General features: G+C 42.9%; 1 protein-coding gene and 1 long non-coding RNA gene across 7 annotated transcripts; one reads left to right on the top strand and one right to left on the bottom strand.

Moving 5' to 3' along the window:
• Positions 1-75,891: 75,891 nt before the first annotated feature.
• On the bottom strand, positions 75,892-255,064 carry FGFRL1 (fibroblast growth factor receptor like 1). 6 transcript variants are annotated; one of them, XM_074821886.1, is made up of 7 exons: positions 254,621-255,064; positions 253,329-253,438; positions 166,214-166,486; positions 90,665-90,745; positions 85,005-85,289; positions 80,684-81,037; positions 75,892-77,744 (listed from the first exon to the last, which is right to left on the bottom strand). In XM_074821886.1, exons 2-7 carry the CDS (start codon positions 253,387-253,389, stop codon positions 77,335-77,337), a joined length of 1,464 nt encoding a protein of 487 aa, XP_074677987.1. In that variant the 5' UTR covers positions 253,390-253,438; positions 254,621-255,064; the 3' UTR covers positions 75,892-77,334. The 6 variants fall into 6 exon arrangements, with proteins under 6 accessions (XP_074677987.1, XP_074677986.1, XP_074677989.1 ...); XM_074821885.1 differs by lacking the exon at positions 254,621-255,064 and adding an exon at positions 254,149-254,243; XM_074821888.1 differs by lacking the exon at positions 254,621-255,064 and adding an exon at positions 245,907-246,076 and having other exon boundaries at positions 253,329-253,382.
• On the top strand, positions 155,268-157,840 carry LOC141922199 (uncharacterized). The gene is made up of 3 exons (XR_012622901.1): positions 155,268-155,884; positions 156,575-156,670; positions 157,582-157,840. It is a non-coding gene; the product is annotated as an uncharacterized LOC141922199 (long non-coding RNA).
• Positions 255,065-288,358: the final 33,294 nt, after the last annotated feature.

Here is a 288,358-nt window from a genome sequence, read left to right as displayed (position 1 = left end):
TGTTGAGGGACTGTTGACTGGAAAGCTGGAGCACCACAGCCACTTATTCCATGTCCTGAAGTATCCTGGGCCTTTCTTCTCTGATTTAAGTGGCATGTTTGAGTTCAAGCAAGCATCCCTATGTTAGTCTTTTATGCCTTGCAAGTCTTTCTCTGAATCAAAGCCCACATAAACTGAGATTACACAAGTCTCCTTGGACTTTTTCCCTGTTACTTAAGGTCTTCTTCTCTCCTGCTTTCTCCAGCTCTAGCGTGTTATCTGTCTAGCTCAGACTGGTGGTAGATCTCAAGCAGATTTAGATGAACAGTGCAATAGATGTGTTGTGTATAACTTTCAAAGCAGGATGCTCAGGATGATTCTGTTTGGACTGGCACATAAAACCCCCAACCAGCCTTTTGGTATGTGAGATTGGCTGAGGTATGTATGCCTTCACAAAAGCCTTCTTCTGACATATGCCTTCTCTCCTATTTGATGTTCCCAAATAGAAGCTGGTATAGAAAGAAAAACCAGTGCCCTCTCTAAAAGTCCTTTAGATGATCCAAGTCCACATTTGATTTATTTAAGAAAGCTGTTTTTTTATCTTTGTTGTTTCATTTTCTTTTCAGCTCCTTGAGCCCTTGCTTTCAGTTGAAATGCATTAGTATATTCCAGTTGAAAAAGTCCTCCCATTTTTATGAGAAGTTTTGTGATCCATCATACCTCACTGCTCAGCATTATGTTGATCTGTTACTGAGTGCAACTCAAAAGTCCCTTAACAGCTGAGTGCCAGAATTTATGACAGCAGAGCAGAGGTAGAAGAATCACCTTATAGGTGGGTTTTTTTTTTTTACACTTCTGCCCTAAACTTCTAATATTGGCCGTTGTTAAAGAAAGGATACAGTGCTACATGAACCTTTAGTTTGTCTTAGTAGTTTTCTAAAGTTCTTCTTTATGTGCTGATCAAAATTGTATTTACTTTAGCAGGGTTTTCCAGTCTGCTCAGACACACTTCATGCTGCCCCCAAAGCCCTGGTCAAATTTCTGTCTTTTCTGGGAAGCCACGGAATTTTGACTCAGTTCCTTTTTAGAATGCTCCAACAACTGTTTAGATCTTGTTTTAATTATTTTCTGGCCATTGTTGAGTTTTGTGAGTACCTCCATTATTTGTTCCAGTTTGATTGCAGATATCAGCTCAACCTTTCTCTCCTGGGAGACTTGATTCCTCTACTGATATTTGCCTACCACATAGCCAATATTTTTGATGTGCAAGATTGTTTTCACTGGAAGGAGAAATTGGTGACAGGTATTTCTTCAATGTAATCATGTTTGCTTATGGAGAGTGCTCACAGAGACCTGCAGCAATGAACTAGGAGTCAGTGTCCTTGTTCATAATGTCAGGTTTCTTCTCAAGTAATTCTACCCCTTTTTAGTGTTTCTATTTTATAGGTGCTCTTCATAATGTTTTCTACCTGCCACTGGTTGTTTCTGTCACTTGTGCAGACACATATAGGTCTACCAAGCCATGAGAGGTGTTTACAACGTGTATTCAGTTCCCAGCCAAACCACCAACAACAGCTTAATAGGTATATAGGTCATGTAGATTACTTATATGAACAGTAACTTCTGTTGTAAAACAAAAGAGCATTTTTTCTGCTCTCCCATTTATCCTGAATAAAAGGCTGCTACCAGGTCCATCACTTCAGAGAGGTTTGGAAATTTCCATATACCAAAGATACTACCCTTTGAAGCATTGAATCTTCCAGCAGAATAATGAGAAAGATCCCAAGCCTTCATACAGACCTATTGGGTGCCTGACAGTGTCTTAGGCTTAATATGCCTTATTTCCCCATTCAGAGGTACTGAGATGGCAGTAATTAATTATTAGATAGTCCTAAAGCTATAGAGATTAGTGGCTATGAATTATATTTGGGTCTTTCACTGTAATTAATCTAGAATTGCAAAACTAAATTAATTACTCAGAATGGTGACAAGCACACTTTGTTCTTTACAAGCAGATGCCCCTTTTTTTTTTTTTTTTTCCATTTTCTTTGAAATGGAGGAGATATTCTGCAGACTTCAGAGGTGGCCTCTTCTTTCTGAGCCTTCAAGTCTTTCCCCATTGAGCTTGTGGGAAATCAATTCTGCAATGTTGCTGCATCTGGAAGAAGTATTCCGGAGAGTCAGATTTGAAGGACTGGCCTTTGGGTGTGTTTCCCCCTCCATATTTAAAAGTTTTGCTCTGTTCTAGATATGTAGGATAATTATGTAGTTATCAAAGAAGAACAAGTTAAAACAATTTAGCTAAGCAACAGGTGAACAACAATGTCATTTAATGCAGAACTGGAGGAGTTTAGAAATTTGGAGTTACACCTTTTGTTTAGTGAAAATGTGAGTGAATGCTCGTGAGGTAGGGAAATCAGGGAGTGTTCCCTCAGTAGTGTTTTCTGATGTGCCAACAAAATAAAAATAAAATAATACATGGCTGTCTAATGGCAACAGGAATTATATTAATGTTTCCACCCCTGTGCTGACCTGAGGGTTTGGACAGCTGAATGCTGATCCTTTTCCCCCAGAGATTTTGCAGAGAAGATGTGGTGTAACTTCTCACCAGGTCAGTGCTTGTTCTGCTCATGCAGCCAAGTCCTTGCTGCTGACCCATTCCTGTTGGCACCAACATGCTCTCTCCTCTGTGCTGTATCTCTGGGGTCAGCACGACCTGGGTTGTGGCTGCAACAGCAACTCCTGGCTATCCCTGCCTGTTGGCCCCAAATAGGCCCTTTGTCACTACAGTTGATATTTTTTCTGCTTTGACCTGGCAGGTCTTTCTCTTGATGAATCTTTTCTCTTGACCCTTGTTCTCAGCTCGTTTGGTCTGAACAGACATTTTTTTCCTTAGCATGGTGTTTTGCCTCCAGCTTGCTGATAGCTCTGGTTCCACCCTTAATGTCCTGCTTGAGGCTCTAAACTTACCCTATAAACCCTTTCCTCTCTCCTGTGGATGTTTTAGATCACCTTCCATTTTTTTTTTTTTCAGATTTTCGGCTTTATGTCTTTTCCCTTTTCTAGGATGTTCTTTTCCATCAAACTGTAAACCCTTTCTTTGCCTTTACCATTCTCTTCTGCTTCTTCAAGTCCACAAACACTCGCTCACCCATCTGTTCTGGGGATGGCTCTGAAACATCATTCTTTCTCCTCCAGAATTATCTTCTGAAGGAAACTGGCTCTGAACTGACACTGACCTTTTCCCAAGGGGCCAGGACACATGTTTGAATTTCAGTCCTTTTTTTTTTTTTTTTCTTTCAGTGACGTTTCTTGTGGTAACATCTCCCAATACAAAGACAAGTTTTTCTAAACTGTCTTCCCTAATTGTTTTCAGATATAAATTATGTGTCTTAGTAATTGAAGGAACTTTTAGCATGTAAAAAATGGTGTTTAAATGCTGAGAGGAATCTGGCAGAACATTACTGCCCTACCTTTCCAAATGTTGCAAGATATTCTTGGCTTATTGCATATTATATAACAGAGCCTTTAAACACAGATTATCTTTAGAAAGAAAGTCAGTGATTATTGTCAAACCACAGTGATGAATTAGCTGAATCTGATGAGATGCGTTTGCAAAAGGAACTGACCAAGAGAAGTGAGAAGTAGCCAGCCTGTTTTGGAAATAACAGTGTTCTTCAAGATAAGTAAATATACATGTGATCCCACATTTATTGTTCTCTTGGAATGATTTTTCTGACTTCAGAATAAACAGAAACTTTGTTTACATTATGGCTGTCTGCTTTTCATAGGGCTAACTGAGGACTTCTGCCTGTCAGTATAGCAAAGCATTTGGCCAAAACTGGGGCTATGGCAAGATAAAATATCTCCAGTTTTCTGTTGGAAGTCCTGCCATACATGCCATTTCTGACTGATGGAGTCAGTGTAACTCATGTTTTTTCTATGACTCTTACTGGCATCAGGAGAAGACCTATACTGGGAGCAAAGTTAAGGGAACAGATTTTTTATGCCTTGATTTGCTGATGTATTTTAAATAGATGCTACCTCTGAGCACTAAGATTTTAGGCTTCAAAAAGAATAAAAGAATGTGACTTGGGTGAACATTCTCATCCTCCTTGTAGGGATATTTGTGCACTCTAATCTGACTTCAAGAAATTCTTTCAAAACTGGGAATACTTTACCCAATTTCTTTCTTGACTTACCATTACATGCTTCTGATATCTGGAAGGAGTAAATTATAACCCACTTCTGTTGTGACTATTTAATAATTTGATCTTTTTTGAGTATTTAATGTACAGGTTAAATGTGAGTCCAGCCAAAAGTCCCATTCCTGCTGGTGAGATTTTGCCCTATTTGTAACTAGCAGCTTGCCAAAGAATGTGGTGGATTCTCTGTTGCTTATAGTCTTTAAATCAGACTGAATGTCTTTCCGAGAAAGATGCCCTGAGTCAACCGCAACTTTTTGGAACTGATTTAGGAGTTGCTGGGCAACCTCTTCTGGGCTATACTCTGCAGATGTCAGAGAAGGTGACTGCAAAGTTTCCATATGATCTTAAAATCTACAAATACGTGGCTGATCTTTGAAATACCAGGGTCTTTAAAGTTTTTCTTTTTTTGCCAGGGAGGTTTTAAGATCTTTGATGTGCTAATGACCAGAGTCATCTGGCTAGATGATAAATCTCAGATGAAAGAAGTAGATGGTGAGTTAAGACTTCTTTCTCACCTCTGCCTGGGAGCTATGGCACGTCTTAGTAACTTCCTTAATAAACAGTATGTGTGTTCATGGGATTGGGCATGATTTTAATTGCAGCTCAGTAGGAAGCTGTTTCCCTATTTCATGAAAGCTCTCTTGATTTTTCAGAGTGTTCTCATGCTTCGCAGAGCTGAATTGGTACCAGTCTTACACTAGCTAAAAACCCAGGGTTTAGGGCTCTGGGATTATAATGCCATGTCCTTGTTCTGGGTCAGACGGAGAAGGAGACTGGTCTTTTGTCTTCCAAATCTTTCTGAAAGAGTTGGGCTGGGGAATATAGACTGTTCCCAGGCAAAAGTCCATCTCCTCCTCATTTTGAATAGCAGCTCTATCCTGGACCCTGGACCTTTCCCTGGAGAAACTAGTCAGCGCTTTCTGGTGAAAATGTCACTTCTCACAATTTGCTATTTCTTGGCAAACACCTTCCTCCCCAAATAGTAAAGTATTTTGTCAGAAAATTCTTGACCAATTCTGCTAGCAATGATCGTGAAAAAAGCTACACTCAGATATTGAGAGAGATCACTGAAAGTTGTGATGCTTTAAGAATATCAGAAGCTTTGTGGACCACCACAGATAATAAATCATAGCAACTGTGAAGGCCAAGATGAAAACACTATCAAATAGAATATAAATTGTGACTTCTCTTTTAAGTGTTCAGAAGTTTTTTAATGAATATGTTTACATACTTTTAAATCAGAATTTTCTGTCAGTGGTAGTGTATACATAGGGGAAAAAAAAGAACAAAACTTTTTCTTCTCAAAAGCAGATTTATTAAGTGTAAACAAATGTCCTTCCCAGTCTGTCTGAAGCCGGCAGTGTTAAATTTTAACTTTGCAGAAAGTATTTAACATAATGTGTGTAAATATTATGTTAAAGGTTTCATGTCCTGTTTTGAACAGTGGCAAAAATTTCCTTTCAGCCTTTAGATTTTCCACTAATTTCTTTCATATTAAATCAGAGCAGGCTAAAAAAACTGCTGATCAGATCTTTACTGAGCTTTATTGTAATGTAGTTTAAGTGGATGCAGACGGCTGGTTTTTCTTTTTCTTTATTTCTTCATATTTTTCCCTCCATGTCTGAAATATTATACAGGAGACAGAAGTTCTTGTGGTGTTAACATGAGAGTCTTAAAATGGGCCAAAAAATAAATATTGCAAAAATATGTCATCCAAATCAAATACTGTGTGAATAAGGGAAACTGGAGAGGTTACAATTGTGGTTCCAGGTTTTACATGCAAGGTACCTCAAAAGTTAACTAAATACATTTCAGATGGATGTAAAATGCAGAGGAAATGTGTTAAGTATCTACCCTTGGTGAGATCTTGAGCCTGGCTCAAATAACAACCTTGGAGGTCAAGTTCCCACATGGTTGCCTATGGGGTGATGGAAATAGGCTTAGATCCCCCTCTTTTTGACAACAGCATCCACCTGGTAAAAAGACGGAGGATCTGCTATGGCCTGACAGCACACCGTGGACTCCTTTATGCTTATCTGCAATCAAAACCCTGAGGGTGCCCAAGAACTACGTTGCAGTATATGGAGCCTCTAGGTTTCCTTACACTGGGCAAAAGCTTTGGCTACTGACTGCTCATGGTCCTTAAATGTATAATTGTCTTAATTATGCTAAATTGCACTGTGTAGTCCCTTAACAATTATGTGGGTTAGCAACAGTATTAAATTACAAAAATGACATTAATGTAATCGTAGCATTGTCTAGCAGAAGCATGAAAGTCAGTAAATACCAGAGGCTGCACAGGTTTCCTGTGAGGAACTGCTCTCACCATTGCATGTTCTGGCAGCTGCATGTGACTTCAGCACAGGGGGTGATCGTAATATCACTGATTATGTAAAAAGTCTTTGCTTATGGCACAGCTCTACCAAAATGTTTACTTTGAAATATTCACTAAATAGTGAATGGTTAAAAAGTTTTCACCCAGTGGTTTATGTCAAAATGCTGATGTTGGGTGAAGGGTTTTCAGCTGGTTTTGAGTATAACTGTGAAATCTTACAATTACTATCACAGACCTGGTTCAGTTCAATAGTCCAGGATGGTTTACATGAACAGATAATTTTCAGGGTACAGTTCTGGTCAGCTGTTTGACCATATTGCTTTGCCTGGGAGCCAGGGACATGGAGCCTTGAAAAGAGAGTCTCAGCCGTGAAAACCAAAGAAGAACTTGCATAGAAATTCTAGGGGCTAAAATCTCAAAAGTTTTTGCAAGTATCTAGTTCATGAGTCTGCTGAGATCTTATTGACTCAGGTACTGCACACCAGTTTCCTTCCTCCCCTGTCCAAGGCAATGGAGCTCTCTGTGGGAGCCTCCCTGTACAGTTGGGCTCTTGCTCTCAGGAAAGGTGTAATTCCTCCTCTTTTTCCAGAAAGGTCAACCCGCTACAATAACTCCAATGTGGTAAAGAGGTAACGTCCTCCCCTGTTGCACTATTTGCAATATTATCTATTTTAATATATATCAATCATATTTAATAATTTAAATATTTTAAATTTACTGTTTTAACAGACAATAATATATATTGCATTTGTAGCAAGCTGCGAACTATGAATATGCATCTTCTGCCATCCACTACTTTCCATGGTACTTCTCTGAAACCTGTGTTGTTTCAGCCCCTGTGACTGGCAACAAGAGAGTAAAGTCTGTAGCTCAGATGAGCAACCAGACATGAGTATGAGCTTCAGAGAGCCCTAGAAAGTTACAGAACCTGGTACCAGCTTTTGTGTTGTACTGTTTGAAGGCCAAAAAAAGGCTACACGTGGATTATTTAAATATTTGACCGCTTCACCATGAAATAACATCAGGAATGAACAGAAACTAGCTTGTTATGATTGAGTTTTCATGTTAGGGTTCTTTAAGGGGTTGTGTAGGATCCTCTGCAGCTATCAAGCTTATTATGTGTCTATTTTTAAAGAGATGGTTATAGGTTATGATTATGAAATAACATGGTCACATCAATGAATCCCATCTTAAATATTAGTGAAGTATTTATGCGTGTTGTCCTAAAGTACTTCTAAAATACAGAGCAAGGCCCTTAAGCTAAGCTACTTACTTGACTGTCTCTGCCAGTGAAACCATCTGTAGAAGCTAGGATTGATTTATAATATCTCAAAGTAATAACAAAGTGTGCGGAAATATTTTTTCACTTAACCATCTACGGAAAAGCGGTGCATTCCTCTTTTCACATTTTGGGGTAACCTATAAATTAGTTCCTTAGGTATTTATAAGGATAGCTCAGTGTGTGGGATTTGCTAATAAACCCTCCTGAATCGTAGTTTGGGTTTGCTCTGGTAAAATGGGCATGCATATCCCCAAGTAAGCCATCTGGACACACCCTGTTCAGTCTGAAGAATTTAACACTCCTGTAAAGTTTAAACATTCCTAGAAAATTTTGGATTCCCCTAGAAATTGTATTTACATTTTTAAATAGTGTGAGTGTAGCCAAGATGGACTCTATCTGGAAGAGGTCTCCCATTTATCAGCTGAATACCTGCTCTTTAAGTAGTGAAGAGGGCAAACCTTAGAAAATCAAAGAAAATCTGTTTGAAAGGAGGAAAGAGGTATTTTCTTAAGATGGCATGCCTTCTTGCATTTGAAGTCATATCTTCTAGAATATGGCCAGAGATCAACATGATGTGATTTGAACTTGGCTTCCTTTGGTAAATAAATGCATATATTCAATGGGTGGACTTTCCTTTAAATTCAAATTCAGACCTAAACTACCTTCCGAATTTGAGGGATTGTGCTCTCAGTGCTATGCCCAGTAAGCTGAAAAAGGAGGGAGCTGTATGCAAAACTCCAGGACCTGAGATTTTGGGTTGAGGTTACCTATACCATTTAAAAATCCTTCCATATCCAATCCCCCACCCCAGCTAACTAATAACCTACAAAAACTTATGTCGGGGTTACCATTAGCCGGGGTCCTTATTTCTCCGTGCGGGAACAGGAATGACACAACACCAATGTGATGATCAGATCGTCCATCATTATTTTTTCCAGTCCTAGTTACATTTATATCCTACTAAGTTCCATACACGCACTCATCTATCCTCTAATAGGCTACAGGTCATCTACACGCGCTGTTCTTGCGCCTCTACAAGCATTTGCATTGGTTAATTGCAATTAGCACGTAAAGCCCAAAACTTGCCAAAAACTCCCCTGTCTCATACCCTGTTTTGCTCAGACTTGTGTGCTTTTGCTGACCACAGGTGTTTCTCACTTATCTGCTATCTTGTGTGTTTTTGCCAGCCTTATTTTGCTGGCCTTGTCTTCGTCCTTGCATTCTTCTGTCTGCACTAACTTTCCCTCAGCGTGGCCCAGACTCCTACATCCTTACAAAAATTTATTGAAAAATTAATGCTCTGTTTGTATCTGGGTGTTAGATTTTTTTTAAAAAAAATCTCAGTCTCTCCTCTTGAACTCACACTCAGTAGTGCTTCTGAAAGCACTCAAATAAAACTTTGCAATTAAAGAGTTGCTTTATCAGCCAAAATTATCTGTAAAAAAACTTGAAGAATTTTCTGGTGAATAAAGTATTGTATTGCAAATATTTGTTCTCCTTTAAACTGGCATTGTTCCTGCTCTGAACCTATCGACAATTTGGGGGGAAAGACAGGTTATTGTTTTGAGCTGTGTCTCTGTATACCTGATCTAGTTTCTTTACAGAATATTTTACAGCAGCAGTTCCCTGAAAAATGTAATTTGATACTTTGGTACAAGTGGAACAGTGTGTCAGCTCCATTTCTTTGCAAAATCCCTTTGCTGTGGACACAGATCTTAGTGAGTGCAGCTCATTAAAAGCCAGAAAACTTTCTCTGGTCCCAGCATTACTCAGCTTCCACATTTAATGTGTCCATCGGTGGCACACTTGACAATTACTCTTGTCCAAAAAGAAATTAGAAAAAAAGAAAACTTACTGGTTGAAAAAGTAATTTGCATTAAAGAACAAATTCCTGCAGTGCATTATAGGTATAGCTGGGGAGGGAGTATGGATTAGAAACCTTGTCAAGGTCCCAAACACATCTATCTTAGGCAGCTCCATGCCTCATTTTGACGGCAGTTTTATCTGTGTTCCACATTTTGGGTGTCTGCTGCAGGCTGTGACTTCTTCTGGGCTTGTGGCAGCTTCAGAAGGACAGTGGCCAGCCTCAACACCTGGGGCACTTGGGGAGCTTTGCTTTTTCCTTCTGGAAGACACAATCGCCAGCCTGAGAGAGAGGAGAGCTTTAGAGTTTGAGCTGCCTCTTGCCTTACCACTCTCAAAATTTAATTTTAATGGGCTCATGGTTTAATTTATTTGTTTGCAAGAAACATTCCCTTGAGAGAATAGCTGGATTCATATCTCACACCCATGCAAATCTGGAGTAACAGCTCTCGTCTTGGAAATCACTAGTTTATGCTGCTACAATAAACCAGGGATTGGCTACTGTGTTCTTCCCAATCATGATTTTAATTCCAGTACATACTTGTATGTGCTCTGCAGAAAAATTAGAGAAAGAAACATCTGGCAAACAAAATGATTACCAAATAGATGTTGCCCATTGGCCCTGATTTCACACTCAGGATATTTAAAACAAATGTTCTGGTGCTATTGAAATCTTGACATGTTTGTGTTTAGCTCGTTGGGTCAGCTGAAATTGCCTGTGTTCACAGTGATCCCTGATGAGAGATGCTTTGAGTCACAGATTATTTAAACTATTCTCAGTATGGGGTACAACTCAAAGCTCCTTAGCAGCGTGACTCTCATAACAATGATATAACCCAACAGCAGGTCCTCTGACCTGCCAACACGCCCGTCACTTCTAGGGAATTTCTGTAGCTAAACAAAATATTTGTGAACTAATGGGAAAACAGGAGTCACCTGCAATGAATCTGTCTTTATTTTAAGGACAGACAGCACTCTGTGGCCTGTTCTGATTTCCTGGCGTATTGTTTTGTGTGTAAATGGACCACATCTCAAGAGATGTAAACAGTTTTCTTTTCCTCTTGTTTCCTCCTCATTTGGAGATGGGGGCATGCACAGTTTGGTGTGGCAACTTTTTTCCGATGCCATATTTTAAAGGTAGGATGGAGCCAGTTTCTCTGCTTAGATGTTAATTAAAGTGACGAACCAGGCAGTAGAATCCATACAAGAGACTCACAGATAGTGGAAATTGTAATTTTTGCTATATCAAGTCAGCAATGTATGTGTACAGGGAAATAGGAGGGAGAAGAAAAGGGTAAGAACATGTCTTTAGTTGAGGGCTGATATTCTCCAAAATCTAAAGTGACTTCACCAGGAATAAGCACACATACATGTTCAAACCTATCTTAGACTTGCCCCTTGTCGCTGAACACATTTCTCCTTCCATCCATTCTTGTCTCCCTCTTCCAGCACAAAACCTTCCCAGCAAATCCAGCTTCCCCAAATGGTACCACTCTTTCCCCTCATCCCAACACAAGGTAGAAAGTTGATCTTCTCCCTTGCCCAGTCTGAGATCTGTTTGTCCTTGTTAACTCAAACAGGAGCAGGCAGCTGATATACCCTGTAGAAAATACTTGGCTTTTCATGTGTAATTCATTCCTCACATGTAGTATGCATATTTGTCTCTAAAAAATCCACCTTTTCCTTCCTTTCTGTCCTTTGTATAGTTAGTGCTTTGGAGACTGCCAAACCTACTGCCTAGAGTAGGCTGTACTCATTAACTTCTGGCTTTATAATATGTTCTCACCTGACAACTCTGGTTTTTTACTGACCAGCTGAGGATGGCTTTCTAGATGAGAGTCACAGCAATCTGGGGTGTTGTCTGGTTTTTTTTTTGTCTTTACTGGAATAATTTCTCCATTCAGGGAAGACTACGTCAGTCTTGGTAGTCTCATAGGGACCTCAACCCAAAAGAAACAAAACATTCAGCCTTAGCCAGTCAGAATCATTTTAGTGGATCCATATTCTACCAGAACATGAAAATTTGGTCAAAATGAAACACTTCAGAAAGCATATTGATTTTGTCAGCACTTTGGTCTAAGAAAATAAGAAGTATGAAGAATTTCAGTCCTGTTGAGAGCTGCTGTTTTTAAAATACTGTTACTTTGGTTTTATTTTTATTTCAGAGAAACTTTTCTTTGGCATTTTAACATTGTGTTGTTTTTTCTAACAAAATCAAAGTAAAATTCAGAAAAGAACTGGTCTTCTGTGTTGAATTCTGAAGCTTGCAGGTTTAATTTTAAAAGAAATGAAAATATGTATCTAGATCAGCAGCGATCAGAACTTATTTCAGCAGAGATCTACACTAAGCCAAAAAGCTTAGGCAATATCCCTACCATCTCCCATCATTCAGCTCTATCTGGGGAAAGTGGGACTACAGGGGATTCAAATAACAAATTAACATGGAATCATTACGAGTAATTTAACTTTTGAAATAAGATATTTCTGCACAAACAATAGATACATCTTGAACCCCCTTCTTTCCCACAACCGTCAAACATGCTTGGTTTTATGAGGCCTGGGATAAAATTCCATTTGACTTCTTGATAACATCCTTTTGTATCAAAATAAGTGAATGTCGCATAGATTCTGAAAAATTATTATGTATATGCAAAATCCAAACTGACTTTTATGTCAGTTTTTTACATTGTCCCTGAATTCCTCTTCACCTCTCCTTTTATATCAAGATTTGAAAACTTCTTCAGTTTACACATAGTTTTATCTAAAAAAAAAGCCTGCTGAAGAAAACGTGGGTTTTTAATGAACTCTGTTGATGTTGACAGCATTTGATGACTTCTGTGTGATTGTTTCTAAGTAAAGCATTTGGTAATTTTTTCAGACTGCACAAGGGGAAAGTAGACACAGTCATATCAGTAACAATGGAAAGTATGTATCTAATTCTTCTTATGCCATCACAGTAAAATCAGTCCTTAATAATAACATTACCGCAAGATAGATAGATAGTTTTATTATTCTTAACTGCATGGCAGAGTATGGGAGAGTAAAGGACAGTAAAAGTTAATTGAGTCTGAGAAATGTCTGGTATCCTTACAGTTAAAAAAAATCATCATTAGGGAAGTCTAACAAGAACAAGGTAGTTATGTGTCATTCCATTAAGTCTGTCTGTATTAATGAGCAATTAAAGTGTAGTCACATGAATGTAAGTGAACATAATTAAGAGTGAAAGCTCGCCGTGCCCCAGAAGGAGTTTTGCTTCAATTTGTAAAAGCAGCTGGTTGTTTAATTATGAACACACAGAGGATCAGAGTCAAAATCAGATTCACTATGTATTTTGATTCATGAATCAAGCTTTTGTTTAGCTGAAAGAAATAAAAGTTGTGATTTAATTAGTGACATGAGAGTTGGACAACCCGATCTCATCAGAACTAATCACTTTCCAGGAAACGCTGAGCGCCCTGTCTCACACAGCATCTCCCAGAAATGATCACTATTTTGCAGGACTGAGCTCAGTGTTTAATACAACTGTTGTAAGAAGCTGTCATTAGCTGTGTTAGGGAGGACAAAACAGGGAGAGAAGGCCTCTATTCTTGAAATGAGTGTGGCAATCCAGACTCTCAAAGCTTCCTCTTGTTCATTAAAACCAGAGTTTGCCATCTCCATCCAATACAGGCTCGAAGAACAAACTGGATTTTATTACAAAGGAAAATAACAGAGAATAACTCGAAACAAACAAGGAAGTTGGGCACAAAGAGGTCAGATTTGGAGAAGATGGTTCACAGATGCTTTGGGGAGTTAATATATCCATGTGGGAGCAGCCACCAAAGGAGGCATGAAGGGCAACAGAGGGTGCCATTGTGCCATTGTGTTAATTCTGTAAGTGTTTTCAGGGATGGTTTTCCTTCGTAAGCTCTGAGATATAGTAGCTAAAACACAATCAGATATATTTCTTCATAAATCTTTGAGAATTTGTTTGCATGGCAGTCCTGACAATGCAGGCAAGAGGGCATCACACATGTCTTCATGTATATATATGTACAAATAAATACATATATTGTTGTGAGGGTGCGTAAATAAATAAAAAAGCACACCTCCTATGTGGGCTGTGATGAGTGACTTCAGCACATATTCTTTCCTAGTTTCATCTGCAATCCGTCCACTAATTTCTTGATCTGGCAATCTATAGGCTCCCAGCTAAGCCCTGTCTCTTTCTTCCTCCCCTGTGCTTTGGCACTGGAATATTTCCCTACAAATCTGCTCTGGCTCGTTATCCAGCAGATCAAAGTACTGTCATTGACAGCATTTGTTTATAGTTAAAAATGCCATAGCTTCATATCCAGATTTAGCCCTCATCATTTAGTACTGTAGAAAAGGGACATTTTTAGATACTCGATGTTCATTCCTAGCTCTCAAGTTATCAGAATTTACAGTTGTAATGTTCTTATGAACAGAGAAGGCTATTTTTGGTCAGAATTAAGGCCTGTGATGGACCAAAGTTACTAAGGCCCCTTACTTTATTAACAGGAAGGTAAAAAATAGACCTAATTAAATATCTTAAAGCTCTCCTAAACATTCCTAAAATAGCCCATTCTGTAAGGGAAGGGGCCTAAGCAGAGGGTGTGATGGGGCGGTGCAGTTTTCATGGCACTCCTTTAGCTGCCTGCATAATTCATACCGCTTGTTATGTGCCCAGCCCAAAATTCATCTGGTAAAACCCTCTCCCCCTCTGCCATGTGCTCCTCACCCATGTTGCAGACAGGCACTTGCACACTTCATGCAGCATTTGCTTCACGCAGCAGAAAACACTTGGTGAGTAACATCACTGATGCCCTTTAAATCACTGCAAAGCAGGTCAAGGTTTTAAAAGCTTAAGAGGAGAAGCTGAGCCGTTCAAATGTTGGTGTAAAAGCTCCTTTGTACAAACAAGAGTCATGTTCCAAGGATGCTGCCACCTTGGATTTCACTAAAAGCAACACCCTCCCCTTACAACTGCTGAATTATTTAGACTACAAATCCTAAGGACAGGCAACCTTTACTTTGAACCTTGTACTCTACAAGTCCTGCCTTCTCCCACCAGAGCACAGTCTTATATACCCTTTGTATTGTTGCAATACAGATTTGAACATGTTTCAGTTTCTGTCTGTGTTTAAAAGGCAACACAGACCCAGTCAATGACAGGTCCCATTTGCTATCTATGGAACAGAGATACTCCATACAGTTTGTTGGGCACTCAGAGGTAACAGAGATGAGACCAGCTAAGCTCCTAACCAGTTTAGGAGCTTTGAAGTTTTGACCCTCGAAGATTTTTTTGAGCAGAAGCGTATATTTAAGGAACAAAGCCACGTGCTGTGCAAGTTGTTCCTGCTATACATGGAGAGTCCCGTCATAGTGTCACCAATTACAACAAAGAGAATGAAAACTATGCACAGTGTTTCAGTGAAAAAAACCTTAAGTCTCTTTTTGTATAGACATCTGGAAATACTGTTTTCCCTTGAGTTTTGCTTTGAAGGTGATCAGGCCTGTAATAAAAATGTCTCATGGAGAAAATAGAATTATTCAGTGTGAAAAGGTCTGAAATATATACAGGAAGGACCCCAATGTGGCAATGGCTTGAGGGTAGAGGGGCATACTTCTGCTCCTATGGTGAGTGTCCCAAAGACTGAAAAGCTTTCAAACTTGAAAGACAGGTTTTGTTTGAATATAGATTAGAGTGACTAACTTCTAAGCAGTAAAAACTCAATGTGGCTAGGGAAGACAGAAGAGAAATAGCAATGTTTCTCTGCCAACCCTGTGCCAAACACCAGTACATGTATTTTGAAGGTGAACTTTAAGCCCAATCCATAAAGTCTCCTGGGATAGCCTCTAATGGCCAGGACAAATGAGAAAACAGTATTTAGCTCCAGTGCCCTCCCTGGCAGTGTTCAAGGCCAGGTTGGATGGGGCTTTGAGCAACCTGATCTAGTGGAAGGTGTCCCTGCCCATGGCAGTGGGGTTGGAATGCAATGATTTTTAGGGTCCCTTCCAACCCAAACCATTCTATGATTCTATGAACTTTGTTATGGTGGACATCCATCCACATTGCTTTCATGCTAGCAAGTAGCAGTGTGTTGAGCCAATTAACAAACCAGCCAACTGACCATTGCCACAACACCATGAGGCTGGCAACATAACTTCCAGTGTGAAGGAATAACCATGTTTTTTCTGCTGATCACCTTGAACAAAACTCATGTTGGTGCAGGGAATCTGTGAACATCCACCTACTGAAATTCATAGGAGCTGTCCTGATCAAACAGATTTTTCTTTGGAACAAAGGAAACTTCCCCGTTCAGACTTTCAAATGTTAGGCTGGTGTTTAATGTTGCCAACCTCACCCTTCCTGTCCCCTCCTCACCTGCCTTTGATGGTACGCCAGGTATTGTTCGGATGACTTATACACTCAGTTCCGTTTCTTCACCACTAAAATGCCATCAGATACAACGGATCAGCTCTTTCTTTACCCGAGCACATTGTGTGCATGAAGACTGATAATTTTGGTTGTTTTCCTCTTCCATAATCCTGTGGGATTTATGCTCACAGATGCTTTCTGAAAATGCTGTGGTAGCAAAGAGTCACCATGGTCCCTCTGTGGCAGCAGCAGGGACAATCAGTGCAAGAAGTAAAAGTGGCATCTTCTTTGACATGCACCCTTGAAAGAGACATGAGCACCTCTAAGGTTTTCCCCTGCACCTAGAAATTGCTTGAGGTCTGAAGTGCCTGGATTTATCCAAGTGTTTACATTCTGTTTTGCTATAACTTTTCATTTTCATTTCTGTCCTAGGACTGAGTCTAACCTGGAGTTTCTATCCTATGGAAAATACTGGCATTTCAGATTCTGTTTCCATTCTCAGTCAGAATTAAAAGGATATGTTTAGAAATTCCAGCTTGGAAAAAAAACCCCACTATTGCCCATCACCTGAGCCATGCCCATTTGAATATAGCTGAAATGTTTTTGCCAAACTGTTTTTCTTTCTATCACAATAGAGAAAAGACATTTTTAAAAGTTTCCTATAATCTTCTTAAGTTAATCAAAATTGACTAAAGACTTTTTGTTTTGACAAAACTTTTTGTTTTCTGACCAAAAAAATGCAAACATTTAGCCAGAAGTTATAGTCTAAGTCTAGCCTTTTCCTTCCTTAATTTCTGGCAAGTTCATGAGCACAGAGACACAGAGGAGACCCACACTCTTCTTCTGAAGGTCTTTTTGCCACAGCAGAACCTTTTGCCACAAAAATCTTTTGCTGTGAATGAGGCCATTCACTGGTTTGAGATGTTGGCACTGTCTGACCCAGTGACAAAAGACTCCGTAGAGAGTCATTGCCAATCAGAGGGGTTTATATAGTTTGGGAAACAGCTGGCTGTGGCCAAATTGCTCAGACTTTCTCACCTACAGAATTGCACCTTCACTTGAAACTCTAGCACTTAACACTACACTTAGTCTGCTCTGCTACATTCATGCTATGATCTGGAATACCGCAAAAACCCAAAGAAAATGGTGTATTGCTTCTTCTGGGAGAAATGTTATGTAATCAGAGACATTTCCCAGAAAGGGCCGCTAACTGTGCAAAAGCACAGTTGGGCGCTTTTTTTTAATCATGGAGCTTCAAAGACCATTTGGAGGAGAAGAGTGGTCAGGAAAAATAGAGGCTATGACATGAGACAATTGCACAGCACAACACTTAGAATAATTTTCAAATAGCATAATGAACATTGTGCTAGAATTGCAAAACTTCAAGCAATCACCACTTATCTTTTTTTATTGGCATACTACACCTCTGCACATCTGAAGTACACCGAGATCATGATGCTGCTTCCCACTAGTACAATGATTTGGCCTTATTGCTCCTAGAATTGAGAGAGAAGACTTTAGCCTAACCAAAAGGGAGATCCAGATAAACCCTCTAGGCAGACTGCATGTCTTCATTTTTTCTAAAGGAAAGAATATTTAGGAAATCATCTATGAGCCATAATCATGAACTTTCTTCAGGACACTCGAGTTAAATATTAGGCAACTGCCATCACTATTGAATAGGATAGTAAAAAGGGTACTTAACCTTGATGCATCCACTTATTTGCTCTTCCCACTGAAAAAGACAGAGGTGGTGAAGTGATACCTCTCTGCCATGCTATGTGTTCCCCTGGCATATGGGCCTCTGCTGGTGAACCCTACAAATCAACCCCCATTACACTAGCTTAGCCAAAATGCTGAGGTCAAACATCAGTGTGAACAGAGCATGAGGTCACTGAAAAAGAAATGCATGTCCATGAGTTGGATAGTCCTTTAGCTAATTATCTATCAGATCTTGAAGCTCTCAAATACTCTGGAGTTGATGTGCAGTAAGAAGGTGGTGCCCTTCCCATCCCATCTTTCAGCAGGGGATCCATGGATTTTCTCTGGAAGATTATCCACATGCCATTGTCTGTCCATGCATCAATCACGTGCCATTATCTAGCTGCCATTGGCTGGGGTCCTGTCTCCAGAGACTTTGGTGGAAAAGGCCTCAAATGACCTTAATGGGTCAGGATCCAATCTTACTTTGTAAGAAAAAAGCATCTCTCAATTCTTCTTGTTTCAGGCATAGTCCCTCACTAGACACACATGGAAGGTATATTTTAATAGTGATTCTCTCTAGATACCAAAGATTACTTTATAAATGTCTCTAAACCACCTTTTTAGCTAAAGCACACTATCTTTTTAGCTCTCTCTCTCTATATATTTTTGTGTACATACACACATATGTGTGTGATAGGATCACACACTATCTAAACAAGAGTGTATTTTGTTTTGGTCAGAGCCCAACTGTAATTCAGTAAGAGTTAATCTCATCATTCAAAAATCAGCTCATCATCCAACTTTCTGTCCCACACAAATGCTATGTCACCTCCTGAGCTGTGCAGGACGGATAATCAGCCATAGCATTACAACAGGAGGTTGCAAGGTACAAACCAGCTGAGTGAATGTGGTTGCCTGGGGCAGGGGGAGTTATTACTTGCTCTGTGGCATCTGTCAGCATCTTGCCATGAGCTTTCATTCTATATTTATGAAAAGGTACTGAGGCACAGCAGGCATTATGTATGATCTTCAGCATAAAAAAGGATCATGCCCTTATCAGTTTTCTACAGTAATTTGCTAAATGTCATTGGTCTTACCCAGGTCTCATTCTGCAGAGCCCTGGCATGCTGCGGTCCTGTTAAAGTGCAGTCTGTCTTTCCCCTTGCACTCATGTGAGTGTTTGTTCTGTCATGAGATCTTCTGAATACTGGATGTTTGATAGGCCAGTTAGCTGCCTGAATAAATATTTTCACTTTCTTTTAGTCAATACTAGAGCCAAAATTTCGACTGAAAATAGCTTGGCGTAAGTATTGTTGTTTTAAAATTAATTTTATAATACATTCTCTTCATGGAATCATTGATTACTGTTCCTATGCTGGCCCTTAAAGTGCACAATATAATATGGCAGAGAAATAACATTTTTACCACTAGAAGTATTACATTTTAGTCATGTCTGTCATCTGTTTGGAAGGCTGTCCTAAACTGTTTGTGGAAGAGTAAAGCAAAACATTCTAGGTGAAAAACAGTGATATATGTCTATTGTTAACAGAGATCTGATTCTTTGACTTAAATGGCTGATTGCAGTTACTATCTACTTTTACTGCAGCCTAAAGAGATTTTAAATGAAAAAAAACCCCAAAACTTTACCAGCTGAAGATTTAAGGAGAACATTTTAAAACCTAAGTAAGAGTTTTTAAAATAAATAGCAAAAAGGTAAGATCCTAGTTTGGATGGTGAGCGATTTTTGACATTATTTGATATAAGAACTCAACATGGATCTTTTTGAAATATGGTTCTTATTACCATTTGGATAGAGTACATTTCCTTTTCTTGATTCAATCATGAAAATATTCCCCTTACAGATAGTCCATGCATTAGTGCAGCCTCTTTCACACATTACTACATCATAATACAGTTGGCTGCACTTGCTTCGAACAGGTCCACTCTACCCATATGGCCTGACTTTATTATTTCTTGCTCCCATCTGTTTTAAGTTATCTTCTTTGGCCTATGTTTTTCTAAGAGATGTTCTTCAGCTACATGCACAAAGGCTGTTTCTGAGAGAATATGTGAACAACAGGGGACTTTTACCCTCTCACATCTGTGCAAGGTTCATTGAAGTCGGTGGAGCCTACTTGTGTAGATTTTGGCTCTGCAGAGTCTGTTAAAGCCCATTTTGTCTGCATGGGGTCTAAGTTTGTATTACAAAACCCTAAAGACCTGGTTTTGAAATCCTTGATTCACGTGAATGTTCCTGCTGGAGAACAACATCTTGCAAAAAGATGTCCTTCATTTTCATTTTCCCAATCACCTCTTTCTCCCCTTGTCTCTCCCCACCATGTCAGTAAATACTGACCATATCCTCCGTGCTGGAGAAGTAAAGCAACAGCCCTTGCCCTAAGGCTTTTCCATCCTTGGCAGACAAGTTAAAAGATCAAAATCTAGAGGAGGTTTCTACTGACTTCCCCAACCTTTCAATGAGTCCCAGGATGTTCTGGGAAACCAGGAGCAAATCCAGCTCACAAGACCTTTTCCTACCATCCAGCCTTGCTCCACGTTCACTAGGTGGTCAGACCATCAAAGTAACTTCCTTGTTAGGAAGTCCATAATCTTCTCCTTTCTTGTTCTCTCCTGAAACTCGATGTCCCCAACATAGTGATGCCATTTGACATTACTGATCCCTCCTAAACACCTGCTATCAAATGCATCAAATCTTTTCTTGTCAGCTTGCGTAATGCCCCAGGTCTTTGCAGCATCGAGCAAAACTGATACCACACAGCTGTTGTAGAGTCTTATTTTTTGTTTTGCGGACATGTCACTACCCCATACTTTTGCCCTTGAATTTATTTACATTGATCTTTACCTTATACTGGTCAAGCTTAAAATGACATCGGACAAAATCCAGGCAGAGTGGTCCAGAGCACTGCGAATGGGAATTATACAAAAACATGAACGCTGCCACGATTGCAACTGACCTCAAAGAGGAAGGACAAAACCAGTATTTGTTTTCCTCGATAGACCCAAAACCATAATTTAATTAAAAGCTTTGATGTTTGTTTCTACTGAAAGTTTCAATTTTTAAGATTTTTTTTAAGGTGATCACTGATCTTTGGGGTCATCAAAGAGGAGCCAAAGGATTTTGTAATTCTTGTTAATAGCTGGATATTTATGAAACACCTTAGAAAAGAGAGACAGAAGGCAGTGGATCTTAAATAATGTATTAAGTACAAAGGATGGATTTTCTTTTTCAGAAGGGAAAACTTGTGATATTACTCAATTTATTGATGAAGTTCTGCACCAAATTTTAAAAAGAAAATAACAGAGAGGAAAAAAATGAAAATAAAAGGTCTGTGCATAATTGTTTTCATTTGTCCAGAGGTAGGTAACACCATTTATCACAATTTTTAACATAGCTTCTGACAGTGTGAGAGAAAACAGACAGAGCACAATGCTGCTGATTTTAAATTAACCTCTTCTGATTTGTTTTGTCTTCTGTTAAAACTTTCTTTGTCTGTGTCAGTGTAGAAGAATAAAAAAGTGTGTGTGTACATTTCCATAATATGAAAATAATTGGGAATAATTTTTTTTAAATTTTCTGAAAAAGGATAGAGCTGTGTAGAATGTATTTTTCTTATATACAAATTCCAGGAAACACCCATAGACGTAGAATCAGACTATGCCAGCCCATGTAGAGCACCACATATATTAAGTAAAGGTAACATTATGTCAGAAAATAAAGTTCCTTCCTAGAATTATAGAATTTTATGGAAAAAAATTAATGCTGCATGACCTACACATAAAAGCATCTAGTAAGTATCGGCCATTAAAAAAATTTAGCCTATTCTCCAGTATTGAAGAGAACATTAATAGTATGAACAATATATGTTAAAAACTATTTTGAATAATAATATCTAATTTAGTTACAATTATATGGAGACATTATATCATACATATACATAATACATATATGATTATCATATTATGTATTATTATTGTAATCATAATAGTATTTCAATAATACATTCTGAAAAATAACTATCGAAACAAATATATAAAAATACTTTTCAGTTAATTGTTATAATTCTATATGACTAATTGTTAATTACAATATTTTTACATAACACAATTATATCACTGCATACATTATATATAATATTATTATATATTAAACGTAGGAATAAACTGTTTACAGCTTGCAATGCCACCTTTCTGGTAATTAACATAAGACTGTGGTGTATTTTAATTTTTTTCCTGCTTATTAAAAGTCACATGAACATCAAACTATTCAGTGTTAGATTGATTCTACTGGTAATTTTGCAATTTTCATCTAACTTTTATTAACTTAGAGCAGGTTCACATTTTATAAGAGTCCTAAAATGTTTTTATCTTCCAAAGGAATAAAGGCACAAATCAGTTACTGCATTCAACAGTTCAACGCATGAACCTTTACTGTGACCATTTTTTACATCGCTTGTTCCAAATATTGCCTTTATTGTTTACATATCTAAATAAATATTATTATAAAATATAGAATTAAAACATCAGTGTGTCATTAAAAAGCACATTTGAGAAGCTATTCCTTAATTGTAAGATAATTAAATAAATGCAAGTCGAACAGAATTCCAGTCTGATATACAAAACTTCTGTAGAGCAAAGATTTCTATTCACAGGAACACATATTGTAATTTTTAGGGTTGTTTCTAGATTTTGGTCCTGATGAAGACAGGAGAAATAGATTCATCATGACTGTTGGAATAAAATCTGTCCATAAGTAAGTATCAGAATAGTTCTTGTATTTTTTTTTTTTTTGTGCTGGAGAACAGTCTTTGCCATCTAAGATTCAAAAGATTTATTCTTTTGAAGTTAATAACAAAAATAATCTTGATCAGAATTTTAAAAAATTGTTCAGACATTTGAGTTTCAATTTAAAATGGAAATTATTTAATGGGAAAATATTAATTTCAGTGTGACTAATTATATTGAGTAACAACTACCGCAGTTCTGATTTGCAAGTAAGTACACATCCTTTCTCTACAAAAAATGTACTTTTTTATAAAAGTGGCATTAATTTTTTAACTCTACAAGGTTTTCTTTACAAAACTGGAATCTGTCAGATACTTAAATCCCACTTCAGTTGAATTTGCTTTGAACCCAACAGTAGCACAGTAATGAGAAAGAACATTTTAAAAGCTTTAAAACATGGGCTGGACGCTGTACAGAATGTGTTCTTTAATAGCAACAGTGACATAAGATAGAGGTGCCTTTCAACTGTCTTTTTTTTTTTGCCAAGACTGTGTCAAAGGAACTAAAAAGTAGCCAATTGACAATGAGCCTGTGTGCATCTGAGGTCATTATTTCTGGGCAATGAGGTAACAAACTCTGAGCAGTACAGTAACCTGCATAAAGAGCAATAAAACAGAGGTGAATTTAATAGAGCATTAATAACATGCAATGTGATCTTTCTTCACTGTAAATCATGATGGTTTGGGTTTTGTTTTTTTCCCTGTTTTATTTTTTTAAATTTCAAGACTTTTTGAACATGGCCAAAAGGAACAGCACCGTACATCCTTGTCCCAGCCCAGATGACGGGCTGCGAACCTCCCTTAGCCTGGAAAGAGGCCCTGGCATCTGAGAGGGCTGAGGACTAGCTCGGCCTTGGTAGAAAAAGCTACAGTAAAAGGAGAGCAGCACAGTGAAGGTGACACAGAGGGTCAGTGGAAATATACCTCAGCCTCTAGCTCTGGAGGGTGACTGAGCTGAGAAGCAACTGTTCCACCAGCAAGATGAAGATGTTGGACCTGAAAATGTGAAGCTCCATGAGCCTGAGCATGGGCAGACCTGACTGTCTATCAGACAAACTTTGATTTCTTGCAGAAATGAGTTTGGAAACACGCAGACATACGGACACTGTGCCCAGGCTGAAAAATCTGATCTAGAATAACACTAAAATAATACCTCTGGGCAGGGATTATAATGTTGTCCATCTGAATTATTTCCTAGGGCACAGGCAGTATGGGCAGAAATCCTCTGTAGGGGCTGATGACCATAAAGCTGGTTAGCTGAATCACTGCCCACCTCCTCATGTGATGCCCTGCCAGCTTTGATCTCCAGAGCCGATAGCCCCCCTGGCTGAGCAGCTGCTCCCGGGGAATTTTCCAGGAGGGCTCTTGTCTCTGTGCTTGTTAGCCCTTCTGAGCTCATTAGCCCCTCTTGGCCCGAAGCAGCCAAGCCCCAGTGACATTTACTACTTGATGAAAGACCCATCCATTACATGGCCTTTCTAGTGAAGGATGAGTTTAATGAACTCATGGCATAATATAGCCGAATGTTGACTTTGGAGTCATTTGGGCAATAATGCCATGTGTATTAATTATGAGTTTGTACTTTGCACAAGAAGCCTGGTGAGCTACAGGCAGGTAAATGGGGTAGTCAGCTATGACACCAAAAGAAAACTTAGGTCCCAACATTAATTTTTTCCATAAAAATAACACCAGAGCATGTGTTCAGGCAGGTGTCACCCACAAAAGCAAAATACAAAGCTTCCCTATCTTTCAAACTGCTAAAACTTTGTCTTTTGTCTCTCAGATAGGAATATAGTTCTTTTTATGTATTTACTTGTGTTCCCCATAGGGAGCTACTATGAAACCTCCCTCCACGGGTGAGCATGGAGGACAGATTGGAAAGAAAGGCAGTAACAACTGGTTCTAAGCTATGGTGGCAGAAGGAAGGTCAATGAAAATGAGCAAATAGAATAGAAATTGTCAATGCACAAAAAGTGCCATCAAGGTAAAGCAGCTTGGTACACCTTCACTCACAGCTAGACCACGGATTAAACTACACAGATATATAGAGCTCCAGCTCAATATACAAACTCTCTTTTCCCTTTTCAATATCCCATAACCCTGTACCCACCAGTGTCTTCTCCCTGCGCCAGAGACATTGGCAAGAGCTGAACCTTGGCAGTACTCTGCTCCAGAAATCACATGGGGCAGAAACGAACAGAAATTGGCTACTGTCCTGGACTGAGAAGAAAGCTCGGAGGTCGGAAGAAGCAGATTTTGGTGCTATTGCTCTTAAATGCAAGAGACATCAGGGTCAGCAGGGGGGACTCTGGAGGCAACGTAGAGCAATTATGTTCTGTGAGTTCTGCCCTGCAGAGCTTACTCAGGTGGACAGACTCATTAACAACAATTAATATCCCATTTCCAGGCATGGCTTGTAAAAGTACAAGGGTAATCACTGACTCAAAGCTGAAGTAACATTTAAAAGTCAGTTTTACTGCACGTCCAAGTCAAACAAACCAGATCCGAGTTTCTGCACTCAGTAGTCTCGTGTGCTGTTTCTGGGCAACAGGGAGGCTGTTACACAAACAGCCTTGCTACAGCTCCAGTAGGCTTGTACTGTGCTTTATTCAAACCATTTCTGAATGGTGTCTAATTGCATTCTGCCTCCATGCTTAATTATTTTACATGAGGTGACTCTGTTACTAGTGCAGCTTTGCATGGAGAACATCAAAAGGAGGTTCAGAAGTTGTTGGAACTTTCTTATCTTGCAGTCAACATGATTTCCTAATAGCACACATCTGCCTTGCATTTTGTGAATTTTAGCAAGTGGAAATCATTGTGGCTCAGAAAAGCTTTTCTGGAGCCTGCTTGGTTGGTATACACCCAGATCACTGCTGCTTCATGTCCTGGTCCTCCAAATGTTCAAGTACTTCAGTTATTTTGCACATCTGAGCAGTCCCATTGACCCAGTGGGAATATCTGAGTGGGTAAGTGTCTTCAAGATCCAGACCCTAAATCTGAAGTGAGGTTGAAAAGCATAGGCAAAAAGGGGTCAGAGAGAAGGAAGGACAGGATAAAAACACACTAAGTAGTGAACAACCTCGGGCTGTGAAATCAGGTGTTACTATTTAACTTGTCATAATAAAACAATAAGGAACTCCTTGTAGCACAGGTAAGATAACAAACTGAGAAATGACAGAAGGCAATACTAGCTTTTAATCAAGTCACATAATTCTCTCTTGATCGCAAAAAGTAATTCATGCTGGAAATTAATCAAAAATGCAACAAGGGAACTATTGTACTTCTTCCTAACTATGGAAGAATGATACATGTGTTGGGTGATTATGCAAGGAAAGACAATAATGGGACAATTCCTCAGCACAGACTGGAAGATATTGCTAAATTGATTGACACTGATTTTAGATGTTAGCTAACATCACAGATTAAAAATGAAACATCACAAAGTTTTATTGTTGGATGGGGAAGAACACTGGCAGCTGAGTCAAAGAAGTTTGTACACATTAGGCTGAAAAGTTGTTTGGGTCAGGGATTTGTGTTGTGATATATTTCTACACCACCCTTGCATCCTATTACCAAGAATTATTATTAAACCAGAAAATGCTGGTTTAAAAAAAAATTTTTTTTGTAAATAGTACTGTTGAAGACCTGCATGCTCAGGAGTACCATTGCTCATTCAAGGTTTAAACTGAGTTACCAAGATTAGAGACACAGTAAAATAAACCCTTCCATTACTTCGGACAGCCTGCCGCAAGACACGAGGGTGACTTGCTCTTGACCTGCTGGTCTCAGTTTTGGCATTGTGCCCTAATTTGAGTAAATGTGACTCACTAGTATTCTATAAAAATACAGTTTCCTGGTTGTTGGGTGATTAACTATTCATCCTGTTGTAATCCTTTCCACTCACCCCCCTTTACAAAGGGATGAACTGTAAATTTGCTGGAACACCACCCCTAGAAAACCCAGCACAAGTCCCCTTGCTATTTGCACATCCTAAAACCGCAGTGTGCTGAATTTAAACTGAAAAAACCTACTTTCTCCCTCACCCCCTCTACCAATCTGAATGATTGCCGTAATAGAAGCACTGGGCAGTTAATGACAAGGGGCTTTCAGTGGAGTCCGAGCCTTTGATGTGCCATCAGTCAATTTGTGGGTTTTGCTGCAGAGCCCCAGTATTGGAGACCCCATCAGGCTGGAGCTGATGAGCACACCCAGAGCCACAGCTCCTGGCATTAACAAATGCAATCAGAAGCACAGCTAGATGGGAATATAGAGAGCAGCAGCCTTTCGGTGGGAAAAATGCCTGTTTGTCCCAGCTGAAACTCTTTGCAGCAGCTTTCAGATTTTGACAACTGCCTGGGAAAGCGTGGGGGGAGTTTGGGGGGGACCCAACCACTTCACCTCTCTTCTGACCCCAAAGAGTTATTGACGTGTTTGTGCATAACGGCCAGAATGAACTGACTGTAATTTTGCAAGTTTTTTTTCAAGGGGAGCAGTAATCTGGGTGGCTCCATGCTCTGGGGATCACGTCTGGATGCCCTGAGGGGCTGAGTATCAAATCTTCAAGTAATCGGGGCTTGGCAGAGCCAAGAAAATTCAAATCTTTTCACTTATTTATTTCTGAAATGCTTGGAGGACTCCCCATTAGCATGGATTCATGACACTGCCAGGTTTAGGTGAGAAACTGCCATTTTCTGTGCATTAACATAGATCTTCATGGACTTTATCAACACACCCAAATACTAGCAATTCTCTTACTGTCTCTTCTTTCCACCGTGTGATTTTTTTTAAATGCCAGGATTTTGTTTCTGAAGACCATACTGTCATTTAACTATTTAAAACTGCTACGTACCTGTGTATACAAATTTCTCTCATGTATTTCCCCGTTGTCTGAGATGCTTCACAATCTTACGCTTAAATTATCAATTACTTTGCCAACACACCGTCTCAGACATGTCTAAGTAGCTGAAATACAGCATTTTAAAGTTAGGACACCTCAGTGGCTTTTTTTCCCCCTCTTGAACTCTCCTACTGCTTTATGTAAGGTGCTGAGTAACTCACTATAACTTTTTGCGCCTCATTTTTTAATCTGTTTTTAAGAGCTCCAATAACTTCTTTCTCAAAATGTTAGTGTGCAGCTAAATTCATTATCTTCCTTTTGGGTGACAAAACACAAACTATTATCACTTATTGAGCCTGGTAATCAAAGATAATTTGAATATAATGTGGCCTCAAAATTAATAGCCCTGAAACAAATAAGAATAATAGACTCTAAGGAAAATTACCAGAATAGAAGCACAGCAGGCTCTCTTTAAATGTGTCTGTAAAAATAAATTGCATGCTAATAATCCTATTATTCAATGGAAAAAAGAGTATCTTTCTATGTTTATTAGATAGTCTGGAAAAGCCACAGTCTTTTATAATCCTGCTTCTCACAAATCACTTTAGTTTAATGACAAGATACTGTACACTTCATCTCACATTTAAGTAAACATGTTTATTTCATCCTGGAGAGAGGTTTTATTTTAACTTTAACATTATAATTTCTTATAAGCCTGTCACAGAACAACACGAACACTGCCAAATGGAAATACATATCACCCCCACCCAGTATGTTTAAAAATTAAGTTTTTTCCTCCAGCACAGAGAAATACTTATATATTCTGACAAAGAAGCAAAGGACAGCTATCAGGGACACTAAAGTTAACTGCTGCCTGAAGTCATAAACATCTGGTGGCTATTTTAATTGCATTGTGAACTAACCGCAAAATCCTCCACTAAAAGAATAGAAATATTTCCCCTGTGCAATATTGTATTTTAGAATTCCTCTCTTCTGAATCAATGTCAGACATGAATACAGCACAATGAAGTCTGTGTTTTCATGCCTGAATCTTCTTGAAAATGCCACATATCCCTATCACAATACAGTGTTACTTAAAGATTCGCATACGGAATGATTATTCAGATTATTGCTGCAAACACTGACTTAAAGATAAAACAAAATGTCACCATTGTCATTTTTTTGTAAGTTAGATAGATTGTATGTCTGTATACAAATACTGTACATTAGAAAGCACACGGATAATCACACAAACACAAACTTTGCATATATAAGAATGTGTGTGTATATATATATACACAAACATACAGATATTCATACATATATATGCATATACATGTATAAATAGGATGCATTTAGTAAGTAGTAATGCAACCTACCTAAATGTGAATAGAAATGTTTGTTAATAAAATACTTGCATGAGTTGTACAGGGACCTTCTAAATGTCTGTGCTTCCTGGGGAGACCAAATGACCTCTTTTTTACAGATACCAAGATCAAAGCTCTTGGTTTAGATACTCCAGCTGTCTCTCTCGTTGGCATTTGACATGCAACCCAGTCCATTTAAAATCAGGGGGCATGTAAACATTTTAACCCTTGGCAGCAATATCTGAGAAAGATGCTAGCAATAAATGGTCATAACTGCCTGGGCCAAATCACATTTGGTGTCCTTCCTTTGAAGTCCATGCAAGCACTGTACCCTATGGTTTTGACAAAGAGCCAAGTCCAAAAAAAGGATGTAGGCTCTCGAAGCTGGCCGGATGTGGACTTTGGGATCCAGAGTGGCTCCGTGCAGCTGAACGGTTGCCTCCAAACTCGCCGCAGGCCTCCCTGCCTGATCTTGGAGGGTCTTTGCCCACAGCTCTGCTTTGCTGTGCTGCCTGCATCGCCCCAGTATTCAAGTGGCATTTTTTTTGCCTAAGCACCTTCATCCCCTGTGAAACCTCCCTTTAGTGGCTACACACATGAGTAACACATGCTGACAGGATTAAACCCTGCACTTAATACAGTCACAGCTATTTTTTTTTTAAATCATTGCCACAGGAGGGTGCCATTTTTCTGTTAAAGCCTCAGCTGATAAGGTCCCTTGCTCAGGATCGAGTGACTGGGTTCAACTCCCTCTCGAGATCCATCATGTCCCAGGAGAACAGGAGGTGATGGATGTGAGACCAGGAGAGGTGTCCTCGCATACCCACACCCTTCCTACCAAAGTCAAGCCAGGTCCCTAGGGACAGGCGAGCAAACAACATCAAAAAATCCTATGGATAAAAGCACTTATTCTGGAGAGGAGTTCTGGTCCTCACTGCCAGGTTCATTTATGTCACATTTTTGGAAGACAGATAGCAATGGAAATCCAGCACCCTTCTCTTCTGCAACCACACTTTAAAAAGAGTGAGTTTCTCTCTCTCTTTCAAGTCTTTGAAGAAACAGTGGTGAACCCCATCCCATTTGACTCCTGAAGCTACCTGACTCTTGCACCAGATACCCATGGTTTGGAGAAAGGATGAGATACATACCCAGATAAATTATGTCCCATTGACTTGTGTGTGGCCTGAATGCCATTGCCCCCTTGCAGGGAACCCAGTCACTTAACCCAGCTTCATTTTGGGTTCAGGCGCTTAAATACTTTTGCCCTTAAAATGCCAAAGTGCCCAAAGTGCCCCAGGGCACTCATGCATAAGCCAGCTGTGGTGCAAAGGCAGTAAGACAGGCTGATGTGACATTGGTTATCAGAGAGGCAGAGCAGATCTGTGGCACAGCTGCCTCATATGGTGATGCAGAACTTGTTCAACACCACGTGATGTTCATGGGGAAGAGGAGGAGTGCACTGCAGACCTGAGTACAGTCTTCCCAGAGAGATCCTCATTGTAAGACAGGTGCTGCAAAGCCTGGCAGTGGAGTGGGGAGATGTGTATATGATGAGGTGACAGGAACTGGTTCTCAAGGGGAGACCTGAGGAACCATTTCCTTCTTGGAGAACAGTTGATGTAGTCAGCTGAAATGGCAGAAATAATCCTGATGGCAGAACCCCAGGAATTTCCCTTCTCCAACCACAAAACAGTTTCTGCTACACTCACCCATATGCTTGGCTTCTTCAAACAGCTGGATTTCAGGCATGTCCCCCTCCTTGCTCCTTCTGGTGCCCTTTTCCTTCTGGACAGTCACTTCCATGAAGGATTTGTCTCCCCCATACCCAGCCCAATTAGACTTTTACCCCGGCGCTGTGACCTTCCACCTTGGGTCTCCACAGGTAGCACTGAGGCGTCTTCATGAGCATCCCCCTGCCTAAGCTGTGCTGTCTATGGGCAAATGTAGCTAGACACAGAGATTTTATGGAGCAAACCCTGAGTCCCAGACCAAATCATGCCAGCTGGTTTGTACCCACACTGCTGTCCTTCCTGATCTTACCCTGAGGGATTCATCCAAGGTGGAAGTTACTTCAGCCCTGTACATGGCACCCCATGCCATGCTCACAACCGCTCAGGCTGTGATGGCTCCTCCATTATTAAACTCATGAGTTCTCAAAACTACACTCAGAGATGAATTAGTAATATTTAATTCAAAATTACTTCAACTGACTTGTGGCACATTTGAGTATTTAAAGGTAATGGCAGTCACTATCAACTGCAAATAAAGCTGCTAATGGCATTATAAGCATTGGAGAATGTATTTGCATTCAACATCCATTGTCAGTAATTGTGCAAGTATTTTATATCAACAAAGAGCACAGCAAACATGATCTAAAGAGGTCATTGAAAGGGGAAATTATAAAATAATGTTAACATCTGAAGTTTTTTTCCCCATTATTCTTTCTTATAGAACTGCAGCTATTAAAGTGTCTTTTTAAATACGTGGCTTTTAAATAAGTGCCCACTAACACAAAATTTACTGTGCCTTAATATTCTTTTAAAAAGAGATAAAACATTCTAACTACACCATTTCAGAGTTTAAACAAATACACTTTGAGCTGTAGTGGCAAGATGTGGTTGTTGTTAACTGACTGCAATTGTATCAGTGCATTTATTTCCATAGTGCAAGTGGAGGTGGAAATACTAAAAAACCACTATGCTGAACTTCTGTAATTAATACAGAGTTGACTACAGGTGGTTGTAGTCAAGAAATTCAAGAAATCAACATAACATCTTTAACACTGGTGCTGTTTGAGAATCGCTACCTAACCTGAAAGACTGAAACCTGGATTCCAAGCGTACCAATCCTGCACTTCGCTATCAATTGCTGATATGGATCACTGGTCACAGCTCTAATTGACTGATTACACAAAAGCACTTTGCAAAATCAAGCCTAAGCCTCTACAAAGTATGAGCTGCAGTTCCTAGCGACTGGCTCCAATGGAGCTTCAAAGTTTGCATAGAGTCACTAAAATTGAATTTGCTGACTTAAAAGCAAAACTCGGGGGATTTGTCCTGTGCCTTTACAGAGTCTGAAGGAATAATGAATAGAACGGGAACAGCCAGATGAAACATTAATTGCCAGGGTATAAATGGAGCAGTAGTGTTTAAAATATATTTTGTGTCTTGCTTCAAGTGAAAAAAGGATTTAGATCAGAATTGGTGTTAAGGTTGGAAGATCAGCATTTGATTTGCCGATAGCAAAATTCATATGAATTTCGGGAAAAAATGATAGCACAAACTAGCATGCCTCTGGAACATGATTTTGTTGGTGGGGCTGTGAGCTTGTTTTCCTTTTACCTATTTCAAAACTAATTAAATTAACTGGTACTGCATCTACCTATTTACACTGTAATCTGAAATCTAATTCTGCAGACGGCCTTGAGTCATCTTTTCATCTGTTGACGTGAAAACGGGAAGAAAAGCAGAGGTAGAGAAAGGTAATCAAAATTCTTGGTAGTAATTGAAGATCTGAATATCAAACTACATCGTTGTCACAATTATTTAGAAACAAGCCATCTCACTTTTAGTGTGCGCTATGATCTCACATAGCAAATGGTGGAATATCAGATCAGGAGCACAGAATTTATGTAATAAATTAGTCACATCAGGCATAATAAGATTTTGTGTTCTATTTCTGCAGCACCACGTTATCCATTTCATGAAGGCTAGGGTGTGTTTAAAAAGACCCTCAGAGTTTTCATGGACATTTCAGCAGACCAAGAACAGAAGCCATTATACCATTGCAACCTAATAAATTCTACCGAACCAGTGGGTTTTTCTTCTTTTTCTTCTTTTGAAATTCAGAGAGGAGATAAATGAGTTAAAATAACAAGGAAGAAAATTACCTTCCTGTAAATCTTTGCTGACTTCTAGTTTATGGAAAAAGACAAATGTAATTTGGGACAGCAGATTTGTATTAAAATGTGACCCTTTACAACTGGAATGTCCGTAATGGGTGGCAGTTGAAAGATCTGTTTTATAACCCAGTCACTTCTTTAACAGCCTTGCATGCAATAATTTTTGCATTCAATTTCCTGTACATGTGTACGACAGCTTGCCCAAGGGACTTGGGTTCCCCTACAATCCTCCCCCTTTTCCTGAGCATTTGCAATTTCTAGCCACTGGAGAAAAAAAATAAAGAAAAAAAAATCCCATAAAAAACCCAACAATAACACTTACTGTATTTATGAAGCAGTGAACAAGTTTGCATTCTTTGCTCCCAGTGAAATGGAAAAGGTCATGGTCTGATCCCACCAGGCTGTGCCACAACTCTGCCAGCTGGAGGACAAGCTCCTCACCAGGGAGAGCAAAGCTGTCCCTTGTGGCAGCTGTCAAATCCAGATGTGAAATGCTCTATTCCCCTTTCCCCTTCCATCTCTTCCAGTTGAGAATGGAAGAGGAAGGTGAAGGAGAAGGAGAAGAGTTAAACTCAGCCTTGCAGCTAATGGGGATAATCCTAAGCCAGCTATGACAAGAGATGGTAAAGATGTCATTCAGTTTTAATATTAATCCTCTTCACAGTAGTCCTGGACTGTCATGGCACACACTGTATAACTTACAATTTATTATTTGGCATGGGAAATCATAAGGAAATCCTTTACTTAACAATGGAAAGTGTTTTCAGCCTGTTTGATAACTGACACTTCCTTGTCTGCTGTTGTTGGGATTGATGTGGGAACTGCTGGAGGGAATCGGTAGCCCAGGCTATGCCCAAAGGACTGACTAGACAACTGATTAATCTCCTTTGTAGTTCATTCAGAGTTATAAAAATAAATTAGCTATTGAACTACATAAGGAAATTTTATACAGTTGGTTATCTCTACTAGCTAATGCTTCAGGCTTTTGGAGCTGGCTGCAGGCAGATAAAGAGCCTTAATGCCTTCAGGAAAACCATTTATGCCCTGTGCTAGAGATGAGTGTTAGCCTTGCCAGCACCAGGCTTTTGAAGGGACGTGTCATGCAGCGCTTGTGGACTCGAGGTCATCTATCTTGCAGTGGATGATAGTACTTCCACCCAACCACTGCCGGCAGATGAAATGGTAGTCATTCCAGTTTGTGAATGTAGGTCATCTATATTTAAATCTGCATGTGCATATAACTCTGTATCTATATGTATGAAGTCCATAATATTTAACAGCTCCTCAGCCTTAAGTGCAGTACAGGTGTTAAGACTCTGAGCTAAGACTAGATCCGTTTTTGGTTTTGTAACAGATGTCACTCCTGGTTTTGGCACAGTCACATATTCCTCGAGCAATTTAATGTCCCTTTGCCTTTTTGGGGGTGAGGATGGTCTCCAGGATGCCTAAACATTACACTGCAAGGGACTTACAGGTGTAATTGAAGCACAGGTGGTGGTAATAGCTCCAGAAAATTAAACACACTTTTTTTTGCTTTTCTTCCTTTTTTTTTCAACAGACAATAACCATCTTAGAAATAATTTGGCCAGGCAATGCTGCTCACTGCACTCAAATACAATAAGAAATCCAACAAAGCAGTCAAGATATTAATCAATTTTTCCAATTCCTTTAAAAACATCTAGTGAAGTGGCAAAATATACTCCCATCTGGATAATTTTTGTTGACACAGTAGTGTACATCATCTCGAGAAGCTGCCTTCCTTGATTTTTTTCATCCAGCAGTGAGGTAAATGGATCTTAGCTCTCCAGCTACATTATCACTGAGAGTATTAGCATGGTTGCTGTGCCATTTATCTTGTGTGCTTCCTGACATGTCCTTCGTCCTGCTGTCACAACAGATATTTCTGCAGCTGGAGACACTCTGCAGTAAGTGTAGCAGCCCAAAGCAGGTACACCTGCAGCAAGAGAGGACTGGGAGACAGAGCACATCCTGAAGAAGGAGGTTGTTGTTTCACCTTTACCTCCTGGGAAGGCAGGAACATGTTGACAGTACCCTTTATATGACAGAAACTACTTCTGCTTCTGGTAAGGGTATTGCTCCAACACCCCTCATCGGTGTGAGACAGAAGATGGGGAGCAGTATTGTGTATGAAATGCTTTTTATTTTTTCAGAAAAAGGAGCAAGCCCTGTTGTGCTCTACATTTCCCAAAATACCCTCAAGGATAAAGAGATTCCAGACACCTCCACCAGGACCAGGGGACCAACACAGCATTTTCGGTAGCTGCAAAACCACACAAGTCTTCTAGCTGACCAATCACAGAATCACAAACTGGTTGAGGTTGGAAAGGACCTCAGTAGATCGTCTTGTCCAACTCCCCTGCTCAAGCAGGGGCACCTAGAGCTACTTGCCCAGGACTGTGTCCAGATGGCTTTTGAATATCTCCAAGGATGAAGACTCTGCAATCTCCCTGGGCAACCTGTGCCAGTGCTTGGTCACCCTCACAGTAAAAAAATGTTTCCTGATGTTCAGAGGAACCCTCCTGTATTTCAGATTGTGCCCATTGCCTCTGGTCCTGTCACTGGGCACCACTAAAAAGAGCCTGGCTCTGACTTATTTGTACCCTCCCTTCAGGTATTTATATACATTGATAAGGTCCGCCTGAGCCTTCTCCTCTTCAGGCTGAACAGTCCCAGCTCTCTCAGGCTTTCCTCATAGGAGAGATGCTCCAGCACCTTCAATATCTTCACAGACTTTTGCTGGATTATTTCCAGTGTATCCATGTCTCTCTTGTATTGGGGAGCCCAGAACTGGACCCACTACACCAGGTGTGGCCTCACCAGTGCTGAGTAGAGGGAAGGACCACCTTCTTCAACCTCCTGACAACACTCCTACTGATGCAGCCCAGGATACCATTAGCCTTCTTTGCACCAAAGGCACATTGTTGGCTCATGTTCTACTTTGTTTCCACCAGCACCCCCAGGTCCTTTTCTGCCAAGCTACTTTCCAGATGGGGGAGCCCAACATGTACTGGTGCCTGGGGTTGTTCTTCCCCAGGTGCAGGATTTTGCACTTCTTGTTGAACTTCATGAGGTTCCTGTTGGCCCATTTCTCCAGCTTGTTGAGGTCCCTCTGGATGGCAGCACAACCCTCTGGCAAACTCATTGAGGGCACACACTGCCCTGTCATCCAGATCATTAATGAAGATGTTAAACAGGTCTGGACCCACTACTGACCCCTGGGGTACACAGCTAGTTACTGGCCTTCATCTAGACTTTGTGCCACTGATCACCACTCTCTGAGTCCAGCTGTTCAACCAGTTTTCTATCCTTTCAGTTCTTCCAATACCCATTAGCCTCCTTCATTAGTGTTCAAAATCTTAGAACACAATAATTGTCTACTAAGATAACCCTCAAAACTGCAGATCTTGCATTGGACAATTAAAGAGTGCAGATGTTCTATGGCCTCTTCTGAAATACCTGAAAGGTCATTCTGCTTTGCCCTGCTGTGTGATGAAGACGAGGCACTGGACACGTCATGCAACCAGATGGACTTGGTACAGAGAAAGGGACCTCATCTCTCAGCAGCATGGCATCCCACCCTGATAGTCATCAGCAAGACAAGGAGAGGTGAAAGAGCCACTCAGCTCTTCTAGGGGGGAAAATATGGCAAAAGGAGCAGAATCAAGGTGATTTTAACCAGCTTGTTATCTTAGTAACGCAGCAGCCTTTAAGAACAAGATGGTCCTTTCTGTCCTTTATACAGGATTTCATTTGGTGCACTGCAATAATGGAGAGGCTCTAGAATGCCAAAAATGTCTCCCTTCACTTCTTTCCATAACACTTGCAAGCTGTCAGTCCCCCTGCTATGAGCTTGTTTTTCTTGTCAAAGGCAGCACTGACCACTTGTGCTGGCTAAAGAACTGCAGCACTTGGTGCCAGAGGCAAACCTGCAACTGGACTAGTTACAGCTGTTGAGCCTTCACAATAAAAATCTCCCTTTGCAGAGCTACTGGCATACAACGTGCATCCTTCCATGCTACCCTGTCCATACCATCACACAGGTCTGCATTTCTGTGGTGGTTTCAATACAATCAGTTAGTCCCATGTGTTATTGGGTTCAGCATCATCCAAACCCTCCAAAACACTGAGAGCAGCCTAGAATCCAAACCTGATGGCAAGGTGGACTCTTTTTGCCATTTTTTTCCTATCCAAAATGTGCTAATTGAAAGCTGCATTCAGATGATCAACACATAAATTTCACAGGATGGCCGTGTGTAGGTGGTACACTAGCACAGCTGGCTGCTGTCTCACCACCAGATCTGAAGCCACCAAACCGCAGTGTTGAGAGTATGACGCTGCCATTGCATGAGGATTCAGCTGCTGTCTCCACAGTTTGCTTCACCCAATCATGGGTTAAAGTGCACAGATTTTTTATGCAACCATATAGATAGAAGATGTCAAGGTCGTAACTGCCAACTTTATGTCACCAGTCAGGTAGTTTAGCATTGATAGTGATTGGACATGTATTTACCAGGCGGGTTTCTGAACAAAACAGCGCTAGCTTTCTAATGTTAAACTAATAAATAAGTAAATATATAAAAGCAGCTTGAGAAATGTTTTTATTTCTGACTTTTAAAACCTGGAGCCTGAGAACTACAAATTCATTGAGGGGTCTAGATCCTGTTTAGGAAAGCAGCAGGGATTGAAATGCCTGAGTCAGTGACAAGCACTAAGCACCTTTTTGCTCCTAGGCCTAAAATGTTATTGATACAAGGGACTGCCAGCAGACTTCTTCTGGAAAATCATTTATTCAGTTATTCTGAATTGTTACATTTTGTTCTGTTTGTGGATGCACCAGTGAAATCAGAAGGGACAACCTGCGCTTTCCACAATAAATTAAACACTAATGTGCCTTGGAAAGCAACAGGGAGTGGTGGTGTGAGATTTAGCAGAGTTGGGTTTATTTCACATTCATTCCCAAATTCTTTATACATTTGTGGGCAAATCATCTTATTACTTTGAGTCTTTATTGCCTAAAGTATAAAAATATTTCCTTTCTCTGCAATCCTTTGTCTTGTCTGTTCAGCTTGTAAGTTTTCTCTGTGTAAATACAGTGTGTAGTAGCATTAACAGAACTCCAATATTAGATGGCAATTCTAACACTATTGCAATAATAACTGTAGCCAGCTCGCATTAAATCACCATATATTTGATGTAGCAGTGACAGTTTCGGTGGAATTAGGCTAGAGAGAAATTTATCCAAGAGTCTTTAGCAGTGATTTAAACATGAATGCCCTTTTTATGTAAAGCGATAGTTGGAAGGATTAAGATTGGGAGGTTAATCTTTCCTAACGGCTAACTCATTGTTTTCTCACGATTCCAAAATTCTTTGGTAAGAGACATGGTCTGGACAGCTCACCATTAGCAATTTTGGAATGGAAAGTTAACCGCAAAATAGTCAGAGCTGGATATCTTGCAAAACTCTCTCAAATACTGATTTCCTTCTGAGTCTTTCTTCTAAAGATGCCAGACACATTCCTATCCATGTCCAACAACTCTGTTTTCTGAAATAAGAACGCTTACACATACACACATATCCACGCAGAGACACACACACGCTCAAAAGAGACAACTTAAAAGTCTCTGCCAAAGAACACGTACACTGGAAAATATATTAAATAACTTGTTTTCTTATCATAGGGTAAGAAAGCTTACCCTTTGTAACAAAGGGTGTCGCTCGTAGGGCAGGCTAACATCAAAGTTAATATTAATTAATTAGAAATCTTTAATGATTTTTTTTTCTTTAGTTTCTGAAATGGGAAGTCACTCCAACAAATATTTGGGATAGAAAGGAATTGTGCTGCTAGTCCTTCCCAGAAGGAGAAAGATTTTCTGTTAAAGAACTGGTTGAAAGCAAAGAGAGAAGGTGCCATGAATACTTTTTGACTTAAACCCTAATGTCTGGAATTTAAAATGAGACCTCTTGGTTCTATGCTAATACGTACCCAGTATAAATCCCCTTCCAACCTCTGGTGGTAAATTTTATCCTCAAATCCAGCTATGTAACAAGTTAACGAAAGCTTTTTGTTTTCAGCATATTTCTCTTTGGTCTGTCTGAAACAAGTCTGTGGTTCAGCTTTGCATCTATCGGACATGCTGTGGGTCTACATTCCCTCTGGGGCACTTTTTTTACAGTCTTGTCATTCAGTGATTGCTTGGCCATGGACTCAGAGGGGGCCTGTTCTTGTCTTCCTCCACGAGGATTTAAGCATATTCATAGGCAAATGTAGAGAGGTGTGTGGTTTTTGGGGTATATCTGTCATACATCAAGGGTCTGATGGCTTCAGGGCAGCTTGAGCTCAGGGGCGACCCGGAAGAGAGGATGCTGCTCACGCTTTCACATAATCGGTTCAAAACATATGCAGAATACATTTAGGGACAGGATTTATGAAACAGCCTTGTATTAGGCAAAATCTGCTCCCATGGTGATATCTGAGTGGTACACGCACATAAATGGAGCAATGCTAGGCCAGCGAAAAGCGTTTTTGGAACACTGCCAGAGTACACAGTTGTGGGATGACATTTCTCAGTCACGCCCCAAATTCTTATATTCTTCCATCCTGTTAGAAGTGAAAGTCTTGTTACTTGGAAATTGTTAGTTATGCTTCCAGTTCCTAAACAATTATTAAAGTGGTCTATCTTGGGTTATTTATGGCCCAGCTGCAATCAGAAAAAAATGGCTGTAAAAGTGCCATTGTGAATATCTGGTTCATGAGCAGCTTTCTTCACTCTGTTTACAAATCAGGGAAGTTGTCAGCCTCACAAACTCAGCCAGAGAACTGAGATTTAAATGGGGTCATTTCTGGCTCAATAATCATTAGCAGTACTGAACTTTCTGCAAGATAAAGAGTCCTTCATCTAGACACAGATTTATATTGGTAGGATCAGAGCCTCCAGCGCATAAATTCTTTTGAGGCCAGCACTGCCTACATTTATGTTTTTAAAGTATCTCACTGAAAGGGGCCTCAGAGCCATATTATATCAGAATTAAATGTTATTTTTAAATCAATGTGTTGCCGAATCCGTAACACAGTTTTGGCCAACCCCAGGCATTACTGTTGATAGAAAAACACTAATTTAATTTTATTGGCTAATTCATTCCGGACACCTTTAGATGAGGCAGTGGCCTGATGTCCTTTGAGAGTAGTGAAGAGACAGAGAAAATATAGGAGAGAAAAATCTCTGAAGCTTTGACTAGGAAGTCCAAATTTGAAGGAAAGGATTTTGTGCCATACAAATTTGGTTATTGTGAGTTTGGGACTGAACTGTATCATTATTTTTTATAGGGCTATAAAATGAAAAACTCTTTTTAACGAATCCAGTTCTAGCTGTCCCTTTTGGGTTGTCAAGTCCAAGCGTGCTGTGCACAGGATATAATTAGCCTGATGCACAATCTAGTGAAATAAATGGACTTTTAATGATGCTCAGGGTGCTCAAAGAAAAGAGTAGCCAATGCAAAAAAATGCATTAGAACTGGAAGTGAAATAATATTGCTTCTTGCAAATGACTTTTTGACTTGTTTTCTCATTTTGTCTCTGGATGTCTCTTCTTGATTTTTTTTCTTCTCTTTTTTTTTTTTTTTTCTGAATGAATTATTCTTCCTAGCTTCCAGGGAGGCAAACCTGCTGCAGGCACAAACTTCCCTGACAATCTGATCTTCCCACCCTGTCCCAAACGGCTGCCATTTCCTATGTTCCCTCACAAGAAATAACCTTGCCAGCCCACTGCCAGGCACCCCAGGGATGTCTGGTGAGGATGCCCCTGGGCCAAGCAGGTTGCAGGCTGAGCAGGGTGAGCTGCAGCAGAGGTGGGGGTCGGGAGACCTCTGATCTGCCCACTCTTCACTGTGCAAGAATGTCATTCAATTTTCTGTCTTGCTTTTTTCTTGGAAGTGGAAAAACTCTTCTGGATCCCACTGACTTCTGCTTCTGGCTCTTTCTCTTCAAGAAAGAGCAAGTTCAGTCCTGAACTTCAAGAGCCCTTTGCTTAGAAGCTGTCATTTTAAGGGGAACTTGTCTGGCTTTAAGTGACTTCAGTTCTTAAGTTCATATAATTTGTAAAGAGCATAAGTGTCATGCTAACTATACACATCCTGTGGATGCTCATATTGAAAGGCCATCCTTCTTCCATGATGTACTAAAAAAGGGAAATGAATCACAAAGCATAAGACTCCATGAGTTGGACAGAGTGCAAGTGTCTCCCTATCTTGGTTCAAAGAAACTTCTGGCTCTGAGCCCTAGATCCATTTGAACTGGTGGCAACCTTCCCACTGTCTTCAGTGGCACTGAATTTGGCCCTTGGACATTTATGTTGTTAAATGGAACTAATAGTCCCTGGGTGAGCCAGGAGAAGAGTCCCCTCCAGCCCACAGGGTCATGGAGTCTGACTCTCACTTACTCAAGCACACTAAACAACACCATCAAAAGCTCATAAACAGCAGTGAATGCTGGAAGTTAAAAGAAATGTCTGTATGCTTCACAGAAATCCAAAAGCAGTTGTGCAACTGCAAACACATTAAAGCGTGAGTCAGCTCGACATTTGGAGGGAAAACACGTTCCATGGTGGACAGATACAGTGGGTAGATGGACCACATGGCCCCCTGCCATCCTAAACTGTTGCTATTTTAGGTCTCTTATAATACATTATTTGCAAAACAATTCTTTCAAACCGCCTTTTGTGCCGTAAAGCAGGGTGTATCTTCTCTGTAGGTTGGGTTTCTGTCCTGGACCTCAGGATTTCTCCTGTTACACTCTCAGTTTTTCTCTTTTCTTTTCTATGACTCTGCTCTCATTTTTCTTAACTCTGTCCTTTTTTGAGCTGCCTCCTCCTCCCTGTTCACACCTCCTTAATACCAACGTTTGCAGTTACTCTTTGTTACTCTTCCATCAATGGGTATCCTTCTATCCCATTAGACAAGTTATTTATGGAGCTTTGTTTAAGTGTGGCTCCTAACCTGATCCCACACTCCATATTTTCTTCGATTTTGTGCCAGTATTGGTGCTTGATTATTTGTTATTATTATTAACTGGTCTGGTATGTGCCTATATTTACGCTAGGTTTTTTCCAGTTCAATCACTACCCTCACCTAGCCAGTTTGATGGACTCTTCTTTTGCTTTTCTAAGGAGCATCTTTGTTAAATGCTCTTTCCCTTAACATGTTTATGGAAAATCCAGCCTGGGAAAAGCTCAGCTGTTAAAGATCATCTTTACTGGGAATAGCTGGAAAAAGTAAAGGTGGGTCAAGTCATTGATGCAAGATTGCTTTGAATGCACTATTTGCTTGGTCTACCTTCTACTAACAGGTGAAGTCAGCATCCCCTTACTCACCTCATCACACAGCTGTAAACCTCATGCAGCTTTTGACAACATCTACAACAGTCAGTATGTGGGAGAAATACAATTTCGGCTCTAAAACTTTACACACTGTTGTTATTAACTGTGAAATGATGGCAGCTTTCCATCCGGAAACAGCTGGACTTGTATGTGGGTGAAGTAAGCCCTGTATTTTACGTCTGTACTTGTCTTATCTACCACAAGGTAAGGATTTCTGGAAAATGGATCAATCATTGCATTAATACACAAAAGCATGTTTCTATCCTCACAATAAGTGTCATAGAAAGCCATGAAATTATCACACATATCCCATGATCCATTTGCATGTAGATTTTCAAACTCAGCTTAGCATATTTTCTTGGAAAATGTGACTTTTTTTGGTGAATGAGCCATTTAGTTGTTGAAGTATTGCCTTTTTTCAGAGCATGATTGAATGTACCTTGGATGCCAATCAGCTTGCTTGGTGAAGAGAAAGAACAGACAAAACTCTTGGAGTGTTAAAAAGCAGGCCTTAGCTGCCATTCACTTTCCTGCTTTCCTTAAGCAGCCAGCCTGGTGGGGGGCTGGTTTTTCTCTCCTTGCAAAAACACTTGGGCATGTGTGGTACGAGGCTTGAGCAAAACAGCTTCCAGCAGAAGCAAGTCGTTTCTTAACTAAGAGCACGACTAAACTCAGTGGAGACAAAAATGAAAAATGGAAGGTTAGGATTTTGGCTCCTAGGTCCTTCTGGCAGACTTGAGATTATCTTTGGACGTGTCAAGAAAAGCTTTCAAGACAGATCCCAGAGCCAAACATTTCTGAAGTGACTAGCAGTTTTGGGAAACTCAGCTGTGCTGTGCCCAACTTGAGAAAGATGCATCTGTAAACTCCCCTCCACCTCCAATAACTCCCTACATATAAAAGCATTTAGTAAATCCTTCTCAAAGCTGCGTCCATTTCTTCCCAGTAAGACATCTCTGCAAGACAATTCTCATTTCAACATGAACGTCTGGACGACATTACCTTTTGAGATGTTTTTGCATTTCTGTTATTGAGGTCTAATTGCTTTCAGCAGAATCACTCCCGGTAGAAAATCAAAAGTTTTTTGTCGCCTATTTCAATGTCACTGAGATTTCTCACAGTGAGAGCTTAGATGTCAGCCTGTTTCTTCAAGAAAGCCTGGTAAATCACAGACACGAGGAGGACACGGCGTGCTTGGACTTGCGTTCATTGGTCAGATCTCAAAGTTGGCTCCATGCAGAAAAAACAATTACCCCTCCCCACAGGGCAAATGAGGAGTTCCCTGCTGAAATCTGTGGGGTAAAAATAGTGTAACTGAAGGGAAAACCTGTCTCAAAGAATCAGCCTTTTAAGGCTGTATTCTGATTTTATATACTCATTTATATGCTCAGGTCTGAAGCATGCCTGAGACAAAGACTCTGCAGTTTAAACCTTGCATTTAAATGTGAAAAAATTGGCAAAGCAAATTAAAGATTGCAGTGCAGTTAGGTACATAACCCACCTGTGAGCCTTATGCTAACTGTAAGGTCTTCAAGGCTGGTCTGCCTTTCCTCCAGCTCTCTTATACAGTCACAGGGTAAAAGCACACACCTGCAATATAAGAGACTGAATCCAAGATTTGAAAACAATATTCCTCCTCCAGCTCATCTCTCTCTGACTCCCTGATCGGATGGATATTTAAACCTGTACAGAAAGTGAGAAAACTAAATAGGGGTGCATCACTCCAATAGCTTAAAGGCTATCTGACCTTGCAAACAAAGCATGAACTGATAGCCCAGCTTCAGATGAGCTGGAGGAGAGGTTCTCCTCACAGCCACATGAGTCACTCAGCTGACCTTGAAAGGCCGTGCCGCTGCATTATCTGAATACCCCTGTACTTTGGTCCAAAGACGGGAGAGGGAGAGGAATGGCTGGTATGCGAATCCCTGAGGTTCATGCACATCTCCAGGTATCTTGGCTCTGCCAGGGTTTGGCAGGTTTGCTTAGACTTTCTGGCAAAAAATTAAGCAACTGTTGTGTGTCAGGTGTCAGCTGACATGAAGGTTGGAGCATCTCAGCAGAACCTGTGTTCTGAATTCAGGCACGTCATCATCCAGACTGTTCTCAAGGCTTTTCTGGAATTTAATCCCTTCATTTCCCTGAAATGCTGCTCTGAGTTCAGATGTTCAAAGAGGCAGAGCTCAGATTCAGATGATAAAAACCAAATTCTGTTACACCACCACTTCTCCAAGCACCATGGTCTAGAGGTGTCCAGCATGCAGATATGCAAGATGCACACCTCTTCAAACTCTTTGTGGTCTGCCTGGCACCATACAAGCTAATTATATTTCTTTCACTGAAGAACGTTCCTTCTAGCATCATATCAGGGCAGGGATAGCTGTATTTGTCAATTAAGGAGAAAGTTTTGATTATTGATTTTTTGTGGATGGATTGGGTCAATAGCATCTCAGCTATTGCAGCAGCACACAAGCTCCAGACTCCAAGCTGGCTGACACCCGCTTCTACTATGCTCTCAACACTCAGTCTATTTGGGCCTTTTTTCACCCCCAGACATTGGCAGCCAAGCAATGGAAAACAGAACATGTTCAACATGTAGGAGTGTTTACTTTTGTCATGACACAATCTGGGATTTTCCATTTAAGCTTGAAAAACAAACCTTAAACAGAATTTATTAGGAAAATAGTAGCTATGAGGTAAACTTATGTCAACGAATGCCAAGAGGTCAAACAGCCGACACATGACATTTTGTTTGAATATTCTGTGTGCTCCTAGAAGCAGTGTGAGAGATGGCTCACAAAGTATTTGCTGGAGCCTTATAGTGACTGGGGAATAGGGCAAGTACAGAAAATTCCTGAAAGAAAGCCTTATTCTGCTTTGTAGTAACAGAGGCCTTTTCTTCATACACCAAACCCTAGTGCTCCAGATGCCAAGGCTGGGGGATGGCAGGGGATGCCAGCATCGGCACAGCCACATCGCCAGTAGGAGCTAAAGGATACAGGACAGGCTGGTGTCATGGACATCCCCACTCCAGCCTGGGTGGAGAATAGCTCTGAATTTTCCCATGCTGCTCCCAAATTAATAATTCATAATTCCTCCTGAAAACAGTCCTAACACCCCGCCGAAGTGAGAGATTCACAGCCATTTCTGGTGAAGGTGCTCTGCTCTCATTAACAGAGACAGAAATCTGCTCAGTCAACAAGAGGAGAAATAAAACTAATGGCTAAAGCTTAATATGAGGAAGAGGAGGGCAGCCATCCCTGCTTCAAGTAAGGTTCATATGTTGTCCTCAACAATCATGAACCTGTATGATGTGGGTCACTCATTTTTACATTTCACTCATTTTTACAGCTCTTGCCTCATTTTTAACTCCATGACTTGTGTTTTTAAGAAGAATTTCACATGACATGAGATTCATAATGAATATCACAAATTAGACCATTCCTTTATTTAGGCAGCGGCTGTAGACTGCGTAAATCCTGTGCTGTCAGATCTCCTGTATTCATGGGTTACTAGCTGTCTACCAAAATCTTGCCCTTGCCCATCTTCAGAATGTCTTGGCACCATCTGAATAGAAATATTGAATATATTTAATATCACAGGTAACAACAGGTTTTAACAGTTGCTCTATTTTAATATATTCCAATGACATTGCAAAACTAACATTTAATCATGTTATGTCCCCTTTCTTCCTATTCTGGTTATTGTTCCAGTGCTAATAATGCCGTTTCCAGGTGTGCAGTTTCCTGGTTTACTTTGCAGCACACAACGTTTGCAGATGGTGAATAAAATTTACTGAAATTATGAGAGGGGAGTTAGAAGAATGAGACAAACAAGGCAAATTACCATCACTAGAGCACCCCAGAGAAGTTAAGACTGAAGCGTTATGTAGAACTATTTTGCAGAGAAGCAATACACTCCAAAATGCCCTCTCCTCTCAGTAAAGGCGAACAACACTCATATAGACACATGCTATTCATAGACTATGGGTTGAAACCTGTGATTCAGGAGAGCTTACATACCACAATTAGGTGTGCTAGTTTTCATGGCTGTGATAACCACACTGTGACAACCATATCCCAACAGGTCGTTTGTAAGCTGCAAATACTACATAACACTGCAGTGTACACAGAGCCCACTGGAAGATGCCATGACACAATTCAACATTTTGCTGCACATCTCTCGTACGAGCTCCAAATTCACATGCTTTATGAGACCTAATTTACAATGTTAAAAAAATGGAAAATAAGTAATACCACAGAGAAGGAGAAAGGTAGAAAACCTAAGATGTTTCAGATGATGAAAAAAATTTCCAGCTGCATCTGTGTGATCTTGGAGGGTAAAGCCACAACTATACCAGCATGTTTCCATGGACTAGGCCATAAGCAGGTATACAGACCGTGGGTCACGTCATGGTGGGTGACTGTGGGAATGCTCTGGTGTGACAGCTAAGCTTGGATTGACCTCACACCCTATCATGGGTAAGAACAAGCATTTACCCACAGTCAGTGAGGTGAAATAAAGCCATCCCCTGGTTCACTCTTCAATGATTTGTTTGTACAGCCATGCCCCAAATTTCAAGTCACAAAGCTCAAGTAACTTTGAGAACTAGGAGTTTGGATAATTCATGATCAATATTTTGCAACATTTGTGGCACCTAAAGATGTTCAGTAAGATTTCAAAGTTGAAATTCTGTTAGGATCACAGCATGTTTGTGAATCCAGACTGCAGAAGAGTCCAGGTGTGTAAGGTATACCTATGTGCAAAATGTAGGTCCACTGAATCCTTCAGAATAACTCCAAAGCTTCCCCCTAAACATTTTGACTTGTACTGTCAACAACAGCCTTTCTGCCAGGCACCTAATTCACACTGAAGCCTGATAGGGAACAACTACTACTCTGAGCAGAGGTCCTGGGGTGAGCTCCTGCTTAGACCTGTTGGGATGTAAAGATACAGCCAGCCTCCTCTGATATCCCAAAGGCTGAAAAATTAAAATTTTATAAGAGGAGGAAAGAGAACAAATCCTGGACTCTGGTCACGTTTTACACATATGTATGATACAGATTGAGATGTAAGGATCTCAATGCTTTGGATGAGCACTGAATTGAGATGCTTTAGTCAGCAGACTATCACTTCCCCAAGTTTCAGGAAGTGCAAGATTGCAAACATAGACCAACATTTAGCCTTTCCTTGGGGCTAATTATGGTGGCTCCCCATACATTTACTGGTCCACACCCTTTCTGAAGTGATTTGTGAAGTATATAAACCACAGCCCCTGACTCACAGGTCTGAATCCCTCTCTAGCAACTAAGCATCTAAGGCAGGTTCTTAAGCGACTGATCTTTTTCAATCTAAATCCTTTATTAGTTCTAGGTCTGAGCCTCCAAATATACCTAAAGATGTAATAATTAGACTCAGGGAAAATCTTATTCCTCCCTGTGAAGAGCTGCATCCACACCTCTGCAACACCAGCACATCTTTCCTGCAGAGATGAAGTGCTTCAGTGAGGCATCCATCAGTGGTGGAATTGGAAATCTGGATCTTAGGCATTTGCCAGGAGGATTCAATTTTAAGTACAGGGAATTTAGAGCTTTAAAATGTCAATTTTGAACCAGTAGAACCAGCCACTGCTGGCATGGTGTAGCATGGAGCTCTAGGACTGAGATGAACAGGATAGCATAATTTACTTTTCTCCAGCACAGGGGAACAGAGCCCAAATCCTGCCTTGGGCACCCTGGATAGAGCTGGCTGGTGTGTGGAGGCATTCCTAACACAATCCCACAACGGATCCCAACAAAAAGACAAATGGAGGTCAACACACTTCCCCACCCTGCCGTTCTTTGATGCTAGCCCCCCCCCCCTCCATTCACCCACACAAACCCTTGATGTAAATGGGTCAAGACTCACTCTCCATATGGGGCAGTGCATGCTATTTTTAATTTTTGAAAGTTAAACCAGCTCTGAAGCTGGATTAGTGATGGCAGATCCCCCTAAACTATAGGCACGTAAACTGAGGGTGGACAGCTGCTCCGACGTTCCTGGCTGGGAATCCAACCCTTAAACACACTAGATACACATACATGGTTTCTTGGCTGCCCCATTTATGCCCATCTGTTATGATGGCACACTGCCTGCTTAGAAGTTGGTCAAATCTTTGCCCTTGGGTAATATACCAGGCAATGATGGATATATAAGGACAGCCTGCATACGGTGGCAAAAGATCTCTTCCCCAGGAAGTGCCTTCTCCTGCTCTGCCTGAACCTTGCTGTTTGGTGCGGTGGTACATCCTTGCACTCCAGGCCCACCTGTTTCATTACTGGCCTCCTAATAAGTAAGCAAGCTGTGGAGAAGAAAAGGAGCCTGTGGACTTCATGGAAAGTTCTGGCTGTCAACAATGAGCCAGGTTGTATTACAGAGCATTCCCGAAATACATGCGGTCACCAATGGGGACATCAACATGACAGTTCCGCCCACTGACACCCTGCATAACAGACAACAGGACCAGGGGACAAATCAAATTTCAAAGGATTGCATACATCTGAGCCCAAGATACCACTTGTACATTTGCCTCAAGAAGAGAGCCAAAGGACATAACCCTTCCTGGTCTTTAGTAGGGTACATAGATGCCCTTTCACATGGGAGCATGATGAGATGAATAACTGTGTCAGGTGAAAAGTGGGGATTTGCTTGCATTCTTTTAGGATATGTCCATTTCCCTTTACATAAAGTGGGACCCCTTAAAGTGAAGACTGAGAATTTTATGGGCTTCTCTTTCCCCTTGCCCCAAAGATTTTTTGCAAGAAGCAAAGATCTTGAGTCTGTAGGACAAATAATATTTGGCTTGATGCAGAAAAGGGCATGTACTGATCTATCTGCATTTGTATTTGCAGTAACACTTAGAGACCTCAACTGAGATTGAAGCCCTAGTCACTCTTCAGTACAGTTTCTGTCCGGGGAAGCGTAAAAGATAAACACATAATATGGAAGAGGCAAAATAAGAATATCATCCTGCAGCTAACTACCAAGAATTAGATAAAATTACTTATTTGTACTCACAAAGTTAAGTTTTATTTTAGCAAAACCTCTCACACATAAATCCCTCACTCACACTTTATCTATGAAATAAGTCGTCCTACATTAGAATAGTCTCAAATACATTTGCAAGTTGGTAACAGTGCCTCTTTTGCTGCCTTTCTCTCCTTTTCCAGCACCTCATGACTCTGCTTCAAGTTGATTTATTTAGTTCAGCAAAAGCATAAGGAAATCAAAATTGGTTTGATGTCACCTTGAAAGCTGTTGTTAGGGGAACGATCCTCCAATATCCAGGATCCTGACTCAGGAGAGCAGGAGCATGCTTGATTCAATACATGGTGCCAGTGAGGATGCTGCAACTCTCTCATGTTACTCTACTCTCCCAGTAAATCTGCACTTATTTCTACACTGTCTGAAAAGCAGCTTCCAAACCCTGTGTGAGCTCTGGTGCCCAAATGAGCGCAGAGGGTCAGTGCACCAGCGCAAGCGCACTCTGGCTCCACCATCTCGTGGACAGGCGCTTGGCAGCCCTTCAGAGGCCATTCTTGCATGATGATACACATGTCCCCAAGGGTAGGTCTTGGAAGGGTAACTGAATGTCTAGATCCCACTGAAATCCTATAGTCTCCTTGTCCCCTAGGCCTCCATATAAATTGGGAATAACAGGAAATCTCTAGCTTAGAAGAGTGCTATGAGGCACTTAGACACTGATGTAATTACAGCTATTTATATACTTCAGGTGGACGGATCTGATGTATTACCCGCGATGGCCCTCTTACTGTCCAAACCAGCCTCCAGCATGTGTACATTTCACTGCAACACACTGGCCCATATCCCATCACTAACAGTTATTTAGAGTGTGCTTTGAGACTTTCTGGTGAAACCTCTATTGTTCAGTCACAAGGATGAGATAAGGTTTTAACAAAAGAGAAAGTCCACTGTTTTCTCACCACCACCAGTGAGAAGCCCTTGGTGTGAACTTCTGTCTCTGGGACAGCAGTGCAAGGTGCTGTCCCACTGACCTCTGGGTCTGGCTAAGCCCAAGAAGCCAGGAGGGGACAAGGTATGTAATTTCTGACCGTAGGCCATTTCTCACACTCTAATTAAATCTGACAAGCCCAGTTTCTCCTTACACATTGAGCTCACATGTTCCCATATGAGAAAATTTTATTCCAGCTGCCATTGTATAATCAGAAGTATTATAGGTTTTGTTCTTCCTTGCCAGACAGTGTTTTTTCTCTAATTGGATCCATAAGAATGCCCTTACTCCTGAGATGAGACAGACTTTTGCCAAGACTAATGTCTGCAGAGAGGAGCTAACCTCATTTATACCTTACAAAGTCACGCTTTTAATCCAGCAAAACGATTTTATCATTGTGTTATTTGGATGAGTGACGTGGGGTGGAAGCAACCTAAGTGACCTAATAACTCTTAAGTAGTTAGTGGCATAAACTCTTCTTCCTAGAAAATCTTCTTTCAGTCTTGTGTCTGCTGACTCTGCATTTTGCAAAATGCTCACCGTAACAGATGCCCTGTAAACACCAGTGGGTGAACACCTTGCTGGTGAAACAGCTAGAGAAATGCCTCTTGTATGCAGTCTGGCAGGATTTAGCTGTAGGTGAGATGTGTCAGTGACCAGCATGTTCAAAGTTTAGCTGGATGTGCATAGGGTGCACTTGGTATATATACATATACACTTGGATATCCAGCAAACCATCCCTAACTTCTGACAAAACATCTGCCAGGTTGTTCACCTCTTCCAGCTTTTCAGTCTTCCGGTGTCCTTAGGCAAAAGAAATATTCATGTAAAGAATCTCTCCTTTCCTGTGATGGTGCTTCTCTCTATGTCAGAACCACTGTGAAACTCATACTGTGAAGTGAAAAATTAGGTTGTTCACACATCTGAACACCTGAAGGTCCAAGTCCCCATGCAAATCATGCCTCGAGACTTCAGTAGCACACACAGACAGCGGCTGAGCCAGGGCTGGAGGATCTCAGTTTTGCACTTAGGACCACAGGGAGTTTCCTATTCCTTTTGTGGAGCTAGGTCAGGAGCACAGATACTTCTTTTTCAAAATGCCTCCTACTCATTAAATTAAATTTCTGTTGGCAACTGAGGGCCTTGACCTATCTGAGCAGCATGTTCTTTCCAGAAGAAAGTTTATATGTAGACTGTCTAGTTCATTACCACACAAAGGATTGCTTCTTTGTTAAGAATAGACAGTAATTGAGCATAGTTAAAAATGAAAACACAAAGGAAACTGGTCTTTTTCAGCAAGGAAATCATGGATGTGGGCTTCAGCTCTGAGTGAAGTCACTGAACTGCTGCTCCTTACAGTGGCATGAGACAGAAAAGGCATGATACAAAGCTGCAATGTGATGCTGCCAGGTAATTGCTAGGGTTGGAATCACTCCTGAACCAAAGACCCAGAGAATCAAGGGCTAAGGACTGCCAGTGTCTGAACCATTTCTTAAAGATTTAAATGCAAAACAGATCTAGAAAAGCTTTTTGAGCCGGTGTAGGTTTGAGAAACTCTATCCTACAGAATACTTGAATGCAGCTATGCTACAACTTCAGGCTAACTATAGGAACGATGCAGAAGGGAAGGGGGAAAGCACAGGGATATGTCCAGGATGTCTGCCTTACACAATACCTTCCAGAAGAAAGGCCAAGTTTTCTAACTTCTTGGATGTACTCACCCAAAAACTTGCCAAAGCTTTTCATTCTCTGTGCTGTGAACAGGAATAAGGTAATGGTAACGGGAGGCGAAATTCAATTAGGTGGAACAAAAGGGACCTTTTATGGATTTTCCATCATAAATCCTTTACTTGGATTTTTTTTGGGGGGGGGGGAAATCATACTGTTTAAAGAAATGAGGCATAACATATAAACCAGTAATGGTGATTAAATAAACATAAATCAGTACTTAGTGAAAAGTTGGTGCAAATGCAATAGCAGCACAATATGTCATTGTCCTTTTGCCAGGAAGACTGCTTAAAAGTAATGGGTGAAAAACTGCTCTTATTTAGGCATCATCTAGGCATGAGATGGATGCCAAATGGCATTTGGGATTTTAAAACATATTCTATGTTTAATGCACTAAGTTCAGTGAATCTCAAGCAAGGGACCACTTCCATTCCTTAGACCCTCCACACTTAATTCATGCTGACTTCCACCTTTTCCTGTCCCAATATGATGAGGAAATACAAGGCATAAATCTGGGGTTTTTCCACTGATATGGGATTGACTTAGGGTCTACTGATGTCAGGGCAGCTGCTGCAAATTTAGACCCTGACTAGCATGTTTCCCTGGCACATCTCAAAACTCTTTAATGGTATAAATATTGTCACAGTGGTGTTTGTATGCCACTGTATAAATCAATGATGCATTTACATCACACAAACTCTGTCCCCCCACCCTCAAAAAACCCCAAGTAGTAAAATGAGGAAAGTAACCATGCAGGATCTCTGTTTTCCTTCCTTTCCTCATCCTTGAGTCACAGGTCCAGGGAGAAACAGGGTCATGATCCCATTAAAGACTTATGGCAGGTGACCTAAGTTTTGCTGGTGGTGTTGCCACAGGCAATGTGGGATGTGTAGCAGCTTTGGGGCTGCTGGTACTGGAGAGTTTACTGACTTACCCTTGAATAACCCCCTGCTGGACCAAGGAGGATGAGACTATCATCTCCTACATCCCACCAGCCAGTTTTACATTCCTTCAGGGACAATGATTCTCTCCAAGAAAACTTTGTCAGAGTCATGGCCTCCATGCCATCCTCTGGAGCCTTCATGGCCTTTGGATCACTTTCCATTTCAGCCACAGTCAAAAAAATGTTTCACTGCTCAGCACCTTTTGCACCACAGAGTCTGCCAGATCCCTCTGTCAGCCACAGAGGGTGATATGAACACTGGATCTCTTTCTTCAGATGATGGATGAACCAGAGCCATTACCCCCAGGGAGCATACAGGAGTTGGGGTGGTGGTTCAGGTGATGGAGGCGTTCAGCAATGGTGAGGGTGACTGCATCAGCTCCAACATCATCATCTGCTCCTCTGCAAGTTTTGCAGAGGCAGGTAGAACTAGAGTTTACAGGTATATCCCAGTGTCATTGGCACCTAATGAAACATTAAAAAGTGATGTCATGAAGAGCTGTTTGCATGATTAGTTAACTATGGTGATTAGACCCTGAGAGTGCTCTATGTCATGGGTTGACCTACCTTCAGTGATCTTCCAGTTTTACTCTGGGAGAGTGGTTGTCAGAAGGAAAGCAGATGACTTAAGAGTCTGGAGCTTAATGAGGAAGAGCCCAGGTCAGTGCTATGTGGATACAGCCACTAGATCATGGGAGTGAAGTGCTCAGAGCCTTTGACTCCATCTATATCAGCAGACAAACTGGCACAAGGAGCAGTCTTGGTCAATGCAATTCAGTTGTCTTTACTGAGCATTGCTGGAACAGACACTCTCATGGTTTTGTCCAGGGCTGGCTAGCATTGCCACAGATAATTTCTGGGCATAGGGTCAGGAGTCAGAAGCTTCCAGTAAACACTTTTCTCATGGCCACCACTTGGGAGACTTAGAGACAGTGACTGGGATCATTTGGTAAAGGCAAGTCTCAATGCCAGCCACAGATCAAACATATACTTAATTCACCAGTACGTACATAGCACTTGAGACCAGAAAGGACCATCCTGATCAAGAAGAGCCCTCAGCCCTCAAGCTATTTTTGTTATGCCAACTTAAAAGAAGGTATCCCAAGGCCAGAAGAGCATGTGTGACTCTTCAGTTAGCAGTGGTGTCATACAAGGCCCCATAAAAGCTGCATTATGTATGGAAATGCAAAGGTGCATACCTACCTCAGATATAGCAGCACCAGACTCATCCCTATTTAAAGATGCAGTTCCTTGATGATGGACCACAGGTCTCATCTGCTAACTCCAAGACCTCGGTCAAGAAGCTCCATGTTTTCTGAGTGATAGAAAACCTGCACAGAGGCAGTGTTACTGGGCCATTGAATAGGTTTTACATGAAGGTTAATGCCTAGAGACTGTGGAGAAGGAAGAGCTCTCTATACTGTCTCTGCTTTTAGTTGTAAGATAGTTATAGATAGTCCTGCGAGGAGCAGGGAGTTGGACTCAATGATCCTTATGGGTCCCTTCCAACTTGAGATATTCTACGATTCTATGCTTTCACCCTATTGCCATTGATGGGTCATGATAATCCAAATCTCCTCCAGGAGAAAATAAAATAGGTCCTGAAGTGATTAGTTAGCTTAAATTTCTCTTCACTGACAAAGCAAGTATTGCAACAAGAATGTCTGTAGGGTCCAAATCCCTTAGGTAGAGCAGTTTTTGTACACAGAAATAACACATACACTTTATTACAGAAAATCACACCCCACAGACATCAAAAGAAGGGAACCACACATTTTGCCACTCCTCCAGGAGCCCACAGCAACCCAGGCCTTGGATGGAGAGGATGTGGGCACACCAGTCACCCATCATCAGGCAGCATTTACTGGTCCTGCCCACAGACAGAGACATATTGGTCACACGTACGCAAGAGCTCAGAGAATGGCCCATGGTGAAGTGTACAATTTAAAACCCATCCAGTTACATTCTTGGAAACATTCTCCCCCAAGAAAAATATGTATTCTAAATACCAACAAGAGGCACAAGGAATTGCATCAGTCTCCTATGGCTCCAGGGTTGCAGCGTGGCCAAACAAAGGAGGAGTGGGAAGGGCAGGATACAAAACTGCAGACCTAATTGTTACCTCGGAGGAGGCTTGAGGGTCCTTGGGTTCAAACAGAAGAGGTTACAGCCCCACACTAGAACTCTTCTCAGCTGCCAGCACATCATCCATAAAGATTGTAAGCTGATTTTTTACAAGACACAGTTTTGCCCTCAGTGAAATTGGTGCCAAGACTTCTCCTGACTCCTACTGAATTAAAGGCTCATGCAGACCTGAGTACAACCTTGCATCAGGGTGTCTACCAATGTTCAGTTGTCTACAGAGCAGTACACAAGTGTGCTGGCAACACAGTGAGCCCACAACAGACACACAGCTGTACATCTGCATATTCACACATTCACAGATGTTACATGTATAAATAATTTGTTTTTAAACATGATGATGGAAATTAGTGGTGTATCTTTAAGAAGGTGGAGGCTTCTTTTGGAGAAGCAATGATTTTTTTTTCATCTTTTGAAAGTGTGAACAAAAAAGTGGTAGGTTTAATTAATGTTCTTTTTTTGCAGGGGTCATTATTTGCAATTTCAAGAATAGAGATCTTAAAAAAAAATCAAATTCAACCTGTTCTTTAATCTGGCCTTTCTTTGAATGTCTCCTTTCTTTGTAGACATGTCCACTAGTCCTTAACCTGATTTATGTGATTGGTCAATTGTGAGTTAATGAAGGGGATAAAATGTTTTCTGGAATGCTGGGATAATCGACAAATAGCAATGACCAGTAACTGGACCATGGCCAAGACAGGAACTTAATCCCCTGAAGTCCAAGGGTATTGTGAAGTTGCACTGAAGTGGGAACTGAAAGAAACCAGTTACATCATTCTATTTGTTTCCTTAGATTGGGACAAATGCACTCACTCTACTAAGCATATTTGAAGACTAATTATATAGAGAGAAAACAAGTTAGGAAGGAATTTCTCTACTTCTATACGTATGTGATTTCAAGTGCGGTTTAAGGGTTTTAATCCTTTTCTTTTCTGGCAGTTTTCTACTGTTTGATGCATTCAGTGCAGGTTGTTTCTTCCAGAGGTCACACACTCTCGCCCCCTACCTCTGCTTTCCTTAATGATGCGGAGCAGCTCCCTCACCCTCTGTCAAACATTTCGCCTGAATTCTCAGTGGCAACACAAGAGCTGAATGGTTCAGCTGCGAGGATTAAAGAGGTGGGTTTAAAATGTATGTATATCCTTAGAGTATAAAATTTAAATTAGAATACAGAGACACCCTTACTTGCTCTGCCTTGGATTTCATGTAAAGGTCAGAATTCATCACTGCTGGAGTCCCAATGAAGTTAAGCAGTTTTGTCAAGGATGAACTTGGGGCTATTCAGTCCAGCCAAGCCTTCTCAGCCTGGATCCTTCTGGTTTTGAACATACACCTCAAGACACATGGTGGGGGAGGATGGGGAGAGAGGATTTTCAGGTGGTTGATACACAGTCATTGAATTTAAAAACTGAAATCAAAACATGAAGCCTAGATCAATGCTCACGAGTTCAGCACCTAGACAGGGACTGAAGCACAGCACCTGTAAGACTGCCAAGAAGTGAGTTATCATGCCTTTGGTGGAGAGAAAAGGGTGGAATAGGGGAAAACCACTAGTGATAGAGAGAGGACAAGGCACACTCTAAAATATCCCCTCTGCCTGTGGGAGGTATCACCTGCACCGAGGAACTTGCCAAGAGTAGAGGGAGAGCAACTCATTTGCCCTATGGCTCTGGTTTTGAAAAATTAGACCAGGTCCCCAGTGTATTACATGATACACGTCAGTACAAAGAGGTTCGTTGACTCAGTCCTTGTTCTAAGACTGTGCAACACATTTCCCAGAAAGTGGATTTTGGGGATACTGCAGGATGACCCCTGTGCCCTGATCAACACCCAGATGCTCAGTAATATTTTCTCAAATACAAAAAATTTTCTCAGATCCTAGATCTTGTTGGAATAAAAAATATCCACAAAAAAAACAAAGTGACAGAAATTCTTCATGGACTTCCAAGCTAACACCCTCCCATGTGTTTCTGTGCTGCTTAGGCTCACTTTTCCTTCAATGAGTGGTTAATTTTATACACTTTTACAGATATTTTTCTGACAAGAGGCCCTGGAGAGTCAATGTTGCACATGCAGGTGGATTGCAAATTCACTGGGGAGAGGGCTAAGGTTTATTTGCCTCATTTGCACCTCAGACAGTGGATCCTGATTTCACTGCTATGCCTAATTCATGTAATTGATGGGCAAGTAATTGAACAGCTTGAAATGACTGGGAAGGCCCAGGAGAAGGTTCAAATGGAGCCATCACTTTTCTTAAAAGAACAGTTGGGGTCTGTAATGATGTGAGCTTTGAAGGGAGCAAGAGATGGTGTTTGTGGTGATGAGATTTCCAGAGCCAGAGGCCCATGGGGAATCATAAAGAAGAGAGTGAAATGAGACATGAGGAGAGATTAATTATTGGTAAGAAATTTGCTCTTGGTACTATTTAATAAGCCAAAACACACAAATATGTAAGAACTGTGTTAACAGCCAATATTGAAGCACAGGATGGGCCAGCATCAGGGTCTACACCCAAAGGTAGGAGCTCTGGGGCAGTCTTGCTGCTCCTCTCCATGGCTGGCTTTGATCTGAATCTGCAGACTCCTCACCACCTGGCCATATCTCTAATGGAGACAGGATCCTCTTCCACCTCCCCTTGGCTCCTCCACACAGGTCTCTTTATGCCCCTGGCCTTGCTCTGTGTATTACTTCAGCAGTTTTCCCTCTTCATTAACATTTCAGCAAGCTAATTGCTATCCTCCCACGAGGTGGCTGGATAGCTATCGGCCAGGCAGCTGCACCTCTCTTGTGTTTAGGGATTTGTTGATTAAAATGATTAGCTCATCCAGTTTGACCCTATCAGCTCCAGCTTCCTTTGCTCCTGATGAGAAGCACATGTTGGTGGGCCTGGAGCATTTCACAGCAGAGCTCATCAGCAAGACAAAGGGCTGGACAACAAGCAGGTGGGCTCTAGCAGTGCAAATTCCTTCTTGCCATGGGTTCAGGACAGACTCATAGGGAGCAATAGTAATCAACAGCATAGAAAATGCTGCTGGTAGGCCAGGATCCTATTTAAGACAAAATTCAGCAATAGGTGCCTTCAGAAGACGCGGTCCTTCTAGAGAAACATTGAAAAAGGTGGTGTTGGTTGCATGAGGTCTGGGAAGTTAAAGGAGAAGAGGTGGTATTTAGATCTGATTTGCTAAAAAAGACTTACAGGAATTATTGTAGAAATGTCTTGTGAAGAAATAGAAATTCTTCTCATCAGATTTGTGTGTGGTGTACTAAGGACATCTACTAATACATTGCATAAATTCAGAAGAGTTGTGTCTGCTCTGTGTGTTAGAGGTTTCAGATAAAACTTTTGTTACTGGTCAGCTTTCCAAACCTCTGAACAAACCTAGATCTGATTAGGTTACAGCCCAAGGTGCTAAACCTCATCTCCACACCCTTTTAGTAAAAGAAAAGGCTTGGAGGAGAGGTCCAGAAAGGTTTTATTTATACATTTGCCTTCAATCCTTAAATGCCATAATAAGGTATAGATTTTTAAGGTCTAATCTGAATCAGGTTTAAAACAGGACAATTGCTCTAAAAGACAATGAAATACAGCTGTCCAGCAACAAATGTCTACAGTAGTTCAGTTCAAGGCCTGATTCACCTATCTCAGGTGCCTTAAAAACCTCCTGTTAGAAGCCTTCCTATGCAGTCTATTCCAGCACTTGCCTATCCATCAAGTTACAGAGCTTTCTGGTGTTCAGCAATTCTGATTCTTTCATTTGTCCACAATTTTTCCATCTTCTCTCTGTGATTTGGATCTTGTGTGTCTGGAGTACATATTACTTAAGCTGTAGTGCCTGAAGCTGAACAAAACACTCTACATGTCTCAGATATGTCTCTCTCAATTAAAACCATAAACTAGAGCTGCCAAGTGCTGACTTAATAACACATCTATTAATAGTGACTGATAGAAGGAGAAAACCAGTATCAAATCAGATATTTCTCTGAAAATACACTCCAACTTAACCACAAAATATAGGCAGATAACCTCCAGAGTTATGGCTATATCAGTGATAAGCCTCCCTTTAATTTTTTGCAGAGGAAACTGTGTTTCAGATTAACTTTTCAGAAGGGATAACAAAAGTGATTTACTTCTGCATGCATAAAACCCCACACTAGCAGGTTTATTCGTTACCATGGGCAAAGCGTCTTCCGGACACTCAAGATTGTTCCCTTCTCTAAGCATTGTGCAAACCAAATACTAGTTTTGCTGCTTTTTGGGCTATAGCAGCACTAATTATTAAATTTGTAACAAAATCTCAGGTAACCTAAATATTTAGAAACAGCAATCCAGAGGGATTAAACAAACACAGAGCCTAACTCTTACAGGATTTGTCCTGTGTTGTTATTCAAATTTGCACATTTTAGAGGTAGGAAAACCAAACTGTGTAGGGCTGCATTGATTATTCCCAAAGACTAAATGCCTGTACATATGGGAATAGATTCACAGGAAGGATTTAAGAATCAGTATTAGACTCTGTTCCTAAATCCTAATTAGGCAATTCCTAAAGATGGTTGTTCAAAAACCCAAGCACCATGAGCATGGCTCTGCCTAGTACCAGACCCTCAATTAAAAAAAAAAAAAATCAGCAAAATGCTGAAGGGGAGAAATTTCATGTGGGATTAACAGATGGAGGATTTTTCTTAAATCTAATCACTGAATCAGGGCAGTCATTCCTCTCCCTTCCCTCAATAAATACTAGAGTTAGAGTATCTTGTGCAGAGCTCTTGTGCCCCAAATATTAGCCTACACATCTCTGACATGAGAGACCTTCTTCAATGTCCACACCTCATGCTGAAGACCATCTTACAAGCTGGGTCATTAGTTGTTCTGGTGTAATTATAAAGGGTTTTTCATGCAAAAGGGATGGGGCTTTGGTGTGGTGGGGAGTGCAGGGAGAGGGGAATTGGCTTTCTGCAATAGCCCATGGGATATGCACTTCATCTCCGGCATGTTTTTCCCATTCGTGGCCTGAAGAAAACCTAAAACCCAGCTCAGAGTGGGAGGAGGCAGCTTTATGTGGTGAGCCACTGGGCTCATACACAATGAACCCTATTTTGGATGGAAAAGCTTCAGTTCCAGCTCCAGAAACATGCTAGCGTCAGGGGACTGACCAAGTTATAATTGAATCTCTTTGTGTTATTGGTCCCTTGGCCTTCCTAAGCTGAAGCAAGCTACATTTGATTTCTTTGGCATCATCTAGCATGTGTACTGCCAGCGCATTGCCCTTGGTGCCTTGTGTAAGCCAAACTGGCCACTTCTGTGACCTCTTGTTCCTTCTATACATGGAACATATTTCAATGATTTTATAACTCCTCAAATAAGGTCTCTTTTATTCTAATCTAAATGCCATGTTAACTTGGTTTTGGATCCTCTCCCAGTCTCCAGAATACCTGATGCTTTATATTTTGGATATACCAGACTGCCTGTTGCTCCAGGTTGTGACAGAGAGTGTCTGATTCATATACTTCTCCCTGTTAGACTGCTTATTCCAGTTCCTCATCACTGCTTTTTTTTTTTTTTTTTTTTAAAAAAAATGGGGGGGGGGGGGAAGAGTATAAACAGCTTCCTCCTTTGAAATTCTCACTGCAAAAGCTGTCCATCGTCTCCCATATGCTGTCTCATCAGCTAGCAAAAGCAAAAAGTCCCTCTTGTTGCTCAGTTCAGCTTGTCCAGCCCATGTAAATGGGCAGATTTTGAATCAAGAAAGCTTGGTGTGGGTTGTTTCAGCACAGGTCTAAGGGCAATATCTGAGATGTGGAGCTACAGAGATGAGGATCTCCAAAGCACTGCAGGAAACTGGCACGAGAAAAGCCATATTTCCTGGAAACTGGTTTGTCAGAAGCCAACCTGCCTGCAGAAACATTTGGGGAGGGAAGAATCTCCAGACTAAACATTTCAAAAATATACTTTTCAACTTGCCATAACGCACTCTCTCTCTATCTCTCTTTTTGTTTGCCTTAAATGAAGAATTTCTTTTGATTCTAAAGCACCTTTGAAATTGCAGTACACTAAACTTTTCAAAAGTTTTTCATTATCTTTAGATATCAGAATTGAAATAAACTGTTCCCATATGCTTCAGATTAAAAATTTCAGTGGAACCAATCTGAAACCAGAGGGGGAGATTTTGGCGTGCATAGTTTTACTTATTCTTCTTATTTATTACAGAAGGGGAAAAAGAAAGCTCTGAAACCTCTCACAGGATGGGGAACAAGTTTCCTACTCACTTGTGGGGGCCAAGTTCTCCAGGCAGAGCTGCTCTCACAGCAAACCAGCCCTGGTGAAGATTTCTTTCCATCAACAGATGGAGAGGAAATACTGCTCTCTCAAATATAAACTGGTCATGGAGGGTATAATGAAAACTGGGGGTAGATTAAGCCAAAGTAATTGAGCCTTTCTCTCATTCTCAACTCAGCTTCCTCCTTTTCCTCCAAATTAACTTATTTCTTTGTACATCTCCTGTTTAGTATTAAGCATGCAAGCTGTAGCTCCTGTGGTAGTGGAAGATAAGGGTGCAGTTAGATTAAATTATAGAAATTGCCCCTAAACTTCTTCTGCTTTTTCTGCTCTTATGGTTGCTTTTGACTTCTCCCTCTCTCCCTGACTTTGACCATTTATTCCTTGAACTTCACCCTCCAGAAGGCCTCTCAAACCCTGAAACAGCCTCTTGTGTCTACCTCATCTGCAGATTTTTCTGTTGAAGCATTGCAGACCATGCCAAACTGGATATCTTTTAGAAAAGCCTCCCAGAGGAAAGGTTCAAGTGTTTCCCCCTGCTTTCCCCCCACTCCTCTTACCACCTTTTTTTAATGGTTTGAACTCTGGGCTGTATCATCTCTGCATCCAGTAAATTATCCAGGAATTCAGCATAAATACATTCAGCAGCATGTGGGTTCCTATGTTTCTTTACCATGCTCTACTACAGCAGTCAGGAGAAAATGGTGGTTTCAGCAGAAAAAAACAAGATAAGCAGCCTCAAGTGCCTTGCTGGTCCTCTTCTGTGACATTGGGAGGTGCTTAACAAAGGCCACTGGACATCCAAGCCTTTTGCTTCATTACAGACATGACTGATGAGTTTCCAAAGGGTCATGAGGTCTTGGGAGTGTGGACAAGACTTCTACTCTCGTAAGCTTTTACAAAACCAATGTTAGCTTCTCTTCAAGTGTTACCATGAAAGCCTGTGGTTACTTCTTAATTTCTTGTCCCTCATGAGCTTTCTTTTTGCACTCAGATTACTACAATACAGTTTTTACTTCTTATTGCCTGTCTCAAGCTTTCGGTCAGGAAGAACAATACTAGTCAGGAGCCAAAGACACCTTACCAAGAAAGCACATCATTTACTAGTCCAGGAACAGCAGCTGAGGCAACATGGAGCCCAGGCTGACTGCCCCTACATCTCCCAGAACAGTAAACAGGGGAAATTGCTCCAGATAACAGATATGACTGGACAACTCCAGGCTGTGCTCCAAAAGTCATGTTGTATTGGCAGAGGATGACTCAATGCCATGTGAAGTGCCATCCTGTGCACTGGGAGCAGAAATCCCTGCCATGATTTACATCCATAATCCTGGGCAGTGGAGAAGTTGGGGTTCCCAGAGGAGTCCTGTGAGCAGTCAAAATTACAGCAATGAAGAATGTTCAATGACCAGAACAGGTCAACTTCAGTGAGGTCCTATGAGCAGGAGGAAAATATTTCTAAAGGTCCTTCTAAAATATAATTTGCCTTTTCAGTTCTACACCTTTTTCTTCACAGGGAGGGAATTCTTCTGGGTACTACTGCAAGGATGATCCTGAAGTGGCAGGGAAATGTGAAGGGCTAAAAGGAGGCCAGGAAGAGAGAGAGATAGCAACATGGGACTGGTCTGGACCAGAAATACAAGACAATATGGAATGGCAAGGACTAGATACCTCACCCTAATCTCCCAGGTAAAGATAATATCCAGGTTTTCCAAGCCATGTCATTCAGAAATAAGAAAAATAGAGAATTGCAATCAATCTATCCCTACATGTCACTGATGTTCTCAAGCTTAAAATAATAGCCTGTAATCCCATGCGAGGAAGCAATTACTAATTATAAATGTAATAGAAAATATGTTTTTAAAAAAATCCCAGTTCCTCTTTCCTTTTCTCACAAACCATTCCCTGAATTTTGTACAAGTGTTTGCTATTCATAAACCTTCATTACAAATTTTGAGTAATTTTGTAACAAATTTTGAATAACTTTCAGGCAGTGGATGCCTGTGAATTGCTCTCTTAGATTAGTCTATTTAATTTCCCAGTAAGAGATGGCCACACTGTCATTTGCAGCATCAGAGTGGCCAGCTAAACCTTCCAGCACAATCTGTATACCGCTGTAAAATGAAGTGTACAGTGTGCTAAAGGCTGAATGAAATTATTCTCTTGTCAGAAATGAGTGGTTAAGGAGAGGCAAACATTTTAAGAAATCTCCAGTGGCTGCCCCATGTGTTTTTTAATTATTTGATGGGCTCTGGCTTGCTGTGGGAACTTGACGAACTTGGAGAGACACAACAAAACGAGGTCCTTCCACTTGGGACTGCAATATCTTTGGTTCCAAGCACTTCACGATGTACTGCAATTATTTAAATGCCAGCAGAGAAGTGATATCATGCAAAGACATGACAGATCACACTTTTCTCATATTAGGAGAGAGGGCTGGAACATGTGAATATGTGTACAGGAGTCTGTTTGTAATGAAACTGCCATTATGGGGCCCTTGTGTGCTTACAGTTTCATTTCATTGAGTTAAGAGTACTCACTGTTCTTAATGCTTGTTTAATGTGTTTACTTAAATATATTTAATAGCCCATAGAGTCCACTTCCATTTACTGTTGGAGTTTTTTTAGAGCATCATAGTGGCAAGGCTGCATAAGATACCTGTGAAAGCCATCAGTAATGATAACATATTTAAAGCACTGAGGGGTGCATGTTCAGGATGTAAGAGATCAACCTTCAGTTTTGTAATGAAAATAAGTAAATGAGAAAAACTGTGGGGACATATTAAAATAGAGCAACCAGCCAAGAAAATAACAAATTACTCTATGTACCCAAAGGGAAAGAGTGAAGTTTCTTTTTTCAGATTTTGCCCATTGTGGAAGTAATAGATGCCCAGTTTGGAAAAAAAGTATAATAATAGTACAAGATATTGCTCTCTGTGCTCCCTGTTTGCCATCTGACCTCATCATTATTCCATTTCCTGGCTGCAAAACGGCTCAACTTCATGGAAAAGACTGGACAGCTCTCAAGAAACCCTATGACCTAGTGGTTAGGGCACTCTCTTAGTCTGAAGGAAATGAAGGTTTAGTGCCCCTTGGTGTTAACAATCACCTCTTTCTTCCTAGATAAATGCAGTAGTGTGCAAACAGCAGCCACTACCAAGAGCAAAGGTAGTGGCTGTCCTCACCACACTGTAGAATCTTATCTGGGAGGCCTTGGGTTGAGGTGGCTGACTGACTGAGACTGCAGAGGAGCTCTGTTTAGGAGAACACCACCTGGTTTTACCATAACAGACTCTTCTGACCGTGTTTGAGGACTAAAGATAAGCATCTAGGGAAATTTCAGGTGAAGTTGCTGAAGCTATTCTCGTTTATAGGTCAGTATACAGGAAACTCCTTGCTCATTGACGTGGGGGAAGAGAGACAGCAGAAGAGGCTAAAAGCCTTGAAGAAAGAGGCACCCAGTAATTGAGAATCCACCCTTAAATTGCAGGAATGGCAAGGACATTTTGCACTCACCCCTTCTGTGTTTCAGTACCGGGAGTCTTGTTGTTTCTGCTGGAGATATCTATATGTTAGAAAAGCAGGTTCTGGTGGCAAGAGACACAATGATCTCTTCAGCAGGGTCCCAGCTGCCTTTCCCTGTTCAGTGTCACTCATACCGCTGGGCCCAGGGAGCCAGTGCTCATGCATGTAAAATCACTCTTTTTAATTTTCTGTTTCTGTAACATGACCTATTACTATACTACATCTTCATGAAGCAGAGCTGTCTGGAGAACATCTGCTGCAGTCCCAGCTGTTCGGGTACTTCCTCCGTCTGATGTTTCAGCCCTGATATGTGCAAATCACTGACAGTAATACATCCCTTAGTTCCTCCTACAAATCCTATTTTCTCTGTTCTCACAGAGAGAGGGGGGTGAAAAAACCCGATACTTTGTATGGTTAAATATGGGCTAGATGCTTTATTCTCACCAAATCTCACCAGTAGGGTCATTGTGGACTGACTCATACCAGACAGACAGTAAAAACCATCCCAGTGTTTATTCCCTTTGGAGCCTATATAATTAAAGCTGCCCACCTGCTCCTGAATTTTGCTGTCATTTTTTGATGCTATGGGCAATGTGATACTCAGTTATTATCATAAACTATGTTAAGCTCTACCCACTATGGGGTTTATGACAACAATCCTTGAGAAAACTGTAATCCTCTGTGCTCAAGTGTATCTCCTTGTTATAATGCTTATGATTCTTGGCTTGAGATGATGGCAGATGATGGCCATGAAAGACTTCCAAATATGGGTCCTGGCAACTTGCTCTCTCCCTAGCTTGCCTGAGTTAGATACATTAGATGAAGCCATTTTCAGCCCATGTCTTCCAGCCTTTCCGCACAGGCAGGTCATTCTTTTTCCAGGACACACAACTGAGAGATGTGATAGGCTGCCCCAGAGTAATAGTGCCCCTCTCATCTCCAAAGCCATCCTGCACATATCTGCTGAGGTGGCTGCAAGGAAGTGGGGGGTCTGGAGTGTCATCTGACAGCTCTTACGCAGCTTCACCCTGGTCTTTGAAAGAAAGTCACTTGCCTCCTTTCCCTGCCTGGTCCACAACTCTTGTTTTCATCCCCATGCAAGAGCAAGCCAAGGGTGCTCAGTAAGTCAAGATTTGGGCAATTTACAGTGCTTTGGCCAGAAAATTTGCAGGGGCTGGAGTGTACGGAGCCTTTCTCCCATGCCTTGAGTGAGAGTTACAACCACCAGATTTTCACATTAAAGGGTGGCGAATACTCTGGGTGTGTTTTAAAAGGAAACACTGCTTGGATTTTGAGAGAAGGGTTGTACAGAAGAGCACTCCAGACTGTAGGCTCCATGCAGACTAATGGACTTTAGATGCTTCCAGTGTCTGATATTCCTTCTTAGAAAAATGGGAATTATTGACTAGTCATCCTTACACACTGCACAGGCATTGCCAGGGGCAAAGACCAAAACATGTCACCAATGTTCAACATTTAATCTGCTACATTTTAAAAAAAAAGTCTAGCTTCCAAGCTCCAAATACTGTGGAATAACATAGGGACGTCAGTGTACAGTATTACAAATACAGCTCAAATATTCGACAGTCTTGGAAACAATAAAATGTATTTCCTTATCACCTAATACTGGTGACACATATGTTATAGCAACCATCATAAAATGTTTACTGTAACATCCTGATTGAAAACAGCAATAACATGTTTTGGCTCTAAAGTTTCTTCACTGGTTTCTGGAAAATTAAAAAGCATCAAGAATATATCTTTATAATAAAACTTTTTAAATGGTACAAACACTGAAGGTTTTGAAAATTCAAATTTTTTGTGACCATTTTTTAAAATCCTGAATAACCAGACATTCTACGTTTAACACCACATGGTTAAAAAAAATCCACATCTGATATAGTTTTCCCTGTACTGGTGCCTCCAGCTACAATCTCAACAACGAAAAACTACCAAGATTAACAATCCAAACATGTTTCCTAGACAGTCTAGTCATCCATAATTGTTGGAAGCAGCCACTTCTCTTCACTGCCAAAATATTGTCTATCATTTGTTGCCTGATACTCCTGGAGGGACTTATCAGTGTTTATTAAATAATTTGAATCTGCTTGGTAAAGTTTCCATTTAATGCTAGTTGAAATGTGAATTATTTATCATGATTTTTTTTCTCCCAGTTTTCTTAAGGACAACACATGGTCTTTGATAAAAGCTTTTGAATGCTAGACGGGCATGAACTGGAGCCACACACAACTAACTTTCTGTAGTAGCTGTAGGACAAAGGTTTGACGTTGACACATCTTGCATAGTCCCTATAGGATGGTGCAAAACAAAGTTTCCCCTTGTATTTCTCTTGCACATACTTGCCCAGAAAAAAAAAAGGAAAAAAAAAAAGATATTTCTCAGTGCTGTTGACAGCAGTTGTCAGAAAGCTGCTATCTTCTTAAGGTAAATGAGCTACTCTCCCAAGAAGTCCGGCATAAGACTCCCAGTGACTTCCATGAGGCCAAGTTCAACCGAAACGACTCTGACAGCCTCACCCAGAGGCTGAGGAAAGAGCTCCACCTTTTAGACTGTGTTTTGGGAGAAACAAGGATAAATCAAGACCCTGAACGGAACAACAAACCAGCTCTGTGCCTTCCATTGGCTGAGAAACTGAGCTCAGCACTGGGACACAGTCACCCCAGTACAGCCTCCAGTATATTCACTCTGTCACCAGCTCATATTTCAGAAATAATTGATCTGGGTCTTGGTTTGCTACCCCTCATGCTCTGAAAGACAGTAGATGTCCTGTGATTTCCCTGTGTCAAAGAAGCACTACTGGTATAATGAGGAAGGTGATGGCTGTGGACAGACGTTAATTTGGTGCATGTATCCAAGTCCAAATCTCTGGTCTTCCTGCTTTAAAAAACCTTTTAATTTCTCGGTATTTCAATGTCTCTTCCTCACAGTGAGAGTAATTATTGCTATAATTCATAGGGATGTAGTGAGAATAAGTGGGCAAAAGTGCCTGGAGTGCAGACACTCTGGAAATGGAGAGGCACTCAGTCATTTACCTACACAATGTATATCATCCTTTCTCCTAGAATTGTTCAACAAGTAGGTTACTTTTAAGTGCCATTTTGACCTTGTTTTGCCCATGTGATTTTCTGCCTTATGGTTTCTAGGTGCCAGTTCTAGCAAAAATGGCAACTCAGATTAAATGCTGCAGGACTGGTACTTTAAATGCTGACCATAGAGTCATGTTTGCACAGAGGCCCCAGCAGCACTGTCAAGGAACCAAAAAGCAAGTGCAAACAGAGTTGTGATGACTTTATGGCCCCTTACAAATCTTTTCTGGCATATGGGAGTATGAGGCCTTAAGACACCAAAAGGAAAGAAAAGTGTTTTATCACTTCTCTGTGATATCGGGTTGAACCTGTCCTTACATGCAGCCTCTATTGTGCATGCACATTTGGAAGAAAGTTTCAGATAAACATCAAAATGTGTCTCTTCTGATGTCAAGCAGGAGAGCTCTTTGCTCTTATTGAACCATGACGGAGGGCAGCTTGTGTTCCCCTGGCAGCACAGGGCTGGGGCCAGCAAACAGCGGCTGGAGCCATGCGATGAAAGCTGGGGCTTGTATCAGCAGACAATCCCACCCCACACACCTCTCCCCTCTGTTTCTCTTGGTTTGTTTCCTGTTCCTATGGGCAGGGATTCCTCAGGACAACACCAGCCTCCCAGGCTCAGTGGGATGCTGCAGGACACAGCAGCAAAAGGGAAGTCACAATTACTCATTGAGGTCTCTACCGGATTTGGGCAAAATGAATGTAGATGGACACTTCACCAATTTGCTGCATATTTTTGTAATTTTCCAATGTTTTATTTCAGTGCCAAAGCCAGGTTCATCCTTTTGTTTTATGGTACTGGCTGACAAATTTAGCTTATCTCGTTGACTTCAGTGGAACAGTAAACACCATTGGGCATCATTCTCTCTACCCAGAAACCAAACCACCTTCAGGAAGGGGCAGTTTCTCTTCCCTATTTAAGGAATCTCATGATTACTTGGTCCCTAATTTTGCTACCTTGCTTAAAGATGAATCTAGGCCTTAAAACACATCCTTATTTCTCTTTGAAATCCAGGCAAGGCAAGAACATGCTTTGAATGAAAAATCTTCTCCAGTGATGTGCTCAAGAAAAATTGCCTGTTATAGTGGGCACTGAATGCTCTGGCTTGTCCTGGGTCTGGGGGAAGCACCTTGCAGCAGCCTCTGGCTGCCTCCCAGGCTCCAAACCATGCCAACCAACCAAAGCAATGACTTGACTTTACCCTGGAAACCTCTTGTGTCATGTCACCTTCTCCCCCTCTTTTTTAATCCTGCTCCTTCCCATTCATGACTCCTCTTTTCACATTCACCTCCTGTCTTAGCAATAGTGAAAGTATTAATATTTTCAATTTTCAGTATTAATAACATTGATATTGAACTAACTCAGCAAAATTTACCTTAAGCCCTTACCCAGGTCCTCAGCAATATTTCAGATCCCAGTTCCCACAGGTTTCAGGATCTGGGCCTCCAGTCTTATGATTAAATCATTAGCTTCAAAATCCTTTGCTATTTTCAACTTGATAATAGAGCGCAGAAAAACATGGCTGTAAGATTCATGAATATTTATTTTTTCAACAGTGAAGGAGAAAATTTACCTAACAGCTTTGCTAACTGATTGTCTGCAGAACAAGGAAGTTATGGCCATGTTAATGCAAGCAGTAGTAGTTTATTGTTTTAGTAGACACTTCTTTTTCCTTCCTTTTGAATAAACACACTGCAGGGTCTGGGAGGACGTGTGCCAAAAGCATTACTGAGTGCAGCAACAGCCGAACAAAGCGCAGCAAAAGCACAATCCTAATCATAACAGAGCGAGCAAGTATTGTTACAAATGTTCTCTTTAGTATGGAAATGAGCCAGGAGTAATAAAAACACCATAAAAATGTCAAAATGACCGATCACCATGAAGCACTGGCCTCTTTATAACCAAAACTTGCAATGAACTTAAAAAAATTCCTGTGTTAAGAGAAATGTCATTTTTACTTAACTTTATGGTTCGACTTATCCTCACTTCGCTGAACAGTTACATGATTGCAGAAGAGAACAACTTCAGAAGAGCATCAGTAAAGATCGGATTGATATTAAATGGCATTCAAGCATGATGGTGGACTCTGGATAGAAACAAACTGTTAACCAGGGCATTCACATTAACACTGCTACTTCCTCTTTATGAGAATATGGGACATATTTAGGTACTAATTGTTTAAACAGCAGCAATAAAACATAATGCTTAATAACATACAAATGAAGAGCTGTGTAACTTGTGTAACTCCATCAGAAAACGCTCAGGAACAGCAGTTTGACTTTAATTACTCAGATCAAAGAAAAAAGGCATTTTGAAGTCTGATCTGAAGTGTTATTTATTACTCCTCTCACTAAAGCATAGATCAGCTCAGATAGAAATAGCACTGTGGACTGGATTCGGTTAGTGAAAATAGGAAAAAAAGAATATTCATTGCTTTGCTGAATGTCCATGCATATTGGGGATATGTTAAATACTAATTACAACAGAGTGACAGAAAAGAAAAGGGAAAAGAAAGAAAAAGTGTAAAAACTAAAATAAGGACAAATAAAGGTCATAGCTCCATGTATTGCTCTCAGAGACCTGAAGCTGGTAAACACATACAAAAGTGCTTTGGCTAAACACAAAATGAAAACGGACATCCTCTTTTCTCCAGAGTCCACTCTATACATAGACAATATGTATGTGCCACTTAACATTCAATGCAACACTGGTATTTTAAATATGGTTTTATCAGCCATTACTTCCTACTTTCAATTACAATAATCCACATTTTTGCTAGGGTTTTTTTTTGACATTTGTAACAAACTTTTAGAAGATGAGAATCTTGGCCTAAGAAATGCTTTGCTGGCAAGATAAGGTCAAGAGAAAGTCTGAAATACCTATAGCTTCCTAATTATTAGTATTTTCTGGCAGGTCCAGAATACAGAACCGACCTGGCAGGTGGCCTGGGTGCTTCCCAGCACATTGGGATGACAGGCCCTAACCCTGCCCAGTACCTTCATGCCTCATTTCTTCCTCCGTGAAATTGTTGCTGAGGTCTATAGGTGAAGCCCACTCCATAAAGCTAGGCTGTTTTGTGACTGTGCCCCTCACACCCTCACCACATCCATCAATCCACAAACACAGCAATTCATACAAGTGCCCTCCCTGTGGGTCTAACACCCATTGGGATACCATGCACACAGGAGATCTGCAGGGTCACTTTGGCCAAACTACAACCCAACATACAACCCCTCATGCCTGAATGAGTGTGCTGGGGAGAGCTGTGTCCACCCCAGGGCAAGGGCAGGGCAGGATCCCAGTTGGCTCCCACGCATGGCAAAAAGGGAATTGAAGATACTTACACCAGTAACCAGTTTATGCAACTGAGCAGGCCATTAACAACATGTGTTTGCATTCAAATCCACATGTAAATCCTTCATGACACTAACTGCAACATATCCAGTAAGATTTTCTAAAATGCTGATAGCATAGAGGAGGGGGGAGTGTACGCACAGGGCTGAGCTGCTGTTTACCCCAGGGGTTTCTTGCAGACACAGTAAATGTTGATGCACAGCCCCAGTTTATATAAATAACACCATTACTGTAGTAATAAGCTGGAAAGTGTTGAGATCACATACTTACAGTCTGGAGGCAAGCGGAGCTGGGTGTGCAGCTTGAGCGAGGCTGCCATGTGCCAAATGTTGCTGTAAGGTCTGTGGTGCACGTGTGCAGCTACAGCACTCGCCAGGAGACACACAGCTGGGTGCAGGGGACCTGCACTTGCATCTCCTTTTCTCTGCAGCTCAACTACATTTCTTTAGGCCAGAAGGGACCACTAGATGACCCCATCTGGACTAGATGTATCCCTTTATCCCAATAACATTCCTGAAATCTTGCATCCAACCAAAACACCCTGTCACAAAGCCCCCAGCCTTGTTTTGAAGATTTTGAGAGATGCGGTGCCTACACCTTCCTTTGATAGCTCCTTCCAAAATGTGTGCATTTCCCATTTAAATGTGTCTGGCTTCATACTCTGGCCATTAACTCCTGTCACATCTTTCTCTGACAATGGGCCAGCCAGAGCTAAGATGTTAAAACCTTGCAATGACTCCATGCGTCATTGATTTCCCCGTGGACATTGCAGGGATTTTTTCCCACTGGCATCGGCAAGAGCTGGAGTGGGCTCTCTATGTGAAATAATCATCAACTTTGGGTAATTTGGAGTCCTGGGCACACTCAGTGTACCCCATGTAGGCAGAGGAGATGCCCAGATAGGAAAGCCATGATGAATTCCCCATTAACCTTTGACCACCTCCCAGTTTTTGCTCACTGCTACATCTCCTCTGGTTTATTTCAAACCTCTGAAGAGTTTCAGCCACAGGAATGGAGCTGACAGATAAATATTTCCTCGTTCCCACCCCAAGTGTGCAATTTCTGCACAGGGCTCTTTGGGTCCAAGGTCCAGGTCAGGTCAAGATGAAGTTTGGGTGAGGGCCAGCTTTTCTGAACTTAAGATGTCACAACTTGCATTTTTGCTGCCTCTTGAGTGAGTAGTGAGACACACGTTTGCCTCGAAGGGGTGGAGGTGCTGGGCTTGACCTTGAAATCCCTGCTTCACTCCAGGCACTGGATTTTGGCCATAAGCTCCAGGGACCCCAAAATTTCATCTTGCTAATTGTAGTTTGGCTCCTGGTACAACAATGCCATTTGGCTTTAGTGATGAAGAGATCAAAATTAGTCCCTTTTCACTAAAAAACAGAAAACTTTTCCAAACCATTAAAAAAGTAATGCCTCTCCTAGATTCACAACACCCACATGAGTTGTCATGCAAAGGTAGTTTTGCAGTGTTTTCTGCTTGGTCTTGCCAGCATGTATTCCTCACAACATAACACACACACACACACACACACGGCCATCCTTCCCTTCAAAACATAGTAAGTTTACAGAACTCTATCGTCTATTAACACAATTCCATGTTTTTATTCCTTTTCTTCTGTAACTTTTATTACACAGCCATGGGCATAGACACGCTCTGCCAACCTGTCTCATTTTGATGTGTTCAGTTACTTTTTATTTTCAATGTCTGATAAAAGTTTTAGTTTGGAAAGGGTCAACCATACAAAGATTGTCCATACAAAGTTTAAAAATGCCACACACAAACTGGCATGTAAGGCCATGTTTGATCTGTAATGCAAATAAAATAAATAAAGACGGTGAGCTTTAAGCCTAAAATTCCTTTGATATTGGAAGCCCCATGGCTTTAAAAGTACAAATGCCTTCTGTATCACAGCCTGGCACGTACATCTATATGTCTATATGTATATGTATACATATAGATAAAATTAAATACTGTGTTCAAAATAGGGTCAGTAGCTAATGGCAAGACTATGGTTTTCTTTAAACACCCTCTATTCATGAGTGAATAAGAGCCCAAATCTTGTGCCACTGAAGAAAAACAAATTCAGACTCAAGCAGGACCTGGCTGAATTTATTTAGACTAAGGAAGACTTTGCAATACATGCAAGGCACAATCAAGCCCTAAACATTAATGGCATGCAGTAGTGCATGGGACAGAGTGACTCTTAAGAGCACTTACAGATACCCTGTGGAGGCAAAATAATTCCTCAAAAATGCAAAACCCACCCAGGCACAGCAAGCCAGTGAAAAGGGCCAGACAATATATACAGCCCCTCTCAAATAGGGCATATGGTAATATTCTCCTAGGGGGAAATTTCACACCAATTTGGGTGCCCAAGAGAAGATTCTCAAGAGGGAATTGATACCCAAGGCAGGAATGAAAACCCCACGCTTTCTGCAAATCAAGACCTTTATAGCATCTCACATGGCACATCCCAACCCTGAGCTGTTTTCTCAGCACTGTAGTTGAGAGCTGCAGCTGCACTTGGCTGTTGCATCGTCCACACTGGGTGGTTTACTGCAACGTTTGCCTTTGGAGATCTACCAGCATCACTAGAGATTTGTGTCTAAAAGCAGGAGCTTTAAAGGGCAAGAAGAAGCCACTCTTGCTTGAGCCATCTGGCAATATGTAAAGTTTTTGACTGCATGATACAACACTACGGACCTGGATCACAAAGGGGAGAAGGCACCGGTAGAGAGCGTTACACTCAGAGTGGAAGATTGTGCTGTATGGGAAATGCAGAATTGCTTCTTTTAATCCACTAACCCTCTCTCTGAGCATCAGTGTTATAGCTGCCATTAGGAAAAGTGCCACAAGACAGTCTCTTAGGGTTTGCTTAGAGCTGATGCATACAAACCCAGTGTCCACCTCCACCTTTGAAGCTGGTATCAGTACTGCTAACACAGCATGTGTAGAAGCGTCCTCTTGCTGCAGCAGTGGCACAGAGAGCAGGGAAGGGCCACAGGCTTACAGATGAATTAATTCTGCCCTCTGTCATGCCCCTACTGCTGCTGAAATGTGTGGTAGCTTGGGATGTACTACAGTGCAGAGTGCAGGCATGAGATATGAGATGTAGCCCTTAGTATCTCTCACAGAAACATCCACTTACTGCCTTCTCAAAGTAAAGGTGATGCACTTAGTGTATAAAGGCTTTTTAGTTTTTTTTAATGAAATGACTCAATAGACTACAGGCATTAAGAACTCCTGCCTAAATCATGCCTTGTATCCGAACAGAGCCCTCAGTGCCCACATTTAAGTCTTCCTGAAGCTGAGAGGATGCATACAGAGATACTCATGATCTGAATTTAGCTTTTATGGACTTCATAAATTTGTGTTAACGAAGTGTAACTGGACCCTCCCGCTGGAAAAAAAAAAAAAAATCAGCAATGGGTTGGTTTATTATAACCTTTACAGGAAGACCATCATGAAAGATGGTCTTCCTGTAGAGGTTATAACATGGATTTCCTACTACAGCATACAGGAAAGCAGCAGAGTGTGCTATGCAGTGCTGTATTGCAACAGTGCCAGTTGGTAACTCAACACAAGTAGAAAGGTTTCCCTCTTCTATTTCCTCCTCCTCCTTCCCCTTCTCCCTTTGCCAGGGTTATCAGATGGCTCCAGCCAGCACTGGCACAGTGGGCAGGGATGAAGCCAATGATCCAGGTGGCTAAGGCAAAAAAGGGGCTTTTTGGAGCAGTATGTGTTGATGAAGGAAAGTGGGAGCTTACGTGTTTCACTGAATCGGGGCCCCATCTCACAGCGCTATGGCTGAGCAAACAGGTAACTGTTTGGTTTCCTGGTGATTCAAACAAGCCAGCAGAAAAATCACTGCAGGTCAACCCAGAGCAAATACCTTCAGAAACCTTCAGAGAAAAGCACTGTTTTGTTTCAGGTTAAATGAAGTGTTTAACTTTTAAATGGAGCAGCTGGTTTCTTGAAGATCTCTTTCGTGGAACAGACTTGAGAAGGAAGTAATTTCAAACTTAAAAATTGGCATGTTTCAAGTTGTCAGATTTTTTTACCAGCAAACTTTAAGAGAAACTCAAGTGAACAGCAAACAGCTGCAGCATTGCTAAACCTGCCTTCTCTAATGAAAATTTTGGCCACCAAAGGGTTGGGTGCCTCTCAGTGGCATGCAGCAGAAGGAAGGTGTGAGCCCTGCCGGAGGGGAGCAGCTCCCCGCATGCTCTTACTGCACTCAACTCACCCTCCGCTGACTCCTTCAGCCGCTGCATTTACAAATGAAGTGTTTCACCTACATTTCATATTTTCCTGTCCCAAGCACCCTGAGGCCGAAGTTCATTTTACAGGCTCACAAATTATTATGTTTTGATTTACAAAATTTTCTTTTAAAAAGAAAATCCACTGCAGGTTTGTGCTTAAAAAGCAAATGTATCTCCTTCCCACCCACCCACCTCCCCACCCCCAAAATGCATAGTGAAACAGATTCCCCTGTGAGCAGGGAACTCTGCTACTGAAGATGATAAGGGGTCCATGAGAAGTGATCTGACCACTGGAGATCCTCACAGCCAGAATATAAACAGTGGAAAAGGTCAGTTTGTGATGGAAAGGATGGCACCAGCGGTACCTGAGATGATGTTAGGAGATTACATGATGCTAGCATAAAAAGGCATAGAGATAGATGACCTCCACCTTAGGAGAAATACAGTTGGTCACATCCTACATTGAGTGTATTCTGAGCATGGTATCTATAGAACCTGAAAAAAAAATCTTTATTTTCTTTGATCAAAAATAGGTATAGAAATGCCTGTTTCAAGGAAAATATCATACATTTTTTTCTTAACAAAATAAATTAAATATACATGACTTCTGTTTAAACTCTATATAGAATTACAAAGGTTTTATATTTGCAATTGGATTAATTTCCAGTCCATACAGGTATTTAATATGGTCCTTATTTATTTTCTCTTCTTTCTGTTTTTATTGTTTGAACTGTAATGAAGTTGTATCATTTCCGAAATGTTATCTGAGGGGAGGGGACAACCACACACAACCTAGGTGAATTATTTCTCAAATGCATTTTTTCCTACAAGACTATTAATTCATTCTCTTCATTTCTTACTCTTTTTTCTAATGCTTTCATGTATTTTGCATTGGTGTAGAAAATCCAGTAGCTTGTCACTGTGAGCCATTAGAGAAGGACAGCGTGTTTTGCTTTCTTCACCATCAGCAGTTCAATTATTATTATTATTATTAATTATTATTATTTCTTAAATATAAATATAAAGGTGGTCTGTACAATGTTCCTCTTTCCTTCTTTCATTTTCCTGGCAATGACACTGAGTCCTAGGACTGGGGGATTGGAGCACTTGTGGTTTGATCTGCAGAACACCCCACGCGACACATGATGCCTTCAACTTCCCAAAATCGAACCAACCAGCTCAGTTTGCATTTCAGATAAAATGACCGTGACTGAGAAGCTTTCGGCATTTCACGTTGTGAATAGAAATTAGTTTTCCAGACCTTCTTGTGTTTGTTTTTTTGGGTTTTTTTTTTTTTTTCCCCTGGAAGCAGTGAATTGGTTATGTCTCCTGGTGCTTTGGCACTAAACCTCAGGTACTTTAGAGCTCGAGTCACTCAGAGCGGGACAGGTCTGGAGGCTTCCCACCAAAACAAGTGATGTGTAGCAGGCACAGGAACAGCAGTGCTCATCCAGAAAAGCACCACAGCCACCTCTTGGTCTTGCTCGTTTTTAGCAACACAAGGAAGGAGGTGGTGGTTCACATCCCTGTGGTCTGTCTCACTTGTTGCCACCTTGATTAAAAAATCCGGGAAGGCTCCGCTGTTGGAGATGGCTGCCTTTCTGCTGAGATTTGGAGTTCCTTCATTATTCCTCGGCTACATCCTGATTGCAATAATTAAAAAAAAAAATCTCTTTTCTCTCTCTGTCTTTCTCTATTATATATATATTTATATAGATAGATATAGATATATACACATATATATATATACACACATACACACACGCATATACAATTATATATATATATGTATATATATATTTAAAATTATATATATAATCTTTTCTGTCTGCTTTGCCTATTGCTGGCAGTGTGAGCTGACTTGGAGCAGTCTCTTCTGAGGTACCACGAGGAAAAGCCCAAACGAGCTACTGTACACGGCTACCCTCTTAGCACTGGTACTGAATGTGCTGGTGCTGATGGACTTTGCCTTCCACGTGTGAGTGGGTGTGGGTGTGGATGTCTGTGTAAATCTTTGGGTACATTTTGGATGCCATGGCCGGGGCGAGTGCAGGCCCTTGGGAGAGTAAATGCTGCTGCTGAGCGACATATTCCTCATAGTTTATGGAGGAGATGCAGTCTTTGTCGGGGACTTGGGAGACACAGATCCTGTCCCGGGGCTGCGGCCGGTGCACGGGGGCAGCAGCTGGAGGGGAGCAGGGTTTCTTTTTTGTCTGGCAAAGCCACAAGAGGATCGTCCCAAAGATGAAGACAGCTCCGGCAGGGATGCCGATGATCACGGGCCAGGGCAGGCTGCTGGCCGAGGAAGGGGGCACAGGTGCACTCGGAGGCTTGGGATCTGGACATTACAGCAGGAAAGAGACAGAAAGAGTTAATTAAATGCAGGCAAAGTGGATTCAAAACAGATGTCACACTTGGGCTGGCTTTTGTACAGGCTGTCTGGCAACCCTGCCAGACCAAGTAACAAGGGAGAAATCAAGCCAGCACATGATGTTTGGTAACTGCTTTGCTTTTCAGTGCTCCTGGAAGGAGAAGCAACTCATTTTCTCTGGTTTAGGGGTCGGGAGGGGAGTCTTTCGGGGATTTTTTAACTTTCTTATCCAAGCTTTAATGGATGCAGTAGGGCCAACGCGAGAGAGTTTCCTAACACCCTCACTCTGCGATGGAGTCGGCTTCACTGCCCAGATTGGAGGACACAACACGGGACGTGTCAGTAATACCTTCATGTCAGCAGCCCAGGAGGCACGATCAAGTTATGCAGAGCCAAGGCACATTGCCCGCTCGCTTCTGCCAGGTGTAGTTGTGTCTGTGTGGGCTTCAGACACTCTTTAGTATTCCTGTCTAGCCATACTGGAGCTACTCAGCAGTGCTTCGCCATGACAGGCAGCATGAATGTGGTGGTTTTTTGGAGGGGTTGTCTTGAGTTGCTTGTGTGGCTGGGAGAAAGGCTGAAGGATGGGAAAAACATAGGTGAGCTGGTGTCCTCTCCTTGGTGCCCAAGCCATGGAGAACTGAAAGTTCACATTAATGTGAGTGTTCAACTGCCTAGGCCAACTGGGCTCTATCTCCACCAGCCTCTTTGGAGATCCTGCTGGCTTTCCAGGGGCAGCAAATTCAGCTACCAGAGGAGATAAGATGCTTCAGACAGCATCTTTCACACCTACCTCCCCTTCCCCTCTCTGCTGTTGGCTGCCTGTACATCCCTGGGTCGCCACTCTGGTTTCTCAGCCTGATCTCTTGATTTATAGACCCAAAAGGAGCCCTGGGGTAGGATCCTAGCTATCAAAATCCCCATCTAGATAGCTACCAGCTGGGATCTCCAAAGCCCTGAAAAATACCTAGGCACAGAATTCAGCTTGCAGGGAGACACTCAACAAACTTTCAAAACCACAGGGTATCCAAATTGCCCAGTACATTATACTCAAACATATATCACTTAACTTTCAGGCCAAACTTCTTTAAGATGCTAATGTTTTTTTCTCTCCTTGACAAATAATCCTAGAGCTAGTTTGAAATATTAAATATATACCATGTGGTCTCTTTGAAGTCAGAAGGACCTATACTGTTGACCTCAATAGACAAAAATTTGATTCACTGACACTGGAAATTACAGAATAATTTAGGCTGGAAGGGGAGTCTGGAGGTAATCTGGTCCAGCCTCCTGCTCAAAGCAAGATAAGATCAGAGAACTGACCCATCAGCTAACCACGAAAACAACAGTCTTCATGTTGGTTGGCAGAAGTCCTCTGCTGGGCTGAAACAAAAATGTTTTGATATTCATCCATGCTGTTCTTCAGAGCTGTCTATGTCAAATCTGGTAGATTTACAAGCAAAATGGTGTTTTTCTAACTCATGGCCTTGCAACCACATCTTTGCCTCTGAGGGCAAGCTGGGTTCTCCTTCTCTGTCACTGCCAATAACTACAGGCCTGCAGGCTCTGGTTCTGGTATGAGGCCTCATTATAGTCCCATTTAAACCAATGGAAAGTCTCCCACTGATTTTAGCAGGAGCTGGATCAGACTCTCATAGTTCAGAAGCTCCCAGAGGCTTTGAGTTATATACCACCCACGCAGCCTTTTCCTTGGGATTGACAGGCTTTCTAGTTGGAGTTTAGCCCTAAATCTAAATGATGCAGAAGAAGACACCATTCTCTTACTTGGCAACCCGCTGTCAGTATCTAAATTCAAGCTAGTGACTTGATGGCTGCTGAGACGCAGAGCTTTGGTGATCAGTGAGCAGAAGAAGCCATGCTGCCTTAGTTACAGCACTCATGAGCATTTACCCCACTACCTACACAGAAAACCAGTCCTAACAGCCTGGGAGAGTTAACGATATCTCTCCCTCACCGGTGTCTTGACTAGAGACACTCCATTAGACCTGACAGCTAAAATGATCTGATGTTGGCTGCAGCTCCTGCACTCTCTTAGCTGTGTTGGCCTTGTGATGGTAAAGGGAAGAAAAAAGCAGTAAGATTGATTTTTGTTATAAAACTGGTGGATCTTAAGCTAGATTCACACGCCAAGATGAGGCAGAAAGAAATGCCCTTTTCAATAAAAAGTAGTTCTCAGGGCAGAACTGCACAGTCAGGATGCAAAGGAAAAAATGAGAAAGCAAGGATAGTGTGCCTCAAACACACTCGATACAGCCTCAGTTGGACGTGGTCACCACCTCTGAGGCCTGAGGAGAGAAGGAAGCAGCTGTGAGTTTGGTACAAGGGTCCCCAGGGGATCACTGGGTAAGAATTTAACTAATCAATCATTCTCTCATTCACACTCATTCTTTTCCTTTCCTTGTGGCCAGGACAGTTCTTATTCTTCTCTCATTTTATGGGCCTGTATCATTGTTTCCTTATACCAGTAAAAGCAATATAAATAAGAGCAAGAGAAAGAAGAAATGTAAGGGAATGGGGCTGCAAACTATGCTGCTGTTCAGTTCCCCTCTCACGTTCTGCACCCTATCAGTGAAGTGATGTAGTGCCTGCAACTGCAGTATCCTTTCCCAGATCCTCTTCCCTACAGGAGCAGGTGATTCATTTTATTTCACCTTGCTGGAATCATTATTCTCCATGAAGGGAGAAAAGGAAACATCATCAAGGGGATTTCAGCAGGGGCTGATTTAAATCAGGGTTGATTTAGTCCCTCATTCATTCTTATCAGAACTGGGGTAGTCTAAATCAGCACAGAGGTCCATGGAGCCCAACGGGCATCAGTAGTTGTATTAATAAATAGCATGATGCAGACTATTGGTTCAGATAGGGGAAAAAAAGGCATAACTCACCTGGCAGGACTGTGAGAAAAGCACTGCGAAAGCTGTAGCCCATGGTGTTTGCCCCTAGGCAAATGTACATCCCTGCATCCTCTTCCTTGGCTCGAGTAATCATCAGTTTGTTCAGGTAGGAACCATCAGGACGGGACCAGACCTCCCCCGTGGGCAGCACAACAAACTTCTGTCCCCCAACATCGATGGTTGAGTTGTACTTGCTCTCTGTGCCGTACTCCACCCTTTTCAGCCACTGGATGACGGGTTTGACGTCGCTGCGGACTTTGCACTGGAAGGACGTGGTCCCACCGTAGTCTACTGTCGTGTTGACGGGATGTGTCCCTGTCAGGATGGGCTTGGACCTCGTCCTCTCTGCACAAAAACACAGGGAGCTCCATGGAAAAAGGTGTTTGCCAATCTCATTAACTTGTGATTGCAGAAACATAGGAAAAAGGCGTAGGAGGGATGAAGAATAATTGTCTAGTCCAACTCCCTGCCCCAAGGCAGGCTGAGATTTCTGCAAAACTCTCCTGATATAAATTTGCCCAGCCTCTGACAAAGCCTCCAATGGTAGATGCTCTCCAGACTCTCCAGACAACTCCTCCATTGTCTCATGCTTAGCAAGTCTTTTCTCGTGCTCAACCTGAATCTTCCTGTTTCTAACAAGGAAGTTACTTACTCTATCTCCATCAGACCTGGAGAAAAGATTTTTCTCCCTCTTAGGTCTTATATTTTGGAACATTTTCTTCAGCCCTCTCTTCCATACATGGAACAACCCTCCTAACTGCTAAGCAAACAGGGTCCTAAGAATCTCATATAGAATTTTTTTCTGTCTTTGCTGTCTTTCTGATCTCTCTGGTCATTTGTGAAGCATTTATATTTGGGTACCCAGTTTTTGGTGGTATTGCTTGACACCACACAAGTCAGACCTGGCCTTTCTGCTCCTTGGCAAGTATTATAAATCCAGTCTGGATTACTGAATTTCCCTATTCCCTTGCTGTATGCTGCAGGTATGAGATGACAAAAGGGGTCAGTCATTATACCTTGTACTCCCACTTATCCCCAAGTCTCAGGGACCCTATCCCTGAATAACGGGATCTTAATGATGTATCTTGACCTACAGGGTCAGAGGCTGCAGTGATCTTTCTTGAGTCTTGACTAGAGGAAGATAAGTGGCCTGACACTAGCCAAAAAGGCCAAAACCCATTTCAGGATTAAATTTGGACAATAATACAGGTCTGAACACACATGAAGTGGATTATTTCACTGTAAATGTTCACTTGATATTGACCCTGATGATGTCTTTCTAATGTTTATAAATATCTGAAGGGAGTGTGTAAAGAAGATGAAGCCAGACTTTCTTCAGTGGTGCCCACTGACAGGACCAGAGGCAATGGGCACAAACTGAAACAGGAGGAGCCTTCTAAACATCAGGAAACACATTTTTACTCTGAGAGTGATCAAGCAGTGGCACAGGTTGCCCAGAAAGCTTAGGTCATCCCCATCCTTGGTGATATTCAAAAGCTGTCCGGACGTGGCCCTGAGCAACTGGATCTAGGTGACCCTGCTTGAGCCTGTGGGGTTGGACCAGATGATCTCCTGAGGTCCCTTTCAACCTCAGCCATTCTGTGATCCTGTGATGCTGTGTGTCTTACCACCATGTCTGGTAGGGTGCAATTTACAGGTGAGTATGACAGAACCTTACGCATTCTCAGGCACAACCTCATTTTTTCATCAGATCATTTACAAGTACATATCTGTTGAGAACCACTGTGGCTACCACCAGTTTGGGGAAAGTGAGGGGTGGGGTAAGACATGTTCCTTCTGCTTTTGGTCTCCCTAAATGTTCCCTAAGGACAGACAAAATTGGATGGGAAAAGGCCTCTTCTTTCACAGACTAATGGCAGGCTATGGATATTGGCTCATCTTTTGTCTGGAAGTCCTTCAGGAGATATCTGTCATCTTTGTTGCTGGGCCTGTTAGCTGCCTATGGGGATCAAACTCTACTGGAAGCCATCCCATGCCATGTCATCCACTGCTGGGGGAGCTGAGACCACAGGCACTACAATGAGGAAGATCTTCACTTCATCCTCACCTCCTTGCTTTTTCTTCAGTCTAATTGTTCCCATACTCACTATGGAACAAATTTTTGTGGAGGAAAAGCTCAGAAGGCTTTTGGTTTTCTAGTCAATAACAAAATATTTCCTTTCTCACAATTATTTTTGCCTCAAGTCTCAGCTGATAAAGGAAACAAGATGGTAGGAAAGGAAATCAAACACAAGAAGTTCACAAGACCATCCTTTCCAGCATGATCATAAGCCTTAGGTTATGTCAACACCGCATAAAGTCAAAGGAAAAATGTATCCCTCATTCTGAGGAATGTTTGGACTTTTTCAGTGCTAGCATCAGAGAAATCAGTCACGGTTTCCAGACAAGGAGGTACTGCAAACCTCTATCCTAGGCACAGAGAGAAATTATGGTATCACAGTGGGTGGTAACTGCTGGCAATCATCAACTGCTTTTGACAGCAAACACTGTTGGATTGAGCATGTAACAAAACAGCTCCCACCAGCACTGGCTTTGGGGTGAGAGGAAGGAACAATGGACCCTCTTTCAAAAACTCGGGATATTTTCAATAATGAGGGCTCTAAAGATGTGCTTGGGAAACAAAAATACCACAGTGGTCTCTATAGGCTTTGCCTTGGGACTACAAGCAGAAATCACAGCTGGGGAGACTGAGACTCAGATAAGCAGGACTTAGGAGTGGAGGTTCAGGGGGAAAAAAAAAAAGGAGGAAATTGAATAAAACCTGTAATGCTCCACAGAATGATGTTAAAAATAGAAAGATGTCTGAAAACTGCTTAATGCCCTTATCTCCTTGACTCTGGTTCCAGCTTTGGTTACTGTTTTCACTCCTAGCCAGCAAAAGCTAATGAAAACAAAGGTTACATACATCTTTAAGTTGATAAAAACCAAGATAAACAGGGACACAGAAAGGGGTTTGTTTCTGGTGCTGTCTGGTTTTGATGAAGTGAAAATGCCACAGCTGCCATTAGGATGGGGCTTGATTCATTTCCCTGTCTCTGCTCCTGGTTTTAGTGTAAACACATGTTTTTACTGTCTCCACACAGCTGCATCTTTATCAATCCCAGATGTCCGGCAGGTTTGTGCCTTCGGAGCCCAACAGAGCTCCCCACATGTGCTTTTAATTCCTGTGATTCTAGAAAAAGGACTTATCAGAGAACAGATTTTTACCTTTAAGAACAATCTTTCACACTGGGATAAACTTTCTCATGCTAAAATGTATGCACAGACAGACAAACAACATGCTTTCCATGTGGCTGGAAATAGCCCTCCATGCCCCTGCTCCTCATTAACGAAGGCTATTCAATCTGCCTTCCACTCAGCTCATCTTCACTTTCTTGGGTTGGCTGCTCTATAATCATTTCCATGACAACTTATGATGATGTCATAGACAATGCACAACGAATTAAGAATAAGAGCTCTTCTCTGGTAGACTTAGATAGGATTTGAGTATAATTATCTTCAGTAATAATAGGGGAAACAGAAGATTAGAGACCAAGAATCAGAATAGCTAGATAGTAAGAAGAGCAATTTACTCTACCCCACCACAATGTAGGGTAATCCCTCACAGCTCATCTTCTAAGGGTTGAATCTTGAAAGCTATGTAGACATCTAAAGATACAGAGAGGACCCCAGTGGGATTTTAATATTTTTTTAGTATTTCATTTGTACCCACCTGAACCTTCAGATGGCCAAATGTTTTTTTAAAATCTGGTCCTAAAGCCTTGTCTGGTTAAATCACTCTAGTCATAAGATTTCTGCTAATTCCCTTGGGAGACTTCTCTAATGAAGTGGGCTTCCTATTACAGCTATATAGACTAAATTTTCAATTCATTGCTTTGACCTTATTACCACTCTAATATAGTAACCTGGGCCATCCTAAATATTTCCACCCCTCTTCTATGGTACATGAAAGGGCTTTCTCAGCTAGTTCTCAGTCTGTCCTTGAATTGAGTCTGTTGGTAGTGTAAGACTGAACTTTTACCATGCAGGTGCCCTTAGAGATGACTGTTTCCCAAGTATGCCTCCTCATTCCAGCTACTAAATTGTATTGTTACTACCCTGTCTTGCCCAGGTGTTAGGTTTATTCTAGAGTTTTGGTAATGTTTTCTCTGTCTCTGATGATGTTTTTAACACCTCCACATTTCTGTGTCCAGCTATCAGCACTGCACACTTGCCATCATGGTCCCCTTACTCAGCCAGCCCCTTTCTCAAAGCTCCCTCCTTGCCTTTCCACCCCAGAGACTGCACTTACGGATTACTTCAACTTTGTATGTTGCATTGATTTCTCCAACTTTGTTAAATACTCGGCAGGTGTATTTCCCACTATCCTCTGGCTTCAGGTTCTTCAAGTTCAGCGTCCACTTCTTCTTCTTGTTCTCCCCAATCTCCTGGGGCGTGAGGGGCTTATTGTCCTTCAGCCACGTGATGTCAGGCCGTGGGTTCCCGCTGGCCACACACTTCAGGCGGATGGAGCTGCCAACAGGACGGGCAATCACTCTGCGTCTCATCTTGGCGGGCTGCGTGAACCTGGGCCGGGCTGCAAAAGGCATGAAAAATTGACTGTGTTGAGCAAAGGGCATGCAAAGAAGGATACTGCTGTCAAGTGTCATGGTCAGATTTGATTGAGAGGCACTCAGCAGTCCCATACATACCAGTGTATCACTCTCTCTCATATGAGCTCAAACTGAATTCCTTAGAAAGGAGACACCATACAGCCTGATGCATTTGAATCTCTACTGGTCTGCTGTGGCCACTGTATTAGCCTTCTGCATAGCAAAACCCTGGAATTTTTCAGTGTCTGTAAGGCAACTGCGTCAGACCATCTCGCAAAATAATACCAAAATCACGCTATTGTAGCTGAAGGCAAAATGTGGCCCCATAAATACATTATAATTGTTACCATATTCCATGCCACGGATGCAAGCCCTTAGCCAAGACCAAAGGAAAAACTTCAGATTCCTATCAGGCTGACTATTTTTTCAATCTTTTGCTGGTCACTTGAAGCTTCATTTTCTGAAGATGTTTTGCCCCTTAGTTCTCATTGGCTTTAATGGGACTTAAAAAGAGTCAACATCTTTTCAATATGTAGGAAAGCCTCAGAAGTGTCAGACTTTCACACATTGATCTGAACTTAAATGTATGCAATTCATTCAACATTAAATTATGAAGCATTCACATTGAAATGCCCAAAGAAGCAAACAAACAAATGGAAAGCCTCAATAAAAAACCCTTGAGCTTGTTATTAGAAGATACCCCACCCCAGTCCATCCCAAAAATGGAGAAGCTGAAGCAATAGCTGCTGGTGGACAGAATCATGGGTTAAGATAGTCACCTTGTATTAGCAAGGAAATCACCAATATTTCTAACAGCAATGACAAGAACACTAGAGAAATACAAGGTCCCCACCTGACAAAATCTGAAATTTATACCCTCAGCTGCACCTAGCTTTAATTCAGATTATGCCAAAATTCCAGAGGGAAAAGAGGTGGCACCTTTACACCCTAGTAGCTTTACTGGCATTGCAGAGAGTTTTCTTGTACAGTCATGAGTTAGTCTAACTAATCAATAGGAAGAGAAAGAACTTTGCAAAAACTTTTACAACAGTTGAAATAATAGAACATGATCTGTTGCAAGGCAACAGCTTGTCTAATAGTATACTGTAATTCAAAGAATACAAAAGAAATTACAAATTCCTCACAGTTACTTTAATTATGCAATGCCTGTCCAGAGGCACTTCTAACTGCAGTCTCCTGCTGAGCTTAACACCACTTCTGACTCCCACTTGGCACTCTCCCCCTACATCCAAAATAATCCTGCCAAATTCACCTGCCTTTTTTTATTTTGGCAGAGTCAGTTTCTCCTTCGAGTCCGTTCAGCATTTCCACAACAGGTTTCTCCCTCTGTTTTTGAACCCTATTTCTTGCTTACCGTGATCTTACTCTTCAGCCCAAAAGGGCAGTCACCATACATTTTTGCACTCCCTTGGTAAACCCTTCCCTGACCCTTTTCTTGGAAAATAAGAGAACTAGATAGAGTGACCTGCTCTGTGGCACACTGGGTTGAATTATGCCCATCAGCCACTGGCCTTCACCAATGGAAACTAGAAAGCCACAATCTCAGTAGCATATAATACACCAAAGCAAGCTGAAAATGTTGTGCTTCAGGTATCAGGGAAATTAGCTACAGGATGGCACAGTGGCAGTCTCTACTAGAGAGCCAGCTCTGCTGCTCAAGGCTGAGGACCAGAAGCTCTGGGATGTGCTTTATAGCAGAATTTTGGTGGATGGAGGAGGCTGGTCTGCAGTTTCCTCTCTCCAGGCCCTGGGGATCACCAGCCATTGCTCTATGAGGTCTGTGAATGTATCCCTTAGTCCTCCCCTCCCTGCAGCCTTGCCCAACATCCCTCCCTCTCGGAAGAAGACACCCTTTGGCATACCCCCCTCTTCAGAGTCCTTTTCTGCAGGGGAAACCATCTGCCCCCACAGCCTTCTCTTGCCCCCCTTGGCTGTCATTTTGGGTCCCAGCCATTTCATGTTATTTCAAACTCTTGCTCAGAAATGCTTTACTCTCCATACAGAGGCTTTCATGTGTAATCTAATGAACTGGAGCAACTCCGGCACTAAAAGCCTTTGCCATGACAGCTGAGCAGCAAGTGTGACATACTAACCCACTCCACAGGTCATAGTGTGTAAATTGCTGGGTATTCCTTTGGGGGTCTGTTGCAAGAGGAGGCCCCCTCCCAGCAAAAACAATCACCCTCCCAGACAGACAATTAACCCTGTCAGAGCTGCACGTTGTGAGCAATGACATGTTGAAGTTTAAATCTGAGCCGATTGAAACGTGCTGATAAGGGCTGTCATTGTGGAAATTGAGTAACTGTCTGCAAGGTGCATGAGAGGTTAAGAACCAGCCACGAAATGGGTCTAAACAGTTATCCTCTAATATGGCAGGAATTTACTCTGAGATGAGGAACTGCAGGTCCAGGTAAGAGTAGATCCTCACCAGATGGGATTCCTGGGCTGGGACTAACATATCAAAGAGCAGGTTGGAGACAGGACAGTCACACTGCCCATACAGAGCGAAGAGTCAAGTGAGTGACTAAGCTCTCACCTGCCCTCACCTCTTCCCTGCTTCCACAGTAATAGTTCAGAACTGTCTTTCCTCCCAAAAAAAGCAGGCTTATAATATTTCTGGTTTTCCTCCCACTGTGACTTCCATGAATCTGTCTGGAGTTTTGCATTCACTCCTTGTACATTGTTGCCAAGATGCATACCAAACTACAGGTAAAGCTAAACTTCTTTGGCTCTTTCTGTCTTTCTTTTTTCTTCTGTTTAAAGAAGGTTAAGTGATTATGTGGTCTCAAAAGCTACTCCAGGCTGTGTGCAATATGCTGAAACCAGATCCCATTTACACAGTCCTGAATGTTTCCTTGACAAAAGCCTGAATTGGACAAGTTTAGAAAAGCCAGTTAACAAAAAAGGAGAAAGAGAGACACACATGCACATAAGAGAGAGAGAAAAAGAGACCCAGCAAATACAAAGGAGAAAGAGGGAGAAGCAGCAGTGTGAGAGGCAGAAAAAGTCTCTTTTGAGCCGATGCTAGTAAATGTCTGTCCCCAAATCTGTACCATTTACAAAAGTATTGCTTGTTGGAGTGCCAGTGAAGGCCATTACAAAGTGCCTCTGTTATTTACACTTCACATGCTTATTCTCCTCCACATCACTTGGTGTTTGCTTCATAAACACGAACCGCACATTTGTACAGTATAAATTATGCCACACACAAGAGCAAGCGAAAACACAAGTGGATGGGGACAAAGAGACAGTGTTGTGTATGGGTTCCTTGCTGAAATGCTGTTTACCATGATTTATTCAAGCTAATGAAAATTAAATGAAACAGAAGGCTGTTGGCACAAAGACATGGGAAGGAGTTCAGCAGTCTCCTCTCCCTGTGGGACACCTCGAGGTGCATGGATTTGTCCCACAGGCTCCTATGAGACTTTGCTCATACAAACTGAGATGGTTAGCTAAAACACGTAGTCTGCTGTGATCTGCCACAATTGCCTCCACATAGTGACAGTCAGTACCACTTCAAGCTTTCATGATACTTATACAAAAAAGTGTCATGATATGACTAAGTACTGAAATACTTTCAAGTCTTTTGGATAAGAGCTCAGTCAGTTGTGTGAAGACGTGGATGAGGGTATCCATCTTTCCTCACATCAGCTCCCTGCTCTTGATAGGGGTAGGACTTCTCCCCAGCAATACCACTGCATGATGGTAGCCAGAAAGCAAAGTGGAGCATTTTCTAAATCATTCTTCTCCTCTCCCACTTCTCTAAGGCCCAGGACTCTGCAAACACAAATTTCTTCTTCACCCATTATCCTCCAGAGACCTGCATACACACACTGACCCTTCCTGTACATCAGCTCACAGCAGCAATTTGCTGGTGAACACTGATGGATGGAAAGGGCTTGAGTATGTGTGTGGCCTGCCCCAGCCATTTCCCTGCTTGGGGAGAGGAGACAGGAAGGAAGGAAAGGGGGAAAAGCAGAAGTGTAGGAACACTGCAGCACAAAGAAGGACTGAGCCAGGGCAGCACGCAGTAAGACACAATCTGATATGAGATCGTCAATGCCTAATATTTTTGGTAGTGCTTACATCTTTTTTCATAACATTATTGTACTGATCCACCATCCACCAGCTCTACCAGAAGCACATCTGCCATGGCATTCAATGTCTGTTCCTATCTCCACCAGGATAATGAAGACTGGAACTTTTCTTGCTAGCTGCTGAATCCCTCCTGAAGGACTCCGGACCTGTAGTTTATCTAAACCACCCTTTCTCTAGCTCAAAAATGTTGTCATCCTTTTCCAGAATGAGTGGACGTTACCTTTCTCTCTGAGAGTAAGCTCAGTCTCAGATGAATCTGTAATTCAAAGCTATTATGGCACTGCCTCCTCCAGGTGTGGACTGGACTACACCACAGAACACCACATCCCTTGTTTACTAGCTCCTGAAGAAAACTGGCTTCAGCTCAAGTGGTGGAGACTCATATGGAGAAAGCTTGACAGGTTCCACCCCTACCATTGCCACGAGGTTACTCCCTGGTCAGGAATGTGGTACAAAGCCACCTCTGTATTATAAAATTAGAAGGAGGGATGTACTGCAAGAGCAAAATGGAAATGTTGTGTTTCATCCATCGAGGTCATAAACTCACATCACAATCCTGTCAGTAATGGCCAAAAGCTGTTTGGCATCAGCCTGACAACTTATTGTTCTTCAAGGAGTGCTTGGACCAGTCTTTGGACCTGCAAGTCTTGCGGTGATTCAGAACCTGTTCCAAGTGAGATTTTAGCAGTTCCCCAAAGGTCTGCAACAGCATCAAAATCCTATGCTTGAACAGTCCAGGGCTTAGAGAAGTTCATGCAGGTGTCTAAAAGAGAGGGTAATTTTAAAAAATACTCAGCTTTGGCCTAATGCTAATTCTCCTGAAGTGAAGTCAGACCTCCCATTTGCCCTCAGTGGGAGCAGTGTTATGTTGGCACTGAAAGCTTTTGGAAATATTGCTATAAAAGTCAATATGCCTTTTATAGAGAGTCTATGAAAGCTATAATAGCTGCACATGCAAAAGAAAGTTACTGCCCAGAAAAACAAATGCAAGGGAGAACCATGCTGGGGTATATGGCAGGGGGCCCTAGAGCAGACCACTGGCTGCATTTTGCAGAAGGACCCTTGGATGGGATCCATTCACACCGACATGTTCAGCTGACGCTCTGTTTATTATTTGACCATCTGTAAGGAGAACTCACTCCAGTCACTCTGCCTTCCCTTTCCTTCAGCAACTGAGAAATGTGCCGTGTGAACAGCACCGAACCAAGAACTGAGGAAAACAAAAAACGCTGCTCCTTACCCCACTGCTTCCCAGAATGATCTTCATATTCTCCATTGGAGCCTTCAGGTACCTGGCTATCCTTTCCTGAGCTGGCATCATCTGCAAAGGAAATGAAAGGGAAGATGTTAAGAAGGTCTCCTGCAGCACAGCACTACGATAACAAGAGTTTGCATTTCCTCCTGGAGGCACCATGTAGCTGAAACACACTCAACATACATTTGGCATCCATATCCTGGCACTTACAGCCTGGCCAGTTTAATGAACAATTTAGTCTGCTGCTTTATGAGCTTTTCGGCAGGCTACCAAAGCAATGGGAGATTAATCAACGTTTCCATTAATAGCTGACAAAAGCCTCTTTGTTTATGTTTACAGGTTGCTGTTCCCTAGGAGGAGCTGATCTGTTGTACTTTCTATGCAAATAATATAAATCAAAATTACAGGTAATTAAACCTCGGAGGTGGGGGAAGACTTATGTGATCAGTCACACAGAGCACAAGCAGTGGAATTAGGAATACTAAATCACTTTTCAGCTTCCATAAACAATCAAGAAAGCAACCAGGTCTGGGGCCAAATGAGCCCTCAAGAGATACTGAATGCAAAGCTATGGCTGGACAAAGCAATGCTGAATTGAAAAGCTGTTTGTGGTTTGTTGGTTTTTTTTTTAATTAAGATCACTCATCCACCGACCACACACCACTTTGTCCCTTGTCACTCTAGCTGTCTATACCACTACTACAGAACAGCACCAAGGTCTCAACTTTGTGCCCTATACTGCTAGGAGAAATAGAAATCACCACAAGGTGAAACCCCCACCTCTCCAGCAGCCCCCACCTCGAATTGCCCCTGTGTAATGGCCACCTACAAGGTCTCTGTGAGGGCCAAGGGAGAAGGAGAGTGCCCTGAGCCACCTTTTGCAATCCAGGTGATGCTGGTGGCCTCATACCTCTGCAGTGCCCAGATAGGAAGTTTTTTCCTCCTCCAGTAACAGCTGGACTTCTAGTGCACAAGTGCTCAGCTCAGAGCAACCTCTTACAGCAATGCATCACACCAGGAGGGGGGTCCACCTGAGGCCCTTTAGGCACCTACAGGTGACAGCGCAGCAAAGTATGGCTCTTCCAAGGCTATTTCTATGATCTACAAGTGGCACAGCCCCATACGGCAGCTGGATTTGAGGGGAAAATCTTGATTGAGAGCTACTCAGCTCCTAGCTAAAGTGCACTGAAGTGTGTGAAGTTTGATTTTCAGAGATAGGTCAGGTGAAGGCTGGGAAAAAGTTCACCTCAATAAGGAACTGCACTGCAAAGGTGTAAAAAAAAAAAAAAAAAGCAAGAGAAGTGGAAACATCTGACCTAAGGAATTAATCCCTCCAAATGCCCAACTCCTAAAACCCATAAGAAAAAGGCCTCATGAGCAAAAGAGAGGAAATTTCTTTCTGTAATCTCTGCAGCAGAGAAAACTTATCTCAGCTTATAGAAGAGCATGCCCCCCTGAAAATATACAAATAGTAGAATTGCTCTTTACAGTTGTTTTAGAAGTTGGGTTGTGCTTAAACAGCATCTAGTGCATAAACTTGTGTGTAGTCTTTGTGAGAGAAGAATGTGTGTTTAACCTCATCCTCACCCCAGTTTCTGCTATTTTGGAAAATCATTTCTTCAGCATGGGGCATTTTATGCCAACACATGCTCTGCTCTCGTTTGCTGCTGTCCCTTAAGCAGAGATGCCATATGGGTTTGTCCCCCCTCGCCCCTGACAGATTTTTCTCTTCTCCTTGTGGTTACTTCGGTGCAGTTTCCCCTGGAGGTATGTACAGCTGTCACTTCGAGGGGAAAAGAAAACTTTCAGGGCAGCAGTGTGCCATGCTCTTACTTCAGCAGCTCACTCCAGCTGACTGCCCCTTCCCACGTCCCTCTCACCCGGCTTTCCCAGGGCACTCAGGCCAAACCACAGGGAAGCAGCGTGAAACGCAGTCACACTCAGGAAACATCAACTCTCACGCAGTGCAGCGAGTGCAAACCCACCATCCAGGCCCGGCCGAGGCTGGCCCACAGCCTGTGTTACAGAGGAGGCGAGTAACCCATGTGCTGCATTTTGCAAATATATTTTTATAACCTTGGCAAACCGAATGCAGGCAATACAAATATACCCATTATATACGATGGCTTGCATATGACAGATTGTCTCCTTTCAGTCAAAATACTGAATCGATTATCTTCTGGCACTTGTACAATTTTTCACATAAATATCGGTAGTGCTACGAATGAAATCTTGGATGCTCTCTGACAGAGAACTTAGTAAATCTCTTAGCACAATTAGAAAAATGTATTGGGTAATGGAGAAGAAAGAAAAACTGTGGTCAGAAATGTCGGATTCCTGCCCATTGTTAACTGCCGAATATTTTAAAAGTGGTTAAGACGTTTAAGTGGCGATGTTCTGTCAATTATATCTTAATCCTACTCAGCTTGATGTACAAAGAGCAGTATATCCTCCCTTGCCTCCTGCCTCATGTTACAGTATGTCAGCCCATGTGTGCTCCCCCTGCCTACACACAAGGACTGACTGGCGTTCTCAACACCTCTTGACATGCTGCCAAGCTTTTGATATAAGTGAAATTGCTCTGAATCTGTTTGATCCTTTGAAGATGCTTCTTTGGTTGTTATCCTGCCAAATCGCAAACCTGCAGAGTAACCTACCAAACCCAGAAAAAATCATTTTGGGGGGAAGAGATCAGGATAACTCATGCCACTGTGCTGAGCCTATGAAGTAGATAATTTGGCAGGGGAGTAAGATTGAAATAACTAACTGCATGCATTTAGGCATGTTGGTTTAGATCCACTGGAACTTGTTTCACATTTGTTAGGAATGTGGTAACGTTAACAACAACACATAGCAGAAGTCTTGAGGTGGGGGAAATGTCATAAACACAGAAACTCATGTGGAACAAAACTACTCCTTCCCATCCCCAGAGCTGCACACTGGGTGAGGGATGTTACAGCAGCAATATACAGTGAATTGGGCTCCTACCTTCAGCATGACTGTATCTGAACAAACTCACATTTGAGAACTGTAGGAAAAAAGCTGGTTCATAAGATCCTGAAACTGGATGAAACTCATTTTGGGAAGATTCCCTGAAGCCCAGGAATTGCCAGTCAAACTGTGAGTGAGGCAGCAGAATAGCCAACAATATAACAAAAATGTGTTAACCTGGGATGTGAGTGACCCAGGGTCAAGTTCCTCTTCTGCTGCGTTCAGAGAGGGATTTGAACCTCCCCTCTTTCACCTTGGATGAGTGTTTTAAGCTCTGAACTGTGATCTCAGAGAGCCAAAAGAGAGCTTATTATTACATAAAGTGGAACAGCACTGTGGGAGACAGATATCTCAGGAACACCCTTAGGATGGAAGACCCCTGTCTAATTCAGATACCACCAAGATTTGACTTCCACCTGCTTCATCCAAAGTTAGTACTGCAGCTGCATGGGAACAATCTGTCTCCCCCTGTTTTGAAGAAGTTTCTTATTTTTAAAATTTTAATATAAAGACATTTCCTAGGGCAGAGAAACTCTATTGCAGTTGTTCTAGTCCCTGTGCTAGCAATGATGGATATCTTTCTGTACCACAAATACCCTCTGGTCAGCCTGCTCACTCCTAGGGAGCAAAGCCAAATTTCCTGAGAGTTAGAGGCATCTGGTTCGGCCCGAACCTGCAGTCTAAAGCCTGGTTAATAGTGCCCGATCTGAAGAAAAATGTTGTTTGCGTTTCACCCCAAGCTTTACAAACACAACTGGCAATATTCATATTAGACAGAGTGGACCTGAAAAAACGAGCCACATTCAGATATGTATGACCAGCAATACAAAACAATGAGTTAGTAGCAGAAATCACATGAGTTTTAGCTATATTCAAAAATTACCTAATAAGCTGATTGCTTATTCATGCTCTTGTCACCTCCCACAGAGGCAGGCAGGTCAGGGTGATGACTACATACAAAAAAATCAGCCTGCAGCCAAAGGGCAGCAGGGACCAGCTATGCAGCTTTGCCAGCTTTGCTGCCAGCAGATTACCGCAAGAGGCAGTGCTAAGAAGGATGAGCTGCTGAAGTTCCTACAAGCTCCCTTTTCTGTGACCTATATTGGAAGGTCACCCTGTACTGGACTTCTTGGACAGTATCACAGGCTTAGGAGAGCAGCCAGTTGGAAGACGAAGTGGAAAACCTGCCTTGAAAAATAATCACTGACTAATTTTATGTCACGAGTATCTGAGACCAAGAAAACATATACATGATTTAGGTGTTCTCACTGTACAATTTAGTTCCATGGCGTTACAAAGCATGTTGGCTGGTCGAGAAATCTGAAGTGGAAGGCTCTGATATCATGTCAGGTGATAGACTTGAAGACATGGGACAAACTCATGTAGTCCCTTCCCCTCCAAAGACTGCACCTGGCCATACAAGACAGGGCCAGGATGGATCCAGAGGCATCAGCCTGTTGTTCATGAATGTCATCCCAGTGGTGTGATTGCCCAGCTGCTCTCCAGCCATTGCCTTTCTCTTGCTTCAGGATCTCATTCCAAGCTGGCTTCTAGGTCTGAGATGCCACAGGACTGAGATGTTGGTGCTGTGTTGGGGAAGTGTGTGATGGGGCTGAAAGGGGCAGTCATAGGATTGGTTTTGCAGACTTGACACGTCTGAATGTATGAGGCCCTGATTATCAGTGCTGACATCATGAGTCAAATTGCCCTGTCTCACCCCAGAAAGCATGTTGTTCTATGCATATTGTCTGCCATGCATTTCTTTGGTCTAGCCCCTGTCCTGAAGCAGGCTGGATTTCTGAAGAAAAGGGATTTCTGTATGTAACTCCATCAATTGACAAAGCACTTGAGGGATCCTATGGGATAAAGAGTGCCACATAAGCTGGGTATAGTTACTGTTTATTACCATAGCAGAATTGTTCCACTCCCTCTTAAAAAATGGAAAATTCTGCATAACGGTCCAGCTCTGAGGGAAGCTGATGAGAAATATTCACAGACTGTTACTGAGCCCGGATCAAGTTTTATTTACCCACAGACTCTCCATGAAGGCTTCGTGTTTTAGCCAAACTGATATGACTGGTTTTCAGGCCAATACTACGTGCTGAGCATCCAACCACAAGTCAAAACAACAGCCCAATTTTTGAAGCAAAAATGTAGCTGTAATATTTCTCTATGATTCACAAAGTTGCTTTAATTTGTTATAAAGCAAGGCCCGTCCCTGCTCTGACTTGATGGGACCAGCTTTGGAGTCTTTGATGTCAGAGGCCTTGAAAGCCCCATTTCACAGATGAGCCAGCTTTGCATAAATAAACAAAGTGACCTCTGAACTGGAGCCTGAGACCTGAGCACACTTCAAAGCACTGGGGGAGGCGATGGGGGGGCAATGGGGAATGAAGCGATCAGCATGCATCATTAAGGCAGCCCCTGCTCAACGCTGCCGCTGAACAAGGGGTGTAAATAAAAGGAGGGAGACAAGCGGGGAGGGAGTGAAATGAGGGGGAAAGTGATGTAATCCAGTCAGGCTTGAACAATTATAATGAGGCCTTCTCTGATGGATGAATGAAAGAGATCTCTCTGAACTCCAGCTTTCAGAGCTGACTCTCGCCTTTACCCAGATGCATCATATTTGCACATCATATTTGCTCCCCAATGTCCTTCGTTGCTGCAGGTGTCTAGTGAGTGACAAAACACAAGCTGCTTGTGGGAGGTGGGTCTTGGGCCTTCCTAGGAGTTAAATCAGAATTTGTCAGGCTAAGCCTAACCAGTAAAACTGAGGAGTGGGAACACACCATAAACTTAGACTAGGAAGTGATTTGACTTATTTTTCGGTAGTCCTGACGGTGCAGTAGATAGAAAATAAACACACATGAAAGTAAGTACAATCTGAAAAGTAGGTCTCCGCAGTTTATCTCAGATAAATTCAGGATTTCCTGTAATACTTGCTGGAATTTAAGGGGAAATACAAGGAAAAGATCATTCTGTACTTTGTTTTAGGGAGTCTTCTGCTATCCCGACTGGTTCATCTGCTGCCCAGATGAATGGTCCATGAGGTATATAAGTAGGCAGGCAGTAACAACTTTATCACTAGTTTTGCAGGGATTAAGGCACTTGCTTTCCTCAGATCTCCTTATGTGGATTAACACTGCAGGTTTCACTAGCATTTCAGCTGGTATTAACCCCCAATGACCAAGGAAACACATCCCAACCTACTGGCTAGCACATGATTTCCATCTGAAAGCTACCACTGCCAGCTTCCAGGATTTTATTGCTTGTCTTGTGATATTTGGGGTGTTTGTGGAGGATCTTGATCCTGGCAAGTGACTACTTGAAAATTTTATTTTTTTTTTTGTTATTGAATAACAATTCTTAACATCTGTGATTGTAAAGAAGAACTCTACACAAATATACCCTAAAAGCTTGGAGGAAAAGGAACAAAACACTCATTTTTGAGATCTTGTGATTTTTCAGCTTGTTCCGTGGTTTTGCAAGGTCTGAATTATGGCTTCAGGACCTTAGGACTGGTGATCCATAGATGAATGCCAAGGCTGATTTGAAATCATGAAAAAGATTAAGATGCAAAGTCCCCATCTTGACTTATTCTGAATTTTCTCCCACCATTGAGATCTAATTTAGCAAGCCTCCTCTCTGAACCCTCCTTTCTGACAGAGGCCGACAGATCAAAACTCCAATGAACTCATTCCACCAACACAAACCTGGTGTAAATCTTAGATTTTTGAATGTTTTTCATAGTTCCTCCATCAACCCTTCATCTCATGCTCACCATTCCTTAACCTCCCGACTATATTAACAGTGTCACCTACTGTATTAACAGTGCTGATGCTATGAAAAGACAGGAAATGTGCTTAGAATTTATTTGGAAGGGCACAGTGAAAGCAAAGGGATCAGGAATATTTGGAGGGAAGAAAAAAGATCTTATGGAGGAAACCCCTCTCCCTGGACCCAGCCAAACAAAACCCCTCAAGATGAAAAAGAAGAAACCCACTCGGAGGAGCTCATAGCCAAGGAACTACTTTCCTCAAAAAAAACCCCAACAAAATCAACACAAGCTAAAAGGTTATTGGCAGAGAATTTGCCTCTGTAACAGGCACTGAAGACTTTACTGCCTACTGTCTTTGACTCCAGTTTGGCCAAAAATAACCAGAGGTATTGATACTGGAATTTCCTGAAAATAAAAATAGAAAATGTTTGTGTTAGCGGCTTTTTGGTATTTTCAGCTCTGGCCATTTTCATGAGAATTTCCATGCAAAAATTTTCATGGATTTCACTTCAGCCCCAGCACTTGGAATCCCTCTGCAGGCAGGATGATTTGCAAAAGAAACTTTGGCAGCCCACTTGCCTCCTGAAACACTGGAGAGACTCCACAGTCTATAGACCAAAGCCCTGGCTAGGGAGTCGAGAAACAAGACTTCTGTCGCTAGTTAATCTGTAACTCACATTTTTATGTTATGATGATGTACAGGCCCATTTTATTACCTGTAGATGACAAAGCTCTTAAATGGTGGTTATTGCTGAATCCCACATCTCAACACAGAGGGGAACATCTATCAGAAGCAACTGCTTTAAGACCAAAGAAGATTTAACTCTCTTCCACAGAATACAAGAAGGAGGGACTATGGGGTAGCATAGACATATTGGAGCCAGTTTATTTTATGGGCTCATACCAGTGCAGTTCCAACAGCACAGGCAAACCAGTCCTACTTCTCTGGAGAGTTTTAGCAGCCCACAGAGAATCTAGCACTGCTGTGCATAAGCTGCTACCAGCACCTGAGCTAACCCTTTTACCATTAATTCCTTCCTAATACCACTGGGAGTCCAACATGGACATATCCCTGCTCTGTACTCTTGCAGACCACTAAAGAATGTTGTGGTTTATTGTTTGGGCTTGATTAAAAAATTTTGGTATGGAAGGGGATCACATATTTCTTAGAGAGGAAAATGTGTAAGGTGGAGAGCTGAAACTCGAGAGAAGTGGGGTATTTTAGTCATATAAAGGAAGTAATACACAAGTAATGAGATAGAAAATGAGAGTATTTAAATTGAACATATGTGAAAGCTTCCCAAGAGGGGCATCTGCTAGACTATGGAACAGTCACCCAGAAGAAGAGAAAGAAGTTCTATTTCATGGAACCATAGAGTCATTTAGGTTGGAAAAGACCTTTAAGATCATCGAGTTCACCTGTAAACCTAACACTGCCAAGTCCACCACTAAACCATGTCCCTAAGTGCCACATTTACACATCTTTTAAATACCTCCAGGGATGGTGACCCAACCACTTCTCCAGGCAGCCTGTTCCAATGCCTGACAACCCTTTCAGTGAAGAAATTTTTCCTAATATCCAATCTAAACCTCCCCTGGCACAACTTGAGGCCATTCCCTCTTGCTTTATCACTTGTCACTTGGGAAAAGAAACCAACACCCACCTCACTACAACCTCCTTTCAGGGAGTTGTAGAGAGTGATAAAGTCTTCCCTGAGCTTCCTTTTCTCCAGGCTAAACACCCCTCAACCTCTCCTCATAAGACTTGTGCTCTAGACCCTTCACCAGCTTTGCTGCCCTTCTTTGAACACACTCCAGCACCTCAATGTCTTTCTTGTGGTGAGGGGCTCAAAACTGAACACAGTATTCAAGGTGCGGCCTCGTCAGTGCTGAGTACAGAGGGGTGATCACTTCCCTAGTCCTGCTGGCCACACTATTTCTGATACAAGCCAGGATGTTATTGGCCTTCTTGGCCACCTGGGCACACTGCCAGCTCATATTCAGCCGGCTGACAACCAACACCCCCAGGTCCTTTTCCACCAGGCAGCTTTCCAGCCTCAATCTTTGGAACATTTAATATTATAATGGTCTAACTATGGCTGAACTAGAGATTTTACAAATCCATTTGCTAAAGCTGGCTCATCTGGTTCCCAAAGAGAGCTTTAGTAACTCCTTCACTCATTACTGTGAATAGTGTATGATCGATAAGAATGAAAATGCACAACAGAAAAGGATGTTTATGAAAAAGGAGTCCTTGAAGACATAAAAATATTCTTTATTGGCTATATCTATGCAGAGGAACTTTGGAGCTCTTCTGAGTTCCTGCATGGATCTCTTCCAAGTTCATGCAGGATGAGACCTGTGCATACCATGTTCATCTCTCTCCTCCCCTTCTTTGTCCCCATAACTCTGTATCTGGTTTAGATCTGCACCTACTTTATAACTGTTTCTCCTTCTCCTTTCCCAACCACTTTCCATAAAGCTGTGGAGGGAGAAGCCTTCCTGAAGGTTTAGTTCTTCCCTTGCTCCTTGTGGTCTATTGCTACCCACAGAGCTCACAAAGTCATCTGAGACACATTCTCAGTCATGGCACATCTGCACATAGGGATGCTCCAGCTCCAGCTGTAACCACACAAAGAACCACAAGGAGAAAAGGCTGGAGCTTTTCACCGAACCACTGCAATTCCCTGTCCTACCATTATAACAATTACATTATAAAGGCAATCACAGGCCTTCCGCCATGCCGACTCCTCCAGACACCAGGACCTCCTGCCTGCCTTCAGGTCTCCATTCCACAGGGGGCAAGAAAACAATTCTTCCTTCTTTGTTGTTGTTGTTGAGGTTACTTTTTTTATCAACATGCTCTAGCACACACAGACAGCAGTCCCAAGAGCTCTGCACCACAGGCACCAGTCTACGGTTATATTCTTGATCTACTACTGGAGAGGATAAAAGGGAGAAGAAATCAGAGAACAAGATGAGTGGTTAGGCTTCTGCCTTGTCACCAACACTTTCCGAGCATGAAAGAACAGCACCGAAGAGACAGAAATTACCAAGCAGCTTCATAATTATCAGCTTGTTCAAGGTTCCAGACTTTGACCAAATTGATATTTCCCAGTATTTTTTAACTGTTACTTGCACAATGATAGTATGAAGGATTTATTAGAGACAGGTTCCCAGTATATTAGACATTTTCACACACAGCACAAAAGTCAGACTATGTTAAAGAGTTTACTGTGTGGGTAGTGCAGGCACGGAGTGGATGTCACAGGTATTGAGGATTCTCAAGAAATATATTTTTTATCATCCACCTGTTTTGGCCTCCTGAGGGAACAATGGGGGTCTTGTACTTTTATAGAGTTGAAAAGCAAAGCTTAATTTATAACACCAATCAGCCTATCTAAATTTATAACAATTTTATTGCATTTGTTATTTATAATAATAAATCATTAGTTACTTATAGTAAGTTTAGAAACATTGGGAAGAATGATGTGATTTTAATTGTTATCTGACAAATAAAGATGTTGAAATAACCCTTATTTTAGAAACCTAACTCTAGTGCCCAAGTTAGGAGCAAGAACAAAAAGGTCAGGTTGATATCTACCTCTCTTCCCTGACTGTAAAGGGATGATGGAGAGTGCCTCAGCCATGTACAGTGGGTGCCAAAAGCGAGGTGGTATGAACACTCCGCCCAAGAACATAGGCCAAAATTCCATCTTCAACAATCCTAAATTGCTTAGGGTTGGGGGAGGGAGGCATGCCACTGAAAGGACTAATGCAAGGTTAATGATAAGAAGAAGATTACAGCAGAGCCGAGGATAAACTGATAAGACCTGGCTCTCAGCCTTCTATTTTAACCACTACGCAGCTGCTGTTCCCACATAAAGTTATACCTCTATCACTCTCCTTCCTAGTAGCACTGATCGATGCTTATTATTTCCTTCACTGAGATGTGTAGGAACATCATTGATACATGTTCTATCTCCCTGAACATTCACATGGTCAAAATAGGCAGCACAAAGAAATTTCCAGAGGAGTTGGAAGGAAAGAGAGGTCATATATGTCAGTGACTGAGTACAGGAATTATTTTTGGATGGCATTTATAATTAAACAAAAATAATCAATCTTACAATCCCATCCCTTCCAAACACTGAGTTAATTCCTTAGTGTGGAATTACCCAATCTATCATGATGAACTGGGAATTGCAATACTGGACTTTACAGACAGGAATGTGGATCCAGCTGTTTCTTCAACACCAGTATGTAAATTATTGAAACATTCTTTATGGGCTTATATATTTCATATCCTTCTGGTAAAAAAGTAAAAATATCTCTTATGGAAGAAAATGAAACATCTTATGCAGTATGACAATTACCAGATGAAGCAAACTTTCAGAAAGGACTGCTGCTTAACATCTTTAATGGGAAAAGTGAGCCGCATGTGTGTTTGCTTGAGGCGAAAAATCACACCTCATCAGGATCCATCACTAGCCTATTATGTTTTAACTTTGATTTCAAGAAATAACAGCACCTATAAGTGGCAAAAGTGCTAAGAAATCAACAAAGAATGACAGTTTTTAATTGGACATATAAAAATCATAGATTCATAGAATGGTTTAGGTTGGAAGGGACCTTAAAGACCATCTAGTTCCAACCCCCCTGCCATGGATAAGGACACCTTCCACTAAACCAGGTTGCTCAAAGCCCTGTCCAACCTGGCCTTGAACACTTACAGGGAAATCTCAGTGGCTAAGACATTAATTATATTCAGTAAGGCACAAAATGTTGTTAGGGAATCCTTCCTTTCAGATTTCAAAAGTAAAGAGAACTATTTCAGAAAACAGTCCATATATGTAATAAATACAGATTTTTAAAAATTATGTTATTTGCAGCTGTCAGCCCCTCAAGAGCCCCAAACACATGACTATATATTCAAATATCTTTTGATAAACAGACTTGCTAAAGGACAGGTAAACCACTAAGACAGAAAGTACAGAAAAGGCATTTGAAAGGTCAAAGAAGAAAAACAAATTTTAATTTACTCTTTTTTTAAACTTAGATTTATCTTCTAATAGCAAACTGATATGCAGTAGTGTAATAGCAATATGACAGTGGTGTAATCTCTCTGGCCACTATACTTTATAGCATGACAAGAAGTTAAATTTTAAAAAATTGAGATTTTGGGGTCCAATTGTGAAAGATAGAAAGTAGCCTCAGTGTCTGAGATGTCAAGCCTTTCAACATTGCCCTCATAAGACGTTAAATACATAATTTTACTAGTGAAGTGCCATATACCTTCTATATAATGTTAAATGAATGCTACATGTATTTCTGGGTCATTGTCAGACTAATAATAAACTGGTTTAAGTAGCAAAATGTTACCACTTTCACAATTCTGTCCAAGAACAACTCTGGGCAAGTGGCAATTTTGTTGGCTCCCAAAACAAACGGAATACTTGGCACCCTACATAACGTGAGGATTACAGTATATTACACTGGATAATATGGGCCTATGTCTTGCCAAAATTAAACCTAACCTAATTACTTGGAGTAAATTATAGCTTTCCATGTGGGGTAAAACACAAATTGTAAAAATGGTTGCTTCACAATTAACTATATAATCCCAATGCTGTCATTACAAATTTCTAAAACATACTTCAAAACAATGACTAGTGTAGTATGGTCATTCCTGTGGGACAGAATTAAATTCCCTTGTGTTTTTTGTGTTGCTTTTTTCTTTTTAAGATGTCTGTCCTAGTGCATGACCAGCAGTGTATGAGACCAACAACCAGAGTAGGACCAGTGACAGGAGCTACCTAAGAAAACACATGAAAACCAAGATTATTTTTAGGTGGAATTCCACAGCTTTTGGGTGTTCAGTTGCAGAGCTACTGCTTTTTTTGAAGACCAACGGTGAAGCTCTCCCCAACACTCAGAACCCTCTACAATCAGAGATGCAATGCATCCCATGTTAATGCATTTAATATTTTGACCCTCTTTTAAAGGCTTCACTGAGGTGAAGAAAGAGTGGCAGAGAATCTGCATGAGTCATACTGTTTTGCAGATAGGGAACAAAGGCACTGAGACCATGCAAATAAATGCACTGAGTAGACAGTCTAGGGCTGCAATTTGAATTCAGTGGTTGTCAATGAACCAGAGCTAGCTAACACCTAACCAGTTAGCTGTCACCTATGACCTTGCCTAGATAAACAAATTTTTCCAAGAAGTATTTCACCTTCTTTGACATTTCGAAGCTAAAGCAGGTGCAGCTTATTAGCTTTCTATGTGAGTTACCCCATAAGGACTGATCTTGAAGAGCACTGGAAGCCACAGTGTGCGCCAAAGGTGAAATGGGAACATTTAAGTCCTCTATTCAAAACACAAAGAATATATCTCTACTATCTGTGGGGGAAAAATATTTATTTTTTTACTATTAAACAGTGCTTCATCCAAAACCTCTAAATACTTACTCTAACAAGCACTGCTGTTATACACCTTATTTTTACTGTGATAATGCATACTATTATTAACATACTCATATGAATATTGCATACTGAATGTATCCCACACGCTGTTGGCTATTTTAAACAACAGATGTGAGAGGGATTTAAATGCCAGTTTTAAAACTGTGCAGTTGATTAAAATCCCGTGAGCCATTCATAGATTGCCAGATATTCTATTTACATGTATTCCTCCCATGTTAAATACTTCAGGGAATACTCTAGACCCTGGCATATGGTTTAGAATGATGATAACTGATGTTGGAGATGCCACACAGACAACAGGACATATTATCCAGTTACATCTGTGTGTAAAATGCTTCGAGTTTTTTTGATGGAAGGAGTTATGAATGTGTAAGGCTGAGATGCTACATTTATGTCCCTCTAAATCATGCTCAGAGATAACAAGCAGTTAGAGCCCCATCAATGCAAAAACAAGCACTTTTATGAATGCATTTCATTGCATCCATGTGCTGTTATCCTCTAGGGTAACCATGACTTGTGGGTGAACCTTGAAAAATTGTGGAGGATCAGCTTAAAAGGAGCACTCCAATGCCAAAATGCATCCAAACATTGAAAACGGAAACCTTGTGAGAATAGTCTGTGCACAGTCAGATTGCAGTGCACTCAGGGCTTACTCTTCACTTCTTCTAACACCGGGGAAACCCCTATCCATGCCACAAATCTGACTGACTTCAACTTCTGCATCTGCAGCCTCACAAATCCCACGGGCCCAAAACTCCCACGCTCTATAGCAGAGGCCCTGCCTGACAGATTACATGCAAATGTTACAAATACATCATAGGTTATAGTAGAGGAATGTTCACAGTGCTGCAGACACGTTCGGGAAAAAAGATTCAGCAAGACCCCTTGGTAAAGTCCCCACGGTAATACATCCTGAATGAGGAACTCTATCGTGTGAAAACATTCCTAATAATTCTTTCTGTTTTCATTAATAATATTAAATTTCCTGCTTCTGGGGTATCTTTTTGTTTTAACAAGCACAGCTTTTTGTCTCGTCTTCTGAAAGACTGCACCACTGTAGTCTATTATTACTATTTATGCTGAAGTCGTTTAAATGGACAAGGCATCCATATCCAAAATCAGCAATTTGCAAGCCATAATCTCATACCAACCAGATTAATGTGACACCTGAGATGTGTTTTCTTTCAAGATGTAGGAGTCTGAATGGCTGAAAGTGTCAGAAACGCATGAAAAAGTAGTCTTTCTGCTTCAGAAACATATATGCAGTTGATTCTGTGGTGCTCCTAAGTGGCCTTTGGTGATTTTTTTCTTGACAAACAGCCAACTAAAATTGAATCAAATTGTAATTGGCCAATGGTTTGAAATCACTAGGAAAAAAATAGAGTTGTTTTCTTACTATTTGAAATACCTCATTCTGGCCCAGAAATAATTAGGGGCGGATAAATTATCTGGTCTACGATTTTCTCTGGCATATTATTTTACTCATGTCTTTCTTCTTCCTCTGCAGGGGGTGCTTGTGGTCATATTGTTCTTTTATTTATGGCTCACAGCCTTTTCAGTGGCAGCACGCACACCAAAGCACAGGCACAGAGCAGGAATGTGAGGTAACCAAGAAAAGAAAAATGTCCTAGACCATGCCAAATCTTTACAAGAACAGCAGTTAAACAGAAAACTATATCCTTAAAAAAAACCCCAACCTGGGAAACAACAATGCTTAATTAGAATATCATGATTTGTATATTTAAGAGCTTTAAATATAAGACCTGGTTCCCTATTGAATCCTAATTGGTTCTTTTGAAATTCTTTTATAAAACAGTGCTCATATTATCCAGCTGATGCATTCCCCTATTTATTTTGCCTGATGGTGACTTGCTTCCACTTTGAATTGGTCACTCCCAGGACTGCTCTCTGGCTCAGCTTTCAAGCTGATTTCTCTGACAAGCTGGCAGCAATAAAATAATTCATTCCAGAGGCTGAGAGAATCACCCGCAGCATATACTGCAAGTATCGTCTGGCAGCAGTACAGAGGCCTACGCAATGGGAAGCCTGGGGTAAACCCTGTGCTGGGATGCATGAATACTGAGGGGAGGAGGAAAGGCTTCAGTAATTTGACCAGGAATAGGAATAAAGGCAGCATCATGGCAGTGGGATGGAAGGAACGCTGGAGAGGGCTTGCTCTGAAGAAGACTCACTGAAAGGAGGAAGAAGCAACCAAGGAGAGGAATATTTAGAATAAAAATGTAATTTCCAAGAGAAGCAGCAAGCACCTGGGATGAACCCTGCGATGTGGTGCAGGTTTTCAACCTGTGGTCTGCATATCCATGACCACTTCTGAAGGTCCAGGAAGATACCTGAAGAGGACAAGCCAAACAACAGTAGCCACGCTTTTGCAATTATTTGATATAGTTTTGTCTTTATTTCGGCTGGAAATGCTGGGGATCACAAGCTGAAAAAAAATTCCTTGTGCTAAACAATATGATGTGAGAAGTCTTATAACTATAAAACTCTGAAAAAGACGAAACAGCAGATCCACTCCTGTTCAAAAAAAAAAGTAAATTCCTCAGAACCTAGCAAGAGCATGGGGTTTTGGATCATATCTGTGACTGGGGTTTCTATAAGAAAAAATAGGCTCAAGGTACTACATCTCCCTGCTGAAGTCACTGGATCTCTGAGTGCTCAAGGCAATCAGGTCTTTCCCGTATCAGCATGACGTGTAATTAACTGGCCCAATATCTCACTGAATAATCACCAGCCTGTTGCAAGGAAGTCTGATTACATATCCCCGTGTGCTTCCAAACCAACCACATCTGGGTAGATATTAGTCACTGTTTTTACAGTAAACTCCTGGACTAAGATCTGCTGTCTGATGCATTTCCAAGGGCTAGAGACCCCACTACCAATATGCCCTGAAACCTCTGGTAGCAGCAGCTCCAGCTGACTCCCACATGCTCCCTTGGAGTCCCATGTAGGGGGAGGCAAGTCAGGGTGATTTGGCAAGTCCCATTTGAGATAACACAGCAGGAAAGCAGGGTTTAACTGTGCTGGCTTTGCTCTTTGAGCACTCAAAAATTACGCTGTTGGAAAACTATATCAGCCTCCACATGAATCTTCCTTAATTTGACTTCTGGCTGGTGTAACCATAATTTGTCAGCATTTCAAACTACAAGAAGTCTCTTCTGCAAGACCTCATAACAGAGAGAGCTGGCCCTCCTGCACAGCTCAGTTTGTTCAGCTCAATGGGCAGATTTCCATTGTTTCTGTTCAAACTTGCCCACATTGTCCTGGCCCAGTCTACATAAAGCTCATTGATCCCTAAGGATAGCCTGGCCAAGGTCAGCTGCCTGACCTACACCTAGGACGGCTCTCCAGACAAGCTGTTTAGATGGTGATGCACCACACTACCCCTCCACAAGCAAAAGCTAATGCAACCATCGGAGATGCAAAACAGACTTCATAACATGACATTCAATCACAAAGCCCTATATTGAAATCTTTCCATTGAATTGCCAGGCTGAAGTTGGCTGAATTTAGGATTATGTTTTAAATGAAGCAGAAAATTGCTTCTATTTTATTTCTAAGCTACACGTTACTCAAGTGATCAGATATTCCAAATGAAGACTGCATTGGAAACTTCCCAGAAACTGAGGCGTGGCATTAATTCTGTATAAAGCAGAGCAGAAGGCAGCTATCTCCTTTCTATAGCATGAGGGGTTATTTGGTGCCCAGCAGTCTTAAGAAGATTAAATATCCCCTTAATTTCAGAAGCCTTCTTCTCTGGCTATAAAAATGCTATAACTGCAATAATAATACAAGTGATTGTAAAACTTCAGTGTTTGGCTTGGATTAATACCACTGCTACTTTATTCCACAGGGAAAGTATTGCAGTAGGTCTTGTGTTATCTCCTCCAGACAAGAAGGGTTAATTACCCATTATTCATTACAGCAATTGTGTTTCTGCTTGCCCAATGGAAAAATTACATTTTCTACTTTATAAACAATGGGTTAATCTTATCAAAAGAAAAAAAAAAAAAACCACACCTCTGAAAGCAGATTTTTTTTTTCCATTAGCCCTTTTTAAAGAAGAAAAGCATAAAAAACTGAAAAAGTAGTTTTTAGCTACTGACTTTTAAAAAAATGTTAAAAAGCTAATTTGGAGACTGTAAAACTGGGGAGCACACACCCACCTGCATAGGTAAACACACCGTATGACCACTGTGCAGGAGACATCTCTCAGAAAAGACTTTCAGGGAGCTGTTATCTCAAAACTATCAAAGCCCTCAAAGGGGAGAAGTGGAATGGCTGGCACAGCACTAGCCAGGCTCTAGGCTCTCCTCTACCACTGCTGATGGCCCGGGACCTCATCTGTGAAACTGAGAGCAATAGGTTCCCACCAACTGGGAGTAATATGAGGATAAATACAGCCAAATTGTGAGCCTCTCTGGTACAAGCATAGATGCAGAGGGACAAGCATGTTGTTTTAGTCAGTGTGTATAACTCACTTAAATTTACCATGCAGTTTCAACTTGCAATCCCATATTTCCTGTCCTAATCTCATATACAATGTGGGGCTTGTGCTGTTAAACAGTTTCTCTGTGGTTCCTCCATAGCAATGGACAAATTGATTCCTATACGAAAGGTCAGACTCTGCTTTCAGATACATACACTGTTTCCACTGGTCTGAAATGGGAGTATCTGGTATGTTCAAAAACAACTGGTGGAAGGATAAGGCATAGGTATAAGGCACAGAGAACCTAATTGCTTCTCAGCTCTTCCTAATGCCTCTCAGTAAAAATGAGCAAGTGGTTTACTATTACTTCCTCAAATTTTTACCCATGGTAATATTAATTCTGCCTTTTCTGCTATTACTAAGATCACATATTCTTTGGGCAAGGGTTGCTCAACTGTCCACAAACAGATGTACAAGACCCTCCTACAAGGAGTTAGTAATAACTAAGAGCAATGCTGGTATTCCTTTAGAGGAAAGGCTAAATACAAGCTCCTTTTAACAACCTGTACATCATGACAGCAACCTTACACAACTATCACAGGCCTGATCAAAGCCAATTAAAATGTTTCATTGGCTTCAAACTAGAAGGGATGAAGAACATTAATGTTTAAGAATGGATATGAACAACACTGAAAGACCCAGTAACTCAAAATGGTTCTCCAATGGCATCTCCCTGAAGGGCTGAAGTGTTCTCTGTCATATATTAAGGGATTATATCAACAAGACTGAATCAATGTCACAGGGAAAAAAGAAAAAAAAAAAAAAAAAGAGATTAAAAAAAAGCAATGGAAAGCACAAGCTGTAGAAGGTCCCAGTACCCAGTAAAAGGAACAATACAAATTACTTAGGAAAAAAGCCTGGATAAAATTACCACCTTCACCCTTCAAAGTTTCTGCCTGAAACCAAATCTAAATCACACCTTTGCTGCACAGGGGTATTACTGACAGGAAGGCAAAATACCTAGTTAGCAGCAGCAATGCAGAGAGAGGCAGTGAAAGATGCAAAACCATCTGCTTAGTAACATGTTGCCTTAGGACAACATATGTTATGTAGGTTATTTGTGTGAGTTCTTTGATACCTGATTTGATCTACACCTTGGGGTTTTTGAGCTTAACAAGCAGTAGGCCTTGTGGTAAATCCTAATCTGTATAAACAGTCAATGGCCCCATTGGCAATTTATGCCAGAAAGATCTTATTCTTAGGGAACATGGTTATTACAACTGTTGCTTTAAAAGGAAACTATTTTTTCAAAACATGTTATTGCTTGTCTGCACACAGTGGATAAGCAGACACTGATTTGTGCTTCTGTCATCCAACCAAAGGACAAGCTCCCAACATCCTCCACCAAATCAGACAGTACACAAGCGCATTCCCATGTGCTATTGGCAAAGGGACTACCCCATGTAAGATAAACACCACCTGGCTCTAAGTGCTTCTCTATGCTTGTGATTTCTTAAAACAAGTCACTCACCTTTGGTGTGGACACAAAGTATACTTCTCATTAACCTATCCAACCCTTCTGCCTACCAGAGCTGAGGAAATGAAAAGTGCTTTTGCTTCAGCAGCAAATATCCCCTGTGGGAATGGTGGACAGTGTGAAGCCACTCCAGCATGGGCAACTCGTCTGATAAAAGGGTGGTGATCCTGCAACAGAGACAAGGAGGCAAGGTTCCATTGGGAACAGATGAAATGCTGATGATTGAAACCGTGCAGGCATCAACTAGTCTCAGAAAGGTGAGAATTTGATTGTCTAGACAGCCTTATTCCATGCAAGGAGAGAGACTGGGCAACTAGTGTAATACCTCCCACCTTTGCCATTTCCCTAAGGTGAAAGATAAGTCAAAGGGTTGCCTTTTCAGAAAAATCTCTGCATTTCACTGCAGGTCTTGGCTGTTGGATTTTTGAATCATACATTCTCAAGATCTAAGAGCAGGAACTAGTTATTAAAATGGCAGCAGCTATGAGTAAACACAGTTGACAAGTGTAGCCTGGAAGGGAGGGGAGAGCTGGCTTTTATGTCATACATTACTGCTTCTGAGCAAAAAAACCCCATAACTGGCAATAAATTACAATGAAAAGAAACAAGCTGATCAAATACTCAGCACTGAAAAAAATTGTTGTTAAGAAGAAATTGATTTAACCAGACACAGTATAGTGCATAATGACACATTTGAGCTTTGCCCTGTGAAAAGCAAAGGACATGCTCTTGGAAAATGAGCTAAATGCCTCCTAACTTACAGACTGTAAAAGCAGAGACACCTGTAGTGCAAAGACACAGCTGAGAACACTTTCAGTAGCAAAACCAGGCTCACAAATAGGAGGGCGGAAAAGAGGTTTCTTTTTCTTATGTCTCAACTGTTGCATACTCAGCATGAGAAGTAGATACCTACCTCCTTCACTCCAGTCTAGCCAAGCAGGACAGCCCAGAGCCAAGCGAGTGCTCAGAGAGAAGTGGGGCATCAGTGAGAAATTAGCTACGTATCAAGACTTGCCTTAAATCCTCTGGGATAATCTAGCAGGTCTAAAGACTCTGATTCACAGTTCAAGCAAGGTAAGATTAGACAAATTCTACAGAAGCCGTAAAATAGCAGAACAATGCAAAAGAAACCAAAAGCCAGTGTAGTTGCTCTGGAGGAAAGGCTATTGTATTAGCTAACTGCAAAAGGAGTCCCTTTCTCCAAAAACTGTTTGCAAACGACTTTCTAATATTTCAGAAAGGGTTATTCTCTAATACTGCAGAAAGTATTGGTAATGTGAAGACATTCAAGACAAACCTTCCCCCAAAAAACCCTCACCTCTACAATTAATAATTTCTTATCTTTCAAGAAGTTCTGCCCAGATCCAGATATCCCTGGAGTTCATGAAAATTCAAATCTACCTAAAAATGGGGCAGGTGAGACCTGACTGCCTGCCTGTATCAGACTTACAGCACAAACAGTAATTATCTGCTGTTAAGGCACCTATTGCAATTTTTCTCTCCAGAGCTATGGGCACGGTGGGCTTCATCCGCACAAGTGTCTATTAGCACAACATGCAGATTGCTCCAGGAGAAAAGCGGAAGGATTATGCTACAAACAGTTCAGTATCCTTCAAAAGCCTTCACTATGTTAATAGCCTTTAAAGTGACATTTCAGAGCACCAGTGGCACCTGGTCCAGCTGCTTGCGGCTCCACTTCCCTCTAAACCCCTCACTGCTCATCTCCCAACCCCATAGGCTAAGGTGAGGAGGGCTTGTGCCTGCCTACTCAGTGCTAAAATTTATTGGTTAGGCAAGAGGAGAGGACACAGGATTCTCCTTCGGTTTCTTGTACGCATTCTCCTCTACAGCTGCTGAACGTAACTTTAGCAAACATCAAGGAGAACAGGAGGCTTTACTGAATTAAAATATTTAACATACTGGCTAGTCATCGTTCCCTTTGAAACCAATACCCATCTGGGATTTGACTTCATGAAGACTGCTACAGTCTTTCCATACCATGTCCCAAAAAAGTTCAGAAGGGAAGCACATTGTTGTATACTTTATGTAGGCCTACAGAAAGATTGGGTTTGGAGTGCACATGCACACAAAAGCTTTTTATCTCTAGGGACCTAACCTCTGATAACTGTCATTGCAAGCATTTTATTTTGCTCACTTAAGTAGTGCTATCAATAACCGCCTTTTGCTCTAAAGACAAACGTGGTCTGCTTTTCCAAGCAAAGGAAAACAAATTAAAGACTTAAAGCACCCATCAGTTGTTCACTTCAGCAATTTGATCGCTATCTTTTTTTTTTATTTATTTCCAGAAGACCCTTCAGGCCAGATAATAGTCACTCATTGCCTGCAACGCTGCACTTCAGTCCACAGCACGTGTATTTTTTGAGAGCTTCAGTGAAATATGAGCAAGAAGCACAGATTAGAATCTGGCCTGGAATTATGGTTTGAACTTTTCAAAAATGGATACAGCAGGTCAAATTCTCCTCTCAGTTACACCAGAGTAGCATTCCAATGAAGAACAGAAAATCCATGTTTTTAGCCCTCATCTCTTAGGTTATTTATACGACCCAAAATGATGGGGGGTTTTCAGAAGGATTAAAATAATTTGTGAGAAATCTGTGGCCAAGCTGCATGTATACAGCTCACTGGTGCATCAGCTGAATGCTTGACTGAAGAATAAAAAAGTGTGTGGATCTGTGTCATCTGGGAGAAGGCAGATAGGTCTCACTGGCTTGCAAGTCTTCTGCCTCTCTGTGGCAATTGCTGGAGTCTGGCTGAGTTTAGATTAAACTCTCCAGGCAGCAGAAATTTAGTGGCAGCAGCACAGAGCTCAGCAGGGGCAATTTTTCTCAAATACTCGGGATTCCTCAGCTATTCTGATTTACTCTGCCTAACAGTATGATAAGACACACAGATTTTCACACCACCGTGGCTAGGTGGATACTGCTCCCCATGATATCTTGTCTAATTGCATCCGTCATCACCCTATTACACTGAAGGCAGTTGTGGAGTCATACCCTAAAAACAGGAAGAGGAGCTTGACATTTACCTTTAAATGGGAAGAACTGACATAAACATGGTGGGAAAGAATAACACCAAAAGGACCCTGTGCAACACAGTCCAGGGAGCGCTAGTGTGGGAGCAATGCAAGGCATTTCTGATGTGCACACAAAACCAGCAGCATTTGGAGCCCCAAACACATGTGGATGCAAGTGGGTGCAAGTGTGAGTTGCACCCACATGCACCCACATGCACGTGAGAAAGGAAACGGGGCACATGCACCCCTGGTGCTATTGCACTGGAGTTATTCAAGAGACAGCATTTACTGGCCTTGATCCTCCGCTTGCTTACAGTGGAGACACATCAGGGATAAATTTCATCCTGTGATTCTAAGCAGCTGGCCAAAACAATAAAACTGCAATCTGTAAACGTGCTCAGACTTTTTTTTTCCCCAAAAGGTAATAACTTCCCCTTACATAGACACATGCACATTGTTCAGAAATATTAGCCATTTCTCCCCTGCTCCAGCTCTGGTAAGTCAGGTAATTGAAGCTTCAAAGGAGAATCATGGTTTAATGGAGCTGTGCTTGCCAAAGAAGACAAAGGACTTTCATTAGATTTTTTCCAGCTTATTTACATGACTTATCTTCTTATAAATTCAACTTCCTTCCAAAGTTGATAATGAGGTGCCTTGAAAGAAAGAAAGAAATGGAATGGTTTATTTTGTCGCAAGACAAGTGATTATTTTTGTGATAGAGTATGTCTGGTGTAAAGTTCAAAAACAATGGAAGTAATAGTCTTTAGGCAAAACACATAACTGTTCCTGATAACAGTCTACCAGGGAAAAACGGCATTTTTCAGAATTCTGCATAATAACATTGACAAATACCTTCCAGGAGCAGCTGTCATGGTTAATTTCTGCTCTAAGATCTAAAACCAGGGATGGCTTTTCAATTAGACGTTTTTCATAACTTTTTTTGCATTTTATTTCTTTTGCCTGAGTAGAGAACGGACATTTCCAAGACAGGAAAAGAACCATTAACATACTAGATTAAAATGTTTCCATGCATTTCAGTCCTTGTCATTCTGACTTGGACACAAATATATCCAGTTTCTCCACTCCGGAGTCCTCATAAAATCACAGGCATGCTGATATTTTCCTAACCTGGCCTCTAAAGTGTAGCAATGAGCCTTGTAAATATTGAGATTTTAGTGACGGAAAAACAGAAAGAGAGCAACTAGATAACTTGAAATAATGATGAAAGTTACTTTCTAGGTAGTAATTGATCAAAAAATAGGCAAGGTGATTTGCCCTGATTTGTCAGTCAGCAGCTGGGATGCATGGAGAAAATTTACCCAAAAAACCAAAAGGGGACAGATGATCAGAAAAATGACAAAGCAAAGCATCCGCCTCTGCAGGGAGTCAGCTTCAACGCTTAAACCAACTGCTTCTTTATGGTTCGCATAGAACCCTGACAAATAAGCACTCATCCAGGGTATCTGACAAATCAATCTGAGGGTCTACCCATGTGAATTTATTCCAGATAACTACCACAGTTAAATCATGTTTTAGCTGAATCTAAATTCACTTCAGAAGTACTCAGTTCTGGCACTAAGATTTCTAAGTTCTGGCACTAAGATTTCTATTTCCAAACTTTTTCAATATATACATCAGCAAATGAACAGCTTGTATGTTTAAGATTCACTCAAAAAAAAATTTCCATGTCATGAAATAAAAACAACATTAAAGCAAAACTATGTGTGCAATAATTAAACAAAAATAAAAAGTTCTAGCATACTTGAACAGGCAACCTATAAATAGTTTCCAAAGAGATTCTCAACATTTCTAAAAATAAAAGCTGTCATAATAAGAGCATGTTGCAATAGCAAATCTTGCTGGAAAAGGTTCTGAACCTTATGTGTGTGAACTAAAAGAAACTAAAGCAAGAATTTTTACAAGTCACTTGACTCAATATTATGGTACATTAACCTTGATTTTTATTACTGCTCAGCATTTTTGCTTTTGGACCAGACCAAAACCCAGGAATACAAATGAATACACATATGGGGGTGGGGAGGAGAGAAATGGGAGGATTTGGGTTGTAATCACTGAAAAAAATGCAGTTTGAATTCTGTGCTAAAACCCAAGTGGGTTGTCATTTTATCTAACTGATTAGCTCCATCCATAATTAAAACCCAACTTTTCTCCCTACAGGCTATGAATCAAAATGTGTCTGAGAACGGTGCGGGAGGGACAGGCTGCGACGGGATGTGGGCTCAGGTTCAGGGCACAGCTCAGCCTCACTCCATCGAGACTAGACTCCAGGAGGAAAGTAACTTGCCAAAACATCCATTTAACTGACCACCTCTTATTCAGTGGAATATCACATGTTTGCAAATAAAGTTGCTAAAAATAAAAAGGGTAGTTGCTCTGTCTTTGCACTGATGGGAAAGGCAGATGTTGCCTGTAGCTCTACCCACCACAATTTTATTCTCAATTTACCCACCACCTCCCGTTTTATGGCTTACCCTGTGGTAAGATACTGGAAGTCAGAGCTGCTGATTGCCAGTATGAACCTTGTGCTGGTGTTTATAGTGCCTCATACCGTCAGCCTTTGCTGGAAAACAGTTTGGAAAATATCAAGAAACATTCTCCAGTCATTCCAGTGGGAACCCATGAGAGCTCTGAATTAACCTTGGCCAAAAAGGAAGTGAAAATGGAAATAAAATGATTGAAGATAGCATTCCTGATCATGCATTCAGTTTACATGCCTAATTTCTGCCCTGAGATAGAAATGGGCGACTCGGCTGCTAAACAAATGCTTGAGCAAAGAATTTGGCACTCACATTCCTAACCGCAGGTCATTGCAAAGCAAATCATTGTTGCTGCCCTTCGCAGCAGTGAAGAAGGTCACTTCCCAAAGATGCAGGGCCCCAGGGGTGTTCCGAGTGGGCCAGGAGACCCCAGAGCACTGTGGCAGAGCACAAAAGGTGGCATGAAGTAACAAAATCAGCTCATCTCAATCTCTTCTTAAGGCAACTGAGTCTTTCTGCATCCTTCCAGGTGTAACAAAAAGCTGCTTGTGTTTGACAGAATGAGTTGTCAGTGAGGTGGCTGAAGTCCCAACCTTTCCAGGCTTCTTCTCATCTGTCTCATTAGGAGTCTAATGATCTCATGATCATCCCAGATTCATTCCATTTCATAAATCTGAGCTATGCTAACACAGTGTGGATGCCCTTTCCCACCCTGTGTTTGCAACCCTCCTTGTTTAGACACACCTTTACATTTGTCTGCAATCAAATGCCAGCATGTTAGCATGGGACTTTTGTAAGATAAATATTTGAATTGTGGTTTCTCCCAGAGAGCTCCCTCATTGATTGGTGAACACTGTTCTACACCTTGTAAGATCATGAGCAAATCAGCAGATGCATTTTGAAGCCAGATTACAGCAAATGCACTGGCACCAAAAACTAGGAGACAACACAGCAAAAAGCTAGCCCAGATTTCTTTAGTCAAACTGACATTCAAGTTGTTCAGCTGTGGCTCATCTCTAGTGGAAATGCAGCATATGCTGAGTATTTCAATGATGTGGTGAATGCAGTTAGCAGAGAAATACAAGCCCAGAGAAACACATGGCTGGTTTTACAGGAGGTGCAACATGGTCTCATCTCAAACAGATTCCCTCATCTTCAACCCACCTCCATCTATCCAAATATTTTTGAAAAATAAACTGCCTAATGATCAGCTGTATCTCCCCTTATCCATAGGTGTGCATGCTGGTGTGCCTTTACTGGCCAGGAAATCACAAGAGGATACACACAGGTGAAAATAAACAACCGGAACTTGTACCTTGATTTTTTTGCTCCTAGTTGGAGGTATTTTTTGTATTAGTCATTTGTGGCTCTTTCAATAAGCTAAATGATTTGGATGCCTTTATGTATGCAGGCTGGCATGGTGAGGCAACAAGACCGGACCTCCAGGCCCACCAAAACTCCCACTGCTCCAGAGGAAATAGCTCTGAGAGCATCTGTGCTTAGAGTTGGTTCCGGAATAACTATTTTGCTGTCAACCCCATGGTGATACCCTTATTCTCAAGCTCTCAGTCCAGATGAGTAATAAGTGTGAGCTCAGACGTCTGGAAAGAGAGGTTTGCACTCCAGAACCAGTGTCTAACAATGAATTTATGCCACAATACCCTTTCCAGAATTTCCAAGCATTAGTGCAAGGGAAGTGAAGTGGGCTCCCCAGATGGCTCTCTGTGACAGCTAAACCTGCAGTAATTCTGCATTTGTTTGTACTCTCCTACAAGAACAAGAACTATTTTGGTTGCAAAAGGAATGTTCCGTAGGAACAGCAGGAGGCAAATCCTGGAGCCTTGACTTGCCTGTTATACTGGCCGATACTCAACCAAGGCTCCCAGCAAGGACAGAGGGAATTTAGCTTTAGCTGCACACAAACTTCACATTTCAGCCCCAAGGGACTATTGATACCTAAAAAAAAAAAAAAAAAAAAAAAAAAAAGCTTCTCTGCCTCCAAAGAAGGAGCATTTGGGAATCGAGGGGATGTCTGAAAGCTCCTAACCAAGGGAAACATTTCTATGGAGAAAGTCCTCAGTGCGGGCAAATTACAACTGGAAAAAATCAAAGCTCTGAAGGGTTTTATGCAACAGTAGCCAAAACCTTGAAAGAAAACATTGTTAAAGGTTTGTATTTTCTCTTTTCTTTGGGGGGACCATTTCTTCTGGAGTGGCCTACATTCTCAGGCCTGAATACTCCCAAATTAATTGCTTTACGTCCTCTTCCCTCCCCCCACCCCTTTTTCTTTCTCTCTCTGTAGCTTAGTCCCAAGCTGGTGAAGTCTTGGCTGGGGCCCGTAATGAACTGGCAGAATGATAAAGAGATGCTGGGATGGAGGGAGGTGGGGGACCCAAAGCCTGCTAATAAGACCAGGATCCCCTACTTACGCCGTGCCCCACCACGGGGAAGCCATTAAAGACCCGCAGAATAGAAGAGAAAAGGAAGAAAGTTCTTACAGAGAGTCGTCCCCTCCCCGGGCCCTCTCCAGCACTTGTTCAGAACAGAGCCCTCGACATGGCTAATCCCTCCACCGCTTAATGAACTACAAGCTTCCCTTTCACTCAGACAAAAGTTTCTTTCCTTTCTCGGGCCTAATCGCAGACAAATGGTCCCCCCACCATGATGCCTGTTAAAAACCCATTCCCTTTTTAAGGCTGCAAGGCAGGAGGAATTATTGCCACTGGCAAGAATAGGTACCCTTGAAATGAGCTCCTTCTGCACTTCTGAGAGATAAGTGGGAGATGACATTGGAGCTATAATGGAAAAAATATTTTCACAAGGAAGCATCTGTTGTTTCAGTGGATGCAGCCCCATTTTTGTTCCAGAATGCTTCTGTGCATCTGTCTATATCTTTTCTGTCAGTGAAACAATTACCTCCCGCCCGCCCTCTCTCTCCACACACATATATTACTGGTAGGAATGTTGCATGGCTGCACAATAAAGCTGCCACAGCCTGTGCTGAGTTTTGTACAGACACAACTTACTGCAAGAGTTATCCGTTTGCTTCCAAAATGAAATAGTAGGCATGATTGTTACAATTTATTACTTCGCAATCTGTGGGATGAGCTCAAATATTGCCAGTTCCATACACGAAAAGGAAGATATGCTATCTAATTGAGTATAAAATAGTCGAGCACCCAGATTTTATTTCAGTACATAAATAATCATCCTTATTTCAGGATAATAAAGAGGCAAAGTGTTTGCAGCTCTGACTTCTGCTAAGTAATAATGAAACCAGGCCATTTATTTTTGTGTTTAACCTTCCAAACACAGTATGAATATTTCATATTGGTTAACTTTTTAGATGACCATAGAAAGTTATTTCCCCAAGTTTAAAAAATACACCAGTATCAAAGCTGGGAATGTGCCAGGTCTGCCAAGCCTCCCTCCGGAGTTATGTCCTGTGTCTCACACTCCTGTGTGACAAGATGTATAGACTTTAAAGCAAGTAGGGACTGCTTGAACATCTAATGTGAACTCCCATCTAGTCAGTGCTGCTGTATTTGGCGAAAACATTTTCCAGGAAAGCTTCCAGAAATAAGATGAAGACATCAAAATATGAAAAATCCATCCTGTTCAGTTTGTCCTGCGAATTTTCACCTCCACTGCCCAGCTCATTTCTACTGTGCTTTTCTCCAGACTCACCTTTCAGCTCTCATATAAGCTTATGCCTTTCTTTTGTTAAATTAAGGAGCTATTTAATATCCTGTATCTTCTGCCCATGAAGTACTTGCACACTGGAAGTAAGTCACCTCTCAATCTTCCTGTTGATAAGGTTTACAGGTGGAGTTCTTTAAATCTCATTCTTTAAGGCCCTATCTTCATCCTGTCAAGATTTTTGGGACTTTTTTATATAGCCTCCTTGATACATCAGTGTGCTTTTTAATGCATGGTCCCTCTGGTTGTGTGCAACATCTCTATTTCACCAACGCTGCTCACATGGTAAAACAACCTCCTGCTCCCAACAAATGAGACCACGCTAGCCCTTTTGCAATGGCATCACTTGCATCAATATACAATCATATTTAACAAATAGGGAAAGGTACTTAACATATAAAAATGCATTTCTGGACTTTCTGTGGGAATTAATACTGCTTATTTTCTGTACCTGTACTGAGGGAAAAGGCAGACTTCAATTTGTTTGCAAGATAATTTAGTTACTGGATTTGTCTAGAAGGGAAGGGAGAAGGCAAAACTCCCAAACCTATCCCAGCACAGAGCCTTAGGAAACAGGCTTCTCTCATGCTTCCATTATAAGGAAATGTTGCAGTTTGAATCCATGTCTCAGTAGACTTCGTAACCAGTTATTTTATATTTTAAAAGAGGAAAAAAAAAATCTGTGTGTAGATTAAATGAGCAGCTGTTAACCAGTTAAGACCAAATGCTCACAATGGATAAGTTTACATCAATGAGAAGGTCAGATAAGACCTGAAGCCTGTCTCTGGGGCATCATACATTCAACATTTCCTTTTCTATTACAAACCATCACAGCAATAGTAACTGCAGATTCCTAACAGGCCCCTGTGTAGATACCCAGAGTTTTGGGTATGTCACCAACAGCCCACAGAGCCTGTCTGGGAACTCACAGATGTATTTTTCCCAGAAGCCTGTACTTGCTCCTATACTTCTGCCTGTGCTCTGGATAAATCCAACAAATACAGAAGCAATTGAGGAAATGACAAGTAGGAACACTAACACAATCAAAGCTGTGCGAAGCAATCTCACATTGTCACATACCGCAGAGGAGAGAGAAACCGAAACCTGCTGGTGCAAATAGGTGCTCTGTGGCTTTGAGCCCACCTTGAACCACCACATTTATCTAAAACAAGGGTGATGACACACACTTGGACCAACGAGGCTTTAAAATGAATAACAGCTATACAGAACCAGGAAAATCCATTTTTGACAGAAGAGGTCTCTTCTAAGCCTGTTTCCCACTACTGCACCTTTGAGTTATGGCTCTCTTAGGAGAGGCTCTCCCTGTTCAAGCAGCAGAGCCACCCCAAGATCCAGGTTACTCCAGGCTTTTCAAAAGTATCACAGAGCTTATCATCACTGACTTGTAGCAGAGTTCACACCACAGTCTAGGTGAATCTTTGCCAATGTCTGCAAAGCACCTAGGACGTGAGAAGTGACAAGTATTAGTACTTTCAACCATGTATTTCTGACTCTCTGGAGCAGGCTCAGTTTCAAAGGGCTGGATTCAGTTCTTATTTCTCTGAAGCTTGTCTGCCCATCAGTACTTGCAGGGTCAGGCATGGGAGGAGGGGACTTCTACACAGCAAAACCAAGCAGCTACAAAACAAAAGGAATCCCGTTCAATTATTCCCAGCAAACGGATTAAGCAATGAAAGCGACATACGAGTCCTTTGTGTGGTATTTTTGCAATTATGTTCATTTTTCCTACATTACTAATACGCTACTAGAAACCAGACACCATGCCCAATAATGTGAAAACAAGACAAAAGAATGGAGCCAAGAAGGGGAAGAAACAGAGTGGAAAATGCAGAACAGTAAACTATTCCTCTTAGCAAATGTTAAGTACCAGCAAGGGCACATTATAGCTGGGTTCCTAGACTCATGCAGCAATGAACTAGGAGCAAAGCAGCAGATGGTGATGCAGCAGATTAGAAATTGCTACCAACTGCCTGTCTGGAGAGCTTTGCCGGGATTACGGACTTGAGGGTAGAGCAAAAACCTGTAGTGAGAGACATGAAAATGTAGGCATCCTTGAAACAGGAAGGGTCCAGTCTTCACAGAGATTTAACCTGCGTGTGTGCACTGTCCTCTGCCAGTGTCGGAGAAAGCAGACAGAAAGGTTTAGTAAATGTGTTACTATAAAAAGTAACTAGATCATATTACTGTTGTGAATCAGTGCAGCTGCACTGGCACCAGCAGATCTAAGTCAAAATGTACTGAGATTCGAGCTTCAGAGACCAGGCAAAAACTGATGAAGGTAATTGTCTTGTGATGGGCTTACAAAGGAGTGGGATTGAAAAAACCACCGTGGCCTATGTATGTCCTAGAAGGAAACACTAAAAACAGATTGCTTGCTTGTTTGTTTTGGTTTTTTTTTTAAAGACCACTTACATACTCTGACCAGGTAGAACTGGAGCAGCTCTGACAGGTCTCATGGTCTTTCTCTACCCTTTCACATAGCCTGGTGAGCAGTGTGCTGAACTCTCCATGTCTCCCTCTGGTTTCTAGCCACAAGCATTTAGTGCACTAAGACTTCTAGCACAGAAATGTACCTGCGGTGGGAGAGTTTTGAGTGTACTGAAGTGCTTATACAGTGCTTCTTTCTGTGGAGATCAAACATTAACTCTCCTTTACCCTTCTATCCCCATTTTTTTCCAAGTGTAATTGTAGAGCCATACATTAGCATGTCCCCATTGAAGTGCCATTACAGAGCAATACTTTTCTCCTAAAGTGCTGATAAATGTGATGTACAACATTTGAGGGATAATTGTCTTTACTGTTGACTGCTTGGAATAGTGACTGCAGCACAGATACTGAGAGCGGAGAGCACTGCAGCACTCTTTAGTGTGGAACAAGTGTCTAACAAACTATTTCATTCAGAATTTCATTCACAAGGTCATCCTCATGTTAAATGGTTCTCAATTAAATTCCTGTTAACTACCAGCAGCTACTAGTTTATCAGTGCATCTCTAACTACATGGTGACAAACAACACACCTAAGCAGGAACCCAAAAGAGCTAAGGAACTGACTTCAAACCTTACTGGAGTTAGCCTTTCCCTTGTATGACCAGAGGTATTTTCCAGAGCAACAGTCAGATGAAAGCTTGGGAGGAGATCTACTGTATCAGGATGGGCAAATGTGCATGTATGCATATATTTATCACCGCAGTCCTCCCAAGGACTCAAAGTGCCTTCTGCAGAGGGATACAGTTTCTTTACTGGGTGATGTCCAAGCATCAACTTCTGTCGTTGGCTCTAACTAATGAAACATTCTGACAATAAACCACAGCAAGCCACATGCCGCATCCATCGTGCTGAACCAGTGTGTGTTTGCACACACATTTTTGAAAGCACATTTTCCTTGATGAGTCTGTAATTCGACTCAGTGGGTCAGTGCAATGTGTGCTAAATGGGATGGGAGAGTCCTTCACGGTATCATTCACATGGCCAAAGATCTGAAGCAAATCTATTAAACACATTATGTTATTCCAGATATTTAGCCGTGGAAACAAGATCAGGACCTGGCTTATGATCACAAGAAAAACGTCCCTTATGACCTTTGTCTTTCAAGAGTGAGGGGAAAAATCTGCCACTTGAACATATATAAGGTTTACTGATATAGATTTCAACCTGAACCAAAGAGGACCTGAGTGCACCAAATGTTAAATCAAAGTAAGTAAGTATTTTACAGCAGTTCAGATTTGGATCTCCAGTTGTTAGTCCAACCAAATGTTGATCTCTTTCTATTCTAGCATCTTCCAACCAAAGCAACACAGGATTCTCAGTCCCTCTTGAGAATGCAAAGCTCCGAGTAGCCTTGGAGTTTTAGTGTACAATACCTACATACGTATACTTTTGCCTCAGCATGACCCCATTTAGTTTATGACAAAGTATCTTCAAAAAATTATTTTTAAAGAGTGAGAAAGGAATCTCCTTCCATAAATACTGTCCCACTCATGAAGGAAGCCCAGTCCCCAGTAAGGTAGTTGCCCCTGTTGTAGAGGGCAAAGACGAGGTGAAATACCTGCCTAGTTCAGCACTAACTCTTTAATGACATATACATATATAAATGGTATATATATATATAATGGTGTGCATGTATATATGTATATATACTATATATATACATATATATAATTTTACACAAATGAAACCATTTCTCATTAGTACAGGTGCTCAGAAAGCTGGTATTTTCACATTGTATTTGTCAACCAAATAAGACTTTGCTGGGAAATAAATAAAGCACACAGGCTGCCCCACTAATGCTTTATCCAAGAAGACTAGTGACATGAGCAGCAATGATGGTTAGTGGGTCAGATCCTGCCAGCAATGCCATGCAGTGTACCCCACCAATGCACACTGGGAGCTGTGGGAAGGGAGCAGTCAGGGTTTATTGCCATTTCCATGAGGAATAAACCCTGATTAGACTGGCCAAGGCAAACATTGGCCTGCCCTTTGGCCTGCCACAAAGGTCAGGGCTGGTGGGGCCAAGCCAAGTGCTGGCCGTCATCTGCAGAACCCGTGCCATTCCCCACGCAGACGAGGCTCTGCTTTTCCAATACGCAGCTACGGCCAGGACTGGCAGATGCTCTTTGTTGGTGATGCCAGGACTTTCGCCTTGGCTTGGCTTCTCCCATTTGGATGGGAGTCATCTTCAGCGGCAGACAGGCTGACGCCTGATGAGGGCTGCCCTGCAGGCAGGATGTGACCCCTTGGTGATGACCAAGGGCTCCCTTTTCTATCACCTCTGAGTCCATGCCCCAACTGCAGAGGCAGAAAAGAGACAAGCCCATGGTGCACAAGGGTACTGGATCTACCCCTTGCCGTTCAGCAGATGAAGGCAAGAAATGTGGTCACTCCATCTGCTGCAGAGAACTTAAGTCTATAAAATAGCAGAGCTGGCAAGTTTCTTTTAAAGCCCCTGCTCTTTGTAATAAAGGTAAAAGAAATCTGTTAAACTAAAACCCCAATTATAATGGTCTTTTTACATCAAAAGAGAACTTAGTAGCTTTGTTGCTTCCACAATAATAATAAAAAAAAGAATCACTACTCAGGAGACACAAATTAAATATTTGTTTTCTTTGCTGACAGAAAGGGTAAGGTTTCTCTCATCTGCTGCGCAAGTAATTCATGTGCGCTCCCCTCGTGTAACATTATCCCTCTCCGCCATCAAAGCAGTGTGGATATAGTTTAATCACTGCCCCTACTTGCTCTGCTTACAAGCCTTGCCTCAGAAGACAGGTCTCCCCTCAGAGATGGATTTTACCATCAAATCCCTCTTTTCAATGTCACACCCACCGCACTAGATCACAAAGAAAGGGGATTGTTTAAAGACAAACCCAAAACTGTTTGATCACAGCAGTGTTATCACTTACAAATATCACAGCACCTTTCAGATCTCCAGGTATTTATATAAGAAATAGTTAATCTCCACTCCACATCTTAAAAACGTATTATTCCCTCTTCACCAGAGACAGTTGGCTTACTTAAACTCAAAAAATGAAAACAGCATTTATATACATAACACACAAATAAGTTATACTCTCCTTCGTATACATTAGAGATCTACTTAAAGATCAGCCCAAGCCAAAAACAAGGATCTAAGCAACATTAGGTTGTGAAAACATATGCATTCAACAGAATTAAGGCCAATTTCCAGTAACGTATCAAAAGGATACCCTGCAGCAGAGAAATTAGGGACCCCTTCCCCATCTGAAGCAGACACAAATTCTATCAGAGTCCTTCCTTCAGGCTATATGGCTTTCTAGAACATCAGTATTGGTTGTGTGTTATTTCTGACACAAGCATTATGAAAACCTGCAAGTTCATTGAACTAAAAAAAGAAGATGGAAAAAATTAGGAATAAAATATACAAAATATCTTGAAATAAATAACTGCATGGCTCCAGCCCAGTGACCTTACGAAGATGTGTATTAAAAGTATGCAAAAGCAACTAACACAGAGCTCTTGAAACAACTTTGAGACTGCAGAAAAATGCAGAATTTCTGCTCTATGGAAAATTCTGACATTGCAACATTTGTTTTACATCCTGGGTCTAAAATGTTGACACCTTTCATTATTTGTCTAATGGACCAAAACATGAAACTGTTTCATTCTCATGTCGTCAAATCAAAACAAAACATGCTAATATTCTCAACAATTAGACACCTCATTGTGATGTACTTAAAAAGCTCAAAATGCTTAATTTCTCGCTATGTGGACACTAGATTGCCTTCTCCTCCTCTCGCACATTGCCTTATGGGAGCTGTAGTTCCTGGCCATACTTCATCTTCTAATAGGTATGCAGAATGACTGCTTATTGCAATGGATCAAACAAGTTTGGACAAGTGACACAGGTATTGTATTTCAAAAATAGCCCGTGGGAAAGAATGTAAGACTGAAGTATAACTGCTAGAAGGTGCTTGGTGCATTAATAGAAGCAACTTAATACCTTATTGAACTGACTCAAAACCAAGCGAGTTGAGTCAGATTCAATAAAACAGAATATTTTAATTTGAATCATGCATACTCAAATAAAATTTCTTTGGCATTTTCCCAACAGAAGAACTGATATTTTTGGCATAATCAGAAGTTTTTGAAATTAATGGATTTATAATTTTATGGAAATTCCATTTTCCATTAGAAAACGTCTCCAGGAAAAAGTTTCTAAATAGCTTTCATAAACTTTGTTGGTTGAGGCAGCAACCATCTTTCTGTTCATCGTACACTGGCTAGTACAATAGGGTCCCAGATCGTGCTGAGGCTCCCAGTTGTTACCTTGTTACCCATATCATTAAATACTAGAAGACATACACTCTTATTGTCTTGTTTTGTAACAGCTTTTTTGGCTTTTTGTGGTATATTTCTTTCATACCCAAGCCATAAGTAATTTTTATATTCATGAAGTTTCTTGCATTACCATATAAAGAACTTGTCCTTGGATCATGAAAGAAGCTGGCAAGGCTTCCTACTCCTGGCAAAACTCTACTGAACGTGGCTCAAATGCCAAATTTACTGTCAAAACACCAGAAGAGAAGCCTCACATTGATTTCTTGTACTTCACTGACACACCACCAAATAGGTCTTCTCCTCTGACTAGCAATTCGTAAGCAGGCGAATAAGTGATATGTTTCATGCTGGGCTTCATTCCCACGGCACACACCTACTCCTCCAGGCAAGAGAAGTTATTTTCTGGGCCTGGGGGAAAGTATTTGACAGTAACTGATCAGGACGAATGGCTGCTGTACCCCTCTCGAAGTCACTGAAACATGGTAATGTGCCATCCAGAATTTGTACTACTGCAGCTTAAAACACATTAGGAAAATAGCCCGATCAATAAATCCTCAATGAATGCACTAGCACATTGCTGTGTTATCACACAAGTGGAAACAACAAATATGTCACTCCAGTGATTGTTTGATGTGAAATCATGTGGAACGCCTCATTTGGAGAGCAGCCCGGTCGGCCTCTCTGAAACCGATCCCCCTCACGCCATGTTAACGGACGCTGGAGCGTGAAATCCAACCTCGCATCTGCGCTGCTGCAATCTCATTTTGTGCCCGCTACGTGTCAGCGTCTGTTTTTATTTTCTGGCACCTTGAGCAAGTGTTAGCAACTCTAAATAATAAGTGACACATGGACACTTTGCCGAGAACAAGCACCTGGACTGGAGCACAGCATTCATTAAACCCCAACACATTCACCCTCTGCACTCTTTTCAGTACCTTTCTTTCTTTCCCTTACCACACGATTACTCATGTGCCTACTGGCAATGTGAGAAATGGAAAATATAGCATGCCCCACTGGCCTAACAACTGGACCATGATTCCAGCAAAACTCTCCTCCTCCATGGTCCCTTTTATCCTTTCTGCATGGCACATTTAATAAAACCACAGGCACACCTTGGTCAGCTTCCTCATTAGAGAAGATTAGGCACCTACTTTTCTTCACTGCATTTAAACCAGGGATGACGTACACAGGTGCAGTCAAGCTAAAAGGGTATGTATGTTTTGCTTTAGATGAGAAAACACATTTCAGGGGAAGTTAACTGCATACCCACAGCTTTGTAACATGCAAAAAGCCTGAATTTTTGATGCACATCTTCCACGTGCACCATGATGGTGTTGAGACTTGTTAGTGCTCTCTCACCCTGTGTAATCACCACCACTCTGTCACCACCACAGCATGACTAGGGAAGGAAAGAAGAAGGCATACTAGTCAACCATTTTACAAGTTTGAGGAGGTGAATTAACATTGAAGCTTGTATTCTTGTAGAAAACAAAACAGATGTACCTTGTCAGCTTGACTGGTCTAGCCTGTTGCATCCTAGGTTCTAGTAATGGATAGACAAACTAAAGGTTTTACTCTTCGCAAATGAAGCGGCTTTCACATTTACCTTCAGATCCCAGTTTCTGTATCTGATGAGACAGAAACAAAAAGATGCAGAAGAAGATGTATGTTGGGTAACTTGTGGGTGATCAAGAAGTTGCCAGCAGTCATCCTCTCTATAGGATTTGCTGAATTAAACATCTACTATCCTCCAAAGAGAAAGCTGTGTCTGGAAGGGTGAAGGGATTATAATGGCTATGCCATACTGAACTGGGTAATGCAGGACAAACTAAGCATTTCCAGACCATGTGAAGAAGGAAGAGAGATTTACAACATTTACCTACAGCAAGCTCAGTCCAATGAGTTAAGGCTGGGATGACCATGAGTTTTCACAGAGCATCTACTTTCATTGGCTGACCATCCAGTGCCGTTAGGAAAGACAATGACTGTTCTTTAAGCCTCTAGTCATAACATGTGTGAGTTTTGGTGTTTTGTTTTTTTTTTTTTTTAAAAAAAAAAAAAGCTTTCCAGGGATTACTCGGAGTATTTACCTGGGCACCTCATTCAGCCTGAACTTCCCAGTGGCAAAAAACTGTCTTTGCTAAAAATGATGTGTGAAAGTAATACTAACACATTAAGAAAAAGCATATATATACACACGTATATATAGAGGTTCCCTGAGAAATGGGGAGAAGAGAAGATTGATGATGAAGAATGTCATCAGTCTTTAAAAAACACAGTCTGCAAAAAACTCAAGTTAAAGGAGTGAAACACCAGGGACTCGTCAAGCCAAAATCAATAACAGCAGCATTTAAAAATCCATTTCCAGTTCAGGATAAGACTGTTGCTGTATGGGAAAGGAAAACCCATCAGTGGTGGCACAGAAAGGACAGAAGCAAAAGCAAACTGTGGAGTTTGTAGATCCTGAGAAGAGAGATGACTGTTAGAGCATAAACAGCATCATCCACTGAATAGGTAACCATTCAGCAGGTTAATGCAATGTGCATACATCTGAGGCTGGAAGAGTACAGAGCTTCAGATTGTGAGAGTCAGTCTTCAAAAGCAGAGACTTTAGGACAACCAGTTCATCTTGAAATCTCAGGCAAAATCTGTGGCAAAAACAGCTAATGCATTATCTGGATACAAGGAGAATACTACATAGCAGTGGATAGGGGCTCTGACTGTACCCACAGTAGTATGTGAAATAGCATTCTGGGTCCAGACTCAACGTCATGGCTCAAAATCAAATGGAAAGAATGAAGGAAAAAAAGAAGAGTACAAAAGTGAGATGAAATCAGTTAAAAGAGTAGGAGAAAACACTTGTAAATGTTAAAGTACTCAACATATCCTAATAGAAAGAAAGCTGAGAAGTGAGTTAAGCCCCCTTAAAAGATACTACTACATAACCAACATGTAAAACTGGGGCCTCTGCAATCCTGGTGAACCAGGCTGAATATAAACCAGTGGCTGGCGGTGGAAGTCAGCAAATGGCAAAGGAGAATTTGCAACAGTACAATTTTTTACGTTTCATTCAGCAGCATCTTCAAGCCCTAAACAATTTTCCAACATTTTCACATACATAGATGCAGAGCTCTAACATGGGACTGAAGAAGATAACTTTTTCAGTGCAAATCTGTCATGGATTTCTAAATCTGTCATTTTTCATTAACTTTAATCTTGGCAGGTAGCAATGTTTAACCCTACTTTCTTAAAAAAAAACAAAATCCAAATATCCAAACCCAAATATTTCACCATTTTTCCAAACAAAAGGAACTAATGTGGCGTAGGTAGCAATTGTGATGACATTTGAGATTATCCTGTAATCCAGTTTCAATCTTCCAGCTGGACAGTGGAGACTGGATGGTTTAAAATCTGTGAAGCTATTTGATTTTAAAGGCTTAACTGGCAAATAAAAGGCAGTGTAGGCCAATGACACCAAATTTGCTGTACAATGTGTACTATGCTGGATACAGATTTAATATGTCCTCTGTGTTCTTAGTCTCATATAAACAGTTAGAGCAAATCAGAAATATGTGCTGTCTGTGCAAGATGAACTGGAGTTCTGTCCTTGCTCATGTCTGATCTGTTCACACAGAAGTCAGCAGGATCACCCAAATGAAGAGAAGTTCTCAAGACAGAAGGTATTTAACAACAACAACAAAAAAACCTAAAAAATTTGATCATGAAGGAGGAAAGGTCATGGGGAGCAAAGTATGCATCTTTATATTTTCTGTTTCGTATTGTAGTGTGTGACTAGCTCTTGTCCACTAACTTAATCAGGAAGACATATTTTAGAGAGTGACAAGTAAGAATGAATACAGTCAGTCTTGTTTTCACCACAGGACACAGAGATTGGGTTTGGCTGTCTTTTTGAAACATTCATTTGCCAGGCAGAATGGGAGCCTCAGGGCAGAAGAAAAAAATATATATCCCAAAAGTCATCTAAAATATAGGGCTACACTGTCAGCTAGTGTAAATGAATGTAACTCCACTAATGAGAAGGAACATCTATAGTATAAACCAGAGGAAGATTTGTCCATGACAAACTGAAATTGTGCCCTTGGTCACATCTGATCTATTCACAAAAATATGCATGCCTTCTGGGGCAAGTTTTACTATTTGTTCAAATTTGTTTGGGGAGTATGTGTAGCTTTGACTGCTGGGAGTACCAGGAGGGGCAGAGGGAGTGCTCTGGCATAAAAAGCACTACATCATTAAACATCTTGAGGAGCAAATTCCACCCTCAGTTGCACAGAGGACAATTAACCCCCTCTGGAGCTCTGCTCCAGACAATCAAGCCAATGCCCAGTTCGTACCACTCTTGTAGCGAAAATCCTGGTAGAGTTGCTCTCTCTGAACTTTGTGTTGGCACAAAATAGGAGCAACTTTGCTGAAATAACCATCATAGCCATTCTACCATAAGGTCGAGCTGCTTGTTAGGGGAAGGCAGTTAGAAATAAGAGAGAATTTGTCTGTCACGAATGGCAGTGTGCTCCAGTTCAGAGCAAATTCCTTGTCATTTATGCATGCAGCTCTGTGTGGTTTTAACCTTAGCATAGTCGCTGGTAAGTCAATAGTAACAGAAGGCGAGGAGGGGGGGGATGATTTATTTTTCCTTCTTGCTGCTGCAGAGCAACTGCATATTTTCCTTGTCAACAGCTGTGGTTCATATACACTGTAGAGATAGGCAGAAAGAGGAAAAAAACCCCACCCAATAAATAAGATGTAGGACTCTGAGGAATTGTTATTACATGCTGAGCATGCCAATATAATTCTATTCGCAGTCTACTCTCTAGGTCACTAGAGATTCCAGCGTCCTTTGTCCAAAACAGTTGCTCTTCCCCAGGAGTCTGTGCAAACCCATCTTTCTGCTGTACTGCCAAACCCCGATGGAGGTTTTAACCAAGAAAGGGTGAACAAGTCCCACTTGTGCACCTAGCTGAAATGCCTCTGCTCTTCACACTAAATTACCACATGCCTGTCTACCCTCTTTCTTTGTATCCGTCTTCCACGTTTCTTTTCTGCTGCCTTCCATGTGACCGCTCGTGTCTGTAATCCCTTCCCAGTCCCAGTCCTCTAATGCCTTCCACATGCTTCTGCTGGGAGGTTTTACTGATGTTAGAGTCCACAGGGACATGTAATCTCGACACTGACAGGCAGCGACACTCCTACTTGCTTTTTACCTTCTCCACACACACCATCTTGCTTATGGCTTAGGATATTGGAAGCTCCAAGAGGACAACTCTGGCTGTATTCCCTTTTAGTATAAAGGCTCACAACCGAAGATGGTGGAGCTGCTGTGTCTATCCCAGCCACCTCTTTGTCACAGTAAATAATCACTGAGTCTGCCCCAATAGCAAATTAAACATGGAAATCTAAACTGCTGCGGTGGTGGCATAAGAACGCCATTTCGGTTACCACAGCTCAGCTGATGAGGAGTAGCTCATTAAATGGTGATCACACCAGCACCGTTCAACCAAAGCCTGGGATTTTAGATTGCTTGAATTTTCCTGTGAATTCACTAGCACCTTACTAGCATGAAAATACAAGCGCATTCAAACTCAGCCCTCTACCTCAGCTTTCTTGTGGGTAGGATAGAAAATATCATCAACTGTCTACGAACACAAAACACAAGTGCTGACATAAACCTCCACCCACCACCATCTGAGCCAAACTAAAACTGTATTCAAAGGGGTAGGAAGTACTTGTTTTTCTCTAAAAACTGTCTTGAACTATTTTGGCATTTTCCAAGAAAGCTGATGTCACAGTATCATGATAGAGACTGTTCACTGAAGTGTTGATTAACATTTATGTTGTGATAGTGCCCCAAAAAATCATCTGTCAGGTCCCCACTGTCTGCAGCACTCTCTCCAAAAGTACTCAGCCTACTGAAACCAAATCATTTTACTTGGCTGAGGTTGGGGAGGACAAGAAATTAAGGTCAATTATTTAGAGTTTCAGTGAAATCCAAGCAAATTTATTTATACATGCAGTTTCGAGCTGAATATTTTCTGTAGAGGAGCTCAGGAGAAGTTGAGGTCAGTAGAAAGAGCAAAATTTGGTTTTCCACTGTCTTGCTTTCACCAGAGAGAAGAATTTTTTTTAAAAAAAGAACATGGTATCTGAGCTTCTCACAGCAACCATGTTATCCAAGTTTTTCAGTTTGAGATCTCATTCCATGTATGTAATACTGGCTCCATAAATGGCTCTTGGAGAAAATCATGTTAAAATACAAATGTATCAGGAACAGATGCAGTCCTGCAGAAAACTAACTGTTCTCAGGTGGAAGAGTAAACACTCAAAGCACCCAAAACAATTTTCATATTCATCTTCATAAATAAATAATAGGAAATAGTCAGCGATAGTCACAGTGGCCCTACAGCCAGGCTGAAACCTGATTTCAAAATAAACACTGTGGAAAAGTGAGCAGCATTGCTGGCATTTCCACAATGCAGGTTGGAAGGAACGCTATAACCACTGATTGACACTTGACTCCTTCCAAATAACCTTCAGGAGTTGCACAAAAACATCTCTCTGCACCCACTTGCCTTCCACTCCCGCTCCCCAGAGAAGTGCATTGCATCCTCCCAGATGGACTGAAGTTTGATACTGGCAGCCGCACTGATGAGAACAACAAAACACAAAAAAATCTTGCTCTCCTGGGCTAGGCACTGAGCTATGTCTACGTGTCTGGAGCCAGATACTTTCCTGCCTGCCTTTCACAATGCCAGCTTCTCTTTTGTTGTGCAGCACGTCTTACACAAGGAACCGCGTATCTGCTTTCATTTGCAAAGAAAGATCACCCACAGAGCGGGACCTCCATGTGCCTGGAGGGAAATCTTTCTCTTTCACTTGGTGGGTTTTATGAGGGCTATCTTCCAGTTTCCACAGCAAACATACGGCCTGATCCAAAGATCATTCAAGTCAATAGAAAGGCTCCGTCTTGACCTCTATAGGCTTTGGCTCTTGCTGCTCTGGAGAGTAAGGAACTGTAGTCTTCATAATAAGGCCCTGGGCCAAAAATAGGGTTGTATACATGACACGACTCTCACCCCAACCCCATTCTCATCCCCCACCTGCTTCTACAGGTCACAACTTTGTAGCCACAGGAAGATGTTTACATCATGGTCCTATTGACACAGGTCAGAGTTCAAGGAAGACCAGTAAATCATGAGTCTAAATAGGGTAGGGCTGGAGCCAGGCGGAGGAGAGCGGGGAAATAATGAGAGCAGAACCAGCTCTTTGAAGAGGAACAAATGTGAATGTTTACAGTCCCCCTGGTGCATTCTCCCTCTGCTGAAAACATGTTCAGACGTTTGTTGGCTAATCTGCCTTCTGAGAAGTTGTGCTGAATGGCAAGGAGCCCTATTCATGCCATCAACAAGATCTTAACCTATGTTTCAGTTTACCCTGCAAAAATCCTAGTGGCATGGAAGGGAGCCAGTGCATTAGTCCTGTATTTTCATATGCACTGTACCAAAGAGGCTGAACTATGCATTGTGTATTCCCAAAAGTCTGGTGAAATCAGACTCAGTCCCGGCACACAGTGAGATTCCTCTCAAAAGGAAGAAAGCAAAAAAAACCCCCAAGCCCCCAAAAACCAATTCAGTAATCAAGACACGGTGTGTTTCTGCACTAAACCACAGTAACTAGTTTAACAACCATTCACAAATTTATCATCAACCTGAAGGCAACTTCTTTTTTCCCCGGCAGAGGATGTATGACACAGCTCCTTTATACTAACAACACTTCTGGGTTTCCTATGCAGTTCAGAGGATCTCAAAGATATTCCCACTGCCTGTAATTACTGCAAAGTGCATTAGCACTTCACACTGTCACTCACTGATTTCCTCTGCTTCATTAAGACTCCAGGAATGTCTGATGAGAGCATTTAATTAAAAGTGAGTGCAAACTGATAATAAGGCCTTGTGATTCTTTCGTTCATCTCTTTGTTGATCAGTAAATGGTAAACTCAAGGGACTGAAGGGTTCAAAATGAGTGGAGGAAGAGTAAGAAGGAAGAGTCAATGTCCAGGTGTGAGACATCGACTCAGCAAAATCAAATTTCACGCTGAGATCCATGTAGCAAGGGTGGACACAGTATTAGAAATGCTTGACCTTTCTTCCTTTTAAAAACAGTCCACATTTGAAAGACATCTGAAAAGCATTTGTAAGACAGGACAGTCCTGTACATGGGGATGTAAAGGGATCTAAAGGGAAGTGTGATCTACCGGCCAGGCTCCATCCACTTAGCAAATATAATCCAGCTTGTCTTCAGCACGGTCTCTTTACTGATGCCTCATCCACACTAGAAACACTAGAAACTACTTGCATAGCTTTATTGCCGGACCCTTCCTTGCTCAGAGACACAGAAAATTATCATATGGACAAAATCCTGCTATTGCTATTAAAATCAATTTATTCCAGCTGAGCAGCTGGTCTTAGGATTCATTTTCGCTGCAAGAAAGTCCCAGCAGAGATTCACACAAATAAAATGATCTCCAGGTAAAAGCAACATTAATTTGGCTTCCTGGATGTAGCCTTGGCTGATACCACTTCTATTAGATGGCTGTTTCAGTGAAGAAACCATGCGGGCAATCAGCCTCCCACTTCTGTAGCTTTCAGTGAAATCTCCAACATATCTTCAGCCCTTTTAAGGCACAAATATTGCTCCTGATCAAGTTTCTTTATAAATTGCAAAGGCAGCTACTGCATTTTGCAGCGGACAGCAGTGGCCTAACTTTGCAGCTCTACAAACATACAAATCCTCGCCCACAGAAGCCAAATGGCTCTTCTCTTGAGGCAACCACAGAAGAGTCTGTGGGATGAGATTGGCCTTTCCTACATAACCTGTACATTTAGATGTTGTAGCTGAAGGTCAAAAGAGATCACAAGAACATCTATACTGACTACCTACCTATCACATGGCATGACACATTGCCTATATTCTTCACTGGAAATGCAAAAGTCTTTAGTTAACACAGATTCCAATTTTCAAGCAACTATATCGAGCACAACAGTGAAGGCCCAACCACTGACTCACTTTCCAGGCCTCAATGAAGAGGAGGGTTAGTTGCCTGAGGTAAGCCTAGCAATATCCCTGTGTGTGCAAACACACACATAAAAAATATCTTGAGAGATCCCTGCCAAAACCCCTGAAGAAAAAACTGCCGGCTCCTACTCTGGCAATCAAAGGTCCTTGCCATGTGAGAAAGACAGAGAAGACAGACATTGAAACCATCATGCTGCCTCAGAAATAAGACAAAAGGACTCCATTTTGTTGGTACGGTCTACTGGGTTGGGCTAGAAAACAGGATAATATGAATTATTCCATGGCAGTAATATTCTTTCCTGAATTTCTTTTGGGTAACCTGTGAATTTTACCAACAGGATCACAGTCATTGCAATGACTGCTGGTTTTGTTATTTATTATTTATTCTGCAGCGATTGCTGAGGGACTCCTTTCAGGCCATGAGACACACAGACCAGGAGCACAAAGCACAAGGTGATAGATATGCAAAGACTTATGTCTGTTTTGTAGGTTTTGAGTCATTATTATTATTTTCTTGTTAGGTAACTAAATGTAAGATTCAATGGTATCAGTCATGCTTCCTGGCACCTGACTAACCACATGAATGATAAGCAACAGAGCCATGGTGTTGCTTTTAGTAGGGGACATGCACAATTTCCTCCTCCAGCTGCCTGGAACAATATACTTCAGTCTTATCCACACAGGAGAAAAGCATCATGTTAGCAAACATAGTTGTTAGCACAACATTGAACATAATTTGTCCTTTTGAACAATCATTATCACTTTTAAAAACGCATTAAGTGATCTCAGATATTTCACAGAAACCCAAGTTAGTGACTTGTTAATACATTTAACTGTGCCTTGTCTCAGACCCTCTGGAAAGTCAAGGACAAGCTTATCTCTCTACCTGCAAATGACTTAACTATCTTTACTTTTTTTTTAAAAGAGTTGGTTGTAATATTTGGTTGCTGAATTATCTGCTGCTTTCCGTTCCACATATTCTGAGGCACTGACCTGCTACAGGTATTTTCGATGACCTTCAACAAGAGGCAATCCAGCACAGGTCTGGATAAGCATCCAACAAATGGTGCTCCCTGCTCCGCCGTGGATGAAGTCCACCAGCTGCAGCTGTTCAGACAACTTTCCTAACACCATCCCATGATGCAACGTCTCCTGCTCAGAAATTACTCAGAAATCCCCACTTACAAAAACAGGACACAGGAAGAGGGTTTTTAGGACACCCAGGACAGGCTGGCATAACCACAGCTCTGTCAAAATACGTGTCCCTCTGTGGGCATAGTAACGCTCTTGCACGGTTAAGTGAAGCAACCTGCCATGTTTCAAATAAGCACCAGCTGCAATTTTCCCCATATTTTGAAAATTACATGTGGCTCTCAAGAGCCTGGCAAATTGTCAACACAGCCCCTAGACTGGTGCAATTCAAGTGTCCTTAATCCAAATGGTATAAAAGGACACAGTTACAGAAACTCCGAAAATAAAGGATGATGTTGGGTTGATAGCTTTCTAAATATTTCTTAAAATCCTGGGGGTGCCTTCTGTAGACATCTACTTTCAGGAAAAACTTTAACAGCCTGAGCTGCCATCACTTTCCAGGGGAGCTAGCTTAAAGGCTATATTTAGAAGATCTTGTCAAAAAAGTTTCCTTTAAATCAGGCTGCTTAGTCCTACCTAGAAAAGGATGTCATTTTATACTAATTTGCTTAACTTTTAGCTATTTTTGTACACACACATTTTTTAAAGGAAAGAGATGATTGGGCTATCTCCTAAACTTAAATTAAACCATCATAAAGAACTTGCAGAGAAAATGTCAGCTTTGTGCCTAGTAAAAACCAATATAGTATTTTCCTGGCATTGTGCAAATGACTGATCCTGTGGTCGTTATCTTTGCAAAATGCTCAGACTATGAAATTCTTCGTTGGTTGGCAGTTACCGAAAAGTTTTGAGCAGAATCTGGCTTATGTGATTTGAGCGCTGCTCAGCATTTGTCATGAGAAAGGCTTAGGATGATTTTTCTTCTTTTGCAGGAATGCAAAGAAACTGAAGGAAAAACTGAAAGCATGAGGACAGAAGCAAGTGAACACAACAGCTGAGTTACTACTACTGAAGTGTTCTTCAAGCATCTTTAACCATCAAACATTAATGTGATCCTGTCTTCCTGGGGATGATTAGATGATCCCTTCCTGTAAGTCTTTTCCAGCTCTTACATCTATGAGTCATCCCTCTTTTGGGCAAAACATAAAACCAGTGTGCTGATCATTCATCATTATTAAAAATCTCACTGCATTTTTCACAAAAGTAAAGATGTTTGTTCTAGCCAAAATTTCAATTTGTGTAATTATTATACACTGACTACCTAAAAAACTCCCTTCTGTTAGAATCATGGAGGCATTACTCTAGAATATGTACTAATCAGAGGAAATTACCTCCATTCTTCATTTTCTTGAAGATTGTGCAGTCATTTACCCAAAGTGGATATAAAACACTATTTACACACATTGTACTTGAGTCCTACTGGGTAAAGCATCACACAAGACACTGTGCAGGGGAGAAATGAGCATTATATGTTGAGCAAGCCATGGGAGTGTAGCAACAAGGACAGAAAAACATTTTGCATGCTTTCAAGACACAACTTCCTTCTTGCTGCAAAGCTAAAAACCTTCATGGTGAGAGCAGGTGCTGGTCCCTCGTGGATCTCAGCTTTTCTGCCCCTGCTTTGAGTTGGGTTTGGTCAGAAAGTCCTTACAGCCATGTTACACTCTGTTCAAGGTGACATTTTCTATGGAGGTTATTTCCCTTACCATTTTTCTTATAGAAATGTGAATGTTTTTTAACACAGAAACCATCTTCTCACAGAAAATTCTGGTTGCACCAAACTCCAGAAAATTTCCAGAAGGAAAGTTTGAGGCCTGCTCTCAGAATGACTATTGCTCTAGGCACCACCACAACCTGCAGCAAATCTGAACAAATGACTGCATGCTACTGGGAAAGAAACAAAAGTGAAGGAAAGACTGTGGTACAGCACCATCCTTTTGGGTGCCATTTCCAGTATTCCACACAAAGTACACCTTTTCCTACCATTGCAAGCCCACAGATACCACAACCAAGGCAAATCTGGAAGGATTTGTGGACAAAGGGAAGGAAAACAAAAAGATGACCTTGTGGATCTTTGAAGTAGTGGATGCTGACCTGTGGCTAATGTAGAGCCTGATAATGACTTTTCAGCAATGCATTTAATTACACTGTTCCCAGCATGAAGGATCAGGCCTAGGGCACTCTTGTCACATGAAAAGGATTGTTACAAACAGAAGATTGTGCTAGATGGGTCTCTGCTTCAGTCTGACCTGGGCATGCCCATGTTCTGATATCCTGTTCCTAAGACCAGCATGTAAGACCCTATCTGAGTATAGTACGGTGATAACTCAGTGATAGTACGGTGATAATACAGTTACCAGTGATAGTACAGGTAGTTTCATAGCACAGTATCCAGCACAGAGTCTAAGCTCAAAGACTCATCAAAAAAGCAAATTCTTGTTAGTTATGAAGTTATATTTCATTTATTGTAATAAAGCTATAAATGCCATAAAATTCTGAGACCAAACTGCTACTGCCAGAGGATCAAAGACATTTACAGCACCTCCAGTGCATTGTGACACTCTTAACAGTGCATTGAGACACTCTTAACAGATCCTTCTAAGTCCTTAATTTAACAACTAAAATATGGAAAACCCCATGCATATGAAATAAATTTGGACCAAAAAAAATCCAAACCAAAATTCAGATTAAAGTGGAAAATATCCACCATAGTCAGGGTTTAGGCTAGACAGCAGAACCTTCTAGATATTTAAAAGACTCTATCCTCCACATTTAGGTCAGGTATGTGTGTATGGAATCACCCTTGTCCCGTGTCTTCTCCTCTTCACACTGAGACATTATATCTTGCTTTAATATACCTTATAATCCTGCCTGACTGACAAATTTTAATGCACAATACCTTCTACATGTGTTAGAGAAGTTTCCCGATGCACCAAGAAATCTTATATCTGTGCACTGGAGCAAACCAAGCAGTCACTGTTCTCTATCATGTATATGCATTGTCAATAGTAGAAAGCCAAAGCCAAACCACAAGGGAATATCGAATTCTTTACAGTGTGTCTACCTCAAACTAACAGAATAAAACTCAGAAAGAAAATATTTAAGTTCCATATCAGGAAATCAGAAAAAAAACCCTCTCTGGCAGAGAAATAACATCTATTAATAAGTTTTGGAAAAGAACGACAGACTTCTGATTATGGCACTGGGATTTGTACCACAGGGGCTCAGTTTCTAGTTCCTGTGCAAACTTCTTCTGGGACTTCAGACAAGTTCTCTCACTCTAAAATGGGACAAGTGCTGTCACTCAACATTTGTCTGTGTGGTTGATTTAGCCTGTAAGATCATAGGGCTGAGGTCTATTTCTTACTACATGTTAGAAAAATGACCAGCACAACATAGCTTTGCTTTCCATTTGCACCTCTGAGCACTATCATATAAATAAGAAATAATCCCAATGTATTTAAAACTGCTTGGGACAAAAAAAAAAAAAAAAGAAAAAAATGGCTTGAGACAAAAAAAAAAAAAATTCGGCTGAGGGGGACAAAACAGTGATAATAAAAAAACATGTTTCTTGCAATAAAGGAAGGCAAATGATGCTGTCCAAAGAAGAAAAGACCAGTTCTGGGGTGGGACAGGCAGAGTTCATAGCTGGGAAAGGGCAGTAGACTCCCTGGATCTGGCAGACGGATGTTGCTGTCTCGACATCCAGGACAGCAGGATGGGAGCTGACAGCAGCTCTGGACTCCTGCTGGGCTCCTGCTCTTTTAGTTTCTGTCTTAAACCACTCTGAGATGTTGCTGGCGGCTCTGTCGCCAGCTCCTGGTCTGCCCTCCAGCACATGGCACCTCAGATGACTTTGATGTACCACCATATCTTCCAGCCTGATGGCTACCCTTTCCTCAACCCCTCACCAAGGGTCTATCATATCACTGGCTCCTGCACCCAATGGATGCATTTATCTGCTGGTGTTTCCTCTGCTGCTAGTCACCTCAGGAGAGGTATGAAAGGACATGGAGAAGAAAATGTGATAGCTCTGTTCTTCCATGGTGTAAATACTGGATCCTGAAAAGTACATGCAAGATTTTCCCTCAAACAGAAAGCAGATTTCAAAACTGGAGAATCAAATTCAGCCTTGGGATATTCCCAAGCAAATGGACAACTCAGACTTGACTGAAGCCCAAGGGACTGCACAAGGCAGCATCCTGCTTTTTAGCAATGCACTTCTGGGCATCACACCACCACACTTCAAATTAAAGATCTGTAAAAGCCTCCACTTCATACACATCTATCAGGTACTTCCACATCATACAGAAATGTAAGTGACAGAGAGAGGTAAGTGGAGAGGGAGGGAGGAGAAGTAATGCATTAAGAAAATCAAATGCCATATGCACAGCTGACATAAGCACTAAATATGTACCTCAGTTTAAAAACTTGAGCTATTTTCCTTTTCAGTCCTATCAAATCACTTTCCTAATCACACACACTTGTTGTTTTTCCCCAAGGACGTGAACACAGCTAGTAAAACAGCTACTTGAGGAAAAGCAAAGTGTTGCTGGTGTGACATGAATTGCTGAAGAAATGCTGCTGAGGGTCCAACCCGAATGCAAGCTTGAGCCATGGACTTCCAGCAATACTGAAGACACAAGTCTGAAAATCACTTCTCCCTCTCTCTGCGTCTTCTGATTCAGCCACTCCATGCTAACCTTTCAGATTACCAGAACCCACATTTCCCTTAATTCTTAAGATAGGAGATTCATGATGAAAACCTGAGCTCAGTTGCTTTTGCCTGAGCCTGAGATCTGCCACTTGAAATAAAGGGACTATTTTTTCAATTTCTAGTAAATTATTTTTGCAAAGAAATTGTTTCAGCAGAAGCTATGAAAAAGTTGAACTTTTTGCAAGCTGTGAAGATCCACAGGAACTGAAGAACTTTTCTCCCATGAGTCTTGCATTGTTTTACACAAGGAAGGATGAACAGGAGGTCAAATGCAATGCAGGAACAGGAGCCTTTGGCCAACTTTGTGTGCTGAGGACTAGCAAGTCCCACTAGGAATTTGCTCTGCATTATATAGAACAATATGGTTTCTTTGCAGAGTACAAAAACCCTGCCCCACCTCCTCAACAGTGGCACACAGGCCCTACAGCAAGCAAAAAGTGTTTTAAAATATTTCATCCTGTGCTCTGGCTAAAGTGTTAAACCAGGCTTCCTTCCACCACTCAAAGCTCACTGAAAAAAAAGCCCCAAGCTATCTGCAAAGACAATATCCAGAAACAGGTCTTTGAATTCACTCACATCCAGGATAGACAGAGGCAGAAATAAACTACTCTGTCTCAAGAATTACACATAGAAATTAAAAGTACTCTAAAATAGTCTTATGTAATTTAAGTGTCTCCACTAATGATGTTCTTTGAAAACTTTCTAAAGAACTGTAAAGTGTTATTCTTATAGTGTTACTAAATAACAGTGTGAAATAACACCAGATGTAATGAGGATGGAAAGGAAGAGGTTGCCTCACACTCCTGCAGAATTATATCTTCAGATGATTCTTTCACTCTAGCTGAAATTTCCCATTCTGTGTCCCAATAGTGGAGGTTCGCAGTGCCTTACACACTGGAATTGCTAAGATGAAGCCTGTGATGAATAATAGCGCTTTTGTTTCAAACAAGCTCCAATTCCCATGGTTTCTTTTGAGATCTCTCTCCCCCTTCACAGATTCTATATTTTGCTGACTTTTCCTTATATTTGTCAGCCAGCAAAGAATTGGCAACAATTGTGGGACAATTGCTTCTTCTCATCATCCTCTTGCAGGGAAAAAAAAAAAGGAAAAAAGGAATTTAAAGAGACAGCCTGCACATTTTCAGAGAGCATGAAGCTGTGAAGTGGAAGGTTTGGGGAAATTAAGAGATGCAGCACCCCTCAATAGCTAGGTTCTCTACCATGCCATGTGAAGTGGAATTTAAGTGCAATGGAGCTGTATCCCAGGGCTCTTAGTCAGTCAGACACAGTCAGACACCACCCGCACAACTTCACTTGGTCCCCCCTAGCCCGTGGGTGTGTGCAGGAAGGGCTGGTGGACTGAGGCGGTCAAGTCGGAAGAGCATTGCCTTGGCAACTAGGAGACCCATAGGGCATCCTGAGTGGGATTGCTCTGTTTCCACCCCCACCAGAGCTCAGAGCCTGGTGAGAGCATCCTTGATGTCAAACTACTAAACATGGAGAATATAATGTGAAGCCCTGGAGTTAGTTGGACAGGGAGCTCCATTTTCTTCCTGGCATGCTATGCAAGGGGAGGAACAACACCCTACCTTTCCACTGTCTTTCTATGTAGACCTAAGCTACTTGTAACATGGACAAGCATCCAGTAAAGTACAGGTAAATTGTTTTTAATGAACACAAGGTGGTCTAAGTCACTTATCTGCTGTTGACCCTTTGGGAACTTCCAGGAATGGGGGTTTGCTATGAGTGAACTCAAACAGCAGATGACTTTTCTTAATTTTGCAAAAATGATAGTCCTCTCATGTTTTCTCCGATAGCATTTGCAAGTTGTTGAACACAGCTAAAGTCCCCAGGGCATGGGATCTGGGATGTCTATTGCCATGTTGTAGAACTGTCCTCCATGGAAACATGAATACTCTGGTCACACATTTTTATTTGGCATCAGAAAAACAGATGATGCTCTCAGGAAGTTTCTAATTCAGTCCTGGGTTCCACAAAACTGCATCTATTCCTAATCAGACTCAGCCCTCCCAGCATCCTCTGTAGGCACAGAAAAGTTGTGGTCACAGAAAAGTCCCACTTCTGCTCTGGAAAGAAGCCATCCTGGTTAGATGTCCCTCTTACCTCTGCATGTGGTCAGAGGTGATGCTTTGCCTCCATGGTGCACAAGTGACTTGGGAGAGCATGGAGGAAGAAGATGGGGTAAGGACAAATAGGCCCAAACCTGGGAGCCAGACTGGCAGGATGCATGCAATGGCCAGGAGACTGGGGAAAAGCTGACATAGTGATCTCTACCACCTTAGACTTGGGCCCTTTCTAATCTTTCAGACAAGAGTCCCTGAGACAAACTGTCTGGCTTATTCACCTTCCCACCTTATTCTCTTCCATCTTCCATAATGCCATTAGACTCAATGAAACCCCAAGAGTCCCAAGAAACAGCTTTGGCATTGCTCTGGCATGAAAACACTGGTTGCACACAGGAATGAGAATTTAGCCTGGAGACATAAAACCCAAATATACAGCTGTGTACAGTATGCTGAAAACTAACCCAGCACAGAGAGCTGCTTTTATGGGCAGGATTTGTTTTTCCAAATGGGATTTATTTAAAAGAAAATTGAATGGTTATAAAGAGCTCACTCTAACAATAACACAGAAAATGAATTCAGTGTTCACTGCCGGCTTTGCTACACGGTGCAATCCAGATAGAGAAGTCTTCTTTAGAGGGTCCTGGCAGCAAATTACCTGCCTTGCAGAACAACTCATGGGGAAACAACTGGCTGAAAACTGGGACTCTGCTAATGACTGAAGTTAAGGCAGGAATTTCACTGGGGGAGGGTGTTGCAATGCCAGTGTGAGGAAATGACTATGGGAACACCCTGTTTCAATAACCCATATCAATAGCATAGCAAGGCTCTAGGAGACAAACGAGACTTCCCCCTCCAGCAAATTGTTGGTGGTCCCCATTCTCTATTTCACCATCTTCGTCACCAGGACCAGGACCCCTTAAGTCTAAAGGTCACTTATGTTCCCTTGAAGCTCCAGCCAGCTGTATAAAACTGCATCTGTACTACCTTGTTTCAATTTTGACAGCATTTGGGAACTAACCTATGGGTACCACAGAAATATGTATCAATAAAAATCTGATGCTTTAGGTTTCAGCATAAGGTGTCCACAACCTGCCCCATGAGTTCCATAAAACAAGGCACTTGGGAACTTTTGACCATCACCCATTACAAACCCTCTTCTCTATCTGCTTTTCCCAGTGCAGTACAATGTGCTGCTGCTTCTTTGTCCTGTCTGCCTCCTTCAGTATATGTTCAAATAGACCAATACACCCAGTCACCTAATTGCTTTTTATCTGACTATCTGAAGAATAGAAATAAAATGGTTGAAAGCTGCACCAGGGGAGGTTTAGACTGGACATCAGGAAACATTTCTTTACCAAGAGGGTGGTCAAACACTGCAACAGGCTTCCTAGACAGGTGGTTGCTGCCCCAAGCCTGTCACTGTTTAAGAGGCATTTGGACAATGCCCTTAATAATATGCTTTAACTCGATCAGCCCTGAATTGGTCAGGCAGTTGGACTAGATGATGGTTGTAGGTCCCTTCCAACTGAAATAGTCTATTCCATTCTATTCTAAAAATAACTAGTCATGACCACTAATGTTTCTGATACAATTTGCTTCAGAACTACAAATCTACTTCAGTGACTAATTAGAGAGACCATTAGATGTCTTTAATCTGGGGCACATCAAAGACCTTTCCTCTCCAATTAGGCAATGGGCTTCATTCAGTCCTGTCCAGGACAGTAAGCCATGCACTGTTGCACAGATGTTTTCAAGTCGCAAAGCAGAGTGGGTACAGGGACAATTTTTACAGCTCTTACTGGAAACCTATTAAGGTCATGATATTGAGAAAGAGCACAGTATGGCCTTCATCTTTTAAGCTTTGGAAATATCAACCCTAGAGTTATAAGATTATTTATACTGGAAGCTGGCTACGAGGCAGCTGCCAGGGTAGAGCTCATCAAGGGACTGGCTGGTCTATTAATCCTGACATATTCCCCAGCCCATAGTCTGCCCATAGCCTTCCATGCCTTCTCCACAGTCACTAGATAATCCATTACACCAAGAAGTTCTGATGAAACCCCAGACACAACTAATTTTTTTAACCTGCTCCAACCATATTAAGATCAAGGCAGGGAAAGAGCAGGTAGTTATTTACCTGTTATGGACAGAAATCTGGAGATGTGGATTTGCCCTGGGAGAACTGTCCCTTGAGATCACCTGATCCCTTTCCAGACTCTCCAAGAGCTCCGCAGATTTCTTCCTTCTAGAGAGACATCACCTTTGCAGTCCTCCCTATAGATGCTCTAGTTTTAATCCAAATTAGCTCCCATCTCCTTATCCCAGCACTCCTACACATCCCAGCACTGTCCCAGCCTTCATCCCCTAACAGCCTGGGATAACACCTCCAAAGCACATCAGAGAATCCTTTCCTTCTCCCGTACTCCAAGTTCAACCCTCAGCAACCATTCTGAACCTGAAGTAGTGGCCTCCATTGCCTCTACCTCACATTAGCAAAGCTCCATTTTTTCTCCAGCAACACTTGAGGAAAAATGTACTGATCACAAGTGAGCCTGATGCCACATGCCGATGCCAAATCTACCAGACTCCACTTTGCTTTAAAATTATCCTAAAGGAATTCAGATTTCAACAGCAATTCCAAATGTACCTGCCTGCCCTCAAGTGAAGTAGATTTCTCCTGCATAAATTGGCTGTGCTGATATCCCAAGCTCCATCTTGCCATCAAAAATATGTTTATTTGATTCCCTCCTGGGTTATTTGAGGATTAATTCACTCAAAATTGTATAACTCCTTGAAGAGGTAAGAAAGACACTTGTGCAAGTGGTAAATTGCAAAACACAGTACAATCAGCTGGTCAAAAGTGGGTATTATTCCGCTGAATTTGGCATTGGTGCTACTTCATCTTGAGAACTGTGTGCAGTTCTGGGCTCCACAACTTAAGAATGATGTGAAGGTCCTTGAATGTGCCCAGAGGAAGGCAACAAGGCTAGTGAAAGGGCTGGAATGAATGTCCTATGAGGAGCGGTCAAGGACTTTGGGTTTTTCTAGTTTGGAGGAAAGGAGGCTGAGGGGTGACCTCATTGCTCTCTACAGCTTCCTGAGGAGGGGAAGGTGTTGAGATCTTCTCTCTGGTATCCAGTGATAGGACTCATGGAAATGGTTGAAAGCTGCACCAGGGGAGATTTAGACTGGACATTAGGAAGCATTTCTTTACCAAGAGGGTGGTCAAACACTGCAACAGGCTTCCTAGACAGGTGGTTGCTGCCCCAAGCCTGTCACTGTTTAAGAGGCATTTGGACAATGCCCTTAATAACATGCTTTAACTCAGTCAGCCCTGAATTGGTCTGGCAGTTGGACTAGATGATGGTTGTAGGTCCCTCCCAGCTGAAATAGTCTATTCTGTTCTGTTCTGTTCTGTTCTAGTAGAGTAGAGTAGAGTAGAGTAGAGTAGAGTAGAGTAGAGTAGAGTAGAGTACATTAGCGACAGTGAAAATCAAATGGGGTATATTAATTATGTGACACAAGCAGTTTTCTAAGATGTCTGTACATAACTTGCAAGTAAATGTTCCTTTTACTATTACGTTGGTGCATTTGCTGAGTAATCCAATGTTACCCAGTGTTAACGAAACCTTGTCAAATAGCTACCAGTATTAAAAAGAGGAATTTCCCTTACTTAACCTTTTGAGGAACAAGAGGTTAACAGAAAAGGTAAATTGTAAATCTTTCCAATTTAGAAAGTGGGACCTTTTCAACAGCATTTTCAAGAAATCTACTGCCAGAGCGTTCCTAGAATTAAAATGGAAAACCTGACACCTTTAACAATTTCCTGCCACTGTATAACTGTCAGCGTTGCATGGATTTTATCAACCCAAAAGTTAAGTTTCAAGGTTAGGAAACATTTGCATTTGTATGCTTTTGGGTTGTTTTTATACAGTTTTCTTTCCTCTGCAGCCCCAAGATACCTGGCTGAGGAATTCTGGGAAAGGCAGGGCTGTGTTTTTTTACAGGTTCTTCCTTTCTCCATGAAACACCATGTAATAAAGATCTGAACGGGAGAGTTTTGGACACTCCCATGATCCAAAATAGCTCAAATCTGTTGCATTTCATGTCATGCCACAAGACACAACTTTCACAAGTGCTGGTGAAGGAGCAAACATCACCAGTGTGGCTACTACTTGCCATGCAATTAAATCCAGATGCCATAACAAAAATTAGAGTCCTGCAAGGATGAACACTGTCCCTCTGGGAGTACACAAGTGACATATGTAAGACACAGGTAGGAAAGCAATACCCAGTGATACTCAGTAGTCAAATGCCAGAGCCAGGAATAAAATACAAGTTTCTTAACTCCTTGTCTCATGTCCAGTATACTGTGGCACCCCTTTTTTGTGGTAAAGTGGAAATTTGGCTTAGCTACCTGTGCTAAATGTAATTTAGGGTAGGGAGGACTGAGGTGAAGTTACAGTCTTGCTGGGTTCATACAACACATGGCTACACACAGCTTTTACTATCTTATCAGCCTAGATAAACTTTTTTTTTAGAAAATCAGTTTCTCTCTTTCTTGGTCTCTCTCTCTCTCACATGCACTTAAAATTCAAATCAGTATGATCCAGATCACAGTGAACATTGAGAGTCACCAGTGTGGAGAAAGGTCCCAATATTTTACTGCTCTACCCTCTTTATTACAGAAAAAGTGCTGGCTTTCTTCTTCAGAGATGTTCTAGGGTATACCAGCCCGTTTTAACCACTGTGAAGATATTCACATGTCCATGTCTCAGTCAGAGGTGCTCAGGACACCAAGAGTGCTACATGTTATGATTTGATCAGTTTTAACAACTAAAGAAGTATAACATTAAAAATCACTATAAGGACAAAAGCAGAAGAGCTAACAGGAAGGGAGCTCACATGGGAGGAAGAGACTATCACTATAGAAAATGTTTCTACGGTGCTTTTAATTATGTTAAAGCCATCTTCACCATCCCCCACAACATGCTATTTTTTAAATCTTTTTTGCAACAGAAAGAACATTTGAGACAGGAGAAGGCATTTGGTTCAGCTGTCTGCTCTCAGCCCTGCAAAACCACAGGGCACTCTCTATATTTCCACATCCACCATGCCGGGGAATGACATCACCTCTGCTTGAGGGGGCTGGCGGGCCAACAAAAATAACTGTTACTGACCAAGAGCGCTATTGCAGGGAATATTTTTGGAACCGTACTCCACATTCCTCTGAGTCCCCTGCTTCCTAGTCCAAACATATCATGGCCTAAAAATTCCTCACATTTTCTATGCAATGTTTCCTTTGGGCTCGCACAATGGGGCAGTTCTTCTGCTGAGCAGTGCTAGTGTTCTGGAAAGGGAAGGGAAAAAAAAAAAGGCTGAAGAACTAAATAACCCTAATGGCAACCGCAGGGGCCGCAGTGTTATTTTTAGGTCAGAAAAATTATGCAGAAGGCAACAGAGTCACCTCAGATTTACCTTCCACTGCCCTTTACTGAACAAAAGGCCAAAGAGCTCGGTCACTTCTTCCACATGGTGGTAAGGCAGACTCACCTATGTTTGTGGCAAACACCCAACTATTTAGTGAGGTTTTTCATGGAAGGAGGAGGCCAGGAGGATGTGGCATCTCCCTCTGACAGCACCTCTGGGACTGTGCAGGGGTAACATAGCCACAAAGCCTCCTCACCTCTATGCTCAGCTGCCCTTTGGCTGCAAGAGGCATAAAACAACGGAGGCAAATTCTAGGTTGTGTCTAGGCTGTGCAGCAGCCATCGTTTTCCCAGAGAAAAGAGCAGGAGTCCCCAGTGGGGTCTGTCCCTCCTAACATCCTACCCAAGTGACACGGTACTGATTCCTTTCACTCCCACATCTGTCAATGTATTGATATTGACATAAGGTCATTTTGGAGGCTTTCTTACTAGCAAACAAATGATTTTGGCAAAATGTGTATACTAAAAAATTCCGGCCTAAGCCAAGCAATGGAAAAAAATCATTCCTTTTTCACTATACATTTCCATAATTATTTTTTTTTCTCCTTCATTGGAAGAAAGCCAATTATCCTTATTACCAAGGTAAAAGTCAAGACTGATCTCGCAGGGTTACACATACCTAAACAGTAGTTCCATTCCAACTCGACCCTGCTCTGTCCCAAGTCTTGGTACAAATTCCTATTTGAATAGAAACAGAGGCTATTAAACAACACGTGCTTTACTGGCCAATACTCTGTTTCTTTTTTTAGCTGCCCAGATAAGAAAAACAATGCAGAGAAGAAACTAATAAGGGGCAAAAAGAGGCTACTTATACCACCGATGTTCTGCACAAGGTTTAGAAGCTCCCTTTATGTTTTTGTACATCTGTTGTTCCACCAGTTCTTGATCAACTTCATCTGTTTAGACTATAAAGTCTGGGACTTGCTTTCTGCTGTGCCCTACTCTTCCCACTCATAGCTGGGCCTGGAAGAACATGTTTATTAAAAATCATATTTTTAAAGGTATTTATATCCACTGCACATCCACAAACAGACCAGTTGCCATAAAACTGTTTTCAAACACGGAGAGCAAAGAAAATTCACTCTTTGGGGTGTTACAATTGAGAGAGGAGGAATGGGCTGGGGAATTCAGTATTTAGGTGGAACTAATTAGCAACAACTAAAAGCTAAATGACAACGTAACCCATAGCCCCCTTGTGGGATATTCTAAAATGGCTGTGCATGTCTGAAGCGTTTCAAGGACTTTCATTATCTGCTTGGTCTAGCGCTTTCACAGCTCAGATAAATCAGTATTTTCAACCACAGCATTCAGCTTGTTGCCCTGCAGAATAATTCCCCAGTCATAACTTCCAGAGATACAGAAGCATAGAAAATATGATCTCTTTTACTAGGCTAATAAAAATCAGAAAGTACACTGTATAAATTTTATAGACCCCGAAGGTCTATCTTCCGTAGGAGGAAATTGGGACTTCAGGCTACTGTCGGCACCATAACAGGGAGAAAAATATTTATCGGCTGCTTTGGAAAACCCACCAGATAGAAGTCACAAGCAAAGCAAAATAACATAACTGTAAACTCACCTGAATCTTTCCTCTCTGTGAAGGTCTTTCATGCTACCTTTTCAACTTGCAGATTGACACTCGTAGAGCCACAAGGAAAAAAGGGCCAACCAGCAAGAAAAATGCTTCTGCCTCTTCGAGCCTACCCTGAGCAGGCAACTCTATACTATTAGAATGCAAAGCGCAAGGGCCATATGGGTCTCACTCACAGCTCCTCTGCATCGCTGTGCTGAGCCTGCTCTGCACTGTGCGTGGGGTCACCGGCTCCCTCCAGCTAAGCTGGGCCGGGGGCGTTTAAAGGAGAGAAGGCGCCTGCTCTGTGTAGAAAGTCCTGATGATTCAGTAGGGTGACTTGGGGAACATATCTGTGCTCTGTTTCTGAAATACACTGGCCCTTGAGAGATTGCTGTGTCACTGAGCACTCTGAGGTATGCCAAGCATAGCCCTCATGGCTGTGTTGTTGCTTGCTGAACCAGGAACAAGAGATTTGAAACCCAAACGCCTCCCAAAAGCCACCTGGCTGCCTCCCAGGAGCTACATCCTGAGCCGAGAAGATCCATATGGATTCAGCTTTTCCACAAAGTTGGAGGGGAAGCAGCATGTGAAAGCACGGGAGGGAAGGGAAGGAAAATATTCATGCAATTTTCCCCAAAGAAACCAAGGTGCTGAGCTAATGGTTTTATAAAGCTGAATGACTAGGCAAGAGGTGGAAAGGAGGACATTTTGATCGTCAGATTGGTGAAAGAGGGAGAAAGCTCTATACTGGGGTTCCAAGGGAGAGAGAGACCATGCTCTGAGCAGAAGCTGGGAGCTACAGAAGGGAAATCCAGCAGAGGTGACCTGGAGACATAGAGAGGCACTAGCAGAGATTTCAGAGATCACCTCAAGGTTGGAAGAAGGACCATTGCACCAGCAATAAGTTTATTTCTTTCAGTATAGCTCCTGTATGGTACAGAGCAGAAAGTGACTGCTTCAAAGAGCTCTCTGCAAAATCCATGTCTGTTTGCTATCGGGCAAACTCTCATGCCTCAGACAGGTGAAACCAGACACTTCAACATAAGTTCTGGATTCTTAGAAAGTTCCTCAAGACCCCAAACTCCATCCAGTTTCCTTGAGATCAGAGGCAAGAATGATGTCCTAAGCGCAGACCTGAGCAAATGTGCCTTCATATGCCTTAGTGGAAGGCTCCACTTCTAAAAGCAGTTATGGTTTTCCATGAAAGGGACCTTTTTCCCCTCAGGTTGTTTGCATCCTGAGTGACTGCCCACATGGAAACACCTCTCCTCATCTTCATTTCAGTGATCCAGGACGGAGCAGCTTCAGAGGGGGGACACAATGGTTGTGAAAATAAAATCACCTAGGGATCATCATACTTTTTGCTCCTCCAATGACCAAGGAGGTCAGAGACTATAGGGTAACATGAGCACCAGTGAAAGCCAAAAGGTGCTTTTACTTCCCCAATGATGACAGTTACAATGGATTGCACAAAGAAGTGTGATTCTTGCCAGGGTAAGCAATCTTTTCTTGGACCTGAGAAAAAACATTCCCCAGGGCTTTCCACCTCACCCACTATGGACATGGACAGCACTGACCACTCTCCAGCCATGACTCAGGGAAGAAAACTGTTGCAAAGGAAGACAGACAGATATTTGTTGTGACTGGCTTCCACTTACGTAATTTAGGACTTAGTCCCAAATTCATTAGCTGATTTTCTCTGTTTCTAACAAATGAATGAACAGAACCCTCCCTGGATTTGGAGAATGGAGGGAGACTGCAGTAACCTTGACAGGTTTGGAGGAAAGAGAGAGAGGAGAAACTCTATCGAGACAAAGTTCCTCAAGTGAGATTAATGTAACTAATCTGAAGTATTCCATCTTCACAGGAGCAAAAGGGAATCAGAAAACCATTTTAGCCCAGGTTAGTGAGATGAGGAACCGATCCCCATAGTCTAGTGGAAAAAACAGTGGGTGTCTCTTCAGCCCAGCTTTAGTCCTAGTTTCAGTGCTAAAAGATGGAACAAATAGATCTGGCTCTGACTTTGACATTTGCTCTGCAATCATCATCAGCTCCATCTGATAGGATGACACTACTTAAGCTGTGGTAGCCAGAGGAAATCCAATGCTAAGGAAATGGACATTCATTTAATGTTTATCTAGGATCAGCTCCACCAATGAATTCCAGATGTTGGCTTTAATTGTCGCATTCTGGTATGTTTAAGCAGCAGGAGTTCGTAAGGCCGATTTGTAAATCAATCTGGCAGACTCATACTGAATCTTATCTTTGCCAGCTTTTCTAAGTAAGAAGATGCTCTTAAAATATTAAGTACTTAACGTGTCTGCAATGCAAAAGGAAGAAAAGGTTTTTTTTAAAATCCCTCCCCTGATGTTTTTCTCCTTTTGCTCCTTCTCTCCTTCATTTCCTCCCTATAGAACTGCAAGAAGAGCTATTCCCTTCAGATGAGTCCAGTGAATTTTAGCAGTCATAAAGCTAACAAGGGCAGGTATTGGGATGCTGCCCTGCAAAATGGGCAGAGCACTCCACTCATCATTCACATACATTCCTTCTGAGTATCTCCACCGATTTCCCACCACAGCCAATGGCGACTGCATGCATGGACTACATCCAGCAACAGTGTTCCTGCTATTCGAGCCTGGAGTTTTCTTAAAGCAGAAGAAAAAAAAAAAAAAATATTACTGCAACCTTGGGACTGTCCCAGGCCCTAGCTTCCATGTTCTTATTAATCTGTATTTAACTGTTACAGCAGTTACAGCTCATATCCAGAGGTGGTACAGAAATGTCTTTCATATTCTGAATCCCAAAGCATCGTACAAGCTCAGTTAGACACTAGCAAACCTTACAATTGTTTGGCACTCAGCATGACTTCACATAACAGCTGAATGTGTTGGACTGGTGTTAGAGGGATTGGTTATTGCAACAGCCAACTTATCAGTCAGGCCTTGCTTACAGGAGAGAAAACTATGTTAAAAAATAGCTCCAACTTAAATACTATGTCCCTATTGACTAGGGCAGACACTATATCTCATTAAAATTGCTTGAGAAACCCATTTTCTCAATTTCCTTTCAAAACACCTGCTTCTGAGAAAGCACCTCAGTATTCAACACACGTGAACCTTACACATTTTCCCAGGAATGTATGCTTAGTACACACATTTTTCAAAAGGTGTCACTGGATGGTTAGGTAAGGTTTCAAAAGCTTTCAGCATTGGCAACACTCATCCCATGGAAGTTCATGGGAATTCTTCAAAAAAGGGGTTGACTCAGCCTCGACTGACTGCTTTTGAAAAACTCCCCTTTATCTTCCATCTTTGATGGCCGCAGAGATAAAGTGCTCTAAGCTCAGTTTACCCTCCTCCTTTAAAATTACAAACCTCTAAGTGGGGTCCACTTCTTCCCTCACTAAGAACGTGGAAAGCATTTCACCTGTGACCTAAATCATGCCATATTTGAAGACAGGCTTGAGAAAAGCAGTGGCTAAGAATCCACCCATCACTTTACACTCTGAGCAAAGACCAAAGTATCCACAAGGAACTGGCTGTATCATCTCAGCTTAGCCATGTTTAGCATTTGAGGCTGGAGAAGAAATCCCACTGTATTACAATAACAAATCCTCCAAAATAGGTAGGGTGAAGTGAGCAGGCTTGAAAATACCTTCCAAGTCCATGGGACCATATCTAAGCAAGGCTCAAAAGCAATGCCATCCCATTAAGTTAAATCATTATCACTGTGCATCCTGCAGGCACCAGCTATTGTGCCACGTCTGAAATATAAAAAGGCAGGTCAGAACTCAGGGCCTGCAACATAAGAAGAACATGGACCTGCTCGAGTGAGTCCAGAGGAGGCCACAAAGATGATCAGAGTGATGGAGCACCTTCCTTATGAAGACAGGTGGAGAGAGTTGGAGTTGTTCACCCTGAAGAAGAGAAGGCGCCAGGGAGACCTTAGAGCGGCCTTCCAGTACTTAAAGGGGGCCTACAAGAAAGCTGGAGAGGGACTTTTTACAAGGGTATGTAGTGATGGGACAAGTGGTAATGGTTTTAAAATGAAAGAGGGTAGATTTAGACTAGATGTAAGGAAAAAGTTCTTCACTGTGAGGATGGTGAGACACTGGACCAGGTCACCCAGAGAGGTTGTGGCTGCCCCCTCCCTGGCAGTGTTCAAGGCCAGGTTGGACGGGGCTTTGAGCAACCTGGTCTAGTGGAAGGTGTCCCTGCCCATGGTAGGGGAGTTGAAGTAGATGGTCTTTAAGGTCTCTTCCAACTCAAACCGTTCTGTGATTTTATGAAGTCCATAAGGGGATAAGCAAACTGGTTATTTCCCCACAGCAAACAGGCTTCCTGTGCTAAGTGTCAAAATAACTGGTACGGGACTCCAGGGAGGTAGCTGTCAATAAGAAAAGCAATAAAATACTGTCAAAAAAGGCTGGAGCAGATATAACAAGAACAACATGCAGGCAACTTGTTGGCTTTTATTCCCCATGTCTGAAACTATTTCTGTAGTCCTTAACATATGAGCAAAGATTAATAGATTTGGCTCCACACAGAAGAGTGCTTTTTCCAAATACCAGGTGGGAAGGATCTAGCAAAACTTTTAAAGAGTTCCTGGTTTAGGACATGCCAACATGGCTTTGGAGGAACAGAGATGCTGTCACAGGATCTGCAATATTCCCTCCCTTGCTGAAAATGCTCAAAGGTGGCAAAAATGTCACTTGTGAGCAAGTTGCATGGTGTGCAACCTGTCCTGCTGTTAAGCGTGTAGCTTTGAACATGAGAAGGGCCAAAAATTCCTAAGAAAAGCTAACATGGGTCAAACAAACAAGTAGCAATAACAACATATATGGCGTAATTTCTGTATTTAAGGTTTAACAGTTTAATTTATAGTTGAGTATGTCCACAACCCAGGTTTTGCCTAGAACAAGGGTAAAATGTATCCAAATCATTCCTGGCAAAGGGATCAGAGATACATATGAGCGCTGACAGTACTGAGGATGTCGGGTGGACAAATTCCTTTCTGATGCAATTCCACCAATCTACCCCTGTAAGCTGTTGCCCTTTTGTCTGTTTATCATGGCAAGGTTTCAAGGCACCACCACAAAATTCTCCCTAATTACCCAAGGACGGAGCACCCAGAGAACGGCCTCTTTATTTTGAAGGTCACATAGACACATTTTTACAATGGCTGTGATTACAGCTTCTCAGATACCTCCCCAGCAGATCTGAAAACCATCCCAGGGGAAAGGGTATAATGGAGTCCCTTTAGATGAAGCCAACCAATCCGACAACATGAGAGGAGACAGCTTGCATCTCAGGAGCATGTCTGTCAGGACAGGAGGAGCATGCCTAGCACCTTGCTTGCATTTCAAGCCAAAGGCATAGACCAGCTTCTCAAAATTCACCCTCAATATTATTCACTTCCCACAACTGAAGGCTGCTGCATCTTCCAAGCCTCCTTGAAGGAAAGTGATTAACAAAACCACACTCAAACCAAAGCAGCTCACAAATGACCTTGGCTTAAACAACCCTCTTGATGTCGAATTCCCACAACTTTCTCCTGGGTTGGAGTTTTTCCTGCCAAAGCACACGCAAGGGCTACCAGAAGAAGCTGCAATGGGCTTGCAGTTGTCAGGAGACACTGCAAACAGAGCACAAACACTGGGCTGTGCTGGGGATTGGGGAGACGCCATCCCTCTCCTCCACAAGATTCCTGGGATTGCTCTGGAGAGAGCAGCAGGCAGGTCTGGGAATCCCAGCCTGCATCTGAAGTGGATCCAACTCCCTTCCCAAATTCCCTGCCAGTGAACGAAGAGGACTGTCACCAGCAATTCTCTCTCTTGATGGCTGCACATTCAACAAAGGTGAGATGATGATCTTTGTTTACTTCAGAGGAAAGGTCACCATAATTTATTATAGCTTGAAAAAAAAACCACTAAACCAACATGCCAACTCACATGGCTTCTCTTTAAGAAGAGAAACATCTAATATTGGACCAAAGAAAACTCAACAAAGAATTTGGTGGTGATGCTTTTTCCAAATCAAAATAGTTTCACGATGGAGGATTCAATCCCAAATATTTCAAAGCCCTTTGTTGACAATCAAGCAGAAGACTGACTCAACTCAATAGTTCAACTGACTGGACAACATTTTTCAGGGAAACAAAGAATTGGAAGTTTAAAAAAAAATATATAATAAAAGTCCTATGCATCATTTGGACTGTGTGATAAACTCAGATTTAGTGGTTTGGTTGGCATGAAGAGATCAGAAAACCACCCATATTCTGCATTTTTTGCCCTATAACCTTTGTAGTGTGTCTGTAAGAAAATTATATACACACAGAGGAACAAACATATCTGTAGCAAGATGAAAGAAAAGAAGAAAGACATCAACTGCCTTTGTTGCACTGGATCATTGCAATGGAAAATAATATAATTTGCTTCCTTTTAATTTACATGAAATATTTTCTGTACAGGCCTGTTAATAATTTAGCTTGTTATTAAACAACAGCATTGTTCTTACTGTTTGTCTTCCTATTGTTCTGCCACTTGCAGTAATTTAAAACAACCCCAAAGAAATCACAGACAGATGCATCGCGTAGAGGACAGATGTGTTGACCCATACAGTGCTTTAACAGCTAAGCTTGCAAGGTATGTTTATGTTCTTTGCTTTTACTGCACATCAAGAGAAGGTTCTCTTTAAAACATTAACTTGAGAGCTGCAAAATACATCATGGGAGTAGAAATTGAAGGATAAATTCTATGTTATCTGATTCCTTTTACTGCTCGAAGGGGTTTTATTTCTCCCCTCTTTTCCTTGGCTTCAGTGCAAGGAGCAGGTTCCACCGCGTCAGTGCGACCAGAGTAAAACTGACATTTTATGAGTGGAAACAGTCCAAGGATGGTGGCTTATGCTCTTAACATCCTGACATCTCAACCTCTGAGAGCAGCAGCAGCGCTGCTTCCAGTGGCTATAGAACACCTTAAAAAGCAGCACAAACTGACAATGAAAATAAACTACGGTTGCAGCACTGCTGGAGTCTGGCAGCCCTTAACAAATACAGCAGCGTCTGGGTGTTAAAATACATAAATCTGTCATCATTACCAGGCTAAGGGGTCGTCATCCTATTCACAAAATAAAAGAACTGTGCATAATCAGTAGGGCAGGGAGTTCAGAACAAAGTACGCCTTTTACAAACTCTCAACTGCTGATAGATGGATGTTTGCAAGGGACTTAATGTCTTTAACAGGGTACATTTAAGAAGGAGTGTAGGTTTCAGAACTCCTGGGATTAGTGCTTTTTTTCTCTTCTTTTCCAAATTTATTGCCAAAAGTGTATAATGTAAACACTCAGGTCTTCTGACTAGGAAACCCACATTATTATAAAGTAAGAAGAATCAAAGCATTCTAGCACAATGATATTATTCATCAAGCACAACACAGAATATGTTCTTTCTCTCATCAAACAAAAATAAATTGGATTTAAAAATATGTTTATACACTAATTGACAGCAGTTTTGCTGGTTTTTTTCTGCTTTTTCTTCATCTTTTTCTTAATGCAGATGCCAAAGACAGCACAGGAAAGGTAGAGAACCAGACCCTACAGGAATGTAAATATACACCTCCTCAACAACCATACATTTTAACAGGCAACATACCTACATGTATGGATCAAGAAGCAGCACGTGAACAATTGATGGTGTGTATGTGCATTTACACATAAAGAAGGAGTCTCCAAAATCAACATTCAAGCTACACCTTATAAACTAGCCCAACCTGGTGCTGTTCTTTCTACAATAAATATTATACACTGTGCCTTAATTTGTGCATTTCTGAGTTAACTGATATCAAAGGGACTAAAATTTGGCTAAAAAGCACTATCAGTGGTATTTACTGGGCAAAGTGAGGACAGCAGAGCTGTATGATGGCACTAGTGAATGGGGCACAGTGCTCTCTGGCAGAGACCTCCTGGAGACACTGTGCCCATGAAGCTCAACCCACCTTCAGTGGTCTACAGAGTTCAGTGAGGCCATGTTAAGTCCTTCACTTCACACCTTTGGCAAGAAGAGGGATGGAGCACAGGTGCCAAGGAAATACTGTCAGGAAAAGGGGAGGACAGTAGTAGTTGTAGGAAAGTTAACAGAAAGATCCTCCTACTTGGGGAAGATGGTCATCTTGGATGGTTGGCAAGATGGCAAATATCTCAAAACTGCTAATGACCAGGTCTGCAATTAGCGTGATGGCTTCTCATTACTTGGGGCACTATTAATTAAAAGACTTAACTACTATCTGCAGTCACAGCAGACCTTGACTGCTAATCTAGATCACCGCCTGCATGCCTGCTTTCCACAGACATACATATCACCTGCTTGGACCAGGGACTAGCTTTACTCACAAATGAAGCTATTTCTAAGCATTATAGATCCATAGATGTGGATAAATCAGCAGCTGTGCACATCAGCATTGCTCTGTCAACACGGACTGAAATTCTGTCCATTAGCTGTATGGAGGATTGTAAGAAAGACAACTCTGATTAATAAGTCAGAGGCAAAAGATGATTTTAGCCTCAGACGTACTGACGAGAAAAACCCAACATGCACACCACAAACTCACTGGGATCAGAGGCTAATTCTATTAATATCATTTAACAGAAGGAAGCCATAAATTGTTGAGATCAAACACACTTTTAACGTCAGCCTGCCTGGTATTGTGTATTGCTTTCATTCCCAAACAATATTTGTGCAGCAGAGCTGCAGTTTGCTATTTGCATGGGTGTAGCAGCAGCTACACACTCCAAAGCATCTGCAAAGGATTGTGGGCTAAATGCATCCATATGTCCTGCATGCCTCGAATTTACACTGACTGCAGCTCTGGTTTGCCACAGTCTACCACAGGATGGAGTATGGAGGGAAATTATATATCCATACATATATGTATGAATTTCATGCTTACATCCATGGAAAAAAATCTTTTCATTTCCTTTAAATTGTGAACAGGTGTTGTCACCTTCTTAACTTGGCTTCTATGTTACAGCTTCATGAAGGGGAAAAAGAAATCTACCCAAAACAGTGAGGCTTTTGTTAGCCAGAACATGATGTATTGATAAGCATACTGTAAAGTTTGTTATAAAATCAAATGAAACTAATAAAACCTAACAAAGATCTTGTAAAAACTGTGGACATTATACAGCATTAGCACTGAGTTACATTATAGATCTGGACTTGGAAGAAACAAGACTGCTGCCCGGTTGTGATATTTTCCAGCCTTTTACACCCGTTTACCAAGAGCCATCAGTCAAATCACTTGGTGCTACATTTTTGATCAGTCATTTTTAGGATCATTACAGCTAATACTGGCACTCACATCATCACCTTTTTATAGAGAAAGAGCTTTTCAAGAACAAATTATTATGGGCTGTTGTGACATCAACCTAGTGTAGCAGTCATCAAAATGACTAAAACTAGTGAAATCGTTTTTCTGCAGCAATCCAGGAATAGTCACCTTTTCATTTTGAACTATTTCTCTCTCCTCCTTTCCTCTCCCAGGACAGTGGATATTTTCCAGGAATCAACATGCTGTGCATAGGGACAGGGAGTTTGTTGGCAGGATTCCCCAAATGAGAAGGAAATGAAGCACCACTGGAATTCAGGGGATAGGAATACCTGATTGCTTCTAGATTTCTTCTAACATGCTTGTGCTGTCCCTGAACAACACCAAGTTTGGTCAGGGTGTGTTTCTTCATGCCTATGCTAATAAACACTCAGAAGGAAGAGCCCTTGCTTGGGTGAGGGCACCATTAGTCAATGATGAGTCACCTCCAGTGGAAAAGGAGCTTCATTTCCAAGTGAACAGTTTTTAGCTATGAGTTTGCACCAAAACATGAAAATAGTCACATTTTATGTACCAAGAATTTAATTGACTCCTCTAGTCAATGGGATCAGTTCGTAGAGATTGACAGTCTCTTCCCACAGGTTGACATGCAGGACCCCCTCACTTGGCAACACCACCAAGACAGGTCTTGTTATGAACTGAAGCCCTACCTCCATCTCCACAGAGGGGTTACTGTGACCCAGTGACATCACAACACACGCTGACAAGAAGTCCTTGTGCAATGATTGCAATTGCTAGGCATTGACTCGTAAACTAAGGCTCCCCTTTTCTTTTCAGCTCCCAAAGGCCAAAAACAATCTGAGCTTCAATTAGCAACATAACCATTACTAAGCATCAGTGACTATGGCCAGATCCTCATCTGGTGTTAATCACGTTGCATACGCACAGGAGGCCACCAACGTAGATCCAGCTGCCAGATTGGGAATTTAACAAATTAAATATGAGAACTTTGTTACTGTTTATTGTCACAAGGAATTCTTCATTTCCATATAACAACTGACTAATCATCATTAGTCATGATTATATGCCCTGTGATTGTGTTAACGGTTCCACGCTGGATGGGCTGCCTTTCACACTTCATGTTGAAGTAAACGTGCTAAAGACGGATTGCTAACTCCATACCATGACCAGCACAAGCTACACCATCTTGTTCTCAAAGTCAAATACTGCACCTTTTTTTTTCCTTTTTTTAAAGTGTTGACTCATTTCAGTTTTTGCTTAGCATTAGCAGTCCCCTTGGTGCACACATTGCTGACTCAATGTTGATTCACATCTTCTTGCTGAGCACATCTCTCTCTGGTCCCCAGAGTTTATTAAGAGGCCAAAACCCAAACATAAATGAATTTGTCATGCTTTTCCAAGATGGCTGGTGGCACCTGACTCTGGGGTACAAATGTTTTCTCAGCTTTTGCACTATAAATGAGTTCTGAGACACGGATTGATGACTTCATTGGAGAACTGTAATGCAAACCATATTTTACTGTACTTGACTTTTTTTCACACAGTATTTTCTACTACTATGAGCAGAAAAAAGCACATTAGAATAAATATCCATTCAGACATTGCCGTGATTTTTTTTTTCAGGATACTTATGCTGACTGTTCAAAAAAAAAAAGGTTATTTTAATGCAAATTTTTCACACATGCCTGTTATCAAAGAGAGCTGTCTTTGGACAAGCTGTAAAAAAAGCATAAAATAGCAGCTGGCTCAGCAGGAAAAAGCTACTTTAAAGATAAATCATCTGATGTCAGGGAGGATTCTCAAAGAAATCAATTGCAGCAGACAGACAGTAGACATTTAATAGTAAATTTGATTTGTTTGAAAATGAGATGTAGCTCAATTTCTGAACAGCCCATCAGAGGTTTAGGACAACAATATGCACTCTTCCTCCTGCTCTTTGTATCAAGATTTTACTACTCCACAGCCCAAATGGGCCCAAGTGGCTTGGTCACTCAGAGGGCCAGGCACCAGAGGGGGGTATGAACTGGATGATGGATTCATCACCAAAATCTTCCTCCAAATAAACCCAGAGAAGAGTAAAAAACAATTGTAGCAGTCAGAGATACAGGGCAAGAAAAAGAAACACTGGAGCAGCTGTTCCTTGGAGTTAAACGTTGTTCTTTTTTGTGCTGGGGTGCATCCAAGCAAGATGTGTCTTTGGCAGTTTACAAACTCCAAGTGAAGCAAGAAGTCTACAGTGCAGAGACAATCCCAAACCCTACTCTTGTTGCTGCTTCCTTTTCCTTTGCTACAGAAGGTAATAAGAAATATGCATGCAAATGCAAAAATAGAGACAGTTTGATCTTTCATCACTTGGTTGAGCAACTGGTGCAAGATGAAGTATTTACTGGCAGCACCTGTAGCAATAGCCCCACATGTTGCAATGCTGGCACACCTTGCAGGACTTGGCCCATAACACTTCTGCAAGTGAAAAGTCCTCTGTATTGTGCATTAGTGAAAGATGGTATTATGCTACAGCATAAATATTTACTAATAGTCCTTCCTACAGCTGTTCACCAACAATTTTCCCTTCAGAAAAGGGCCAGATTTCTGCAACAAGTGATACTGTTTATTATTGCAGAAGGAAATGGTAATGGAGGTTGTCCAGCACTTCCTTGTTAGAAGACTTTGTTTTCAGTTATTTATAAATCAGGCAAATCTCACCTATTTGGGCTAAGATTTCCCAGGGAGGGCGTGATCGTACCTCCATTCAGCACACAAGGTGGGCAGCTTTCAAATAATGAGTAGCTATTCAACATTTTGTTTCTTCCTCTTTGGCCTTAGGCTTCCTTTTAGAGCACACTGGCAAGGAAGTTTTATTCTGCAGTAAAGAAACTGCAGGTTTCAACCAAATATCTAAAAACAAAATAAGGTTTCTTTTCACACCTGTAGATTAAAAATCAGTTCTTCTAAATTGATTCAGCTGGGAAAAAACCTTGAAGGTAAGATTTTCATGGGCATCATTGTACAAATAACTTTTTGGGAAGGTATAGCACATTTATTTTGATGAGCTACAGATAATTCTCCACAATAAGGAACCATTGTACTTAATAACTGCAATGATGATTTAACACTGATTAAAGAGAAGTTCCTCTTCCAGCATTTGTAAATCTGTCTGCAGTGTAATTGGCATCCCAAATCTTGTGGTAAGCCACAAAAACTATTAAGGCTGGCTAGGAGAGGAAACTGTAGTTTTGACTTACATTGGTTATCTGCTTTCACTGGCTTACATTTCATGCAGGGGTATATTAGAGCAGGATTCATTGGATCTTTGGGATCCAGGCCCTGCAGTCTGAGAAGACGGGGAAATAAGCAGGGCAGAAACCAATTGCTACCATCTGCGTTGGCAAAACCTTTGTCTAAGAAGGAAGATCAAAAACCTAGAATAAGAGAAGACTCCTTTCCAACATAGCAGCAGGAAGATGCTAAACTAGGACTAAAAGACTTTAGCAAGTGTTATGAAGGAGGAATAGTCTGTTAGGGTGAGATTTAAGAGGTTTAGACTCAACACTGAGCCACAGCTCATATTTTATGTGGTCTTGGACTAATCACCTGGTCTCTCTTTGCCTTAGTTATCATCTGTAAAATCACAGCAATCCGTCTCATCCACACTTGCAGACTGAGAAGTTCTTCAGCCAGGCAACCTGTAGGTATGTCTACCAGACGTGTAGAGGCAGACCAAAGTTTGCTCTGCTTGTGCACTGAGCTGGCTGGTTGCAAGCAAGATCTGTCATGAAAGCCACAAAGTGACATTCAAACAGGTTTATACCAAATATCTCACAGAGACCAACCTGTAATGTAGACAAGGGAGCTCACCTCTGCCATGTCTGCTGGTGCCCACTGATGTTGGTGGACTCACTGCCCTTTTTATTCTTTTGTACAATGTTACAGATTTTTGTTGGTTCTCTATACTATAATGGAATACAGAGCCTAATAAGAGTTAAGATTAATGAGAGTTATATAGCACTGAATGCAGGCTGAGAGGTTCAAGGCTGCTGAATTTTAGTCTCAGCTCTCTGTAGGAGCTTGGGTAAACCTTCACCTTATCCTACTGCAGTGTGCAAATATATAAAACAGGGGTGACAGTTCCTCACTTGCCAGTGGTATGGCAGAGCTCAGTTAAAAGCATATAGCAAAACCTTTCAAGAAGCTACTGTATCAATTCCAGATATTACTGCTTAAATTCCCAGAAAGTTTTCATGTCAAAATGAATTTTATTTTTTCAAGTGTCAACATTTAATGAATCATTTAATGCTATTGTAGATTTAATAACTTAACCACCTTGCCCATGTCTGACACCTGTGTGGTTTTACGTGTTTGGTGTCAGCAGTAAAGCTGGAATAACAGGGCTTTTTCTCCTTTGAAGGAATGGGAGAATAGAGAGGCCATATGGTTCAAAAAGCCCCTCTGCCTAATGAAGTTTGTGCTCCGAAGCACAAACAAAACAGTTCCATCAATTTTATTTTCATCCTCAAAACTGACATGCAGTTAGTTTTAAAACATTGCCTCCTTCTCAAAAATCAACAAAGGATTGATTTGCTCTCAACCAAAAGCATTTTCACCAAGACGAACGTGAGCATCTGGCCAACACATTAAATGTTTGGGTCCTTTGAAAGAAGTAGTCAGTGATACCTTGTGCTTACTTGCACACCATGGCAAGAGACACACTAGGGGAACATTTGTTTTCAGGGGAAATTGTTCTAGTGAAAAACAATTGGTTTGAAACGTTACATGAACACATCTGTACCACTGGAGATGAGGGACATAAGTAATCCATCAAAAATTGTCTGAGCAACAACTGCACAAGGGTACACTGTGAGACAAGGAAGGAAGGTGCAAAATACTGGCTTTAACCAGAATTACAACAAGGATGCATGGAGATGAATGATAACTCAGCTCATATGTCTGCCACATAGTTTAAAGTTACCCTTTCTTGGCACTTGGTGATCAATATTTGTTTGCACAGGGCTCAATCTCACACCCACAGAGACCAGTGGGAGCTTGCCATTTCCTTCCATAGCTGCCCAATGAGGCTCTAAATAACTAGTGTTTGTGCCCAGGGCTTTTCAGTGCCAAATATAATGAACACTATTGTTCTTAACACAATTAAATTTGATAATCCAATTTCCCTGAGCAACTGAATTGGAGTTTTTGCCTCAATCTTTCCTGAATTCTAGTCCAACTTTTACCCTGTGTCTCCTGGCTTTTCCCTTTCATTTGTTTCTGTTGTGCTACCAAGAATAGTCAGAACCTTCTTTGACATATAGATGCCTTGATGCCTCTTTGCCTTGGAATAATGGGAGCTGGCTTGGGCCCTGAGCTTTATAGAAGATACTGGATGACACAGAAGATCAAAGACTCTGGCAGCCTCCACATAGTGCAAAAGCACAAGCACAACTGAAGCAGCATTTCTTTCTACACACCAAACAGTCTGGAAAGCACATCCAAAAGGAGTCCATATAGTCATGACACTACAGACTATTTCCACTTCACCCTTTTTGCTCAGTGTAGCAAAGAAAGATGGATGAACATGGATAGGAAAGAGGTGAACAAGGAAAATCAAATTTGCAAACTATAAAATGGTTTTTGCAGCTTTATCCCACTGATGCTACAGGAGTCATATTGTAAGGGGGTTTCCCTCACCTAAGCATCTCTTTCCTGATAAGACATTTACATTCTGGTCTCTTTCCCATACTGCCTCTGCAGCAAAGTGCATTCTCCAAGAATCACCCTGTTATCGGGTGATAATCCTCCATCAAGCAGCACCAAGTGTTTGCTACATGCTCTGAGTCCACAGCAGCCCTCCTACTGTGAAGGGGAGGAAGAAGAAATAGAACAAAACCAGGCCAAGTGCCAACCAGTAGGCAGCTGGAAACTGCCCTAAACTCTGTCCTCACTTCCACTGTCTGAGAGAAACAGAACTTTATAGACAAGATACTTGGGGTGCTGATCAGGCAATAGGGTGAGCAAGATACCTGATCTCCCCCCTTGCTTTGTAACCCTCCCCTTTGTGCCCTCACCATACTCTAGAATGATGATTTTCATCCAGCTGTTTCACTCCTCACAGATAAGGACCAATGAGCATATTTCTGTGGCAGCCACAGCAGAGGAATCCCTGATTACCCAGAGAAGCATCTGGGGGGGCCTTCAGGAATGCTCAGCCCAGCAGGTGACTCCAGAATCCCATCGTCAGGCCAAGCAAGCCCTTTGAAGCTGGTCAAAACCACAGCCAGTGAACCCATGGTCACCAAGATGGCATCTGAAGCTTTTTCAATCCTGCCTCCACCAAGAGGATTTCTCATGAACCGAGCATCCTTGGGTCATATGCCAGCTCTGAGTTTTGTTTCAACTAAATATTATTACTCTGGAAGACATCATGCTTTGCAAAAGCTCAGTACATGGATCTTCCAGCTGTGTGTTTTTATATGGGTGCCTTAACATTTGTTTTGAGAACTATCCTGTTCCAACAGTAAACATAAAGATCAGTGTGACCTCTCCTTATCGCATAACCTTTCCTGTGTGGAATTCATTGTGATCTGGACCCTAGTGACTATTGCATCATTTCTGTTTATTTGTAACCTTTGGCACTGCATAATCTTATCTGCCTGCAGCCGGCTGCAGCAGAAGATGTGCAGCAACATAGCTAGCTCTGGCAATCCTCAAACACTGGAAAGGGCCAGTTAAGAGTGGAGGTCAGTAAATGATTAACAAAGCAAATCTGCAATCACTGACAGCTCCACAGAAATCAGCTCGCCCTCTCTCCCCAAAGCAGGTGAGGCTTGGCTTTCCTCCAGCTCTACTCACCAATCACGATGAGGGTGTAGTTCACATTGGTGCTGCCGAAGCCATTGGTGGCTTTGCAAATGTAGGTTCCCGCATCTTCACTTTCCACCTCCTTAATTTTCAGCCCTTGCTGAAGGATTCGGAACCTTGTCCAGCCGCTGTGGATAGTGCGTCCATCCTTCATCCACATGGTGAGAGGAGGGGGGTCACCCTCCACTGGGCAGAGGAGCTTGATGGTCCTCCCTAGCCTCACAGACTGACGGTGAATCACTTTATCGGCAATCCTTGGAGGGCCTAAGAAATAACAGAGAGGGGAAGAGCTGTTATTACTTTTGTTGGTGATACAGCATGGATTTAAAGACAAGTCATCAATCAGGCCATAACGTTGACTTCTATACAGAGATATAGTGAAAGGTGCTTAGAAAACCCACTTACAAGAATAAAAATGCAGGCAATTACAGAGGGATACAACAACAGAGATACTGGTTTGTGCAAGACCTGAAGCTGTAGCCTTGTGATCATCAGCAGCTCATGCTTACCCACCAGGGAAGCCTGGTTCCGAGTCTCCTTTGCTTTCGCAAAGCACCCCATTCTCCTATAGCAAGGAGGAGTCCAATACACAAACTGTTCAGCTGTACTTGGTAAAGCAGCTGTAGTTGTTTTAGACATAACACCTATCCTGAAGGCAAAATTAGTAACAGCACTGGTACTTAAAACAAAACACTGCCCACCTCCCCCCAGTGTTATAATCCTTTCATGTTGTATGTACAGTAATTCCTTTTAATAGTCACCAGATGGGCTTTATCTGAGATGCATAAACCTGCAGTTGTCAGACATAAAACATTCATTGGGTAGTGCTTCACCGGAAGATACAGCATAACCTGACATGTTAACATTGCTTATAGTCCAAAAGAGGATATTTTTATAAATTGCCTTAGCAACCCAGCTGGTTTGACCTGACTGACAAATAACTGTTCTTTGTAAAAGGTGATAATTTCATGCAAACAGTGTCCCTGGAATGCCACAGAGTGAACACACTGTTTGCCACATGATAACAGGATACACTCGATAACAGGATACACTTGGACAGGCCAACACTCAGAAAAAAGAAGTGATAAAGACTCCAACAGTGGGAATGGTCCTATAGCTGAAATCAAACCGGAATTTCTTCCCAAGGCTCTGAAAAGTTGAAGCAGAGAGTCTTTTTCCTGCATCTGCCTTTTCTGCCTTTTCATTAATTGCACAAGTTCCCCACGCAAAATGCAACAGCAATGCTCTTCCCAAAATAGGCTATTAATGGGTGTGATAATAAGTGCCCTGCTCTTGCATAAGGGCAAAATGTTTTGCTAAGGATTGCTGATGCTGAGTTGCACCCAAAACCCACAAGATGTTTGTGGGATTTGGAACTGCTCCTTCATATTTTATTCCTGTTTCTAGTGTTTTGCAGGATTGGACCCACATGGGATAAGCTACACAGTTCATATCTGCACTTCCTCATGACTAATCCCTATTATTCCAATGTCTGCCTGAGTTTTCCCCAGCATGACTAAGGCAGTACATACAGGCCAGCTCATGAATGACTACAGAGCTGCTGTCGCAGTTACTCATGTTGAATTGCACCCATGAATTTCACAGCTTTGCTGGTGAACAGAAGTGCTACTCAAACTGAGAAAAGAGTCACAAACTAAATTGAAACTCATTCATTAATTTAACTAAGAGCCTGGTTAAATCAATGGATCTTAGACACACTCAGATTCCGATGAACTGCTGAAGACCCAAAGTGTTGACCTTCAGAGCACTTATCCTGAAAAAGTCAGTCCCTAGCAAAGATAACACCCATCCCTGCACACCTTCTGCAGACACCTGTGGGACAGTGTCTCAGAGGTGATGGTGCCCTCCCATACTCCAAGGGAACTGGCAAAACACTATGAGAAATTCTGCCTATTCAGATCCTTCTGCAAACCACACTGTTAATGTTCTTCACCTTGGGAGACCTCCAACCAGCTCTGTGGATGAAGAGATAATCCCAAGATCCTTTGAAAGCTGATCTGACACAAGTCATGTTGTTGAACTTTTTAGAGAGGAAATCCACCCATCGTGAGGTGTTGTGTGTGTTGGCTTTGATAAAGCAGAATTCACCAACACCAAGTGAGGATTCAGCCCCAAATCCTGCTACATTTCCCTACATGATGCAACATCTCACTAAGTGTAAAGGAGCAGAAATTTCCAGACAAGTCCACAGCCTTGCTGAAATTCTGGGTTGGCCCTTGGAGAGGTCTCTTCTGACCTAAAGCCCCATCAAATCAAGTCAAACTTTAAAAGTAGCTTCATTACAGTCTACTTGTGAGCCACGATACTACACCATGCATATTCAAATGGCAAAAACAGATCTATAATTAGCACTGGGGAAAAATGTTTGCTGCAGGGCAAGCAGGGACAGTGGAGAGAGAGCACCCTCCTTCCAACTTGGAAACTTGCTGTAGCTCCTTCAAAATCCCTTTCCTTCCGACATTCAGGTTGACTCCTGATGAATTTTGAGACCTGGAGGAATCAGATAGTTTCCCAATCACGTCATGTGCCTCGTTGGGGCAGGCTGCACAAGCGGCTCTCCTGATGGCACCAGAGTTGCCTCTGGATCTGTCACATGTTTGGGTCAGCGGTAAGCTTGGTCCTCCTAAATGCCATTTTCCTTTGATTGACCTTTCGTTCTGAGGAATTGTTGGATCGCTCTCTGTCACAGGATCTATTCGTATGACATTTAGAAAAGGGTGTGTTTCTTAGAGCCTTTCTGCCTGAAAAGAAAAACACTAGCGCGGTCCTCTGCAGCCCCTCCATTGACTTTCTTGAGATGAGGGATAAAAATTTCCCCCTGCTCTGTTTCCTGCTGTGAATGTTGCCAGATACAGCTGCATGCACTTCTCAATAAGTTACAGCCCCGGGACGAAGATGCTAAACCTTGCTTCTGTTCATTTGGTGCTGTAAATATTCCCATTTTATTACCTATCATCTTTGCGTTAATAACTTTCTGCACAAGCAGTACTCTCTCTCTGGAATCTGTGCCTTCACGTACGCCAGAGGCTTCAGAGGCCCTGGCAAGCCAATGATAGCTAGACCTCCTGTAGATGGCTACAGCAATAATAAAATGTTGATATCCTCATGGATCTCTGTCTCTCTTTTTAATGGACAGGCATCCACTGGGTCTTATTTCACTATATATCTGTACAGCCCTGCCTTGAGACTGCAACAGTGACAGATGAATGCTTTTCACGTCAAGATACACTTTGGCACATCCCGCCACTCTGCACTGTCAGTATTTGGAGGGGAGGCAGTGGAGGGGAAAGTGTGTTTTGCAAAAAGGTCCTTCTGCAACATCCCCTGGGCTGCTGACACAGAGCTGCCTCGCACAGTGTAGCACAGAAATCCCACACTATCCAGATAAAAAAGTATTCCCCCTCTGAATCCACACATTAAGCTGCCCAGAACCACTCAGGTTCCCCTGGAGTTTAATTTCCAGACCTTCTCTATGGCAGTTCCATCTTCTGCTATATGAACAGAGCAAAAAGATATAGTAAAAAGATGCTGACTAATCTGTCATGTGCACCACTGGTACTGAAGGGAGCTCCCCATCTTGCAGAACTGGCCCATAACATGCCAGGGGGGTGGCCATGAGAGCAGAGTGCCCAATAGCTGCCAGCTCTCCCAAGGTGTTGATTTGGGGGTGTCCCTTGGTAGCTGCCTCCCATGGGGCTGCAGCACGTGTGTTCTCACAGCTGAGTGTGGCAGTGCAGGAGCAAAGCCCAGGACACAGCCCACGGCCCTGCAGGCTGGATACATTTCTATAGCTTCTTAGAGGGGCAAAATCCCAGGAAATCAACTACTGCTTCACCTACAGCTACCAGCGAGGTAAAAACAGGCTGAACCCTGGCTCCTTCTGACTTCCCATCCCTTGCCACTGCCAGCTTCTGTCCTGTGCTCTAATGCAGCATTAAAAAGCAGATGCAATTACTCCTCAAGCAGTCAGTGTCACGATCTCAGCCATCCTAGACTCCAGCTTTGTGTTGTATGTGAGCAGAAATGATCTCACGTATTTTGAGAGCAATACCCTGTGGCTGCTTGCTGTAGTGCTGCCTTGTCTTGTTTGTGGGTTATATATTAGGGCAACACCACAAGAGCTGGGTAGCAACACCATGAGGGATTGTTTTGAAACCTGAAATCATTTTGTTAAACCAGATTGCTAAAATTTTAAATTCATATATCTACCAACACAAGTGTTTTAATGCCAATATATATCATCTTTCTGGCTATGGGGGGGATCCCATGAATTGCCATGTGCCTGCACCCACGGGCCAAAGCTCCAGACTGGATCCTTTCAAGACAGAGCAGGAGAGAGCAGTGCTCTCTGGACCTGGTTGTAAATCCTGGGGAAAGTGTCCCTATACCATCCTCCCCCTAATTTCTCAGCCATTAGGCAGTGATTCTTGAAAAAATCAGCCCGTGGAAGTGCTGAGAATCTGCAACCTCTGATGCTCCTGAAGACAGAGGTTACTTCCTGCAGCATTTTGCCATGGGATATGGGAGAAGGGGCCAAAAGCGAGGCCCCAGGTAGATATTGCATCAAAATTGCTGACACAGATTTTTACACATTTTTATAATCAGGAAGGGAGGGGGAATGGTGGGAAGAGAAAACAACCACTGTTTCTTGCTTCCATTCTTGCAGTTTTCCATTAGGCAAAGGCAGCTCTGTATGGCCACAGGGCACTGCTGAGAAACACTCTTTCAAGCCACACCACGCTGGAGAGAGTGCAGCTGACTTCACAGCCTGTGCAAATAGAAGGAGCTGTTACAATAAATTAAGCCCTACCTTGACACAAATCCAGCGGGGACAGGTTTTCTTCAGTCCCCACTGTCCTCGACCCAATAGTTTGAGAGAATAATTTCTTAATATTTTGGCTGAGGGGGAAGGGTGGGGTTTGACATCCTTGGATGTGACTTGGGAAGAAGTAACGAGAATGCAGCTGCTCCCCCCGTGCCTGGTTGTTATTCTTTCTCCAAATACAAACTAAATATAACTTTGCCCCATAACATTCAAACCATTTTAGTTACTAGAAGGGATCATGCCTGGAGTTCCAAGGGCCAGGGTGCAATCAGGCTTAAAATATAATTTAAACAATCCAGACCCTACATTTTCCACCAAGTTATTTTCTTGCTTGTAGTTTCCCCATCTGCAAATACATGTAAGTACACCCAGAAAAAAACCAACAATCCCAGCCAGATGCCAAGTTTTCTGTTCAAGATCATATAAGCCCAGTCAAACATTAACAAGGAAATGCTGTGATCACCTCATTTGTTTTAAATATTTCTGCGCACATACATTCACACAAGTGTGCAGATTTATTTGCCTCATTTACGAATACAAGCAACTGGAATCTCCATTCTGTTCCATTATATAAAAGACAGATCCTACACCTGTCTTACTGAACAGCTGGGCAATTTTCAATTTATATCCACTATCCTATACCACAGAAAAGCCCCACTTGCTGCTCTGCTGCTGACACTGCTTTACAAGCATTCCTGCTCTCCCCCCAGTGCCTTGGAAGGGCGGGCGGTTGCCACTTCTTGGCAAAAGGAGTTATGTAAAACCCAAGAATGCCTCTTTGCTTTAGCAAATAGCTATTTCCGGGAAGCAGCAAAAACAATTTCTAGAAGTGTATTTAAGACACAACAGTGGAATAGCCTGGAGCTTCCTGTCCATATTTCTCACAGTCAAAAACACACACACACATGTAATTATATTTTCCTGGACTGCATTGCAAAGTTCATGCACTCGTTCAACTCATACATGTAGTAAACATGATTTATAGCTCTGTGTGAAAACCCTCTAGATATATGGTGTTTTGATAGTGACTCGAACCTAGCACTATAATTTAGTAACACCTAGCAGTGAAAGCTAAATGATTTCCCACTCCACATTCCTAACTTTCCATGAACCCCTTTTACTGCTAACCTGGGGAGGAGATACTACTTCTACAATTGTTTGGACTTAGCCTTGTTATTCCTTCAACAAAACTGCACACTATCGTCAAGCTTCACATATGGTGAACACACCAGCACTGACCCACGTCCTATGAGACCATTTGCCATGATACAGTTCAAAGTGAACTTTATTAACACATTAAACATAATTACAAAGAGGAAATTCCAAGGAAGGTCAACCAGCCCGGACAGTTTCTTGGAATGGAAAGTAATTTATAATATCCACATACTGTATTGTAAAGTTTATAAAGAAGTTAAATAATTTTTAAGACCCCCATGGGTTATGTATATTTTATTATTTAATACCAAACACATTCACTTTCCATGAAGATAAGATTTCTTTTGAAGTGCTGTGTTAGCAAATTAGCAAAGTCATTTACCATGAAGCACCCAAACAACCCATCAATACATGCAAGGAATTAACATCAGGCACTAGGGTACCAGAGACAATGTGTGTCCTACGAGGAGAATACAGTCAAGCACAGAAATCTTTCATTATGACAGCGATATGAAGAAGTTGGATAACGGCCACTAACCAAACCACTTGTTCAGTGTGAACACAATCTCTTACACCAACACTTGAGGCAACATTTGGCCTTCACCACACTCATCACTGTAAAACCTGATCCTCCAAAGTCCTTGGTGCAAGGTTGGTTCACACCAAAGTTGGCTTCTTTCATCTCTCCCATGCTTCAGAATGAACATGGATGGCTGGAAAGGACTATATAAAAGCCATGTTTTAAACTTGCTTCCACAGCTGGATACCTTGGGGTATCCATTGCTAGAAAGCTGGGATAGTCAACTGATTACAGCAGGAGTTTAACCCTTTCCACAATAGTTTAACCCTCTCTGCAAGACCAACATGAGGATTATACACTTACACTCCCTGCGCATCTTTATTACCATTATTTGTATTGGCATTCAAGCTGTAATGACGGATCAATGGATAGAGGCCTCGCTATGCTGGGGGCTGTACAAACACCTGTCAAGGAGCAAGTCACACAGGGAAGGGCTTACAAAGCAACAATGGCAAGACTTTCAATTAACATGAGTAGGTGTTCCTGAAAGAGAGGAACTCTTGGCTCTCTGCACATTGGGAAGCCATTACATAGAGAGCAGAACTGAAAAAAATGTTTTTTGAGAGAGATAAAAAGATGAATTTTTGACCATGTATACCATTGGAATAAGCAGTTCAAAGGACTGGTGAATCCAACATCTTTTCCTATTTTCAAAACAAAGCAGTTTGCATTTCCAAAAGGTATGCATTAGCCAAGTAAAGTAGGGGTCAGCGTAGGGGTAACTGGGCGAAATGCTTTGGTATGTGACATGAGGAGATCAGATTAGATGAGCTAATGGGTCCTTCTTGGCTTGAAAACATAGGCACCCACAGACAAAAACAATGCTTATCAAAACCAATCAAAAGATTAAAGAAAAAAAAAAAAACAGCATCTCTGTAGAACAAAGACTCCTAGAGAGGAACACAAAAACACCACAAGTATTTGCTGACCATCCCCAATGACTGGTCAGTCTTAGCTTTGGGAATAGCAGACTGTTTGCAGGAGCAAGTTCTAGGCTTGGGCTGCACAGCTGACCCCAACAACCTGATGGAGAAAACAGCTTTGTGGATTCATTTTACAGCAAGTGAAGTGACATATTTTCTCTTTCTTCCCTACCTCTGTGGTAGGAGCTGCTTTCCTGATGAAATGGATATTTATTGATAGCACAAGAAGTGCTTGCCATATTTTTACATGAGTAATAACTAGCCCCTTGGGTGAAGACTGCCAGTAAATTTTCTACTCTAGATGTTCCAAAAATAAGAAAAATAGAATATTTGGGAACATGTTCCATTTAATTAAGTGCTCTGCATATACATTCACTGAGATTTAATAAAATAGTTATTGTATGTTAAACAATTGGCACTTGATTATTGCATAGATTTATTGCAGTTCAACAACAGTAGATGAGATATGTATCTCTTACATGGTTTTTAAATCCTTTGAGCATATGTTTTCAATAATCAGTTGGTATTTATTTAACATGAAATTACCATCTTATTAAATTAAATGTGCATGGGTGACATTCAATTTCAAGTGTTGCTGAACATTTTTTTCAGCAGCAAAAAATAGTAACTTTATCCCTTAGGTTTTGAGGTAGCAAACACAAAAGAGAGTTAGTATTACTTCAAATTACTTTTGAAAAAACAGACTTCTTATGCTAGAAGGTTTCTCTTCTAGTGTGGAAGAAAATATATTATTTATTGTTTCTTAAGTGCTGCCAGTGGGCTTAGCATGGGCCAAAAGACAGGACTAATATTTCTACTCTAAGGCTAAAATTATACTGACGGCGCAGTTCAGGTATGCAGTTCAATGGATAACCAGAAAACTTTTTTAAAGAAGAGGTAACTACAGCAAAGGTGTGTTGGCACATGTACCCACACAACTGACCTTTTTCATTTCCACTCAAGAAGGCAAACCCATCTGGATAATGGCATTTGTAATTTGCTTTTTCAAAAGAACTGGCATTAAAACATGTTTTCAAGGTTCTGAAATTAAGTCTTTTTTTAGCCTCCTGTTTCCAAGAAGGACAAACTGCCTAATTCTGGAAGAAAGCTAGAAATCCTCTGGCTTGAGGGAGGCAAGAGGATCCAGAACCCAATCAAAAATCCTGCTCCATAGCTCCAACCTGCTCTCACCAAACCTAAGCCAAACCCCCAGAATCTCCACCACAAGTCACACAGGGACCATTCCTGACAACATAAGGCATTTGTTTTCTTCCCATAATCTCTGGGAAACAATCCAGTCAGGCAGCCCTGAATTAGCTTCTGGGGTTAATCTACCCCAATTTTAACATAAATGCTATTGTACTCTGCCCTTCCAACTGCTTCCCAACCACACAGATCCTGCTTCAAGAGACCAGTGGGTTTCCCAGCCAAATCGCCCACCATCTCCAAGGCTTTTGGCAAAACAAACCAGACACTCTGCAAATCACAGTTTAATTCACTTATTTTGTAACAAAACTCTCCTTCAAGCCACCAGTTGCAACCATGTTCTGAAACCCAAGGCTTCAAAGACCAGCATTTACTTCTGAGCTAATCTGCTCCATTTTTGTCCCCTTCTTTGTCCCTCCTGCCTACGTGCAGTATTCTGTCATCTAATCATTTTATTTGAACAGCTCCTAGAAAATAAGATGTCCAAGTTCACATTTGGTGACACAGATTCCCCTTGACCTTTAGTAGTCAATATTTAACCCAGTCTAAGCACAGTAGAAGGTTTAATAAGTAATTAGCCATTTCCCTTATAGACAGATGTTTGTGTGAGAGCTGAACGAGCAGGAAATTGTAAGTGTCATTGTTTATGTCTGCAGGGAAACAGAAACCACGATGGTTGACTCCATGCCATATTCCGGAACGATGTGAACGAGGATCTTTAAATAGTTGGTTTGCCTTCCTGCTCGTCCACAGCAGCAAGTCTTTGGCCATACACTGACACAGGAGCCTTTTTCATTTGTATCCCAGAATTTGGTTTTCTTCAAAATATTCTTTGAAATCTTTTTTAACAAATTTCTCTCTAAGGGGTCAAATGGGAGAAGACTTTAAACTCTTCCATCCAATGCTGGTTCCTACTGGCCTTTCTCAATACCCAAGATGGAAAAGGTGTGATTAGGGCATTAAGGGCTCAGGAAAAAAAAAAACATCTTGAACACTCACTCTCGAACAGGAGACACTGTCAAAATATCCATAAGCCTTTTGCTGTTGGGAAATCAGTGGCAGTGCCCTACATGGCGAGGCTGCTCTCAGCCCTCTCTTTGCTCTGCCTCATCACTGGGGACTTCTAAGTTTGGTCACCACAAAAACGTGGTAACAACTGTTTGTTGGTGACCACAAAGAGATAAACACTGTGGTATTTAAGAACTAAAGATATTTTCGGAGGCTTCTCTAGAACAGAAAGCACTTCTATCTGAATGGCTGCAGAGCAGACTTCGTATGGAGTGTTTTATAGAAATGTTTTTCTATCAGAAAATTACATTTTTGTCAAGAACCAAGACACTGTTGGTTTTCTCTTTCAATATTCCCTTTTTCAGTTTGAGAAATCTTTTGCGTCATAATTTTGGCAAATCAAAATGAAATACATGCAAACAATAAAGTTGGGATTTTAAAAGTATATTGATTAGTCAATGGTAATAATTTTTAATGGGTTATTGTATCCTTAAAATATGAAAACAGTTTTGATTTTGGACAGGAATAAATTAAAATACATTTAAAAAATCGCAAGGTCAAACCCCCTCCCCAAATATATACCTTTAAAAAAACCCAACTAGGGTTACTCCAGAAAAAAAAAAATTAAAAACTCACCCTCATCTTGCTCCAAAAGAAAAATGCAAAGCAGAAGTGACTTTCCACCTTCTAAGACAGCAGCATTTTAAAATTCTGCCTGAAACCATTCACCGTTGCCCTGCCAAAACCTCCATTTCATGGTAGGTGTGATGGAAGTGCTCTATTCAGCTCTCTCCAAATTAAACTGTCATCACAAGGGTCTACCTTATGTGTGCCTACATCAGTGTTTTATTTTGGACCACAGGTGTGCTTTAAAGTGAATTTTTTTATCATTCCCACCAATTATACTCTGGTTCACATCATTATGAAACAGTTTTGGTGCACATGAACTGAGATGCTTTTATACATAATTGAGCTGCAAGGGGTGCTTCAGTTCAGACGGGCATTTAGTTCATAGGACCAGACTAGGGCTATTCTGAAGTGAAACACCCCTCTGAAATGGGAGTGTCAGGTCCTCAGCACCAAAGGCTCTGCTTTACAGATCCAATCTTACCAATCCCCATCAGCTGCTAACGCAGACACAGCCAGCAATTGCTAGCTGGGTCCCTGGTAAAACAAAAGCAGAAGCTGTGCTCTTGAATTTCCATTAACAAGCGGTCAATCTACACAATCAGACTGGAGCTAATCCAGAATAAACTCCCAAAATGCCCATAGCGTGAACATCACCTCCTCAGCACCAAATATTTCACTTTAAAGACTTGTTCCTGTTGTGTCATTCTATAAGCTAACTTAGACACACCTGTATATCTCTTCCAGGAGGGGAGAATACTTAAACGCATTTTAAAAGAAAGTGTTCATAAGGTTGATTCAGTTAACACTTATATTTAAACTCAAGAGACACCAAGCCTCCTGCATATGAAAACAGGGAAACCATCATTGAATTCTTACAGCATTCATATCTGGTTCCTGCTCCACAGACACTGAAGCACACACTACCTGATGTAAAAGCACATGATACCCGATAGTACTGGCAGGAGCCAGGACTTATTAACGCATGAAACCTTCATACCTACAGAATATTGTCAGATTTCATACAGGAAACAGCCTCAGCTCCAGGCCATACCCAGAGGAAAGTAGTAACGTTTTCTTCAAATGGATCGACCTTGGTCCGGTGCCACAGCACAGTGTTAAAACATGCAGTGATGCCTGCACAAGTCCGTCCACAAGTGACCTTCTGGTTATGAAAACTCAATTTATCATTGGCACAGTCTGAGGGCTCAGCTGGTGCCCTGGACAGAGGCTAGTCTAGGTTTCTGCAGCCTGCCTGCAACTGGGACAGCTTCAAACAGATTCACCTCCTCTGCTCCTCCTTTTCTACATGCTGGCTTGCTCACAACAAGGTTAGTGCACTCTAAGTGGCCTTTATTAGTTTTTCTAGTAGGAGATAGTAAAGACTTGTTCTGTTAGGCTTACTCTATCTGATTGCACTGCCATGGTTTGTGCCTAGGATTGCCAGGTGCTTTTCTGGGCAGTCGCAGGACTGTTCAGCTTCTAATATCAGATAAAATCAGTGCATTTCATCTGGTATATCTGAAGCTCTGCTGCACTCCTTGCTGCTCAAAAGCTGCTTCACTTCATCTGGAGGAAGGTATTTTTCCTATACCTGTATTGTATACCAGTGTGACATGTCTTAGCATGAATGGTATCACCAAAACAGCACCTAACAGTGGGCATATTCTGCCTAAATTGAAACACTAAAAATAAATATTTAAAGTATAAATCTGTTTAAATTCCCCAAGCTATCCAAAGGATTTGGAAATATTTCTCCCGTGCTGAGGATCCCATATTGCCTGCCTTTTATCCCTATAAACCTGCTTGAGTAGAAAGACGGTGCTAAATATTATCTGATACACAGGCAAACTACCAACCCCCTGTTATTAGCACAGCCTGCGACTGTCAGTGTGGTTGCTTTATTTGAGCTGCCCAAACTTCAGCAGCTACAGAGTGTACAGGAGTTTTGCTGACATCGATTACTCTGTAATTTCAAATGACGTCATTCCACTGGCGGGCTGTGCACTGGTATGTAATGTTGTATCCATCAGGTAGATAGAGCTACACTGGAATATCAATTAATGTGTACTCCTATTACCTCACAGTCTGGTAATGTACGGTCCCAGCTACCCTCCTGCAAGTGTGTGCGGGGGGAGAAACCTGGAGAGCATAACAGCTATCTAGGAAAAGCTGTGCATGGAGAAATATTGTCTCGCCACGTGATTACATAGCTGCTTTATCCCCCATCGCGCGCGTGCGTGTACCAACACACGCACATCGCCTCAGCTGTCAGCAGGAATTCCTGACTGCAGATTAAAGCATTGCCACAGTCTGTCTGCTCAGACTGTTCTGGTCGATGCACATCAGAGCAAAGTGTCCACTTGCATAAAGATTTCTGAGCTTCTCTGTTCACAGAAATAGGAGTTTTTACTGTTGCAATGACTTGAACTTGTTCTTGAGAGAAGCCACATCAGAAATCACTCTGTGCTGCATGCTGGCATTTCTAAGTGAGGAGTCAAGAGGTCAAAACCCGAGGTCAGAAAAAAGCAGACACGCAAGACCCCTTGCTGTACCTGTGGCTGGATAAATCAGCACTTTCCTAATCAGTCGCTAATCCCCTAATCTTTATTGCATGTAAATTCCAATCCCTTCCTAACGGCTGTGCCATGGTAATCTCTAATCTGATTACAGTGAAACCCCATTGGAAGACTCATCGATAAAAGATGGAAATGTGTAAAATCAATTCACTATATATCAAAACAGCGCTTCACACCCCTTCAGGGATCAAAGAACCGCCATCAAATACCAACAAATAAAAGGCTGTTAAAAACATAAAGACAAAATTCACTTCTGAAGGGAGAACTAGGGCATTGTTTTACATCCAGTAAAGGATCAGTTGGTGACTAAGGCAGAAAAGGCAACGTTAGAAAAGTCATCGTTTAAGGTCATGCTATAAAAGTGTGAGGGCAAAAGACAAGAGAGACTAGATGCACTTAGGCTCACAATTTACTGTCAGGAGCTTAGACTCAGCCAACAATCTCAGTTTTAACTCCAGAAAGTACAGCAGGAGCAGTGTTGGCATGGAGTAGCTGGTCAATGAATTTGTAATTTGGTATTTATCTTAATAAGAAGCAACAATCATCGGTAGGACTGAGCAAAATGATCCAACTTTTGGTCCTCAACTCAATCAAGCTGTGGGCTGAAATGGCCCCAGGAGTAGAGACCATAGCTCTGGCCCACCGGGAGCAGCCTGGGCTCCATCATTGCTAAGCACAGTGGTTCTTAGTTTTGAAAACAATGGAAAATTGATAACACTTATAAAAATAAAATATCTTGGCAGGATCTCACTCTTATATCACTTTTCTACAGTGAGTAGAAGGGAAGCCAAAGCCTCTTTCGTGTAACCCACCAGAAGATAGAGAAAAAAATTAAATTAAAAGCAGAGGCCAATCAAATTCCTGTGTTTCATCCATTGAGGGGAATTTGCCAGCATTCACAATTTTGTTTTTTAAATCTGGTACTAGGTGCTTGTTTCTTAATGTCTCTTTTCTGAGGGCATAATCCTGAAGGAGAATCTCCTGTTCATTCAAATGTGAAAAGAAATTTGTGACCTTTGTGATCATGGGGAATCACTAAATGCTCTAAAAACAGGAAGTAAATAACTAAAATCCAATTTGTTGTAACATTCATGCTATTTAAGTCAGAGTACTGGTTTTCTGGGGTTTGACCCAGGAGTGTTGAACATGCAGGATTAGTAACGTCAGTGTTTCCCACAGATGTGTCCCATGTGATTCATTTAAGTATCTTTATGACATGCATTAACAAAAAGCTACACTGGCTGTGGGATCCAATAGCTGTAGTATCTAATATAGCTTATGTTCCATTCACCATAGAGGAGATTATAAGCAGGTGTCTCTCCAAGAAAAACTGGTATGCTACAATCAACAGGAAGCTGGCTCATATACCCAGATGTTTGTCATTATGGGAAGGGGGGAGAAAGAGGGACATTAGGGTCAATAAAACCACACTGCTACTCTTGCAGCACCTACAGTCCAAGAGGGACTTCAGTAGCTCAGCTCTGCCATTGATAAAAGTTTTACAAGACCTCTGCTCCAAACAGCCCTGAAATCAAAGGTCTGTTTACTTAGCCTTTGCTTGCTGGGCTTTAGGATAGTACAGAGAAGATCAAAGCAGAGACCTCGTTTAACATGTCCAAGTACACAACCAGCAAGACTGTTTATGTTGGATTCCTACACACTGAGTGTGCTGCTGTCTGTCAACACTTCAGGCTCATTTACGGCAATATTGGGTGAGGAGGGAAATATTCAGAAAGGCTCCACAGATTTTGGTCCTGCTGAAACAGAAGTGAAGGTCAGAGCAGGGAGCTCTACTTTTAACAGTGACTGCTGAAGTCAAATAGTAACTCCTTGCAGGAAAAAAGAAATAGGCCTGTGGTCTCTGCTGAAGTGTTACACCATTAAAATGCAGCTAAAGTCTGCATGAAGAGCTGGAAAAGACAATTTTGGTTCTGTATTATTTGGGTCCCACCTGTTTTTATTGCTAATGCACAGTGAGATGAAGGTGATGAAGGTACTTGGTTTGGCATTGGTAAGGGATGCCACCCAGTATACCTCATACACGGAAAGAGGTGCAATAGCCATCAGCAATTCACATCTTCCTGCAGTCTCCCACTGATGCCTGTACACCCCCACACTGGGGATGTAGCAGTTTGCAATGGCAGGGCATTTATTCACCACACATAGTCTCTCTTTCATACTGTTGTTTGACTGATTGTCACTCAGAGATGGTTTTGCAGCTACCAAAGTCCAGCGGGACTAACAAAGCTTAGTCTCCAATGGCCCTATATTCTGTGGCTGTATTTCCCAGTACCTATTAAGGGGCATGAACATGATGACAAATTCATTTGTTTATTTGCTTGTTTGTTGCTGCTGTATTCGTCTCTCTCTATTTAGAAAATTCATCTATATATTTAGAAAAGGCTGAAGCCATGCAATGGCCTTTGCCTCAAACATGGTGGTAGTGGGATGCAGCACTATTACAATCACTTCCTTCTACATGGCTTCCCATTTTCACAAAGTCTGTAAGAACTTACTATTCCCACATCATTCCTTCTCAGACAGATGTGTCTGAAATTGGCTAATAGGCTTGAAAGATATTGGAAGGGATGGAGATGGGTCGGCCCTCAAAAAATGTCACCACATGGATTTCATCTCCTTAGGACACCAACCTAAAGACCAACCAGACATGGATAGGTACAGAAAGGGCACTCAGACAGAAGGAGGCAGCTGGTTACTTATTTAACTTTGGAAGCAGGACTCCTTGAAAGATTTCTCTGAAGATATATATCCCACATCTGATAACACAGTAGAACCTTCACCAGAAAATCAAATCAAAAAAGTTGGAGCGGTTCCACTTTTTTCTGATTTCTTTTACTTTTCTTGGTGCTCCTGTTAAACTTTCCTAGAAAAACTTTCTCATGTTCTCACCAGTGTTGCTCAGAAGAAATAGAAACCCAGGATGTGCAATTAGTCTGTAACCAGTGTTAGGAAACCAAGTCTACCAAGAGACATGTCGTTCTGGAGCTGCTTCCTACAGAACGCCCTGTATCTCCTGCTGAAATACCTGAAAAGGCCATGGGCAGAGGCAAGGCACTGGACTGCACAGCCCACAGATGAGCCCAACACAGGACTGGGATTCAATATACATGATATATACTATTCCTCCATCTCCCACGTGCTTTCTTTCTGACCTCAGATCGCCTCTATTTCACCAGATGGGAAACTGAGTCATTTTTTTTAAAAAGCATTGCATATGTACTTTGAGATCCTCAGCTGATGGAACCCAGAGTGGCACTCCTAGAGCAGAAATTGAGCCATTTGGTCTGAATTAGACCAGTCTGTCATTTGATTTAGGAAAATAAACCATACAGCTGATAACCAAACCAACTGTTACTATAGCTGTGACCAGGCAGAAACCAGCAACATAGTTCAACTGTACATGCACCCTATTCCCACTGCTATCCAGGGCACTGATCAGTTCTAGGTGTGTTTGGGGCAAAATTGCTTCAATCTTTACTCCCCATCTAAACATGCCACTTCCAGTGGTTTTCTCCCAAACTTGTTGTCTTGCACTGATGGGAGGAGCTCAGGCAGGCATGAGCAACAAAGTAATACCTGCTTCTTCTTCCCTTGGCTTCACAGAAGAGTAAAAGTTCATAAGGAGTAAAAAATTATAAGGAACATGTGGAGAAGACCAAACAAACTGCAGGCTTCAGGAGCCCTGTTAGGTCTCCATCTCACTGCACTATCAACAGGACTGAGCCTTTAAAACAGAGACAAGTAAAAAGAAAGAGAGCCTAAAAGATACTTTCTTAGGTCCTTGATTCAAGTCAGATAGCACAGGTCACACAAGGTACCAAAGTGCTGCAACTGCACAAAAGGACATCTCCCTCTCTTGGAGTGCTGTGAGGATAAACAGTAGATTGCTAGGCACCCTGTGATGACAGGGGTGTAGATGGGTATGCAGGTTTCAAGACTCACCAAAGAGTCTTCCCAGTTTTGCAGGGGAAATCTTTTCCCATACCAGGCAATACAGCCTGCTTTGCCCCACCTTATTCCACTGCCTCTAGTCAAAATCCTCATCTACACTCCTAAACTGTTCCCTCCCCCTCCTCCTGGCTCCGGTATCCAATCCCTTCATACACTTGTAGACAGTTATTGTCCCCTCAGGTGTCACTTAGCCCAGCTATACACATATTTACAAGCAGCTCTTTTAATCTTCTCACATAAATCAGTCCCTCCAGTTGTCTGATCCGATCATCCGGGCCTGTCTCTCTCTGTCCAGACGAAAACCTTGCCTGTCTCCCTGACATCTCATGGATGTCGAGCTGTCAGCTCAAGCTCAGAACTCTTAATCTTCCTCCCACTCCCCACCTTCCTGACTTGCTGTGGACACCGCTACTGTCCCGCCTGTCATGGCCTGAGTGTTATTTTTTACTTTGTTCTCCCTCTAGCTCTCCACGTCCTGGTTCAGACTGTGAGCCACAGAGTCTTTCAGCAGCTCATTGATAAGCCCAAGTCTTGGATGTCCATCCACTCACTTGCAGTTTGCATCCAGACTCCCATCATATTTCACCATGACTCCTCTGCTCTGGTCTTGACAAAACACACTCTTGCCTCATTCATATTCATTTTTTCTAGGCACCACTCTGGCCACATCTGCTTCTCTTCGCATCTAGCTCTCCCTTTCCCTGCCACATCAAAAGCTGCTACTTTCCTTCACTTGTTAAGGCTCCTTCTGGCCTCTCCCCACTGTTTCTATCATCTCTTCCCTACCAAAGGTTCACCCTCTTGCAATTGGCCCAGAAGTCCACGATCTCTCCTCCCTTTTAACATTTTTCAAAGCAAATCATAGGTGTTTTCTGCCAAACTGATTGCCTTGTGTGGGAGCATCCCCCACCAGCATTGGCTGAGGCACTCAGCTCTCTCCTTGCACACTCCTTAAAGCCTTCCCACACCAGGTACCCACCATTACTGGTCAGCAGCCAAGCCTGACACCTCTGCTGGTCTTCATGGTCAACACCATCTCAATACTGCTTTGCTCCACTCATATCTCCATCTTCCTGCCATCATCCTTCATCCCATATCCCCAGGTAGAAATTTGGGCACATCCTTCTTGTTGTGTTCAGACAAGACCTTGCACAGTGGCGTGAAGGCCCTGAGCACAGCAGTGACATACACATGCTAATCACAACAGCTTTGCTAGCACCTCTCCACTGATTATCCTAATTTCTGCATCCACAGCATTAAAGTATAATTGCATTTTAACAAGCTTCATTAGCACATTGCCTTAGTGAAGCTTAACACAGCCCAAGCACCCAAGGAAACCTCATGGTGCTTCTTTTCTGCTCAATATAATTTTCAAGGCTTCTGTAACCTGATTTGTTAGGAATAACCTCAGGGCTGTAAAGCTTTTCTTCTGCCATCCAGCAATTAAGGAATAATTTGTCACGGAGCAAGTCAAGCTGCAGGGTAGGAAAGCCCTGTGCAATACAATGAAGCTGTGTAAACCATAGCCCTCGGTGCAGGAACGAAGCATCCCTTCCCTCCTCCTTCATTAGCCGGGAGCCTGTGCTCAGCAGCAGCTCCTGTAAATGCTGCACAGCCTCCTAAGCAGTGCAACTCTTTGGCCCACAGGCAGAGAAATGCCTGTATACACCCCGTCAGCATACACTAACTGTGGCTCTGCCCCTCCTGCGCTTTTTCAGACATTGTGCAGAAAGGTGAACAGTCAGTTGCCAAACCGTACCATTGGCATGAGCTATATAATGGAATATGATTAAGAAATGGGCTGCAAAGCTTTTTTTTTTTGCAAGTTTTAGGAAGCTCCAAAGCATAACTGAAACTCTATCATTAAAAAAAAAAAAACCAAAACGTACTCTGGGAAGAAAAATACTAGCATCTTAAGAGTAAGAAAGAATGAGCAAAGGCAGGTGATGAGTTTGCAGCACTCTAAATACCTTGAACTCACTTAATTTGCGTACACTGCTATGGGCGTGAGGTATGGTACTCTGGGCACACCAGGACACCCGTGGTGCATACACGACAGCATCAGGATGTGACCCTGGGCACACACTGCATTTCAACCATTGTTTATGGTCTGATAATTGTTCATGTAAAAACAAAACAGATGCATACACATACACTGAGGAGAAACCAGTCTCACATTAGAAAGAAGGAGGAGACAGCTCTTATGTCTATAGAGTTCGATCAGTATTTCTGTCTGGGTAAACCTTTGCTAGCTTTAAAGTTGTGTAATAATTTCTCCAGTTATCTCAGTGACATAAAAGTCAAACACTTTCCCAAGCTTTCCTGGAAAGATGCTTCCTGTTTGGTGAGGGAAAGAGGGTGTTTTTAAATAAAAAATGATCTGACTATGCTCACTGTGTATTAAGCCCAGTCACAAAACCAGAAGTAGTTTTGCAGATGGAGGTTGTTACCTGATTTTTTTTTCTTAATGTCCATAGTAGCCAGATTAAGGAACTGCTAGCAAACCTCAGTCACTATTTCCAAAACCATACATAGGAACAATGTGGCAGGAATAGAAAGCTATAGAGTATCAACCGCTTACAGGGCCCCAGACAGCTGTCTGTGAAAGCAGAAAATAGGGGGTTAATGGTTCCTTTATACTTTTCTTTTAGTACTTGCAGAGAACTGAGGACTGGCACGGAGATCACTGATCACTCCTGGAAATTCTGCATGCAAAGAGACAGTCTGATCTCACGAAGTGTGAGCAACACTCAATTCCCATTAATTTAAAGGGAGATTAAAGTTGTCCATTTTGTAGGAAATTCTAAATCTATGGACAGGTAGGCTCCCATCTCACTATAAAAAATGTCCTCCTCCAGCAAGCCCCTCTCATGTCTCTATTTATCCGTGCTTTGTAATTTTCCAGATTATGCACATAAAGAATTTAAAAAAAAAAAACAGTTGCTAACTATCTGATATTACAACAGTACATTCTTCAGGAATATGTACTTTTCACATCCTACTACCATCACTTTAACATTCAGAGGTAGAGGAAAAACTTCACCCATCCCCACCTTCCTCCCCCTTAACCAGACAAATAAAGCATTCAGCTTGTCTGAATTTAAATTTTTATTGGAGTTGATCCAGCAACCAGAGTGCATTGCTAGAAGCCAAGGTCCCGCTTCCTTCAATACACCTCCTTCATTCTGACTCCCTGCTTTTGTACTGCTTTGGTAATCTCAATCTGTGGTCAGGGATAGGATAAAATTTCAGCTATTTCCCCCCTCAACTGCACAGAACAGGGCTTGCTCTTAAATCAAAAGGCTTGCCCCCTAAACCTCTGGTTAAGTACTTAACTATAGACACGTCTTTGAAATCATCATGAGGTTTTTTTTTTTTCTTAGATATAGCTCTGAAAACCACAGAAGTAAACTAAGTGCTCAGTAATATCAAAGGTATTCAGAGGAAACTGGGGGAAGGGGGCACATAGGGTAGCTCTACAGTGGTTTTTTGGCCTGATCCTCTGAAGTAGATGGCATTACCAGTCCTCATCAAGAATGTGAAATTTCCTCCCTTATCCTCTAGAGCATGAGAAAACATTGTTAACTTTTCTGGAAGCATTAGGAGCAACTGGAATCCAAGCAGAAGTCACATTTCTGTCATTGCCTTGGTAAATGACCACCTTTCTGCACAGGATGGCGCGGGCTCCCACATACCTTCTACTAATGTTTATATTTTCCTCTCTCTGTTTTTCCTTTTTTCCCCCATTCCCTCTCCTCTATACAAATAGTAATTCAAGAACCATGATCAACCCTTTGCTTGGCTTCAGGTCGCTTGCATGGGCTAAAGTTACCTCCAATTCTCCGGCATGGTTTGGGGAATTTATTTATATTCTGTGTTCTGGAGATAGACCTCATGTCTTGCCAAGGGCTCGCATGGGTCTTACAAAAGGAACACTGACAAATATTTATGGAACCTAAAGTGAAACTCAAGACACTGTTAAAATAAAGTTTGCCTTAGTTTTTTTATTTTCCTGAAGAATTGACCTGGCTTTCTTGGCAGAAAGACTAATCCAAATGCTATTGGTATCTTAACAGCTCATAAGAACCACATGCTTCAAATAAAGCCATTACTATCAGACATGCTGAGTGGTTCAATTAAACAAATATGAAAATAGACACTTCATCCTGCTTTAACTAAGTGGGATCATTTCACTCCTGAATCCAGACTGACAATGAAAATGATATAGTATTTGTAGAGTAGCTTTTTATCCTGAAAGATCCCGAAGGATTATGCAGACCCTGCTTCACACACTACTGAGATGCTGCCACTTCCAGGGAGGAACACACGAGCTGTCCCACAGCCCTGAGGATCGGCACATGGCAATTTAGACAGAGGAGCAAAAAAAGAATTTCACATTCAGCTGAAACTATAGAAGGTAATTTAGGCAAGCGGAATGGAGATTGTTTAGACTGGAGCACATCCAGCACAGAGGAGGTATAGTACTCCAGTGTTTTAAATATAAAAGTTACAGCAAAAGAATAAAATAATTCTGGTTTAAACTATTCAAAAATCAGAATTTAGGACAGAAAGTGATACGCCATCTTGAAGGTGAACAATTTCGTTCTGTCCACATCATTTGTGCTTGGGAAATTCTCTAGAAGATGCTCTTGCTCACTATTCCCTTCAGGAATACAAGAATCAGGACTAATAATACATTGCATAGTTACCTGTTAACCTAAGGATGACACAGGATCCTTTATGAATTAAAAGCTTCAAAATGTTTTGACTGCTAGTCTCACATACTTCACAGAGAAGAAAATATTGGGTCCATCTACATCACACAAGGGATGACATCTACCGCTGCCAGGATCCATTAGCTGCACATTGTAATGCAGCCCAGTAAGGAGACAGAGAGCAACTTGCCCAAGGCTGCCCTGTGAGTCTGTGGCGGCAGCATCAGGAATCCCGTTTTGATCCCCAGTGCTCTACTGTGACAAGCAGGTGATGCTTCCCCTCTCCAGGACGTGCTCCCTCCTGTGAAACCTTGGCCATGCATGAGGAGCTCAGCAAGCCTCAGGGTTTTCAAACATTATGTTAATAGGTGGCCAAAAAATTTAAAGTGAGAAACTTTTGTGGAAGAAGGAAAAGGAAACTGCTGATTTGTGGAGCAGCAGCATGGCAGATCATGGTGAAAATATGGTGAAACAGGGAAAATCCATCATTTTAAGAAGCTAGAGACAGAGTGACATGACACGAAGTCACATGGGGATGCACCAAATGTCAGCTGCAGCTGTAAGGGTTACAGAAAGGACTGGAACAACCTCAACATGAAGAGCTCAGCCTGCGGATGTGCTTATGTAGCCATGTCTGTAAGTCCAATCAATGCAAAATGCCACATTTAACTCTTTTTTTCCCCCTGCAAGATTTACACCTACTCTCCTCTAAAAATGTCAGTGGTCCTTCTTCTGATTCACAAAAACACATCTGAGAAGAATCATAAGAATCATTTCAGTTGGAAAAGACCTTTAAGATCATCGAGTCCAACCCTAAACCTAACACTGCCAAGCCCACCACTAAACCAAGTCCCTAAGCACCAAATCTACACAAATCTTTTCAATACCTCCAGGGATGGTGAAGAGAAGCAGCCCTAAAATGTGAAAGAAATACAACTGTGCAGTGAGAGGTTTTTACCTGGCACAAAGACTAGAGCTAGCAAAAGCCTGTCTGCAGAAAAATTAGCAGAAAGCACCAATCTTATAAAACTTCTTTCTTTTTTTCAGTTCATTTAGCCTGAAGTAGAGCAATCAAGGCTCTTCTGGCAGGATATCACATTCTCAATATGTAACCACTTAAAGGAAGAGGACAGCTATTGCAGAGAGATGTCCCAGGAGAAGAAATCATTATACAAGTGAAAGGGATTTCTTTGGAGTGACTTTTAAAATAATTTGAAGCTGCTTTGTTGGGTTTTTTTCCCCAGGACTGGACTAAGAACCTTTCTTTCACTAGTGAGCAGTTGTTCACACACCTAATCTTCTGTGATTTAAATGAAACCCCTCAGGCTGATAATCATGTACCAGCAGGAGGAAGGGGCTGACTCTGTGGCCTTACAGCCTCCAGGTACAGCACTGTTTTTTCCCTGGAGGGGAAGGGAATGGGAAAGAGCAAAAGGAACATAGTCTTAAGAGATGAGCAAAGAGGAAGGAAGGGAGTTGCATGCTGTGTAAAGAAGAAAACTTCCAGTGGCTCTACAAACTGCCAAGAGCTAAGCCTATTCTCTTATTTATACATATTTTAGCAGGGGTTTAGTACTCACAGAACTCATATTGCTGACAGAAGGGAAGAAAGCACACAGAGACTGTGCATTTCCCTACCGTGATGGGGAAGCTGTCCTCAGAGATGACAGAGGAGGAGGATGCAGAGAGGTCACGCCTGTCCAGCTCAAGGTCCCGCAACATGCAGGACAGCTGAGCTCCAGATGTGGCAGTGCAGAGGAAGGCTGCGGGATGTATCATGGCTAAACAGGTAAGAAAAGTAGGTGCCTGTTGTGCCAACTCTGGTGGGGCGGTTTGGGAGGGTGCATTGGACTGAGGCCACCAGCTCGGCTGCTGTTTTGGAACAAGAAACCCTTTATTTTCACTTCTTCCGAGCAAGAGCCAGATTGGGCTAATGGGCAGCAGGCTGGGCTGGAAGAAACTCCACAGCAACCTTAAGGCGAAGCAGCTCACATAACCCCCGGGATTCAGTATTTCATACAGAAGTGACTCCGTTCCTCTGTTCCTGTGTGAACACGCTATTCACAGTGAGTAAGCCTGTGTCATCCTGCAAGCCTGGGATGTTAGAAACACACCCAGCTTCCAAACATTCTGGATGGTGAATGTTTGCAAGGCCAGTCTTCAAACTGCAGTGCAGGGCTGTGCATAGCCCAGAAAACCATGCACCTGTGAGCTTTAAACCAAGCAGTAAGACTGATACCTGCAAAGGCATGGTGGTACGGGCTTCTGCACAGATTAGCAACTAAAACGTGTGCCTTGGAGGACCTCTGGCTGGTGTCCAAGGTAAAAAAACAAGCCTGGCTGAGAGCACATCTCTCTCCCACCCTCCCAGTATCTTTAGGACGATCCACTGTGCTCTGGCTGTTGCTGGTGCTGATACACCTTTGCTGATACAGCCATGCAGCAACAGCACTGCTGCTGCCTACACAGACTGAGTGCTTCTGCTAATCCCCCCACTAAACTCCTCTGACACTGGAAATGCCCGACAAGCTATCCCTGCTATGGAAAAAAATGGTGACTGTTGCTGGGAATAGAAGCAAGGTGGAAAGGGCAGAGGGGAAAGAGGATGTTTACAGAATCACAGAATCGTCTAGGTTGGAAAAGACCTTGAAGATCATCCAGTCCAACCATCAACCCAACATTAACAGTTCCCAACTATAACATACCCCTCAGCGCTATGTCAATCCTACTCTTAAACACCTCCAGGGATGGGGACTCCACCACCTCCCTGGGCAGCCCATTCCAACGCCTAACGACCCGTTCTGTAAAGAAATGCTTCCTAATATCCAGTCTAAACCTTCCCTGGTGCAACTTGAGGCCATTACCTCTTGTTCTATCACTTATTACTTGGTTAAAGAGACTCATCGCCAGTTCTCTGCAACCTCCTTTCAGGTAGGAGGTTTAAATAATGCAGCAAATGACTGAAGATACTAAAAATTATTTTAAATCTATTTTTCTAAATCAAAAAGAAAGATTTTTGTAAAACTTAACAGTTTATAATTGGTTCCTCTGCATATGTATATACATGCACAGATGAACAGCACGCATAAGCACACACACGTGTGTGTGTGTGCATACAACCTACATGTGAAAATGCATGCATTTTATCACAGGGATCTGCAGATCAGGACATGCCATCACCCCACACAACAAAAAACGCACGTGTGTGTGTGTGTGTGCGTATTGCCACATATTTCATGAAAGTAGGATGGGGATAGCATTGTATTAATGAAATGTATGATGCTACTCCACAGCCACAAGGCTCTCTCTCTGTATCTTGAAATACATGGCCATTTTACCACATGCAGAGCCTACTTTCTGCAACAGCATGACATCACCCGCCCCACATTCAGAGAATAATTATAGCCTTGTCTGCACTGCAAAACTGGCCCCATAATTCAAAAAAAAGTGCTGTTCAGCCAGTAGCAGCAACAGCAGTGCTCTAATGCAAGACTGGACTCACCTGTTTTTAGTATTGGATCATCTAACTCTGTTTAGAGTGGAGTTTGAAAAAACACTGGGAAAAACTCCCACACCCTGATACCCCCTCTTAACAATAGCCTAACTGCAGCAGCCTTGAGGAAAGTGAGGGGGAAATGGTCTTCCAGTCCCCAGAGATTTTTCTGAAATTTCAAAAGTAAATTTCTATTTCAAAGCAGGGTAACATATAATAATGAAAAGTAAGAACCTCAGCGTTTTCTCAAAATGTTAATCTAAGAACATTTTCCTATCTGGTCAAATGTTATATCAGCAGTCTGGGAGTGTTTCATTTCAATCCTGGCAGTTGCTATTCCTTTTTAATCTTTTCAAGGTTTTTGGTAAAAAGTAACCTAAATAGCAGATCAAACCCAAACTATTCCAAATCAGAAAATATTGCTTTTCATTTGAAGAGAGTAAACTGTAATCACAACCTCCCTGGGTGAGACTCAGTTTTATTCCTACCATTCTTTATTTGTACAACAATTAGCCTGTCCTTATCCAAGATAAAGTCCCCCAGGCACAGTTGTGAAACCCATGATAATAGCAGGGTGTTGGGTTTTTCTAAATGAACCTGGTGAATTACCAAAACCAACCGTTTCCTCAAAATTTCAGTTATGATGAGCTAGCATCTTGCACCCCAAAAATGTTACCTCCAAAAATTCTCAGCTAGACCCAATGGTGATACAGGAGCATCCTAAACTCCCACATCTCGCAGCAGTTCATGGGTGTTACGTTATTCCATGGTGGTTCTGCAGCTGTGTATTGGCAAGGCACTAGCTACTCTTCTTAAGCACAGAGTACATAAGATTTCATTCACACTGGACTTTAAAAGGCAAAAGTAAGCCCTTCCCCTACATGGTAATACCAATGAAAGATGAAATAAATTGAATTCTTTCACACACACAGCAAATGAGCCGTAACGCAGGGCAGCACACTAGCTCCCCATGTCAGCAAGCAAGGAAGAAACGTACCGAGACCTCACGCCAGACGCACCTTATCATTTCACTTGCATGCAGTGACGGATGAACACATCGGTAATGGCACCCCTTCCCTCTGGTATGCTCCTATCTCTCAATTCCCTGCCAGGGGAAGTGAAACACTTGCAAAGTGATCTCCTCTCTGCAAGCATCTGGGAGGCCACCCTGTGCAGCGAGCTATCTGGCATGGCCTTCAAGGTCTTCCATTCCTCTGCACAAATTACTTTGGTCATTCAGATAAAAGCAGAGGGAGATGAAGAAGCACTTGTGTCTGGAATTCCCTGAATTTCATTACCAACCACCGAGGGCTTAGCCAGGGCCAAGCTCTGTGGTTATTGCACAGCCACGCTTTGATTTCAGGATGATAAAGCTCCATTCACTACCACCGGCAAGCCCTGAGGGGTTTGATACAAGTGCAACGAGGAGCAAGAAAACGACCCTCACGGTAACACTGGATTGAACTCATGCAAACGGGGTGGCTGTCACAGCATCCCCGCTGTGACATGCCCTGCCACGGTACTTCTGCTGCTCTTGTAGCGCTTAACCTATGTCAACTGCCTTCTGAGCCGTCCGCTTCAAGACCTGATAGTGACAGATGTAATTCGGTTTGGGAAGGCGTGAGACCCAGCGACTGCTCTCCCTTACCACCTCCCTCCCACGTCTATCCACTTTCCCTGCTGCTGGGTTATGTCAGCCCAAAAGCTTCCCTGGGGAGGAGAATAACATCTGGTTCTCTCCAAACCATCTCACCCAGTTAAAGAAAAACCTTCAATCCGTGCTTAAATGCCTTTATTGTTGACGAGGCACAAAGCTGGTGAGGAGCAACCTCACCCTCCCTCGGCTGTGCTGCCTTTACAAAATCCCTGAAAAAGGTCAACTGAACAAGAAGGTGACACTTGTAGCCCATTCTTTCTCAGAGCAGAGCCAGGCTTGTAAATGTTAGGGCTTATGTAAAACTCTCCGAGATGCCAGCTGTGCTCTTTTCATCCTGAGTTAATTATATTTAGCATGTTTTCATGAAGTTCCAGCTTCTGGAGCCATGGAATAACACAAAAGGATGGACCTTAAGGAATTTTTTAGCTGTTGTGGTGACAAGCTTGTGGAAAGCTTGAGAATTTGAACCCTCAGCCAGAAAACAAGTAAGAAGCGCCCAAATGGGAATTTTAAAATATCTTACAATATCCTCTTGAGTGCTGGAAACTGAGTCATAGTTCTGGGAAGGGAAACATTATTGTCTGTTACAGGACTTGACTAGGAGGAACAATTTCGAGACTCTGTCTGTTGTGTGGAGAGGATAGTCCTCAGCAAGTAGCAGGGGATGCCTGCCTGTTAAACTGGCATTAAATTAATAGAATTACAAGTGCTTAACAGCCTTCACAGATCAGGACATGGCAACACATTTAGGTGTCTAAACAGATTTATGCATCTATCATTAAACGTGAGTTTGAAGGCTTGGGCTCTAACTTCTGCTATTTCTTCCCTATGAAGTAGGTCTAAATCTAAATCTCTGTCTCACTGCAGCGTCATGAGGTTATTCTAGTGCTTGTAGAGTAACTCGAAATTGCATGAGATAGGGAATGTCAGTGTGATAACTAACACTTGGTAAGGGCAAGCTCTGGAAGGAGCATTTTGTACTAGAGACACACCAAGCTAATGTAAGAAGAACAGGGGAGGCTTGACCAATATCTCTCAGCAGTTCCTAGTCAGGTCCCCAAGTACAGCTCCTCTAGCAAGAGGCCAACTCTACTGACACAGCCATGCAGTGCGAATCTGAGATTAACAAATGGGTACTTGGGCAGGTCAGGGCTTTAGTGGCTAAAGCTGTCACAGGTCACTTGCAGACAACATGTAAACTATACTTTTTACTGTTCCCTGACCCTCCCATCCCTACCCTCTCCTCCCAGACCATAAGCAAGAGGCACTTCTAGAGGAACTCACAAAACAATTTTCTGATGTTTACAAAGAAAAGTGTGACATGTTCTAAGGGATGTAGCAGGGATTCACCTTCCTCTCTGAGCCTTTTCACACACATATCTGCAGAGTCCAGGCTCCTGTGGCTCCAGGTGATGTGTGCATTACTACTACCATTCTCCAGAAGAGTCAGCTCAGCAACTCCCATGCCCATCAGCTTATAACCGGGACCTTATACATTTTATTGCACCCCTGTATCACCATGCCACACAAAAGCCCCTCTAGTCTTTGAACAGAGCCCTCAACTCTGCGGCCACACAGCCTGGACCTCCTGTAGCCCCCTACACAGTATTCACATACACCTTGTTATTTATTAACAGAGCCATATTTTTTCTGCCAAATATGTTTCTCCTTTGTACAGATCATGGGGCCATTCAGCTCTTTGCCAAGTAGACCTCTCAAATATAAAGTGTTAAAACAAAAAGGGCCCTTGTAATTGTGCAGCGTTGTGCAGAGAAACATTTCTTCCCTGCTATATATTGTACCCTTGGGTACAGCAACAGTCCTCATTCACGGGGAGTTGAGGGCCACACAGTGACATTGCTGGTATTACCCCAATGCACAGGGAGCAGCATGGGGGCACAGGTCTGTTCCCAAGAGGGCAGCCCGATGGCCTGGATGCAGCAGGACACAGTTCACACCATTCAGCCAACAGTCATGAGACAACTGGGTTGTAGGCCTGGGTTCATCACACTGGTCTTTGGAATTTGCAGGAGACATTGAACTCTGCTCTGCAGAATCCCTGATCTTGGATGTGAAACTGCTCTGGAGGAAGGGCCATAATTTGACCAAGCTGGCACGAAGTGCTCCACAAAACTCAGAATTTCAGGCATTAGTCATCTGCAAGCCATCACACGACTGCAGTTCAGTTCACGAAGGAAGGGATTCCTTTCCCGTAAAAGTCCCCAGTAATAATCACAAACCTAAACAGCCCTTACAGGGGTACAAATCTCAGCTGGTCCAACCAGGCTACTTCCACTGTTTGTGCAGAGGAGGAGGCAAATGGCACTTTGATTATCAGTCATCTTCATTATGTTCACAATCAGGAACAGGGAGGGGGATTTTCAGTAGTGCCGGATGGCCTGGCAAGCACGACTAGTGTTGAAAGACGAAGGGACTTTTGCTCCTCAGCCAGCAAGGAACTTCAAAGACTTTTTCATTCAGTTGCTGTTACTGCAGTACACACACACACAACTGCTGTTAAGGTATCGCAAACCTTGGCAGAGGTCAAAGCTGCCTGACTTATGCTACAACTGCCTGCTGCAAACACAAAGTAGACAGCTTTCTAAAAGGTTTTTTATCTATATACAGCTTATGTTCTGTGCCCAACAGAAATGATGCAGAAATTACCATGTGAGATTTTGTGAAGCACATTATGCAAGAGGTCGTATGAGATTACAGTACAACTATTTTCCAGCTGCCTGCATTTCAGTCAGAAGATGCCAATTTGAAGAAAAGTGCGAATTTGGGATGAAAGTATATCAAAATTTATATACTGTAAAAAGCATTTTAGATCCAGGATGGAAATTTATATTTCCCAGAACAGCCACAGCTTAGATCACAAAAATCTCAGTTCAAGCCCTGTAATAAATCAGTGAGAACAAGACTTACCTATTTTCTCACAGCTCTAGTACACACACAGATGCACCTCTACAGCTTTCCTCTCTTTCCGGCCTGAGGAATATTGACTTTATAATAATAAAGAGCTCCAAGAAGTGAGACTGGAAGAGTGTCACCTCAAACTAGCTGGTTTGGTGAGAACCAGCTTCCCACCTGCCCCAGTGATTTTCCTCCCACAGAATAGGTTGGTGCACCTTTCTGTCTCTTTTGGGTTTTTTTCCTTGCCAAAACACCACCTAACTCCAAAATACAATGGAAAAACTGAAAAGCCTATTTATGATAAGAGAATCCAAATGATCCGTTTTGCCTTTCAAGTCTAGGAAAGATGTTTCTTGCTTCCAAAAGGCTTAAGTTTTAGGATCAAACTCTATATTCATTTTTATAGGGGAGCTCCCAGCAGTGCCAAGTCTCAGTTAAGGTAAGATGCAACAGATAAGTGCAAATCTGCAAAGAAGAGGTGAGACAGGAAGAGGGCTCCTATAACTTTGCACCATGAAACAAACAGAATAAGTAAAGCAAAACACAATAAAACTCTTCCTAGGTTGGTTGGTTTTGGTTGGTCGGTTGTTTTTCCCTGAAGTGTTAACAAGAAGAGAAACTAAGATATTTAGTCATGAGGTTTAAGTCTATGGTTCCCTTTAAAAAGGTATAGTCACCCTCCTCTGCTCTGAGTAGGTTTTTACTGAGCAATTGGAAGATGCTATTTTCAAGTCCAGGACTCAAGCCAGTTAATTGTTACACCCCTTTGTGCTGCCTTTTCTTTCAATGAAAAACAGCTAAAGGTTTGCAGGAAGGAGCCTCAGGGCTGCAACAGATGTCATGAGCCACTTCCTACAAATTAGAAAAGGAAAGTAACCCCCTCAGGTTAATTATGGGGAGAGGCCACACACGGAGCTGTGTAATGAGCCTGTGGGATGGAGAGAAGGCAACTGCTTCGTATTGGATTTCAAGAGACAGAGCATGAAATCTCTCGTGCTGACTACATGCTTTCACACTGCAAGAGCAATGCCTTCTCCTCGGGGAGGACACAAGCCATGCTGTCTGGGGCAGGCAGCAGAGTTAAGGAAGGATACACTCACATTCCTCAACTACCCTCCGACGACATCTCTTAGCGTAGATGTCTTCCTGGCAGACGACTACCACAGAGGGCTGCTCTCTGCGACTCAGCACACTGGGGCTGTGCACCTGCCTCCCTATTTACACAGGTGCAAGGTAGTTAGAAAACCAGGGCCTAAGGACTAAAGCATAAAGACTGGGACTTGGCTGACCTGTTGTTGTTTTCCTAGTGGGATGAATAGGTCAAAGTCCTTTCATCTTTCTCTGTCTCATTTCCCCATCTGTATAATGGAGATGGTGGTATTTACCTTTCTTTTTTTTTGTATAAAGTAGTTAGAATTTCACTAAGGGAAAGCACCACAGCATTCCTAGGTAACATCAATTACCTAGGTAACTTTTTACAAGGACGTGTAGCAATAGGATAAAGGGTAATGGCTTTAAACTGAAAGAGGGTAGACTTAGAACAGATATAAGGAAGAAGTTCTTCACTGTGAGGGTGGTGAGACACTGGACCAGGTCACCCAGAGAAGCTGTGGCTGCCCCCTCCCTGGCAGTGTTCAAGGCCAGGTTGGACGGGGCTTTGAGCAACCTGGTCTAGTGGAAGGTGTCCCTGTCCATGGCAGGGGGGTGGAACTAGGTGATCCTGAAAGTCCCTTCCAACCCAAACCATTCTAAGATTCTATGATTCTATGATCATTACCAGAGAGCCCTGTGAAACCACAGGTTATGACTTTTTTCTCTCTTCTTCTTTTCTTTTCCATTTCCCCCTCCCCAACAGGTTGGTTAGTCCAGGCTTGTCTGAGAGCCCGTGTTTCATGAAACTTTTTCCTTAGGGATCAGGTCACTGTAAAAAGTCACAGATGCTTGTTTAAAGTAAATTGGTGCAGCTAAGCAATTGTAACTCAGCCGTGAACCTTAGCTCAAGAATCAGCCCCATGTTTCCTTCAACTAAAATATACATCTATGGTCAGGTTAGCATGACCTGACAACAAACCCAGCAATGACAAAAACAACAACCCTGAATGAGCCAGCTAGCATGCCTAGAAGATTTATTTGGAGGGGGGGGCAGGGAACAGCTTGATGTTTACTTAAAGTATGATTTGCACATTGGGGGTTTAAGTGACAATTAATGGATTCATCCACAAACAAGGAGAATCCTGGTAAAAACTGGGCTACAGCTTCACCCGGGAAGGCATCGGTGCCATCAGAGGAGAGTTCAGTGGGATCTAGGCAACATTGCACAGGCATAGCTGAACCTCCTACTGCCAGGATGGCCACATGTAGTTGTTCCTGAAAAAGTAGGGATAAGTAATTGCATGTTTTAGTAAACTCGTCCATTAGCCAGGAGGAGTGGAAAAGCTCAAGATTTTCAGTCCAAAAGGGACATTTTGTTGACATTCCATCTTGTGGGGGAAAAAAAGTGAAACATTTTGGGCTTGTTTTTGTCTCAAAAAAGCAACAAATGATAGATCTGCCACCCGCTTTGGACAGCTGCAATCACAGCCTCCACTTGTAACATCTTCCCAGTCGTGTGTGCATCACTTCTAACACTTTTGCTGACACTGTGCTCAAAACAGAGGCCAAGAAGAAAAGTTTGAATCATTTCAAACTTCTCATAAAACAGGACCGGTGCAGAACAATACACAGTACCCTTGCTGATAAAAGCATCAAGCTTGTGGCAGTGGATTTTCAACACCTGTCACTTCCAAGTGCACAAGAGGATATTCACAAACACACTAAAAATGACTACTGGTCAATGAATATTAAATGTCTTCCAATATTTCCACACCCAAAGATAAACAGGCAATCCCTAGACTTGAACTGCCTGTTTGCATGTCATTTTACTTCCCACTTCTTCCAAAACAAGGCACACCAAATCCACCCTAGTTTCAGCAGGTAGATTAGAGGCTAAGTAAAACTGGTTTTCTTGAGCAGGATTAGCTTGAGGTGCTTCTGAGATAATCTGTCTGCCTTCCAGGCACCCTCTAAATACTTAGAGGCACCCATTTGTCATCACTGCTGCATTATCCTTGCAAAACGCATCATCCTTGCACGATAGAGCTACCTGATCTGCAGGGTAGGAGCGTGCATGCCTGTTACCTTGCGTGTGTACCTACTGGGAAGAAAAATAGTTTGTGGCCTGGATATTTCAAGCTGAACACCAAGACTGCTCGGATATTACAGGAAGACACATTGCTGAACTCTGACCACCCTGTCCCAATGGGGCAGGGTGGCATCCAGCTGAGCTACAGGAATGTGGCATGGTAGGTCTTCAAAAAATGACAAGTCAGCAGGGCTAAATGAGCAGTTTCGGTTTCTCCAAGCAGATATGGGGGGCATAAACAGTCCACCTGGGCAATTACAAATGTGCTGTTAAGTGCAACAAGATGGCAAGGCAGCCTGGGAAACAGCAAGTCCTGTTCGTACTTGTACCAAATTTTCTTGGGCTCAAAGGATTTCTTCAAGATTTAAACAAGCAACAGGATCAGAAGGTTTTAAGAAGCTCTCACAGGCTCGTAAGGGGCTCAATCTAGCCCCCAGTGCAGTCAATAAGTTTAAAAAAAAATAATCTCCAAATTAAACACAGCTATCACGATTTACACCAGCTGAGGATCTCTCAGCCTGACTTTAATGGGAACATGACCAGGCTGCTTGCCAGCACTTTTGGCTTTGCTGCAGTAGGAGTGACGTTCAGGTATGCGTGACCACTCACCATCAGATTTCTTTACAATGACAAGCTTTGAAGTCAGAGCACTTTGCTCTCCTTCCACAAACCATTTTCACTCAAAACAATAACTATTTAAACGGGATCCTCACCAAAGCCATTTCAGATTTTTTTTTACTCCTCTGTCGATGATAAAAATATAGTTAAATCACAAAAACAGAGACACCTGCCTACTCCATAGTACCTATTCAGCATAGGTTAGCTATCCCAATGCTGAATCACCTCCATTATTTTTCAGCGCTGCAAAAGAAGGCACCAGTGTCTACACCCAATATTACATTGAAACACTAGAAAGAATAAAATTGAGCAAATTATTCTTTTTGCTGAAAATCTTGTTAAGCTCCTCCCTACAAAAACCACTAAAAGTTTTTCGTAGCCAGTGGGGCTGCTAGAGTCTTGAATGTGATTTGTGAACCTCATCCTGCCTATTCAGAGCAAAAGATAACACCTGCGGGAAGCAGGCAAAAGGTTAAAACCTGGTACCTCTGTGTTTTCCTAAGTGCAGAGCTTGGCACCAGAACAGAGGCTGTGAACAATGGCAGGAGCATTGCGCGTGTTTTCTTTTCTCTTAAAGTAACATTTTTGCTGCAGTGTCATCTTTCTGCTCAGCCAAGCAGGCGCTCTGGGTCAAATCAGCTGCGTGAGCCGTCAGCAGATTTTTCTGGCCCTTTCAAAAGATCTTCAGGCATTGTATTAAGAAGCCAAATCGGTGAAAAAACAGGAAAAAAAAAAAAAAAAACAAGTCGACAGACTGCCCACACGTTTTACCGGTCAGGCGCTTGCATGACTGTGAAATAATCAGCATTCTTTTGGTGAAATGTAGCAGCTTTAAACCAGCAATCTGGCTTCGCTCTCTGGAAAACAGTGTGCTTTCTCGAAAAAGCTAAAACCGGGGTATTACAGCCTGACAGCTTCAAAATTCCTCAGACCTCCCGTAGGAATCACTCACAAAAGAGCAAGCTAGTCCCCAGGGCTGGATGTCAGGGAAACAGACTCTCTGATGGAAAACCCTAAGGGAAGGCATACTTCCATTTATACCATCTTTTATGTTTTGGCTAAGTAAGTGGCCTGTTTATAATTGTTGGATTTAGGCGAGAGAGGCTTCACCTCTCCTCACAGGTTCCTGTAATGCAGCAATAAAAGCTTTGGGGCCTATTGGGTCACTTCCCAAATAGAGAAGAGAACATTTCTTTGAGTATTTCATGTATTTTGGCAAGCATCCTCCAGAAGACACGGACGCTTATAGCATGGAGGACCGTCCCACTTTCACAGCCTTTTGCACAAACCATACCCATTTCTAGGAGCCACTATGCACCAGCAGAGCAGAGAGAGGAGGCACTGAACAAACTTCATCACTATTTGCCAGGAATTCCATAAAAGAAATAGCATTTTAAAAATGAAGCAGCATTTTTAAAAAGAAGTGGCATTTTTAAGAAACCCCACCCTTTCTGCACAAAATTTCTTCTAGGGCTATTGCTATCCCAAACAAAAGAAACTGAGGAGTTACATGTGGGACTTCCATACATTATAGCTACCACAAGTCTCTGCGGTTATGGTGAGAATCATGTTGTTAAAATTGATGAAGGCAAAAGTTTAATTGCTCATAATTTTGCCAAACAGAATTGTTTGGGCTAAGACTTTCCCACGCTTGGGACATGTAACTACATTCTTATGAGAGCAAAACAGTAGAACATCTACTTAGAAGCTCTATGGTTTGGCATATGCACACATCTGCTGAATTAAGGCAGAAGAGGACATTTTCCTCAATTCTTTGTTTTGCAACCTTAATAACTTGTTTGATGTAGTTTTATCTATTTGTAAATGTATTTAATGGATGGTAAGTGAATGCTAATTCCTAGTACCTGTGAAGCACAGGAGTTGAAATAATCATTGCTGCACATTAAAGAACAGATTATAGAAATATTAATTTCTATTTGTATGGTACTAAAAGAGTGGTCTTCAAGCTTATGCTCTCCCTGCTGCTTCTTCTCATCTTCTCCAGTTTGCACTGTAGTGAAAGGCACATAAAATCATTTCTAAAATGAGACGGAGGCCTAAAATGCAAATCAGAGGAAGAAGTCATCAGAAAGAGGTCTTCATACAGATTCAGTAGGTTATCAGGTCTTTACCTGCCTGGTAATCGATCCTGGTGCCTGATCAGCTTCAGGGGATGGACCCAGCAGGAGCACAAAGGCTCTTTATTCCCTCTGTTCATGTTGTGACTCTGCTATAAAGCCTAATTCGCCAGGAAGGGTGAGGTGGAGCTGGACATAGGGCCTATCAGGTAACGTTAATGTTCAGCCAAGATATGGACCTTGTGTTTGAATGAGACAGACAGTCTTTGAAGAACATAATCTGTGTTGCCAACAATGGCTGGAGTGAAAGGAACTTGCTCTGGTTACCTTATAGGATGGACTGGTAAAGCGTAGTTGGATTCTTATCAAGATGTTGGGTTTGGGTTTTTTTAATCATTGATTCATATGGTAATGGATGTGAATACAAAATGCAAGGTCTTCAAAGGGAGGAAACACGAGAAGGGTATAGCTTTACCAGGTTCATGTTAAGGGTGCACACTTTTGTTCTCTGTCATTTTTTAAAATATATAAACCCTGCTATCCTCGCAGGGACTAATTCTATCCATGTCTTTTCAGATTCCCCCCAATTCCAGTTGGATACAGGCTCGCCAGCAGCAGTGAAAAGCAGCAGCTCTCCTGGGGTGCTGTGTTTCTCAGATTGACCTTAGCTCTGTTTACCCTTGCTTCAAAACTTTGGGCCAACATCTGCTAAATAAACTGGAGTGCCAGGGTGATGGGGACAGGGAGGAGAAGTTAAAAACAAATGGGATTGTTCTGAAATGAGAGAGTAGCTAGAGGAGTTCTAGGGAGATTGTTGTGGGTCAGAATATAGATTCAATTCCCCCTGAATCAATAGTAAGCTGCCTTCTGACATCTCTGATCCAATTTTGTAGCATGCAGAACATACCTGTTCAAAGGTAGTGTTTCCAATTCAGATCGAAGCACTCTTCAAAACAGCCAGCCAAACCGCACTGCTATTTTGTTTCCTCTTCATTTTCAGCACATTGAAAATACCCATATGCTTCACCCATGCATGCAGTAGTGGCTTCGCTCATACAGTATGTTAAGGGCAGCAGCTTATATTTAAGATAGCAGAATCTGTTTCCTCTGCTAGCTAAATTCAAGTTAATCAACCCAACAGCAGCCAGCTGCAAGGATGGGGGCTAGAAAGGTCTTTTCAAAGCCAAAGGTGTGTTCATCCCAACACATCATGGTTTAGCCCCTCACTGCCAGCAACCACAGCATTTTGCAAGCCATCGCAGCTCCTCTCTGATACAAGAGGTGCTTGACTATGTCACACTTTCAGGCTGGTTCCCAGACCAGTGGCCTGCACAGCATCACTATACTGCAATCATGCCTCCCTCCAGGTGTTTTCCAGGGGCATGATAATCGAAGCTCACTCACTCTTAGTGAGTGTAAATGGATGTGAGGATGCTCAGTATTTTGCTGAAGAAGCTCAGCACCTTGATGGATCAGACATGCAGGTGTTGCCTCACACCTACAGCCTTCCTGATATGAACTTCTTGCCAGCTAGACTATCATCTAGCCACTAATTCTGAAAGGCAGTAACACTGGATGAGCAACATGCACTTCTGCCTCCAGAAAGCCAGGAGGAATAAACAGTAAGTCTTGGACAGGGCTGGGGAGGAGGGGAAGGAGGCCATCCTAAAGGGTGTTATCACCCTTAATTAATGGTAAGGCTGCATAAGAGTGATCCCAGACTCACTCAGGAGGCTTCAGCGTAGACAATACATATGGGAAAACCTGCAGCTTCTTAAGTTTTCAGCGGATGCTTTAGCTGTGTGGGTCAAAGCACAGCTTTGCTGTAGCAGCTACATTCACACTAGGAAGCCACCGACTGCATAGCATACCATTATATACCAGTAAAGCACTCCTTAAATAACTGTATCCTCAGTATTCAGCATATGCCTTTAAAGCATCAGGACTACCATCCCTTAAAAAAGAAAAACTGGGTAATATGAGAGCAGATATTCCCATTATCAACATATCTACATATTTTTTAATCCCAACCAGCACGTGGCCCTGGTATTATCTCATGGCAGTATGTTCCAGAGCTTATCTAGAATAACTTTGCTTTTCATCACCTACAAAGTTCCCTGAATATTTCCTTGTTCGTCTGTCATGCTGGCTTTGGCTTACTGGACAGTTCTGTTCATACTCAAGGCATCTGAGAAAGAAACAGATCCCAGCTGACTCACACACTGTATAGAAAAAAAGGTAAATGAGGCCCTCCTTGGCAACAAGTTGTCTGATACTGGTGTTCATACACAGCAATAGTGAGACCTGCACAGTGTCATGTGAGGTGAGTACAAACCCAAGATTACAATCCGTGTACTATACAGTGCTTTACAGCAAATCTTGAAGCCCCAAGCAATCAAAAGTAGGTAAGTAGCCAAGAAAATTGGGTAAAAAGCAACATTTCTTAATCAAAGATGCCACCTAACTGTGAATCTGCTTTTGATATCAAAACTGATTTTCTAGACATGAAAAGGTGATACTGAGCTTGAACAAAGCTTCATTGGCTCATTCTGACCACACAGAAAATGACAATGAAGTGGAACTCATCTTGTCGGAAAGCACCTTGCTGAGCCACTCTGGAAATATTCAGTGAGCAGGATGAGATGGGGACCTGTAAAGTGAGTTGGTCAGTCACTGAGCAGGAAACCAACCAGCATTATGCTAAAAAGATCAACCTACAGGAACTTTCCTAGAACAGTTCTTCCAAAAGGGTCCGCAGGGTAACTTTTGCTAAAAAATATCATTAACAGTTTTGGCACCAGAGCATAGCATGGCAGTTAGAGGCTGAAAGGCTCTATCTCAGATCCCCAACCTGTGCACCAGTCCAGGGGCAGAGCTGGATGCCACATCTCTCCAGAGAAAGCCCATTATAGGCAACCTGGTGTTTTCCGGTCAGAGTATTTCTGTGAAGCAACATTATCCTTGTTTCACGCTTGGGAAACTCATGCACATGATGGTGATGAGAAAGACAAAAGGGATTTCTCTCAGGTCAGTCAGGAAGACTGCTGATTTACAAATATTTTAGCCATAGTTTGTTAAGCATCAGATGAGAACAGTAACCACTAAACCACTCTTTCTCCCCTCTAGGTTACAAGTCCTTAAATTTCTCTCCTGGAACAGATCCCAGGTACATCAATCTCACTTTGGGATATTTAAGGGTTAAACGGGGCTTACAAAGCATTTTCTCTGTTAATGGTAAAGAGTTTGAAATATATGACAAATAAAATCAGTAAAAAATGCAAAGGAAACTCTATTGATAACTGTCACAGTGGGAACTCCCTGAACTCTGTAATCAAAAGTAGCAAAATAGTAACCTAAACCTGTTCAGTTCACCTTTAAAAGAAGAAAACTAGAAGAAGCGGGGCGTTGAAATCTGTGTCACTCGATCGCTCCTGGCAAACCCTTCTTGGCTTTATGGTTATGCTTCTAAATCCTCTCAATTTAATGGCGTAGGTTTCCCTATTTTTAGATCACAACTTAAGGCAGCTCTGCTTTTTTCCCTGCATTATTTTTTAACCAGACCGTGGTCGTTAAACTTAGCAGCAAAGGAGCAAGGGCACCCTTTAAATAAAAAAACCCACCATACACACAGAATAACTACACGGCTGGAGAAAGGAAATCACTCCCAGGGGCTGACAGACCTCTTGAGTTTCCACTTCGCTGGCCCACGAGGCAGGTCTGGTGCTGGCACTCCCAAGACCCCAGAGGTGCCAGGGCGCTTGGCGTCTGACGGAGAAGCTGCCTTGGCACAAGTCGCTCATCGAGCGCAGGTCACCAACAGGTCTGCAGCGAGCGTCAGTCCACAACACTTCGGTTGGATTATAACCAAAAAACCCCCAGTTTAATGCAATAATCAGCATGAATATGGCTCCTGGCTGCCTCCTCTCTGCCTGGCTGCGGCCAGGCTGGGGGGGGCTCTGCACCGGGAGGGCATGCCGTCCTCCAGATTGTTTTGAAACAACAAGAAAAAAGCTTATCATAATCCTCCTGGCAATTAGAGCCCCGGCTGGCTGTAAAGTGTAATGCATTTATCAAAACCTCCTTTGAAGGCGCTGAGGGAAGTGAATTTGAAGCTGTTGGAGACTGCAGGAATAAGAGAGCCCAGCTGCTCTTGCAGAGCCTAAACTGGGGCGAGGGGGCAGAGGGAGGAGGGAGAATTCCCTTGTCTGGGACATGCACATTTTCCATCAGCCTGTTTGTGCAAGGATAAATAAAACGTTATCTCTCTCAGTGTATCTCTCAAAAGCTCAGCCGATTACAGCTGGCATGCTCCGGGGGCTCTTCCTGCACAGTTCGCCAAAAAGTTAGCCACCCCTGGAGCCATAAATCGTCCCAAACCAGGCTTCTTCTCCCCTCCTTGCCATCAACATGAGAAAAACTCAAACTGTTTAAAAAAAAAAAAAAAGGGAAAGTTGACAGTTTTGTGAAATGTCAGGAGGACAAAACTGGCAGCTTTTGCCTTTTTTACAACATGCATGAGCACCAGTTTCCCAGAGGCAATTCATACACAGCGGCATGTTGAAGGGGACCATCTCCCCTTGCCACACAACGAGGCCCTGGTCCAGCAGTGTGAGGTGGGATTACAACAGTGCAGTCTTGTAATAACCATCTGAAGTCACAGGTTAGAGCAGAGTTCCCACACCTCTATCACCACAGACTGGGTATTGACAGACCTCCGGATATCGTTTTGCTTCTCCTCTCCCTTCACAATTACGAGTCATTTCCTTGGAGGGCAGAAGGAAGAAAATTGTTCATGATGATCTCTCTCCTCATCTGCTTCTCTCTGTCTGGTGTGAGCATGCAACCTCTTTGGCCAATGGACACCCTCCTTCTCTTGGACCAAAGACCATCTTCCCTTTGAGCAAAGACCATGTCCCTGGATCTTTATGCTGTAATGTAGGTGGTCTCCCCACGGCAACCAGGGAGGTTGATCAGGACACCACGCCTCTCCTACCACAGGGAAAGGAGCTGAGTCCAGCCCATGGCACAGACATCCAAGACTAATAGGACTCTTCACAGAAGCGTGTTGTCACACATGTGCCCTCAGCAAGAAAAAAGGATGTCAGAATAGGAAGTGAAAGCCAGGGAAGGATGGGAAGCAGCAGATGGGAAAGTAAAGATGACTTAAAGATTAATTAAATTGTCCTGAGTAAACTGTTTGCAAAGAGTAGGACCCCCATGCCATTTCCCTGCATCTCCTCCCCACACAGGGTGGGATTTCTCTTTACTCCACATAAATGCACAGTCCTACACCCCCTTCCAAAACAGCTTCTCGCCTCTGTAAGGTTTTGTTCATCCAAACTCACTGAACAATCATTGCCTTGAGTATTTTCTTTAATTATTCCCAGATGTCTTTCCTTTGGGGGATTCCTGCTGAGATCCCAAGCTGGATTCTCCACTGGACTAAATCAGCCTAGCTACACTGGGTTGCTGATTTACATCTACTAGAGATCTACCCTCCTCCCAGCCAACTTCACTCCCTACGCTCGCCCATGCACAAGCCTTTTCAATAAAACTCCTAGCGAAACCTTGCAGTGCATCCTCCCCTGCACAGGGCTATTCTTGGGATTTAAGGAATGTGGGCATTATATTGCTATGAAAAGGGGCACTGTACTGAATTTATACACGGGAAGGTTGCAGGGATGAGAGCCAGAGTGTAGTAGCCTTACATCTGTGACAATGTTACAGGGGTGACAACAGCAAAAAAACTTTGATCAATCCCAGAGTACAAATGCAGGTTTATATTCTTGCCATCTGGCAGAGTATCATGTTAAGAGCTGAGCAGACAACAGTGGCTGCTACTACACAGTGTACTATATACCAATAAAAGCTGAATGGATCTACAATAAAGCAGACTTTTGAAATAGCTGTGAAAGGAAAATCTAGGCCACTAAGTGCTGTTAGAAACAATGTCCTTATATTTTTTCCCTTCCCTTACTATTCTTCTCTGTCTTGCTTCTGCTCTTGGGATTCCTCTTCCCTCCCTTTTCCCAGCCCCAGTGGCTGCACAGAGAGCTATCAAGTGAAATGCTGAACCTAAACTAAAGGTTGTGTTCATTTAACAAGCATTAAATAACGGTCAGGAGGGGCAGACTGGCAGCTGCCTTCACAGCTGAGGCCAATCCCCCTCCATAAATGGTGAAGCGTAGCATCTCCACGAATGGAGGAGGTGACTGCAGTCTCTTCTTTCCTGCGTCTCCCTCCCCTACTCAGCACAAAGGCATATGAGACCCACGCTGAGTCAGAGATCCATGGATAAAATCCTGGAGTAATGTAATCGTTGTCTTTTTCACTTCTCCAGAGTTTCTTCAGCACAAGGAGGTGCAATCATTCTCTGGACCTTGCCCAGAGCAGCTATAAACTCCCAAATATGATCAAGCCATCACTCCTTAGTGGGCAACAGTGCTCTGCATACATCTCAGATGCAAATGTCTTAGCTCAAATGTCTTCCATTAGAAACTAAGTGGACACACTCTGCCCTGCACTTTCCACATTTGCTCTGACACGTGCAGTAGTGCATTACACATTATTTGGGCTACAAAGAGACAGAGTATTCCTCTAATGGAGATTAGGAGGGACAAGTCTTAACTTCACTCATGAGTTCACTGCAGCTTAAAGATATCTGCCCAAGCTAGTAGCAAAGTCAGGAAGAGACTCTACCCATCCTGGTTCCCAGAAACCCATTTTCAACACCAAGACCACCACTCCCGCATTATTCAACTTCACAGGCCATAGACCTCAACACAAAACGTGCTTGGTATCGTTCTTCACAACAAACTGTATAAACTGTCTCAGCTACCAAATCACCACACCCACTTGATATGGACAGACAAACACAGAAATGCCAAGATGTACTCTCCAGTGATGCACTGGTGAAAATACCATGGCCAATGGCACGTCATCTAAGGGACTCCTTTTGAGTATGTATTTCCCATTAACATTAATATGAATATTAGCCAGCAATTAGACGGAAGGAAAATTTAGCCTGGCAGTTAGGTCTCATTGTTACTTTCCTATCAGGAAATACAATGGTCTCAGAGGGGAAGCAATGGAAACTATCGCTCAAAACAACTGAACAGGTTGCTAGACTAGACACTACACGGAAGAGTCCTGAGCTGTCAGGAAGACCCAATAGCTCTATTCTTCCTCTTTGGCATCTGCGATCCTACAATTGCTCAGTCATTTCAATAAATCCTTCAGCTCCTCTATCAGATTTCACTTTTTTATGGGCTTAATTCTCCAAAGAACTCACTGCACATCATTCAGGACAGCTTTTTATCTTCAGTTGCAACTCTGAGCTCTCCAAACATGCTCAGCACCCAAAAGGCTATCCTTGGAAAGTCCCAGAGGAGGTAGTATTACTTTGCCAAGGCTCTGAAGTACTCAGAGTATATTTGATGGCTGCCTGACTCTTCAATAGGAGGAAATGTTTGCATGATGTTCCTATGGATGTTCACACTGTCAAAAGGGCTAGATACTATTTTCCCAAAGTAACTTGACCCATTTAAAGAACTTCTCCGGGAAAGCCAGTTGAGTATCTCTGACATCTGCGTTACCACAGACACTCTGGTAATAACCATCCCCTTTATCTCACTATATTTTTGTTGATAGCTGAACTATGCAATGCAGTGGTTCTGGCATCCCAGCAATGGCTAGTTATCAGGAGCAAGAAAGCACGAGGTCTGGGAACTCACTGAAAACATGCAGAGGCGATACGTGAGGGACGGGGAGAGATTAGACAGGGTTTGCTGGGACTCCAGGAATTCCTGCAATTCAGGAGTTACATGGCAAGATTTCTTTTCTACATGGGACAACAGCAAGCAGGAAGACGGAATTTCCATTTCTCTTTAAAGTTGTTTTCCCAAAACTGTCACACATATGCAGTTTCTCCTGTTTTTTCTCCACTGTTACAACCAGCTGGAGTACCCAGGGCAAGTCCTCAGAGTAACAGCCTTCATGTAAACTGGAGAGGCTCAGCTGGGCTCTCATTTCACCAGGAGCTAGACTTTGGAGCCTGACTGACAACATCCACAGCTGCCTCCCCAACAATTCACCACATAGAAAGGGCTAATTAGTATGAGGTAATTAGTTTCAGGCAAAGAATGTTTGAAAAATAATCTGTGTGTGTAAGTTCAGGCATCCTAGGTTTTATTCAACATACTTTTTTTTATTCTGCTGCTGAAACAGATCCCAGAAAGATGATGTAAGACGCCTAAGCCAGGCAGATGCTGGAGATTCAGAGAATCAAGTGTTTAAATGTGCTAAAATGCTTAAAGATGCAACTTCAAGCCTAAATGCTTCTGATGTAACAGGCATATAAAATGTGGAAGTTTCATAGACGATGCTAATTATCCTAATAGCTCATCTCCTTTTCCCATACACCCCCACACCTAGGCTCTTGCTTTGCCAGGGGAAACAAACAAGACAACACAAAAGCGATCCAGCAGAAGACAGATGTGCTGACAATGAGGTCTTGCAAGAGTTGCGGCTACATTAATTTGCCACTCGGCTCCTGCCCGGTCATGGGGCAGCTGTGAAAACAAGGCCACTGGGAAAGCACCACGTGAAACCAGAATGGAAATGCCGACACAACTCCAAAGTAATAGCAGCCAATCTCAGCCACAGATGCTACAGTGGGAGCTTTCCTTCATTGTTGTTGTTTTTCCCTAAAATAGCCTGTAAGATAAAGAGAGCTAGTGATTAGCTAAGTGCCATCTCCCCTGATACACATTTGCCCATTATCTGCTCCTGACACCTAATATCTAATTGCACTGAAACGTCCCAGCAGGACAGCCTGTTCTAAGAGGGACTGAATAGACTGACTGGGGGGGGGGGGGGGGGGGGGGCGGGGGCTCAAAAAAAACAGAAAAAAACAACTTGCTGGCACATCCAAGAAATTAAAAGGCTGCACTCCAGCAGGGTTAGGATGTTAGTATGGGGATTTCAACAGCAAGGGTGCAAAAGGTTACTTCTAGGAAAGGTTGGCTACCTCTCAGGAGCACATCCAGGTTCCAAACTACTGGGTCTGGTAAGGTTTCCTGCCCACAAAAATAGCCACATGCTCTCTGTCGATGAGACCTCGGCTCTTCCCTGTTTCCTTCCTGTTTATAACACATCGCTTCAAGGACGCCAGCAAGATCAGAAGCTCTCTGTGGTCCAGAGAGAGACAGTCCCTGCCTAGCCATGCTTAAAATCTGTACACAAAAAGCAACAGGGGACGGGAAGCATTATCAACTCTCAAGGAGTTTTTTGTTGCCATCTTCTTTTATTGGGCTTGCTTTCTTGTTTTTTAATTGGTTCATTTCACCAATCCTGTTTGCCAAGCAAACACATGAACAACCTGATCAGCACAGCTGGCAGAGCAGCACAACGTGGCACAGGAACAGATGACCAGGGATGAGAAGGTAGGAGGATGGACCCTACTTGAAAAAAACAGCCTGAAGTACACCGGTAACTCCCAAAGCAACACAGGGCACCTGTGGCATAGCCCAGTTTCCCCATGCTTCAACCTAGAAGGATCAGATCTACTTGCCTTTCTATCACTTGGTAACCAAGAAGCCAGCTCTAGTGGTGGAAGAGCTACATACCAAGCCCTGTGGGCTCTGGGACTGACACAAGTCATCCTGCCCCTGAACGCAGGACTGAGTCCACCGTAAACATGACATTGTTCAAGTGTTTGTTGTAAACTAAACAGGAAGGTATCAGTTATTTGGGAACTTCATGCTGTCCATGCTAGAGAGGGAAAAATCTTTAATCCTTAAAAAGTAACAAAAGAAAATTCTGTAGTCTGCCTCTGCTGACAATTTTTGGCTAAAAGGTTTGTCTTCTACATGGTCTTCTCTCGTAACAAAGTGATTTTGGGTTATGATCTGCAGATGCATGGAAAATGCCTAATGCCAAGGAAGAAGGCAAGGGTTTTGGATTAGGCTGCGGTACCTTGTGGCTTGCGCATCAACAAAGCAAGAGCCATGATGAACACGTGCATCCATGACAGTTATGACACAGCATAAGAGGTTCACTGTGACATACTTCTCCATCCTCTGACACTCAAGCCACATGCCTCTGAATACTGCACTACCCAATGCAAAATGTAACTCACAGCACACAGGGACATTGCTTTATTTGGCTTTAAAATCAGTCTGGAAGCATCTCAGCTATCCAGTGTTGGATATGGTCATGATGCATTAGATTGATACTCTGCCAAAGGTCTGTGCAAGCATCTTACAGCCCTAAAACCGCTCTGAGGCCTCTAATCTAAGCAGAAGTAGTGCTTGAGTCTTAGTCCAGATGGTTTGCTCTGGTTTTAGGATTTGAGATCTAATCATAATCAGGCTGAAGAACTCATTTCCATGATGCTGGAATCATCTAGGCCATTCTGATCAGATTCATACCACCTGGAGAAGCATAAAAAGGCTCCCAAACCCCACCTCACAGTGCTGTAATGTCATTCCTGTTTTCCTGATCCTTGTGCTAAATGGGACCAAATTCAGAAAACCGACCTCTCTGGTCATGCAATCCAAATCCAAAACCAAAAACCATTAAGTCTGGATTTGGATTTTAAAAAAGCATTTCCTGCATATAAAAATTAGCACGTAGATATGACAGATAGAGCCTTCAATTGATGCCCATTCCTTTTGAAATAATATGCATAAACAAAAGTCTTACTATATGTACTATTGGGCCATATTTGTCATACAGGCCACTGGTTTGCAAGACAACTGCAACTGTTCTTTATGTGAAAAAGCAAAAGGAGTGCATGCAGCTCTGCTAGGGATGGATCACGAGCCTGCTGAGAGTATATGGGTCAGGATTAGGGAGCAGACCACTTGGTCAATGTTGCGATGGGTGTCTCTAACAGACCGTCTGCTCAGGAAGAAGAAGTAGATGAAACCTTCAGACAACTGGAAGAAGCCTCACATTCACAGGACCTGGTCCTCATGGGGGACCTGAACTATCCCGGTATCTGATGGAAGGGCAGCAGGGCACAAGCAGTCCAGGAGGTTTCTGGACTACATTGACGATAACTTCCTGACACAGGTGATCAAGGAAATGACAAGAGGAGACACCCTGCTGGGCCTGATACATATGAAGAAGGAAGAACTGGTCAGGGGTCTGAAGGTTAGGGACAGTCTTGGCTGCAGTGACTGTGAATGGTGGAGGAAGGTATCCTGAGAGGAAGGAGCAGGGCAAAAAGCAGGATTGCAACCTTGGACTTCAGGAGGCCAGACTTTGGCCTGTTCAGTGATCTCGTCAGAAGAGTCCTGTGGGAGGAGGGTCCTGGAGAGAGGATGGGTCTATCAAAGCTGGCTGATTTTCATGGATCACATCCTCAAAGTTCAAGAATGATCCAACCCCATGAACAGGAAGTAAAGTAAATGTAACAGGGAGGCTTGCATGGATGAACAAGGAGCTCCTGACTGAATTCAGTCATAAAACAGAAGTATGCAGAAGCCAATCAGCCTTACCTTGATCCCTGGGAAAATGAGAGCAAATAAACCTGAAAGCCAAACATATTACAGACATGAATGTGACTGGTAGTAGTCAGTATGGACTTACAAAGGGGAAATAATGCCAGACCAACTGGATAGCCTTCTATCTAGCCTATCACAGTGGAGATGGAAGATCAGTGGATGTTGTCTATCTCAGCTTCAGCAAGGCTTCTGGCATTGTCTCTCATAACATCCTCATTGATAAACTGATTAAGTACGGACTAGATAAATGGACAGCAAGGTGGATTGAAAACTGACTGAACTGTCAGACATATAACAGGTTGTGATCAGCAGCACAAAGTCCAGATGGAGGCCAGTCACTAACCAGGGGTCAATACTGGGGCTGGTACTGTTTGACATCTTCATTGATGACCTGGACAATGCGACTGAGTGAACTCTCAACAAGCTTGCAGAGGATACAAAACAAGGAGGAGTGGTTGTTGTACCAGATGGTCACGCTGCCATCCAGAGGGACCTCGACAGGTTGGAGAAATGGGTAAACTGAAACCTCATAGAGTTCAACAAGGGGCTATGCAAAGTCCTACAGTTGGGAGGAACCATGCACCAGGACAGACTGGAGATATCTCCATCTTGGAGATATTAAAAACCAGGACATGGCCCTGAGCAACCTGCTCCAACTGTCCCTGTTTTGAGCAGGGCATTTGGACTAGATGGTCTCCAGCGGTGCCCTCCCACCTCAGCTATTTCGTGATTCTGTTAAGTTCTCATGGAGTGTATGGTGAGTATGCAAATACTCTGACTTTACAGTACATGAATAAACTTGTTAGATACTAAGAATGCCTAATAGTTGTTGTACATTCAAGTAAAAGGTGACTATGAAAGCTGTCAAAATGATGAAGGCTGCCTCAAGGGACACCAGAGAGAAGGCTGTATACCTCCACAAGCACAGCAAGCAATGCACAAATACATACTGCACCAGCTAGTGCCAAATACGAAGTCCCCTTCTCTCTCTTCATTTCATTTTACTCTTATTTCAGCTCTTATTCAGGAGTGAGGTTATAGTTTTGACACTGAATGTCAGAGGTGCAGGGTCAAGTGTCCCTCACTCATCCTCTTCCAAAGGTACATTTCATTCCAGATCAGAGGTTCGAACCTAGAGCTCCATATGCTAAGCCAGCAACCTGAACTCAAGATGAGTAGCACCACACTGTCTTGCTCTTCCTCCACCTTGGGCTTTCTCTTGGGATATTCTTCAAAACTTCTGCCTCTTCACAAGTATGTTGGTCTCAACGAAAATACAAAAATAATTTCAGGAAAGCTTCATTTCACAACAACGTTCCCATCACCTTAACTTTCTCTAAGTATACACAACATGAGTCCAGCTGCAATGTGTGTGTTGTGTAAACCTGGTGTGACTGCTGAAGTCAGCAGATGTGGTCCAGCTTTGCAGTGCTTTCTTGGAGTGAAGAACTTCGCCTTCTATTTATAACATACTTCCTTGCTAAAGAAATAGCCTTAATACGGCATTCACTTTTCAGTAAACACTTTAGAAAAAGAAACAAAAAAGACCATCAATTACCAAAAAAACCCTTCCTATGCAATGGCAAAAAATAGCCTGTAGTTCAAGTTTTGCTGTTACGCTGACACAAAGCTGGAGTCATCCTGATCTTGTCATTAACATGACTGCACATTCACTCTAATTTAAACAGGCAGCAGAAAGCTGTTCTTATGCAAATAATACACAAATCTGACAGGAATTGGTAATACTTAGCTCAATTTGACAGCTATGCATACCATCAGACAAGTATTGATGATAAATAAAGATAATGAATGAGAAACTTGTGCTTAGCAGCCTAAGCAATTAATAACTAAAGACAGACAGACAGATGAAATCTGTCAGCACATAGAAAGTATCCACTAATTGCATTGCATGTAAGTTGCAAAAGTGGTCAGTTGTTCTGTTTTTCAGAAAGACAAACTTACAAGAAAATTTAAAATGATGGTGCTTATCCATGGCTGTAGCTCTCCCCCCGAGCAGGGCAATGACATATCTGCCAGGCACCTTTCAGGTGTCCTACCCCCATCTCCTCTGCTCCACAAGGGAACTGGGACACCAACAGCACCCCCCCCCATACTTAGATTTTCCTCCCATTAGTCAGGTGACTTTCCTGTTGACTTAACTGCCTTTTCTTTAATGTCTCTAAGGTTGATCTTGCCAACATAAGTCCCATTCATATTTAATCTCTACCTCTATTTAACTTGTCAAGTCTCTAATAAAGGAGAGCACTCTTGGCCAAAGGTTTTCCTCTGATCTGCTTGATCCTAATAGGTACACGGAAGTGAAGATATACTTCAAATGATACAGCTCATGTCTTGGAGGACACGAGCGAGACTGCAACCAGCAGCAGGGTGTGCAGACACCCCAGCAACACAGCAGACCCACCACCGCACCTCTTCATATTGAGATAGATATCAGGCTCCAGCACCCACCTTAGCCTTGCTTGCATGTCCCAGTTAATCCACAGGACAAGGGAGGGAACTTCCAAAGGGTGAAAATGGCCATTGAGTAGGTTAAGTAAAAGCAATTTCAAGGACTGAAGGAGGCTGGGATGTGGGGTTCACCATCATCTCCTCCCACCTTGGAAAGAGACCACCTTAGAGGGTCACTCCACCTTTTTTTTCAGGAGCAGGGACTGATCCTGCTCCCTTGGCCCCAAGGGAGCTGCTTTGGCTCCAAGGCCTCATTCATCAATGCAACTTCTGCTGGAGAAATGGGGCAAATCCCATAAACAGCCTTTAAATGAAAGTGTAGGACACCTGATGGGACAAGAGCTGGCTCTGGCCAGCTGAAAGGGCCACAAACACAAGAAAACAAGGCTCTAACTGCTGCGTTTCAGAAATCTTGCTTCTATTTGACTGCACTTTCATCCCTTTTCCCCTGAAAACCTTGGTGTCCTCATTGCTCACAGTCCCAGAGCTGGCTCCTGTCACCACCAGGACCTCTCTCCCTTCTGTCATGCATTGCCCTGCTCCCCCACCCTTGCCCGCCATTTCTGGCCCTCCCCACACACACTGGGCCCGCAGGCCACCTCAGCAGTTTACCACCACCATGCCTGACACACCATGTCATGCTACATCCACCATGTTGTGCCCTACCCGCCATGTCACGCCCTACCCACCACAGCGCTCAACCTGGCTCCACATGGCAGCCATTGCAGCAGGTCCAGACCACCACCTCAGCAGAGAGCATAAAGCACAGGCCCTTCTCTGCCTCAGCTGCCAATTCTTCCTCCCCCAGTAGGCATTTGTCTGAAAAAAGTCACCTTTGAAGCCAAAATCCATGTGGGTGCTAGACAATGGGAAAAGAGGGGACTTTCTGTTCATGCTGTCCAGACACTCCAGCAAGCGGCACTATCTCAGGCTTGGCTCCCTCAGCCCCCAGACAAACGTGGCTTCCCTCTTGACTTGCTATTTAAAAACCATCCCAAGACTGGCATACGGTGGTTTCAGATTAACGAGCTGGAGCCATTTGCGGGCAGGCAGTGTCCCCGTCTGCTGCGAACTGCCAGGTGCCCCCACAGTGGTGGTGCTGCTGCTGCCTCCATGTCAGACCAATCCATTTAATTTACTGGTGGCTTTGTCTTATTTTTTAACTTAAGAAGGACCACTTCCTAAAACAGATTTAGAAGCTCCAATTCCAGGTGAGAGGAGGCTCAGTTGTGGGTATATATTGCATAAATTTAAGGTTTTATTGCATTTACACATCCCCTCTCAGCACACTTTACCAGAATAGCTCTTTATCTGCAGACGCGCTCATTGGCCTGGGCTGAATGTGAAGCCTGTACCGAGGCAGACAACACGACCGAGATCATTTGGCTCTCTGAGTTGTGTCCCTCCAGCCAGCTTGCTCCTTCTAAAGCCCACATCCCGCCCAGCCCACAGGGCAGGGTATTGAAAGCCTCCTGTCATCCAGAGGTAGGCAGAAAGTGGGTATTTTACTTCACATACAATTTCGGAGATTTTGAAATCGGGATTGACATGGAGCAGCAGCAACAGCCGAAGTATGGAAATAGTCTTTAATGGAAAGCCTTATTTTCAAGAGTATTGTTTAAGTCTGAAGTTCAGTAAAGCCCACACAACTCTGTGCGGTGTTTTCATTACAGTGGGATGGGACTGCAATTTCTGATGGAAAATAGTTCTTTTTCCTGATTTTTTTTAATTCTCTATTATCAGAGCTAATGTATATACACAGAATGTATATGTACATAATGTACATACACAGAAAAGAGAGAGTGTATATTCGTCATTCTGCTACACCCAGGCCAATCATTTACAGTGATGCAAAACAGGTTAAAGCCCTGTCACATCAACACAGTATCTGTTTACATCATGATTATTACAGCAGGTCCCCGAGGGTCCCAGTCAGGATCAGAGCCCAGATCGAACAAGGTACGGTGCAAAACACACAACGAGAGAGCACATCCAAATGGAACAACCGGACAGAAAGCAGGAAGACAAACAGAGCTAAGAAATGAATTGGCCAAGATCCCACAGCAGGTTGATTGCAGCGGCAGGAACCACCCCAAGGGCAGATCACACCACCCTTCGCACAGGTTTGAACAACCTTAAGTGAGCAGACTCTTTAAAATCAGACTCATTGTATAGGGCAACATGGTTTTGGGGCACCACTGGTCCAGAGGTGCATGTCAGGGCCCTCCTCTTTACAGCTCACAGCTGCACTCTTGTTTTCTGTGGCAAACTGGGACCAAAACAGCACCATCAGTAGATGGTGATGTAATTTAATACCTTTGCTTGCTTAGTGCACCTGGTTGAGAAAAACTGCAGATATTTTGTGTTGTTTTGGGATGCAAGTGAAGAGTCCAGTGCTCTCAGGATGTAGCTGTACTGCAGGATGAGAAGCCCGAGGAGACTGATGAGGGGTAGAGGAAAAGAAATATCCATCAAGAAGAGTTAAAATAAGTAATTGCAAGAGGATTGACAATGGTGGAGCCTGGCTGATAAAAAGAAGGCACAAAACACAAACTGGCTTTAATATTCAGAAGCAACTCAAAAAAACCCACCCGAACATGGACAGACATTTATGTCATCCTTGTGCTAGCATAAGGCAGCTCCATGCAGATGGGGTAACCACTCGGGCTGAAGGGCTGAAGTAACAATCTCCAAAGCCAATGGATGGGCAGAGCCTCAACTACAGTGGGTTAAACCTCTCAGGAAGTTCTCGAACTGGTTTGATACTTTACATGACCGTGCTGCACCCTACAAGCCATGGAGTGTTATGGTCCCTTCCACATGTCCAGTGATGACAGCACAGCGATGAGATGACATCATCTCTCAGGTAACACCATCAAGTCACAGCATGCAAAGAGAGGGGCTGGAAGCCAGAGGGGCAACCTGTGTGGATCCACCAAATTTGTTACCCTGAAATTTCTAAATTCTGGTACCTGCTAGAAAAAATGGCTGCTATGGAAGAGATCTGATAAAAAAAGAACAAAAGCAATTGCATTTTAATCACGAGAAGTGTATAGTTGAAGTCCATGGAAAATCTGGTCTAGGATCCCTAAAAGGTAAGTTGCATCCTAGATAAAAAGCCATCTTGGTGAGTCCTTCGTGGGCAATATTTTGTTTCCAATCCTTTTTAAATACCCCTATCAAACAGCAACCTCATCCACACCATCAACCAAAAGCAGTCTTCAAAACAGCCACTCACATGGCATCCTCCACCTTCTACTGGTGCCCACCCAACAGCACAAGGACCATGAGTGACAAGATGTCTCTGCTCTGTCAGCTTGAACCCAGGCTGGCACAGGGTTTGGAGGCAGCTAGTTCAGAGGACAGCAGAGAGGCCACAGCACAGACCCACATTGCAGCCCATGAATTTACTTGCAACCATTTTGGCTTTGTAATTTCTGAAAGTAGTTTTTAGGGGCCAATGTAAGAAAGGAACCACAAGATTACAGAGGGCTTGTGGACAGCCACAGACAGGCCCACCAGAGCTGAAACTATGGGCACCCCTAACAGCAGACAGAAATTCTCTTGGAACCTCAAGCCCATCACCAGGCGCCAACTCCTTTGTGTCCCTTCAGGTTCAGATGAGGAGAACAGGCATTAAATACACAGCAGAACTGCAGTTTAGGACTCCAGTTAACAAGGGAGGCTTTGCTTTGCTTATTTTTACATTCCAGTTATACACAAACAAAGAATATCATCTGCTTTTAAGAATTTAAAGTCTGTAGATCTTGCTGTCAATGTTAAGGAGCTTGGCCAGTGCCATCAACCTCTGTTCATTGGGTTTGATGTGCAAAGTTGATTTTTTTTTTTCCCCCCTAATGTTTTAGAAAGGGAGGGAGCACTAGAGAAGGGAAAATTAAGGCTGCTTTTGAAGAATTGCTTGCTGTTAAGGAAGGCAGGGAAACACTTCTGGTTCAGATTAGCAGGGTTGGGTAATGACAGAGGAGACTTTTCTCTATGAGCCCTTGCATTTCGTCAGCATACGAGCTCTTTGCTGGTGCACTGTCCAGCCCAGTTCTGGCCATTAAAGCAACGGCATTTTCAGCACTGCTTCCCTCCAGAGGCTGTCCTGTAAGCTCAAATGTCTGGAGCTATTTACACTGCCTATCTTTACCCTCCTGTGTAGCTAATGGACAGAGTAGACACCACTCTGAGCCGTCTCTTAGATACCCAAATTAGATGCCTGCAGTTAAATGATACCACCACTTTCTCACACACTCCCTTTCAGGTCGTTCTCACACTGTCAGACTGGGGCTAACAAACCTGAGCATCCACAAAACTAAGTGTCTCTCCTTCTAGGTTTATATTATCCCAGAACCAAACTGCATCTTTTGCCTGGGAGCTACAGTTCGACTGGTTGTTGGCCACCAGTTTGGGCAGATTACAAAAGAAGGCTCATCGACTTTCCTGCACTTTCGTGCACATTAAAGAGAAACCATGGAAGAAATGCAGGACCAGCCTCCTGCACTCAGACACCTGTGTAGAGAGGCAGTGCCTTGCACCTAGGGGTTGATTTGTAATGAGAAGGGAAGGAGGAAAGAAAAACCCCTCTCTGAGCACACACACACCACCTGTCCAAGTGGTCAACTTGCCTCCAGCGATCTTGCTTTGACACATTGCACACTGGATTTGGGCTGTGAAACTTTGGGTTGCAATACATCTGTAAAAGTAACAGCCACCATAAAAGGAAGGGGGAGCTCCGGTTTTCCTGCAAAATGTAACTAGCAGGAATTAAAATGTGAAAGAAACACCCTCCAGGGTCTTCACAGAAGCTATAAACCCAAGCAACTGTTTTGCCAGGTGTTATCGTGCAGCGCCTGCTGTTAAAGCGACTCTTTGCTGGCACCTCGCCTGTCTCATCTTCCCAGTACCCTTGAGCCCACTGGGCAGGCAGTGCTGAGCGGGGGCAGCCGGGGAAGTTATTAGCCAGCACTGCTCGGCAAGGGCTGAACCGGCGAAGGGCTTTGAGCAGCTGAATGAAGTGTTGTCATTTCCCAGCTGGGAGCGGGAAAGAGCACGGTGCCGCTTCCTGATGCTGTTATTTTATTTTGCAGCGGCTTCCCCTTCCCGCTGTCTGAATGTCACAGATTACTTCACTGCTGTGTGAGCCTCAGGGAGGGGAGCAGAGGGGGGAAGTGAAAAATCTGGCGAGTGCTTCCCAAGCTGCTGGCGTCCCCGATGCCCCAGTAGCTGCACAGAAAACAGAGGCTGGAAGGGATGGGTGGAAAATTCACCTTTTGGGAGTCAAGAGCCATGCACAGGTCAGTAACGCACCTGCCAAGGTCTGCAAACACCCGAGGATCCTGGTCTCACCCCCGTCTATTTAACCCCTCTGTACTAAGGCTCACGATGTCTTGCTGGCTCAGGAAATATAAGCCCCAGGCTGCTTTTTGGAGCCTGTCAGCAGCGCTCTTTTGTCAAGCAGAGGCCTTCCTGTCAAGTGATACAAAGTGCTCGCTCTCCTTTTCCCCTTGGGAGCTGCACATGCTTCCTCCAGCAGCAGCCCCAGCCTTTGTCAGCCCAAGGGAGCAGGGCAGCTGGCAGGACGCCCGAGTGTCTGGCCGGGAGAACGCTCTGCGCAGCCCCGTAGCTCACTACCACGTTGCATGCAAAGGGCCTGGGCAGGGAAGGCGGTGAGGAATTTGGGGGAGCAGGCTGGAGAATGGCAGAGATCACCGGTCTGGATGAATGGCAAGGATCCGTGCATTGCTTCAGAGCAAAGCGACTCGGCTGATCCCACCTGCAGCCGCTCAGGGCTGATACCCCTGTGCTAGGGATTGATCTACTGCACGGCTGCTGGGAGACAGCACACCAAAATGGAAACAGCAGCAGTGAGGACTACATCCAAAGGCAATATATGCTGCTTTCTGACCCTTTCCAACCTGTCTGCCTTCAAACTAAAGGCAGACAGAAAAGCAGAGGGTCTATTTGATCAAGTTAGAACAAGTGCTGCAGCCAAATCATATAGTTTACAGAAAGCTCCTCCCCACAGCAGGAGTAAGCTGTCCCACCAGGGCTGAACTGAAGCACTCAGAGAACTAACAAGAATAACTAAGAATAAGAAATAAAAGAGCCATGACACGATTTCCTCAATGATGCTACGCAGTTACAGCAGCAGCAGTGAGAACATAAATTCTCCAGCATACGGGAGAAACCCCTTTCACCAGAGCATCCTTGTCTTCACTTATCTCAACTTTCATTTGGTCATGGCCCTGTTTTAGGGAATTGGCTCCATATCTGCAATTTACACACCTAGATTTGTACCCTGTAGGTTGTACACACAAAATAAGCTAAGCCAAATTCAGTTCTTCCTCCATATCTCAATAACTAGCACCTCCAACCCTGGGTAAAGAGCCAGGGGAAGGAAGCAGACAGGAGTAGTTTGAGCTGGGGTAATCTAACACTGACCTACAACACTACCACCAACTGTCAGGTGGATCAGATTCTTTTCCTTCCTTCTTGGTTTAGCGAAAGCTCTTCCCTGTGCCTTGGAATTATAAAGCAGGAACAAGGGTGTCAACTGCCTCATTTTAAGACCTATCCACTACAGGGTGCAATACCCATGAATTTCAGCAGGACTGTTGCCTGAATAAAGCAGCACACAGAGAGCTCAGAGGGTAGGCTGAGGCCACTAAAATCATCCTTTGTTTTAAGACAACAAGAAGATGCAAGTAAAAGTATTCTGCTTAATTTGTTCACTGAGAAAGATATGGAAAGTGTTTTCTATAGTATACAAACACAAGAAGGGTAACTAAACAGCAGAGATTGGGGCAGCATGGCATGCCATTGTGACAGTCTTGTTCGCAGGTTCTCCAAATAATTGTCCCATCAAGACCAATTGTCATATCTGTTACATCTAGTAAAAAATTAGTATTGTCAGGACCAATTAAATTTACAATATTTTCCATTTTTAAGCTTAAAGAGCACATTAAAATCACTGCAAAAAATGCAAAAAGTCAGATTGATAGAAAAATTAGTGTCTCAAGAAAGGCTTCTCCTCCAATTGAAGGGAGGTCCTGAATCACATTCTCTTCTAAGTAATTTTTCCTTTTACTTCTACAGTCAAAAAGACAATTCATTTTAATAGATAAGACCAATAGAAAATCATGTGGCTCATGTGGACCACAGCATCAAGAGAGGAGGACCACAAGGGTAGCCTGGAGTTCTCTTTCTTCTGTATAAAGCTTCTGGACATCTATCTGGGAGGCTCTGCAGGACAGACAGGAAAAGCTCAACCTGTATCTGTTTCTTGGTGGATTCCCCCAAACTAGTCAAAGACTAGTTTATCAGTGCTTGGTAGGAAAAGGTTGAGCTCCCAGACCACTTTTAACTCATCTAGCCTCATCCTGCATCCACGTGAGACAACCATGAGAGGAAAGTAGAGCCGTAGTTGCACAACTTATGTTGGCTTAAATCACTGTTGTGGCTGAAGTTGGTTTGAAGTTGGGTCAGTTTACTACAACTGCTTACAGCAGCACTAAAGGAGGGGTAGAGCAGGGCTGGTAGGTGGTCAGGGGCTGCAGGCAGGTAGGACCACTTCTCTCAGCAGCAGGAGCAGCTTGTGAAGGCTGAAAGTACCAGTGTTAGACACACAATCACACTGCCAGCTCTGGGCTGAAGGACAGAAACCATTTGGTAGTGCACAGCACTGCTTCGCAATAATTCAGGTTAGGAAGTATTCACCACCACACAGCCCCATGGTTTCAATAAGCATTTAAGCAGACAGGTTGCATTAAATCCCATGTCAACATGCAGCCTCCGGCTCTGATGTTTGGATTGAGTGAGTGTAACTCTCCGCTGATCTCTGGGGTGACGGGCAAACACTATCCTCACATCCCTCAAGGCACAAAGAAAATCTTTTCATTCTCACTTCTTCTTTTTCACCCCTCTTAAAGTGATGGCATTCCTCACCAGCTGTAATCAGCATGCACACTCTCCCAAAGTGTCATTTAATACGGTCACACAAAACTGCAGCGTGACCCACTTTGGGTTATTATGTGCAATAATTGCAAGACACAGCAGCCCTGGTCTGCCAGGCTCCAAGAGGCTTTCTGCAAGGGCACTCACTCAATTCCCCCTTTCTGTGGACTCAGCTACATGCCTGAGAGATGGACAGCATTTCTCTCCATCGCATCCACCCCCACCTCCACTTAATTTCATGCTTGGACTGTGACTGCACTAACAGGGCATATCTAGTTTCTCCCTCATACGCTGATTAAACTGACATGGTGCTTTGCACAGTCTTTCACGGACTCCTTATCTCAGTAACAAGAGGGAGGAAAAAGCACAAGGACAACTCTGAGCAAAGCAACACTGTCTCCTTTTCTGGCACTGGCAGAAGTCTCTTTGGGAAATGGTGTGCACCCTCTGTCAGGAAGCTGGGGGAGAAACGTTACAACGGCTCAAGGGCTTGTCAGGGCAGGCCAGTCCTGGTAAATGGGAAATTCTGGAGGTCTATGTAACAATGTTTTCCAACCTTTTCACTGTATTTTTCAACTGTATCCCATTGAAGAGGTGGGTAGAAATCAGAGACTTGGAGAGCTTGTCCATAAAGGTTTTCAGAAGAGGCCTGTGCTTCTGAGAGCTCTGCAAAAGATGACCAGGACTGGGTGGTGCCCTGCCCTGCCAAAATGCATATCCAAGAAAATCAGGATCATGGCTATAGAGACAGGGCACTAAAGCCACAGCTGAGTGATGCTACTTTACATCAGTCCAAAACTCATTAGATTAGTTTTAACCAAATTATTTTTCCCAGTACTGCCTTCTTGTCTGCCAGGCTTTGGTGTTGTTGAATGTACTCTAGCAAGATTATGAAGAATGTTGAGAAACATTGTGTTTTAGGACCAAAAAAAAAAAAATACTTAGAAATATGAAATCAGAGATTTACATCTAATCCCATTTCCTTGGTTTTTCAAATGGTCATAAAAGTGGGCAATATGCTAAGGTCAATAGTAATTACAAAGGTGATTGCCACCATACCAGAATAAATCAGTGGCAGAGTCATGGATAGACACAGGGATGCGAGACAGCTCTCTTGACTTTCGGGCCTTGAGTCACCCTAAACATAGGATGCCCAGGGTACCCCAAGATGCCCCAGGTCATCCATATGAAGCTGGCAGATAGGACACTGAACCTATGAGATGCCTATATTCTTGCAGGGTAGCAGAGTCTTGGGTAAGACCCCCATCTACCAGTTATCTGTGTTTGGACTAGATTTCCACAATGTAGCTGTCTGCATTCAAGCCAGTTCCCTTCAGCTCCCTGGACCCCAAGTATAGACTCTGTTCATCTCATGATAACGAAGGCACTTAAACGAGGTCAGACAACTCCCACACCAGATCTCCTAGGTCATAGCCCAGCATATTCTCCACAAAGACTTCATTTGACAGTTGCTTCAAACAGCAGTAGACCAATGAGTATAAAATAAGGATGGCCCTAAATCAAAACCTTCATCAATCCTGTGATCTGAAGCTCTAGGAGACCTGTGAAAAATGCAAATGCATAAACTTGTCTTTCTCTCCTGCCTTCTTCTTGGGCTCTGGTACAGTAAGACAGGCTTTTCACTCCTAATGGGTTTGTGAAGCACTCACAGCTCCTTTCAGCTCGTACTAAAACTGTTCAACACCTTTACAAGTTCCTTGGTTTCTCAGAGGAGCCAGCCCAGCACCTCCAGAGATGACTGTAGGGGAGCACAATGCATGTATAAAAGAACAGACTTTTTTTGCAACCCACAGGTTAGAGGCTTTGCTTAGAGAACATCCAAATCCATCACAAGCATATTCACCATCTTCAAAGCCCCCTTGCCATAACTCTTGCAAAGACGGCAGCACCTGGAAGAGGAATGAGGGGAGCTGATTTCAGAGGCAGATTGATTACCTGGGACACACCTCACTGATGCAAAGGGACCAGCTTGGACCTCAGCCTTCCCAGCAGTTCCTTTGCTTGTCACACAAAGCTAAGTTTGAGAGACTTGTTCTACTCACACATACCTACAGGTGATATTTGTGTGGTTTAGAACAGGCTATTTTCAGGAGGAACTATCTTTGTTTGGCTTGGGGTTTTTGATGGGACCAGAGAATTGCAGCTGATATCACTACTGAATGGATCTAGGACAGGTAGGTTATCATTCCAGATAGCTGGTCTGCTGGAAAGTGCTTTCACACATGCACACACACACACAGAGTTTGGCTGGGCTAGTTAAAACACTGCAGCACTTATTGCTCCTTGAGGCCTATGAGTTCACTTCTAGGCTCCAGGCCAGCTTGGAAATCACATAACCCACATGAGCAGCAAGGTTGTAAGGAGACGTTTGTCAAGAAAAAAGATAGCTCCTGAGCACCATTCCCCACAGGACATATCTCAGCAACCCTGAAACCAAGATAGCAACTAGTCAACACTTCAGGGACTATCCTTGGTGAGGTCAGCCAAAAAATGACTGCCCACCACCATGAGTGAGAGGGTTGCCATGCTGGGAGAAAAAGGAGAAAGCACCTTCTAGGCCTGGCTGTTTTCTGCAGAGCAGCACAGAAATTTTGAGTCATACTCCAGCACTTTTATGTCAAGTAAAAGGGCCAAAGAGGCATAAAAGGGACCTAAATCATTTATGCTGTCTAGAAAAGACAGTGGAGCATGGGTAGTTACCTTCCAAGAACTTCCTTGCTAACACCAGCACAAGGGGCAGGAGGAGGATGCCAGGTAATTGGAAGATGGCACACTCAAGAGTCATGGAGCAATAATGGATGGCCTTACATGGTCCACTGGGCACGTAATTTATAGACACGCTTCTAAAGAAGATTGCAAACCACCATGGGTCTCTCTCCCCCACCAGAGCAACACATGATGGGCAGGCAGCAAGGTGGAGAAATGCCTCTCAGAGCTCAGTATTGATTTACTCACAGAAGGTCCTTTTCCCCAAATCCTGGCAGGGTGCTGGTCATTCACAAATCCATGTTGTTGTGTCCTCCCTCTGCAGCACCTGGTGCATCAGCTTGGATCAGAACAGGGTCTGAGACATCGGGGGAAATAGGCAGTTTTATCAGGCCACATTCTGATATCTCACAAGCATGTGCTACCACTGAGAAACCAATGGGGTTTTGGCCCCATCAAAGGGGGATGAAATTTATGATGAAAACAAGCCAAATTAAGGGCAAACCACTATTACATCATGGTGTAACAACCTGTATGAAAACACAGCTATTGATATCATATTTCCCATCCCCAATAGTAATTTTTTCTTATTTTGTTTTAATTTTTGCTGTTAAGAGGTAGCTCATTATTTGAGAGGGGCTGGTTATGGTTTTTTCAAATTAAATTGTGGCAGCAGTGTGCAGAGAATCACAGCACTTCCCCTCTCTCACCGGGTAAGCTTCAGCACAAAGGCTTGGGGCTGATCTCACATCCTCTTCAACAATTAAAAGTCAAGGCCAGCAGCACAGCCAAAACTTGACACGCTCTTTAGAGAACAAAGGTCACAAGATTGAAGTCTTCACTCCCCGCTTTGGCTGAAGCAGCATGAAACATCCTCTTCAAAACCTAAGGCAGTTGAATCTTTATCAGGTGATGATGGCTTTTTGGAGAATAAAGACAACTGACCTCTGTGTCTTCCCTCCTACTGTTCCACAAGAAACTGTCAAGCCACCTAATTAGTATAAATCATTTTCCAGTAAGTGCTCATGCCCCATGACGGCCTCATCAGACACCAGGTCCAAAGATAAAGCTCCTGATGGCCACAATAGTAGCTGGGCCAATGCTGGGTATGACAGCTGAAGCAAGCCAGAAGCTAGACAGTCACAGGCTATGGTTGGCCTCAGCTCCCTGAGGAGCAGAGCAGGATGAGGTGGTCATTGCAGAACTGAAGGTGTGACCTCAACACAGCTGTAGGCCACATCGCTGCCCAGACAGGGGACAGGGGGCTGGAGAAGACAACAGCTGGGCAGGAAATGAGCCAAAGAAATGTTGCATTAGAAACTCCAGCATTCCTAATACTTTTGCATAAATAGTGTTTTTGGAAGATTACGTAAAATAAAAAGTCAGTACATGGTTAAATGGTTAATTTCACAGCTGCACTCATAAAGCTGGCAGAAGTCACTGCAGCCACAGGGAGGCCCTCTCCAAGCCTGAGAGCACCAACACCCCCCAAGAAATGGGGCTTCACTAAGTAATTTGGTTTTGGCTAATTTAAAATTAATCCTCAGAGCATGTTGCTTGGTCAGCCCAGGAGTCTGACTCCTGTAAGAGTCCAAAAGCCAGACCCATATGACAAAAGTCAGCCATCTTCTTGCCCATCATGGAGAAGGATTAACATCCATCCCAGAGAGTTTGGAGATCCTTCCTGCCTGTTGTCCCTTAATGCTCCCTGCTTCGTCCAGCATGCTGAAATCCTTACTCAATTCAAAAGTAGCCTCCAACTTGAGGAAACTTCATGTGAGTGGTGGACAAGGCCTAAGGTGGTCCCAACTCCACCTTCTTTCCTCAAGGCAAGGATGACATGTGAGGAGAACCTACAATGATGGACTGAAATTGCCATGGGGTTCATAGGATTCATCTTACTCCTTCACGCCTCCTTGGACAGACTCTGGAAGTGGAGTACAGACTGACTCCATTTCCCCACACAGTTTGGTTTGCTTCTAGCATAGCTCTTGTCCCACCACAGAACCTTCCTGACATTTCTCCAGCAGCCAGGGAAAACCCTCACAAAAAAGGTATTTTTAGGAGCTGTTTCCTCCTATCAATCTGAAGAGCAAGTGGCATTTTTCCTATCATTAGCCCAACAAAAACATAAAGCACAAGGCACCACAGAATCAGACCTCTCACTTCCATGAGAGGAAGCTCAAAGACCTAAACCTGAGCTCTTCCAAACTTAGGTTCAAATTGCAAAGATGAAACCAAGCCACTCCCACCAGCACCAGAACCAGGAAGGCATTTGGATTCAGCTATGGACTTGGAGAGATCTAAGTCCAAAGCAATGCAAAAGCAAAAATCACATACACTCTTTCCTCAGAGTGTGGTCATTCCCTAGTGGTCTTACCACTGATGTGGTAAGATTCAGGTCATTAATCCAGCAGAAAATGTTTTGTTGCATTAGTTTTCAGTCATGTTATAAGTCCGATTGGCCCAGTGCAGCCAGAGAAGTGTGAGAAGGCAGCAGGCAGCCAGCAGCAGGGAAGTACGTGGGGAAAGAAGGGCCTCCAAAAAGAAACTCACCCGAAAATATGATTTTTATATGAAACAGTCTCTGCTGACAAATAGTTCTTTGTCCCAACACAGAGAGCATGCTTCAGGCAAGAGCTGCTAAGGCAGAATTTTCCCTGTGCAATTCCCTGCTCAAGATATGCTGTAGAAGCTAGTACTGCCTCCATGTGCCCTACCTGCTCTGGGGTTAAGACAAAACATTTCCAGTCGTGTCCTTAAATAAATAAGTACTTCATTTCATGTATTGATCTACTCCACTTTTACTGAGTCAAACTCAAAGTCTTCATCCAGTACCACTGAAGTCAGTAAGGCTGCGCTGCGTGTAATTCTAGTTTTAAAAACTTTGTCTCTCCAAAAAAACATAAGAAGGAGAAAAATCCCAAATTTTCTTCAGTTTTCTCTTGTGGGATGCTGAAGAAATTCTAAAAGATGGATGGATAGAGTAGAATAAATTGTATTTTATCTCTGGAGCCAACTGGCTTAATACTGCTAGGATCCTCCACCGATGTTTATCCCTAGAAAACTGGATTCAGGTTTATCAGACATTAATTACCTATGTATAAAAAAAATAAAATCCCACCTCTTCCAAAAAAGTAGTGATTAAAAAATTGATAAAGAAGTCATAATGGATGAACACACGCATACATTCACCCTGCTACTTACTAACCACCGCCCCTAATAGGAGATAATGGAAGCTGCTTTCAAATGAAACGTCTAAATGGGTCTAGAGCTTGTTTTCTCCAAACTCAGCCAGGCATTACTGCTGCCACAGCCACTTTCAATCAAGCTTTTACTGCAAAGCAAAACAAAGGAAGAAGTTAAATCCATGGGAGATTTCCAATGAATACTTAAAAATCTTTTCATGGGACAGAGTGAGGGAACTCTGTACCAGCAATGACCTCAGAAATCTGGTGAGTTCACTACATTGCAGACTGTTCCCTCTCTCCACTAGATTTTAATTAGCTAATTCAAGGCCTTGTACAGAGGAGGAAAGAGGAGTGCTTAAGCAGCAGAAAGTTCAGCTGAATTTGCTGTGTGCTTGGAATTTAATACATAAATACCAAGATCCTTTCGAGGACTGTTATTTCACACAGTTAAAGGTAGACATACGGCCACTTGGAACTTTTCAAAGGACCACGTAGACAGACAGCGTGCCCTTGCGTGCAGCTGCAGCAGCTCTTCTTATATCAAATATATGCCCAGATTTGCGTGCCATGCATACACCTTCTAATGCGATGGGGATGTACTCATGGGGAGAGGTGCTGCCATGCTGTACACGTGCAAATTTGCGACTGTGCAGACTCACAACACACACCAGAGGCATTTTCCCTGCCTGCCTGTTTCTCCCCATAAGCTCTTTTCATCCGTCTGAAGAACAAAGCCAGCAGTTGAAAGATTCAGCAAAAGTGCCTTGTTACGCAGAAGAAAGAGATACTTTAACTCAGCTGTCAATAAGTTTTGCCCATTTACATGTGTGCGGAACACTTTGAATAAATTACGTTTCCAGGATTTAGCTCCACGACACCAGCCTAACAAAAGCTGACTTACAGCTCCGGGTGAGGGGAGGGGGCCGAGGGGGAAACACATTTTGCACAAGATAAAATCCCTTCCAGAACCATGAGGACAAAATGAAGAGCGTGGCTTTTACATCACTTTCAATCTATTTTGAGACACATTTGCTGCTTTAAAAAGCTGGGTTTGCATCAATCATAGAGAGTCAATTCCACATATGGTCTCTGTGGGGGTGAGGATGGGATGGTTTTGCTTTTTTAATTACAGATCCAACAAAAGTAAAAATGATGGGGGAACCATGGGGTGCCACTGATGTCAGGTGGAGATGTGCCCCTTGAGGGTCAGATTTTACTTGGAGACTGAAATCTGCTGTTCCAGCTTTTAGCAGGACCAGCAGCCAACAGAAGCACTTACAAGACACTAGCTGGGGTTTATATCTTATTTTAAATATGCACACATATGTCTCCAAGTGACTACTTTGCAGAAAATTTACCTGTGGGGAGTGAAACAGAGGAGGATGTAGTCTGTCACATCACTGGGGGGGCAGGAAAATCAGCTTTGTCATGGACCAGTCCTACACCATGGGAATCACTTCAGCATTTTGCTAAGTAAGAGACCCTAAAGAGGCAAAACCCACTGGGGTAAAGTCGGTGGGATTTGTTAAGAAAATATTGGGAAAGTAGGTTTCCTGATTATTAATAGAGGTGGAGACTCACCTCTATCCTTCACTTGCCTGCAGGGAAATAATCATATAGAGGGATGCTAGAATGGGTTTAATCAAACACAAGTTTGTGCCCTCATCAGAGACTAAATAGGTGAAGCTCCCAGCTCTGTGCCAGGCTGCCACTTTAATGGTACGCGCTGATCTTTGCATCCTTCGAACTGTAATGTCATGTAATAAAGTCTGGCTGCCTTCCAAGATTTCACTGGTCAGTGACTTTAATAAAAATAAGTGAAGAAATATATATCCATGAGGCTGAAAGCTCAGGCAGGTTCCCCAGAAAAACAGCAACTGAAAATCTCCCCAGCTGACAGGCTCTACAATGCTTTGATGACAGCAGTTTGGGATGGGCAGCCAAAAAGAGGTAAAGACTACATGATTCCTTCCTCCTCGAAGCAGCAAACATGAATTCCTGACCTCCCTGATATGAAAACCAAATACACTGAAAGCGAGAGAAAAGGAAACGACCAACATTCACAGCTTCATGTTTAATATCAACGGGAACACGCAGAACCTTTCTTCACAGCTTCAAACAAACGAGTGACTCATTCCCTTCGCAGCAGCAACCCTCACAGCCACTGCCAGTGAAAGAAACAACGCAAAAAAATCCTCAATCTCAATTAGGTGAGTTCTCTGTCCCCAGCACCCACCAGCAAACGGCGCTTGATAAATGATAGGGGAAAACTTTTGAAAAATTTCTCATCGTTGTCCAAAACGGCCTCTCTGCAATTACCACCCTAAGCCAGTCAAAACCACTGCCAGAAGCGTGCCGATTTCAATGCTCTTAATCTTATCTGTGGAAGAGGATCCAGGGCATCAGCTTCACTGATGTTTCCAGGAAGAGAAGCCCTAATCAAGCATTTTTCTCCATGGATAACAGACAAGAAATATCTCCGCTGGGCCAGTAGTAGCCTGTGAAAAATTAACAAAACATTGTAAAATCTGCTTTGGAAGCACGGGAGAGCTAGCAGAGGGTGCAATTGCTGTCTTATCTCCACCAGTACAGATGTTGTGAGGGCAAGGCTGACCCACAGATGGTCTGTCACTCCAAGCTAGCCTAAACAAACCTGCAAGGTCAAATGCAGACCTAGGGAACTGGTCTACCATGCTGGATGGCAATCACCCAAAATAGAGTTCTCTGCCCAAGAGATGTTTTTTAATTATTAAGAGAGTTGTAATCATCACTGGTTTTCTTAAAGCTTCAGCTGCAGCAGCATTGCAGAAATATAAAAGTTGCAGTCAAAAAACACCCATGCTCTTCCAGAGAACCCTGAACGTGCAGCAGAAATAGTCAATGAACCACAAACCACTTCAGGTATGAATCTGAGACTAACCAGCCCTGTCTTGAGGACTTGACCGAAAAGCACCAACTGGGCCATGGTGACTTTTTGCTAGAGGATACCCCTAAAAAAGAAAAGCAAATGTTTACAAGCTCTTTTTCATGCCAACTGGGCCTGGTCATTCCCAACCAAACCCCATGATCCCACATGGTTAGCAGACAGTACTGCATTTGCCAGGAATCATTGCTCATGTTGGGATGGCTGTTCCTAAGCAAGTAAAAGCACTTTCAAGAGTGCACGGTGCATGCAGATTTGCCATAGCACTTCTTAAAGATCTGACAACACAGAGCAAAGGGTCAACAGTTCTCTCTGGGAGGCTGTGTTGATATCTGCTGCAAGATAACGCACCCTGCAGTCAAAGAGACTTACTTATTTTCTAGGCTCGTTATCAGTTGTTATTGTAAGTAAAGCAGTTCTATGTCAAATGCCCCTTCGTTTTGACCTTACCATGGGCAGGACCCACTAAGATCTCATGGAATGTGAAATAATCATTAGTACAGTCTCCATGGCAGTGCTAATAAATCATACATCTCAACATCTTTTAACAAAGCAATAAAACTCTACCAAAGACACACCAATAAACTGCACATACAAGAACTCTTCCACCCCCAGCCTCTTCCCTCACATTCCAAAAATGCAGAAAAGCAGCGGTGACGTTGTCTCCCATCCCCTAATCCCCAAATCCCCAATTACGCCAAGGGAGCTGAAGATAACACAGATTTAAGACCTGGAAGGAAGCTTCTTCCAGAGGTAGAAGAAAGGTGTTAAATCAACAATCCTGGGTAATGGATTCACTTACCATGACACTTCTCCGTGTGCAGACAGACAGACAGACAGCATAATGTCTGTAGACCTTTGGCCTCCCATGCAAGCCCTTAAGAGAGGGGTTTGGTGGTACTTGAGCCTTCTCCAGTGAGCTGAATTTCATGCCATAAGGAAAAGTTTTGCCTGTGTAAGGAAATGGGCTGGCTCACATATTAATCCTTCTAACACTCACTGAAGCCTGAGGGTGAATTCACGTTATTGGCTTTAAATTAGCCTTTCCTTTTACACTTCAAAGAAGCCATTCCTGATTTACACGAGAATGTGCTCAAAAACAGACCATCAGGACTCCTTCACCTCTAACTTCAGACATACACAGTGTAGGCACCTGAGGGGTCCCTCACCTCCCTTTACAGGAGGAAATGGTGCTTTTAGGGCATCATGCATCTCAATCCCATGCAGGTAAATAGATTGGGCCAAATAAATACTGCTCTGCAGCACAGCAGGGGCCAGACAAGCTTCTCTCCTTCACGGTGTCAGAGAGACCATCAGGGCTCTGCAGAGCACTTTTTGTTGGTGGCTTTTTCCAACTGCTGCCATGATTTGATTCTCTCTTTCATGACAGTGGGACTCTGGGCCCTCGTGTCCATCTTTTCTGGTTCACATGAAGCAGGAGCTGCTGTATCAACCCTACATCTAGCTGTGGTGAAGGTCGCCAAGTCCCATGTGTGCGTCACCAGCCTTGTCAGCAAGGGCAGGATTTGCAGCACTAACTCAGAAAAGAAAGTTTTGCTTCCAACCCCTGATCCAGTACCCACAACTCCTCCTCCTCCTGGATCCAGCTACAATCCCTCTGCTAGAATGCTTAAAAAAAAAAAAAAAAAAAAAAAAAAAAAAGAGTCATGTTTTCAGGGTCACTGTGAAATTATGTTGTTTTCAGCAAACAGAACTGCCTGAACCTGATTTACTGAACATCATATCTGTGCTTCACAAAGAAAACACCACGCAAGGTTGCAGGTCAGACCTTTGAGCTCCTCCTGCTTAGAATGTTAATTCTCTGCATGGTGATGAGAAAGCCCCAAGGGCTATTAATCCTTCCCATTCTGGGGTATAAATTGACCACCAGGAGGGGAGAAAACCACCCCTTCCCTCAAATACATATAATATTACACACTTAGGAGCAATTAGCCTGTGTGTGAAGCTCACAGATGCAGCTACTTTGGCTGATAGTGGCCAAAACGTACCATGGGACTCTCCTCGGATGTTTGTCCAGACAGTGTGCATTGCAATGTGTCCTTGGGCACTGGCACGCAGCAGGGAGGAGTTGGGGCTCTGGATAAAGGTGGCCTAACATTGGCTGAGGGTACTAGGTAGCTAAGGAGTGAGCTAGAGCCCATCCAGGCTCAAACTCAGGGGTAAAAACCTCAATGGTGACTTGCCTGTGATTTACCCAGAGGCTTTAATTAGTGGCACTGCATGCAGACAGATGAGCAGTAACCATATACAGCATCACCATTAACTATCCCAGGAACTTAAATATGGCCAGGACTCAACTCTTGGATTCACCTAAGTTTAGGTGTCTAACTCCCATTACAATCTGCAGAGAGCTGGTCAATATTAGCTCAATGCCTTACTTACTAACATCTCCACCAACTTTGAGGGCAGCTCAGACACCGAGACACAGATGACTTAATCTATGTGCTGAACAACTCTCATGGTGCCTTGGCTTCATGTCACAGGACAGCATTCTCACGCCTGGTGAGGTGAGCCTCATAGAGGGGACAAAGGGGTCCCCTGGAGCACCTTCCCCACATGGACCCACCTTCTCATGCTCCTCAATGGTATAGAGGCTCTTTGCCCACCCAGAAACTCAATGCACCAGCACAGCTGGCTCAGAAAATAATTTGCAGACCTGCAGATGCAGGGGGATGAGTTCCACCTGAGCAGGAGCACATGGAGGGAGGCAAGTGCATGTCAAGCCTGTACCCTCAGGGTTCATCAGGGCTGTCCTGGTGCTCCTTACAGGCTGCTGCCCTCTTGAGAGGGGAGCCAGTGAGGGGAGTCCCGTGTGCAGGCAGTAGTTTTCAGAAACGCTTTTTCTTTCTCACTAAATCCTCAATCCAAACCTTTCCCTTTTGCTGGAAGTCTGCAAACACTAGCAAAACCTTTCCCGTTAATCTTTCTTCATCTCGCTAAAACAACACAGACTGTCTGTCTCCAGGGAAGGCTGTCACAGGATATGGGGGAGGAATCTATCATTTGTAATGCACGGAAATATAACTTGCATATATCAAAGGCATTTTCTGTGAAAAACAAATATGCAGCAAAGATTGGGAGGCCAAACCCCCATTGCCTTCAAGCTACTGTGCTTAGCAGTCGTGTGAGCAACAGCCTGAGCAAACCCAATTAACTTGATTTGTAGATTGCACAGATTAGCGATTGTGTTCCAATAGAAAATCCCATAAGGAGCCCCTTTCGCTTATATTTCTGTACAGCTCCTCATTTGTTACCATAATCTAAATCCCTTCAATTTATGTACTGCCAGGTATGCATCCCTGGCTTCCAACAGCACCTCCTGACCAAGAACAGTGGAGATCTCTGAAAATTTTAATTCTGAAAACTCTCTAATGTCTATGTCAGGTATATAAGCAAAAGCCTTGACACTGAGGCATCGAGTGGCTCAATTTAGCTGCTGACACAGAAAGTTTGGAACAGAACCGAACTGACTTTAGGACACGATTCCTGATGGGCTTCACACTTTAGCCACCAGACATGCTGGGGCTCCTGCACCCTCCAACACTTCTGGCTGGATCCAAATTTAACTCTCAATGTGATCAGATCCAAATGTGAGACCCTTTGTATGGTAACAAGCCAAATGAATGGCATTCAAGCAAAAAAAAAACCTTAATCTGAAAACTGAAAAATGTTGCACAATCTACTCCTAGAGTGGAAATTATTCTTTCAGCTTTATGAACAGTTATCTCTCAAGTAAAAAATTCCTGACATAGAAGTACACAGTCAAAGTTGCAGGAGATTCTAGTAATGTTGGTTTTAAAGTGAGAGATGCCCCTCTAAAATGAAGAGGTTTGTTAAACTGCAAAAAAAGTACAACAACAGAGGGATAGGAAAATTTTTTTTTTTTTGGTACAGTATCAACTAAAGAAACATGTTCTGCTGGTTAAAATGGAAAAAGCAAGATGTCTGATGAATAGTTCTACTGATATTGACTGGATTTCTATATTTTTAAAAACATGAGCACTTCATAAATACACTGAAATATTCTGTCATCGCCAGAGAGAACATGCCAGTTTTCTATAAATATAGACATCTGGCGGGGGTTTCTTCTACTGTTATGGATTTCTGGTGTGAAGAACACTACTTTGTGAGCAAATGCATGTTGGAAATTAATTTCATATGTGACAGGTTACATTAAAGAGCAAGACAGATCTGCTGGGCAGAAGCGCGTAACAAAAACACTATGTTCCCATACTGCTCCTGATCCTCTGTATGAGGTTGCCTGCACGATACTGTAGGCATAAAATATGTTCCTCCAAGCAGTGCTGTGAAGCTTAATTAAAGCCTGCCCACAAATTGCATTGAAATTTGAAAATGGAACTTGGTGTTTGTCATCGTAATTCCAGCCATGGTGAAACATCACTGAGAAAACAATGAATATTGAGTATCAGTGAATAACAGCGTGCTTTGTACAAACCACCTGAGGGGTGCCACAAGCAACAGTCAGGTATATAAAATCCAGTGCTATAGGGCTGTGCCATGACTTACTTTCTTTCTTCTTTTTTTTGGCAGGATTTCCAGGCAGATCTCTGTCATAATCTGGCCCACTATGCAACCATCCACAGAGTTGCATCAGACAGAGGGTAAACTGAGGACACACAGGGTCACTGCAAAGATGCGAGCATAGGGGGACACCTTGCATCACTAAGGGCTTGCTCGGACTGAAAACGGATACCAATCTCGCACTCCAAGGGTGACAGAAGACATCTTTGTGTAAAGGCACAGGCTACGTTTTCTATCCACATCTGCCTTGCTCACCAGGCTCCCTATAACAAGGTCATTAGCATCAGCAGGTAAATCAATTTTTGGCTGGAAAAGTTTCCTTTCTGGTTAACATAAGCCAAGTGTAAACACTCCCTCTCAGGTTAACAAAAGCCAGCAGCCCAAACAGGGATAAAACTTCAAGAAAAGGGGAGCCTGAGTCAGGGGGGAGTTGAAGAGACAATTAATCACAAGCTTTCCTACACCGTGAAATATTTTTGCCCATGATCAGATGTTTAGGGTGTCTCTGTGTTGCTCCTCACCCCCTTTAAACCCTGTTTGAAGGGAATAATTTCCAACTGGAGCCATCAAAAGAGCAGGGCCCAGAGCCACCCTCAGTATCCAGCCCTGGCTGCCCACCTTCCCTGCTCCCTTCAGTAAACACTGCTAATTCACCAGATCCATTAGCACTCTTTTTTTTTTTTCTCCCTCAAATCACCCTAAAAGCATTTTGGAACCGAAGATAAAGGGGGGCAGACACAGGGGACCCACTAAACCCAAAGTCTCCAGACAACTCTCAGCATGTGTCAAATACTAGCTAAAAAATCCAAATAAAGACAAACCCAAGAAGCCTTGATACCCTGCGTTATCTTTGCAGACTGGCTGCTGCCTTATCAGCTCCGACAGAAACCAGCATTTAAGAAAAATTCAGTAGCCTTTGGGTGGAAGCTGGTTCCTAAGAAAACACACAGCCAAATTGCTGGAAGTCAGTGCGAGGGGAGAGGGTGAGTGGGTAGGAGACAGCCTGAAAGCCTCTGCCACCATCTTGCTGTTTTCTGTCAGGAAACATGCTGCTGGTATGATTTTGAATTATTTTTTCATAATTCATTCCTCACACTTCACACACATTGCATGGGCCAAGAGCTACACAGGGGAACAGTTACATGAAATGCCCCTTGCTCTCATTGGGGACCGATGGAGTCCAGGCAAAGATACCAGCTCTTGGTACCAGGTTTCAAAGCACATCAGAAATGAAGACGACAGAAGATCATATCTGACACTGGTGTTAAGTACCACTGTCCTGATGGGGAAGGATAAAGATGTTTTTATCCCACCTTCACTTATAACAAAGATTCTCTTTTTGGATAAACACTCCATGGAAGATTTTGAATGTTAAGGAGCATTTTTTTCACAAAAAGCACAAGTCTTGTTTGCTCTCACACATAACTCGGTGTTCATGGATTTTGGCAGCCACCTCGCACAGGAGCTGGACTTTCCCTTCACAAGGGTGTGAGGGTCCTGCTCTTGAAAAAGTTATAAAATGGTTATAAAACACCTTTGCTTGACATTAATTGATGGGTAGAAGAGCTAGAGAGAGAAGAGTCGTCTCAAGGCCAAGGGCTGCTTTTCAGCATCTTATTTGTAACTTGACAGAGGGAACAGCTGAGGGGAGGCCGTCTGCCTCTTGTCAACCCCAGAGGGAAGGACGGACAGACGGATGCTCCCCAGGGGGCTGCCCTGGCATTATAAATGCCTCCGGTAGAGGGTGAGTGGCTTTCTACCTCTGACCCGACCTTTTCTCCCCCAGAGAGTCCTCACAAATCTTCCTCAACAGCTAGCAAAAATTGAAGTGACACAGCTGGGCCCCAAAAATGTCCTTTTTTCTTTTTTTTTTATTTTCAAGTTTTGCCCAAGATAACACTGCAGGAGAGGCAGAGGGACAAAACAAAGGGAACTGCAAGTGTGGAGGGGTGTCCGCACAACCAGGCTCAGGCTTTCACATGACAGCACTCTTAAGGGCACTGCCCCGCCCCAGCACCCAAAAATCATAAAGCAGACTCCAGAATAACAGGACTGGTTTAGAGGAGTCATGCAAAACTTGCTTTGGTTCTTTCTTTACTTCCCTTCTGGTGTCTAAACCAGCCAACAAGGTTGGTGCATGCAGCTCACATTATTCTACATATCCTTCAAAATCATCGAGGCTGAAATCGTGTGGGTTCATTTCTCTTTTTTTCAACTGAAAGCTGAGTTATTTCCCAATTTCCATGAGCCCAGAAAAATAATTTTAATACCACTTCAGCCTATGCTTAAGTCCTCTGTATTTCAAATAAGCATAATATACTGTATAACAAGTCCTCAGCAAGTGTTTCTTTGAATACAGGCGACCTCAGGTGCTTAAACACTTTGTAAAAATGGTGTCTGAGATCAGAAACTTCTATAGTTGCAAAAGTGCCTTGAAATACTCGGTTTTGTACTTCCCCTTGCGTGTCTCCAGTGTCATGCTACATGGGTTTCAGTGGATTCAAGCTGGGATGAATTCAAATAGATGTGTCATACACTATTTTCCTTGTTTTATTTGACTTTAATTACTTCTTAACAGTACTGCTGTTTGAAAAATCTTTCTCAATTGAGGGTGTTGGTTCTGCCTAGGGCTGCTTGGCCCTTTTCCACTGAAATGCCCTTTCAACAACCACCACAGCCTTTCCAAGCAAAACGAAATCTTTTGGAAGAACCTCTTTTTATGTGCCAGTGTGAAAAGTTGCCTTTCTCAACTCTCCCACCGATTTTAGGTTGACTTTTCTTTGCACTTTTCCAGGAGGGAACGGAAACCCATGTGTGGAGCAATGCTTGGGAGCAGTCAGACCTTGTTGTTAGCATGTGTGAAAACACCTTGCTAATAATAATAATGCCTGAATAATATCTGTGATTCTGGCAGGTTTTTTTCCATTTGACGACTTCTGATGGTTGTTTCCTTAAAAAATAAGCACGGTGTAATGCCTAGCTCTCCCTAAAGTCAACAATTAAATTTTCACCAAGCAGAGAGGGTATGACTGGGATTGTGATTCACACATACAAACCACATTGGGTGTGCGGTGCAAGCCCTTCAGCCCATGCATGAATGATACCTTTGCACCTGTTTTGCTTTGGGCGCTTGCCCAGGGTTTGGGCACAAGATTATCAGTCCTGTGGGTCTGTACTATAGCAGCAGCAAGAAATCCTTATCGGGGCAATGTCTGCTTTGCACAGGGTGCTGTAGGCAAACACAGGATCTAACCTTTCTCAGGTTTACACGGGTAAAGTAAAACTCGTCTGATCGATGAGTTTGGTTTTCAGAGGGAGCCTCTGTTACAGCTCTATACAAAAAGCTGTTAGTAACTTGCATTTAAGACTGTAGTTGTGTCGTTCATTCTGGGTTTGACAGCCCTTAACACAACAACAGGGCTTTGGTACAATTAGGACTTCCAGGCACCAACCCCAATACTAAAAAAAAAAAAAAAAAAAAAAACAACCATACCAGCTATAACAACAACTTCGCTTTACACTGCATCCATTGTATGAACCAAAACTGTTGGTCGTTTGCTGACCTGCTCTCCCAGTGCAATATTAAATACTTTAGAAGTTGAGTCCTCCTCCAGTTCTGCTTTAATATCTCTGTCTTGTAGCAAAATACCCTCCAACACATGTCACAGACAGAAGGCCCTGCTCTGGTTTTAAGGCTGGAATACTTAAAGCACAGGGCTCCTTCAATTACTTAGGTTCATTTTTCATCTTCCTCAGGCAAGTTACTGGGTTCACTGGTTAGGGCTTTTTTTGTATTTAGTATATTATCTGCATTACTCTTCCAGAGGTAAAAGGGAAAGCACCTGCAAGTACGCAAACAGAAAGATCCAGATCAAGAGGCTATTAAAATCCATTCAGGCTTGTTCCTCTCTACTGTTATTTCAATTAGTGTCTAATACCTAAGCTGTTCCCTTTTAATTCTACATTGCACATTTTTTTCTTTCAAACACTTGTCTCAGTGGAAGTTCGACGCTGTTTTTCCTTCTGGAGAAAGAAACCCCAAAGATGTATTTTCAACCTCCCGGCTCCGTGTTTCCCAGATATTTTGAATCAGGGACTTCTGCCAAGATTCACATTTTTCCACAGATCACCGCACACCCTCACGCTCTCAGCAGAAAGCCATTGCAGCGACACAGACGCGGGGATGGACCCTGGAGCAGTTCTTACTGCCCTGTCCTTGCTGCCCTTATTGCAGTCCATGAGCCAGCATGGGAATCAGTGTTTGCCCTTATGATGTTGTCCAAGCCTGAGAAGATATGGCAGATTTTACAGGGTATTTAAAAAAAAAAAACAAACCCACACACATTCCTGTTGCCTTGGGATAGTTATAATTATTTAGTACTAAGTTCTGATTTTCCTGAATGGACCAGTTTAGCCTTCCAGCACAGAGTAACCCAAGCAGCCTTCACATGGGTACTGGGACATGGACAAGGATCTTCCTCTCTCTACAAAAAACTGGATCAATGGGCAACCAAAAGCCACAGTTTCTCAGGAGTGCAGGATCATGGTTCACCACATTAGACATGTGTCAGTCATCTCCAGACAGAATTCACCCACCACATCTTACAGGCCAATATAAACATCCCCCTCCAGAAACCCCCTAAGAGCATTGTTAATGCAGCTGGGCAGCTTTACCTGTTTAGCCTAGTGGCTCTGTTCCCCTGGAAAAACATTTTCACCTGCAGGGACTATTTTGCACAAGTTGTTTTCTCTGCCTTATTTTTGCAACCCCCTGAAGCAGTGTCAGTAGTCAGAAGTCTTAAGTAGAGACAAAGCCCAGGTTGGGAGGGCGGACCTGGCTCCCTCTCAGGCCTGGACGACATAGCACATTCACCTTGATACCAGCCTAGATGCACGCTGTGCCTCAACCAGAGGAAACCTGGTCACCAGCAGTGCTGATTGCATCCCGTCCTTGCTGCTGGCTGTGCTCCTGATGGAGCAGCTCCTTGCTTGCAGCAGGCAATGCCGTAGGAGGGCCAAGAAATGCTGGCAGCATTAACCTGCCATTTCCCAGCTCCCCAAAATGATCCTTTTCCCTCAGAAGCCAAAAGCAGAGGACAGAGGAAGGAAGATTCCCCTTATCCCTGTAAAGCACTCTGAATTTCAAGGGAACACCAAGACAAACAGAAAATGATCATGAGATCGAGTGTGAAAGCTGGAATCTCCCAATGCAGAAGGGTCAGCGATGCACTACTTTCTGACTGAAATGAACCAAGAGCAAAAATCAATGAGAAATAATTACTGCCCGTTCAGAATGGCCCAAGCCACTTCTGGATGAGAAGTTTCTGTGAGGGTAATATACAATTTTTCCGATGGGATCCACTGAGGGAGAAGCCAGGATCCAAATGTGATTTTTCCAGTCTTCACATTCACTACCCCCAGGAATGTTATGTTTTGCACTGTGGACCCTGCTGCATTTTACATTTCTAAAGGGTCATTTTATAAATGTTCACATAAATACCCAGTTCTCCAAAGTACTGAGCCTTCCCGCCATAAGTGGGAATGGAACTGACTTACTGCCTGTGGTCACACTGTGATATCCCACAAGCTCAGGCCATGCTCCTGTAACAATTTAACCCATCACATTTTTTTCCGGGTTGGCTTCCTTCTCAGGTTACCTCCCCAAAACACCCAACAGCAAGGTCAGAAGAGCTCTCACGCTGGCACAAGGGAGTTACAAGGCTGGGAGCAGAGCAGGACGAGGACAGGACAGTGATGGGGTCAAGTTCAGTCATCTTCAGCTGCCATGAGATCACACCTGAGAAGCATTTACTGCCAGAATCCAAGCAGCTGCAGTCAGGCAGAGGAAGGGGGGGGGGGGGGGGGGGTCATCCTATTTGTGCTGCTAATGACCCAACTTTGCAGGACAGAAATCAAGTGCTTGACCTTTCCCAACATCATGTGAAGCAAATGCTCCATATGACATGGCTCCAGCATTATCTACCAGGCACAGGTGCATGACTGCAATTAGAAATGACTGGCATTTCACACATAACAGCACCTTTCAACCCAACTCAGCCCATCCAAAAACACCAGGAGGCTCAGTTACCATCTTCTTCCCACCCGACTTCCCCGGTACCTTGCCAGCTCAGGAAGCACTAAATAATTCCTCTGAAGTCTCACAGCTATTAATTGGAAATTAAGATGGAAGTCACAACATTTCTCTGCATGCTGGTAGATCTTAAACTTGGCACTTGGTTTGTCCAGAGACCATTTCTCACCCTCACCCCTAAATCAACTTCCGCAGAGAACAATGCTGCTGGTTTGTGTCTACAACAGATTTATTCCCCCCCTCCAGCAGCTCACGCCGCCTGTACCTTCAAGGGGCAGTAGCTGCTTGAAGCAAATGGTTCCTTCTGGTTTCTGGGAATAAAAGGCTGCCCTCCATAATCAGGGTATTGTTCTCCCTAAATGGACCCAGACTCTGTAAACACGCTCCTCTGCACAGCACTGGGAGGGCAACTGCGAGCGTGTGTATACGTCCATGCAGGGAATGTGTCTTGTTCTAAAAAACAGTAAATTATGTTAATTTATTTCCTCTGCCTAAATAGCAGTAATAAACTTGGGGAAAGGAGGAGGAAAAAGTAAACAAGAGTCAATTACAAAAAGGTGAGGGGGAGAGGTAACCGAATAACTCCACCGAATGTCTCCTTTGGGAAAGGACATTCACATTGCAGCTCAGACGGGCTCCGTGCAGCCCTCCCTCCATCCTACTGGAGGTGTAAATATGATCATAACAATTTCTTTCTTTTTTTTTTTTTTTAAATACGGTTTCAGCCTGTTTTCACAAGTTCAATCTTGAGAGCTGGGAAATGAACCCCCACCAGTGCCCTGATCCACAGCAAGTACATCCCCAGGGGCTTTGCTCTGCATGTGATGTGAGCACTCTGGTGACTGAAGCCAATGCGAATAGTCAGAGCCTATTTGTAATTTTTTAACAGGAAAATAATTTCACTACGCAAACTACCATGCTTTGACTCAAAACCCTGATTAGCACAGTTTGAAAATAGGGCAGCATACTGTTCTGGGAATTAACTTGCCTGACCCCTAGTCTATAATGGCACTCAAATAATCTGTGAGTCAGACGAAGTTGAAAAACTCTTGGAAGACCACACTGAAAGAATTTACTGGATTTATTGGATTTTCTAGGATAAAAGAAAAATAAGCCTCAAACTCCACTTAGCAAGTCTGTGGTCTTCAGAAAGACAAGCTTTTTCTCCTGACACTATCTAGAAGAGGAATGCTGCCTAAACTGAGCAGCACTTTTTTTATATATTTTTTTTTTTCTTCACTGGAAACTCTCAATAAATAGCAATAATTATTATAAATATACAGAAAAAGGGACAGATTCCCATCCCTGTCAATCTACAATTCTCCTCCCAACAGGAGTACTCATGGGGAGAAGAACCCTGAATTGAACTTCAAATTAAATATCCTCAGACTACTTTACCAGTTGCAAAGGAGGACTACTCTGGTGTTTCTAATGAATTTCCAATACCAGGATTAATCCTGCTTGAAAGTCTCCAAATCCTCTGACCTACCCCTATTTGAGCAAGCAGGGAATCAGAAAAAGCATTCTGCCTTAGTGACACAAGCAGGACCATGCTCTGGTCTAGGTAAAACACTGACCCATCACTACCTCATGGTTTCTCCAGCCCCTGAGCAAAATGCTCCGACTAGCCTCTACCACTTCTTTGTGCCTCTTTGTATCCCAGAAACAATAGATGTGTGCTGAGAGCAGTGGCAAACATTTCCAGATAACAAATCCAGCAATTAGAAATCAACTGTCCAAAGCTAGTTCCCCTGCATATGCAAATATCTCCTTAATAGGTTTACAATTCCTTGTCAGTCAAACCTGTCAAAGAAAAGTAAACACCTGTTTCGGCTATGGTTAAGTTGAAAGCTCCACTCTCATTAGCCCTTAACGAAATTAACCCTGGCAATACTGCATTTCTGATTGGTTGTGAATACCAGGAGGAGGAAAGATACTCATCAGCTCTGATCTGTTAATCTAGTTTTATATTAACTATTACAGATCATGATGAACCCTCCCATGGCTTGGTGCCACACTGAAACAAAACCTGGTCTTACGAGGCCCCAATTTCTGCTCTCTGGTAGGATTAGAAATTTAAATCCTACTCACAGCTACTCAGCCACAACTCACTGAACCTAAAGGGACTATCACCTTTGTAATGGAGAGCAATATCTGACCCTGAATATTAAAATATGAAATAACTTATCAGAGCACAGAGCCTGATCTCCATATGCTGGTGGAGCTGGCAACTCTTCTCCCAGTTTCCCACTTTAAACTGCCCTAAAATACATTAAACACTTCCTCATACTACTTGTCTGGCTAAAGAGACACTGTGATTGCCACCAAAATGTTGTGTTAATCTGCAGAAGAACATGAAAGATTTTGATCCACTCAGAAGGTGAACAAGATGGCTCATAACATCCTCTCTCAGAAGGGTATTCACACTCTGAAAGAGTTTTACCCACCAGTTTTACATCAACTGCTCGGTGCCAAATAAGGGTTCTTCCTTCCACAGAGAGCCTGCAGTATCCCTGGGGAGATATTCCACAATGTCCAGAGGTTTACCCTGTTATTCATTAACCCTTCCATCCTTGACATGCAGTTCATACACATGCAACTCATCTGACACTTGTCATTACTTAACCAGTGTTAACAGATCTGTTTAGGTGAGAACAACCACTGAGAAAAATAGCTTCCTCAATTACTCCAACTCACTCAAATCTATTAGTCAACAAGAAAAAGCAGGAAAAGAAACCAGTTCCAGCGTCTGCAGCAGCTTAACTCCAGTAGTTTGTCTTGTTCAGCTTTGGGAAGCTGGTGGGGCTGAGTAACTGTCCCTTCTCCCTCCTCTCAGGTTGATATGGCCTCACCCCATCCACTTCTATCTACAAAAAGGAAAAGATTTAAATCCATATGAAGCAATAGTAAAATACTAGCTACCACAATGAAAATCTCCCTTTTACAATAGAATGCTTCTACTCAGTCACACATTGGTCAAAAGCCAATTAAGATTCAAACCTATACATGGGGATGCCTGGGAGGACACAGGTGAAAAGAGAAATACAGCACAAATTTGGAAAAGCCACATCCCAACATCCTCTTCAGAGCACACACGCTGCCCACTCAAGATCCTCTCCCAAGGCTTGGCTGCACCAGGCTTCAAGAGCAGCAGTACACTAATCCAGCCTAAATTTTCACTTGAAGGTTGGCTAGTGCTTACATTTCCCTCCACGTCCTCTTCCAGCTTTTTCCCTCCCCCGAATATCTTGTTCTGGCCAGAACTAGCAAGCCCACAATTGCCATGAAGAGTCTGCACAGTGCCAGTACCAAACTTTTACAGTCATCAGTTCACTGGGCATGTGTGAGGAAACCCAGCAAGAAGAATATGAATTTTGAAAAATACCTATTGTACAAATTAAATCTACATTTGTCTACTGTTCCTGGGTTTTTATCTAAGATGCACAAATACCGACAGCTCCTAAAATACCCACCAAAGTCAACACCACCCAAGTGGCATCTAGGGTATGACACCTCTTGCATTACTGACTTCTCAATCACTTGACAGGATTGTATAAATCTTTCATGAAATAAATTTACGAGACATGAGGAGAAATTATTTTGGGTACCATCAAGCTAAAAGCCACTCATAGAGAGGCTGAGAATTAGAGGTGCAGCAGTCCTGAGAAACATTAACCTGCTCTGAGAAGCCTCTGTTCCCAATTTACATTTTTCTTCCCTTAGTGAAGCTCAAAATTAAGTTTGAACACTTAATGGAAGAAGTAGCCTGGAGTTATTGGCTGAAGTTCTTCATGAAAATTGGAGTGATTTGGGATGAAATAAAAACGTTAGGTTATTCACAGCACTGCTGGATACTGTGTTTCTACTGCGATACAATGGGGAGACTGTGTAATCAGGGCAACCAACCAAACTCCATGCAGCCCATGTTTATTTGACTCGGAAGGGGGAAAAAAAAATAAAAATCACAGATGTGAATGGATTCAGTGGCAACAAGCATATATTAACTGGTTAAATAACACTCAGGCCAGTCTTCAGCCCCTCCACACCTAGCAACATCACCCATAGAATAGCACCCTTTCTTTGGGGATAAACCCCTCTGCGATGACCCAGAGTTAAAGCAATGAATTTCCAAGTTGCTTTCAGCTCTGGCAGCACACGCTCCAGCCACCAGCCAGAGCTTGCACCCAGCAGAAGCAGTTTCTAGAATAAAAAATTTGAGTTCAAGATGTCTGGTCAAGTAGGTGAATGGTAGGATCCAAATTACCACACTTAGCCCACATCTCTTCTGCTGTCACACATGAGGGATCCATATAGAGGTCAATACAACAGATAATCTGTGTAAGTCATCCTCCAGGGATGGATCCAAAGCCCACAGGAGTGAGTAGGATTCACAGCACCAACACTCACAGGCTCTGAATCAGGTCCTAACCTGTTAAAACTGGCACGGGCTGCATCTGCATATCTTATACAACATTCAGATTATTCAAGCTTACTTTTGGAAATATTTTTCTTTTACCTTAGTACCACAGCTGCTACGAATGAGCACCAGACTCAATAGGCCTGTCTCAGACAATGGGCTTTGCAACTTCTAGATTCACACTGGCTCTACTCTTATAAAAAAAGTGGCCAAAAATGTTCCACATTGGTGCAAAAGATTAGGACAGGTCAACACAACTAAATACGTATGCAGGCATTATTATTAGACAAAGCTCCACGTCAAGGCTGATTACAGAGAACAAGAAAAGGAATAGAAATACAAATTAAATGTTCAAAACGAGATCAAATGCATTTGAGCTTGAGCAGCCCACCAGAAAACACAGGAAGAGGTCAGATGAAAGACAAACTCCTTGAAACAAGACAAAATGAGCAGGTTAATGAAAGAAAGGGGATAAAGGAGCATTTCCACTGACTCCTGTAATGCTGGGATACATTTGCATGGACCCTTTGAGCAGAATGATTTTACAAGTCACTGCAGACACAAGTAGGAGCTTCACGTCTCAGGAAAATCAGAAAGCTGCAGTTCTACTCCCACTGAATAAATAAAGCTATGACTAAAGGTTGTTGGTGGTGTTTATTTTTTTTAAAATTCAAACTAGGCACAAGGGAACCTCTGCATTATTATTTTCCCTTTTCAGTGGAAATTTTTATCTCTTCCAATAATTAATCCAAAAATGCACAGCCAGACAGTGAGCGTCTCCACTGTATTCACACTATTCCATAATAGTATTCTGCACTCAGATGTACCAGCATCGCTCATGGCGAGACAGTCGCTAGAAAAGGAATTATCAGACAGGTCACTGGAAAAGATCAGCTCTATCAACCAATTCATGCCAGATGAAAAACTTCATCTTTAGTTAATAAATTAGTACCAATGGTCCCGAACCTTGATAAGTGGTTTCCTACAGGCTACCAAGTATCACTTCTGCTTTTTTGGTTTTGAATGACATTTTTTTCCTGAAAGAACCATTTTCCTATAATTTCTCAAGCACCACCTCCTTTCATGAAAGTTTCTCCTTTCATCTGAGAGTCAGACTTTGGAGCCTAGCCTTTGCTGTGTACAAGTTCATCACAGAAAAGACGTATTTTAATTTGCTGCTTGCGTCTTTTAATGAAGGTCAAAGAAACATATAGACTTGGAAAACAAAGTTATAAAAACTTTAAGGAAAATCTAAATGTATTTGAGCAATTTGCCGAGTTTTGTAATATTCCTAATAAAAAAAAAATTAAAATCAACCCTAATTTTCCAGTATGACGCACACTGTATTTTATGTTTAAACTCAGCCGCAATTTAAAGCGGCCAACAGCCTCAGAAGAAGGGAGGAACTGGGGTTTAAAAAAATAACCAGGATTTTCTTAGATCGTCGTGTTGACTCTAGGTACAAGTCATGCTGACAGATTTTTCATGAGCAAGTTCCCCAAGAGCATGATCCAAAAAATGCCCCAAAATTAACCAGAAGATGTGCAGTGACTTACATAAAATCTGAATCAGGCTGTTAGATCTGAACGTGCTTCTCTTTCACAAGTGAGAAATTAGCTAATATCTGGCAACAACCATTCAACAAGAATAAAGGAGTAAAACAGAAGCCAACAACCATCTCTCTTGTATTATCACTATTTATCTTTTCCACATTCACTCTTATAAACCCCAAAGTTACAGCATGGTAAATATGTTCACCAGAACTAAGAACTCATCTCCCAAGAAACAAAAAAACCTTCTAGCATCCTATTCCCTTTTCTCCAATATTCAGAGAAACAGAAATGGCACATAACATTATTTCTGCATGAAGCCGTTGAATTTTGAGGTGGTCCCATCAGCAAACTCCCTGTAAAGCAGGCATCAACCAGGTTTGCAAGCCAAGTGTTGCACACAGAAGTGCCAGAGCAGAAAGCAATTAAGGTCCCGTTCTTCCCCTCCCTACGCAATGCACCGAAAATGAAATCAACATCCAAACTAATTAGTTTCCAGCAGAATATCAGTTTACTCGCTAACAGGAGGGTTGCTACTGCTCTCACCAAAAAACTTCTAAACATACCATACGAAATCTTGTTTAAGCCACGGGACCAAGCCAAGCACATCCCAATGTTACCATATACGGTCACCAAAGCGAATACGATGGCAACTTGACAGATTTGGAACAAATATTGCGTTGTGTGTCACTGAGATAACATAGGCAGGAAAATATTAGATAGTATTACCTGTATCTGACCGGAGGTGTGGAGTGGTAGGAGCTACACTGCTGCAGGACATAGTCACCAAAGGTTAGTGACCCAAGATGGCATTCGTCCCTGCAGAGGAGGGCCAGGGCAGGACACCGAGGACTTTTATGCCCGGTATAGGGCTGCTTGGAGAGAACAGGAATGGAGTGACATGAGGTACGAGCCACTGGACCTGCACTATTATCCCAGGTTCAGGGCTGACACTATCCAGTGCAGCTGGCAACAGAGCTGAAGCTGCCCCCCTACACCTTAGCTGTCAGCTGGAAGGCACAGTCCCTCTTAGAAAACCACAGCATACACGTTTTGTTCTCAAAGAGTGGATTTTGTGCACACAGAAGTTCTTATCCAAGCCCCTTCTTTCCCTTGTGGGTGAAGACATTTACCAAAATAGCTCCCAAGGAAGACTTTTTTGGTACAGGCTCCCTCCAGGAGATCCTTAGCCTGGAATAAAATTGGTCGCTGAGGGAGTTATTACAGATCAAATTTTTTGGAAGGGTTATTCCAGTGCATTTGCAGGTGTAGACAAGCCCTTAGCCAAAGTCTTTACATTTTGGCCCCGAAAGCACTGGTTCAAACTTAGCCAGAGCTACCTCATCCTTCATCCCTCCAGACACAGCAAGTTCTGCACCTGGACCTCTAAAATCAGACCTGCTCTCTGCTTTGCATGGATACTTTGAATGCATTGCCTCTTCCTTAAGAGTTTACCTTGGTTTGCTAAGGTATTCCCTTTTTTGCAGTGTTTTGTACATTGGCAATGCGATACATTGGGTCACAAGAAGGGACAGAGCCAGCAAGCACAGCTCCGAACCTGGAAAAATGTCTCCATTTGCAGGGGGGAAAAAAACGTTGCCGCATTAGCCCAATCAGTCGTCCCTGCGGGGCCCTTTGCCTTAAAAGGCATCACCTAAATAAAGATATAAAAATAATACAACATAACATTTAATGCAAGATTGCAGCTGAGCACTCAACTGTCAGGAAATATCAAAGCCGGAGCGCGTGGGCAACTTAACTCTGCCCCCTTGTGCAAATGCACTACGGCACAGCCCTTCCCCAAAAACGGGCACGCAATCAGCCAGCTCCAAGTTAACATCCTAATTCCATTATAAGCTACTTTTGCCTAATACGAGTAGAAGGGAAGGACCAGCACTTTCTCAGAGAGCCTCCTCAGCCACCTTCCTCACTTGATTGCAAGCCAGTGAGCACCTATTTAACTTCTGACACCTTAGATAAGGAGGCGTTGGCACACTTTGGGCCACACACGTCTAATTTGAAATCAGGATACAGATATTAAACGCTGTTTGGCCAAAACAAAGAGCCCTTCTTCCTCCAGAGTAAAGCCTTGTGACCTCAGGCTGAGATTTGGCCAAAGGACTGTCTATAAAACCCGAGCGACTAAAACAGGTAACATTTATACATCTCCAGCGGCCAAACCCACCGTATGATACATTCGGAAAAAATCCGCAGGCACGTTAACAACTGGGCACATTTTTCCAAGAATCTGAAATTATCCCAATGTAAACATCTAATAATTGGGGATATTCAACAGCACAAAATAAGGTTGCAATGTGCTGGAGAGTGTCTCACCTCTGCTCACTTACAAGTTTAATCTTTCATCTATGTCCTCAGCTATCAAGAATACTCTCAACCTCAAGAGGTGCAAAGCAGGATTTAAATGTTAGGGTTTTGTCTATTTTTTTACAGCAATTACACCTTTTCCTTCTTCACTTTCCCTCTCTTGATGTCAGCACATGAATGAATGACATTTTTCATGGGTTTGGCCCTGTTTCTTAAACTCTATTTCTATGTCATTTTAAATAAACAGGACCATCTCTCCATCCACTTCCAGGACAGATTTTTCCAGCTCTGAAGATTCAAATAACCCAATTACCAATACGATCCTATCAAAGTTACATTAAAAAGACCTTTCCATAGGAAAAATGATGATGCCTGAAATTAGCACTGTTAATTTTCTGTCACTTCTTCACACAACAGCCCACAGCACTTCATTTTCCAGGGGCAATAAAAGAGTACGAGCAAGACAAGTGCAAACCAAATTTAAACAGGGTCAGCCAGTAAAGCAGCCGATACTCAGCTCACAACAGAGACAAAAATCTTTTTGTCTTCTCCTGCCCACTTCAGATCTTTTCCGGAACTCCACCAACTTCTCAGGTCCATTGCAATAATATACATCCATGAGGTCATCTTAATTCATACACTGCTGCCCATTGCCTACAACTTAAACCGAGTCTCCATTGTAAACCCTGCCTGGAATTCAGACTTGCAGGACTTACAGCCTATATACTGTTTTCTTTTTCATTCAGCTTCCAGCCGAATCATTTTATAGTGCTTTTGCCTCCATAAAATATTTGCTTGGGAGCCAATGCCAAGAAGGAAAAAAAAGCAACACACTAACCAAACTTTGGGTTTTCAGAGTAACACTCCCCCTTTCCTTTCCCACCCTCACCCCCAAGGTTTATTTTTGGCAAGTTACGGCCCAAGCAAAGGGCAAGTTTAAACCTTTTAATTCGCAACTCCATGGCACTGGGTGATTTAAAGGTCTTTCAACAGTTCATGCAACTCTGATACTGTTGGGAATTGCAGCTGGAGCAATCTGCATCCTAAAGGCATACCCCTATTCTCCTGGAACAATGCAGCCCCTCCTTTGTGGCCAGAGCCGGGGGAGCTGAAAGCATGGTTTCTCATTCAGGCTTTCCAAGGACAGCACCCACCAAGGTATGACACAGGCGAGAGCAGAGGAAAAGCCACCACTCCTTCCACTCTGATCCCAGAGCTTTGCTTAAAGCACCTTCCCATAAAGAAACTTTTTTTCCACCCGCCCTGTCACTCTCAGATCCGTGTATTTCAGTTTGTCTCTGGTAGGATAACCCGTTTATTGAAATCTGATCAACTGCTGGAGCCCCAGCGTTAAAATACACTCTCGCTATTGGGAACTGTCATTTGTCTATCACCGAGGAAGTTAATGGATGTGTTTGTTTAGTTTGCTAGTGGGAATATACAGGGCAGAGGCTTGAGGGATTACAGGAGGGGAGAGGTATTTCTGATCCACAGAGGAATGCAGTTGCTTTTCTTTAAAATTGTCTGTGTATTTTTACACATGCATGAGAAAAGCCCCTGGAAGTTCACCTGCACCTAGGAGACCTCAGCAAACCCAGGGTGACCACGCTCCATCTAAATTGATGGCCCCGAAACACGCAGGTAAGGAGGGCACGAGCCTGCTCCCCTACACAGATAAGCAATGTGCAGGGGACGAGTCCGTGCCGCCAGCAGCTCCCTTCCAGGGTCCCTCCAAGGGCACTGCGGGTGTTTGCAGAGCACGAGCCCAGCAGAGCAGAGGGAAGGGTGCGAGTCGCAGAGCGTTTGCAGCAAGCGCAGTCTCCTTACCTCTCGCCGAGTCCGAAAATGCAATTATCCCTGCAAAAAGGAGCGCAAGCTGCAATTCCATTTTGAAAACCAGATCCCTCCGTACTGTACAGGCTACCGTCCTCTCAGACCTGGAGGCAGGAAAAAGGAGAGCGAAATAATTACTGGGGAAACAACCCACAACTTTGCAGAGTTTTAAAACCCATTGCGAAGACGTAAAAGCAGAAACAGCAAATGAAAGAGCAATGTACTTGTAATTCATTCCTTGGCGCTCAGCGAGTAAAACTTTGCCCTCCTCTCTGCTTTAGACTGATATAAATCAAGAACCCACTGAGGCCAGTAAGCTCCTCTAAGTTTACAGTTAATGCATAATTCTTTGGTATCCTGTACAGGACCAGTCTGGAAGGCAAACAAAACACTAGCAAGTGGCCATAAAACAAGATTTCAGGTTAACAATTTGCGGAGGAACTTGGGGAAGGGGGAGGAGGAATGTTACCTCTCCCATCAGCAGCCCAGAAAACTTTGTGTTGCTGCTTCAGTGCCCCTCAGACAGGCTCCGCTCTGGGTACGCACCTTCCTCCACTCCTCAACTTCTCTGAACAGCACTGATTTTTCCTTTCCTCTTCCCCTCACCAACCCCCCCCCCCCCCCCAACCCCAGCCCCACTTGTTTCCGTGCGCTCCAGAGGTGCGTCCCAAAGCAAAACCGCATTTAATTATCCAGATTCTTGAAGATGCCTTCGCTGTGATAGGCAAACCCGGGGTAGATCAGGTTTTACATTAATTACACCCTGTTCTCCTCCTAAAACTCTCACTCTCTAAACACTGTCTGAATTCCTCACCCTTGTAAACTCCCCGGTTTAAACACTCCGTGCCCCCAGGACACACAACAGCCCGTGTACAGCATCCAGCAAAGCAAACACGGACGCTTTGCCATCAGCTTCCCAATTTGCAGCGGGGAGCTGGGACGGAGGAAGGGAGGGACGGAGGGAGGGCGCCGGGGGGCGGCCGGCGGGGCCGGGCAGGCGAGGGGGCTCCCCCCGGGGCAGGACCCGGGGCGCAGCGCGGCTCAGCCCCGCGGGGCTGGGAACGGGATATTCGCAGCCGGGAATTGGGGTCGGGCGAAGGGAGGCTGGGATGGGGGGGGGGGGGGGTGTTACACACACACCAGGCGCGATGCCACCTGGTGCTGCCCCCCGCTTCAGGGTAACCCCGGCGGCTCCCAGCTGTTGTGTTAGTGTCTCCCCGACCCAGCGGGGATCAGGGGGTGTCCCGGCCGGCTGGGGTGGGGGGGTGGGGGACACACACACTTACCTTGGCTGCTGCCGGGGCTCTAGCACCGTGCGCTGGCGCCCATCCCCGCCGCTCGCCGCCTCATGCCCTCCGCGGCCACGGCGCCCGGCGGGGCGCTCCGCCGCCGGCCTCTACCTCATCCCCCCCCGGGGGCGGGTGGGGGCTGCCCGCTGCCTCGGGGGTGCCCTCCCCACGGAGCGGCTCCCCCCCCTTTCACCACCGGCTTTTTACCAACCCCCTCTCCTTCGCCCCAGGCGCGATTTTTTTTTTTTTTTCCACTAGGGAGCCACCGCCGAGGAGCTAAGAAAAAGGGGGAAACCTTGTAAATTATTTTTCCTGCTTTCCGGGTCGGGCTGAGCGTGTGTGTGTGTGTGTGTGTGTGTGTGTGTGTGTGTGTGTGTGTGTGTGTGTGTGTGTGTGCGGGGAGGGACAGCGGGGACCTGACAGATCCGCCGAGGCTCCGCAGCCGCGGGATGCCCGGTGATGCCGTCCCGCGGCTCACCCAGCCGGAATCCCGTTTAAGGAGCGAGGGGAGGAGGGGAAAGGGGCTGGGGAAGGGGAGGGGAGGGAGGGGAAGGGGGGGGGGGGGGGGGGGGAGCCGGGGCGAGAGAAACAAGCGATAAAGCAACTTTCCCTGCAGGGCTTTGTGGCTGTGGGGGCAGAGCCGCCGAGGAGGGCGGGCCGGTGCCGCCCCGCTCCAAACTTCGCACCAATCCCCGGGAGCCCCCGCCCTCCCCGCCGGCCCGCTCCGCGCCGCCGCTCCCCTTAACCCTTTGCGGGAGGGGCGGAGGGCAGGACCGGCGACCCGCGGAGCTCTCTGTGCGCCTCGGAGCGGCGGAGCCCGCCTCGCCGCCCCCCTGCCCGCTTTGCGCCCCACGGCGGTGGAGCCCCGGAGGGGTCCAGAGCCGGCACCCCTCCGGCTCCTGGCAGTCCCCCGGGACAGCGGTGCTGGCCCTGTGCCCCAGAGCACCCCCCACCCACCCACCCTCTGGAGCCCACGTAGCCCCCATAAGCCCAACGGCGGTGGAAACCTCCAGCCCCGCAGGTCTCCCCCGTGCACCCCACAACCCGCTCCTGCCGAACCACCCCTCTTCCCAAGGCAAGGGAGAGCCCCGTCTGTGGAAACCCACCGTGGAGGCAATGAGAGAGAGATTGGGGTCAGCTCTGCCGTTTTGATCTCTCAGCTTAGATGCAAATCATGACAGAAAGAGACTGGACTGAACTAAGCTAAACCAAGTGGAAAATAAACTGTGGAGATGTCTGTTCCTTAGATTAACTGTTACAATTATTTATTATTTACTTTCAAACAGGACTCGGCTGATGCATCTACTCTTACAGAAAATTACTCTCCACACAGGATAAAAATCAACCTGGCAGAATTCACCAAATAGACTGTACAAATGGCAAGAAAAAAAGCTGCCTCAATAGCTATGCTTTTATATCTGGAGAAAAACATTGTTACTGTTGATGTTATTGTTTATTAGATGTCTTATTTGATACGCTGCAGCACGAAGGCCCCCTTGAAAATGAAGCTGCCTCAATACTAATTCAATGTGATAGGCAGCAGGAGAACCCCTAAACCCAAGCCAAGAAGTAGTTTGAACATCCATCTTATCTGTTTTGTTTGGATTATGAAATCACTCCCTCTATTATTATTACTAAATATTTTTATTCAGTGGTTCCTGACAGCATTAAATCTTGATACACAAAATCAGTGTGAAAAACATTCAAGACTAAACATATAAACCCCCTGAACCAGAAACAAACAAAGCAGCTGGAAATACTGTTTTTATATTTTACATATTTATATCATCATTTTTATTATTAAAGTTCATTCATCTGAGAAATCCCAGATGGACTACTCCTCCTATCAGGCAATAACTTCAGCCTCATTGACTTCAAAGACAGTGTTGACTGAGGCAAACCTTCAGGACTTGACCTACATGGTCATATTCATGCCATGGATTCTGATAAAATCACTCCAACTTGCACCAGAATGAGAGTTCAACAGCACACTACATCTCAGGACATGATGTGTAAAACACCTCTTTGTAAAATTTCCAAGCCATTTCACCACAAAGGAGTCAAGGTCTTTTTCCCAAGGACATCACCATCCAGGCGATCCAGTCCCAAAACTATTTACACAACCTTATGTTCCTGTGCAGACTGAAGCTCAAAGCAGCCACAGTTCCTGCTCAGACGTGGGATGCCAGCTCGTCACGGGCAGATTTCCCACCAGGTTAGAGGGACCCAACCAAATAGCTCCTACTCACAGTCTCATTTTTCTGGGTCATGCACCAAGACCGAGGTTTAGTTGCCAGCTGCACCATGGCTTTCTCATCACAGCCTGCCTAGAGACATGGGTGAAATCTGTCTGGGCCTGAATCAGCTCTGGTCTAGAAGAAGAGACCTTCCAACCCAGGCTGTGCCCAAGCCCACCCAGCTCAGGTTGGACACAGAAGAAAAAAAATCCCATGATGGATCCACTTCTTCCAGCCTCACGTTCTTACTAAAAAATCGTGTGCCTTCGTGGGCTCCATCATCTCCAAGACTGGGCATTTCTCCTCCTAATACACCTATAAAGCAGTAAAATGTCTCATGCAGCCTTTCACCAGTGGGAAGTTCTGGGAGGTGAAGAATTACAGAGGTGGTACACAAGATTTTGAAAAGCATCCAGGTGCCTGAACACCCTCAGATCCCCCTTAAGCCTCTGTCTTTAGGCATCCAGAAACCTTTTGAGAGTCTGACTCCAAGTGATGTTGCAAAGGGATTGCATGGGGCAGGAAACAGCCCCCACAGCTTCCATACCCCAGGCTAAAATAACCAGAAAACAACCCCTACTGACTCCAAAATGTCTGCACAATTATTATTTTTTTGCAGGGGCTTGGGAGTGCCTGAAAGACAGTCTAAAACCATTCTGTAGACTTCATCCATCTCATTTGCAATACAGCAGTGGAGGAATAAATGTAAAACATTGATACAACAAAAATAATTAATATTCCTGAAACAGCTCCTAGTTTATCAGAAATAAAATCTCATGCTGTTTTCGCAACACTTCTACCTAAATAAGGAAACATGTAGAGCTGTGTTTTTTCTAGGCTGGCTGTAATTTGCAGGATGATTGAGTAGTCTGAAAGTCAACAGCCTCAGTTTGCTCCTGCACCCCACAGTCCTGAGACAGGGCTGTGGGAAAACAGCTTTCTGGAGCTGACAAACAAAACTGAATGCTAAGCAACGAAGTACGTGTCTCTGCCTGGCCTGAGAAGCAGCCTAACAGTCCATTTGTAGCCCAGTTGTCCCCAAAGCCCTGTTTCCAGACTGTGGCTTTTCAGATTTTGCGTAACTGTGATGGTCTAATGAACATCCATCCTCAGAATGACTTTCCTCATGTCTCCAAAGCCACGACTTGGACTTTTTCCAGCTTTCTTACCTCTTTTCTCCCAGGAGCTGCTCACCTCCATCATCACAGAACTCCATTTTTCCCCCTTTTCTCCCTTCCACCTTGATTGTTTTGCCATTTCTTTTCTCCTATGGACGATTTGGGAGACACAACACCTCTGGGCTGTAATTCCTAACCTGCTTCAATGATTTTTTCAAACTGCAGGTGGTAGCCACGTGGCTGAATTTCCCCATCACACCCAGCACGTTGGCGGGGCTGAGGACATCCAAACGACTTGGGTTGGCAACAGTGCCTTTCAGGAGCACAAGGCCCCGTGGCACAGGTCCACAAGGGACATGCCACCGGGGCGGAGGGTGTGCGGCGCCGGGCTGCTGGGCACAGCTGACAGAGCACGTGAAGGTGATGGAAGGGCATGGCCAGGATTAGGTGCATTCCCTTCACCCGCCGCCCCATTTGTGCAGCCCTCCTCGAGTTACCAGGGGGAGCAGCCGCGTGGGGTCAGCCCGAGCATCCATCTAGGATGCCTGGCTGAGGGGTTCGTTCTGGATGTGAGGAAAGGAAAGTAATGTGATTAATGGGGGAGATTTATCTCGGTGGATCAGTTCTGATAAAGCACTTGGCATGTGACAAGACAGCACAGAAAATGTCACAGCTGGGAAGACAAGGAGCACAACACACACTTTTCCATTTGTACACTACCAGAGTCACTGTGCTGATCCGTTTGGGTCTATAGTTAAAGCTGAAACCGTTTTTCAGAGAAAGCAATGTTTTATGAGAGCTGAATCACCAGCTTCCCTATTTGTGGCAATTGAGACCTAGCTCTAAACTAGGTAATATTCAGAAAGGAGGTATGGGCAGATGGAAAGATGAACCAAGGCTATATGATCCTCAAATCTGTATTTTTTTCTTAATAAAAAATGACATTTCTTCTCCCCACATATACACTTACTCCCTTAGACTATGCTTTGCTCTAAGCAGTGCTGCAAAGAAACAAATGGGTCATCATATGAACAAGGTTAACTTTTATACATGAAGCATGAACATCTTTGTCAGGCAGAGAAGAAAAGATGGTAATGGGGTTAAATGTCCTGTCAACCAAACCTTGGATCCTGTACAGGATGCTGGGAGGTGCCACTGCCCCATGACCCTTTCATAGAATCAGAGAATCATTCAGGTTGAAAAGACTCTTGGGATCATCAAGTCCAACCATCAGCCCTACTCTACAAAGTTCTCCCCTACACCATATCCCCCAACATCTCATCTAAATGACCCTTACACACATCCAAGGATGGTGACTCCACCATCTCCCTGGGCAGCCTATTCCACTGTCTAACCACTCTTTCTGTGAAGTCCAGTCTTTCATCCCTTTCAAGGGTTTTTGCAGGCACAAATGATCCCTCTGCTACCTTGTGGTCTCTGTCTTGGTCTGAAGTACCACCAGGAGAGGGTTCCCAGCCTTCACCCTGAGGACCCGTTACACTCACTGCCCAGTCTCACTGTGCCTGCAGGATGTGCTTGGATTTCTCATTGATGCTAAATTTGCTTCATGATGGCATCTGCAGGAAATGCTTTCCACCATCCCCAGTTGGCCGGGAGACCCTATCTCTCTTGGCCAGGTTAGGCACGCTGTGTCAGCATTCGCTGGCACTAGGGAAACGTGACAGCCTGGAGCAGGGTAGGGGCAGCGCTCGGGAAATGCCAGCCAGCCCAGCCCAGGAGAACGCATTCTGTCGGCAGCACGAGCCCCTCACTCTGCCTTCCCAGGGGCTGCCAAAGGAAGCTCAAGGTCTCAGTGGCTACGACACACTGCTCAGCAGCTTAGTTCAGGTCTCCAACATGGATTATAGCAGAGGACATCTCTCTCCAGGCTAAGCTGAAGTCTCCTCTAGAAGGCAAAGCTTGCTTGTGTAGGAGAGCCAAAACATCCCAAGGCAGCCCCAGGAATTACAGGCCACTATTCCCTGAGTGACAGTTTCAAACAGCCTTCCTCTATACAAAAGTGTGTATAAGAAGGTCCTAATATAATAAAACACTACAATCCATGCAAAATTCTCCTTCCTTGCAGGAAACGTATGCACAAGGAAGGGGTTTAGATCAAGCAATACAGATGGAAGAACACAGAGAAGGTTTTGGATACACAAGTCCCAGACCTCATCTGCTTTTTGTCTGACTTCTCTCAGTAGATCTAAGAAAAGGTATTACCTCTCCCAACAAAATTTGCTTCCCTTCCACCCAACAGCTGCACCACCATGACTGCTATAGCAGGAATAAACCACATGTGGTGCTCAGCACACCATTTCCACACTCCCAGAACATGCTCAGCTATTCGGATGAGGAATATGGTATAAAAATCTTATGACAGACCAGGCTGCCGTTTGTTTAAAAGAGCTATACTCCTGGTTTCTTTAATTGTATCTCATTCTTCTTTCTCACATCCCTTTGCATCACCTCAAGCAATTTGCTTACGCTCTGTACTTTATTCCACTCTAAGATGTTTGCAGGCAGTTCCTTTACTCAGCATTTGCTCAAACTACAAGTAGTTAAAGTTTCCAAATGTTCTCCATAAACACATCCTTCCTCAGGCCCCTTATCCTTTATATCACTCAACACTGGTTTCTTGGAGTCAGTCTGACACTGATGTATGAAGGATTTGATTTTGCTTTCCTTTTACATCTGGCTAGTACAAGAGTAATCCCACTGGAGCCATTGGAATCGTTGTAAGTGAGAAAAAAACCTGATCAAGCCAACAGACTCATCTGTGCAGCAACCATTCAGTCCAGGTATTCTGAGCTGAAGACTTTGAATATGCATCGCTGAATCTAAATATCTCATCTGGGGAGGTGAGCATAGTTTTGAAGGCCTAAATCTCCTCTCAGCGCTTCCTCACATCATCCTCCTGCACAAGGAAGTTTGTCTGGACACATCAATGCTGGGTTTAGCAAACAGATGTAGCAAACATGAAAGGAGAGATGCGAAAAATAACAAAAAAAAAAAAGCCCAAGATCAACAGAGAGAGAAATGTCAAGTATTAATTGCTGCACAGACATGAGGAATGTTAAGGGAAACTGTTAGGGGATTTATGTTCAAAAAAATAAGACAACTTCCCAAACTATTTCCTTTCAAATCTCTCAGCATTTTCCATAAATTCCATGTGCATGTGTGGTGCTCTCTGATAACATACAAATCTGCATGCATAAACTGTTTTGAAATGTTTGTACAGTTTCATCCAAAAATATGACTATATGTTTGTGTTTTAATTGTCAGCAATAGGATATTAGGCAATAGCCACATGCATCATGTCAGGGGCACTGACTAAGTTTAGGTGGTTCTAGCACAACCTCCCCCTTTCTGGCTGAGTCTCCTTAATGAAGAGAAATCGAATTATCTGAAGGAAAAACCTGTAATCAAGTAGGGTGCAAGCAACAGCCCCAGCTCTCAGTGACCAGAGTGCCAGCCCAGACAAACCCACTGAAACCAATAAAGCCATTTCAGATTCATACAAGTGTAACCAGAAGCAGAAATTTGCTGATTTCCAGTTCAGACATCACAGTTTTTGCAACTCTGCAAAAAAATAAAGCCTTTTGGGGGGTGGGAGGGAATGACACTTTGCCTCAATCAGTGTTGTTTGAAATGTCTTTCATTTATTAACATTCTTGCTGAAGCCGAACATTAGTTCCACTTTATCAGGAATATAATGCAGCTGCATTTTCTGGATGGGAACACTACCAAAAATATGTTAACTGTATAGTTGACAGCTACGCCTTGTTTATTCTCGTACGTAAAACCATACGGAAACAATCCTCATAGGAAATATCTTTTCTTTTTCTCTATCTGTATACAAATAAAAATAATATGAGAGGCTGGAATGGAATGCTTGCTGAGAAATGGGGTGGGAGGATTTTGCTGCCCTCTCCCCACTGAGCAGCGGGATGGGGCCAGCCATCAGTGGGTCAGGATTTGTCTCCCGAATGTGGCAGAGAGAGCTCAGCACCATGCTGTGCCTTTGCAGAGGAGCGCTGCGTGCTGAGGAGACTCTTGCTCCATCCTGCCTGGACGGGTAGGAGCTTCATTTTGCCCAGGGTTTGCTGAGAAACTCTCCTTGGTTCCCCCAAGTGCAGATCCAATCAGGTCAGGCTGCTCTGGTACAGCAGGGAAGATGCATCCATCTCCTTAATGCTTTCCCTCTAGGACATCCCTCTTGGAGATGCATTTTTCCTGAAGCAAATGCTGCAGGCAGGGTGCTGGCTCATGGATGGCTCTGAGCCCATGCAAACGCAACACCATGAGGGCTCAGCCTTGGCATCACTCATGCCAGAAAAATTGGCTGGCTCCAGAGATGGGTTCCCATGGGCACAGGGTATGTTGGCTGCAATGAGGGAAGCATCTCCAGAGAGGCTTCTCTGGAGCTCAGGGGGGACCTCTCAGACCTTCAGCTGCTCAAATGTTCATCAAACTCTCCTTGTCCTGGTGCCGTGCCCCTGGCTTCATCCAACAGCGCTGGCAGGGCGACTGTGGGCCCAGGGCAAGGCTGGAGGGGGAGGACACTCACACCAGGAGGACAACTCTTGATGGACCTGAGGAGCGCTGCCCGCTTGCCCACAGCCCAAGGAAGATGACTACAAAATCCACCAGGATATGACTCATGAAAGACTACATGGTGGAGCCTCCGTCCCACCCTCCCCAGGCACAGGCAGCGTTAAACATTAACCACACTGGGTCTGCTTAGGCTAGGGTGCTGCAAGATAGTCCCTCCAGTTGGGCAGCAGCCCCCACAGCCATCCCCATGTGAAGGGAAGAGCAGAGAGCACGCTAAGGAGCCCTGGAAATATGCAAGGAGCTGCCAACGTTTGCTGCCAAACACTTTTATCTTTAGACGAAGATAAATCTGCTGCTTACTTAACCCAGCCTTTATGAAACTCACAGCTCCGGGTTTCCAAAATAACAGGAGCAGAGTAGGACTGGCTGGTGTCCTGGTGAGCAGCAGATATATACAGGGCACCTAGAAGGCGACAACCTATCTCATTAGAAAAATGACTGGAGAGTAAATCAGATATTATAGAAATAAATAAGAACTTAACCTCCCTGGACCAGAGAACTTATCTTCTCATGTTTCTGTAAAGTGCAGGTGTCTGTTTACTTAAGAGAGCAATTAAGATATAACGTTAGTAATGAAGAACAAAAAAATCTGCTACTCAAAAAGAATAATGAAGAACATAAAAATCTTGCAACGCAAGGCAGATGTAATGCAATAGTGAAAGAGCAGAAATGTGCCATAAATACATCAGAGGGTGTCCTCAGCTGTCACATGGTTTGTAACCCAAGGCCAGAGGGAAGAGAGATGCTGGCGATACGAGGTGCAGCCCCCACCGAGCGCTGGCTCTGAGCCCCAGGGTCTGCTCACCGAGGTGCTTTTATTCATGTTATACATGACTGTGAGTTCAAACAGATGGCTGTCATCACAGGGTTTTGCTGCGGAGCTTTGGTGTGAATTTGGGGCCTGCCTCCTCTAAGAGGTCCCACGTCTGACTGACTGGGCACTACCCATTTACCAGGGCTTTTGTCAAACCTCAGGCTTCCTGCAAAACTGAGATAGGCTCCGCCGTCATTTTCAGGTCATTTGCTTAGTTTTTGCAGGGATAGGTGCTTCAAAACCCTTACAAATACTGACTGGAAATAGCAACTCCCTTTTTAGCTATAAAACTCACCCGTCCCAGTAAATACTAATTTTTTTTAATACTAGAGTTATTATCTGACAAGTATGTAGCCCCTTCCTCTGCCACCCCTGACCCAGGCTGAACCTGTTTGGCCTGTGTTATTGTGCTAGTGTAATTCAGTGGAAAATAGATTGGATTAAACAGGCAGCTCTGGAGGAGTAAATAAAAGGAACATGCTTTAAAGAGTAAATAGACAAGTCTGGATATAATGGAATAACTCCTGGCCATGCTAAATCAAAGAGAAAATAATGCCCTCATTAAAATCTGGTTTTCTCTACAAGAAAGAGAACCCAACAAAACCCAAAGGGGAGCAGAGGATGCTCTGGGGGTGTCCATAAATCCACACTAGAAACAGTACCAGAAAGTATAAAAGAAAAAAGCTGAGGCAAGATCTCTAACAGCCAGGCTTGCGCTGGGGAAGAAACCCAGTTTCTGAATGATCTGCGCAGGTTCCCTAAGAGGAGTGTAGAGAAAGCCAGGTTAGCTCCAAGTAATTCCTCACTGATTCCAGACCAAATCTGTTTAGCAGCAGAAATATTATTTTTTTCCTCACTGCCAGCCCTGCAGTTCAACCTGGACTGGTGGGTCAAGTCCTCGGTTTCACCTCCCCTTTTCCTTTTATGCTGCTCCAGCGAAGTCAAGAGCATGTTTGAAGGCAGTAATGGGATTTTCCTAGCATGGGTGATCCTACAGGAGTAGCCAGCAGCTCCTGTCCAGGCCAGCAGCACAATGTCCCGGGGCAGGAGAGGGCTGGGAGGATTTGACGCTCCCTGGCAGCCTCAGCACCCTGATTCCCGCTTTGGGAATGGTTAGCTGATGGCATAAATCAGCCCAGCTGTAAAGCCAGTTGATCTGTTTTCCTCCACAGGCTGTTTTACCCTCAGCATAAAGTTGAGAAGCAGATGATACAAAGGTCACTGCATTCCCCCACTGCTCATCAGTGCTTTGCACCCCCCAGGAACCTTGCAAGAGAAACAGGGCACTCACCTCTCTAGGACCAAAGTAAGAAACAAAGTTTTTTTGCAAGCCAGGTTATGATTGTGGTTGTGTTTATATCTGTATAATCCAAGGTGGATCCTGGTCTGTCTCCATCCCTCTGGCCTTGGGTTGGCCTGCAGAGAGTAGGGGAAAAGACTTTAACATCAACTCTCATCTGAATATATGAGCAGTAAATATCCAAGCAGGGTAAAGCATATATGTCAGAGCTGACATCCTCATTTTCATGCAGTGGCATCAGAAAAAGTACATTGTGAATGACTTGGGGACATTTGCTTCCCATCAGCTGCAGAGGAAATTCTCTGCACTTGCAAGGTGTGAGAGTCCTTCCCACGGGAAAATGGGACAGTGAATTTAGGAGCCAAAAATGAAGTTATCTTCTTTTCCTCATTTCTACAGTGATTCTAGTGTCAGAGCTTTAATGAAGAGTTTTGACAATATATAACATATTGTTACACGCTGGCTCAGCTTTATGGATGTATTACATCTTCTCTGCTAACAAGGGAATAGGGATCATCATTTCAGTTGAAAACAGACATACAACTGCAAAAAGGCTCAATATATGCAGTTTTATACAATTATTTTCCTAACCAGACCCCAAATGTCTTCTTCATAAATCATTTGCTAATATGAAAAGGATAATAACTTTTGAACATTTGTGGGTCCTGATGTGACCATTAATTGAGATATCCAGATTACAGACGCAACCACCCCTACTCGAGCATAGCACTTGAAGTGAATAAATGGACAGAAGGAATTATACATATTGTAAAGTTATATGGTGCAAAAGAATTCTTCAAGGAATACCACATCCTGAGCCTTAGAGAAGGAAATCCAGGCCAGGCATTGTGGAAAAAATTAATATGTTTCAAGGCCAGGCAGAATTATGAGGATGATCAATCTGAATAATCCAAGGTGCATAAACTCAGCCATATTTTCCAGCAAAGTGGAGTGAGTGTGAATCTGTTGTGTGATCCAGCACCAAGGTGAGGGACTTGGGCTACAGACACCAAAGTCATCTGTATGAAAGTCTCCCCTGGGCTCCACTTCAGAAGAGATTCAAAAGCAAAAAGAGAATTAAAACTGCAGGTCAAGATTTCCAAATCACTGACGATGACTCCAGGTGGAGAAAACCATGTTGGGGTAGTGTGCTCTGGCAGGGCAGCTCTACGAATCCCAGTGCACAGGGCAGATGGGCATTAGTCGAACGCAATGGTCCATCAGAGCATTCTGCTTTCACCAGCTAAGGGTTCCTGACCAGTTTTAGACCCCTCTCAGAGACAACGAGTCCTAGAGTTGCTCTTTGCTTATATCTGGGCAAGATTTACTCCCAAAGTGTGTTTTCCCTGTAAAGTTTTAGGGCACATTCATGTTGACAACATCCCCAAGCAATACAACAATCTATGCCTCATGAGAAGCCCTCTGGAAGATACTTCAAGATGAGCTGGTAGAAATTTGAGCACAGGAAGTAGAACTGCATGGCTTGAAACCTAGGAGGTCAGGAAAGAGCAGGATCCTTAAGCACAAACACAAAGCTTCGGCCAAATGGCTTGTCAAGAGAACGTAGAACAGGAGGCCATTTGAGCTGGTGTCTATAAGAAGAAAATAAGTAGACCCTTCATTCTGAGTAGAGAAACGTTACTGCTAGTATCTATATCCTTGCTCCATGCTCGTCTGAAGATACAATCCAAGAAGGCTAACATGGCATGTGCGAGAACAACTTAGCTATTAGTAGCTACTTTTTGCACAGCTCTTAGAGGTGTGCTGGGGCTAAATAGTTAAAACATGTTTATTGGATCTGAATAAAGCCTCATGGGTCACTCAAAAGTGACACAAAACTCAAAGTGTAGTGGAGGTTAGCCTAGTGCCATTTCTGACAAGTCCCTTTGAAGGTAGAGTTGCAGTTTATTATATTAATGAACTCTGACAGAGTGGTCCTCCAACAGGCCCGGAAATGTGTATTTCATTCTTAGGCTAAGACTTTTGCCATCTACTAAGGGCTTTTGAGATTTTCTCTTGATCTTCCCCACCCGGGAATGAGAATGTGCAAATTGACCTTGCCTCTTTTCATCTGTCTGATGTTGGCACTCAAAGAAACTGATACCTTCCTGTATTCAACTCTGGGCAGGTTGGTTTGCTTCTTCTGTCTTTGTGTTTCATTCAGAAGCAGAATAATAATGTAAGTCACATTTAACACGGGTACAATCCTGCAAGAAGGCGAGTGCAGGTTCTTGAGGGAGGTGCTGTGTTGTTCCCATCACTTTGAGGCCCCTTTGGTCCCGCTCTTCACATTGATACTGTGGATTTAATTGGAAGCAAAGGCCCCATTGGACTATGAAGGAAGGCACATCGTGGCTGCTCCAGGGAATAGTTTGCAGGTGCGTTTCTGTAGAAATCCATCCAGGGCACAGCTGAGTCTCAAACTGGTTTTCTAGCTGGGGTCATTAGAGTCCCATGCATCAGAACAGTGAACCATGTACTTGGAGAAGTTGGACAACATTGTATTATAGCCCTGACAAAACTAGATGCCAAATTGCTTCAGAGTTAAACACAAACTTGAATGCTGGCATGGCTCAAAGGTTTCTAGGAATAAACCACATACTTTAGAAGTTTAACTCTGTTTTCTCAATTGAGATGTTCTTAAAACAATCTCAGGTGTGCAAAAGGCAGCCAAATCAACAACTCCTTATTCTGGGAAAACTGGTAAAAACACAAGGAAATTGAGAAGCTTGGAACTGCAAGCTGGAATACTGCATGTGTAATGTTGTAAGGTTTCCAGCCTTACACATGTGTTTTCTGCACAGACCTAGGGTCATCTTCGGAAGTGTCAGGACACCAGTATAGCCAATGCACTGGTCATCAGTTCTTAGGCTTCTGTAAGAAGATGTTTGTTTGCCATGTAGATATACACTAGTCTGCTCACTCACACATCTCTAAGTATTTCACTAGCATTCATAAATTAAATCTCAGTGAAGCCTCGTGCTCCACTGATCTGCGAGTACTTCCATTTGATGGAGAAGCAAGATGCACTGGCAAGTTCAGTCACTTGGCTGAGCTCCCCCAGTCAGCTGCAGCTCTGGAGCCCAGACTTCCAGTCCTTTCTAATAAACCTTAGTGCTTCATTATGGACATTTCCCATTTCAAAAAAGAGCAATGTAAGGTGTGAGAACAAGTTTGCCTGCAACACACATACTGCGGGAGAGACCTCATGGTCCCAGAGCAACATAGCTGAAGGGCTTTCTCTGGAGGAGTGTTTGCCACCAAGGACGTATCCAAGCTTCGGCACAGAGCATCCATAAGCCAGATGCCAGCCCTTTTCCTCTCACTGCCTGTTCAAATGTCAATCGCATACAGGCTGCTGATTTATAGCAAGTCATGCCACCACTCTTGCGAGCTGGAAGTGAGAACGCCTGCGTGAAGCCCTGGATGCCACCACAGAGTGCAGGACACATGTTGTGAAAGTGTCTCTTAATGATGCAGTATGTGTAGGACAAGTGGCTGACACCATCATCCCTTAACAAGGGGAGTTTGCACAAAGAGCAAATGTGAACATATGGGCTAAGGTTGACAGAATACTGGTCAGAGATGAGCCACAGCCACAGAATTCATCTCTGAGTCCAAATTTTTCCAAAGCTCAGGAGCATTTAGGCCTGGAGCTGTTGTTCATGCGCTGCTTTGGTTTCTAGTGCTTGATCCAAATACCTACGTGAGCACATGGCACTCCCAACATCTTCCTCTTCCCCTTCCATTGTCCTGACACGTTCTCATCAACTCGCTTGAGTTAGTATCATGTTTAGGGAAGCTTCTCAGCTTTGCCAGGAATTTATCTCCTAATCCCAGTTTGTCCTGAAGATAGCCTAGGAGGCTACATGTTTGTCTAGCCTATAGGAACTACCCTTTGCTAATCACCCTCTTTCCTCATCCCACCATTAAGACGAAAAAGAAAGAGAAATAAATTCTGCCAAGTCTCAGTTATGGGTGAGTAACAGATGGGTGGTTTATCCCTCTGCTGCTAAACCCTCCTGGTGGTGCAGAGACACCCATCTGAGCTCCATCAGATGCAGCAGGCCACCACTTTGCTCCTTACATCTGATGCTATGCAAACTGAACTATATGATTTCCAGGGCCAGGTCAACAGTCATTGTCAAGATCCCACATGTGGATAAGTCCTCTGAGACCCAGACGTGCTAGGGAGCAAAAGGAAAAACAGGTAAGAAACTCTGTATAGTCTTCCAGGCCTGCTCAGACAGGTATTGATTATCACTGAAAGGCCCGTATGGTTCAGTGCAGACTCTGTGCAGGCACACCTCCATTGTGCTCCCAGTGCATTCCAAACCTACCTCAATTTTTATCAATATCTGATTATTCCCTCCCCCCCTAGATAACATTTACTTTCATTTCTTCTCTTCTTATCCATGTCTCCCTCTTAGCTGGTAAGGGCTGCACAGCCTCTGTTTTGCTATGTATAGCAGTAGTGTGTGAATAATAAATAACAATGATATGCTTTCAGCCAGAAAATAAACCCCATATGTGTCCTCAAGTCTCTCTTTTCTCTTGAAGAATTCATGCAAACATTGGTTCCAGAAACTGTTATAATCCTGTTTACTTGTCAATGCTTGGAGTGAGCATGTAATTACAGTTCCACTGTAAGACACTTAACATGTAATTCAATGGCAAAGAGCTGCCACGTTATTATAGTCTTCTAAGGTTGGATTTATGCCCTGAAACCTAAATTAGTCCCAACAATTTCTGTTCAGAGGAGGATAATTTAATGCAAATATTATCAAGCACACCAAAGAGCAAAATTCACCGAAGCAAGAAACAACACAAGCAAGTAATTTTCTTTTTTTTTAAACTTTCTTTGCCACTGCAGTTTTCTTGGACTTGTATCTTCCTAGACAGGCAAAGGTTTGAGTGTTGAAGTAGGGTGCAAAAGTTAAATGAAAAATATCAGTGGCAATCAAAGAAACCTTAGGAATCAATTCTGTCCTTGGAGACAGACAAAAAACCTCTGGGACATGTCTCTTACAGTGATACCCAGTGGTGCAACTTTGATGTCAGTACTGAGCTAAAGATGAAAATTATAGGAGTATCTGGCCTTTTCTCACTTATTCACCTCAGTGCAACTATGTCTCTAGGATCTGTTGTTAAGCTACTGCCTGTCATACCGTCATCATCAACAACATTAATTGGGCCCTGCCTTTAAAATAATCCATCCTCAGCACCACAACACTTAGCACTCCTACGGGCCTGTTCATACAAGACTCTCAGAGGGCTTTACATGTCCCGACTGCTTAAGCAATACAATGTGCCCAAGAATTTGGTCAGAGGCACAATGGGGGTAGCTGTGTTTGCCACAGTAAAGTTCCACACAGCCGAGGCTGCTCAAGGAACAGAGGGAGGACTCCAGCTCTTGGCTGCATTCATTTTCTGCATGCCCAGTCCCATATTTTGTTATGAGCCTCAGTTTGCCATTTGTAAAAGGAGCTTTGGACTTTCAGTCTTCCCAAAGGCAGGGTGACCAGCCACAGGACCCCTCTAGACTAAGTGAGTTATCTATGGCAGTGGAGATGCCTGGGTCTCCTTCACTGCCTTTCAGCAAGGTTGCCCTTCTCAAGTCATTCCCTGACTCCTGGAGCTCCTTGCCAGCCCTTTCAGTACAAACACAATGCAGGCGGTTTTGTTACAAGGCGTAGAGGCCACAGCTAGGCTAAGAGTCCACAGGAGTCATGTGAATGCGGGCAGAAAGTCCCCAAAGCTCAGAGGAAGGAGAGCAGAGGAATGCAGCATGGGGAGCACCTGGGACCCCACGCTGCCAGCAAGCCCAGGTGTGCACCACACAGGCGGGAGGACCGCGACCGTGAGCCAGCGATGACAGCTCAGGGTCCCTAATACATTAGTTCTTGGGGTCTCACATGCATCTGTTGGAGGGTTTGAGATTTGCCGTGGGCCAAGGGGATAATTAAGCAGGTGGGCTGCTGGCCGTCCAGCACGCCTGCCAAATTCAGGCCTGCTGGAAGTGGGAGTAACCCTATGGAAATCGTGCAGGCATGTGGATGTATATGTAATATCCTCACCCATGCATGCACACAAACACGTGGGGGAGTGGGAAGAGGCGAGTGCACGCACTGGCTCGGATGCATTTGCAGAAGCACAAGAAGACCCCAGGAAGAGAGATGTGTGATCTGCAAAGCAGAACCGATCACCGGAGAGCCACCATACGCCCCTTGGGAAATCCTGGCAGTTTAGCTCTCCTCTTAGCAACTCTCCACTCTTTTATTTGGGGAGAGCTCTCTGATGGGCCGCCAGAATAGCCATGTTCATACAACGGTTACATTGTGCCATCTTCTGGTTAAAGGCTGTGGACTCTCTCTCCAGGAGTCCTGCTTAACTCCAGCACAGAAGAAAAGCTTTTTTCTTATGCCTTCAAGAAGTGAGATCTGGAGATGTCCGGGCAACTTGGCTGTTGTGGTGTAACAACATTACCTGCAGAAATGAACTGCAGAATTTGTGAGGATCACAGAGACGTAGGAGCTGCCAAACAGAGCCCTGGTCTGCCAAGCCTGCTGTTCTTGCCTCCAGGAGAAACGATGCTTCAGCACATCTCCTCAACGTGAATTGAGATACCCCATATCCATTTGGCCAGCTGTGTGACTACGAACCACCTGTAGTCGATGAGCAAAGCCACAGGAAAATGAAAAAGAAAGTAGACTCAGCAGGGTCCTCAGAGACAAAACATGTTCATCTCTCTACTAAAGAAGATCATAAATATCCATAAATGCATGAGGACACATGTTCAGAGCAGCTGCCAATTACTCATCTGGATCATGAATATGGGGAACTAGATGTTCCCAACCCACCCTTTGCTGCAAAAAAAGGAAGACACACAACTGCAAAGGGATATGTGATCTTGGAAAGAGCTCTTTGTGGAGAAATAACTGGTCTGAATGTGCAAGCCTAGACTTGATGCAAAATAATTAATTGACAAATCCTCTTGTTTTTTAGCAGCACAGTTTATAATCCAAGTTTTAAAACATGGCCCCTGAAAGTAGAGCAATTTCCAGCACTGCCACATCACACCCAGCTCTGAGCTCACTTGCACCAACGTAGCTCGCTTGATTTCGACAGCAACATTTCTCCACCTACCAGGATCATTTCACAGAAGTAGGTGTGCAGGATGATGAGTTCAAAAGGAGCTAATTAGGCACAGATTAGACAAACAAATTAGAAATGAGGACTTTACTAAATACTGGTTAAGCAAACACAGCTTCAGGGAAGATCCATGCTAGGGATTGTCATCAGCAGTACTAGTGTGAGCTGGATGAATTAGGTGCACAGCAGTCCCCACCAAAAAGCTGGTGTGTAATGATGTTGCTACAGGAAACAGTATGAAAGGATGAAATCATCTCCTGTTCCAAGAAGGAGAAATAGCGGCTGCATTTCAGACACCACAGAGTATGGGACCTGACAGACCGGTGGCTGCAAGCATTTGCTGTCCTAGTAATATTTAATTATTTGTCTGTAAAGAGCTCTGCAAATGTGTTTAGTCTCAAAATGTCTTTTTATAGTGCTCTGAAATGTCAAGTAAATCAGGATCATTATGAAAACATTCTGATGATGTTGCACACAGGTATCAGCCAGCACTGAGGTACCATTTCACTCTTAGCTTAACTAAAGCAGAAGCAGAGACTGTTTTGCAAGATTTAGATGACTTCAGCCTAATCTGCCCACTTATAATCTGCCTACACTTCCTAACATGATGGGTATCTCCTTGCACAAGTCTGTCATCAGGAGGAGATATGGGAACATGTCCAGATTTTGAAGTAATTTGGTAGGTCTGTACCCTCAATTTTCTGGCACACGAGCAATCAGGATCTTGGATTGCACCATGCTGCAGTCCAGTGGTACGTGATGTCTCTGCGCATTACATGAAGAGCAGGAATACCCCTTCTGAGGCTAAGCTTATGCGTACATCAGGGTCACCAACAGCAGAAGAAGGATTTTGGACCTGAAGCTGGATACTCAGTGGGTTGAAATGAGAACAGAGGCATAGAACCATCCCATGGCAAGGCATAAGCTTTGCTAGCATCTGACCACTGCTGCTACCTAGTCATATCCCAAGAATGAGTAAGTCCCTCCCTACAGTTGCATCATTGCTTGAACACATTAGTAATAAAATATGAAGTGCTTTCCCTGCCTGCAAGCATACCAAAAATCAGTCCTCCTTATACATCAGCTCTTAAACCTTGCAGCATTTTTCTTTTGATCATTTCTATGCCTACATTTCTTAGATTGTACACGCCAAGACTGATTAAAATATTCAGTATGGGATCTCTCAGGGCTGTAGTGTTGGGGCTTCCAAGGGCAGCAACATGAACTTGTATTTATTTCATTATTTACTGCAACTTTCAAATTTTCTTTGAACACTTTTTTTTCCCTGGATCTGCTTCTGGGTTGCTGTTCATTCATTCCTGCTCCAGTTTGACTCTGTCCTCCTCTGCTTTTGACATCATAAGTTAAATGAAGGTTTTCTGCCAGGTCATCAGCACTGATGAACGCAACAGCGCTCGGTGTATTTTTCAGGATCCCATGGCTCATGGCCTGTCTCCCCCTTCCTAGAGGACAATTCCACTTCATTCCCCATCTCCATTCCCTGCTCTGATCACAGCAGGAGTTTTTGACCCATCCCTCCCTTTGCCCTCTTGCTGCTTATCACCTACAATACTCCAGCATTTCACCGCAGGGGAGTCCCTGTCACCAGCCCCCCATTCACCATCCCTGGTGCCTGCTCTCTGCATTCCTGTGTCCAGAGGGCCCAGCAGCTGGCTCTTGCTGCAAGCGTCACAGACAGTGCCTACAGCCCACGACTCTCCCTGATACCCTCTGGGACCAAGTGAAGGAGCAAGTCCCCAGATGACCAGGAACTGGCCTGGTCTTGAAGGCATGAAATAAGAGTCACCCCCACTACTGACCTCCTTGGCACCCTGATGCACACTGGGGAGCTCACCAATAGCAACAGCTCTCTGCTCCTGGATAATATATAGTCCAAGCAAGTGTATTTTTAGCCACTTAGTATTTTTATCCAGTTTCTAACACAGCGCAATATCAAATACCCTGCTGAATCCCAAATACTTTTTTGGCTGTGCTAGATTCATTGCATCTACTAAATCAGAAAGGCAATTATAAATTAGTTTGACATGATCTATTTTTAATATGCCCATGTTGTTTGCTGGCTATTGGATGTTTTTCTGCCAAATGTTGTTACATAAACTCCTTCAACACACTGTGAAGTCTGGACACTTCCCCAAAACAGACAACAAGCTAATAACACAGAAGATGTGAAGACCTGATTTCATGGTCTTCTTAAAGACAAGTACCATATTTGTTTGCTGCCAGTCTTCAGATGCCTCCGACCTGGAGATTTATTGACTTAATTTTCACTGACAGGTTTTTTTCTCATTAGATGCCTGATCCTCTCATGTTGTCCAATTCCCATTGACAACAGAGAGAATCTGGGCTGATCAAGGGCGAGAGGACATGGCCCTGGCTTTTTTCAGCTCCCCTGGGTGCATTTCATCTGTTGATTTATGTGAGAAATAGTTAGTTTGCCTTGGTGGAGAAACAAAAACACCCAAATGCAAAAAGAAAAGGCGACTGAAGACACAATGGTCACGTCGTTATTGAAATGTGCTTCTCACTTCAGAAACAACAGTCTGCGTTCAAACGAAGTGATAAGTGGGGACAGAGATTAGGCCAAAATAAACCTCCTTATCTTAAAAAAATTCAGCTTCCTAAAGCCAACCTGGATCTGATCTGTGTGAACAACAAGAGAAAGTGCAAGAAAGCTGAGATATTTCTTAAAATAATATTACTGTAGGACCCAACAAAAAGTAAACTCTGCTCATGGGACAAAAGTTATTTACAATTAGCACTGACACTATGCCCATGAGGGGTCAGATGGAGAGCAGAGCACTAACCCTTGTATGTCTTGCACGTTTAATTTACAAACATAGGCAAAGATCCTGTGGGGACATAGTTTGGCCGGACATCAAACACTAAGAGGTTCTCATTGTCTGTGAACTTCCCTTTAAAAGCAACAGGATTCCTCACGGCACATAAGGTTAGAGGCCTTTGGTTAAAAACTGTGTATTGGACCAATTTCACAAACTCCACTGAGGCAAGAAGGATGATTCCCAGTGTATAGCACTGATTAAGGGGCTTCATTTTGAGCCTTGACCCTGCAAGAGACTTCTTGTGTACCTTTCCCCACCAAATTTACCTCCCTCTTTTAATCCCATTCCTTGAGGTTGGATTGAAATTAAAAAAATAAATCCTGAGTATATTCTTTGTGAAGAGTTATAAATCCCACTTGGACACCAAGTCAAACCCTCAGGTGCTGTAAACAGGCATAACACAGAGAACAAGTTTAGGCTCAGTAAGGTCACTGACTGTATGGCAGGGAAGATGTCTCACACCATGCCTTGAAAATATTCCTCCTTAGTCCCCTTATCCAGCCCAATAGAGGTTGACCAGAGAGCTAAGCTGTGTCTTCCCTACACAGTGCAAACCCCTCCAGTGTCAGACACAAATGCGTCTGCCCCAGCCTACAGCACACAGATCAGCCCTGGGTTGGAGCATCCCCTCCTCCCTCCTGCCTTTCTGGGAATTGTCACTTAAGACTTGCTTTGCTTGCCTGTTGTGCAGATTACTTTCCTTATGCACAAAATATAAATGTACAGGGGGACACACATATATTTAGATGCATGCACATCAGCCTGTGTGTACAGATTCCATCTTTGTCTTTTAGTTAACATAACCAATCAGGAAAAAAAGGGAAGAAAGAGATGTCATGTCATGAAACCTCCACAACATCTGTGACTTCTGCATGTGAGAAGCCATCCAGTTGCCACCATGGGCCACCACCCTTCAGCCAACCTGAATTTTGTTCTTCAGGTTAGCAACAAACTTGTCCATCCCACAGTTTTGCCTAATAAATATGCTGTAAGCTGAAATGTCCAGCTAGTGGTTCACACAGACTTTGAAGGATTTTTAGGGTGCCACTGTTACACAACCCAGAGGGAGGGCTGTGTCAGATGTGAGCCCCTCCAGTTAGCCCATCATCCTCTTCCACTCCAGGTTTGCAGCAGTGTTATCTCCAAGCGAATGATGCTGCAGGTGCCCCACGACACACCTGAAGGAAACATTGGACTGTTTGAGAGATGTTATTATCCACACGGCACTGGCAGTGGACAAATTGATGCCTCCATATAGTAAACATAGGGCTATGGATGTGCCTAAATGGCTGACAGTCCGATGCAATCCCACAGGAGCCAAGCTCAGCACTGAGCTCAGACCAAGAAAAGCCTGTGGCTTGGCCAAGTATTTTGCAGAGGGAGGAGAAGATCTTCTCCTGGGACACTGTTTCCCAGGAGGGCAGAGGAGAAATGACACTTCAGGCATGCCCACCCTGCCTGGACTCCTTCTGGAGTTGGATCTAAGAGTGTTATCCCCCACTAAAACCTATGTCCAACCAGTACGGGTGCTGGAAGAAGTCCAGGCCCACCACCAAACCATCCATAAAGGGAAGGCATTAATGAAGCAGAGCATCTGCTGGAAAAGGCTGTTTCTCCTTTTCTGACTTGCAGAGAGTCTCTCAACACTGTTTCAATCATATGACACACTCAGCAGTAATGCGGCCTGAATTGTTGCTCCTCAGGGGTCTGTTTGCCAAGAAAACTGAGGAATGACTCATGTTGTGGCATTCAGAACGAGAAGAGGGCAGGACCAGGAGGTGACTAATGATTCAAAAGCACAGAGGTTTAATTCCAAGGGAAGACAGGCCAGTCCTACGCACAATGCAGGAAAAGGGCCTTGCAGCACATTGGGACAATAGAGCAGAGCAATGGGCATGTGAACAGTGGAGAAATGCATCCCTGTCCTAAGGCAGAGACAGCATTGCCGTGAAGAGGCAAATGACACACGTCTGATCCACCGCAGACTGGGAGACTCTGAGAGTATGGATGGTTCAAAGCTGAACTAGATCAATAGAAAATAGATGAGGGCTGTTTGGTGGCAACTTGAAATGGGGTTTGGAGGTTTCTGCTGAATTTCTTCCTAAATCACGGGAAGGACTCAGTGGGAACATTCAAGAAAAGGACCAAGATGGCCCTTCCTCTGTCAGAGGAGGAAAATTTGTTAGAGCAGTGTTGTATTCTCTCCCCATGGAGATGCACTGTGATCCACACAATATCTGTTTTGGAGAGACCCAGATCTGATCTAATGATATTTTGGGGAGATGCACTCAATGAAGCTTTGAAAGCAGGCTGCACAACAGGGAGAATACATCCCCTTTGCTTCTCCAAATATTTGCTTTACATCCATGACTTTAGCCATAACAAACTTCCCATTTACAGAGCCCAAGTGGCCTTTCATTTACACTTCTTACTGCTCAACAAACCACATGGAAAAAAGCTGTACCTCCTTTCCCATCCCCTGTCCAAAGAAGGGAGTCAAGCAGTGGGAGATGGAAAAATGTTACAAAAATGGTGTCTCCTTGTTACATCTCTGCTTCTCTGCTTTCTTGCATATCTTTGTCCATAACAGTCCCATCCTGCTGTACATATTAGCCTCCTCCAACCCAGGCTGGACATTTAGCGGGAGTCAACGGCACCTTGGGAGCCAGAAAGGACCATGTGAACTTTAGGGGAAAACAGGCAAGTTCTGGAGAAATTGTATCCAAAGAGGCAGTTTTGCCTTGAAACTAATATAGAAGGCGCTCCTGTTCTTATGCGACACTTGACACTGCTGAAAGAAGCGTGGAGTGGGAAAATAAAACACCCCCCACCCCTCTGTTTTGCTGCCAGCACTGTGTCCAATTGCTAATATGGAGACAGCTCACCAGCTACAGGGCACTGGGTCAGGCTGCAGCTCCCTTGCTGCTGGTGGGCATCAGGAAAAGCAAGACATCACCCAGTGACCCTGGGGACAAGTGGCAGCAGTGTGTGGCACCAAGGGCAACATTTGTCCAAGGGCAGCACCATCCAGGCACTGGTCTGGCACACAGAGGTTGAGGCTAGCTCCTGGTGTAACTAAAGCATGGATGGGATTCGCATTTGGCAGGGGGGCGGAGGGGCTGCTGCGCTGTTGCGTCAGGGCCAGCTGCTGAGACGATGTCTGGACCCAGGCACTGATTAGAAATTATCCCAGACGGAGCAGGGCAAGGGCAAGGGGAGAGAAGTGAGTGATGGATTAACCCGTTTCGAGTCACACTCTCCCTGTAAAGCGTGGGTTACTTTCTGCTCCAACACTGAGTTACGCTAACAGTCATTGCTGAGACAGGGCCTGGGTGAGATTTATTTATCTTGAATCCCTTTAAACATTTCAACACCCTGTGGCTGTGCAACCAGCGAGCCTGTGAAACCACATGCCTTGCAGTTCCTACCCTCTCCCCGCTCTTCTCTCCTGGTTGTTTCACTCCCTTCTTGCTGCAAGCCAGATACTGCTTGTCAAAATTAAAAATTGAGCCATGGGAGGCACTGATCCTGCCTGAGGATGGGGGTCTTCTTATAAGCATATAATCAGTGTTAAAAGACCCCACAGCCTCTTTTTTTCTTTAAGATCCAAGGCAATATGGATTCCAGGGAGAAGTACAGCATGGGTCATTCCCTTGAAATTGTGTTAACTTTGGAGTGCCTCGTACTGCATGCAGGGTGAGGCTTCGCATGTCTTGGGAGGAGCTCCTACATCTGCAATCCATCACCCACAGACCCAGCTAAGGAGCCAACACGGTACAGCCCATTTGTTAACTTCTCTGTCCTGCTGACTAATGAAACACGGAGGAGATGGTTTATGGGCTAGCCCTGAATCATGCAAAAGTCCCAGCACCCTTGTTTCCATCCAGCAACTTTGCTGGGAGGATGTACTGAAACTGTTGGGGTTCTCTGAGGGAACAGGGAACTGTTAGTTATGTATAAACTGCTCCACCAACTTCAGGAGAGTTGCAATAATGGAAGAGGACAGTAGATTATCCCAAAGACTTCCTTGTTAAAGGAACAGCCAAAGCACAAAGATTTTCCCTACTCTTGCACTACTGGATGCATTTTTCTTGCTTCAGCCTGTTGAACCTGAGTTGAAGGGCTTGCGGCTCAGCCTTACCTTTCCAAACTGCCCTCTATTCAAAAGCATCTTCTTCCCCACCTCCAAAAACAATTCGCCACCTATCAAGGCAAGAAATCCTTGTCAAGACAAGTGGGCATTTCAGGGTCCTCCCTCCCAGGCATCCTCAGCACCTTCACTGCATGGCAAACTCTCCTTGCCACACCATCTGGTAAATGCTGTGCTTCACTATACTGCTGTTTCTAACATTACAATATTTTAGCACCATATAGAACAATTTCATTCAAAGATCTCAAAGTACTTTACAAGGTTTAGTTAATTAAGCCACTGAAGTATTATTACATCTCTCTATGGAAGAGAAAGCCAAGCAAAGATGTTAAATGACTTGCCAAACGTAATATGAGTCAGTAGCTAAGTTGGGAAAAGAACCCAGGAGTCCTGACTCTTAACCCATGGCTGTAAACCATTTTTTCTCTATAAAAAAGAAATTAAGCAAGCAGAAGGGTGGCAGCACGGCTTTTCCTTTTACTCCAGCTGCCTTATAATTAGGACAGCAAGGAAAACATTGGTTCCTAATCTTAGAACCTGGCATAATTGTTTGAAATGGACTGCATGGAAGTTTTGGGGGGCTTGCTACCTTTTCAAATTCTCAAATCACAGTAATATTAAAGAAGCTATTGTTCTAGCAGGAGTTACAGGCTTGTTGCAGAAATGAGCTCTGTGTTATCTAGGAGGTCAGAGGAGATGGTTGATACATCACTTCAAAACAGTCTGACAAAGCTATGACATCGTCCTGCTAACTAAAGTCATTAAAACCACCAGAACAAGTTACCATTTGTTCTATTACTAAAGAGTCAAAAAAGGGAAGGCAAAGGTGACTTCTCTCACAGAAAAGGACTCCTCTTCCTCCAGCCCAGCCCAGGATCTGCAAGTGGAACTGCTCCAAGTCTGAAGATAAACACAACGATAGCAAGGGCATTTCCATAAGGAGGCCAATGAATTTGGAAGAGGAAGGAATAACTGGGACCCCAATGAGCCATTTGCCTGTATCCTGCTGTCCATAAGTTTTATAAATTATGGGGGAAAAAATGGTGTGCATAACTGAAAGCTGCCCCTAGGCACCAATAATTTGTCTGACCTGCATTTAGACAACCAATCCGCTCAGCTCTAACTAGCCTTGGCAGCCTCACGCAGGTCATATTTTTACATGGATGAACTGTTCTTCAACAATTTCCTCCAGTGTGCTAGCAGCACAAACAGGCTTTTCTTTGCAGGCAGGTATGTGTGCCTTCTTTTTTCCAGTTATTTCTTTTCTCACACACATGGTTCATGTGGCCTTTTGCAAAGAAAAAAAGCCCAGCCCCCTCACTCTTCCTTACTAGCAGGGTTGCTATGAGCCCTGTTGCAGTTTTATGGGGCAGGGATGGAGGTTTGCTTAGGTTTGGACTCCCTGTTTTAGGAAGCAGCAGCATCACCTTTTTCTTCCATTTTTCCAAGTCCTATTCCTATCTTTTCCTAACATTTGTTTGCAGTATCATGTTTTATTACTCAAGAAATTTACTTACGCTCATAGTGACAGCCAGAATTTACAGTTGCAAAATTCCTGTTGCTTTCCAGGGTAATTCTGAGGCTGAATTAGACATCCAGGAGAAATCACTGTGAAGGAGGGGAGAGAACTGGGAAAACTGTGCCATCACCTGTGTAAATTCAGTGCTCTCATCCTATGAGTTTACTTGCCATGGCCAAAGCCCTGTAGTCTCTTGGGTCTGTGGGATTGAAGATATGGTGAGAAAAGCGTTAAGAAAAGAAAGCAGGTGACAAAGGCACTGTCAGAGATGCATGGATACACACGCACATACTTGTATACACACCCAAAAAATATAAATATATTTGCCATTTCTGGGAAGGGGTTCATCATATGCACCAAAAAGCACATGACCTCAGGGTGTATTGGAGGATTTAGGGCCTTGTAGGAATTTGCCCTCACTCTATTTAACACCAAGTAAGATTGCGCCTGTATGAACTAAACACATCCAGTGGTTTCCCTCAGACATTTTAATGATGAATTGCTGGCATCACTTGTTTTCTTTTGAAGGCAATTCATTTATCAGAGACAATTACTCAACTGATAAGTTCAGTGTGTTCAGCTGTTCGTGGCTACACAGCAGCTAGAGGCCAATAAATATGAGCTGCAATTAGCCTGATTAATGATTTCAGATCACTAAACTGCAGCTTTGTTTAAGATAAGGCTCTAATAAGCTTTTCTGCTGAATCTGGCAAGTTTACCAGCATCGGTGACACTGCCTTCATTGTCAGTGCCCCAAGCCCAGCAGCTCCTTCAGTCTGACTTTGTGATAAAGCAAGTCCCACCCCTTGGGATCTCTGAAGAGCTCAGCAGGTGTTTGGCAGTGGGTACAGCGAAGGGGAACCCCCTTCCATCTGCCTCATAGCAAAGCGCTAAGGAAATTGTTTCCAAACGTCCCTTAATTTAGAAGTTTACTTCCCCCTCAGGCTCCTGTTTTACTCCTCAGGGCTGCTGACCTTCACCTCTGCTGCCATCCTTCAGCCACCACATGAATCCTGACGCTGAGCCAGCCACGAGTGTCTTGGAGCATGGAGCAATGAGCCAAGGGAAGAGAAACTATAAGAACCCAAATACTGTGAGCAGACTTGTAAGCAATGGAGAGCGGGTTTTAGGAGGACCACGTTTGATTTAACATGTTGGCAGGTACCAACACTGCAGACTTGCAGAGCACAGAGCATGTGCTGATAGCAATCCCTTCAGATGCGATGGCACTTGTGTTTCATTCATTTTCTGGTTGTAAAGAATGTGAGCGTGAATGCATGTGTGCATATACGTGTACCTACATGCTCTTCCCCTGCTGCCCCTCTGCTAAAGGAATCGACGTCATTGACTTTTGTGCCACAAGCCCAGACTGGTAAAGACTGTGCTTGTGGAGCAGCAGTTTTGGAGTTAGAATCCCTGCTAAGCTCCAAGCACAGGCTCCAAGCCATGAAATGAGCTGGGGTTCACAACGCTGTATCTAGTGTGTTTTACATAGTACCACCTTCCACTCCTTGCAGTGAAGACATTTTCAGGCTGAAGAACTTCTGGGCATTGGGACCTCTGGAGATTTGATTTCAGTGATCTAGGGAATGATGTGATTGGCATTTTCCTTTAGATGGACGTCAGGTGAAACTCAGACCATCACTGTTAGATGTTCCAGCTATAACAGGCACTTGCCTCAACCAGCTCACTCAGGGCTTATAAGTGGGGTGTCATCCCTAAAGCTGGGGGAGAGAAACAGGCCATTTGCTGCAAGTAGGAATCTGGTGGTAATGCCATGCACAGGGAGGCGTCTGCAGTCCCAGCCCTTTCTCAAGATTAAGTGCTAAATTAGCACTACAGCTATTTCATCCCAAGCTGAGAGTCTCAGGTCTGCTTCCAAGGAAGAAATGTTGGGAGAAGGCATCCACCACTCGGACAAGGGTCCTGAAGCTGCCATGTTTGCTTGTGCAGTGCAAGATCTTGGGTTCAGTTCCTGCATCAGTATGGGGAACAACAATGCAACAACTGCTACATTTTACCTCCACATCTTGAATCTGTATCTCTACATAGACACAGGAGCAGGGAGGAGAGCTGTGGAGCATGCCGCAGTCACAGCCAGGAGGAGGAAGATGTCGTTCTTGCTTGCTCCACTCCCAGGGCCCTTCATGCATTTTAAATTACACTTTAGAGGAAAATATGTTGCAGCTGTTAATTTTATGCCCCCCTCGTTGCTCAAGTTTACCCTGAGAATCCATTAAAACACGGCATAAACATTTGGAAATCAATACATTTCCCTGGGAGGTTTCCTCACAAATGACAGATAACAGGTATATTTTATTAGCTTAATTGGAATTGCTCTCTCCCATACCAGCAATGCTGTAATCTGTTTGTCAACCACAGCCAAACACTGAACTGTTTACCCGGATGTCCCCAGGGGCTCAATAAAGGGAAAAAAACCAAAACAAACCCACCCCAAACTGTAGGCATGCAGGGCTGTGTACTCAGAGACCTGGATGTGCTCATTTTGCAACCAAGCCTGAGGCCAGAAAGGCTCTAATGAACCCTCCTGGAGGAGCCTTCATCTTGGGAGCCATCCCCGCACCTGCTGGTCTGAAGGGCTGAGAAAGGGCAACAGGCAAGAAGGAGAACAGGAAAGGAGAAATTATTGATGATAAAATTTGATACAGCCTGTGCAATCATCTGATCTTTGTTTTAGAGGGAATGGAGATTTTGGTGTGTTTTTTGTGGTCTGTGGCTGCTTAATTACATCATGGAAAGGAAATATGCCTATCAGAACTTCACCTAAAACTTTGGGATTGGTTCAGATGAAATCTCGTGGTTGCTCAGACCTCTGGATTTGCCTCACTGGAGAGATTTATCTACTGAATCCAAACCAGAAATCAAGTGTCTTCCAGTAAGAACCTGCTGATGTGATTACAACTGTACAATTGCCATAAGAATGCCCCAGAAGTGAGACATGAGAAATCCTAGAAAGTTTTGAGGCCCATAAAGCCTTAATCCAGCATTTCAGCCTCTTCTCAAGGCTGCATATCTATTGATTTCAAAATTCCCTATGTTGCCACAAGAACACCTTTCCTTGGGGTGGTGCTGGCACATTGACACCCTGAGAACCCACAAACATGCTAAGGGGATGGAAAAGAATGTTTTTATTTTCCACAGATCTCAAAAAGAAAGTCTGTGTCTGACTCCAGGTTCCTATGGATTTGTGAGACTTGGAATTAATTTGCTAAAAACTCACATTCTACTCCTACAGAAAACCATCAGCAAACTGTTTGAAGCTGGTCAAATCTTAAAAGAAGCTGCCAACAGAAAACAAGGTGAAGACCATATATAGTTTTAGATCCCACAGAAAATCTGCTAGTCATATGCTGTAGCAAAGGGAGACCAAATGCAAAACTACTACAACATCAAGGGAAAAGTAGAAAAGGAACCCAGGTTACATTGAAGGCTGGATCAAAAATATGAGGGCAGTGTTATAATGACATCAATTTTACAGGGTTCTACACTAGTGACATTGGGGGAATTATTTCTAATGTACACTGGGACAAATGTGCTCAGAAAGTGGCCAAGAGGCAAATGAAGAGTAATTTCCAGCTGATCAGCTTTGTTCTCCCTGGAGCTACACTGTCTTCAGACCCAGAAAGCTAAAGGTGGACCTTCATCTGCACACTAAAAGGATCTGAAGCAGCAGCAAGCTGGACCAAGTGGGAGGGTGAGATGGAAAGAAGAGAAAGACTTTGCTGAGATGAAAGACAGAAGCAGTGGCAGTCTGGACAAGACAATTTCTGGACCTATTTCCACAGCCCAGTGTCTAGAAAAACACAGTTTTGGCACGTGTGTTATAGTCCATCCCTTGCCAGCCCAGCTGGGATTTTAGCAGGCACTATGACAGCAATCCCCTGCAAGAAGAGAGTTATTCTGACACGTACCTCATTGGCTTCAGCATGACCAGGGGAAATAGCAAAGGTGACATGATGAGGTACTAAATGAGGTCATTGAAGGGGTCTCAGCCTAAGGTGGAGAAGGGGAAGGCTATTGCCAGAGTCACGGGTCGTGCTGTCAATGCAACCCATGCCAAACCCACCAACTCCAATGGCAGAGAGGAAGGTTTGGCTCATCATGGATGGAGAAATGGTGTGAACAAGGGCGGGTAAGACTCAGCTGCCCATGGGCTGCACTTTTCCCAGGCAGAGAGAAAATTCATCAGACTTGACAGGGAAAGGAAACATCCACCAGTATGAAAAGCCCTGTAGGAAGCCCTCCCTGAGGAAAGCTCTCCCAAAGGAAAGACTGGCCAAAGGGGTGATGAAGTTTTTGCTATTTTGACCCAGACTTGGGGAGAGTCCAGACCCACAGCAGTATAGAGGTCTGGCCTATGACTTCATGACAACTTCAGCTCAGCACTTGGAGGACTCATGACCAAAGCCATAAACTAAGAAGAAAATTAGTTTTGCCAACAGTGTCAACTGGAAAAAAAGTCTTTCCTAATAACCTTGCTCCATAAGGTCCCCAAGCCTCAAAGCCCATATAGTTTCTTTTCAGTAATTTGGGGTTTGGAAAAGGTGGAAATAAGTGTCTTTAACTGAACATTTACTTTTAGTCAAGACCCCATTCTCCCCTTGTTAAAAAAAGTAGCTTGAAACCTTTTGCTAAATCTTAGCATCAGTCTTGTGACCAAGGAGTGAACAGACCAATACAGTTTAATTTTAGTCCGGTTCACATCTTTGCATTTCTTTTTTGGTTGGTATAGGGCAGGATGGGAAAGCTGATGGTGAAGGGACTCCCTTCCTTCTGCATCAACATTATTCCCTTTTCAAGCTAGTGGTCTTTCACCTTTCCTAGGCACTTCATTCACACCAGTTTAAGATATTAACATTATCTCAATGATTACTGCAGCAATACGCCCTGGATACAGGAGGCTGTTGAAGATGCATTGAAAGTTTCTGAGTCTGCAAATGTCAAGATCTCCCAGAAAAGTGGATGCAATGATGCAAAGAGGTTAAAGAGACAAAATTGCCCAGTTCCTGTGCGGATGGGCAGATCCTGGCCATGTTGTCACCATCAGTTGGATCACACATGCCACTGAGCGATGCCTTTGGTGAAGGGGGCTGGGACCATAGATGGTCCCAATTGTAACGACCGACAGGCAAGTGTGCAACAGAGGGATAACAAATGGCCACAAATATTTTTTACCAAGCAAGCGAGGGGGAGGCAGTAGCCCTCCAGGCCCTGTGCTGGGCAGAGGAGGTTTATCTAATCTACCCGGCCCCCTCCACCAACCCCGGATCATTTCCTCCTTCAACAGCTGCAGCCGTGGGGGACGGAGGAGAATGGAGACATACAGCTGTCCCTCGTCGATTGCCACACACCCCTGCCGAGGATTGCTGGATCCGACCCCACGAGTCCAACCCTGGGACAGCTCCCCCAGCCTCTCCTCAAACCCCAGTCCTTGTGAGCTTCTCAGGACAATTTGCAAATTTTCTTTTTTCTTGCCCCAACGGTATCAGTTTGGAGAATAAAAGATACAGTCGCTCCTTGCAAACTTTGCCTGGTTTGCAGTTTTCAATTAGCAAAGCCACAGTGCGATGGTGGAAATATAAATTATCTGCAAAGTATTTTTTCTGTTTTAAGTATTACACATAAATATGTTTCTCCTTGACCAGCATACCAGGTCTGTGAGATGGTTCCAGCAGACACTGCTCTTGATCTATACCCCTAGCATGTGAACAGGGCTAATACTTTTTGCAAAATTCAGCTGTCATTAAGATTTTAAAGCAGTTTTGAAATCTCCTCTCTAAGGATTACAGTCCTACCTGAGGTGAAGGGTTTGGGTTATCTGCCTGAATTTTTAGTGTTTTGGAGGAAAGCTTTTTGGAGTTTTTTTGCCAGTCAGCTGAAGGGGATTTCTGAACAGGAGGACTCTCACAGTGGTGAACGTCCCTTCTCACAGGGAGGCCTTTTTCCGTGGCAAGATTTGCACAGTTGGAACCTGAACAGAATAAACCTACAGACTGACCAAATACAAACAGGCCTTTTAAAAGGTCTGCATCAGATTTGTTAACACTGGTCCACAAAGACCTGGTTGCACTCATAAGGACAAAGGGTTTTAAAGACGCATCCTCAAACTGGTCTGGATTCCCCAGTACAAAGGGGACCAGAACAAGGGCACTAACTGTATTTCTCCTTTATTTTTTGTCCTATTTAGTTTGACCCTACCCATAGCACAGTTTCCTGGCCTGGCTCTATATAAATGACAACTTTATAAAGTAGAACTGCTCTTTTTCTGACCTAGATTTTTTTGGACACAAAAAGTTCAGTATTAGACATAATCACTTTTTGGCATGCTATATAAATATGCATTTTGTTAGATTGATTGGCTCTGTGTAAAGACCTAAAAGGAATAAAGTTCTACTATTCACCATTGTCAAAGCAATACCCCAGACTCCTAATCAAATCTGCTGCTGCAAAGGTAGAAAAAATAATAACCCTGCTATAATTAACTTGCCTGGAGCCACTGCTCTGACACCATGAAATGGAGTTTTTCTGTGCTGCATAGGGACTTGACTGATACATTTTTTCCTAAGTCATAAAGTCATTTTCTCAATGGCACAGTATTTTCTCCCAAGGGACAACACAAGGTGCACAGGCTACCAAGGGTTAGATCTCAACGTTGTTAGAGAAAGAGCACAACTGTCTCAATGTACATAGGCTAAAGGTGCAGAAAGGCGGAATTAGAGAAGCACAAACTGCCCAAAACTGCAGCTACATCATACCCACACATATCCACACCAATGGTCCTCATAGAAAATTTAAACCATCTCAAAATGATAACTGAATTTGGGAAAAATTCAGTATCATCACTGTTCAGCTACCTTGTACTTGATGGCAGTAACAGACCAGTTACACAGTCAGTTTTATCCTGACAATTTTGATGCTGATGCTTTGAGCTCTCAGCAGGAGGTTGGCCTAGATGATCTCCAGAGATTCCCCCAGCCCCTGTTTCTCAATAGTTGTGTGCAGGTCTGTTCATTCCTTTGCTACCAGTAGGACCTCAACATTTCATTAATGAATAAAAAAAATCTGCCTCAAAGGGATCACTGGAGACAGAAAAAAGAAATAATAATTTCATGTTACTATTTACATGTTTTGAAGTATTAAAAAAAATTAAAACGTCTCAGTGTCATAATTGCACAGACTTATATACTTCTTTTTTTTGTCAAAGGTGTACATATTCTTAAGATCTCGCACAAACAAGTTGCTATCAACGCAAGCCTGGTGCGTTTCAAGGAAAAGGAAACATTGAGGAACAAGAGGTTTTTTTCAGATAGATTAGTGATTTGGATGCTTCCATTTGCATTTTCATATAGAAACAGAGTCTAATTTTATCTTTGTGCCTAAGACAGTATTTGGGGTCAAGAGACCAGCGTCTCTTAGGAATTTCCTTTTTTGAAAACCACGGCAATAAGCATATGCCCGACCTGCCATGCTGCTCCATCCTTTCCCAATTCTCCACGTGACATGAAATGTTTTTAAATTAGATTATTAATTATCAAGCCACCAGACCAGCCTCACAGCAACTGCATAGAACCAGCTTTACCAGTTGTATTGGTAGCAATGTCACCTCCAGAAAGGGTACAGGAAAGCAGATTTTGCACATGACCTTGCTGAATAGCGACAGTCTACTGCTTTATCTCATATCTCCAACTTCTCTTTTTAAATAGAAGATGTTCCTTTTATTTCTGATCACCCTCACACATTGTCCCCATTTCACACATAAGGAGAGGTTGCCCATCTAGACTAAGTGACACAGTCTGACCATGCAGAGTCTGATTTAATCTTTGTGCAGAAGATGGCATTTAAGATCAAGGGAGCAATAGAGTAACATGCCCATGAGCAACAGATTACCTAGGGCATTGTGTTCCTGGGCCTACAGCCCTGTCCAAAAGTGAGACTGAAATGAGGAA

Source organism: Strix aluco, chromosome 4 (assembly GCF_031877795.1).
Source record: "Strix aluco isolate bStrAlu1 chromosome 4, bStrAlu1.hap1, whole genome shotgun sequence".
Classification (NCBI taxonomy): domain Eukaryota; kingdom Metazoa; phylum Chordata; class Aves; order Strigiformes; family Strigidae; genus Strix; species Strix aluco.
This window is presented reverse-complemented; position numbering and strand designations above follow the sequence as displayed.

Coding starts and splice junctions, on each gene's coding strand:
- FGFRL1 (XM_074821885.1), bottom strand. CDS start 254,243: ATGGCAAAGCGTCCGTGTTTGCTTTGCTGGATGCTGTACACGGGCTGT. Junction 253,439..254,148: donor AAACCGGGGAGTTTACAAGG/GTGAGGAATTCA, acceptor TCCTGCCTCCAG/GTCTGAGAGGACGGTAGCCT. Junction 81,038..85,004: donor ATACAAAGTTGAAGTAATCC/GTAAGTGCAGTC, acceptor GTTTTTGTGCAG/AGAGGACGAGGTCCAAGCCC.